Genomic DNA, 284,952 nt, shown 5'->3' with positions numbered 1-284,952 from the left:
TGTATATATGTCAATCCTTATCTCCCAATGCATGACACACACACACACACCTCAACCCCCCGCCGCTTTCCCCCCTTGGTGTACATACGTTTGTTCTCTACATCTGTGTCTCAGTTTCTGCCCTGCAAACCTGTTCATCTGTACCATTTTTCTAGGTTCCACATACATGCATTAATATACGATAATTGTTTTTCTCTTTCTGACTTACTTCACTCTGTATGACAGTCTCTAGGTTCATCCATGTCTCTACAAATGACCCAATTTCTTTCCTTTTTATGGCTGAGTAATACTCCATTGTATATATGTACCACATCTTCTTTATCCACTTGTCTGTCGATGGACATTTAGGTTGCTTCCATGACCTGGCTATTGTAAATAGTACTACAATGAATATTGGGGTGCATGTGTCTTTTTGAATTATGGTTTTCTCTGGGTATATGTCCAGTAGTGGGATTGTTGGGTCATATGATACTTCTATTTTTAGTTTTTTAAGGAACCCCCATACTGTTCCCCATAGTGGCTGTGTCAATTTACATTCCCACCAACAGTGCAAGAGGGTTCCCTTTTCTCCACACCCTCTCCAGCATTTGTTGTTTGTAGATTTTCTGACGATGCCCATTCTAACTGGTGTGAGGTGATACCTCATTGTAGTTTTGATTTGCATTTCTCTTATAATTAGTGATGTTGAGGAGCTTTTCATGTGCTTCTTGGCCATCTGTATGTCTTCTTTGGAGAAATGTCTATTTAGGTCTTCTGCCCATTTTTGGATTGGGTTGTTTGTTTTTTTAATATTCAGCTGCAGGAGCTGTTTATATATTTTGGAGATTAATCCTTTGTCCGTTGATTCATTTGCAAACATTTTCTCCCATTCGGAGGGTTGTCTTATTGTCTTGTTTGTAGTTTCCTTTGCTTTGCAAAAAGTATTAAGCTTCATTAGGTCCCATTTGTTTATTTTTGTTTTTATTTCCATTACTCTAGGAGGTGGATCAAAAAAGATCTTGCTGTGATTTATGTCAAAGAGTGTTCTTCCTGTGTTTTCCTCTAAGAGTTTTATAGTGTCCAGTCTTACATTTAGGTCTCTAATCCATTTTGAGTTTATTTTTGTGTATGGTGTTAGGGAGTGTTCTAATTTCATTCTTTTACATGTAGCTGTCCAATTTTCCCAGCACCACTTATTGAAGAGACTGTCTTTTCTCCATTGTATATCCTTATTTTCTTTGTCATAGATTAGTTGACCATAGGTGTGTGGGTTTATCTCTGGGCTTTCTATCTTGTTCCATTGATCTATATTTCTATTTTTGTGCCAGTACCATATTGTCTTGATTAGTGTAGCTTTGTAGTATAGTCTGAAGTCAGGGAGTCTGATTCCTCCAGCTCCTTTTTTCTTCCCTCAAGACTGCTTTGCCTATTCGGAGTCTTTTGTGTCTCCATACAAATTAAAATTTTTTTTCTTCTAGTTCTGTAAAAAATGCCAGTGGTAGTTTGATAGGGATTGCATTGAATCTGTAGATTGCTTTGGGTAGTATACTCATTTTCACAATATTGATTCTTCCAATCCAAGAACATGGTATATCTCTCCATCTGTTTGTATCATCTTTAATTTCTTTCATCAGTTTCTTATAGTTTTCTGCATACAGGTCTTTTGTCTCCCTAGGTAGGTTTATTCCTAGGTATTTTATTCTTTTTGTTGCAATGGTAAATGGGAGTGTTTCCTTAATTTCTCTTTCAGATTTTTCATCATTAGTGTATAGGAATGCAAGAGATTTCTGTGCATTAATTTTGTATCCTGCAAATTTACCAAATTCATTGATTAGCTCTAGTAGTTTTCTGATGGCATCTTTAGGATTCTCTATGTATAGTATCATGTCATCTGCAAACAGTGACATTTTTACTTCTTCTTTTCCACTTTGTATTCCTTTTATTTCTTTTTCTTCTCTGATTGCCATGGCTAGGACTTCCAAAAGTATGTTGAATAAGAGTGGTGAGAGTGGGCCTCCTTGTTTTGTTCCTGACTTAGAGGAAATGCTTTCAGTTTTTCACCATTGAGAATGATGTTGGCTGTGGGTTTGTCGTATATGGCCTTTATTATGTTGAGGTAGGTTCCCTCTATGCCCACTTTCTGGAGAGTTTTTATCATAAATGGGTGTTGAATTTTGTCAGAAGCTTTTTCTGCATCTATTGAGATGATCATATGGTTTTTCTTCTTCAATTTCTTAATGTGGTGTATCGCATTGATTGATTTGCATATATTGAAGAATCCTTGCATCCCTGGGATAAATCCCATTTGATCATGGTGTATGATCCTTTTAATGTGTTGTTGGATTTTGTTTGCTAGTATTTTGTTGAGGATTTTTGCATCTATATTCCTCAGTGATATTGGTCTGTAATTTTCTTTCTTTGTAGTATCTCTGTCTGGTTTTGGTGTAAGGGTGATGGTGGCCTCATAGAATGAGTTTGGGAGTGTTCCTTCCTCTGCAATTTTTTAGAAGATATTGAAAAGAATGGGTGTTAGCTCTTCAGAATTCACCTGTGAAGCCATCTGGTCCTGGACTTTTTTTTGTTTGAAGATTTTAAATCACAGTTTCAATGTCATTACTTGTGATTGGTCCTCTCCCTCTTTTTCTTGTTGAGTTTGGCTAATGGTTCATCAATTTTGTTTATTTTCTCAAAGAACCAGCTTTTAGTTTTATTGATCTTTGCTATTGTTTTGTTTCTATTTCATTTATTTCTGCTCTGATCTTTATGATTTCTTTCCTTCTGCTAATTTTGTGTTTTGTTTATTCTTCTTTCTCTACTTCCTTTAGGTGTAAGGTTAGCTTGTTTGAGATTTTTCTTGTTTCTTGAGGTAGGTTTGTATTGCTATAAACTTCCCTCTTAGAACTGCTTTTGCTGCATCCCATAGGTTTTGGGTCGTCGTGTTTTCATTGTCATTTGTCTCTAGGTATTTTTTGATTTCCTCTTTGATTTCTTCAGTGATCTCTTGGTTATTTAGTAACGTATTGTTTATCCTCCATGTGTTTGTGTTTTTTACTTTTTTTCCCCTGTATTTGATTTCTAATCTCATAGCTTTGAGGTCAGAAAAGATGCTTGGTATGATTTCAACTTTCTTAAATTTACTGAGGCTTGGTTTGTGACCCAAGATGTGATCTATCCTGGAGAATGTTCTGTGCACACTTGAGAAGAAAGTGTAATCTGCTGTTTGTTGATGGAATGTCCTATAAATATCAGTTAAGTCTATCTGGTCTATTGTGTCATTTAAAGCTTGTGTTTCCTTATCTATTTTCTGTTTGGATGATCTGTCCATTGGTGTAATTGAGGTTTTAAAGTCCCCCACTATTATTGTGTTACTGTTGATTTCCTCTTTTATAGCTGTTAACAATTGCTTTATGTATTGAGGTGCTCCTATGTTGGGTGCATATATATTTAGAATTGTTATATCTTCTTCTTGGATTGATCCCCTGATCATTATGTAGTGTCCTTCCTTGTCTCTTGTAACATTCTTTACTTTTTTTTTTTAATAGGAATTATTTATTTATTTATTTAGTTATTTTTTTGGCTGTGTTGGGTCTTCATTTCTGTGTGAGGGCTTTCTCTAGTTGTGGCAAATGGGGGCCACTCTTCATCGTGGTGCGTGGGCCGTTAACCATCGCGGCCTCTCTTGTTGCAGACCACAGGCTCCAGTCGCGCAGGCTCAGTAACTGTGGCTCACGGGCCCAGTTGCTCCACGGCATGTGGGATCCTCCCAGACCAGGGCTCGAACCCGTGTCCCCTGCATTGGCAGGTAGATTCTCAACCACTGCGCCACCAGGGAAGCCCACATTCTTTACTTTTAAAGTCAGTTTTATCTGATATGAGTCTTGCTACTCCAGGTTTCTTTTGATATCCATTTGCATGGAATATCTTTTTCCATCCCCTCACTTTCAGTCTCTATGTGTCCCTAGGTCTGAATTGGGTCTCTTGTAGACAGCATATATATATGGATCTTGTTTTTGTATTTATTCAGTGAGCCTGTATCTTTTGGTTGGAGCATTTAATCCATTCACGTTTAAGGTAATTATCGCTATGTATGTTCCTATTACCATTTTGTTAATTGTTTTGGGTTTGTGTTTGTAAGTCCTTTTCTTCTGTTGTGTTTCCCACTTAGAGAAGTTCCTTTAGCATTTGTTGTAGAGCTGGTTTAGTGGTGCTGAATTCTCTTAGCTTTTGCTTGTCTGTAAAGCTTTTGATTTCTCCATCAAATCTGAATGAGATCCTTGCCGGGTAGAGTAATCTTGGTTGTAGGTTCTTCCCTTTCATCACTTTAAATATGTCATACCACTCCTCTCTGACTTGTAGAGTTTCTGCTGAGAAATCAGCTGTTAACCTTATGGGAGTTCCCTTGTATGTTATTTGTCGTTTATCCCTTGCTGCTTTCAATAATTTTTCTTTGTCTTTAATTTTTGCCAATTTGATTACTATGTGTCTCGGTGTGTTTCTCCTTGGGTTTATCCTGTATGGGACTCTCTGCGCTTCCTTGACTTGGGTGACTATTTCCTTTCCCATGTTAGGGAAGTTTTTGACTATAATCTCTTCAGATATTTTCTCGGGTCGTTTCTCTCTCTCTCCTCCTTCTGGGACCTCTATAATGTGAATGTTGTTGCATTTAATGTTGTCCCAGAGGTCTCTTAGGCTGTCTTCATTTCTTTTCATTCGTTTTTCTTTATTCTGTTCCACAGCAGTGAACTCAACCATTCTGTCTTCCAGGTCACTTATCCGTACTTCTGCCTCAGTTATTCTGCTATTGATTACTTCTAGTGTAGTTTTCATCTCAGTTATTGTATTGTTCATCTCTGTTTGTTTTTTCTTTAATTCTTCTAAGTCTTTGTTAAACATTTCTTACAGCTTCTCGATCTTTGCCTCCATTCTTTTTCTGAGGTCCTGGATCATCTTCACTATCATTATTCTGAACTCTTTTTCTGGAAGGTTTCCTATCTCCACTTCATTTAGTTGTTTTTCTGGGGTTTTATCTTGTTCCTTCATCTGATACGTAGCCCTCTGCCTTTTCATCTTGTCTATCTTTCTGTGAATGTGGTTTTTGTTCCACAGGCTGCAGGATTGTAGTTCTTCTTGCTTCTGCTGTCTGCCCTCTGGTGGATGAGGCTATCTAAGAGGCTTGTGCAAGTGTCCTGATGGGAGGGACTGGTGGGATTTTTAAAGCTGCTGATCTCTTAATTACAATTGCACTTTAACATCACTGCATTTTTTTTACTCCCCTGCCCCCATGATTACTCGTTTTTGACATCATACTTTACAACTTTTTCTTTTGTGTATCCATTAACTACTTATTGTGGATAAAGATGTATGTCGTTGTATGTGGTTTACTTACTGTCTCTACTGGATTTCTGCCTTTACCAGTGAGAAAGAAAAAGAAGGAAGAAATAAAACCATCTGTTTACAGATGACATGATCTTGTATGTAGATAATCCAAAGGAATCTACAAATAACTCTTGGAGCTAATGAACAAGTTCAGCAAGTTTGTAGGATAGAATTTTAATATACAGAAATCAACTATATTTCTATACACTAGCAATGAGCAATCAAAAAATAATTTTAGAAAAATAAATCCATTTACAATAAAATCAAAAAGAATACTTAGGAATGAAAATAACAAAAGAAGCACAAACTTTGTACTCTGAAAACTATAAAACATTGTTGAAAAGAATTAAAGAAGACCTAAATACATGAAATGACATCCATGTTCATAGATCAGAAGATTTAATATTGTTAAAATGGCAGTACTTTCCAAATGGATCTACAAATTCAATCCAATCCCTTTCACAATCCCTGCTGTTTTTTAAAAATGATAATTGAAGTTGATCCATGTATCAAAATTTATGTAGTAATGCAATGGATCAAAATAATCTTGAAAAAGGACAAAGTTGAAGAATTCACATTTTCTGGTTTCTAGGCTTACTACAAAGCTACATTAATCAAGAGAGTGGGGTACTAGCAAAAGGCTAAACATATAGATCAATGGAATGAAATTGAGATTGTATAAATAAACTCTTATATTTACAGTTGATTGAATTTTTAAAATTAATTAATTTATTTATTTTGGCTGTGCCAGGTCTTAGTTGTGGCATGTGGGATGTTCTTTGTGGCATGCAAGATCTTTAGTTGTGGCACACAGACTTCTTATTTGTGGCATGCGAACTCTTAGTTGTTGCATGTAGGCTTCTTAGTTTTGACATGCATGCAGGATCTAGTTCCCAGACCAGGGGTTGAACTCAGGCCCCCTGCATTGGGAGCGTGGAGTCTTACCCACTGGACCACCCGGGAAGTCCCTATGGTTGGTTGAATTTTGAGAAGTCTCCCAAGATAATTCCATGGAGAAAGAATATTCTTTTTAACAAATGATGCTGGGACAACTAGATATTGACATACCTCACACCATATACAAAAATTAATCCAAAATGGATCAAAGACCTAACTATCACAGCAAAAAGTATAAAACTCTTAGAAAAAAATAAACAGGTGTGAAAATTTATGACATTGGAATAGGCAGTGTTTTCTTAGATATGACAACAAAACCATAAGCAAGAAATTTTAAAGAATACTTTGGATTTCATAAAAATTGAAAACATTTGTGCTTCAAAAGACAACATCAAGAAACTGTAAAGACACCTTTTGGATTGGGAGAAAAATTTTGCAAATCTTATGTCTGATAAGGAATTTGTATCTAGAATATGTAAAGAACTTTTACAACTCAAAAATAAAAAGACAAATAACCCAAATAAAAGTGGGCAAAAGATCATAATAGGCATTTGTGTAAAGTAGTTGTACAGATGGCCAATAAACACATGAAAAGCTGCTTGATGTCATTAGCTATCAGGAAAATGAAAATCAAAACCACAGTGGGATATGATTTAACACCCACTAGGATGACTATAATCAAAATGACAGTCAATAACAATTGCTGGTGTGGATGTGGAGTAATTGGGACCCTCATACATAGCCAGTGGGAATGTAAAATGGTACAACTATATCTATATCTGTATTAGTCAGGATTTTCCAAAGAAACAGAACCAATGGAATGTGTATATCTCTCTATATTTATTATTAGGAATTGGCTCACATGATTATGGAGGCTGGAAAATCCAAAACCTACAGGGATGGGCAGACATTGCAGTCCAAGTCTGAAGGTCTCTGCTATAATTCCCTCTTGTTTGGGGAGGTCAGTCTTTTGTTCTACCCAGGCTTTCAACTGACTGGATGAGGCCCACCCACATTATGGAGGGTAATCTGCTTTACTCAAAGTCCATCAACTTAAATTTTAATCTCATCCAAAAAATACCCCCATAGAAATATCCAGAGTAGTATTTGACCATATATTTCGGCATCATGGCTCAGTCAAGTTGACACATAAATGTTTCACAAAGGCCTATTTTTCCCCAGTTTCTCATTGGTCCCAGAGACTGGATAACTTTAGGGAATGGCATTATTAATTTGCCTAAAAAGCAGTTCTATATATAGCTTGCTGTGCACAATAAAAGTACCATGGACAGTATGAGCCTGACAGACTAATTAGGCTATTAATAGAGTTAATAATGGGGTGACAAAAATAATTCCTAGTAACAAACTGACATAATATCTACCTCTAGAAGTTTTCTTTTTCCTAAACTTCTTACACAACTAAAGGTTTTAAACTGTTATTCATGTTGACATTTCTTTTTAGTAACATTTATATTTTGTGAGTTCCTTGTAGCAGATAGTGTAAGTTTTACACTTTTAAAAGTGTTTTGATTTTAGATTTAACATTGCTTCTTCAACATTCACTAGAGCCCAGAAATGAAAATGTTCCCATCTGCAAAATTATACCTTTGAACACAAGTTAAGCTCTTATTTCTTTGTGCAAAGGCTGCTTAGTTTTTTATATATAAAATATTAAACCTGGTAGAGAGCTTATGTAAATGCAAGGAAAGAGTTCTGGAAGAAGATATAGCAAAGTGATAATAATGGGGAGATGAAAAGGGAAATGGGATTGAGAAAATGCAGGGAGTACAAAGGGGACTTTAAACTCATTTGCATTATATTAAAAATTGATATGAAAAATATATACATTATCACTTTTGTAATTCGCAGTGAAAAAATAATGTATCTGATCTGATTCCCATATTTTGCAGATTGTGTAATGAAGGCTTAGAGGTTGAGAGGCTCAAGAAAAGTTGCGCTGCTAGTTAATGGTAGAGACAGGACTAGGAACCAGGTCTCCTGGCGCTCAGTCCCATGCTCTATTTAAATGATCTACCTAACCAGTAATGTACTAAAAAGATCAAAAATGACTTTCATACCTCAGAGAGATCATGGGTTTTTTTCCAGACCACTGTATTAAAGTGAATATCGCAATAAAGCAAGTCACACAAATTTTTTGGTTTCCTAATGCATATAAAAGTTATGTTTACACTATATTGTAGTATATTAAATATGCAATAGATTTATGCCTAAAAAATATACATACATTAAATAAAAAATACATTATTGCTTAAAAATGCTAACCATCATCTAAGTCTTCAGCAAGTTGTAGTAGTAACATCGAAGATCACTGGTTACAGATCTCTGTAACAAATATAATAATAATGAAAAAGTTAGAAGTATTGTGAGAATTACCAAAATGTGACACAAAGAAATGAAGTGAGCACATGCTATTGGAAAAATGGTGCCAATAAACTTACTCAATTCAGGGCTGCCACCAACCTTCAATTCGCAAAAAAAAATGCATTATCTGCAATGTGCTATAAAATGAGGTATGCCTTATATTGAATATAGAAAATATTAACTAGTCAAGAAATTTAGTAGATTTTTAGGTAGAAACTCAAATTGGAGGATTTAAATTAAATTAAATTTTATTAATTATTTTAAAAAATTTTACAGTATTATTTTATTTCTAAATTATACATTTCATTAATTTTATTAAGATTGTATTGTTTTATAAACATACTTAAATTTTATGTTTTATAATTTACAACAGATCCCTAGTAGCAGCACTCCATGCTTGTCTTTTGTAAAGCAGTTTCCCAATTTTTGAGTTCTTAATGTTAATTTGTACTACAGGGAACTGAAATACGTATTCAGGTATCTTTTTTCCAGGATGGTTATCATGCAATATATTTTTGACACCTTGTATTTCAGAGAATATCAATATGAAGATTTCAAATACATTTAATTTTATTTTTCAGAGCCAGCAGGAAAAAGACCAGATTTCCTTGGAGAAGGAACTTTGAAGAACTGGTGGGCCTGGAGATGGGCAAGGAGAGAGAGAAAGAGGGTACAGCAGGCATCTGGCTAAGCCTGGAGTGGAGGTGGGGCACAGACCAGGATCCCTTACAAGTGATCAAATATGGCTTCCATGAAGTGTAAGTAAGTAAGTAGAGGGTAAGTAAGATAGTGCTTAGCAGTCGCCTATACTGAATCTTGAAATTTCTCTTAGTAATTTCACCTCTGTGGGCATGAAGATTTAACTATTTCTGTTTAGCTCTAAACCTGAACCTTCATTTTCAGGGTCTTCAAGTTAAGTGTTATTTGGAAATAAAACAGTATTTGAAGACACACTGACTAAAAGTGAAGGGATGGAAAAAGATGTTCCAGGCAAATGGAAACCAAAAGAAAGCTAGGGTAGTTATACTCATATCAGACAAAATAGACTTTATTTATTTATTTATTTTAAATAGATTTATTTATTTAAAATAAATCTATTTTAAATAAATTTATTTATTTTAAAATAAATAAATTTATTATTTATTTATTTTAAAGAAATCTATTTATTTATTTATTTTTTAAAATTTTATTTATTTATTTATTTATCTTTGGCTGCATTGGGTCTTTGTTGCGGTGTGTGGGCTCCTCATTGTGGTGGCTTCTCTTGTTTGTGGAGCACAGGCTCTAGGCACATGGGCTTCAGTAGTTGCGGCTCATGGGCTCAGTAGTTGTGGCTCATGAGCTTAGTTGCTCCGTGGCATGTGGGTTCTTCCTGGACCAGGGCTCGAACCCATCTCACCTGCATTGGCAGGCGGATTCTTAACCACTGTGCCACCAGGGAAGCCCCTATTTATTTATTTTTAAATAAATTTACTTATTTATTTTTAAATAAATCTATTTAGTTATTTTTAAATAAATCTATTTTTAAATAAATATATTTATTTTTAAATAAATCTATTTATTTATCTATTTTAAAATAAATTTATTTGTTTATTTATTTTTGGCTGCATTGGGTCTTCATTGCTGTTTGTGGGCTTTCTCTAGCTGCGGTGAGCGGGGAGCTACTCTTCATTGCGGTGCGCGGGCTTCTCATTGTGGTGGCTTCTCTTGTTGTGGAGCACGGGCTCTAGGCACATGGATTTCAGTAGTTGTGGCATGTGGGCTCAGTAGTTGTGGCTCACAGGCTCTAGAGAGCCTGCTCAGTAGTTGCGGTGCATGGGCTTAGTTGCTCTGCGGCATGTGGGATCTTCCCAGACCAGAGCTAAAACCTGTGTCCCCTGCATAGGAGGTGGATTCTTAACCACTGTGCCACCAAGTAAGTCCCAAAATAGACTTTAAAACAAAGACTGTAATAAGAAAAAAGAACATTACATAATCATAAAGAGATCAATTCAATAAGAGGATATAACATTTGTAAATATTTTTGCACCCAATATGGAAGCTCTAAATATATAAAGCAAATATTAACAGACCTAAAGGGAGAAATACTTAGCAATAGAATAATAGTAGGGAACTTTAATATCCCACTCATATCAATAGATACATCATCTAGACAGAATACCAATAAGGAAACATCAGCCTTAAACAACTCATTGGATCATATGAACTTAACAGATATGTCCAGAACATTCCATCCAAAAGCAACAGAATAAACATTCTTCTCAAGTGCACAGAACATTCTCCAGGAGATCATATTTTGGCCTCAAGACAAGTCTTAACAAATTTACGAATACTGAAATCATGTGAAGCATCTTTTCTTATCACTATAATATGAAACTAGAAATCAACTACAAGAAGAAAACTAGAAAATTCACAAATATGTGGGGATTAAACAGCACGCTACTGAATAACCAATGGGTCAATAAAGAAATCAAAAGAGAAATTTAAAATTACCTTGGGACAAATGAAAATGGAAATACAACATACCAAAGTTCATGGGATGCAGCAAAAGCAGTTCTAAGAGGGAAGTTCACAGCAATAAACACCTACATCAAGAAATAAGAAAGTTTTCTGAACAACCTAACTTTACACCCCAAGGAACTAGAAAAAGAAGAACAAATGAAGTCCAAAGTTAGAGGAAGGAAGGAAATAACAAAAATCAGATCAGGGGCTTCCCTGGTGGCACAGTGGTTGAGAATCTGCCTGCCAATGCAGGGGACACGGGTTCGAGCCCCGGTTGGGGAATATCCCACATGCCGCAGAGCGGCTGGTCCCGTGAGCCACAATTACTGAACCTGTGCATCTGGAGCTTGTGCTCCGCAATAAGAGAGGCTGTGACAGTGAGAGGCCGCGATAGTGAGAGGCCCACGCACCGCAATGAAGAGTGGCCCCCACTTGCCGCAACTAGAGAAAGCCCTCGCACAGAAACAAAGACCCAACACAGCCAAAATAAATAAATTAATTAATTAATATTAAAAAAAAATCAGATCAGAAATAAATGAAATACAAGAAGTCCCCTACATACGAACCTGCAAGGTGCAAACTTTCAAAGATGTAAACATGTGTTTGCATGTCCAATCATGTAAGTTAGTTTGAGTGTCTGGCGTACATTGTCATGTGCGTGCATCCTCTACAAATGGTTGTGTTTTTGTGTACTTTACACAGTGCAGTAGTACAGTATCTTTATTTCAAGCCCAGATGTCCAGAAGCAAGCGTAAATGCAGCAGTGATGTAGCTGGTACTGCTAAGAAGTGCCAAGCGATAACAATTGAAAGAAAAGTGAATACAATTGAGAGAGTGGAGCAAGGCGAAAAGATGGTAGACATCGCTTGTTCTTATAACATGAATCTTTCAACCATTGGCACGATTCTAAAGAACAAGGACAAGATCATGTAACATATGAAGTCTCCTGTGCCAATGATGTAGACAATAAAATTGAAGAAGCGTGGAAAAGTGTTGGGGAAGACGGAGAAATTTCTCAGTTTTTGGATCAGGATCAGGATCAGCATCAGCATCAAGTCCTGCTCAGCTTAATGCTGATTCAAGAGAAAGCTAAAAGGCTGTATGAAGACGTAAAGAAGAAACATGGCAAAGAATCAGAGGGCGCATCTTTTAATGCCAGCCATGGCTGGTTTCATTGGTTCCAGGCTAGAGTCAACCTTCACAACGTAAAAGTAAGTGGGGAGGCAGTGAGTGCAGATACCGTAGCTGCCCGGGAATTTCCTGAAACTCTTTGAGAAATTACTGATGAAGGCACATATTTACCCGAGCAGGTTTTTAATGTGGATGAGGCTGGACTGTACTGGAGGAGGATGCCAGACCAAAGTTACATCAGTAAGGAGGAGAACTTGATGCCAGGCTATAAAGCAGCAAAGGACAGGCTAACTCTGTTGTTTGGTGGCAATGCTTCTGGCGATATGAAGCTGAAGCCTCAGTTTATCATTCAGAGAACACAAGAGCCCTTAGAAACATAGCCAAGAGCTCTTTTCTTGTCATGTGGAAGGTAACCCCAAAGCCTGCGTTACACGGGCCGTTTTCCAGGACTGGTTTTTCCACCACTTTATCCCAGAGGTAGAGAAATATTGCTTGGAGAAGGACATCCCATTCAACATTCTTTTGCTGTTCGACAGTGCTCCAGGCCACCCCTATTCATGGACGACTTTCATCCCAACATCAAAATGGTGCATCTGCCACCAAAAACTACGTCGCTCGTGCAACCTATGGATTAGGGAGTTATAGCGACTTTGAAGAAATATTATTTTTTTAACATCTTTATTGGAGTATAATTGCTTCACAATGATGTGTTAGTTTCTGCTGTATAAAAAAACGAATCAGCTATATGTGTCCATATATCCCCATATCTCCTCCCTCTTGCGTCTCCCTCCCACCCTCCTTATCCTACCCTTCTAGGTGGTCACAAAGCACTGAGCTGATCTCTCTGTGCTATGAGGCTGCTTCCCACTAGCTATCTATTTTACATTTGGTACTGTATATGTGTCCATGCCACTCTCTCACTTCGTCCCAACTTACTCTCCCCCCTCCCCGTGTCCTTAAGTCCACTCTCTATGTCTGCGTCTTTATTCCTGTCCTGCCCCTAGTTTCTTCAGAACAATTTTTTTTCTTTTTTTAGATTCCATATATATGTGTTAGCATACGATATTTGTTTTTCTCTTTCTGAGTTACTTCACTCTGTATGACAGACTCTAGGTCCATCACCCTACTACAAATAACTCAATTTTGTTTCATTTTATGGCTGAGTAATATTCCATTGTATATATGTGCCACGTCTTCTTTATCCATTCATCTGTCGATGGACACACGTTGCTTCCATGTCCTGGCTACCATAAATAGGACTGCAATGAACACTGGTACATGACCCTTTTTGAATTATGGTTTTCTCAGGGTATGCCCAGTAGTGGGATTGCTGGGTCGTATGGTAGTTCTATTTTTAGTTTTTTAAGGAACCTCCATACTATTCTCCATAGTGGCTTTATCAATTTACATTCCCACCAACAGTGCAAGAGGGTTCCCTTTTCTCCACACCCTCTCCAACATTTATTGTTTGTAAATTTTTTGTTGATGGCCATTCTGACCGGTGTGAGGTGATACCTCATTGTAGTTTTGATTTGCATTTCTCTAATGATTAATGATGTTGAGCATTCTTTCATGTGTTTATTGGCAATCTGTATATCTTCCTTGGAGAAATGTCTATTTAGGTCTTCTGCCCATTTTTGGATTGGGTTGCTTGTTTTTTTTGATAGTGAGCTGCATGAGCTGCTTGTATATTTTGGAGATTAATCCTTTGTCAGTTGCTTCATTTGCAAATATTGTCTCCCATTCTGAGCATTGTCTTTTCATCTTGTTTATGGTTTCCTTTGCTGTGCAAAAGCTTTTAAGTTTCATTAGGTCCCATTTGTTTATTTTTGATTTTATTTCCCTTTCTCTAGGAGGTGGGTCAAAAAGGATCTTGCTGTGATTTATGTCATAGAGTTTTCTGCCTATGTTTTCCTCAAAGAGTTTTATAGTGTCTGGCCTTACATTTAGGTCTTTAATCCATTTTGAGTTTATTTTTGTGTATGATGTTAGGGAGTGTTCTAATTTCATTCTTTTACATGTAGCTGTCCAGTTTTCCCAGCACCATTTATTGAAGAGGCTGCCTTTTCTCCATTGTATATTCTTGCCTCCTTTATCAAAGATAAGGTGACCATATGTACATGAGTTTATCTCTGGGCTTTCCGTTTTTCTTTCTCAAGATTGCTTTGGCTATTCAGGGTCTTTTGTGTTTCCATGCAAATTGTGAGATTTTTTGTTCAAATTCTGTGAAAAATGCCATTGGTAGTTTGATAGGGATTGCACTGAATCTGTAGATTGCTTTGGGTAGTATAGTCATTTTCACAATGTTGAATCTTCCAATCCAAGAACATGGTATATCTCTCCATTTGTTTGTATCATCTTTAATTTCTTTCATCAGTGTCTTATAGTTTTCTGCATACAGGTCTTTTGTCTCCTTAGGTAGGTTTATTCCTAGGTACTTTATTCTTTTTATTGCAGTGGTAAATGGGAGTGTTTCCTTAATTTCTCTTTCAGATTTTTCAGCATTAGTGTATAGGAATGCAAGAGATTTCTGTGCATTAATTTTGTATCCTGCAACTTTACGACATTCATTGATTAGCTCTAGTAGTTTTCTGGTAGCATCTTTAGGATTCTCTATGTGTAGTATCATGTCATCTGAAAACAGTGACAGTTTTACTTCTTCTTTTCCAATTAGGATTACTTTATTTCTTTTTCTTCTCCGATTGTTGTGGCGAAAACTTCTAAAACTATGTTGAATAACAGTGGTGAGAGTGGGCGACCTTGTCTTGTTCCTGATCTTAGTGGAAATGGTTTCAGTTTTTCACCATTGATAATGATGTTGGCTGTGGATTTGTCATATATGACCTTTATTATGCTGAGGAAAGTTCCTTCTATGCCTACTTTCTGGAGGGTTTTTCTCCAATTTGTTAATATTGTTTATCACATTGACTGATTTGTGTATATTGAACAATACTTTATCCTGGGATAAGCCCCACTTGATCATGGTGTATGATCCTTTTAATGTGCTGTTGGATTCTGTTTGCTAGTATTTTGTTGAAGATTTTTGCATCTATGTTCATCAGTGATATTGGCCTGTAGTTTTCTTTTTTTGTGACATCTTTGTCTGGTTTTGGTATCAGGGTGATGATGTTGCCTTGTAGAATGAGTTTGGACATGTTCCTCCCTCTGCTATATTTTGGAAGAGTTTGAGAAGAATAGGTGTTAGATCTTCTCTAAATGTTTGATAGAATTCACCTGTGAAGCCCTCTGGTCTTGGGCTTTTGTTTGTTGGAAGATTTTTAATCACAGTTTCAATTTCGGTGCCTGTGATTGGTCTGTTTATATTTTCTATTTCTTCCTGGTTCAGTCTCAGAAGGTTGTGCTTTTCTAATTTGTCCATTTCTTCCAGGGTGTCCATTTTATTGGCATATAGTTGCTTGTAGTAATCTCTCATGATCCTTTATATTTCTGCAGTGTCACTTGTTACTTCTCCATTTTCATTTCTAATTCTATTGATTTGAGTCTTCTCCCTTTTTTCTTGATGAGTCTGGCTAATGGTTTATCATTTTGTTTATCTTCTCAAAGAACCAGCTTTTAGTTTTATTGATCTTTGCTATTGTTTCCTTCATTTCTTTTTCATTTATTTCTGATCTGACTTTATGATTTCTTTCCTTCTGCTAACCTTGGGGTTTTTTTGTTCTCCTTTCTCTAATTGCTTTAGGTGTAAGTTTAGGTTGTTTATTTGAGGTTTTTCTTGTTTCTTGAGGTAGGCTTGTATTGCTGTAAACTTCCCTCTTAGAACTGCTTTTGCTGCATCCCATAGGTTTTGGGTTGTCGTGTTTTCATTGTCATTTGTTTCTAGGTATTTTTTGATTTCCTCTTTGATTTCTTCAGTGATCTCTTGGTTATTTAGTAACGTATTGTTTAGCCTCCATGTGTTTGTGTTTTTTACATTTTTTCCCCTGTAATTGATTTCTAATCTCATAGTGTTGTGGTCAGAAAAGATGCTTGATATGATTTCGATTTTCTTAAATATACCAAGGTTTGATTTGTGACCGAAGTTATGATCTATGCTGGAGGATGTTCCATGAGCACTTGAAAAGGAAGTGTATTCTCTTGTTTTTGAATGGCATGTCCTATAAATATCAATTAAGTCCATCTTGTTTAATGTATCATTTAAAGCTTGTGTTTCCTTATTTATTTTCATTTTGCTTGCTCTGTCCACTGGTGAAAGTGGGGTGTTAAAGTCCCCTACTATTGTTGTGTTACTGTTGATTTCTGCTTTCATGGCTGTTAGCATTTGCCTTATGTATTGAGGTGCTCCTGTGTTGGGTGCATAAGTATTTACAATTGTTATATCTTCTTCTTGGATTGATCCCTTGATCATTATGTAGTGTCCTTCTTTGTCTCTTGTAACAGTCTTTATTTTAAAGTCTATTTTGTCTGATATGAGAATTGCTACTCCAGCTTTCTTTTGATTTCCATTTGCATGGAATATCTTTTTCCATCCCCTCACTTTCAGTCTGTATGTGTCCCTAGGTCTGAAGTGGGTTTCTTGTAGACAGCATATATATGGGTCTTGTTTTTGTATCCATTCAGCCAGTCTCTGTCTTTTGGTTGGAGGATTTAAACCATTTACATTAAAGGTAATTATCGATATGTATGTTCCTATTACCATTTTCTTAATTGTTTTGGGTTTGTAATTGTAAGTCTTTTCCTTCTCTTGTGTTTCCTGCCTTTAGCATTTGTTGTAAAGCTTGGTTGGTGGTGCTGAATTCTCTTAGCTTTTGCTTGTCTGTAAAGATTTTAATATCTCCGTCAAATCTGAATGAGATCCTTGCTGGGTAGGGTAATCTTGGTTGTAGGTTTTTCCCTTTCATCACTTTAAATTTGTCCTGCTACTCCCTTCTGCCTTGCAGAGTTTCTGCTGAGAAATCAGCTGTTAACCTTATGGTGATTCCCTTGTATGTTATTTTTTGCTTTCCCTTGCTGCTTTTAATATTTTTTCTTTGTATTTAACTGTTGATAGTTTGATTAATATGTGTCTTGTTGTGTTTCTCCTTGGATTTGTCCCGGCTGGGACTCTCTGTGCTTCCTGGAGTTGTTGGACTATTTCCTTTCCCATATTAGGGAAGTTTTCAACTATAATCTCTTCAAATATTTTCTCAGACCCTTTCTTTTTCTCTTCTTCTTCAGGACCCCTATAATTCCAATGTTAGTGCATTTAATGTTGTCCCAGAGGTCTCTCACACTGTCCTCAATTCTTTTCATTCTTTTTTCTTTATTCTGCTCTGTGGTAGTTATTTCCACTATTTTATCTTCCAGGTCACTTATCAGTTCTTCTGCCTCAGTTATTCTGCTATTGATTCCTTCTAGAGAATTTTTAATTTCATTTATTGTGTTGTTCATCATTGTTTGTTTGCACTTTAGTTCTTCTAGGTCCTTGTTAAACGTTTCTTGTATTTTCTCCATTCTATTTCCAAAATTTTGGATCATCTTTGCTATCATTACTCTGAAGTCTTTTTCAGGTAGACTGCCTATTTCCTCATCATTTGTTTGGTCTGGTGGGTTTTTACCTTGCTCCTTCATCTGCTGTGTATTTCTCTGTCTTCTCATTTTGCTTAAGTTACTGTGTTTGGGGTCTTAGTTTCCCAGGCTGTTGGTTCATAGTTCCCGTTGTTTTTGGAGTCTGCCCCCAGTGGGTAAGGTTGGTTCAGTGCGTTGTGTAGTCTTCCTGGTGGAGCGGACTGGTGCCTGTTTTCTGGTGGGTGAGGCTGTATCTTGTCTTTCTGGTGGGCAAGACTGTGTCCTGTGGTGTGTTTTGGGGTGTCTGTGCACTTATGATGATTTTCGGCAGCCTGTCTGCCAATGGGTGGGGTTGTGTTCCTGTCTTGCTAGTTGTTTGGTATGAGGTGTCCAGCACTGTAGCTTGCTGGTTGTTGAGTGGAGCAGAGTCTTAGCATTTAGATGGAGATCTCTGGGAGATCTTTTGCCATTTGATATTACATGGGGCCGGGAGGTCTCTTGTGGTCCAATGTCCTGAATTTGGCTCTCCCACCTAAACGGTTCAGGCCTGACACCCGGCCAGAATACCAAGACCCTGTCAGCCACATGGCTCAGAAGAAAAGGGAGAAAAAATAAAAAAGAAAGAAAAATAAATAAATAAAATAAAGTTATTAAAATAAAAAATAAAAAATATTATTTAATAAATTAAAAGTAAAAAAAATAAAAGTAAAGAAAAAGAAAGCGAGAAGAGAGCAACCAAATCAATAAACAAATCCACCAATGATAACAAGCACTAAAAACTGTACTACAAAACAAAAAACAAAACAAAGAAACGGACAGAAAGAACCCTAGGACAATGGTAAAAGCAAAGCTTTTGGGAAGTCTGAGGTCTTCTGCCAACTTTCAGTAGGTGTTCTGTAGGAGTTGTTCCACTTGTAGATGTATTTTTGATGTATTTTGGGGGAGGAAGGTGATCTCCACATCTTACTCCTCCACCATCTTGAAGGTCCTCCAAGAAATATTATTTATGTCACACTTTTCATCAGGCAATAAAGGCAAGTGACAAATCAGGAACAACCTTGTGACAATTTTGGAAGGACTGTAATATGTACAAGGCCATAAAAACATTGACTCTGCTTGGAGTGAGGTTACAGCTGTCACCATGAATGGGGTTTGGAAGAACCTTTGCCCCCAGTTTGTTCACGATTTTTGTGGATTTGAGAAGGTGGATGAAGAGTCCAAAGAGGTCTTCAGCAACTTAGTGACCCTCAGCAAGAAGCTGGGGCTAGATCTGCAAGAGGATGGCTTTATTGAACTCCCTGCTGTGTAACATGAGGAGCTTACTAATGAAGACCTGATGGAATTGGAGGCCCAGGGAAAGGACGAAGAGAGACAAGAGGAAGAAGTAACTGAAGAACCGAAGAGAGTCACAACACAGGAAATGGCAAGGGGATTTTCTTTATTTGAGGAGGCACTGTTAGTGTTTGAGGCCCAGGACCCGAATGTGGAATGGTACACAAAGGTTGCAGCAGCCATTCAGAAGGCAATCCAGTGCTACCGTGTCATCCATGATGGGAAAAAAAGAGCTACTACCCAGACATCACTGGATCGTTTTTCAAGAAGGTAGATAGAATTGAATCCAGCAAGGAACCAGAACCTGTGCCGTCAACTTCAGGTGTGAGAGAAATTGCAGCTTGCCTTCCATCTCCCATTGCTGACAATCCTTCAGCTCTACCATCTCCCATCTCCTCTTCCTCTTCCAGTCAGTAAGTCTTCTTGCCTGTTCACTCGAATGCCAACCCCTGTATGCCAGCTCTTGTACTGTACCACTGTACTTTTCAAGGTACTGTACCGTAAGATTAAAAATGTTTTCTTTATTTTTTTGTTTGTTTTTTATGTATTATTTGCTTGAAAAGTATGATAAACCTATTACAGTACAGTACTATATAGCCAGTTATCTTAGTTGGGTACCTAGGCTAATTTTGTTGGACTTACAAAGAAATTGGACTTACAAATGCACTTTCGGAATGAAACTCATTCATATATCAGCGACTTACTGTAGAGACTGAAAAGACAATAGAAAAGATTAATGGAACCAACAGCTGTTTCTTTGAAAAGATAAACAAAATTGACAAACCTTTAGCTAGACTCATCAAGAAAAAAGAGAGAGGACTCAAATAAATAAAATCAGAAATGAAAGATGAAACATTACAACTGGTAACAAAGAAATACAAAGTATTATAAGTGACTACTATGAACAATTATACACCAACAAATTCGACAACCTAGAAGAAATGGATAAATTTCTAGAAACATACAACCTTCCAAAACTGAATCATGAAGAAATAGAAAATCTGAATAGCTTGATTACTAGGAAGATTTTGAATCAGTAATCAAAAACTTCCCAAAAAACAAAAGTCCAGGACCAGACAGCTTAACAGATGAATTCTATGAAACATTCAAAGAAGAATTAATACCAATCCCTCTCAAACTCTTCCAAAACACGGAAGAAGAGGGAACTCTTCCAATCTCATTTTATGAGACCAGCATTGCCTTAATACCAAAACCAGACAAGGACACCACAAGAAAAGGAAAATACAGACCAATATCCCTGATGAACATAGATGCGAAAATTCTCAACAAAATTTTAGCAAACCAAATTCAACAATACATTAAAAGGATCATACACCATAATCAAGTGAAATTTATTCCATGGATGCAAGAATGGTCCAGTATCCATAAATCAATCAATGTGATACACCACATTAATAAAAGGAAGGATAAAAATGATCATCTCAATATATGCAGAAAAAGCATTTGACAAAATTCAACATCGATGTATGATAAAAACTCTCAACAATCTGGTTATAGAGGCAACGTATAGAGGCAACATAATATAGGCCATATATGGCAAGCCCACAGATAACATCATACTCAACAGTGAAAAGCTGAAAGCTTTTCCTCTAAGATCAGGAACAAGACAAGGATGCCCATCTTGCACTTCCATTCAACATAGTGTTGGAAGTCTGAGCCACAGCAATGGGAGGAAAAAGTAATAAAAAGCATTCAAATTGGAAGGGAAGAAGTAAAACTGTCACTATTTGTAAATGACTTGATATTATATATAAAAAACCATAAAGACTACACCAAAAACCTGTGGGAACAGACAAAGGAATTCAGTAAAGTTGCAGGATACAAAATCAGTATAAAAAATCAGTTTTGCTTCTATACATTAATAATGAACTATTAGAAAGAGGAATTAAGAAAATTTTATTTACAAGTGCATCAAAACAGAATAAAATACCTAGGGATAAATTTAACCAGGGAGATGAAAAACCTATACACTGAAAACTATGACATTGATGAAAGAAATAGAACCAACAATCCTAAAATTTGTATGGTACCACAAAAGATCTTGAATAACTAAAGCAATCTTGAGAAAGGAGAACAAACCTGGAGGCATGATGCTACTTTATTTCAAACTATATTACATAGCTATAGTAATCAAAACAGATATTACTGGTATTAAAAACCGACATATAGATCAATAAAACAGAATAGAGAACCCAAAAATAAACCATGCATATATGGTCAATTGATTTACAAAAAAAGAGTGAAGAATATACAGTGGGGAAAGGACAGTCTCTTCAAGAAGTGGTGTTGGGAAAACTGGACAACCACATGCAAAAGAATGAAAGTAGACTACTATATGACACCATACACAAAAATTAACTCTTACAGACTTGAACGTAAGACCTAAAACCATAAAACTCTTAAAAGAAAACATAAGCAGTAAGTTCCTTGACATCAGTCTTGGTGATGATTTTTTGGATCTGACTCCAAAAGCAAAGGCAACAAAGCAAAAATAAACAAGTGGGAGTACATCAAACTGAAAAGCTTCTGCACAGCAAAGGAAATCATTAATAAAATGAAAAGGCAACCTACGGAATGAGAGAAAATATTTGCAAATCATATATCTGATAAGGGTTAATATCCAAAATATATAACGAACTCATACAACTCAACATCAAAAAAACAAAACAAAACAAAAACAATATGAGTAAAAAAATGGGCAGATGATCTGAACAGACATTTTTCCAAAGAAGACATACCAACAAGTATATGAAAAGATGCTCACAACATCATTAATCATCAAAGAAATGCAAGGCAAAACCACAATGAGATATCACCTCATACCTGTTAGAATGGCTATTATCAAAAAGACAAGAAATAACAGGTGTTGGTGAGGATGTGTAGAAAAAGGAACACGTGTGCCCTATTGGTGGGAATGTGAATTGGTGCAGTCATTATGGAAAACACTATGGAGGTTCCTCATGACTCAGCAATTTCACTTCCGGGTATTTGTCGAAAGAAAACAAAACTACTAAAACTAAAACTAAAACAAAACTACTAAAGATATATGCACTCCAGTGTTCATTGTAGCATTATTTACAATAGCCAAGATATAGAAGCAACCTAAGTGTCCATCAATAGATGAATGGATAAAGAAGATGTGGTTTATATATACAATTGAATACTATTCAGATGTAAAAAAAGAATGAAATCTCGCCATTTGCGACAACATGGATGAATCTAGAGGGTATTATGCTAAGTGAAATAAGTCAGACAGCGAAAGACAAATACTGTATGATCTCACTTATATGCGGAATATAAAACAAACAAACAAGCTCATAGGTACAGAGAACAGATTGGTGGTTGCCTGAAGGAGGAAGTGCGGAATGGGTAAAATGGGTGAAAGGGGGGTGAGTCAGAGGGTACAAACTTCCAGTTATAAAATAAATGTCATGGGGATTTAATGTACAATATGATGTCTATAGTTAATAATGCTGTATTGCATGTTTGAAAGTTGCTAAGAGAGTAGATGTTTAAAAGCCCTCATCAGAAGAAGAAAAAAAATTTTTTAACTACGTATGGGGACAGATGTTAACTGGACTTATTGTAGTGATCATTTTGTGATATATAATAATATCATCTCATTATGTTATATACCTGAAATTAATATAATGTTATATGTTAATTAGACCTCAATCAAAACAAAACAAAACAAACCAGTATTTAATTTTATTAAGCACACACACATATATATAAATTAAGTTTTCAATAACACAACCTATCCTCACTTTCAGTTACTTTTTTTTTTTGGCCGCCCAATGAGTATCTGTGCAATGAATGAATACAGAGGCTAAATGCAAAGCTAGGGATGGAGATTAAACAATTCTCAGTGCATGGAGCATGACTGATGGAAGTGGGCAAATAGTTACCAACAATTGCAAACCCAACCAATACAAGGAAGAGGGCTTCTGAGTAGAGGAAGTGGCAGTTACACAGAGAAATGGCTTGTGAATTGAGTGTCAGAGTGTCCAGCAAAATGATCCTACAAGGCAAGCAGCCCTTTAAGGCACCTATAAAGTATAGAACAGGGGAATGATCTGAATAGAAAATTGGTTTATGTTCTGAGTAAACTAAGGCTCAGAAAGATTATGACTTGCCCAGGGTGTTAGGTAAATTAGCAGAGTTGGGAATAGAAACCAAGTCTTCTAGCTCCTGGACTAATGTTCTTTCCATTGTACCACTTCACCTTCTTTAGAGACTAAGAGACAAAGTCATGAAATGCTAGACTCGGACTGTGTTCTATGCAAATCCCTCTTAGCCTACTGAAGTAGCAACTGTTGTGTTTTCTGTCTGATCTCTGACTTGGGGAAGTATGATCTCAACAAGAGAACTGAGTACTGGTAATAACACAGCAGGTCAAAGTGCATGCTTGTATCTGCTTCTTATTTATCACCTAGCTTGGAAGTAATCACTAATAACAATCCCTGGTTGAAAGTGAAAATTCAAGTATATACTTTAGGCCAATGCCTGTCATCTACTTTCTCAGTAAGAATTAATAGCTTCCTTAAATATATATATATATATATATATATATCCATACATAAATTTTTTTAACTCCTGTAGCTTTATTACCATCTGTACCAATCATCAGAAGCTATTCTTGTACTATCTTGAATCATTTCTTCTGTTGCCATCTTGAACAGGTATTTATTTATTTTAGCTATTTAACCATTTTATACTTTAAATTTTTCATTTGTTTAAGACATCCCAACAAGTGTTTTAACTCATGATGTCAGAAACTGCATTTTGTGTCCCACTCCATGATGAGTATGCAGTTAGGCATGTGTTGTGTGTTTATTGAATAAGTGGAATTTATTGAAGTTTCTAAATTCATTTTATAGTAGTATTAGAATCAGATGTCCCAAATCCAATTTTTTTTTTAAAATGAAGAGTCTGCTTCAATTAAGAGGATCCAGGAAGTATCTATTTCTTATTCATCTTTATCATCCTGATATCTGACACTTGACACAGAATTGAGTCCATGGTATGTTCTAGGGGGATGGTTGTTGAATAAATGAATAACCATCTTACCCTTCTCATGTCTTCTCTCCACTGGACATGTATCATCTCCTCAGCATCATTTTTACCTTCACTGTGCACCAGCCAGAAGTTTTTGACAGGGGGTTGACCCCATTGCTATAATTCCATCTACCTTACTACAGTGAGTTGTTCAGGTAATCCAAACCTAAGCCAATTTGATTCAGGAAGGGGCAAGTAACCAATTCAGGCTAATGAATGGGGGCCTCTGTTTCAGAAGGTTCTCATTTGAGAGAACAGTGGAAAGTCAGTTGTCACTTTCCTTCTGAATAGAGTAGAATACAGAGGAAGGTTGGAACTCCTACAGCCATTTCATCACCATGAAGGAAGCAAGCATTAAGATTATGCTGACATCATAGATGTCAAAGCAGAGGGATGGAATGAAAGAAAATCCTTGGTGACATTGTTGAGTCTATATCAAGTGATACCCATCAAACTATCCTTGCATCTGGACCAGGCAGATCCAGGTCTAGGTTTGGAGTGGCTTGAAGCTTATACAATTTTGAGAGTTCTCTTGAAGAAAAGAATACAAGATTACAAATGCGGAATTAGGTACAAATGTGAATATTTAATTAGAATGAGAAAAGAAATCACACAAATCACAAATGTTGAAAAGCTGACAAATATCACAAATATTCCCAAATCTAAAAGAACAATATTTTTGTCTTATTACCTGTCTGACACATCTCTATGGAACTTTTTCCTCCTACTTTTTGGGATCCACTTTCTTTGATATCCTTTTCATAAGACAATGTGCTCTTCATAAGACAATTGCATTAGAGAGATTTTGTAATCTTGGAGAGAATCCAGTGTTGATCAAAATTTGTTTTGTTTTGTTTCAATAACTTAAAAGAGTTGATTTTGGTTTTATACCATATATACATTTTTGGCCATGCCCAGCTTGTGGGATCTCAGTTCCCTGACCAGGGATTGAACCTGGACCATGGCAGTGAAAGCCCAAAATCCTAACCACTAGGCCACCAGGGAACTCCCTATACCATATTTGTAATGACACACAAATTGTGCAGGTTTGTCAAATTTGGGAATCCCTCTATCACGTTTCATACATGATTTATAAGATTTCAGGACATTTCAAGTTTTCTTGAGCAACGATACTCTTAAATTGTAAATCTCAAAGTGTAAAACTTAGTGCACTTCGAGTTGGTCACATATAATTTCCAATTGTCCTCAATGTCCTCTTTGTAGTGGCAGATTATGAATTTTATCTTATCCTCATTGATGTCAGAATCTTGGGGGGCTTGCATATGTGTGGCTTCCCTCACTTCTGTTTATAGTACTGCTCTGGTTTGGGCCCTGTAAGCACAGGGATTCTGATAAATTCTGTCTCAAATGATTCCCATCAAAAAGAAAAAAAAAAGCCTGGCGCCTTTTAAATTATATACGCTGCATCATCAAGTATATACCTGACAGGAGAGAGTTTCTGTCTTGACTAGGTATCTGCTTACGCTTTCATTCCTCTGATGGGCTGATCAACGAGGTGGTTCCCCTGTCATGAGTCAGCTCAGTTGTTCATTCATCAGTGCTGGATTGACTGGCCACTGTGTGCTGACTTGTGGTTGCCTGCTATCAGCTGGGGCAACAGGGATGATTAGAACCGTGTCTCTCGTCTTCCAGGAAACTTGCTTGGGCTTCTTCATGGGGCAGTCTCATTTCCAAGAGTCATAAGAGAGAGCAAGCTCTAATGCACAAGCAGTTTTCAAGTCTGCTTTCTTCTCAGATAGGACCACAAGAGCCTCACAAACCCTTTCCAATACTTGAGCCCTGCTCTGCTGCAGCCTGAAGCTGTTCTCCCTGAGTCCTAACCCCAATCCTAAAGGTGCATTACAGTAACTAGGTGGAGGGATATGAATTTAAAGGATCTCTAATGATGGAGCCAAATTTGAAAATATAAATCAGTTTTCAGTCAGAATACATAATTTACACACATATACACTTCTTTTCTTTTAAATAAATTTATTTATTTATTTATTTATTTATTTTTGGCTGCATTGGGTCTTCGTTGCTGCACGTGGTCTTCTCATTGTGGTGGCTTCTCTTGTTACGAAGCATGGGCTCTAGGCGTGCAGGCTTCAGTAGTTGTGGCACGTGGGCTCAGTAGTTGTGGCTCACGGACTCTAGAGCTCGGGCTCAGTAGTTGTGGCTCATGGGCTTAGTTGCTCCGTGGCATGTGGGATCTTCCCGGACCAGGGCTCGAACCTGTGTCCCCTACATTGGCAGGTGGATTCTTAACCACTGTACCACCAGGGAAGCCCTACACTTCTTTTTTTAAACCATTTTTAAAATTGAAGTATAGTTAATTTACAATGTTGAGTTAGTTTCAGCTGTACAGCAAGGTGATTCAGTTATACATATATATATATTCTTTTTCAGATTCTTTTCCATTATAAATTACTATAATATATTGAATATATTTCCCATGCTATATAGTAGGTCCTTGTTGTTTATCTGTTTTGTATGTAATAATGTGTATGTGTTAATCTCAAACTTCTTATTTATCTACCTCCTCTCTCCCGCTATCTATCCCCTTTGGTAACCATAGTTTGTTTTCTATGTCTGTGAGTCTATTTCTGTTTTGTAAATAAGTTCATTTGTATCATTCTTTTAGATTCCACATTTAAGTGATATCGTATAATATTTGTCTTTCTCCATCTGACTTACTTCACTTAGTATGATAATCTCTAGGTCCATCCATGTTGCTGCAAATGGCATTACTGCATTCTTTTTTATGGCTGAGTAATATTCCATTATATATATATATATATATATATATATATATATATATATATCTCACATCTTCTTTATGCATTCATATGTCGATGGGCATTTAGGTTGCTTCCATCTCTTGGTTATTGTAAATAGTGCTGCTATGAACATTGGTGTGCATGTATCTTTTCAAATTAGAGTTTTCTCTGGATATACACCCAGGAGTAGGATTGCAGGATCATATGGTAACTCTACTTTTGGTTTTTAAGGAAACTTCATACTGTTCTCCATAGTGCTGAACCAATTTACATTCCCACCAACAGTGTAAGAGGGTTCTCTTTTCTCCTCACCCTCTCCAGCATTTATCGTTTGTAGAGGTTTGTTTTTTTTAAATTAATTAATTTATTTTTTGGCTGCATTGGGTTTTTGTTGCTGTGCACGGGCATTCTCTAGTTGCGGCAAGCAGGGGCTACTCTTCATTGCAGTGCGCAGGCTTCTCATTGCAGTGGCTTCTCTTGTTGCGGAGCACAGGCTCTAGGTGCACAGGCTTCAGTAGTTGTGGCTCGTGGGCTCTACAGCACAGGCTCAGTAGTTGTGGCACATGGGCCTAGTTGCTCCATGGCATGTGGGATCTTCCCGGACCAGGGCTCGAACCCCTGTCCCCTGCACTGGCAGGCGGATTCTTAACCACTGCACCATCAGGAAAGTCCTGTTTGTAGAGTTTTTAATGATGGCCATTCTGACTGGTGTGAGGTGATACCTCACTGTAGTTTTGATTTACATTTCTCTAATAATTAGTGATATTGAGCATCGTTTCATGTGCTTGTTGGCCATCAGTATGTCTTATTTGGAAAAAATTCTATTTAGATCTTCTGCCCATTTTTTGATTGGGTTGTTTACTTTTTTGATATTAAGCTATATGAGCTGTTTGTATATTTTGGAAATTAATCCCTTGTTGGAAGCATTGTTGGCAAATATTTTCTCCTAGTGAATAGGTTGTCTTTTTGTTTTGTTTATGGTTTCCTTTGCTGTGCAAAAGCTTTTAAACTTAATTAGGTCCCATTTGTTTATTTTTGTTTTTATTTCCATTCCTTTAGGAGAGAGATCCAAAAAAATATTGCTGCAATTTATGTCAATGAGTGTTCTGCCTATATTTTCCTCTAGGAGTTTTATAGTATCTGGTCTTACATTTAGATCTTTAATCCATTTTGAGTTTACTTTTGTGTGTGGTGTTAGAGAATGTTCTAATTTCATTCTTTTACATGTAGCTGTCCAGTTTTCCCAGCACCAGTTATTGAAGGGGCTGTCTTTTCTCCATTGTATATTCTTGCCTCCTTTGTTGTAGATTAATTGACCACAAGTGTGTGGGTTTATTTCTGGGCTTTCTATCCTATTCCACTGATCTATATGTCTGTTTTTGTGCCAGCACCATACTGTTTTGATTACGGTAGCCTTGTAGTATAGCCTGAAGTCAGGGGATGTGATTCCTCCAGCTCTGTTCTTCTTTCTCAAGATTGTTTTGGCAGTTATGGGTCTTTTGTGTTTCCATACAAATTTTACAAATTTTTCTTCTAGTTCTATGGAAAATGCCATTGGTAATTTGATAAGGGTTGCACTGAATCAGTAGATTGCCTTGGGTAGTATGGTCACTTTAACAATATTGATTCTTCCAATCCAAGAATACAGTATATCTTTTCATCTGTTTGTGTTGTCTTCAGTTTCTTTCATCAATGTCTTATAGTTTTTGGAGTACACGTCTTTTGCCTCCTTAGGTAGGTTTATTCCTAGATATTTTATTCTTTTTGATGTGATGGTAAATGGGATTGTTTCTTTCATTTCTCTTTCTGATCTTTCATTGTTAGTGTATATAAATGCAAGAGATTTCTCTGTATTAATTTTGTATATGGCAACTTTACCGAATTCACTGGTAAATTCACTCATTTACTGATGAGCTCTAGTAATTTTCTGGTAGCATCTTTAGGATTTTTCTATGTATAGCAACAAGTCCTCTTCAAACAGTGACGGTTTTACTTCTTCTTTTCCAATTTGGATTCCTTTTATTTCTTTCTCTTCTCTGATTGCTGTGGCTAGGACTTCCAGAACTATGTTGAATAAAAGTGGTGAGAGTGGGCATTCTTTTTTTTTTTTTCTTTCTTTTTAATTTTTGAATTTTATTTTATTTACTTTTTTATACAGAGTGGGCATTCTTCTTCCAGATCTTAGAGGAAATACCTTCAGCTTTTCACCACTGAGTATGATGTTAGCTGTGGGTTTATCATATATGGCCTCTATTATGTTGAGGTATGTTCCCTATATGCCCACTTTCTGTAGAGTTTTTATCATAAATGGGTGTTGAATTTTATCAAAGGCTTTTTCTGCATTTATTGAGATGATCCTATGGTTTTTATTCTTCAGTTTGTTAATGTGGTGTATCACCTTGATTGATTTGCAGATATTGAAAAATCCTTGCACCCCTGGAATAAATCCCATTTGATCATGGTGAATGATCCTTTTAATGTATTGTTTGAGTCAGTTTGCTAGTATCTTGTTGAGGATTTTTGTATCTATGTTCATCAGTGATATTGGGCTGTAGTTCTCTTTTTTTGTGACATCTTTTTCTGGCTTTCATATCAGGGTGATGGTGGCCTCATAGAATGAGTTTGGAAGTGTTCCTTCCTCTGCAACTCTTTGGAATAGTTTGAGAAGGATAGGTGTTAACTGTTCTCTGAATGTTAGATAGAATTCACCTGTGAAGTCATCTGGTCCTGGACTTCTGTTTGTTGGAAATTTTTAAATTACTGATTCAATTTCAGTACTGGTAATTGGTCTGTTCATATTTTCTATTTCTTCCTGGTTCAGTCTTGGGAGATTTTACCTTTTTAGGAATTTGTCCATTTCTTCTAGGTTGTCCATTTTATTGGCATATAGTTGCTCATAGTAGTCTCTTATGATCCTTTGTATTTCTGTGGTGTCGGTTATAACTTCTTTTTTATTTCTGATTTTATTGATTTGGGCCTTCTCCCTTTTTGATGAGTCTGGCTAAAGGTTTATCAATTTTGTTTATCTTTTCAAAGAAGCAGCTGTTAGTTTCATTGATCTTTTCTATTGTTTTTTAGTCTCTATTTCATTTATTTCTGTTCTGATCTTTATGATTTCTTTCCTTCTACTAACTTTGGGTTTTGTTTGTTCTTTCTCTAGTTGCTTTAGGTGTAAGGTTAGGTTGTTTATTTGAGATTTTTCTGTTTCCTGAGATAAACTCTTATCGCTATGAACTTCCCTCTTTTTTATTTTTTGGCTGTGCTGCATGGCTTGTGGGATCTTAGTTCCCTGACCAGAGATTGAACCTGGGCCCTCAGCGGTGAAAGCACAGAGTCCTAACCACTGGACTGCCAGGGAATTCCCTATAAACTTCCCTCTTAGAACTGCTTTAGCTGTGTGCCATAGGTTTTGGATTGTCATGTTTTCATTTTCATTTGTCTCTAGGTATTTTTAAATTTCCTGTTGATTTCTTCAGTTATCCATTGGTTGTTTAGCAGCATATTGTTTCACCTTTCTAGGTGAAAGGTGCACTTGATGAATAAAACTCTCCTACTGCGAAAAATACAAGAATGGTTTATATGCCAGCATCTTTAAAAGCCTGGAGAATATATCCATTTAAGGACTTGTCTATCCAAGGATTAGATCAAATCTTAGTACTTGGTTTAGCTCTTATTTTATAAATAATTCAGATTTGACTTCCTTCTTATGGGTTGCTGGAAGTACAAGTAACAGTCACAATCATTTAAGAGAGAAGTTTAATTACTCCTAACCATTTAATTGTATTAATTCCTAGGAAAGGAATACTACAAGAGTCAGCCAAAATGAGCTTCAGCTTCCAGGGCCTTCGCCACACAGTCAGTTGCTTGCCTTGCACTGCCCTCTTCCTGTCATCTGTGTACACCTTGAGGGGTGGTATTCAGAGAATCCCTCATTGAGAAAATTTAAATATAGACAGTATATTAGATGATACTATTAAATTTATGTCAGTTTTCTTAGATGTGATAATGCTATTGTGATTATGTAGGTGAATGTTCTTATTCTTAGATGAGGCATGTGGAATATTTAGGGGTGAAATTTTCCGATGTGTGCAACTTACTTTCAAAAAAACATAAATGGGGGGGCGGGGAAGAGAGAGAGAGTGACAGGGGTCAGGGGAGACAGGCAAATGCTGGAAAAGTTAACAATGATTTGATCTCAGTGAAGAATGTATGGCTATTAATTGTACTACTCTTGGCATTTTTTGGACAGTTTGAAAAATTTCAAAATAAATGTTGTGAAAAAAATTATGAAACGAATATGTAGTCCCTGACCTCTGGTGACTCTAGAAGTTTCTTTGAATTACTTCTCTACGTTCTTCAGAGCTGGAAGACTGACACTCATAAAGGCCTTTACAGCAGGCATCTGGTGATCCAGGCATTAGTTAGTTCAGGCATTGTTCTTCTAAAAACTGGAAAATAAAGGGGCAAGAGAGTCAGCGATAGACAGGACTCTGGGTAGCAGAGGAAGAGCCTGGAAAGGTTGTTTCATAGGCTCACTGGTCTCACAGGTGGACGTGGGAGGTGATGTTTAAGCACAAAGAATTATCCAAAGACGTAACCTGTTTAGGAGGTTAATATATTTCTCTTTTCTATATTTTGCTGCATCATTAATTATCACTTTGGTCTGAGAACCCAATCTGTCTTCCTGGTTTCAAAGAGCAACTTGTCACACCTAAAAGCAGGAAGTGCCATCCTAGGAGTTTCTGATAGGAGAGACAGGGAGTGTGTGTGTGTGTGCGAGCATGCGCACATGTGTGCACGTGCATGAACATTTGTTAGACATTTGAAACAAGTGGAGACTCCTTCAAGGGAGTGGATGAAATCACTGTTTCCTAAACTATGTTTCCATTTTTTTAAAAAAGGATTTTGTGATCAAATAAGTTTGGAAACACTGCATATTATATTATCCTTTTCAGATTCAAAATGCATTAGTTTATTAAAGATTCTAAGAAGAATTTAGTACAAGATTTTCCAAATTCACCAGGATATCTATATAACATTATGCTACAGGCACAATTATGCAACTAGGAGAGCAACTGAAAACAATCATACAGTAATGTTTTCTAAGAAATTCTATTACTTTTAAATAAAAATTTAGAAATAATCATTTTCTTAGAAGCAGGCTTTGTACACACTACATTATGTAAAGTACAGGAAAGAATGGCCATTTAGAGTTCTGGGAGCCAACGCGACTCTTCAATGAAAGTGAGGCATTTAAAAATAATGATATATCTAACTTAAGAACGCACACTTGTGCACATTTCAAGACACATATTTTAGAAGTCAAAGTATACCTCTGTTATTTTCCAATGCTAAATATTCTTAATCTTACTGGTATTGACATGCTAATTTCATTCTTTAACACTTTTCTTTCTGCTACTTTCTCCCACTCCATTATTGCTCCCCTTTCCCTTTTTCAATGTAAGAATTTAATCTTACTAGTAATGTCACTTTAATATGTTCATGAAATCACCTAATAATTCAGCATTTTTTCCCACTGAATTGAACTATCAAATGTTTGTGCATCCATTCATCATTGCTTATTAACCTTAATAAACCACATGATGGGAAATGTCAGGAATTCTCTTCTTGGCATTCAAACCTATTTACACTCTGCTCTCACCTTGCTTTGCCCCCATATTTCCTGCTATTCTTCTCCATGAACCTCTTTTGCACTCAAACTGGGCTACTTGGCATTCTTAAAAATACAGTATTTTCTCCCTTCCTGCCTTTGCTAATGCAATTTTCTCCTGTTTGGAGTGTTCTTCCTCTTCCTCTTTGCCCTTTGCCCTACCTACTCTTGCAACTTAAGGATATTTCTCAACCTCTGCCATCTCCTCTTCTGTGTTGTCCTGGACCAGCCCAGTGTGCAAGTACTTCTTCCTCTGACTCTTGTGGAATCTACCAGCCTGTATCACTAAGGAGGTATTCACTTGTTAACTTTTTGTGTGTATTTGCATGATTTCACCATCTAGATTTTGATATTTTGAAGGTAGGGATTCTATTTTAGACATCTTGGTCTCCCTAACATTGCCTTGGATGTAATGAGCACTGACATAATTTGTTGATTGATTTTAAATTGATTATTATATTTTAAAATAGGCAGGCAAATTGTACTAATGTTTCTCAAAAGGCAACACCCAGAAGAGGCTGTCTGGAATTACTGAAAATACAAGTGTTATCATATACCCTGATTAAAATTTTCAAAGTAATTCAAAGCCATATTTATTGGATGAATGAATGAAAAAAGCAAACACTGAGTATTGATTTAGTACATTTGTAATAGAACTATATTGGAGGATGGGGGAAAGAATGTGTGCATCAGTGTGGGGGACACAGAAAGAAAGCAGTATCTTTATCCTCCATAGTAGTGGGAAGTCAATGTATAATTTCTAAAATGTAAAAAAGTCAACAAAATAGCAGTGTAAATCTATTATTTAGGATAATGAAGGTAAATAGCAGAAGAGATAAAAAAGTACACAAAATGGTTGCCTCTGTAGACCCTTATCTTTTTCCTTTAAGCCTCCCTGGGAGTACATTTCAGGCTCCTGGTTTTAAATAGATACATTTCCAATTCTGGATCTCTTAGTTTGTCTTTCTTTCTATACCTTTAGGATGTGTCCAGCTTAAAACTTAAGTGTAAACAGCTTACAAGTTAATGGTTTAAAAACTGAGGTCACCTCTCTCCCTTCTGTCATCCTAACAGTTTCCTACAACTTCTGTATCACTCCCAAGGGCATCATTTGTTGTTCCTTTCTCACCTTTCTCTAGTCATTCAACATATATTTATTGAATGCCTACCATATTTCAGCCACCGTGCTAGACCTTGGACAGTAAGTAGTAGATGAGTGAGCCCTCGTTAACTGGATGATTCTTTCTCCAGTGTTCCTTCAGTCTGCCTGTTTTGTTTCAATTTTTGCGTCCCTTCCCTAAAACAGATTCACAGCCATTGATTCATTGTTGAGGAAGAACATTTAGAATTGTGCATTCTCAGGCTATGATCATAAAATCTTGGCAGTTATCCTGAGGTCAGGCTAGGGAATATGGGTCAGTCAGCACACATCAGTTAACACTATTGGGAAACAATGCGAAGTATATGCTCAGCCACTGATGGTGGGTCAGATGCATCATGCCCTGAACAACATTTGTATATTTCATTCATTCATTTGACATTTTTTGATTATCTACTGTTTCTAGGAACTGTGAAAGTAATACAATGCATTGGGATCACAACCGAATATAGTACAAAACCATTGCAATTTAAAAAATATATTTCAGCCAGTTGTGTGCGTAAGGCAAATAAGCGAACATAATGTGATAAGAGTCTTAATAAAGGTATGGAAGAATTGCAGTGTGACCATGGGGCGAGAAGCAGCCAATCCTACCTATCAGGAAGGGTCAAAGGTGGAGTGAAGTAAATCTCCAAAGAGAAGTAGAGTCTGTCAGGAGACACGTGGGACAAGACGTAGAACGGGCAAAGGCATGAGGCATGAAGGGAGCTTGTTACCTTTGAGCAGCTGCAAGCAACAAGCAGGTGCAGAGGGGAATGGAAGAGGAGTGAGTGGAGAAGTAGGAAGGAGCCAATTTGTGAAAAGCCTTTACACTGAAAGAGTTTTAAGCAAGGAAATGGTATACTTCTTAAAAGATGTGGTGTAATGTGGGTGGGAGGAGTGTGGGGGAGATTGGAGAAAGGAAGAGCAATTGGGAGGTTTTTGTAATAGTCCAGGTGAGAAATGATGAGCCCCCGAATAAGGATAGCGACTGTAGGGAGGGAGAATGAGCGAGACTTTAGAAGCTATTTAGGGGGTAGAATTTACAGAACTTGGTAGATTTAGAGGGTGAAGGAGGTAGAGGACCCAGAGATGAACCTGGTTTCCAGCACAGGAGCTGGATAGATGAAGGACGAAGAACGTGTGTATAAATGAAGAAAAAAAATCAGTTTAGTTTTGAAGATGTTGAACTTGCTGTGCTGAGGAACAGTGGGTTAGAGCTGTCTTACAGGCACTTGTTAAGTATGTGAGATGTGAAGGAGAGAAGAGTAGGGAAAGGAACCACATCCCGGCAGGAATAATGGATGCTGATCATCAGGAGAGGATGAGATTTCAGCTTCATGGTGGGGCAGAGAAGAATATGTTTGGTACCCAGCTTATCCAGCAGAGCATCTATTCTTTCTCACCTGCCCAATTTTGACGGTAAGTGGGCAACGTAGCCAACCTAACCTGAGGAGGGCTTGGTGACCACAGACTTAGACTCCTCAGGAGTGGAGATTAGGGTTCCCCCACCCCCACCCCAGCTAAGCCACCTAGACCAGCAGATGTGCTAGTTGAGGGTGAAGGGAATCTGAAATTGGTAGTAGAGGAGGGAAATAGTGAGTCTCAGATGTAGATTTGAGAGCATGTGCAGAGGCAAGGGCTGTAATTTGTCTCACCAACGTTCTTGTAAGGTTCTCCAAACGAAGGAACCAAACAGAAATCTGGGGGGTTAATTCCAAATAGGGTGAATCTACTGTAAGAAGTAAGTGGATCTGAGCCATGTAGGGGGTGGCCTGTGGTGGATGCAGTGGTGCTCTCCTCAGATTTCCATGCCAGGACTGACACTCATTCTCCACTTGTCAGAAGTATTGGCTGCTGGCAACTTACCTCCAAGTCCTTTTTCTGGAATTGGTCTCAGATGAGGAGAAGTACCTTGTCTAATTTTATGTTCCCCAGCTTGCGTCCAATGACAGGTTGATGGTCAATGTTGGGATACAAAGGCGCAGCCCCCTTGTCTCAATTCATGACAACTATGAAGGGCTTTCCCAGCCACAGAGCTCCGGGGATGGGCTGAGGCTTCTGTTGCAATTGCACAGGAGGTCACCTCCTCCCGCAGCTCAATCCTGCTGCTTTCACTTCTCCAGGGTTGTCCCCAAAGCCCCTGCCTACAAATCTCTGGCTCAGAGTCAAGTGTCCTAACCTAAGACATTAGGGCAATTCAGATGGCTAAGCCCTCCCCTTTTATGGGAGACAGCAGAGAACATCTAAAGGTGATAAGATCGATGCATGGAGGTGTAAACGTATTATCTACAGTTACACAGACAACCACCAGAAGAGCTAAAAATGAAAATGATGAAAAAGTATTGTCCTTATAAAGTGACTGGGGATTGATTAGGTGGGAGACTTTCTTTTCCTCCTAAGATTTTCTGAAATACCTGATTTAATATCATTTGGTAAGAGTACTTTGATTCAAATCTAATTTTAACATAGAAGACTCTTAGAAACAACTAACTATGGAGAGGTAGTAGAGGTAACGTTTGTATTTGGAGAACGTGACCTAGAGTTCAGACGCTTTCTGATGTAGGTCACTTATTCTTTCAGATCCCTAGCTTTCTCATCTGGTAAGTGGAAATAATAATGATATTGAAATAAAAAACCACTCAAGTGGTGACCTGGATGGGAGAGAAATCCAAAAGGGAAGGGATATATGTATCCATAGGGCTGGTTCACTTTGCTGTGCAGCAGGAGCTAGCACAACATTGTAAAGCAACTATACCCCAATAAAAAAGAAAAAGAAAAAAAACAAAAAAAAAACACTCAAGGTTATTGTAAATATGAATAAAATATTGAAAGTAAAAATGTTTAGTAAAGCTATAAAGAGCCATATTATATGAAGACAATAAAATGTATGTTAGAGTGACTAGAGATGTACAAGAAAACACACAAAAAAGCAGCTAATTCTAGTTGTGGCTGAAGAAGACCTCATGAAAGCTGATCACTTGAAGTTGGCCTGAAGAATAAAGGAGAATTTTGATAGGTAGAGAAGGAGGGAGATTTTTGTTTTAATTTTTAAAGTAATCTCTTTCAATTCTTTTTATCAAAGTAATCCATGGGTATAATCAAACAACCACAATTCAGAAGGGTTTATAATCTTCACCTTTTTCAAGTCTGTTCAAATGTTAAATTTTTCAATGAGACCTTTCTGACCCTGTTATTTAAAACTGCAGTGCAACCCTGGCCCCACTCCTGACGCTTCTTACCCTGCTTTATTCTTTCCTCATAGCACTAATTCACTTCTAACATATCAAAATTTATTTATGTCTACGTCTATGTTTTATTGTCTCTTTTCCCTGACTGGAATGTGAGCCCCACTAAAAAAGAAATTTTGATCTGTTCTGTTCATGTCCCCAAAGTGCCTGAACAGTGCCTCACATTATAGGGACTCAACAAATATTCATTAAATAAATGAAAAATATAAAACAGTCTTGCCAGCACCACTGCTCCCCAAGCCCCATGCCACAACCCAGAGGCACCAGCTTTTTAAAAAAAATAAAACAAAAACAAAACAGTCTATTATTTTTAAAATTTTCAAACATACATAAAAGCAGAAAGTATGGTACAGTGAACCCCATGAACCCAGCTTTTACAATTATCACCCTTTGGCCAGTCTTGTTTCTCTATTCCCCCTATATTTTAAGGGTAGGAGGGATTGGCACTAAAGTATTTTAAAAGCAGATCCCAGACATCACGTTATTTTACCTAGAAACACTTCACTATGCTTCTAACTGCAAAAGATATTTTAAAATCTAATGTACATGCCAGTATCATACCTAACAAAATTAACAGTTTCTTATATCATCGTTTTATATCCAGCTGATAATCAGATTTTTCTGATTGTTTCAAAACTGGCCTAATAGGGATCCCAAATGAAGTCTCTACATTGAATTCGATTGTTTTGTTTCCTAAGTGTGATTTACTCTGTAACTCACGTTTTCCCCCACGCCATTGATTTATTAGAGAATCTAGGTCAGCCATCTCGTAGAATGTCCTATATTCTGGATCTGACTGATTGCTTCCTCGTGGTGTCCTTTTAACTTGTTCTCCAGAGGTAACTACTTTTAGCAGTTTCTGTCTTTAGTTCTTTTTGTGATTACCTTGATATCTCTACACGTGTTGTTTCTTGATGTAGCTGTCTTGATGGGTGCGAATTTATCTCACTTGCCTTGGCTCCCTCCTCTGCCGTCTCCCTCCTCCCAGCATAATTTTGTCACTAATCTCTGCTTCCTCCACCAGTCACCTCTTAGATTTCAGACAATATCCTTGAACCTCTCTCTGCTATTCCTTCAACCAAGAGAGCATCTTTTGTTGAGGACGTTTGTGCTTGGATGTTCCCCTTCATCTGCTCTTCTCCCTTTTTACTTCCCAAACTCTGCCAGCTGCAAATTTAAGTTTTCCAAGTGGATAACATATTCTTTTCTGTAATAACAATTTAGTCTTCTGTGATTTGTCTGTGAGTTTATTCTAAAATTGTAAAAAATGATATATGAAGATTTACATTGTTGTGGCTTTTCAAATTTAGTTCACTGTAGAACCAAAAAATACCCTTTGGTTTTCTCTTTATGGGGTCAATGTTAGAACCCCTGTTCCAGTCAGAGGAAAATGTCTATAGTGTCACATTAAAATTTTTAACACTCCTCCAATTGTACAAAATCATGCCACGTTTTAACTTTCTTTATATTTGGTTCATGCCAGGAATGATATTCGAAACTGTGGTTTGACTTGACCATTCCATCATCACACTATTCATAAGAGACTACATTTTTGAACAATGACAGAGGAAAGTACCTAGTATTAAAAAAAATAGTTCCCTTTGAGTGAGAAATGAGGCTGGAACAATCAACTCAAACCATGTAATAGAAGGCCTTGAATACCATGCCAAGAAATTTAGACTTTGTAGGTCCTAGGAGGTGCTCGAGGGTTTTTAAGGAGTGCAAGGTATTTGGCCTTAAGCCTTCTTGAAAAGAATTTCCCAAAGAGGGTGACCTGCAGGGCAAGGGGATTCCAGAGTCCCACTGGTTGTGCCTATAGTACTCACCATGTCTGGGAGCTATGTGGTCAGAAGGCCCCATAGGTCATCCAAGGAACCCACAGATGGCTCCCATGAGAGACCCAGCATTTGAACCCCTGAAGCTCATCCCTGGACCCTAGGTAAGAAGCCCCAATCAACATCAAAGACTTCATTCTCAAAGACTGCATATGAATCATCATTTATTTAACCTTTTTTTGGAAAACTGATGGATATTTGAGTAGATTCCAGTTCTAATTTTTTACTATAACAAACAACCTTGTCATGACAATTGTTTTATTTATATTCTTTGCATCCTTGCCCATTTTCTTCCCTTGGGAAAAATTTATAATTGCAGAACTGCTGGATAAACCATGTGTATTCCCCCCTTCCTTCCTCCCTCCCTCCCTCTCTCTCTCTCTCTTTCTTTCTTTCTTTCTTCCTTTATTTCTTTTTAATTAATAAACTTTATTTCTCAGAGCAGTTTTAGGTCAACAGAAAAGCTGAGAAAGTATAGAGAGCTCCCATCCACACCTCTGTGCCCACGCAGCTTCTCCTATTATTAATATCTTACATTGGTGTGGTACCTTTGTGGTTACAATAGATTAATGAATACTGATACATTATTATTAACTAAAGTCCATAGTTTATATCAGGGTTCACTCTTTGTATTATACAGGTTTATGGGTTTTGACAAATGTATAATGTCATGTTTTCACCATTATAGCATCATACAGAATAGTTCACTGACGTAAAAATATCTTAGTTTCTACTTATTCATCTCTTTCTCCCTCCTCCAACTATGTATAATTTTTAAGGCTTTTCAGGTCTATAGTCAAATTACTCTACAAAATGTTTGTATTCAAACACTAGCAGTGTGTGAGAATCCCTATTTTGGCACATTATCTATAAAATTGGGTATTATTATTTTCAATTTTAGGGTAATTGATACCTCATTTTTTTAGGACAAATACAAGTAAGATATTATTGTGTTAGGACTCTTGCCTACAATGACAGAGAATTAATACAAGCTGGCTTAAGCAAAATATGAGATTTATTGCCTCATTCATCAGGATGTTGGCCTCAGGGTTGACTTGGTTCAGGAACTCAGTTGATGTCAGAGAATGTGCCATCCTCATTGCTCTCCTATTACACACAGGCTTTTTCTAAAGAGGGAGATGTTGTTACAGGCAGCTCTGGGCTTACATCATTTCAGTCCAGGAGGTCTGGAGGAAAGAGAAATCTTTGTTCTCTTTGATTTAATTTTACAATAATCAGAGCTTATTTGATCTCTTTGATAGAGAACCAACTTAAGTTGATTAAAGCAAAACATGTGAATATGTTGCCTCATGTAACTGAAAAGTCTAGGAAAGAATGCTGCTTTCAGGAACAACTAGATCCAGGGACTCAGGCAATGCCATTAGGACTTGCTGTTTATCTCTCGTCCCACTCTCTTTGTTGGCTTCATTCTCAGTAAACTTTCTCTGCCTGTTGAAAAAATGGTTCCTGGCAGCTTCAGGCTTAAATGACTCAGAAGTCTCATGACTCTCAAAGACAGTACCATTGTCCCTTGGTATCCGAGGAGGATTAGTTCCAGGACCCCCTGCAGGTAGCAAAATTGAGGATATTCAAGTCCCTTATATAAAATGGTGCATATAACCTATGTGCCTCCTCCGGTGTATTTAAATCATCTCTAGATTACTTGCAATACCTATTATAATGTAAATGCTATGTAAATAGTTGCCTGCATGCAGGAAATTCAAGTTTTGCTTTTTGGAACATCATGGAATTTTTTTCCCCCAAATATCTTTGATCCGCAGTTGGTTGAATCCCTGGGTGTGGAACTCAGTTACTGAGGGCCGACTGTACCTCATTTTTGATGTTTGAAGCAAAGATTCTAATGAAGACTTTGGTTGGCCTGGCTTGGATATTGTGTTCATCCCTGAGCCAATCATGGTGACAGGGGGGATGAGATAATCCGATCAGTTAGGACTGAGTCGTGTGTCACCCAGGCACAGAACAGAGGAAGATATTAGCTCCAACAACAAAACCACAAGGACTCACAGGGGAGGCAGAGGATTTGTAAAAGAAAAAGGGAGGGTGGATGATACACCAACAGAAAGAACAGATGTCTATTACAAGTGTCATCAGCTCTCCCAGAACCACAGAGTTGATATTTAGGAGAAAGATGTTTCATATCAAAAAAGGGGGAGAAGGAATAATGCATAGATAAAAAGTGACAGATATCCACCAAATCATGGTTTTAAATTTGTATTCACTAATAAACATTAGTTCATATATTTGTTGGCCATTTGTACTTGTTCTTTTATGAGTTTCCTGACCATTTTGCTGTGAAGGCAGCACTTTTATCTTACTGATTTGCAGGAGTTCCTAACATACTGATGTTAAGCCTCTCCAGTTATACATGCTGTGAATATTTCCCCCAGTTCATCATTTGTTTCTTAATTCTGTTATGTACATTTTTACACAAATAAACAATTAAAAATTGCATATGGATTCACACAATGGTTATTGTACTTTTTATTCATCCTAATTCTAGCACTAAATAGTTCTGTGACTTACTCTGATTTAGCTTCTGTGGCCCAGTTTCCTCATCTGTAAAATGAGCAATAACTTTTCTTCCTTTACTTATAACATTGTATGACTATCAAATAGCATTAATTTATTTCAAAGTACAGATCTCAATATAGTGGATATGAAATATAAGAGAACAACACTCTGAGTCTATGCTGCCAGAGGATATTTAATGGTATCCCATAGGAAGTACCACGAGTGGTCCATTTACAGCTTGAAGTTACTCCTCTTGCCAAATAGAGCAGAATAAACTCTCTCCCCTTTCCCTAGCCAGCCAGGGCATGCAGCAGGCAGAGGAAATGCTTTCAGCTACAGAGAACACAGATGCCAGAGCCTGCAGGTTAGAGAGTTACGGGGCTACAGGGCTAAGCTGAACAGACCAAAGCTGGGTCCAGATGGAACAAAAAAGCAGGTAGCAAGTCTTTCCTGAGTATAACTGTGGGGACAGCCCCTATTTGTGGTAAAGACTTGGCACTAAAAATGAACTTTGAGCAGTTCCAAACATACAGATTAAGAACTGTCTGCAAGTAGAATTAGGATTCTGATACAAGATGCATCCTCACACAGTCTGCTGTGGGACAAGAGTAGCTTGATGCATGGATGAAGATCAGCAGAGTCTTGGAGGACAGAATCAGGACTGGATGAGAAAGAAACTATTCCTTTGATCATGATGACCAAGAGTTTTCATACATTCCTTCATGAGGAAGAACTGGAAATTGTTATCAGATTCCCCTACTATGTACCTTTGGTAGTTTATCACATATCTTTATTTTTAAATTAATGTATAGTGAAATGTAGATACCACAAAATGTGAGCTTAGTCATGTTCCATAAGTTCTTTTATCATCTTTGTATAGAACTTTTCCATATATTGTCATAGAGAGATTTCTGAAGTGGTTAGATTCTGAGGCCTGAGTGGCAAACCAGATACACTGTTTACTGTGCAGGCCACTGTGGCTTATTTTAGTTTGAGTATGTTGCACTTTATGAAAATCACTTTGAAAAGGAGAAACTTTACGTAAACATCATTTATCACAATCCCTTAGATCTGTGGTTCACAACCATGGCTAAACATTAGAACTATCTGTGGGGTTTTTAAGAAAATGCCAAAGTCTGGCCCAACCCCACATTAATTAAATTAAAATCTCTGGAGGTGGTAAAAAACTTCCGCAATTGATTATAGCGTGCAGTTAGATTAAAAGGGCTGATAGGGCATTGCATAAAATGTGAGATCTTAAAGTCAGGTATTAGACAATATTTGCATACACAGTGTAATACGCCAAACTGAGGCATAATTCAAGCATTCCCTTCCGAAATAATTCAATGATTATTTCAGTGAATAATTCAAGCATTCCCTTCCGAAACCACACAGTTGTTGGTATATTATCTAGTTGTCTCTGGAAGAATTTTTTTCTCTATTCAGATATTTTTGAATGTTATTTTTTAAAATTCAGATATCTTGCAGGTGTTGAGATGGTCTGAATTGGCAATGGGGGTGAATAGAGGGCATTTTATAAGAGGGGAGAGTCATATGGAACTTGGATATATCCAATGAGATTTTCTACTTTTTTTCTTTTTTCTTCTTTTCCCCAAGTTTGCATTAAATTTATAATAATGCTCCTTTGCCCCTCCCTCTCTCTGTTGTACTTAACTGACAAAACTCCAACTCTGGACATATTTATTTATGCCTGCACCTGTACATGTGAGAGCTTAAGTTTTGATTCTCTCAGAAGCAGACATTGAAACGAGGATTTGGGTTAAAAGAGTTCATTTGGGAAGTATAGATTATACTGGTTGAGAAATGGGGAAGTAACAAAGGAGGGAAAACATCCAGCAGAGGATATACTATTAAGCCAGCTACCCCAGTAGTTTACATGGGGAAAGTCTGGGAAACAGTTCAAAACACACACCTCAGAATTGTCTTACTTTGGCCTTTATTCACCATCTCCTGAGAATCATTATTTGAAGCACTTTGGGCCTGTTGTGAGCCCAAGCAGTAGAGGTTTTGAAAGTTCTGGAATAAATAATTCTTAAGCACAGGGCTAGAGATTCTGTTAGGAGTGGGCTAAGGCACACTGAAAGTCCAAGGGATAGGATGGCATTGTTGGTGGGGGGTGGGAGGAATCACACTGCTGAGCAGATTGGCATCAACAGAAATTCATCGTTTTCCAACCTCAGATAAACATTTCACATAGCTGGTAATCCCACAATATTTTTCTCATAAGCTTATACTCCTACTTAAAAAAAAAATCAATGTCTGATAACTGCCATATCTGGATTACTTGTGGGTCTGTTTCTATTGTCGGTTTTTCTCTTGCTTTTCTGTCTTTTGGTCCTATTTCCTGATGATGAAATAAAATTTATATTTTAAGGCAGGACAAGAAAATTCAAACATAAAATTCTCTCTGTCTGTCTGTTTGGGCCTCCTTCCTCTCTCCCTAGTGTGCAGTGTGCATCTGAATTATACAGTAACCAGACCTCCTCAAAGATGGGAGTGCCTGCTCAACCATAAAGATAAATTTTTTTCCCCCTTTCTTCTGACACTAGCAATGTAACTTCTTAAAAGATTGGCATTCTTTCCCAAGTCTGTAGGGGTCATGGTGGCTTGCTGCCCTCTTTGTTTGTGCTTACCTGGACTATATATCTTTGATGAACCTTAAGTAAAAGGTCAGTATGTCATTTTGATGTTTGAGCCTTTGTCTCAAAAATGTGTATGACTGTGCCTTCGATTTCTAATAGGTGAAACAGTTCTCAGAGCTTCTGAGAGTCTGTCTCCTGGGTTATAATCCTCAGTTTTGCTCAAATAAAATTCTCTTTTTTATCCTTAACTTGATGGTTAATCAAATTTTCACCAAGACTAGCATGCCTGGTATTATTTTTAACTCCAATTTTAAAAAATTTGTTTGTTTATTTATTTTTGTATTTATTTATTTATTTATTTATTTATATAGAGTCTGGTTGATGCTATCTTCCCCTAAAAGGATTTAACTTTCTTTTTGTCAGCAGTTAGAGTGGGGCCAGATCATACTGATGCTCTTGGGGATGGAGATAACTTTAGGCTGTTACAGGCTTTGTAAGAGTTGGTCTACTTTTACTTGCCCTTATTCCTAGAGTGTCTTGAGGAGTATCCTCAGAAATCTGGAGAGTTTATCAAGGTCCGTCTTCCTTGGTGGGCCCTAAACTATAATTTTTCTCTACTCAGTACCATGAAATCACCAAAATCTCTGCTCATCTTTTTAGCAGATGATTTCTGCTTGGATTCTTGCCTTCTCACCATTGCACAGCTTGAGACCTGGTAAATGTCCTTAGGGCAAAAGCCACATCAAATGTAGGGCTCACTTCTGAAGTGCTGTCTGCGTTTGTTTCCCTGAAGTCTAATTTTTGTTTTCCTGGATCTGTGGGACTGCTGAGAGCTCTACTTTGCCATATCTGCTACAAGCTAGCAGTGGGTTTCGTGGATTTTATTTTTTCCTTGGGGAGTTAGGCAAGGTCATCAGCTTAGAGAAGGAAGGACAATAAAGGAGGTGAGAGTGTTGAGGTAACTGAAGACTTAATGAAATACAGGCACTTGTTTATTGCACTTCACTTTATCTCAATTTGCAAATACTGTGTTTTTACAAATTGAAGTTTTGTGGCACCCAGGTGTTGAGTAAGTCTACTGGTGCCATTTTTCCAACACCATTATTATTTTTTTCTTCCAGTTTTATTGAGATACAATTGACATGCAGCACTGTATAAGTTTAAGGTGTACAGCATAATGATTTGACTTATGACTTGCACAATGAAATGATTACCACAGTAAGTTTAGTGAACATCTATTATCTCATGTAGATACAACATGAAAAACATAGAGGACTTCCCTGGTGGCACAGTGGTTAAGAATCTCCCTGTCAATGCAGGGGACACAGGTTCGAGACCTGGTCCGGGAAGATCCTACATGCTGCAGAGCAACTAAGCCCGTGCGCCACAACTACTGAGCCTGAGCTCTAGAGCCTGCAAGCCACAACTACTGAGCCCATGTGACACAACTACTGAAGCCCACATGCCTAGAGCCCGTTGCTCTGCAACAAGAGAAGCCACCGCAATGAGAAGCCTGCACACCGCAACGAAGAGTAGCCCCCGCTCACCGCAACTAGAGATAGCCCTCGTGCAGCAACGAAGACCCAACGCAGCCAAAAATAAATAAATAAATAAATAAATTTTAAAAACTCATTTTTTTCCTTGTGATGAGAACTCCTAGTATTTACTCTCTTAATAATTTTCGTATATAATGCATAGCAATGTTAATTATATTTATCGTGTTGTACATTACATCCCTAGTACTTATTAATCCTATAACTGGAAGTTTATACCTTTTGACTACTTGCATCCAATTCCCCCTCTCCCCACCCCCCACCTCTGGTAACCACAAATCTGATCTCTTTTTCTATGAGTTTGTTTGTTTGTTTGTGTTTGGAGTATAACTGACCTACCACACTATGTTAGTTCCTGGTACACAGCATAGTGATTCAATATTTCTATACATTTCAAAATGATCACCATGGTAAGTCTAGTTACCATCTGTTACCACAAAATGATATTACTTAATTTTTGAATATATTCCCCACACTGCATATTTCATACCTGTGATTCATTTATCTTGTAACTGAAAGTTTGTACCTCATAATCTCCCTCACCTATTTTTCTCCTCCCCTGCCCCCAGCAAACCACCTGTTTGTTCTCTGTACCTGTGTTTTGTTTCTGTTTAGTTATGTTTGTCCATTTCTTTTGTTTCTTAGATTCTACATATAAGTGAAATCATAAAGTATTTGCCTTTGTCTGACATTTCACTTAACATAATACTCTCTAGGTCCATCCATGTTGTCACAAATGTCAAGATTTTGTTCTTTTTTATGGCTGGGTAATATTCCATTGTATATTTATACCAGATCTTCTTTATCCATTCATCTGTTGATGGGCACTTAGGTTGCTTCCATATCTTGGCTGTTGTAAATAGTGCTGCAATGAACACGGGAGTGCATATATCTTTTTGAATCAGTGTTTTCATTTTCTTTGAATAAATACCCAGGAGTGGAATTGCTGGATTGTATGGTAGTTCTATTTTTAATTTTTTAAGGAGTCCATTTACATTTAAAGTAATATTTGATAGGTATTTATTCCTTTCTTCTTCTTTTGCTCTCTTCCCTTGTGATTAGATGACTATCTTTAGTGTTATGTTTGGATTCCTCTCTCTTTTTTGTGTGTGTATCTATTATTTTTGGTTTGTGGTTACCACGAGGTTTATATATAGCAATCTATATACATATGTGACTATTTTAATTTGCTGATCTCTTAAATTCAAATGCATTTTAACAACCCTGAATTTTTACTACCCCCCACCATGATTACTGTTTTTAACATCATATTTTACATTCTTTTGTTTTGTGTATCCCTTAACTCCTTATTGTGGATATAGATAATTTTACTACTTTTGTCTTTTAACCTTCCTACTAGCTTTATTAAGTGGTTAATCTACTGCCTTTGTTGTATATTTGCCTTTAAAAATGAGATTTTACCTTTTGTAATTTTCGTGTTTCTAGTTGTGGCCTTTTCTTTTTCACATAGAGAAATCTGTTTAACATTTCTTGTAAAGCTGGTTTTGTGGTGCTAAACTCTTTTAGCTTTTGCTTGTCTGTATAACTTTTGATCTCTCCTTCAAATCTCAATGAAAGCCTTGCCAGGTAGCATAATCTTGGTTGTAGGTTTTTTCCCTTTCATCATTTTAAATATTTCATGCCACTCTCTTTTGTCTTGCAGAGTTTCTGCTGACAGGTCAGTTGATAGCTTTATGGGAGTTCCTTTGGACATAGCTTTTTGCTTTTCCCTTGCTGCTTTTAATATTCTCTCTTTATCTTTAATTTTTGCCTTCTTCATTACAATGTGTCTTGATGTGGTCCTCTTTGGGTTGATCCTGTTTAGGACTCTCTTGCTTCCTGCACCTGGATGTCTGTTTTCTTTCTCAGGTTAGGGAAGGTTTTCAGCTATTATGTATTCAAATATGTTCTCTGCCCCTTTCTCTCGTTTTCTCCTTTTGGGACCTCTATAATGTAAATATTAGTGTGCTTGATGTTTGTCCCAAAGGTCTCTTAAACTGACTTTATTTTTTTTTATAATTCTTTTTTTCTTTTTTCTGGTCAGCTTGAGTGATTTCCACTACTCTGTCTTCCAGTTCACTGATAGATTCCTCTGTATCACCTAATCTACTGTTGAGTCCTTCTAGTTTTTAAATTTCAGTTATTGTATTCTTCAGCTCTGTTTGGCTCTTCTTTATATCTTCTAACTTTTTGTTAAACTTCTCACTCTGTTCATCCATTCTTCTTCTGAGTTCTTTGAACAACTTTATATCATTACCTTGAATTCTTTATCAGGTACATTGCTTATCTCCACTTCACTTAGTTGTTTTGTTTGTTTGTTTCTTTGTTTTGCGGGGGGGGGAGGTGGTTACCTTGTTCCTTCATTTGGAACATATTCCTCTGTCACCTCATTTTGCCAAATTTGCTGTTTTTATTTTTGTGTACCTGGTAGGTTGGTTAGGTTTCCCTATCTTGGAAAAGCATCCTATGGAGGAATTATCTTATGGGGCCCAGCAATGCACTCTCCTCTGGTCACCAGAGCTACCTGCTCTAGGGATGCCCTCTATGTGGACTGCATGGGTCCTTCTGTTGTGGTGGGATGACTACTGTGGGTGCACTGGGAGGTGTGGCTGGTCCCTGGTCCAGTTGGTTACCAGGCCCTGCCTTGTGTAGAGGCTACCAGCTGCTGGTGAGCAGGGCTTGGTCCCAGCATGGCTGGTTACATGGCCAGGGGGGTCCTGGTCCTGGTCCCAGCCCAGTGGTGGTGGGGCTGGGTCACGAGGTAGCTTGCTATGAAGCCCTGGGGGTACCCAGGGCTAGTGCTGGTCCATTGGTGGGTCGAGCCAGGTCCTGGGGTGGCTGGCTGTGGGGCTGGGAGTCTTGAAGTTAGTGCTGGCTGCTGATGCAGGGCCCTGTGGGTACCAGGGCTAGTGCCAGCCCACTGGTGGGTGGGGTCGTGTCTAGGGGCAGCTAGGGGCTCAGGGGCCTCAAGGCAGCCAGGCTGCTGGTGGGTGAGCCTGGGCCCCAGCACTGATAAGCTAGAGGGAGGATTCCAAAATGCTGCTTCCCAGCACCAGTGTCCTTGTGGTGGAATAACTCCCCAAAATGGCTGCTGCCAGTGTCTATGACTCCAGGGTGAGTCCCGATTGCCTCCTGCCTCTCCACAAGGCTCTCCAAGATCAGCAAGTGTCTCTGATCCAGGTTCCTTTTGACTTACTGCTTCTGTCCTGTGTCCTGGAGCATGTGAGATTTTGTGTGTGCTCTTTAAGAGTGGTGTATTAAAGTAAACCCTCTGTCTCTCTTGAAAGTAAGCCCCACTGGCCTTCAAAACCAAACATTCTGGGAACTCATCTTCCTAGTGCAGGACGCTTTGTCTGGGCAGCCTATTGTGGGGCTTGGGCCCTTGCTTATTGGGGAGAGATTCTGCAATTGTAATTATCCTCCCATTTGTGGGTCGCCTACCTGGCGGTTTGGGTCTTGACTGTACTGCGTCTCCACCCCTTCTACCTGTCCTATGGTTCCGCCTTTAAATTTTAAGCTATAGAAGACCTTTACTGCTATTCTTCCTCATCAATAGTTGCTCTATTTTGGTGTGTCTGTGGGAGGATGTGAGCTCTAGGTCTTCCTACTCCACCATCTTGGCCACTTCCCCTCCACATTTTAAAAAATTAAAGTATGTATATTGTTTGTTTAGACATAATGCTATTGCACACTTAATAGAATACAGCATAGTGTAAACATTTTTTATATACTCTGGGAAACCAAAAAATTTGTGTGACTCAGTTTATTGTGATATTCGCCTTACTGCAGTGGTCTGGAGCCTACACTATTTCTGAGGTATGCCTGTAGTCTTCAGAGAAAGTGAGAGAAGACTTTTGCTTCAGGTTAGCTTGTATCAGACCAAACACCAGCTGAGGATAGCTACCAAAACTGGGTAAAAGCCAAACCAAACCAAATATCCAGATATTTGAAGAATTGGAAAGGAACTAAAGCATCCAGGACTTTATGTGACAAGATCTTGGGAGAGAATGGAAATGCACTGAAGTGAGCTGAACAGTTTACGCTGATGTCTCCCACTTTGGGAAATTTTCTGATTTGTAGCATGGGGCATAGAGCCTGAGCACCCTTCCCTGGCTTTCCACTATACTCAGAACAGAGACCAGCCTCTTTACCATGGCTTACGTAGCCCGGCACACATGGTTTCTTCTTGCCTGGACTGACAGCCCTATTTAATAATACTTCATCACAGTGGCCTTTCAATTCTTCCTTCTTGGGAAGCTCAGGCATTCTCCATCCTATTCTCTCTGCCTGGACTAAATTCTCCCACTTCCTTCCTGGCTCATTCCTTATACATTTTTCAGGTATTGCTTCCTCAGAGACCTTCCATGACAATCTCTCTATGCCCTATCCCACCCTGTCTCTGAATTAGAGACCACCTTCTCCCCAGCACCAACACATAGCACACAGTAAGCACTTGACAGATATTTATTGAATGAGTAAATGAAAGACTACTTGAAGGTAGTGTGGCATAGTGGAAACAACTCTGAATTTTACCTCAGGAGGTCAGATTCTAGATGGGGTCTCTTTCTGGGTGATCTTGGGCAGTCCCTTCAATGTTCTGAGGCTATTTCCTTGCCTGGCACCTGGCACCTGGCACCTGGCCTACATAATTCACAGGATTACTGTAAACATCAAATTGGAGTTGGTATCTAAAAGGGTCTTAGTAATTGTAAAATGCTACTGCAAATGTGAGTTAGTATACTATTCACTGACTCAAAAGGAAATCACATATATTCAATCAGCAAAATATGTTTTAAGTGCTGAATTACTGACACTTTACTACACTCATCATCATTATCAACCTTTTTAAGACAAGATTTTATAAATGGTAGTGAAAAGTAAATAATTCTAGATGAAAATTTTTTGTATTGCAAAACAATCACAAATCAATAAATATAACATATCTTGTTATATTTATATAACAAGATATCTCTGAAACACGTGATTTTTAAACAAGGCTAACTTTAAAGGATGCAGTAGATGAGTATACTGTAAACCATAACACTTAGTAGGAGTTCAACCAGCATTTACTGGATGACTTTTCTTGTAACTTTTTCTTTTCCTATACCATCCATATCTGATAGTAATTCATGGTCAAGATACTTTCATATTTAAGTAATCTGTTGAGTGAAGAGCCCTAACAAAACTTAAAAGGCTTATTATTTAAGGGTTTAGCACACACCTCAAAGGATTCTAGAAGTGTGACACTGAAATGAGAGAGAACTTAGGAGGCACTAACAACACTCCTGGAAGATTGGAATAGCAATCACATCCACATGACCTGCATTGCCTTGGATAGTTGGTAGGTGGCAGCAACAGACCAGAAATTATAGTTCATTTAACCAATCAGGGCATTGGAAGGGTTTTTTTTTTAATTAATTAATTTATTTATTTATTTTTGGCTGCGTTGGGTCTTCATTGCTGCGCGCCGGCTTTCTCTAGTTGCGGTGAGCAAGGTCTACTCTTTGTTGTAGTGCGCGGTCTTCTCATTGCCGTGGCTTCTCTTGTTGCGGAGCACAGGCTCTAGGTGCATGGGCTTCAGTAATTGTGGCTTGCAGGCTCAGTAATTGTGGCTCACGGGCTTCAGTAGTTGCAGCGCACGGGCTCTAGAGCACAGGCTCAGTACTTGTGGCACACGGGCTTAGTTGTTCCATGGCATGTGGGATCTTCCTGGACCAGGGCTTGAACCCGTGTCCCCTGCATTGGCAGGCAGATTCTTAACCAGTGCGCCACCAGAGAAGTCCTATAATCTTTCAATGGCAATTTATTTTTCAGAACTCTACGCTTTATTACCATTCTTGGCTTGCTTTTTCTTTTTTTTTCTTTTTATAAATTTACTGATTTATTTATTTTTGGCTGCATTGCGTCTTCGTTGCTGTGCACAGGCTTTTCTTAGTTGTGGCGAGCGGGGGCTTCTCTTCCTTGAGGAGCGCAGGCTTCTCACAGCAGTGGCTTCTCTTGTTGCGGAGCACAGGCTCTAGGCGCATGGGCTTCAGTAGTTGTGGCGCGCGGGCTTCAGTAGTTGTGGTTCGCGGCTCTAGAGTGCAGGCTCAGTAGCTGTGGCGCACGGGCTTAGTTGCTCTGCAGCATGTGGGACCTTCCTGGACCAGAGCTCGAACCCCTGTCCCCTGCATTGGCAGGCGGATTCTTAACCACTGCGCCACCAGGGAAGTCCCTTGGCTTGTTTCTTCTTACAGTCTTTATTTCTTCTGTTTGTAAGCACTGAAAAAAAAAAATTTTTTTTTTGGCTGCACATCGCAGCTTGCGGGATCTTAGTTCCCCGACCAGGGATTGAAACTGGGCCTACAGCAGTGAAAGTGCGGAATCCTAGCCACTGGACTGCCAGGGAATTCCTAGCACTGAAAATTTTAATGCTTCTTTATGGACAGGAGGAGGATGGCATATTTGAACTTTCATTCTGCTTAAACTTTGACCTACCCCTGTTGTGAAGATTTTGCTCCCAGACATTGCATTTGGTCAAGGTTCAGTTACAAAAAAACAACCAAAAACAACAACAACAAAACCCTTCTGGACAGTTAAAACAGAAATAGATTTAACATTGGGTATTAAATAGCTTATGGAGTTGTTGGGAGGACTAATGAAAGAAAGAATCTCTGGGTCAGTGGTTCTCAACCTTAGCTTTGTGTCCCAAGCATCTGGGTTGTTTTTAAGAATATAGATTCTGGAATCCACTGCAGACATATTGAATCAAAACCTCAGGGCATGTGTATGTGTAGAATTAATAAGGTCCCCTGGTGATTTTAATATGTAGCCAGGGTTGAGAACCACTTTGAGGCTGAGGTTTCAGGATCAATCTCAAGCAGAACTGGGCCACCACGGGAGCTATGATTCTTCTGCAATCAGGAAACCATGTACTGAATTGGGAAACTGCTGGCTTTAAAATTATGTCTTTCCTGCCACCATCAGGAAGCTGCCATGTTCTGGAAACTGCCACATCCTGGAAGCTGCTACTCCAGAATCCGGTACATGATACTAACTAGTAAAATGCACGTCCTGCACCCTGCCTCTCAGTGCCAAGAGGCCGCAGTCATGGTGACCTCAGTTAATGCCACAGAAAAACTAAGCTCCTCCATTGTGCCTGTCATGGAACCAGCAGCAGAGGGCTCCGGCCTCGGTCACGCCCTCCCTCCACATCTAGCATGGTGTTTCTGATGGTGGATCCTCTATCACAGAAGGAATCCTAATTGTAAGGATGTAGCTTTAACCTCTCCAGCTCTACAGAATAGGAAAGCAAGCTAGAAGGAGATTGGAATGGATGTTGTATACCCATCCTGTGATCTAGCAAAGGCATCATGAAGTAGATGAGTTGTTTTAAACACTGGAGAAGCCTTGATGTCACAGTAGCCCAGATCTAAGGGTAAATGTTATTCATATCTTTCAGGGAATAAGTGTGTGCGTGTGCATGTGTGTAGGTATGTACACTAAGGAGGAATCGGAAGGGATGTCTCCCCCCGATAGGCTCCTTGCTTCCATAGGAAAAGCAGACCTGAGACTGGCTCAACTCTGTAAGTCTGTGCTTGGGAGAGGTTAGGAGGGGAAGGGCCTACGTTGCCTAATTTTTTGAGTTAGTGTCTGTTCCTTTCTCCTCTTCTCTGTCTTGCAGCTATAGCACAGAGCCTGGGCACATTCTGTTTAAAACTTGGCTTTGCTATTTGTTGCCTTTGTGATGTGTCCAAGTAGCAGTATCTGTCATTTTGTCCCCTCTTTAGCTAATCTTAACTTTATCCTTCCCTTATCAAGACCTCTAGATGCATATTTCATGTTTTCTAAAGCACACAGTGCTAAGCATAATATTTTCCCATAGTTTCCTCGCTTCTGGATATGTTGTTATTCATTTTATATATTTTCTTCTTTTGGAAATGAATTATGTTTCCATAACACATTCTTTTCATTAATTGAGGTATGATTATATTTAATTATTTATTTGTGCTTCTTTATCCAGTTAAGATCTGCTTTAATGCTTTGAAAATCAACTGTTTAATCCTTAGTGTGAGCATGACTTACAAGTTCACTAAAAATTTAAATTATGTCCCATATACTGAAATAGTTTAAAAATATTTTAAAATTAATAATGCTGTTCATGCACTACAGTGAGAAATCATTTTGAAATGTTATTATGTGAATATATAACAGGATATTAAAATGGACTTTTGAAAAGTAAACTTTTTATTTTAGGACAGTTTTAAATTTATGAAAGTATTATGAGGGACTTCCCTGGTGGTCCAGTGGGTAAGACTCCACACTCCCAATGCAGGGGGCCCAGGTTCAGTCCCTGGTGGGGGAACTAGATCCCACACGCATGCCGCAACTAAGAGCCTGCATGCCGCAACAAAAGATCCTGCATGCTGCAACTAAAACATGCCGCAACTATTATGAAGCTAGTACAGAGAGTTCCTGTATATCCTACACCCAGTTTCCCCTATTATTAATGTCTTACATTAGTATGGTACATCATTTGTCACAGTTAATGAACCAACACTGAAACCTTACTAAACTAAACTAAAGTTCATACTTTATTCAGATTTCATCAGTTTTTACCTAGTCCTTTTTCTGTTCCAGAATCCCATCCAGAATACACATTACATTTGGTCATCATGTCTCCTTTGGCTCCTCTTGGTTGTTTCTCAGGACATCCTTGTTTTTCTTGACCTTGATAGTTTTGAGTATTATTGGTCACATGTTTTGCAGAATGAAATGGACCCTTACATTTTAAATTTTATTTTAAAACTTTACATAAAAATTTCAAACATACACAAAATTAGAGAATAGTATAATGAATCCCCATGTACCCCTGATGCAGCTTCAATAATTATCTCCAATTTACTAAGCTTGTTCTATCTACACTGTCGTACTCCCAACCCCGAGGGTTTTAAAGCAAGTGCCAAATATAACTTCATAGCACACATATATTTCAGTACATACCTCTAACAGGTAAGGCCATTTTAAAAAATACACCCTCAATGAATAATCACACAACAAATTTAAAGATAATTCTGTAATATTGAATTGTCAACCTGTGGTCAAATTTCCCCAGTGGTCTCACAAATGTCTTGAACTTATAAATTCAAATCAGGATCCAAATGAGGTTTATATTGAATTCTGTTGATTTGAAAAGTGGGACTTCTGTCTCAGTTTTAGCTGAGACCTGAGACTCAAAACAAATCAATAGTTATACCCACATTACAATCTGGGGTGCTAAACTAGCTATGTTGTCCAAAAGGGGTGTTTAAAACTGGTTTTAAAATCCTGAGCCCAACACCCTCCTCAGGCTCAAGAGGATTTCTTTGGGGAAAGCTTAGGGGAGCTGTGGCTTTTCCCTCTTTGCCCCTCTCCCACGATGGGAGAGAGAAACGGGGTGTTTTCCCTTCACTGCATGCCTAGTGAGAGGGTCTTTAAAAGAACCACTTTGAGAGCTTGGCTTTTACTCCTTGAAGCTAGAAGGGACTGGTATTTGACCCAGACCCGTGGCAAGTAAAAAGGACAGGCTGTGGCTGGAGATACCTGAATAAAGCCTACCAAGTGGAGCAAAAAGAGGTGGTCGAATTCAGAGCAAACTGTGACTTCTATCAGTGGTAGGGCAGAAATATGAGTCCCCACAATTAGATGTGATGGGAAGGAGGGATCTGGTCTTGTGGTCATTTTAAAAGAAATCCCACCCATGCAGCCTTCTACCTGGGGGCTAGTCTCTCAGGGGAAACAGGTTGGAGGTATAGCCTTCAGTACTGAAGCTAGGACAGGGGTGTGAGTGCACAACTAAAGTGCAGGCATTGTCTATCAAGGGAGCAAAAGTCAGGAATTCCTCATGGAGAAAAGCTCTGAGTCCCTCCACCAGAAAGGATCCTGCAAAAGAATTAATCCGTTTTGAATATCTCCCAATCCTGGAAAGCCCCAAATTACCTACCTGTTCCTTCCAATTCTCATCTAGGAAGAAGGAAACGTAAGGCGAGGGAAGGAATCAACCATGCCCTCTCCTACCCTAGCCTAAGCAGTACCAAGCTGGAAGAGGAATATCCTCCTGAGTTTGGAATATCAAACGGGACTGTGATAAAGAAAAAATTGTTTCAAACCCAGGACAGGATTTCCTTCTGGGAAGAAACATGCATTCCTGAGAAAAAGCTTAAGCAATTTTCTGATAAATTGTAATGAGATTAAAGGCTCTTCTGGGAAACCAGCTACTTCCTCGGCTGACTGACAGTCTGGTGTCTAATGATCTTGAATCCAGTATAGTTAATAATTATTTAACCATTTCTTTACCTGTAAAGTGTTCCCTCCATGAGGGAATCATTGAATATTTTTGTTTAATCCTCTTCAATTGTGGAAGTTAATGATTTGTATCCTGTTCAGTCCTGCTCTTTCAACAAAATAATTACAAAAATATTTCAGGGGTAGAAATATGTTGATGGATAAAATAATTTTCATTGTCCCTGACATCAGTTATACCTCAATATCAAATTTCTGAGACTCACTCTAGGAATTACTCTCAACTGACTGTCGTGACAAATTATAGAGATTTACAGGTGATACCACGTCAGTTCAAATGTCATTTGGACATAGAGACTGTATTGTCTGTCCCTGTTTCACAGGTTCTGGGGCCTGGTCATTTTTCACACACATATCATATAGGCAGGATTTTCCTTTTCTATGTATTACCTTAAACATGATCCTGCATCACACACAAATTATTTTAAAGGGTTCAAGGAAGGGAATGCTATGACTAGGTTTTAATTTCAACCAGCAGTAACACAAAGCCAAAGTTATTGCTCAGGTTTCAAAATTAAAACTTTTCACCTAATTTAATCATGCATTGTATATGAAGAGCTTGCTTACATCTGTTTGCATCAAAAGCCAAATAATCATATACTTATACAGTGTTGGTAATTGAATGTTTAAATTGGTACAGCCCTTTGAAAAATGATTTGGTAATGTGTATCAGAAACAATACACACTTATACGCTTTGATTTGGTATTCTAAATTCTACCCTAAATGATTTTTAAATATGGGAAAGAAGCTATATGAAGGAATATTTCCTTCACAATATTTTTTATGGTAGTGAAAAATTAGAGGCAACCTGAGTATGTAACAACAGGGACTTATTAGTAGGTAAACTTATGGTTATACCTACTTAATAGAGTATCATGAAATTACTAAAATATTCATTACAAAAAACTATAACATGGAAAAAGAAAGAATAAAAGTTGAATTTATACAACGATATTAACTACTTAAAACATATATATAAGAGAATACACAAAAAAGATATAAGTTGTGTTAGGGTTATGGATTTTTTTTTCTATTTTAAAAAATTTCTCTAATTATGCACAAATGTTTTTGTTGTTTAAAATTAGCTGAAGCATTAGCAACATTTGCTTAAAATTTTTAGTCTTAGAATCACATATATTGGCAATTCATGCTGAAATCGTACATAAAAATTTGTTTGCTAATTTCACCTGTTGGCAGACACAGTCAATTTTTTAGCTAAGCAAATGTCAATTGTTGCCATTGTGCTTCTAAAATTACAATAAAGCTACATAATAATTGGCAGGAGTACTCTTGGGGAAATGTGGAGAAAAGTCAAAGATTGATTTAAAAAAGGAAAATGTCAACCTTCCCAGTCAGTGACAGGATCTTTGATAGGCAGGGACAGGACCCAGTTTGAGATCTTACTTCTTGGAAGGCACAGTACTAGTAGGGAAGACAGTAAATAATTAGGATGAAATCTGGTAAGCACTTGCACAGGCAACTGAACAGGATATGGGAAGATTTGGGAACTGGAACAGGTATTCCAGATAAAGTAGATCCAAGAGCAAAGATTTTTTTTAAAGTCAGGGTGTGTTCAGAGAGCTGGATAACTCAAAGTGTATTGACAATAGGTTACCTATAACCTATAGGATGGGTAGAAGCAGGTAATAAGAGGTAGTGGAGGCTGAAGACCTTCAGTTTTATTTGGAATGCAGTGTAGAGACTTTGAAGATAAATCATTGAAAAGAATGACATAAGATCTATGTTGATTCTAGGGTCTGCATGGAGTGAACTGGAAGGGAGATGAGAGGAAGATGTAAGTTGTGAGGATTCTGCAATAAACCAGGATCTTCATTACATAAAATTACCGGATTAGCGCTTCCAGAATATATTTTACTGTAAATGATTTAACCACATTCCAAGAAAGTTTTAGATGATTTTTGGTGCTAATAGAATTGGCACATAATATTGAATCAGATTGTAGAGGATTATTTTAATTATATGGCCAGATGCAGAGAAATATGTAAGGATATCGAAGCCAACAAATATGTTGAGAAAGGCAAATTCTCACAAGTAAAAGGATTTTGATTTCTAGAAGGCAGCAGATTATCAATAACTGTATACAGATTCTCTGGAGTTGTGGGTTGCTTTAAGACTTCGTAACAGCTCACCAGGAAGTAAAATTTTCTAAAGTATAAACTGCTTTAACCTTCTAGGCAATTGGGGGCATTGCTGAACAATGATCAAGATCATACAAAAGCTATATGAGTTCACAGCAGACAAGATTTCTTTGTTTCCATTAAAGTTTCTTGTCCCAGAATATATCACAATCCATTTAGAATATGGATTCAGGCCCAAAGCTCTTCTGACTCAATAGAAAAGAGGATGCAGATGTCACCTTAAGAACGGCTCAAAATCGCCTGATAGATTTAGCAGTTACCTAAACGTTTAATAAAAATTTACTCACTAACCAAATACTCTCAGTCATCGAGCTAGCAGGTCTTTCATTTCAAAAGAATCATTTTGGGGTACCAAACTATTGACATCTGGGCCAAGCCTCCGCTTTTATTTAAATACAAACACGGACAAAGAAGCGCAGCGGTTCGTTATATCGCAGGGACGCGTAGCTGACATCCCTCCCGGGAAGCGAGTCTGGTTCCACCACGAGGGAGGGGCAGGGAAAGGAGACCTCGGGCGCCAGGCACCTAGCGGCTTCTTCCTTCCAGGCGTCCCGGGCTGCCCTCACTACCAGTCCCCGCCGTCTCATTTGCCGCCTTCCGACGCGTGACCCCGGCGCGCTCGCGTCCCGGGCCGGTGACAGGCGCGGGGTGCGCCGATCGGTCCCATGTGCGCCCTCCCTCTCGCGGCCGCTGCAGTCACCGCGCCCCGAACCCAGCTCCGGCTCCTCGGCAGAGGCCTCGCCGCCGCCATGTCTACCGCCAGGCCACTCAAATCCGTGGACTACGAAGTGTTCGGGAGAGTGCAGGGTAGGGGACCCCCTTACAGTGGGAGATCAAAGAGGTGTTGGGGAGGAAGAGTAGAAAGCTTCGACAAGCACACCCCATCTTAAGGACGCCCTGCCCCGTAGCGGCTGGGACTTCCGCTCGGCCATGACACAGCAGCCACGGGTGGGAAGGAGGTGAAGGGCGCATGCGCAGCAGAAGAGCTGGGTGATGGGGGAGGGGAGCGAAGCCGGGGAAAGACTGGGAGAAGGAGGAACAGTCGGGCGCCGGGAGTGGGCCACTTAAGGGCGTCCGGGGAGTGCGGACCGAGAGGACAAAATGAAGCGGGGGAAGGAAAGAAGAGAGGGTCTTTGAACTAGTGGTCCCCGTTACTTACCACTGAAACTACTGCGCTTGACTTGAGTTCAGGATGGACACCTAAGATGGTGTTTGAGGGTTCTCTTTGTAGGAGATTATACTTTTTTTTTTTCCTGTATAGCTCCTAAAAGAATTATTAAGTTGTTATCTAATTTTTGTTTCATTATAAGTTTAAATCGTTGCAGAGGATGTCATGTCTGGCTTATTGTAACTATCGTTATTTCTAACTTAAAATGTTAAATCACTGAAATTTATCCAATGGAATATAAATATGGTAGTGATTTAATATTTGCCATCATTCATTCAAAGTAAAGCTTTTTAACAGTGGGAAATTTTGCATCATACCTTTTCCTCTTTGAATTTGATTTCCATTCCATTTCCCCCACAGAATTTTATCCCATTGTTATGCTTGAGCAATTTCTAGTTGGTCACCTACCAAACTTCTCTGCAGTATGTATGTGCATATGTATGTGTATATATATACACACACATACATATATTTTCTTAATTTCCTTTGACCATAAAGCTCTATTTATTTTTCTTTTGGCTTGAGTTACTATTGTGACTATTATTAGAATACACTTGATGAAAATAATATAAATACATTTAAAAGTGTGATAAACATTATTAAAATTAAAAAGGTAAATTTGTTTTGGAAATTTATTTCTTAAGGGGAAAGCTGGGGGTTTTATGGAACATTGATTAAAGGGTTGAGTTATCTTTGTATTTTGGTATTCTAGAGGTTTTTACACTTTGGGGCAGCATACCAGGATAAGATAAAGGATGGGTGAGTGTATGCCTTTTGTAAAGAAATAGCTCTTTCTTTCAAAGGGTAACTGTGGAAAGGGTGGTAAGAAAGGAGAATCATGGCGGATTACAGGTGTCTCCTCAGACAAGTCAGTTTTAGGGAAAAAAAAAATATGGAAGTCCTAGATACAGAAATTGATTACTTAAAATTATTCATGCTTTGTACCCTTTAGAATGTCTTCGGTACACCCAGGGGTATGGTATTCTAGATTGAAAACTACCCCCAAAAGTCACTGAAACATGTATATAACAATGAAAATGGTGGCAAAGATCACTTGACAAACTATTTGGTCTACTGGACAGAGACGGGAGTAGTTAAGGAGCGTGCGTGTGTGCGCGCACATGTGTGACGTTTACTGAGGGTGTACCATGTGCTGAGCATCCTACTATTATTTACTTAATCTTCATCACAATTTTGTGAGATATATGTCTTAGTACTGTTTTAACAATGATAAAATAGGTAGAGTGTCCGTAACTTGGACAAGCCGTTAGTCGACAAATGGGATTTGATCCTGCATCTCTCTAACTCTAAAACCTGCACTTTCCCATTAGATGAGGTTTTCTGATAACACATAATGTATTTCTATTAATTTTAACTATGTAATTGCACTTTGTCCATATCGTGGTCACATGGTGTATGGAGATCAATTTGGGGCAACAGTATACATAATAGGAAAGAGAAATGTACGATATATAAACAGTGGGGTTTAAAAATTAGCTTTAGGGCAATAACTGTTGTTTACAGTATGTTAAATGGAAGAGAGTACATGCATACTATTGATTTATCGAGGCCTAGTATGTGGGACAAATTCACAATCACATATTTGCACACATATACACCAACATTTGCTGAGAATTTAGGATGTGCCAAACTCTGTACTCATTTAATCGTCAACCCTATGACCTCAACCATTTTCCTCATTTAACAGATGGAGAAATTAAGGCATAGTGAAGTAACTTTCCCGGGTTACAGAGTGAGTTAAGTGGTGGTGCTGGGATTTGAACCTTGACAGTTTTGTACCAGGGCCCATGCTCTTAATCACTATATCCTACTGATCCTCCTCTCAGTACCTTTTCCACCTTTATTTTGCCTTCCTCCAAACCTATGAACAGAACGCATACATACACTGATGCAGGACATTTGGACCTGGCCATCTAGACCATTCCAGATGATTCTGAGGATGTTTTTATGGTCTTTTTGGCTCCAAGGAAGTTTGACCTTGTCAGTAGGCAGTCAGCACATTCAAAACTGCAGCCTCTGACTCTCTCTCTGTTGCTTGCTGGCACTGGCACTGTTGCTGTATATCAGTCTGCGTCTCTCTGTGTCTCACAGAACTGCTCACAATTTTTTAGTGGATTACCTAAGAAATAAATACAAACAACTAGCTTTTTGTCTGAGTCATAATGATAGTGTAGAAATAATTGACAATAAATGATAAAAAATTTTAATTTTATTTTAATAATGTAAAATGGAGAATGATTAAAGGGATCTTTAAAAAGTGTGGAATAATAAAATCTTAGTGAATACTCACTTGTTAGAAATAATGGCTATGAAGGTAAATTTACAATAGAGGAAGCTATAATTAGGAACATTGAATATGGACAAGGTATAGATTGATAAATAAAATTGTCATTAAAATATTTAAATGAAAAATATTCTTAATGAAAATTGCTTCAATGATATAAAAATTATTATGGAAAATGATTTAACTGTCTTGTTCTGATGGAAAATTGATCAGTGAATTGAATTAGCTTGACGGAGCTTATGACAGAAACTATTTTCTAACCAAAAACGGGGTATGCTGTTATATTTGTATTTAGAATGTTTGAATTTAAATCATCCTTGATGTCAAAATGGTATACTCTGCCTTGTTCTCCAATACACACACCCTAATTTGCATACAGATTGCATTTCAAGAACTAGTTTATAAATTGGTTGTTTGAAATTCAGGAAAATACATTTATAGAAATAATATTACAAATAGTGGGTTTATTTCTCAGGCCCTTCTGCAAAGTCCACTCATAGAGCTATAGGCTTGTTGACAGAAATAATCAATAAACAATCTATAATTGGAATAGAAAAGAGTTTTATTTCAGCCAAACTGAGGACTATAGCCAGGGAGACAGTCTCTCAGGTAGTTCTGAGGAACTGCTCTGGAGAAGCATGGTTTCCAGCACAGTTTTATATCTTGTCAGAACAAAGAACCTCTAACAAATCAGTGATTCATTCCTTCAGGGTTTCAAAAAAACAGATCAGCATGTACACAGTGAGCCAATATGTCCTTGGCACCTGGGAAGAGAGTCCTATCATCAAAGAAGTACCAGCATTGGCATCCCAGAAAGGGAGGCATTTAATCTTTATTTTTAACATGGACATTCTTTACTTCTGGTTAAGGTGCCCTTTTCTTTAACAGTTAAAGCAGATGTACAGTGTTTGATAAGCCACAAACAGGCTGTTTTAGTTAGCATAAAAGTCAAGTTAATTCCTGGATAAGCCAGAATGACTTCCCCATACCTCAATATGTGAACATTTCTTCCATCAGGCTGCTGCTGCTCTCCATTGCTGCTTCCTTCCCTCTATTTTTTTTTAAATGATTTTGTTTTTTTGTTTTCGAACAATTTTAGAATTATAGAAAAGTTAGAAAGATACTATAGAGAGTTCGTGTATACTCCACATCCAGTTTCCCCTACTGTAAACATCTTACATTAGTATGGTACATTTGTCACAACTGGTGAGCCAATATTGATACATTATTTTTAACTGAAGTCTATATTCAGATTTCCTTAGTTTTTACCTAAAGTCCTCTTCTGTTCAGGATTCATCTAGGCTATCACATTAGATTGGGTCATCTTGTCCCCTTAGGCTCCTTTACACTGTGATAGTTTCTCAAACTTGCCTTGTTTTCCATGACCTTGGCAGTTTGAAGGAGTACTTTGCTGCTAGGTACCTTGTAGAATGCTCCCACACTGGTATTTGTCTGGTATTTTTGTTGTAAGACTGAGGTTGTGGGTTATCAGGAAGAAGACCACAGAGGTAAAGTGCCATTCTCATCAGCATATCAAGGGTACATGACTTATCACTGTTGATGTTAACCTTGATCACCTGGCTGAGATAGTGTTTGTCCACTGTTAAGTTACTCTTTTTTTCCCCTCCCTTTCCATCCTCTACTTTATCTCCATATTCTCAAGAAGCTCCATGTTTTTTTCCCACCAACTTCTGTTACATTGGGGGCTTTGGGATGAGGGATAGGGGAGTAGGGGACTGACCTCCTGGGTTTTTAGAGCATTTGTAACTATGGCATGGCTTATAATGTTCCTATAAATGTTTAATTACAATTACATCAAGAATAATCTGAAAATTTGAAAGAGAAATTAAGCTGTGTATAGATGCTTTACCAACTCTCAGGTAAATACTGACGACACCTGTAGAAATGGACTGTGGCAATCTGTTGGTTTACCTGTGCATTAGAAATTTAACAGTTTGTTTTTGATGGGATTGACTCAGATTTAGAATGGGAGTAACTTATTAGACTACAGAAATAAATAGCGATTTTCTTTAAGATTGCTTAAAATGAAAATTAGGATAATTACTAAATAGCTTTGTCAGACACCACATAATTTAGGTGTATACTTTTTTCCTTACGTAGACAGGTAAGTGGAAAAGTTATGTTTTAGAGGTTGAAAATTTTAGTACATTAAAGTCAAGACATACGATTAACTCTAATTCCCTTTCTCATCTTTCTTCCTATAGCATTTCATTTGTAGTTCTGTTCTACTTCTTGTTTTTACTTCTCCAAATCCATCCTCCCTTTTTTAAAAAAATATTTATTTATTTATTTGGTTATGCCGGCTCTTAGTTGTGGCACGTGGGCTCTTTAGTTGTGGCATGTGGGATCTTTAGTTGTGGCATGTGGGATCTAGTTCCCTGACCAGGGATCGAACCCGGGCCCCCTGCATTGGGAGCATGGAGTCTTACCCACTGGACCACCAGGGAAGTCCCTCTCCTTTCAACTATAGTTATTTGTATACACCTATCTGTGTCTCTCACTAGACAATAAGGATAGTATTGGGTGGGCCAAAAAGAGCCTTTGGTTTTTTAAGTAAAAATAAAAGACACATTTTTTTATTTTCACCAAGAACTTTATTGAACAACGTATTCACCCTTTTGTTCCACTACCTTCTGCCATTTTTCAGGCAACTTCATGATTCCATCTTCCTAAAACTTTTTATCTTTTTGAGCAAAGAACTATTCCAGGTACCTTTTACAGTCTTCCAGGGAATTGAAATTTTTTCCATTAAGAGAATTTTGTAAAGACCGAAATAAAGGGAAATCTGAAGGTGCAATGTCTGGTGAATACGGTGGATGAATCAGAACTTCCCAGCCAAGCTGTAACAGTTTTTACCTGGTCATCAAAAAAACATGTGGTCTTGCACTATCCTGATGGAAGATTATGCGTTTTCTGTTGACTAATTCTGGACACTTTTCGTCAGGTGCCACTTTCAGTTGGTCTAATTGGGAGCAGTACTTGTTGGAATTAATCGTTTGGTTTTCCAGAAGGAGCTCATATTAGAGGACTCCCTTCCAATCCCACCATATACACAACATCACCTTCTTTGGATGAAGGCCGGCCTTTGGTGTGGTTGGTGGTGGTTCATTTCGCTTGCCCCACGATCTCTTCCAGTCCATATTGTTGTGCAGTATCCACTTTTCATCACCTGTCACAATTTGTTTTAAAAACAGAACGTTTTCATTACATTTAAGTAGAGAATCGCATGCGGAAATATGGTCAAGAAGGTTTTTTTTGCTTAGCTTATGTGGAACCCAAACATCAAAGCGATTCACATAACCAAGCTGGGGCAAATGATTTTCAGTGCTTGATTTGGATATTTTGAGTGTGTCGGCTATCTCCCGCGTGGTATAACATTGATTGTTCTCAATTATTGTTTCAATTTGATCGCTATCAACTTCAACTGGTCTATGCGACTGTGGAGCATCGTCCAGCGAGAAATCTCCAGCACGAAACTTCGCAAACCACTTTTGACACGTTCGATCTGTCATAGCACCTTCTCCACACACCACACAAATCTTTTTTGGCATTTCAGTTGCGTTTTTACCTTTCTTGAAATAATAAAGCATAATATGCTAAAAATGTTGCTTTTTTCTTCCATCTCCAATATTAAAATGGGTACACAAAAATTCACCAATTTTGATGTCTTTTTTTAAATGCTCGCTGATATGACAAATGTCACATACAATCTAACAAAATTGTTTTGAATGAAGTTAAAGACAACTAAGTGCTACTAGAGCCATCTTATGGAAAAAACTGAACTAACCTTTTGGCCCACCCAATATTTTAAAGGTCAAGCTAGCTTGTTTTTATATCCCCTACAGGCTGTGCTTCTGGTGGGAACTTCCAAAGTATCTCAAATTAAATTCAAGCGCTTGGGATAGTTGGCTTGGAGAAGAAACAGTAGTATATTTGCTGTTTCGACTGTTTGAAAGATGCCATGGTGTGTGGCTCCAGGGGACAGATCCTGGATGGATGTTGAAAGGTTAAAGTGAGGCAGAATTTTATTACATAGAAGGAAGGCCTTTCTAACAATTAAAGATGTTTAAAGTCATTAAGGGCTGCTTTGTAAGGTAGTGACTTGATGACTTCCTGCATTCAAAATTGACACATGCAGTTCGAGCCCAGGATGAAGGATTACAGTTTAATATGAAAATTTGATTTTACATGAAAGGTTCCTGATGTTTAGAATTCATCATATGGTTTCTTTAAACATCAATACTTCTTTGTAGATTTAAAGTATGATTTGCTTTGCAAATATTCACCTCAGAGTTTCTCCCTGACACATCTTTTCACAAAGCAAGCTCAAGTTGCAGCTGACTGAGCCTTGATTGAGTGGCATATTTTGTTTGAGTCTCTCATAACTGAAGCGGCTGATGTCTGGCCCAGTTTCCAGAGCAGTGTGTCTGTAAAACAACTGCATGTGTCATATCAGCTTCCCTTCTCTTTAGCAAGCAGGGTGAAAGCAGTGCTGAGAGGCCATGGAAGCCCATGGAAGCAACTTCCCCAGTACAGGCCCTGTCCTGAGAGGGCTCCGTTCCAGTCAGTGCTACTCAACTGCAGAAAATCTGTGTCCACATTCACTTTTTTGTCTATATGGACCTCCCTCTGTTGCACAGAATGCTTCAAACTAGGGATGGGGACTCTCAGAAAGACTCTGAGAAAATTCCAGAGCTTTGAACAGTTAATTCCTGCATGGTTCACTGCTTCACAAAGTCAATGGGCTGGAGGTCCTGACACCTCTTGATACACATTCCTTCGAAGGCTTTAAAATATGGGTTGTGGTTGAGGGACCCAGTAAACAACACCCCTCTTCATTATGTGAGTTATTGACAAGTAAGACAATGAGTAAAGCAGAGTTTGGGGGATGTGTCTCAATCTTCAGGTAAGTAGACTTTGTAATCATCTGTACTGCAGAATTAAACACACCAACCAAGGCACCAGCAGGGCTCCCTCAACAGAACAGAAGGGATGATTCCTTGGAGTAACTAGTCCCCAGAAGGAAGAAGAGGAAGCACCTGGACTATGTATGTTTCTCCTTCCAAACTTAACCATTAGATAAGTCACTGCCTGTCCCCGAGGAGTTAGGAACAGGTAGAGAGTGGCTAGGAGTGACACACTAGTGGATATTTCTCCCCGTTAAAGGAACTATCACAAGGGCAAAGAAACTTTCTCTCCCAGAAATAAGCAATGACATCTAGAGGGAGCTCAACTATTTAGTTCTGGTTGTAGTACTTCAAGATGATCTGCAGAGCAGAGTTTTTTGGTGTGGAATGATAGAAGTCAGGGATGTTGTATGGAGAGCAAATTGGGGAATGACTGTCCTTGTTCTACAGAGAGAAATAGGAAGGATGACGTCACAGTCCTGTTTCCTGCTTTCCTTTTTTGTGTGTGTGACATAAAAAAAAATGAGATCTAATTCACATAATATTAAATTCACTCTTGTAACGCGTTCAAACATACTAAATATACAGTGTTTTTTTACTGTATTCACAATGTTTTGCAGCTATCATCACTAATTTAGAATATTTCCATCACCCCAAAAAGAATCCCTGCCCCACAGTTCCCTTTACCAGTCATTCCCCATCCCCTACTTCCCCCATCCCTCAGGGATGTCGCCGCCAAGGTCTCTGTGATTTCCTTGGACTTTCCTTCATGGTTTCAAGATGGCTGCTATCGCTCCAATCATTACATTCACCCTACAGTCAGGAAGAGAGAGGGAAAAAGGATGAAACCACTGGCTGAGACAGCTCCTGTCAAAGAACTTTCTTGAAAGCTTCAACCAGTGACTTGGCTGAACCACTTGACATGGACCACCCCTTATAAGGAAGATCGGTAAATATAGAAGAGCATGTTGCTGCCTCAAGTAAAATCAGAATTCTGTTAGAAAAGCAGAAGGGGAAAATGGATTTTGTGTAGGCAGCTAACAGTGTCTGTCACAGATATTCATATATTAAATACATTTAACAGCATAGTAATTACATTTGGTAGTCTTTCCCAAGTAGTGATGCAAAAGGACATACTACAGAAAGACTTTGATCTCCCTGGTCTCAATCTCAAAATATTTGGTTTATAACCAAGACAACCTAAATTTCTGTTAAGTACATATTGAATCTTTCACATATGATTTATCTCAGTCTTATTTTTTTCCCATTTATCACTGCTTAAAGCAATGGGCAACACTTGTATTATCTACCCAATTTGTCAAGCAGTATGAACTTAGCCTAAAATTAAGTCTCTTAAACTTAAAGGACAATCCTTTAGTTACACTGTTTTAAGATCTGTTTAATAAATGTGTGTGTGCCCTTACCATTCATAGTTACAAATACAGCCACCATGTCCTGCTCTAGTCTTCTATCCCAAGTCCTCTAAGTTCTGTAAGACAACCAATTTAATCATTTCTTTTTTCAGTTCTTATGGTTGTTAAGCCATTATTTATAAACAACATGCTCATATTAATATTTCCTGATTTGTCAACTTAGGCATTATGTAGTGACTTCTTGCTACCCTTTGTAGTATATAGTATATTATATATAAATACACACATACACACATCAAACTATATATTATCATTAGATAAAGCAGTAAAGTTCTGCTAGAATCAACACAGAAGTCTTATGATTCTTTCCAGCTTTGAGTGCAGTAAATTTATCATCATCACTTTGAAATTAAACTCTAATCAGTATGGTTGCATGTATATTTACAATGTTAATAATGAATTACTACAGGACAGTAAAACAGTTCACTTAAATATTTATCAGCTGGTTTTTCTTTCATTCATTTATTCAACAACTATGTGCCAAGCTCTGGTCTAGGTGCTGGGGACACAGTGTTGAACAAGACGGAAAAAAAAAACAACAAATAAATACATAGTAATATCATATGGTAATCGGTTATGCATATCCAGGAAACATATAAGGATGCAGTGCTGTTTTAGATAAATTGGTCAGGGACTATTTCTCTATGGAGATGACATTGGTGCAGAGACATGAATGATGAGAAGGAGCCAGCCATGAGACGATCAGGGGGAAGAGCCTTTCAGACAGAGGGAATAGTAAATGCAAAGGCCATGAGGCAGGAATATGCTTGGCATGTTGAGGGACACGAAGGAGAAAAATTTGGCTGGAATGGAATGAGCAGAGAGGAGTCCTAAGAGATGAGACAGAGCATTAGAAAGGGGCCTGGAGGCTGTGGTAACCAGAATGTATTTTATTTTGAGTGTGATAGGAAACCACCAGAGGGTTTTAGCTGGGAAAGGAAGTGATTTGATTTTACTTAAGGAAAGAAAACCACCTTGGCTGCTTTGTGGAGACTAGACTGTAGGAGGGCAGAACTAGACATAGGGAGACTAGTGAAGGGGCCATTGCTGTGGATTAGTTGAGAGATTATGATAACTTGGACTAGGGTGTAAAAACATTTTTACCCATTTTTCTAGAAACAGTTGAAACAGAATTAAACTATTTTTTAGCAAGTCTTGAAAATGAAGCTTGGGGCTAGAAATAATTGGTAAAATGAGTGCAATGACATGGTTTTGATTATTTAACTATGTGTGGTATCCAAATAGGTCATGATCCTGATTTGGGGACTTTGCACATGCTCTTCCATCTTTAATGTTATTCCATTCTCATCATACTAATTTTTGCTCATCATTGAAGTATCAATGTCCCGTTTTCAATAAGCCTGCCCTAAAATTACTCAAGACTGGGTGGGTCATTTGTTTGTCCTGTGAACTCCCACTTGCATCCTGGTTTATGCATCTTTCAACTCATAATTGTTCTATGTTTTATTTATTTTTAAAGTTTTATTTATTATTCTTTTTTCTTTTTTCCCCAGTTTTATTGAGATATAATTGCCATACAGCACTATATAAGTTTAAGGTGTACAGCATGATTTGACTTACATCATGAAATGATTATCACAGTAAGTTTAGTGAATATCCATTATCTCATATAGATACAAAATAAAAGAAAAAGAAATATTTTTCCTTGTGATGAGAACTCTTATGAGTTACTCTCTTCCCAACTTTCGTATGTAACATAAGCATAAGTTAATTTTATTTATCATGTTGTACATCACATCCCTAGTACTTATGTATCTTATAACTGGAAGTTTGTACCTGTTGTCTTCTACATTTTAAGTGCCATTTTACTTGTCTATCTTCCTCACTATACTGTAAGCTCCTAGATGGCAGGACTGTCTTATTTACTCATCTCATTCTCTGCAGAATTAGACAATGAATATTTGTTAAGTGAATAATCAGAATGTCTAAAAGTGTGCTTATTTTTTTAAAAAATATTTATTTATATATCTGGTTGCACCAGGTCTTAGTTGTGGCAGGTGGGCTCCTTAGTTGTGGCATGTGGGCTCCTTAGTTGTGGCATGCAAACTCTTAGTTGCCGCATGCATGTGGGACCTAGTTCCCTGACCAGGGATTGAACCCAGGCCCCCTGCATAGGGAGCGCGGAGACTTATCCACTGTGCCACCAGGGAAGTCCCTAGTGTGCTTATTAAGTATATGAGTTGCCTGATTCTTAGATTATGTCTGTGTGAAAAGAACATTTCATTAGCAGACTGGAGTAGGTAATTTCCTTAACCCTGCAATGTGTTGGATAACTCTTTTAAAAATTCCTCAAATCCTGTCACCTTAAGCAAATGGCCTTTTTGTCATCAGTAAATAGATGGTGGAAGGGCTGCTGGGAATTCATAAATGTTGAAAGGATGTCGCTCTTCACCGGGGGTGGCGTGGCGTGGAGTGGGCAGCTTGTTGTTAACCTCTCTTTGTGGCAGCCCCGGTGTTTCTGGCAGTAAGTAGTGAGGGTGGAGGGAGCAACCTAAGCGACAGGCTGCCTGCCCTGCTCCAGCACCAAATCCCGTTAGAGTGCAGGACAGGGTTTTTTGTCTTTTCATTGTCCATGGTTCCTTTCAAGTAGCCCTGTTGACTTGTAAAATAGCTGAGGCAATATTGACATGCAAGTACATTATTTATTACCAACACGAATTTGAACAGCATGAGTGAGAAATGCATCAGACCTGCAGTACCCTACAAGAGTGGAGTTTTCCCCTTTGCGATGCAATCCTTCACCTGAAATATAAATCCTTTTCAAACCTTTCCCAGACCTTCCTTTAAGGTGGAGCCAACCGTTGATTCTAAACTTTAGCGGGCATAAAAATCACCTGGAGAGCATGTTAAAATTGGATTCCTAGATGCAACCTGCAGAGTTTCTGTTTCTTTAGTCCTGGGGAGGAGCTTGACAATTTGATTTTCTAAAATTCTCTCAGGTGATGCTGGTACCTCTGGTTCATGGACCGCTCTGAATAGGAAAGAGCTGGACCATATGTTTCCAATATCTGTTTACTTCAGTTGCATGTGCTTTCTTTTCTTAATGCTAACATCATTTGGGGCTGTTCACTGTTGAGAAACTCAGAGGGGAATATGCACAATAGGCCTGGACCCAAACCTTCAACTCTGCTTAGTCAGTGTCTTCTGGGATCCCCTCACTCCAGGAAAAAATGACTGCACACTTCTCCACAGTTCTGCCTGTTTTGTCTCTTCTACATGGTCTGGTTAACCTGAAGTTTCTCTTGAATTTTCTGCCCATTCCTTTTATATCTACTGACTCATGTCTTTCCCTCCATCTATATAACAGATTACCTTTCTGGTTCTTCTTCAGATCAATACTCCCCACTCATCATTCCTCCACATTTATAGGTATCTTTTAAAATATTCTTTATAGCCCCATAAGAATTTCATTTGTGATACTATCCTGTCTTTGTTGCTCCACTACTCTTTTTTTCTTCATATTCATTTGGTACCACAATACACTACCCTCAGGAAACAAATGATACTCCTTGTTATTATAAATCCGCTTACAAAACTACATAAAATTACCCAAGCCACTGATCTTGTCTTCTGTATCCTCTTAACCAGGCTCAATTGCTGTTTGGAGAAGCAATATCTTTTGACCTTTCTGAGATTGATTTGATCTATCCCCTGTGATTTGCCTATTTTTTTTTTCTAATTTTTAAAAATTGAGGTATAATTTACACTCAGTAATATTCACCCTTTTTAGTATACAGCTCAATGAGTTTTGATAAATGCATACAGTCATGTAAACACCACCACTACCAGCACAATTGAGACATAAAACAGTCCAATCACCCCAAAAATTTCCCTCGTGCTCCTTTTCGGCACCCCACTCCTTCCCACTCCCGCCCTTGGCAATCACAGATCAGTTTCCTCTCCCTGTAGTTTTGCCTTTTCCAGAATGTGGAATTAAAATAGAAATGTTTTATTACATTTAAACTTGAATTTAGTCCTTGTATTTAAAGAAGACATTCTATTTATTTATTTATTTTATTTATTTATTTTTGGCTGCGTTGGGTCTTCGTTGCTGCACATGGGCTTTCTCTAGTTGCGGCGAGCGGGGGCTACTCTTCGTTGCAGTCTGCGGGCTTCTTATTGCCATGGCGTCTCTTGTTGCGGAGCGTGGGCTGTAGGCACATGGGCTTCAGTAGTTGTGGCACGTGGGCTTCAGTAGTTGTGGCTCACGGGCTCTAGAGTGCAGGCTCAGTAGTTGTGGTGCACGGGCTTAGTTGCTCCGTGGCAAGTGGGATCTTTCCAGATCAGGGCTTGAACCCATGTCCCCTGCATTGGCAGGTGGATTCTTAACCACTGTGCCACCAGGGAAGCCCCTAAAGAAGACATTCTAAAAGCTGAGGGTGGGTAAGTTTTATGCCAGCACACTCAACTGTTCTTGTAGTAATTATTTTGTTTTATTTAGCATTTTAAAATAGAAGGAATATGCAGTTTGGCATTTCATTATACTTTGGTTTCAGAATATTATTCTTTTTCTCCAAAAATAATCTTCCTTTTCTCTTTTTGTTTTAAAAGAAATTTTAAAAAACACTTTCTGAATACATTCAGATATTAAAGGTTTTGTTCATTTCATTTACTTACTATTTAATAAACTAGATGAAAGCTAAGTCAGGAAATATATAATTTTTTTAAAACTAGACAACCTGACATTTCTTTTCATCTTTCTCTTATACAGGTGTTTGCTTCAGGATGGTAAGTCAACAATCTGTTTATTATTTTTTTCCATCTCCCTCCCACCCCCACTGTTATTTAGTCACAGAGACAGAGCAGTTATCTCCTTAGTGCTAATCTATTGCTAATTTCCTGTCCTTGACAGTGAATGAAGAAATATTTGCATTTCTTTCAAGTTACTGGTTGAGATTTTTATTAAGGATGTCTTTTAAAAGTAGCCTATTAAAAACATTACCGCCTTCCTAGTTTTCCGTTAATATTTCTATGAATGTCGAAAGTACCTCTCTTGGGGTGATCCAATTAAACATTTTGATTAGGTATATTTAATACACAGTGTGGGGTCTTCCACTTGTTCTGGATGGAAGAATCTCTCCAGGCAAGGGTACATATCTTGAATTGCAAAATGGGAAAAGCCCATTGTTGCATGAGGAAGTGGTTCCTAGGCTTTTAAAGTTAAAACCCCTTGCTGCCTTTTAGATATTTATTTTAAAATATTTATTTATTTTAAAATATTTTTAAAATATCTATTTTTAAAATATAGTACTCCTTTCCTAAAAGTTAAACGTGGCATGTATTCTCACCTACTGTTTGAGCTGGGAATCACTAGCTAGGTCTCTGTTCCTAACCTCTAAAGGTTCTAACAGGTTCCCACAAGTCAAGTCTCTGCCTTTTGAGATAGTCGCATCCCCTGGAGTTCAGATTGTCTCCTTTTTCATTATTATCTGTGAAGGCATGACATTTTCAGAACCCAGCCCTTCCAGCAATCCTAGCTGTAATCATCTTGGTTTGTGCTGCTTCATTTAGTTGGGGACGTGGAGTGTAGAGCTAGCTCTTGGTCACCCTGGCCTCCAAACAGGAGAAAAGCATGTTTCTAAAAAATGCTAGTATTCTGGCTCCACAAGAATTTTAGTGTGGTGTAGTTAAAGTAATTCAAAATAAAAATGTTTCTAGGTCTGCATGTGCTGGTAGCATAATTGAATTTGGAATCAGGAAAAGGAATTTTTAAAAACTATTACGAATAATAGGAGAAATAAATTTACTCATAGGCAATTATAACATTTGCGTGGCAAGTCCAGAGTCAACAGAAAACATTGAAATCTTTTAATCCAATACTTTATATTGATCATAACTGGATATTTTTGCTCAGTGATTAAGAATCTTGGAGTGATCATCATTTGAACCCAGATTGACTGTGTAATTTAGCATTAGCAGGTTGTGAGGGCAATGCAACTGAGTTTTATGGATTCCAAAACACATCATGGAAATTGTTTTCTGAAATAATTCCCACCATCAGTTTATTTTCTCATAACATGCTTGTCTTTACTGAATGTGGAATTTAGCACACACACACAAAATACCATTTAAATGAAAGTTTTTGTAAATATAGGTATTACTATAGGTCAGCTACACAATCTTTGGCATAGAATATATTTTAAAGTAATCAGCTTTTTTGTGACCATACTTTTTTGAATGTTGGAATCAAGTATGTTGTAAATTCAGGCCTTTGATGATGGACTTCATCTCTCTTGTTTTCTCCTGAAACCAGTACACCGAAGATGAGGCAAGGAAAATAGGTGTGGTTGGCTGGGTGAAGAATACCAGCAAAGGCACTGTGACAGGCCAAGTGCAAGGCCCCGAAGAGAAAGTCAATTCCATGTAAGTAATAAGACGAATAACACACTCATGAAACTTATGAACTTATTTCAATGTTTGGTTGTACAATAAGAATAGAATTGATGGACCAAATTTAGTTTGTAGATTATCACTAAACCAACATGCTTTTAGGCAGACCAGCAAAGAAATTTTCAGAGTTGAGAGTGGAATTTCTACGTCTAGGAATGGATTTCCCACTTGGGCAGGCCCTCAGAAAGAGCAATGGCATCACTCTCCAATCTGTGTGAAATGTGTTCTGTTCAGTCTCCTCTAATATGAGGGAAACATCCAGGGTCAAGTATTTCTCATCTGAAGTGCCTGTGACAGAAGCATAGTGCTTTAGGATGCTTCTTGAAGTTCTTAAAGAGCCTGCAAGGCAAAAAGTTGCCATTTCCTTTGTATTGTTGAAGTATCTTATTTATCTAATTGTAATTTTATTTTTACTGTCAATGAAAGTGTGTTTGATGAGCTGTATAGTTACCGTAATATGAGTCCTTGCAGCACAAAGGAGATCAGATTCAGTTATAGGGAAAAAAGTGCCTTGTGTACACAGTGTCATTTTCAAAGAGGTTATCTTTTCAGCTTCCTAATTTCCACTGCTCTCGGTAGTCTTTTTTTTTTTTTAAATAAAAATTGCTCCTATTTATCGAGCATTTGCAACATGTTAGGTAATGTGCTAAACACTTTACATGGATTATCTCATTTAATCTTCACAACAGGTCTTACGAGGTAGCTACTCGTTAATACCCAATTTATTTTATTATTTGCAATTTATCTTTGTTTTCTTTACTTAATGTTTTCAGATTTCAAGAGCAATACTTTTTTACTTGTTGTAATAAGTGAAGTAATAAAATGTAGAGAGGTATAAAAGCAAAGTTAGTCATCGGCCCCTCCTTTCTACTTCCTTCCCCTTTGTGTAACCTGAGCCAGTGGCTTTGTGAATCCTATCCAAAACTTTCTTTTTCACTTAAAAATATTTAATTGTACGTTTAAAATTAGGGTTTTCTGTGTTTTTACTGAAATAGAATACTTCATGCGTATTTTTCTGTAACTGGTATTTTTTACTTTATGGACGTTCAACAATGAAGAAATATATAAGTACCAATTCCTTATTTTTTCTAATTTCTTTATGTATAGGTACATATTTGCATTTGTGCATAAACCGTACCCCAACTTGAAGAGTGGGGTCCAAAATTCAATTTCATAAAATGTGGGGTAACAGTTAATGGAAAAATTATATTTTTCAGTAGGATGGTCACAAAATGCACAAATGAGAGGACTGTGAGACTTAACATTATACAGAACTAATAGTTCAATGGATGAGAAAATGCCAGATGACTATGATATAGTTTGAGAATGGGGACCACATGGAGGATGGACGCTCATGCCAATCATGTTATACCCTAATCCATGTTGTAGCAAGTTTTTGATTAATTTCCTTAACATAATCATATCATACATTCTGCCCATTTTTCCTTTGCAACCCCTGCACACCCTTCTTCCCTGCCACGCTGCCAGTCATCTATGTTAGCAACTTGTGTGTGTTTCCTTCCATGTTTGTCTCCGTGTTTGCCTTTACACAGCACACACACACACACACACACACTCAAGTGCACATATATTTTGGGGTTTTGTTCAATGTTTGCTTTTTAAAAATGGGATTCTGGTGTATGCACCTCTCTGCATCTCACTTTTATTTTTTTTTAATTTTTTAATTTTTATAAATTTATTTATTTATTTTTGGCTGTGTTGGGTCTTCGTTGCTGCGAGCGGGCTTTCCCTAGCCGGCTTTCACTGTGGCAAGTGGGGCTACTCTCTGTTGAGGTGCGTGGTCTTCTCATTGCGGTGGCTTCTCTTGCTGCGGAGCACGGGTTCTAGGCACGTGGGCTCTGTAGCTGTGGCTCGCAGGCTCCAGAGCACAGGCTCAGTAGTTGTGGCTCACGAGCTTAGTTGCTCTGTGGCATGTGAGATCTTCCCAGACCAGGGCTTGAACCCGTGTCCCCTGCATTGGCAGGCAGATTCTCAACCACTGCGCCACCAGGGAAGTCCCTGCATCTCACTTTTATCATTCAAAAATACATCCAGGAAAATCCCTCCAAGTCAAATGGTGTAACACTAATTCATTCTTTTTAATGGCTGCTTAATATTCTACAGTATAGATGTACCATTATTTATTACCTTATTGCTGGGAACTCATTTTGTTACTTTTTATTTTTATTTTTTTCCGCAATAAGAGCAATGATGCAATAAACATTTTATTGGTGATTTTATTTTTATGGGATAGACTTCTAGGAGTGTGATTTGTTGGTTGAAGTGTCTTGTGTACTTTTAATTTAAAAATATTTGCCTGACTGCTTTTCAGAACAGCTGTAAACAATTACACTTTTTTCTATTCATCCTGTTGGCAATTGGTACTGTTGTGCTCTCACTTTTCTTTTATCTGATTTGGTGTAGAGTGATGTATTATCTTTTTTACTGTAGTTTGCATTTCTCTAATTGATAGTTAGTTGGAGCATCTTCATGCTATGTGGCTTTGTTCTCATGGATTCCCTTTTCACATCCTTTACCAATTTTCTCACTGGATTGCTTGTCTCTTGCCAATTTTAAGAGCACTTTGTATATTGGTGATGACTACTAACTCATTATCTGTTATCTCTTTTTCAAGTATTCCCCAAATCTATCATTTGCCTATTAGTTTTGTTTATGGTAGCTTTTGCAACATAAATTGTTTTTCACTTTTATAAACTTAGATATGGCTATCTTTTCTTTCTGTTTAAAAAACAGATTGTGTGTTGTTTCCTAGCTTTCCTTCTTACTTTTTGATGCTTTATTTATTACATTAGGCATCTACTCCATCTGGAATTTGTTTCTTATTTATAATATGAGATTGGAGACTATTTTCTACCAGATGGATAGCAAGTTGTGCCAGCACCATTTATTAAATAGTCACTCTTTCCCCATTGAATTGAGATACATTTTTGTCATATATTAAAATCTCATATAAACTGGATTTTATTTCTGGATTTTCTGTTCTGGTCCACTGATTGATATATCTATTCTTATACTAATACTCCATATTGATTTAATTACAGTGGCTTTATAGTATATTTTCTGTCATTATTCTTTTTCATTCACTTTTTTGCTTTCTTGGGCATTTATTTTCTCTCTAAACTTTAAGATAATTTTACCTATTTAATTGGAATAATATTTGTTTGTTTGTTTTTTTTAATTAATTTATTTATTTATATTTATTTTTGACTGTGTTGGGTCTTCGTTTCTGCGCGAGGGCTTTCTCCAGTTGCGGCGAGTGGGGGCCACTCTTCATCGCGGTGCGCGGGCCTCTCACTGTCGCGGCCTCTCCCGTTGCGGAGCACAGGCTCCAGACGCGCAGGCTCAGTAGTTGTGGCTCACGGGCTTAGTCGCTCCGCGGCATGTGGGATCTTCCCAGACCAGGGCTCGAACCCGTGTCCCCTGCATTGGCAGGCAGACTCCTAACCACTGCGCCACCAGGGAAGCCCTGTTTTTTTTAAACTTCCCTAATTGTCTTACAAATATGTTTTTTTAAAAAAGAAAACTTTCTTTTTTAAAAAAGTTTTAGAGTTACAGAAGAATTGTGACAATAGTACAGAGGGTTTCCGTATACTCCTCACCCTTTCCCCATTAACATTTTACATTAGTATGATACATATGGTACAATTAATGAACCAGTACTGATGTACTGGGCATTAAGTAAAGTCCATAGTTTATTCAGATTTCCTCAGCTTTTACCTAATGTCTCTTTTATCTTTTAGGAGCCCTTATTTTACTTGCTTTTTAATTGCACATTTTTATGATATAAGAGAATTGTTATTAAATCTTTCCATATAAGAATATGGATATCTTTTCATTTGTTCAGATTTTAAAATTTATACTTCAATGTGATTTTATGGTTGTCGTCATATAAGTTTTGTGCTTTTCTTGCAGAGTTTATTCCTAAGTATTTGCCTTAGTCAGTTTGGGCTTCAGTAACAAAGCACCGTATAGAATAGGTGGTTTATAAACAACAGAAATTCTCAGAGTTATGGAGGATGGAAGTGCAAGATCAGGGTGCAAGCATGATCACGTTCTGGTGAGGGCCCTCTTCTGGGTTGCAGACTGTTGACTTCTCATTGTATTCTCCCATGGCACAAAGAGAGCTAGTTAGCTCTCTGGCGTGTTCTTATAAGGACACTAATCTCATTCATGAGAGTTTTATCCTCATGACCTAATTACCTCTCAAAGACCCCACCTCCAAATACCATCACATTGGAGATGAAGCATCAAGCTATAAATTTGGGGAGGACCCAAACATTCATTCCATAACAATATTTTATTGCTTTTTTTCACAATTATGTATGGAATATTTTTCCCGTTTTTGTTTCTGGGTATTTATGCTAGAATAAGGAAAGCCTAATGATGTTTGTATATTTATCTTATATCATAGAGTTACCTTATCAAATATTCTCATTAATTGTACTAGATTTGATTGTTTGTTGTTTTTTTTGTAAACTATAGTCTATTAGATTTCCTAAGTATGTAATTCTGTAATTAGCCAAAATAGTGTATCTTTTATCCAGTTTACTTCATTTGCTAGACCTCCTCACAGCAATGTTGAATAGTAATAGCCATAGCAAGCATTCCTGTCTGGTTTCTGATTTTATTTGAAATGGCTTTATTTTTTCACCATGATGATGAAGAATGATGTTTGCTGTTGATTTTTGGTAAATAAACTTCATTACATTGAATTTCACTCTTGCATTCCTTGAATTAAGCTCTGGTTGGTCACAGTGTGTTATTCTCTTGAGTCATTGCTGAATACTGCTTCCCGATGTTTTATTTAGAAATTTTGCATCTGTACTTATAAGTGAGATTATGGTTTCCTTTTTTTTGTGGGGGGGGGTGTTACTGTATCAAGTTTTGGTGTTAAAAGTTCTGCTGGTTCATGAAATGTATTAGGAAGTTTCCCTTTTCATTCATTCTGGAATAATTTAAATAATACCGAGATTACTGTTCTTAGGTTAGCTGAAATAAGTTATGAAATCACTTGGTCCTGGTGCTTTCTTAATGATAGGCCTTTAATCACCTTTCCAATCTGGTCTATTGTAATTGGTGTATTTGGGTGTGCCACTTGTTCCCAGATTCATTTATATTTTGCTAGGAAATTATCCAATTCTTTTTTGAAATTATCCCCTTGTCCTAGGGTTTCAAATTTGTGGTTATAGATTTTATAATTTTTAAAATCTCTTCTGTATCTGTGTTTATATCTCCTTTGAAAATTCCTAATCTTACATAGTTTATTCTCTCCTCATTTTTCTTTAATCAGTCTTAGAAGAGATTTATCTATTTTATTGGTATATCTTAAAAAGCAGCTTTTGGGTTTATTGATCATTTCTACTTTTTTGGTTTTCCATTTCCTTAATTTCAACTTTTATCTTTATTAATTCACTCTTTTTTATTTCTTTGCTGCTTGGTCTCTAAGTCTTCAACATGAGTGGTAGTTGCCTTTAATTTTAGTCTTTTTACATTAAAGATAGTGATTTGGCATTTACCCTGAACACATCTTTTGAGTTGTTCCATAGGTTTTGGTAAAAAGTGTTCTTTTCATTGCTTTCTGGAGAGTTTGTATTTTCATGTTTTATTTCCTCTTTGAGCAAATATCCAATGGTATTCTGTGTATGTGTTTTTTAAGTTTCCAGTGGTTATGTTTTTTTAGTCACCTTTTATTACTTATTTCTATTTTTATTTGATGATGATCAGAGAATGGGGCCTAGAAGATCTCTACTTTAAAAAAATTGTTAAACCCTTCTGATGACATGATTTATTTTGGACAGATCAATTAGGATGGGTGATTCAATTAGGATGCTTTAGGTTGCAAGAAATAGAATATCTGTTAAAAGTAGCTTAATGAAGGGGCTGATTTTTCTCACTTTCCAAAAAGACTGTGGCAGGTAGTTCCCGGGTTGGTCCAGTTGCTCCATTATATTAGGGTTCTGGGGTCAGTTTCTCTGGGACCCTCCTGACTTTCTATCTCTTCTGCTTGCCTGCAAGTCCTTCACACCCTCACAGGATCAATTCAAAGCAGGAAGAATGTGAGACTTTTTCCCTTCTCTTCTAAGAGAGGAAATTCTTAAAAGACCCTGGCAGATTGCTCTACAGGTTCCACTGGACAGAGCAAGGTCTCAAGCCTATGCCCTGGCTTCAAGTGATATTAGGGAAATATCTGGCATTTTTAGCTTTCCTTCTAACAAGTGGGATTTGGCATCAAGAAGGAAGAAAGAGAGAGGAATGGCTGTTAGGGAGACACCCAACGATGTTTGCTGTAAAAGAGACCCGAAAGGAGCATATGTTCTCTTTCTGAGGCATATGAGATTTCATATCTATCTATCTATCTATCTATCTATCTATCTATCTATCTATCTATCTATCTATCTGTCTTTGAATGTGTTGATTATATTATTCCATTCTAGTATTTTTTGACAACTATATAATTTAATTATGAAAGAGGTGTATTTTGTTTTTGTTTTTGTTTTTCGGGGTTTTTTTGGCCGTGCCGCACCACACCCAGCTTGTGGGATTTTAGTTCTCCGACCAGGGACTGAACCCAGACCCTCGGCAGGGAAAGCACGGAGTCCGAACCACTGGACCGCCAGGGAATTCCCATGAAAGAGGTGTATTGAAGTCTTTCTGTATAACTGTATTTTCATCGTTATCATTGCAGTTTAATTTTTCTTTACATTTCTTACTGTTGTGTTGTTTGATACTACAGATATATGACTTGTGTCATCTTCATAAACAGTGTCTTTTTTCATTACATAGTGTTTGTCTTTATACATTTTAATGCTTTTAAATTTAATTTCTACCTTGCTACTCCCTCTTTCTTTTAAATTTACATTTCATTGGTATTTCTATGTTTACCTTTATATTTTTATCCATTCTTGATCATTTTAGGGTGCTTTTAATAAACAACATAGAGCTATGTTTTGTTCTTTAGCACATTTTGAAAGTTTTTCTCTTTTAATGGCAGAGTTCAATCTTTTCAAATTTAGTGTAATAATTGGTTTGTACACTAACTTGGTTTCTTCATATTTAGTATAATAGTAGTTTGTAACAATTTTATTCTTCTATGTTACTTTACTATTATTACTTTTAGTTTTAATCATCAATACACTTTTTTTATAGTGAACTACAACACATATATAGAAAAATGCATAAGATATTAATGTGCAGGTTGATGAATTAGTATAAAGCAAAGATCTTTCTCCTGCAGTATCACCTTGGATCAAGTGTCCATGGATCATATGCATGGGTCTGTTTTTCTGGATTCTCTGTTCTGTTTCATTGGTCTGTTTGTCTATCCTTGCACCACTACCATCCCACGTTAATTATTGTAGCTTTATCATAAGTCCTGGCATCCGGTAGACAAGTTATTCTAACTTACTCTTTGTCAAAGTTGTGTTGGCTATTACAGTACCTTTCATTACCATGTAGATTTTAGATCAAGTTGTCAAGTTCCACGAAACAACCTGTTGACTTTTTTATTTATTTATTTATTTTTTATTTATTTATTTATTTTTTATTTATTTATGGCTGTGTTGGGTCTTCGTTTCTGTGCGAGGGCTTTCTCTAGTTCCGGCAAGTGGGGGCCTCTCTTCATCGCGGTGCGCGGGGCTTTCATTATCACGGCCTCTCTTGTTGCTGAGCACAGGCTCCAGATGCGCAGGCTCAGTAATTGTGGCTCACGGGGCCTAGTTGCTCTGCGGCATGTGGGATCTTCCCAGACCAGGGCTCGAACCCCTGTCCCCTGCATTGGCAGGCAGACTCTCAACCACTGCGCCACCAGGGAAGCCCCCAACCTGTTGACTTTTGACTGGGATTGCATTGAATGTAAAGATAAATTTAGGGAGAATTTTTGTCGTAAATGTGATAATCTCTCATTTATTTTGTTCTTGAATTCTCTCAATAGTATATTATAATTTTCTGCATAAAGGTCTTGCATATTTCCTCCCGAGGTATTTGATAGTTTTGATGCTATTATAAATGCTATCTTCTTAAGCATTTTTCCTGTTTATTGCTAATATATAGAAAATCAATTGAGTTTTGTGTATTGCCTTATATCCAGCGACTATGCTAGACTGACTTGTTGATTCTAATAATTTGCATGAAGATTCTTTTGAATTTTATTGTTTTGAATATTATCTGAGGATAATGAGAGTTTTATTTTTTCCTTTCCTACTCTTTCACCTTTTATTTCTTTTCCTTGCTCACTACACTGATTAGGACTTTAAGTATAATATTGTGCAGAAGTAGTAGTAATAATTGGCATCCATGTCTTGTTACTGATCTCAAACTTTCAACATTTTACTTTTAAATAGTATACTTGGTAAAAGTTTTTCTGTAGGTACTATTTATCAGATTATTAAAATTTCCTTCTACTTTTAAAATCACAAATGGATACTGCATCCTAACAAATACTTTTTCTATATCAATTAATATGATGATATGATTTTTATCCTTTATTCTGTTATTGGGACAAATTATATTGATTGATATTCTAATATAATCAGTACTATATTCCTGGAATAAACTCAAATTAATCATGACTGATTTTCCTTTTTATATATCACTAGATATTGTTTGCTCACATTTTATTTAAGATTCTTACATGTATGTTCACATGAGAGATGGGTCTGTAATTTTCCTTTCTTATAATGTCAAAGTTAAGTTATGTTTGTCTAGAATTTTTATAATATTGATATCATTCTGTAAATAGTAGAATTCATCACCAATTAGTTCTGGGCCTGGAGTTTTCTTTGTCCCAGTGTTTTAAATTACAGATTGAATTCCTTTAACACTTATAAGACTTTTCATATTTTCTTTTCCTATTGTCAATTTTGGTAAGTTGTATTTTAAAAAAATTTGTCCATATTTTCTAAAATTTCCAATCTATTGGCATAAAATCTTATTATCTTTTTAATATTGCAGTATAAATAGTGCTGTTGACCTTTAATTTCTGACATTAGTTGCCTGTGCTTTTTTGTTTGTTTGTTTTTTGTTTTTTTTCTCCCTAGGCCTTTATCAGTCAATATTCTTAGTCTTTCAAAGAATCAACCTCTGCCTTTGTTGATCCTTTCTATATATGATGTTTCCTGTTTCATTAATTTTGTTGTTATAATTTTGCTGCAATTATTTTCTTCCTTCAATTTTCTTTGTAGTTAGTTTGCTGCTCTTTTTTTAACTTCTTGAGATGGATCCTTAGTGAATTGATTTTTTAGCTTTTCTTTTTGAAATATATAGCATTTTAAAAGCCATAATTTGCTTTCTAAGCACTGTTTTAGCTGTATCTCATAAGTTTTTATATACAATTTAAAAAATTATTTTGTTCAAGATACATTCTAATTTTCAGTGTAATTTTCTGTTTGACCTATCAATTATGTAGAAATATATTTATTAGTTTCTAAATATATCTAGCTTTTCTAGGTATCTTTTTGTTATTGATTTCTACCTAATTACCTTATAATCAGAGAACATCCTGTATATAATTTCAATCCTTTGAAGTTTGTTGAGACTGTTTTTATGGCCCAGTATATGATCATTTTTATAAAACTTCTCTATGCCTTACAAAGAATGTATATTCTGTAATCATTGGATATAGAGTTCTATATGTTCATTAAATCAAATTTGCCATATCATATTGTCTAAAACCCGTACTGGTTTTGTTTTTGACTGCTTGTCCAGTTATGATTGTGGACTTGCTTCTTTTTTCTGGTAGATTTGTCATATATCTTTTGAGTCCATGTTATTTGATGCATGCAAATTTAGAGTTGTTGTAGTCTCCTGGTGACTTAAGCCTTGTATCATTGTAAAGTGTTTCTCTCCATCTTTAATAATGCTTTTTGCCTTTAAGTTACTTTATCTGATATTAATAGAGTTATACAAGCTTAATTTATGAATGTGTTTGAATAGAATTATTTCCCGTTGTTTCATTTTCAATGTTTCTTTCTCATTACGTTTTATATGTGTCCATTTTAAACAGCATATAGTTGGGTTTTTTTTTTCTTTATGTAGTCATATAACCTTTGTTTTTAAATTAGACTATTTAGTTCATTTAAGCTTAATGGAATTACTGGTATACTTAGAATTAAATTTATATCTTACTGTGTTCTTTCCACTTGTTTTATCAGTTCTATGTTGTTTCCTCTTTCTAGCCTTCATTCGGATTGACTATTTTTTATTATTCTTTTTTTTCTCTATTCGTTTAAAAGTTGTATATTCTTTTATTTCTCTTACTAGTGCTTTTCCTGGAGATACAACATACAACCATAACATATCCAAATTTGATATTAATTTAGGCCTTTATTCTTTTTTCCAACAATGCAAGATCTATAGCACCTTTTAAGGTCATTTATCTCCCTATTTACTTAGATGCTATTGTGGTGTATTTTAATTATCTATTTTAAAGTTCATAAGACATTATTTTTAAAAGTCAGTATTTGGCAGTTTTCCTATAGATTTGCCATTTTTGTTGCTCTTTTCCCTCCTAAATTCTCTGGGCTTCTGTGTAGGAATATTTCCATTCTGCCAAAAGAATGTTCTTTAGTATTTTCTTTAATTTGGGCCTGCTGGTGATGTGTTACCTAAGAACTGTGGTTCAGTTTTTGTCTCTATGTGTTTTTATTTTACCTTCATTCTTGAAAAATATCTTTGTTGTGAGTAGAATTCTAACATGCCATTTATTTTTTTAAGTTCCTTGTGGATACCATGAGAGTGTCTGGCATCCATTGCTTTGTTGTGAAGCTGGCTGTTGGTTTTACACTTTGCTTCTTTAAAGTAACTTAGCTGCATTTAAGACAGCAACAATAGTAAAATTGCCAGTTAACAATTTGCAATAATAAATATAGCATTAAGACTGTCAGGTTTAGGTTATTTTCTCCAGTAATATTTAGTTCTCTGGGTACAGATGCAGAGAAGGCAGGAGGTAGGGTTCATTCCAGAGCTGGTTGTTGCCAGCTACAAAGTGCAGAAGTCATAGAGCAGGGGCTTAAGGATATTTACAAGGGTGTGAATAGAATGATGAATCCCAGAATCTAGTTTGGACAAGAAGAGAAATGAACTGGGAGGTAACTGATGGGCAGTGAGAAATGATTGCCTTATTCAGTTTTGGATCTAAGCATTTGGAACAGCTGTCAGTACTGTTTTGTTGCGCAATGCAATCCTAGAACAGTGGAATCAATATAAAGGAAGGGATGGAATGGGGGATGTGAAACATTCCTGATGTTGCTTAACCCACTGTGACTGATGATCCAGGGTAGATGAGCTCTTTCAAAAACTGACTTTTTCTGTGTCCAGTGGTTCTATAACTTAATCGGAGCATTGCTAAGTGGAAATTCCTCCAGGTGTTTGAAAGATTACTGAAATTTTGCCCATTTCTATGTTGTCATGACTTTCTTTTTCTTTCTTTTTTTTTTTTTTACTGCTTTTTACTATGGGATGGTCAAACATATACAGGACAATGAACCAACCCCATGTGTCTATTACCCAGTTTCAATAACAATATCTGACATCCTTGTTTCACATATTCCTCCAACTTTTCTTTTGTTTTTGTTATTGTTAGAGTTCTTGATGCAGATTTCCTGCATCATATTGTTCACTGGTAGGTTACATTGAAAGGTATGAAACAGCCAATGTTGGACAAAATTTTGAGCTCTAAAACAGCAATTTCATATTGTTCAATCTAATACTTTACTATTTTTCTCTAAAAGAAACTCTATATACCTATCAATCTATTTTTCTAACCCCCACAGATGATCTACCTCCAAATGTCAAAGTGCATCTCATAACCTATCAGTTATACTTTTCCCTGGAAGCTTGTCTTCCTCCCAGTCTGGGTCTAGACCTGCTGAACAGCATTCATTCTGATGTTTAGCCTCTTGCCCCTTTCCTGGAGCAGGTTTCTGTTTCCTCAATTACATGTTTTCATTCCCTTGATTTAGTCCCTTATTTTGTTGACACATAATTCTCCATAAGCTTCCCCCAAAAAGGTGCCTTAGAGACAAAAAGTTCGTATCCTTCATCTGCCTGCCTTCATCTGTCCTCATACTTGATTGTTGGAGCTGTAAAATTTTATGCCGAAAATTATCTTCCACTCAGAACTTTGAAGGCATAATTCCATGACTTGCGTTGCTGTTGAGAGATTTAATGTCATTCTCATACAAAGGTTTGGGAGCTATACCTGTTTGTTCCTCTCAGAAAGCTTTTTAGATGTTCAGTTTCTCCCTCTTTTTCTGCATTTTCACAATCATCTGCCTTCATGCATGTTTTAATTTCACTTTAGATGTTGGGCTCTTGGAGGAGGAGAATTAATGTCTTCCTTTGACAATTTCTTTCTCTCTCTCTTCTTGGCTCTCCTCTTTTGAAATTTCTATGTCACCCTGATTCTCTAATTTTCAACTTTTCTCACCTAGTCTCCAAACTTTATTTCCTGGGAAATTGCCTCAACTTCATCTTCCAGCCTTTCTTTAATTTTGTTTGTTTCTGCTGCAATATTTTGATTGTTTCTACTTTATAGCACCTTGTTCTTATTCTTTTTTTTCCATATTTCTCTGAGGATAATGTGTTTTTCTTTTTGCTGTTTTCTTCTGATTTTTGCATTGTTTTTGTTTCCTCTAAGTTTTTTTTTTTTTCCTTTCACCCCTCCTTGCCTTTTCTTTTTTTCTGTTTGTTTTGCTTCTCTCTTTCATACCCAGGCTTTCCCTACAATCATATTTTCAGTGACTTACTCATAAATATGAACAGACAGCCAAGAATAAACAGACTTTTAAGGAAATTTTCCAACATGTAATAGTAGACTTGTTGGCTTGAGGAATGGTGGTGACTGATGGAGAGCTGGCTTTTTGTTGGGGAAGCTCCAAATGCTAAATCTATAGGTCTTGTCTTCTGCAGTCCTTGGTGCCTCCAAATCCTGAGTCTACTGTGAGTTCCATGAGGTGAGCTGACTTGCTTCTCATTGTTTTTGCTTCTGCAAGTACTTGGGTTGTAGCATCCTTTGTTTTTCTGTGTAGTTACTCCTCCATCTGCTTTCCTTCTAATTTGTTGAAATCTGTTGTTCATATTATAGTTTTGTATCCAGTAGGAATGTTTTCAGCTGCAGGTTAGTAGAAAACCATACTGAAAATGGATATGACAAATAGGAGTTCATTTTTCTCAGTAACAAGAAGTCTGGAGGTAGATGGTTACTGGCCTTGGTTCAGTAGCTCAGTGATATGAGTGCCAATGTCTCTGTGATTCTCTTGGCCTTTCCCTGACGGTCAAAATAATGAAAAGTGCAGCTGCACATAATATCCACTATTAAGTCAGGAAGAAGGCAGGAAAGGATAAGGATTGTGTTGCATTTCCTGAAATTCCCAAAACAGATATCTCCTTATGTTTCACTGGCTCCTATACAGTCATGTTGTTGCTCCTTGCTGCAAAGAAAACTGAGATATCAGTTTGACGTATTGATACCCTGAACAAAATTGGAGTTCTCTTTGCCAGGAGGAAGGGCAGGGGAATGGGTACTAGGTAGTTAATGAATGATGTCTGTTACATATTTCATATTCTGATGCTATCATTTGAATGGGGTTTCAGGTAAAAGGAAATGAACCTGCCATGTTTAATGGCACTGTAAAGATTAAGTGAGAAAATCCATGTGAAGCACTCAGCACAGTGTGTGGAACATAACAAATAATCAATAAACATTCCCTATCATGAGATGACCCAGGGTGTTCCATCTTTGCACACGTTGTTTTAGTGGCAGTTAGAGTGTCCAGGTGGATGTGCCACTAGGCTCTTAGATATATGGGTCATCCCTGCAGAGAAAGCGGGCTAGAGAATCAAATTTGGTTGTCATCAGTATGTGGATAGTGTTTGAAATCACGTACATGGATGAGACTACCCAGGGAGAGCTTTTGTGATGACAAGCAAGCAGGAAGCAGACACCAAGAGATTGTAAGTCAAGCTCAACAAACATTATGAATTGGGATGTCATTACAAATAAAAATATTTATACTTTAAAGAATGAATTTATTCCTGTAGTATCTACTATGTACAATATACTGTTTAAGGTACTGAATTATCCAAAAAATTAAACTACGGTAAGTTACAGAAATGGGTTGTAAAGTCAGACCAAATGTGGTGCATTTATAGCTATATAAATATGGACCTTTTTCTTCTTGTTATTAAAAAAAATTTTTTTAGCATGCTATGACAATAAGTCATGGAAATTAGAGCTAAATTGTGTTTAAAAACATGGATGTGGTTTCTTCCCAAGTTATTGAAATGTGGAATACAATAAGGAACATCATTTAGAGGTAGCCTGGCTATGACTGTAGCAGCCATGCTCTGTTCTTGCTAACAGGCCAGCAGCATCAAAGGACAGACTGCAGATGTGTGTGTGTTTTCTTCCCCTTCTGTGCTTCATTTTCTCTGAAAAAATGACTGATGGTTTTCTTTTGTAATTTGCAGTATATGATTCCAATTGTAGAGGTAAGTTCTGCCAACATTTTTTGATGTGTAGGAACCATTTTGAATTTATTGTTTTATTAAGACTACTTTTTTTTTTCAAAATGAAACAAAAAATATTCTCTATTTCTTGGTAATCATTTTAAATTAATGTATAGAGTTATGACACTGGGAATAAACCGTTGGCTATATCTACACAAAATATATTTTTCTTAAAGACTAAATGGTAATTTTGTCAAAACAAAAACCCCAGAAAACTAAAAACATTTGTATTTGGAGACAGTGAGCCAAATTCTAAAATTAAAATTCCATCTTGATTACTACATATTTTGAAAACCGTATGTCATGTATCTGTATTCTGCACTTCAAAGGATAGTTAATGGACTGGAGTATGTATACAACAGGATGATCAGTTGGTCACATAGTCTGGAAAACTATGTCATAACGGGAGGAATGCTTGAAGGCGTGGGGGATATTTAGACTGGAGAGAGTACTACTTGAGGGAATCATGATTGTTTACTTCAAGCATTTGAAGGGCTGATACATGGCAAAGGATAAATGTTCTCTTGTTTCAGAATGCAATATTTTGTTTATAGCAATGGGTGAATTTGCTTATTTCAGTCCCCCCGACAAAGAATTTTCCTGTAAAGGTGTCTAATGTATCTAATGGAATTTTATAAATAACTGGGAGGGGTCTATATCAGTGGTTGGCATACTGTGGCCTTCTGGCCAGACCTGGCCTACTTCCTGTTTTGTAAATAAAGGTTTATTGGAGCACAGCCATGCCCATTTGTTCCTGTTTTGTCTGCTGTTGCTTTTGAGCTACAATGGCAAAGTATTTGCAACAGAGACTGGATGGGCACAAAATCTAAAGTATTTACTGTCTGGCCTTTTACAGAAAAAATTTTCAGACTTCTGGTGTAGATAACAGTCAAAGGTGTTATAGAAGATCTAACTCATTGGATAGTAAGTTAGTATAGGTGACCTCAAAGATCCTGTCCATAAGATTCTATGGTTCTATACAGAGACAATATATATGTACTTAAAATGTGTTCATAGTTTGAGTCAGAAGTAGAATAGATGTGTTCACCAATATAGTTGTATTTATCTCTTGCAAAGATAACATTTGTATGAAATGTGAAATTTTAACAGCATTTTGCTTTACCTATGAAATGCCATTGTTTTAAATTTCCAGCTGTTACAGTAGTGGATTGGAATGAAGTAATGGATTTCATGAATAATTAGGTAGTGTCTTATTCAAAGTTATTTAATATTTGTAAAAATAACTTTTCTCTGACAGACCATTAGTGGCATGAATTTCTATGTTACCAGACTTGCTAGTTTTTCCTAACTTTTTCATCTGAGAATCTCAAAGCACTTTGCTAATATTTTTATACCTTATTCATTGAAGTCCTTCTTACACAAATAGTGTTATTAAGAAAGTTCCATTAGATGTTCTATTTGTGTGTATGTATGTGTGTGTGTGTGTGTGTGCGTGTATGTTTTCCATTGGATGTTCTATGGAAATAGAGAAGACTTGGACATTTTTCAGGAGAACAAAAATTCATTGAGGAGATGTAATTTTGGAAAAAAAGTTTAGTATAACCTATTTGACGTAAATTACTCTAATGGAAAACTAGAAACTGAAAAATATCTATAGTAGAGTCAGAGGTCTAATACCAGGTTTTAGACCTCAAATTCTAAGTCATTTATTTTCTTTTGGAATATAACATCTTTATTAAAAGTACTTAAATGCATGACTTTTGCTTTAAAGTTTACATTTTAAATATGTTAATTTAGTAAATCATATTTAATAAAGTAAATGCATAATGCAACACATTTTAAAAAAACTAATGGACTTTATTTTTTAGAGTGGTTTTAGGTTTACAGAAAAATTGAGCAGAAAGTACAGAGAGTTCCCATATATCTGTCCCCAGCTCATTTCCTCTATTATTAATATCTTGCATGAGTGTGATACATTTGCTGCAGTTGATGAGCCAATATTGATACACTATATTAACTAAAGCCCATAGTTTACATTAGGGTTCATTCTTCATGTTGTATATTCTATGGGTTTTGATAAATATATGATGACTTCTATCCATCATTACAGTGTCATACAGAATAATACTTCCACTGTCCCCCAAATCCCCTGTGCTCCATCTATTCATCCCTCCCTGCCTCTCCCATAACCCCTGGCAACTACTAATGTTTTTACTGTCTCCATAGTTTTGCCTTTTTTGGGGATGTTATATAGCTGGAATCATACAGTATATAGCCTTTTCAGATAGGCTTCCTTCATTTAGAAATACGCCTTCAAGATTCCTCCATGTCTTTCCATGACTTCATAGTTTATTTCTTTTCTGTGTGTGTGTGTGTGTGATTTTGGAATTTATTTCAAAAACAGATTTTGGTTAGACGATAATTGTATAGCTTTAGTTTAAAAAGTTACAGGAACATTTTTTTAACATTTCTTTTTTTAAAGACTTTGCTATTTTTAGAACAATTTTAGGTTTATAATAAAATTGAGAGGAAGGCATAGAAATTTTCCTGCCTCCACACATGCATTGCCTCCCCCATTATCAACATCACTCACCAGAGTGGTATATATATATTTTTTTTTACCAAGGGTGAACCTACATTGACACATCACAATCATCCAAAGTCTATAGTGTACCTTAGGGCTCGCTCTTGGTGTTGTACATTCTCTGGGTTTTGCTCATTTCTTTTAATTGCTGAGTAATAGTCCATTGTATAGTTATATTGCAGTTGGTTTATCCATTCACCTGTTGAAGGAGGTGCTTCCAAGTTCTGGCAGTTGTGAGGCTAATTCATTTTATAAAAGTTAATACTGTAAATAAAATAAACTTCTTAGTATTTATTTTTCTTTATTTTAAAGTTAATCTACAATTTTAAAATGTGAACATAAAATATTTTTGAAAAATATATCTCATATTTCCAAAAGCTTGAAACTCATTTCAGTCACCTCACTACAAAATAAATGTGGTAAATATTTTTTTAATTTGCAAAAGGTTTACATGGGTGTTCCAAAAATTCAAATGATACAGAATTGTATGGAGTAAGAGATATAACCCCTGCCTGTCCTCCTAATACTATAGTCCTCCACGTCTTTTTCCCTATGTGTATAAAAACATGTATATATGTTAAAAAAAATACATATAGTATAATATGGTATAATCTTTCATTGTAAAAAAAAACCCAACTATATATACCCATATAATTACATTTATCTCTATCATTTATAAAGATGGGATGATGCTACACATATTGTTCTGAAACTTTAAAAAATTTCACAGTACTATATATTGTCAGTATCTTTTCATGGCAGTCAGTGTTCTTTTAAATCACTGCAGAGTATTCCGTTGTATAGATAAATCATAATTTATTTAATCACTCATCTATTATTGGCCATTCAGGTCATTGCAGCTTTTTGCTATTATGAATCTCGTTACATGAGCATTCTTGTACATATGAATATGTAAATATTTTTCATTTATTCCACACTTATTTATTTGGAACCTATTCTGTATGCCAGGCACAGTCCAGGTGCTGGGATTCAGCAGTGAGCCAGAGATGATGTTCAATTTCTTGTGTGGGGATCCCCACAGAAAACACTAAATAAACTGGATATTTTCAGATAGTGGTAAATGCCGTGAAGAGAGTGGTGGTTTTCTTACTTTAGATGGACTGGTCAGGGAAGAGCTTTCCAGGGAGGTGACATCTGAGCTGAGGGCTGTTTGGTGAAAAAGAGGCTGCCAGTGCCCTGAATCTGCGTGGCAGCAACAGCATGCAGGGTGGAGTGCAGGCAATAAGGGTGCGTGTGTGCAGGGAACCTGAAAACAACCAACTGAAATCAGTCCACTTTTTTTTTTTTTTTTTTTTAAAGATTTTCTGTGTTTTATTTTTTTTATTTTTTAAAGTTATTTATTTATTTATTTATTTATTTATGGCTGTGTTGGGTCTTCCTTCTGTGCAAGGGCTTTCTCTAGTTGCGGCAAGCGGGGGCCACTCTTCATCGCGGTGCGCAGGCCTCTCACTGTCGCGGCCTCTCTTGTTGCGGAGCACAGGCTCCAGACGCGCAGGCTCAGTAGTTGTGGCTCACGGGCCTAGTTGCTCCGCGGCATGTGGGATCTTCCCAGACCAGGGCTCGAACCCGTGTCCCCTGCATTGGCAGGCAGATTCTCAACCACTGCGCCATCAGGGAAGCCCCAGTCCACTTTTTATTACCATCATGTGCCACAATTCAGACCAATAAAATACTGCTCCCTGCTGCCGCCTCCACCACGACTCTGACATTAAGTATTTGCCTTGCCCAGTATTTTTGAAGTGTTGATTCCTGGACGTGAGTTAAAGGCTATGTGCATTTTAAATTTAAACTTGGTGATTCACTTTTCATTATAAAATCTATGAAGTATTTTTCAAACAAATGCTGAGTAAAATAAGGACTCATGGATGAGGAAGTTTTGTTCTCCTTTGTAATTTGTAAGCAAGCAATTGGACTGATTTAGATAATTTAAGTGAATCAAGTCAATTATAAAAAAATTAAGAAATGGAAATTAAATAACCCACAACCTGCTGCTTAAAAACAAATATGGATAATATTTCAATGCATAATAGAAGTATTTCTGCCTCTCTCTTTTGCTGGGGTGATAACATCAAGCTCCTTGTGATTTTAAAAAATACTCAAAAATCAGGAAATTGTAGAGCTGACAGGCTCATCAAAGGTTACCTAATATTTTAACCCCCATAAGGCTCTAATGGAGCAAGCATCTCATCCAATCATGTAAAGATGGCATACTGAGTGGGTGGTGGGACTCAACTGCAGAACTGGGCCTCAAAAACAGTCATGAGTTAGCCCCGTTATTGGATTAAATAGTTAAAATAGCCTACCATGATAATTTTTTCATTCGGTGAATATTTATTAGGTGTCTTTCCACGTCCCTTCGCTAGATGCTGGGGGTACAGAGATGATTAAAGAGGTATTGTGAAAAGTCCAAGCAGTCTAACTGGGGGAAAAGAGGGAAACAGGTGAATTCAGCACAGGATGGGAGGTACAAGGGTGGAGGCTGGGAATGGAGAGCTGAGCTGCACAGTGGAAGGTTCTCCCTCCTGCTTTGGGGAGCAGGCCAGGCCTTGCCTCTCTTTCTGGCCTCTTCTGCTGCTCTCCCTCTCACGGGCCTTTCAGTCCCCTTGCCACACCATGCGCTTCCTCTCTTAGGACTCTTGCGGAAGCTCTCCCCTCTGCCTGCTTTATCTCCAGGCCTCTCCCAACTCACCTGTTATCCCCTCTCACCACATGCTCTGCTTCTTCAAGTCACTTAGCACAGCTGTGCTGAAGAATTACTTGCTTACTATCTCCCACCTCCATCCCCAGAGATTGCTGTCAGCTGTAAGCAAGGGTATAAAGCTAGTGGCTCAAACAAACGGGGATTTGTTCTTCTCAGATATAAAGGGGCCTGGAGGTCAGTGGATGTTGCGCTTAGCTAGCTGATCCTCAACGTCAGGACCTGGGTCTGTGGGATTTTCTTGTTCTTTCCTTTGTGGTTGTAAAAGGACTGCTCCAACTTCCAACATTGCGACCACACTCAGGGCTGGAGGAAGGAATGGCTCTGGGTCTGTTCCCTTTTATTTGGGAAGCAAACTTTCCCACAAGCCTGCAGCACACTTCCATGTATATGCCATTGGCCATCTCTAGCTGAATCAGCATTCCCGGCCACTGGTAAGGAAGGTGAGTGTTTTGCGTTCTTTTATGAGATGGTCAGCCACCTAACTGAGGTAGCCTCACTGAAGCTCAGGAAAAAAAGCTTATTATGCTCACAGGTCCTAGAGACAGAAGGCATGCCATGCAGGGTCAAGGGGACAACACCAGGGGAGTCAGGATGGAGTGAGGGGAAGGGTTAGGCCAGAGCCTTTGTTGGGGTGTCTGTGGGGAGGGTAAGGCAAGGCAGGGCAGGTGAACAGTTTAGGATTGGCTAGTAGGAATTATTCTGGAGGGCTTTGGACTATAGGGGTGGTCCCCAGTTGCCTGAAATCTGACCCTGGGAAATTTAAAGGAGAGGACAATTGCCTCCTGGGATGCAGGGCCCCATGAAGGAGGTAGGGCTCTGGATTGGTTAGTTTGCATATTAAAGGCAGGCTCAGGGCTGAGCTCTTTGCTGTCTCTAAGAATTGACAAGTGCCCAGGAGGGGCAGTCTCTCTCCAGCTAGAAAGGCTTTTTAAGATGTCAAAACCTCATAATATATAGAAAATAAAAATATGTATTATACAGTGAGGAGGGTAATGGTGTTGGGTTCACTGCTCAACAATGCCTACCACACATCTCAAGACTCCTGAAGGGAAGGAGTTGTCCTGTTTGTCCTTGAATTGCCCAATTGAGGCTGGGAAGGAAGTTTGGGGTCAACCTGTGAAAAGCCTTGTGTGTCATGTTAGTTGGTCTTGTCTTCTGTCAGTGTTGGGGAGTCATTGAAAAGTTTTAGGCCGGGAGTAGCACAGGATTTTGGGGGCTAGGATGTTAACTTGGTAGGGTGGGCTAAGAACTGGAGGAAGAGAGCTTGGAATCAGGGAGACTAATTAACAATGCCATACTGTGGTTTGATAAAGTAGAGGGAAAGTAATACAAGGAATTCAGAAAATCTAATTTTGAGGTCACCATCTAGAACAGTGATTCTCAAAGTATGACTCTGGACCAGTAGCATCAGCATTACTGGCAACTTGTTGGAAATGCAAATTCTTGGGCCCCTACAGAATCAGAAGCCCTGGGGGTGAGTCCAGCAATCTGTGTTTTAACAAGACTTCCAGGTGACTCTGAAGTACCTAAAGCTGAAGAACCACTAACTAGAATAATAGGCTTGGGGGTGGAAGAGAGCTTGGCGAGTCACTGATCCAAAGCAGCCTAGCTGCATATTAGAATCACCTGGGGAGCTTTTTCATGGCAACTAGGTTGGGCCCCATAGTAGAACAACTAAATCGCAATCTCTGGGGTTGGGACCCAGGCATCAATTTCTTTCTATTGCTCCCAGATGCTTCCAATGTGCAGTCAGGGCTGAGAACCACTGATCTTATTTAACCCTCATTGATGAGACAACTCAGAGCTGGAAGGTGAGTTGCTCAAGTTCATACAGCAAGTTCAGGTAAGAATCCATTTTTTAAGCTTCTCCTTGATGCTTTAGACACTATCCCAACTTTTAAATAATTTGCTTTAAGACAGTGGCTTCTAGATCATCCACAGTAACAAATATTACTGCCAAATTTTTAGAAGAAACATAGGTTACAGCATTATTAAAAACTCAGTTCTTTAGTTAACAATATTTCACACTTCAGAAAGTTATCCTTTTTATAAAGATTTCATAAAAATAGATATTTTCACCATAAACAAAAAAGAGTATAGATAAGATATGGGTAAATAGTGCTCTGTTATTTGTATTTGTGTGTGTTAAGTCATAACACTTTCTTCCAACTCTAGGTGGAGCTCTTTGGTTTATACATACATATATTGTTTTATTTATAATTTTGAGAGTCTTAGATTTAAAAAAGGAGGTATTTGAGATTATTTTTTTTTAATTTAAAAGTTTATAAGACATTCGCAACATTGCTCTGCTTTCCTTTTCTTCTTGTTTTAGAGTCATAGATCTAAAAACTCATTTTTATTTCACTGCTTGACCAAAGAATCCAAATCCAGGCCTCAGAGAGTCATTTTCAAAACCATCTTAAATCTGTATTGTTTTCCCATAGTCCTTAACGAATGGAATATGTTTCCTATAGCTTTTGTTTTTTATAAGTCTCAGTGTTGAAATAGAATTTCTATAAGATGGGCTTCCTTTTCTGAATAATGTCAGTAGGAAAAAATCTGGTGGATAACATAGCTGTTGCTATAGTAATTTCTTCAACTATTTTTACCCCATTGTGTACAAAGGAATGTTAACAGCTACCTTCCTGTAACATAAATGAAACATTTTGCTGCCACTTCTTTTGCTCTTTCCTCTTTGCTATCTCAGTATTCTCCCTTCTACTGGGAGTGCACTTGAAGCAAAATTCCCAGAATATGCCGCATGTTATTTTTAGGTGATGTGAGCCAGTGCTTGTGGTTCCTGGACCAGCAGCATCACCATTGGCATCACCTGGAAGTTGGTTAGAAATGCAGATTCTGGGGTCCCACCCCAGAACTACTGAGTGAGAAACCCTGGGGGTGGGGTCCCGCAAGTGTTGAACCACTGGTATATGCTATTTTGAAAGGAGAGAAATCCTATACTCACTGGTGCCAACATAAAAAAAAAAAAAAACCAAAAAACTCCTGTGCAATAATCTATGCCCATTTTGGGATTGTTCAAGGCTCTTAAAATCATCTAGGGATTTTGTTAAAAGGCAGAATTCTCATTCAGTAAGTTTGAGGTGGAGCCTGATACTCTGCATTTCTAACCCAAGCTCCCAAGTGATGTAGGTTTTGCTTATCTATGGAGCACATCTGGAGTATGGAGGATATTGACCAGACACATAGCACGTGTTAAGACCATACTCATGCCCACATATCAAAGTTACCTATGATTTCTGAGTATATATTTTTGGTTTAATATATCTAAGGTCAATGAGTTTTTCCTTTTCAATCCCAGTGGAAAGAGACAATTTCTGGAATATAGTGCTCATTTGTCTATAAAGTGACTCACCTTTATTAAATGCTACAAGAGGGTTTGTTTGCCAGGTTCTGTCTCTGAGACCCTCTACTGTATCAGAAGCAGGCACACTTGAGGAGTGTGTTATTTTTTAATTGAGAAACTTATTCATGGCATGATGAAGCTAGAAAGAAAGTCCTGAAGTTAGGTGATGTTTTCAGACAAAAAGAAGTGGTTCACAAATGTTTGGAATCATTCATTTATGTATTTATTTTTTTTATTGACGTGTAGTTGAATTACAATGTTGTATTACTTACTGCTGTACAGCAAAGTAACTCAGTTATACATATATATACATTCTTTCTCATATTCTTTTCCATTATGGTTTATCACAAGATATTGAATATAGTTTCCTGTGCTATACAGTAGGACCTTGTTTTTTACCCATTCTGCATATACTAGTTTGCATCTGCTAATCCCAAACTCCCAATCTAACCCCTCTCACACCCTTCACCCCCTTGGCAACCATCATTCTCTTCTCTATGTCCCTGTGGAATCATTCATTGAGTGCTCCATATTTATTTAGCACCTGCCATGTGAAGCATTGTGCGAGGCACTTTGGGAAATTAAAAAAAAGTCCTTGACATTGAGATTATAATCTACCCAAGGAAATAAAACCTATGCCTGTGAAAGTTAATTACCAGTATAGAGAGCATGCTGTCCAATGGTAAAGAAGTGTGGTAGAACCTCAGGAGACCAAAAGATAGTTATTGGCTGAAGAGGTTAAAACTACAGAGTCTGATTTGGACTTTGGGGTGGGTAGAATTAGGATATTCAGAGCAGAGTGAAGGAGGGGACTCCATAAAAGACAGGGTGGTAGGGCCAGGATGCAACTTGCAGAAGTGAACCACATGGGAATACAGGAATAGTTCAGACTACATGGAGTTTAGACTTTCTGTCTGGGAGAGTTTTTAAAAGTGAGCTGGAGCCAGATTGGTTAGGATTTAACTGCCAGGCTTATGAGTTTAGACTTAATCCCTTGTGCAGCAAGGAGACATTGAAGACTTTGAGCTGGGTGTGTGTGTGTGTGTGTGTGTGTGTGTGTGTGAGAATGACCCAATCATAATGATGATTTAGAAAGAGTCATTAATGGAATGTGCAGGGTTAATTGAGATGACAGACTGGAGGCAGAAATTCTTGTTGGAAGGCCATTGCCTTGGGTGGCCTTGGCAGTATGCATGAGAGAACAATGCAGAAAATAAGAGATTTGGCAAAGGGGCAATATAAACTGAAAATATCAATGGATTAAAGAGAAGTTAAGATAATTTGATCAATATAAATGGAAACTAGGGGTTTTGTGACTATGTTTATTCTTTTGAAGTGCCCCTTGGGACAAACAGCCTTACTTTCCAACTAACAGTCTTGGAGACACCGTATAGACAAATTGGGTTAAATGGTGTTGCCTTTTTAATGATTTGAAATTTATATATTTCACTCACATCTTTTTGGTTTTTTATCTCCTTATATGGTCCTCTGCCTTATTTTCTGCAATCAAGAATATGTTTTGAATACTGCTAGTCATCACAAATTCCAAAGCTGGAATAGCATTGTTAGGTAGTACTATCAAAACAATCATCCTAAAACTTTAGATCTAGAAGGGACCTGAGAAGTTATCTAGTATCATACACACGTACAAACTCTATCTCTCACATACTCTTACACTTCAGAGACAACAAAAGTTTTCTAGGACTTGAGGCAGAAGGAAACTACACTTAAAGGCAATGCCAGGTATCACCATGCCCTATCCATGATAAGACGGTTCAGAGCTGTGTCACATCTGATCACCAGTGCCTCAGGCAAGAGAGGAGGGTTGGTACCAGGAGAGCACTCTGAACAAAAGCGTTTTCCTCCTACTCTGCCCCATGGGAAAGCTGATGCACCTTGGACACTGGATGAAGAAATCTGGCAGGATATCTGGGTGGCTCTTTATCGACACTTACTGGCCATTTTGCAAAAAATTATAGCTCCCCAAATCCTTGGAACACAAGTAAGAGCACTGAGTCTGAACTACCCAGCCTAAATTGTTATAGAAAACACAGTGTCTTAATACGCCAAAACACACTCACATGACCCTCTCTCCTGAGATGTTTGCCGCTTTACATTCCAGTTTAGATAGTCATCTGGCAAAAGTGGAGCCTGGTCCATTGGTCCAGTGATGCCGCATTGTTGATGCTCTTACCTGGGGGCAGACTCAATTATTGACATCATGCTGTTTGGTTGGCCAGGCAAAGAGACCCAAGGTATGTATATTCCATGTGGTCATGGTGTTGCCTTAGAGCATCCAGAGGACTGTAAGTCTTCAATACATCAGCTGATGCATAGATTATTGCCTGTAGCCTGTAGGAAAGAATTCATTCATTCCATGAACATTATGAAGTATCTGCTATATGTCAGGTAGAGTGCTGGGAACTGTGGACACAAAGATGAGTAATACAGTCTCTGCCTTCCATAACAATGGAAACTTAAATCAAGATTCTACGACAATTTTGGCTTTTGTAGTCCCACCTCCCATACCACTCCCTCTCCTTCCCTAGTTGCACATTTACCACCCCAGTGCCCATGGTAATAGTGCCCATGGTAATATCTTCTGACAAAGCTGACAGATGCAGCTCATAAGCAGGGAGAGCAGCAGCCCCTCTTAATAAAAAAACAAAACAAAACCCTATTTTGTTTTCTTAATGCTTCCAACAGTTCCATTTGCTCTAACTGTCACAAAAGCCAGATGGTAATCCTTACGTCCCTTCTTCATTACTACATCTATTGACCTGTGACCTTCTGCTTCCAGGTCTTGTTGAACACTGGATATATTTTTATGTATCACCACTCATTTCTTTACCAGTTCTTGTTACATTTTTGGATCTTGATTCAGCTATCTAACACACTCATTGTTTCTCCCAGCTCATCAACTGAGAAATATTATAAATATCCTTTCTATATAATTGTCCAAATAATTATGACAATGTCGAACAGGACAGGGCTCAGTAGCATGAGTTAGAAACTTCCCACCTCTTTCACATATATAGACATATTTGCACAGATACAATGTCCAAAAGAATTACATCATTATATTATAAAAATTTTCAAATGCATAGAAAAGTAAGGGAAGAGCACAATGAACATCTACATCTAGATCTTACATTTGTAATATTTTTCCATGTTTCTGTCACAAAAATAGACTGATTTCTTCTTCCCTAATTGGGACAAACCAGCTGTAAAAGACATTTGAGGTACTGATAGGGGACATTTGAATATGGCTTAGGTATTAAAGAATATTAAGGAATTAGTGCTAAATTTGTTAAGTCTGATAGTAACATCATGGTTATGTAGGAAAATGTCTTTATTTTTCAAAGCTGTGTTCTGAAGTATTTGGGTGAAAAGTCATGATGTCCGTAATCTTATTTATAGTACTTAAGACTGGCATGAAAATCCAATAGGAAGAGAGTTGGGTAGGAGATATATAAAGAGTCAGAATAATGGCTTAATGGTCTTTGTCAGTCTATACTGATGAAATTGTTTTGAGTCTAGAATATTTTGATAAGTTATAAATAAGAAACCAACTTTAAAAATTACCATATAATGTGCAAAAAAGAAATCCTCATCCTGTTCCTGGGCCCCATGCCATCCCAGAACCTCACTCCATCCCATTTCTCCACTGCTGGTGTTATTGTAATTTATAATAAAAATTGTTTCTATATTTTGGTGTAGATTGCTCAAAACTGTTCTGTCAAATTGTTCACTTTGTCCCTTGGCTCCATCAGAACATGCCCCAGACAAAACCACTGTGTCAAATCTCCTACATCAGAATGTCTGTTAAAGGAAAAAAGCAACACAAATGGTCAATTAGGGACCATAAAAAGTAATTGGATATTACCAAGGGAAGAGTTATTAATATAATTTTAGACACATTACTAGGATAATATTTAGACAGGTATAGAAGTCAACTATTGTTATGTATTAGCTGAGTTATTTTAAAAAATATATATGGTAATCATTGAATTAAAGTAAGAGAAACTCAAGATAATGAAGAGGAAGAGCTATGAAAATGAATATAAAGTATTTCTTGGGAAAGTATAAAATGGATAAGACACTACTAATGTAGAGGATGATTATTATAGATAATGCATTAACTCTAGTCTGGGTGTGTCTATTAGAAATAAAATTTTATGTATTGCCATTTTCTGGATAGCTAAGGATGATAAAGGCAAAATTTGTATTGCATACCAGAACCATAAATGCCATATAAAATGGTCAACCAAGGTGACCAACATTGGCAAGATAAGCCAAAGCTCTGTTTTTGACAGCAGTTTCCATTCCTTTAAATCTGATTTGTAAAACTTGATTTTGCTGCTGAAGAGCCAAATAGGAATGTTACAGAATTTTTTTTTTAACCTAAACTATTTTAGATGGTATTCTTTCTAAAGTATATTACACTCATCCCTTACTTTTTCTCCTTCTAATTGGAAGGTATTTAACAAAAGTTAACCTTCTCCTGATGATGATTTCTGTCTATAATTTCAGCAGTGAATCTCCCAGGGCCAATTAACATGTGTAGCGCCGTTTGTGCCAACCACCAAAGGGCCACTGTGTTCTTGTGTCCCTGAATGTTATGCTTCTCTACTTTGTTCGGTGGGTCTGCCTGGCTTTTATCTGCTTCTGTGACTTCGGGGCCTGCGCATGAGAGCCTTCCACTCTCCAGCCCCAAAACCCCTACTTTAATTTCTAATCTATGGGCTTTACTGACATACATATGCATATACTCACCTTTCTTTGGCCCTCACATTAGAATACTCACTAAACTGTAGGAGCTTAAGACCAGTAGGAATTTAAGACCAGCTATTATCTATCAGCTATACCCATGTTACCCTAGACATTTTGGACAAACAGCTCACAGAAAAGGTCCACAAAAATTATTAGGTATTTTTCCCTAAATAAAAATATTGTCTTCTGTTTTTATGCTAGTTTTTTTTTTTTTAATTTTTATTTATTTATTTATGGCTGTGTTGGGTCTTCGTTTCTGTGCGAGGTCTTTCTCTAGTTGCGGCAAGTGGGGGCCACTCTTCATCGTGGTGCGCGGGCCTCTCATTATCGCGGCCTCTCTTGTTGCGGAGCACAGGCTCCAGACGCGCAGGCTCAGTAGTTGTGGCTCACGGGCCTAGTTGTTCCGTGGCATGTGGGATCTTCCCAGACCAGGGCTCGAACCCGCGTCCCCTGCATTGGCAGGCAGATTCTCAACCACTGCGCCACCAGGGAAGCCCGCTAGTTTTGTTTTTTAAACAAAATAATACCTGCACATGTTTAAAAAGTCTAATAGTGCTAAACTATATTTTTTTTTTAAAAAGGCAGGCACCCCTTTCCAACCCATCCCATCTCATTCCTCAATCACTGTTTTAGTGATTTCTTTGGGCATTCCTCCCAATTTCAAAATAATATACTCAAACTGGTATGTCTTAAATCATTAATTTTAGCTATTATCTATTGACTTTCTATTATGATAGGTGAAGTCATAACTCTTATAGTACTTATACCACATATTCCTTCCCTCATTTCCCCAGTATGGTTACATATGACTTTTAGTTAAATGAATCAGCAGTCGGTTTTTATATTCTTAGCACTTTGTGTTCACCATTAAGCAAGGCAGTGTATTCCCCAAGAACACGGCACTTACCAAGCTGCCCTTGCAGGTGCCTGTGACTTGCCTCCCCCTTCTCAGATTCTTTTAAAGCTCGGAAGTTGGGTGCAGCTGTTCATCTTCCTTCTCAGAAGCCCCTGGCTCTAATTGTTCATTTCTCCGTTTAGAATTTGGTGATAATAATACTTGGTTGTCGATTCTGGGTACTAGGAAAACTTTTATTCCCAAATCCCTTTACACTTTATTAAAACATTTTGTCAGAATAGACACAATCTCTTAGATGGTTGGAAGCATGTTCATATCTCTGGCTAGACTGTGAAGAGTCTTGAGAGCAGGGATTGTGAATGTGGCTTCACAAAAAAGAGGGAGTTTGAGAAAGAAAGGTTAGAATTTGGACAGGCAAAAGGAAGGAAGGAGAATATGCTTTATACTCTTGGTCTCCTGACCTCTTTATCTGAAGCCCTGGAGCTTCTGGAATGGAATGTAGTTAGGTAGTCAAAGGTGGGAGGAGGGTTCTCACTCAGGGCTAACCTTTAACTGCCCCTCTTCTATAGCTTAATCATGGGGGGAGTGTTGGGAACATGTGATTTTTGAGGCTCCTGAATTGATTGTATATTCCCAGAGTTTCCTGATGGTCTTCTTTCATGTCTGCTCTGTCTAGCCCCAAATGTGGACATTTTCCTCTCATACAACTACTTAGGACTTTATATATGAGCTCAATTTTCAACCACATATTCCTTCCTCGTACTGAAGATACTGAGTGGAATACAATGATGTTACAGAAGAATGACTTTACTGTTGTCTCTCTACTAAGTTTTAATTCCTAGTGACTGAAATTACTTTTCTTTATTAAGGAAATTTAGGTGCCAGGAAATTATTATTTGCACAATTTCAGCAGACTATGGTGGCATTTCTGGTTATATAAGACACAATGTGTTGTTGGTTGCAAAATGCGGTATCAACCTGTTTGAGAGCAGCCCTGGCAATTTCTTTGTTCATGAAAGTAAATTTTCACTAATAAAAGAATCACAAACACAGTTCACTGGGGAATTTAATTTTATCTCATGTAAGAGGGTTTTTTTACCCCTTAAATTAGTTATTCTAAAAAATTGGAACTGGAAAATTTAATAATAGAGTAAGTAGATCTAAGTTTCTTTGGAAATTGTACTTGTCAGTTCTATTTTTGGTTTCTTAGGAAATACGTTAAAAACAGCTTTTTAAACCTTACTACATTTCTTTCTCCCCTTTTGAGAGGCTTGTTTTTCTTTGAAAAGGTACTGACTTCTTTGCTTGTACTAATAGGATTATCGATTTTAAAAATTCATATTCCCTCCAACCATAGTCATTAAATATATATATAAATGTTCACAAAGGGAGAGCACGAAAGTCGGATGCTTTATGTAAAGCTTTTGAAGTTGCTCAGAGTGATCACGTGTTATTATTTGTGAACACGTTTGTAACAACTGAAGTGATGGCCTGGGTTGAATTTCCTTCATGTCCCCGGATCATCAACCACACAGCATTGTGTATAACCCATGACAGTGAATGAGTGTGGAGACAAAGCTGGCTTCCCCACCTGGAGTAGGAGCAGTGTGAGAATGGGGGGGGGGGGGAATTGAACCCCAGTGATCTCTCAGCTCCTATGTTTCTAGTTTGTAGCTCATGGACCTGGCATGTTGCAAGGTTTATGTGTTACTTTGACTGATTTCCACTCATTTACTCACATCTTTTTTCAGATGCTTCAGAGGTGAAAAGTGGGAAGAGAGAGGGGAATTTTGCAGATGATTTGCTGCCTCTTCTGGAGGTGTGAATTGAGGGAAATGGTAGAATCTCTTAGCCTGTTTGCCCTTTTGACACTGTCTTTTACATTGACCAAGTGGTTATGAACGACTCTTCAGCTGCTGCCACCACATTCCAGGGAGATTCTTATTGTCGCTGACAATCTTTAGAAACAAGCGGAGCACATGAACTCTTGTATCACTCTTCCCTTGTTGTCCATACACCTGCCCCACTGGCCATCTTTTTACTTGAGGAGTCTCCGTCTTCACGTGGCTGTCTTCTTGTCATTCCGTTCCCCACTCAAATATCACTTCCTCAGAGAGGACCTTGTTGGACTCCATCTCAGTAGACCTGGCGTCAGTCCCTATCACATCATCCTTATTTTCCATAGCGCTTACTGCCGTTGGGTATTTCTCTGTGTGTTTGTTCTCTTATCTCCCTCCAGAAACTAAGCTCATATGAGAACTGAGCCTATATCCTGACTTGTTCAGTGGTATATCCCATCAAAAGGAGAGGTTCAGCAAACTTTTTTTCTATAAAGGACCAGATAGCAAATAGTTTAGGCTTCATGGGCCTAATAATCTCATTCACAATTATTCAATTCTATCATCATAGTATAAACGCAGCCATAGATGATGCGTAAACTAATGAATGAAGCTGTGTTCCAATAAAACTTTATTCATGGATGCTGAAATCTGAATTTCACATAACTTTTACGTGTCATGAACATTATTCCTTTTTCCTAACCGTTTTAATACATCAAAACTGTGCTTAGCTGTGGGCTGTACAAAAACAGATGGCTGGCCAGATTTGGCCAGATTTGGGCTGTAGCTTGTGGACTCCTGATGAGGAACACTGATTGGCCAGGAGTTACTACCAGCTGATAATGAATTAACTAATAGAGTGAAAGGGAGGAATTATTACATGAAGACATCAATATATTTACTCCTAAAAATAGAATGTGACAATATTCTTGAATCAGTAGATTGTTCCGGAAGGATAAGAATAATATCCCCTTTTGATGTCCCCTGTATTTGGCCTGGCTAGCGGAGTGCATGTTGCAAAATGAGCCTAAGCCAGTTTAGACATTCATGACTCTATTATTATTATTAAGGAGGTGGTGTGTTTAGCTACTCTGTCACAGACTTGCTACCAGGTAATAATAAAAGCAGGTTTCAAGCAAAATTCAGGGACACAAAAGGCAATTATTAACCAAGCATTTATTAGCAAGTGGCCCAAAGCAGTTCATTCAAACTTTCTGTAAACTCAGAGGAATCCTGCTACTCTGTGGGGTTCTTTTAAGTGCTTACACTTCATCTTGTATGCAAAACTCACTGAAGAAAGACATGGCATCATTCAGTCAGAACTCCTCTGAAACCAGTAGCTAACTGTGGGACCAATTGAAGAATCAAACCCCTAATGTTGTCTCTAATAGTGCATGTTATGATTTGCTGGATTCTTATGTTTGTACAAGGATTGAGGGGTGTTTCTAAGTCATTCAAGCCAATCCACATATGTTGAATACTTTTAATTTCACCAGTGATAATATATATTTTGAACATAGGTTGACTAATAACTCACTAATTCGCCAATAAAATCCCATTAATAAAATACCCTAATAGTTAGCAGAGTGTCATTTCTTGATCTGAATGGTAGAAAGATTTGTAGAAGTTGCCCCTGGAATGTTGCCTTTTATATGTAATGCCAGCTGATCACTCTGCATTGTGATTCTTGATAGCAAGTTACCTGACCAACCCCAGCATTAAAAGTTAAACTAACTGGCATGTACTTAACATCACACTAATAACACTGAAGTTATTAACAGACAATGTGTAACAGTGGCCTCTGACTTAAGCCCTTAATCCATGCTGTGGAATGTGTAGCCGAGGACACCAACCTTCTCTCATATGTATCTGCAACGCAGTGGGGATTATAAAAATCACAAGGGAAGAGAAAGTTTTGTTCTAAATCTTCTAGGAGTGTACAGATTACCAAACAGCAACAACTCTTACTTCCTTTTCTTTTTTTTTTTTTTACTGTAAATTTACTGATTATCAAATTAATACATATTGTGATAGATTGCCAGTTGTCTCCTAATATATTTTAGAACATTTGGAACAACATAAAAGTATTAAAGAACCCAAAAAACAAAGCAGGAAAATAACTCAACCATCAGCTGTTAGTAACTGCTATCTTAGTGGACATTGCGGCGTTCCCTCCTGCCCCGCCCTCCCCACCCCAGCACACACACCCGCTTGGGGATGATGCACTCAGTCACTGAGTGCTGGCAGTGTAGCTGCTAATGGCTCTACCTGATCTCGGGTGACCTTGGCCTGCAGCGGCTTGAAGCAGGATTTCGGTTCCCCGGCCAGAGATTGAAGTGAGGCTGTGGCAGTGAGAGCGCTGAATCCTAGCCACTAGACCACCAGGGGCCAGTGGCCAGTGACAAGGCCCTGGCCCGTCAGCTTTGTAGAAATAAATTTCCACAAGGAGAAAGTAGTGAAACCAGTGAAGTGTTTATTAGGAGGAAAAAAAGTACGTGTGAATAGACTCACACGGGCTGGCTCAGAGAGAGAGTCGTGCCCTCATGGTAGTTTGAATCACTTATATGGGGCATTTCTTCTGCGTTTCCTTTGGCCAATCATCTTGCTTTGCCTGGTTCTGAGTCCGTATTTGGTTTATCTCAGGGTCCTCCCATGTGTGTGCGCCCATCTCTTAGCCAAGATGGATTCCAGTGAAGAATCCTATGAGTAGGTTGACATGACTCCCTTTTACCTCCAAGGAGCCTCTCTGCACATGTATAGTTGGGAAGGTCTCCTTGACCTCGAGAATGAGAAATATGTGGTCTCTTATCTGGGCAGGACTCATCTCCTCTTCATCTTGGAGTATCTGTCCAGAGGGGACAAACTCCAGATGCTCAGCCTGGGGCCCATCTATCTCCTGCCTCATACCCAGGCATTGCCCTTGGCCTCATGGGGCAGCCTGCATTCAATAACCAGTTGTTCAGGGACTACCAAAGCCCACCCTTCTTGCCTCAATTGGGACAACTCTGAAGGGCCATCCCAGTTTCAGAGTTCCTTGTAGGAATGGCCAAGGCCTCTGTTATAACTGCATTAAAGTTTAACCTCTTTCTCTGCCCAACCTGATTCTCTTCCCACTCACAGGCACCGTTCCCAGGAGCACTCCACAACAGACTTCCCACATGCAAATCTTAGTCTTTTTTTTTTTTTAATGTATTCTTTAGTATTGTACACAATTCATACTTTCACGTTCATTTATACATTAACATGTTCAAAAGCTATTTTTTTTAAACACCTTTGTTGGAGCATAATTGCTTTACATTGTTGTGTTAGTTTCTGCTGTATAACAAAGTGAATCAGCTATACATATACGTATATCCTCATATCCCCTCCTGCTTGCGTCTCCCTCCCACCCTCCCTATCCCACCCCTCTAGGTGGTCACAAAGCACCGAGCTGATCTCCCTGTGCTATGTGGCTGCTTCCCACTAGCTATCTATTTTACATTTGGTAGTATATGTATGTCCATGCCACGCTCGCACTTCTTCCCAGCTTACCCTTCCTCCTCCCCGTATCCTCAAGTCCATTCTCTATGTCTGCGTCTTTATTCCTCTTCTGCCCCATGTTCTTCAGAAGCATTTTTTTTTTTAGATTCCATATATATGTGTTAGCATACGGTATTTGTTTTTCTGACTTCACTCTGAATGACAGACTCTAGGTCCATCCACCTCACTACAAATAACTCAATTTTGTTTCTTTTTATGGCTGAGTAATATTCCATTGTATATATGTGCCACATCTTCTTTATTCATTTATCTGTCAATGGACACTTAGGTTGCTTCCATGTCCTGGCTGTTGTAAATAGTGCTGCAGTGAACATTGTGGTACATGACTCTTTTTGAATTATGGTTTTCTCTGGGTATATGCCCAGTAGTGGGATTGCTGGGGCATATGGTAGTTCTATTTTTAGTTTTTTAAGGAACCTCCATACTGTTCTCCATAGTGACTGTATAAATTTACATTCCCACCAACTGTGCAAGAAGGTTCCCTTTTCTCCACACCCTTTCCAGCATTTATTGTTTGTACATTTTGTGATGATGGCCATTCTGACTGGTGTGAGGTGATACCTCATTGTTGTTTAGATTTGCATTTCTCTAATAATTAGTGATGTTGAGCATCTTTTCATGTGTTTGTTGGAAATCTGTATACCTTCTTGTAGAAATGTCTATTTAGGTCTTCTGCCCATTTTTGGATTGGGTTGTTTGTTTTTTGGATATTGAGCTGCATGAGCTGCTTGTATATTTTGGAGATTAATCCTTTGTCAGTTGCTTCATGTGCAAATATTTTCTCCCATTCTGAGGGTTGTCTTTTCATCTTGTTTACAGTTTCCTTTGCTGTGCAAAAGTTTTTAAGTTTCATTAGGTCCCATTTGTTTATTTTTGTTTTGATTTCCATTTCTCTAGGAGGTGGGTCAAAAAGGATCTTGCTGTGATTTATGTCGTAGAGTGAGTGTTCTGCCTATGTTTTCCTCTAAGAGTTTTATAGTGTTTGGCTTACAGTTAGGTCTTTAATCCATTTTGGGTTTATTTTTGTGTATGGTGTTAGGGAGTGTTCTAATTTCATTCTTTTACATGTAGCTGTCCAGTTTTTCCAGCACTACTTATTGAAGAGGCTGTCTTTTCTCCACTGTGTATTCTTGCCTCCTTTATCAAAGATAAGGTGACCATATGTGCGTGGGTTTATCTTGGGCATTCTATCCTGTTCTGTTGATGTCTATTTCTGTTTTTGTGCCAGTACCATACTGTCTTGATTACTGTAGCTTTTGTAGTATAGTCTGAAGTCCAGGAGCCTGATTCCTCCAGCTCCGTTTTTCTTTCTCAAAATTGCTTTGGCTATTTGGGGTCTTTTGTGTTTCCATACAAATTGCGAAATTTTTTGTTCTACTTCTGTGAAAAATGCCATTGGTAGTTTCTTAGGGATTGCATTGAATCTGAAGATTGGCTTGGGTAGTATAGTCATTTTCACAATGTTGATTCTTCCAATCCAAGAACATGGTATATCTCTCCATCTGTTTGTATCATCTTTAATTTCTTTCATCAGTGTCTTATAGTTTTCTGCATACAGGTCTTTTGTCTCCTTAGGTAGGTTTATTCCGAGGTATTTTATTATTTTTCTTGCAACGGTAAATGGGAGTGTTTCCTTAATTTCTCTTTCAGATTTTTCATCATTGGTGTATAGGAATGCAAGAGATGTCTGTGCATTAATTCTGTATCCTGATACTTTACTAAATTCATTGATTAGCTCTAGTAGTTTTCTGGTAGCATCTTTAGGATTCTGTACGTATAGTATCATGTCATCTGCAAACAGTGACAGTTTTACTTCTTTTCTGATTTGGATTCCTTTTATTTCTTGGTCTTCTCTGATTGCTGTGGCTAACACTTCCAAAACTATGTTGAATAATAGTGGTGAGAGTGGGCAACCTTGTCTTGTTCCTGATCTTAGTGGAAATGGTTTCAGTTTTTCACCATTGAGAACGATGTTGCCTGTGGGTTTGTCATATGTGGACTTTATTATGTTGAGGTAATTTCCCTTTAGCCCTTCTTTCTGCAGAGTTTTTATCACAAATGGGTGTTGGATTTTGTTGAAAGCTTTTTCTGCATCTATTGAGATTATCATATGGTTTTTATCCTTCAGTTTGTTAAAATGGTTTATCACATTGATTGATTTGCATATATTGAAGAATCCTTGCATTCCTGGGATAAACCCCACTTGATCATGGTGTATGATCCTTTTAATGTGCTGCTGGATTCTGCTTGCTAGTATTTTGTTGATGATTTTCGCATCTATGTTCATCAGTGATATTGGCCTGTAGTTTTCTTTTTTTGTGACATCTTTGTCTGCTTTTGGTATCAGGGTGATGGTGGCCTTGTAGAATAAGTTTGGGAGTGTTCCTCCCTCTACTATATTTTGGAAGAGTTTGAGAAGGTTAGGTGTTAGCTCTTCTCTAAATGTTTGATAGAATTTGCCTGTGAAGCCAGCTGGTCCTGAGCTTTTGTTTATTGGAAGATTTTTAATCACAGTTTCAATTTCAGTGCTTGTGATTGATCTGTTTATATTTTCTGTTTCTTCCTGGTTCAGTCTCGGAAGGTTTTGCTTTTCTAAGAATTTGTCCATTTCTTCCAGGTTGTCCATTTTATTGGCATATAGTTGCTTGTAGTAATCTCTCATGATTCTTTGTATTTCTGCAGTGTCAGTTGTTACTTCTCCTTTTTCATTTCCAATTCTATTGATTTGAGTCCTCTCCCTTTTTTTTCTTGATGAGTCTGGCTAATGGTTTATCAATTTTGTTTATCTTCTCAAAGAACCAGCTTTTAGTTGTATTGATCTTTGCTATTTCCTTCATTTATTTTTCATTTATTTCTGATCTGAACTTTATGATTTCTTTCCTTCTGCTAACTTTGGGTTTTGTTTGTTCTTCTTTCTGTAATTGCTTTAGGTGTAAGATTAGGTTGTTTATTTGAGATGTTTCTTGTTTCTTGAGGTAGGATTGTATTGCTATAAAATTCCCTGTTAGAACTGCTTTTGCTTCATCCCATAGGTTTTGGGCTGTCGTGTTTTCATTGCCATTTGTTTCTAGGTATTTTTTGATTTCCTCTTTGGTTTCTTCAGTGATCTCTTGGTTATTTAGTAGCGTATTGTTTAGCCTCCATGTGTTTGTATTTTTTGCAGTTTTTTTCCTGTAATTGATACCTAGTCTTATAGCGTTGCGGTTGGAAAAGATACTTGATACGATTTCAATTTTCTTAAATTTACCAAGGCTTGATGTGTGACCCAAGATATGATCTATCATGGAGAATGTTCCATGAACACTTGAGAAGAAAGTGTATTCTGTTGTTTTTGGATGGATTGTCTTATAAATATCAATGAAGTCCATCTTGTTTAATGTGTCATTTAAAGCTTGTGTTTCCTTATTTATTTTCATTTTGGTTGATCTGTCCATTGGTGAAAGTGGGGTGTTGAAGTCCCCTACTTTTATCGTGTTACTGTTGACTTCCCCTTTTATGGCTGTTAGCATTTGCTTTTTGTTGAGGTGCTGATGTGTGGGGTGTATATATATTTATAATTGTTATATCTTCTTGGGTTGATCCCTTGATCATTATGTAGTGTCTTCCCTTGTCTTTTATAACATTCTTTATTTTAAAGTCTATTTTGTCTGATATGAGAATTGCTACTCCAGCTTTCTTTTGATTTCCATTTGCATGGAATATCTTTTTCCATCCCCTCACTTTCAGTCTGTATGTGTCCCTAGGTCTGAAGTGGGTCTCTTGTAGACAGCATATATATGGGTCTTGTTTTTGTATCCATTCAGCCAGTCTGTGTCTTTTGGTGGGAGCATTTAAACCATTTACATTTAAGGTAATTATCGATATGTATATTCCTATTACCATTTTATTAATTGTTTTGGGTTTGTTATTGTAGGTCTTTTCCTTCCCTTGTGTTTCCTGCCTAGCGAACTTCCTTTAGCATTTGTTGTAAAGCTGGTTTGGTGGTGCTGAATTCTTTTAGCTTTTGCTTCTCTATAAAAGTTTTAATTTCTCCATCACATCTGAATGAGATCCTTGCTGGGTAGAGTAATCTTGGTTGAAGGTTTTTCCCTTTCATCACTTTAAATATGTCCTGCCACTCCCTTCTGGGTTGCAGAGTTTCTGCTGAAAGATCAGCTGTTAACCTTATGGGGATTCCCTTGTATGTTATTTGTTGCTTTTCCCTTGCTGCTTTTAATATTTTTTCTTTGTATTTAATTTTTGATAGTTTGATTAATATGTGTCTTGGCATGTTTCTCCTTGGATTTATCCTGTAAGGGATGCTCTGTGCTTCCTGGACTTGATTGACTATTTCCTTTCCCATATTAGGGAAGTTTTCAACTATAATCTCTTCAAATATTTTCTCAGTCCCTTTCTTTTTCTCTTCTTCTGGGACTCCTACAATTTGAATGTTGGTGTGTTTAATGTTGTCCCAGAGGTCTCTGAGACTGTCCTCAGTCCTTTTTATTCTTTTTTCTTTATTCTGCTCTGCTGTTGTTATTTCCACTGTTTCATCTTGCAGGTCACTTATCAGTTCTTCTGCCTCAGTTATTCTGCTATTGATTCCTTCTAGAGAATTTTTAATTTCATTTATTGTGTTGTTCATCATTGTTTGTTTACTTTTTAGTTCTTCTAGGTCCTTGTTAAACGTTTCTTGTATTTTCTCCATTCTATTTCCAAGATTGTGGATCATCTTTACTATCATTACTCTGAATTCTTTTTCAGGTAGACTGCCTATTTCCTCTTTATTTGGTCTGGTGGGTTTTTACCTTGCTCCTTCATCTGCTGTGTATTTCTCTGTCTTCTCATTTTGCTTAACTTACTGTGTTTTGGGTCTCCTTTTTGCAGGCTGCAAGTTTGTAGTTCCCATTGTTTTTGGGGTCTGCCCCCAGTGGGTAAGGTTGGTTCAGTGGGTTGTGTAGGCTTCCTGGTGGAAGAGACTGGTGCCTGTGTTCTGGTGGATGAGGTTGAATCATGCCTTTCTGGTGGGTAGGACCGAGTCCGGTGGTGTGTTTTGGGGTCTCTGTGAACTTACTTTGATTTTAGGGAGCCTCTCTGCTAAAGGGTGGGGTTGTGTTCCTGTCTTGCTCGTTGTTTGGCATGGGGTGTCCAGCACTGTAGCTTGCTGGTCGTTGAGTGGAGCTGGTTCTTAGCATTGAGACGGAGATCTCTGGGAGAGCTCTCACAGACTGATATTACATGGGGCCAGGAGGTCTCTGGTGGTCCAATGTCCTGAACTTGGCTTGCCCACCTCTGAGGCTCAGGCCTGACACCCGGCCGGAGCACCAAGACCCTGTCAGCCACACAGCTCAGAAGAAAAGGGAGAAAAAGAAAGAAAGAAAAAAAATCATAAAATAAAATAAAGTTTTTAAAATAAAAAATATTATTAAAAGAAAAAATTTAAAAAGTGATTAAAAAAAAACAAAGAGAGCATCCAAACCAATAAACAAACCCACCAATGATAACAAGCACTAAAAACTAAACAAATACAAGCATATAAATCAGAAACTAGTCAGTTTCATACAGCAAACCCCAAGTCTACAGTGGCTCCCAAAGTCCACTGCCCCAATTTTGGGGTGATTCATCATCTCTTCAGGTATTCCACAGATGCAGGGTACTGCAAGTTGATTGTGGGGATTCAATCCGCTGCTCCTGAGGCTGCACAGAGAAATTTCCCTTTGTCTCCTTTGTTCTCACAGCTCCTGGGGTTCATCTTTGGATTTTGCCCTGCCTCTGCATGTAGGTTGACCTCTGGCATCTCTTCTTCGCCCAGACAGGAGGGGGTTAAAGGAGCGGCTGATTAGGAGGCTCTGTCTCACTCAGGCTGGGGGGAGGGAGGGGTATGGAATGCGGGGCGAGCCTGCCGTGCGGCCAAGGCCAGCGTGACATTGCAACAGCCTGAGGTGTGCTGTGTGCTTTCCCAGGGAACTTGTCCCTGATCACGGGACCCTGGCAGTGGTGGGCTTCACAGGCTCCTGGGAGGGGAGGTGTGGATAGTGACCTGTGCTTGCACATAGGATTCCTGGTGGCTGCAGCAGCAACGTTAGCATTTCATGCCCATCTCTGGTGTCTGCACTGATAGCCGTGGTTCACACCCATCTCTGAAGCTCGTTTGGGCGGTGCTCTGAATCTCCTCTCCTCACACACCCTGAAACAATGGTCTCTTGCCTCTTCGGCAGTTCCAGACTTTTTCCCGGACTCCCTCCCAGCTAACTGTGGCACACTAGCCCCCTTCAGGCTGTGTTCCTGCAGCCAACCCCAGTCCTCTCCTTGGGATCTGACCGCCGAAGCCAGAGCCTCAGCTCTCAGCCCCTGCCCGCCCCGGCGGGTGTGCAGACAAGCCTCTCAGCCTGGTGAGTGCTGGTCGGCACCGATCCTCTGTGTGGAAATCTCTCCACTTTTCCCTCTGCGTCCCTGTTGCTGTGCTCTCCTCTGTGGCTCTGAAGCTTCCCCCCCACTCCCCCCGTCTCCGCCAGTGAAGCGGCTTCCTAGTGCTTGGAACCTTTTCCTCCTTCACAGCTCCCTCCCAGAGGTACAGGTCCCGTCCCTATTCTTTTGTCTCTGTTTTTTCTTTTTTCTCTTGCCCCACCCAAGTACGTGGGGAGTTTCTTGCTTTTTGAGAAGTCAGAGGTCTTCTGCCAGCGTCCAGTAAGTGTTCTGTAGGAGTTGTTCCACATGTAGATGTATTTTTGATGTGTTTGTGGGGAGGAAGGTGATCTCCAGGTCTTACTCCTCTACCATCTTGAAGGTCCTCTCAATCTTAGTCTATTTGCTGCGGAACCTGACCTATGTATATTATTACAAATTTGGAATTATATTGTAATACTATATTGCAATCTGATTTTTCACTAAATATTGTGCTGGGTATTCTCCATTTGCTCCTTCAGATCCACACTCCACCGTCCTCCATCCAGCTCTGTTCTGGGAAGGTGACCTCTGTGGACTCCATCAGTGGGCTCCCTCACTCTTTGCCTTCCATTTGCATTCTGCCAGCTGCAGGGGTTGAGGGATAGAAAGACTTGGGTATTTATTCTCCAGATCCCTCCTTGCCAGGCTTTGTGTTGGAAGGGGCATCATTTCTCTACCTAAGGCCATAGGTCCTGCCTTGAGGCCCTCTTTGACAGCTACAGGTGTTACTGTGTTGTGTTCAGGTAATTGCTCCCTCCCTGCCCTTCCAGGTTGTTGATGGTAATGACTCCCCAGTGATGCTAGCACCCTAGGGTGTTTCTCATTTGTTTCCTTTATCCTTGCCCAATCCTTGGTAAATAGCCACTCTTCTCCATCACCCCATTTGAGTGTGCCATCTACTTCCTGGCAGGACCATGACTGATCGCAAAGATGAACTGAAAGCATTTCCCCCTTCTTTAAGTGTTCTCCTGAAACATGATTTTTATTGGCCACATAAAATTCCATCATGTAGACTTACTAGTGTTTTGTTCTTTAACAATTCCCTATTGTTGGAATATACATACAATTTTATACTGATTTTTTTATAACATATCAAAGCATTTATAATGCCATTAAAAACTCCCAATAAACACCTTATAAAATAACTGCTGTATTATGGGTAGAGCATGTTCCTTGAGTTGTTTATTCAGTAGTGATGGAGATTTTTTTCTAATTCATCTAATTTATTTTATACAGTGTCTATATTGACATAGGAAATGTATTTTCAAGATGGTTGGCTGGCTGTGCTCTGTAGCTACCAGAGACTAAAGTAAGGCTATGGCCCAAACCCATAACTTGAAGGTCCTTAGTTCTGGGCTCTTAAAATAGTTGAATTGCTGTAAACAACACTTTTACTTGAATCTGAGATCTTTTCCATTTTCTGGTCGAGGCTTTGCTTGGATGTTGGATAATAGACTAGGTGACACTTTTATATTCCTCATGTGTGCATAATTCTAGAATAATATAAAGCATTTAGTGGAAAGAATTTGAAAGGGAATGTAGGCTTTTTTTAAGTTTAATTTAAATAATTTTTTATACAGCAGGTTCTTATTGGTTATCTATTTTATACATATTAGTGTATATATGTCAATCCCAATTTCCCAATTCATCCCACCACCACCACCCCCCACCACCACTTTCCCCGCTTGGTGTCCATATGTTTGTTCTCTACAACTGTGTCTCAATTTCTGCCCGCATACTGTTTCATCTGTACCATTTTCCTAGTTTCCACATACATGCCTTAATATATATTGTATTAATATACAAATATATAATATTTGTTTTTCTCTTTCTAACTTACTTCACTCTGTATGACAGTCTCTAGATCCATCCACGTCTCTACAAATGACCCAATTTCATTCCTTTTTATGGCTGAGTAATATTCCATTGTATATATGTACCATAGCTTCTTTATCCATTCATCTGTCGATGGGCATTTAGGTTGCTTCCATGACCTGGCTATTGTAAATAATGCTGCACTGAACATTGGGGTGCATGTGTCTTTTTGAATTATGGTTTTCTCTGGGTATATGCCCAGTAGTGGGATTGCTGGATCATATGGTAATTCTATTTTTAGTTTTTTAAGGAACCTCCATACTGTTCTCCATAGTGGCTGTATCAATTTACATTCCCACCAACAGTGCAAGAGGGTTCCCTTTTCTCCACACCCTCTCCAGCATTTGTTGTTTGTAGATTTTCTGACGATGCCCATTCTAACTGGTGTGAGGTGATACTTCATTGTAGTTTTGATTTGCATTTCTCTAATAATTAGTGATGTTGAGCAGCTTTTCATGTGCTTCTTGGCCATCTGTATGTCTTCTTTGGAGAAATGTCCATTTAGGTCTTCTGCCCATTTTTGGATTGGGTTGTTTGTTTTTATGTTATTGAGCGGCATGGGCTGCTTGTAAATCTTGGAGATTAATCCTTTGTCAGTTGCTTCATTTGCAAATATTTTCTCCCATTCTGAGGGTTGTCTTTTCGTCCTGTTTATGGTTTCCTTTGCTGTGCGAAAGCTTTAAAGTTTCATTAGGTCCCATTTGTTTATTTTTGCTTTTAGGAGGTGGATCAAAAAATACTTTGCTGTGATTTATGTCAAAGAGTGTTCTTCCTATGTTTTCCTCTAAGAGTTTTATAGTGTCCAGTCTTACATTTAGGTCTCTAATCCAATTTGAGTATATTTTTGTGTATGGTGTTAGGGAGTGTTCTAATTTCATTCTTTTAAATGTAGCTGTCCAGTTTTCCCAGCACCACTTATTGAAGAGGCTGTCTTTTCTCCATTGTATATCCTTGCCTCCTTTGTCATAGATTAGTTGACCATAGGTGCATGGGTTTATCTTTGGGCTTTCTATCTTGTTCCATTGATCTATGTTTCTGTTTTTGTGCCAGTACCATATTGTCTTGATTACTGTAGCTTTGTAGTATAGTCTGAAGTCAGGGAGTCTGATTCCTCCAGCTCCATTTTTTTCCCTCAAGACTGCTTTTGCTATTCGGGTTCTTTGTGTCTCCATACAAATTTTAAGATTTTTTGTTCTAGTTCTGTAAAAAATCCCACTGGTAATTTGATAGGGATTGCATTGAATCTGTGGATTGCATTTAATCTATAGATTGCTTTGGGTAGTATAGTCATTTTCACAATGTTGATTCTTCCAATCCAAGAACATGGTATATCTCTCCATCTGTTTGTGTCATCTTTGATTTCTTTTTTTTTTTTTAATTGGGGTATAGTTGTTTTACAATGTTGTGTTAGCTTCTACTGTACAGCAAAGTGAAGTAAAGTTCCCTGTGCTTTACAGCAGGTTCTCATTAGTTATCTCATCTTTGATTTCTTTCATCAGTATCTTATAGTTTTCTGAGTACAGGTCTTTTGCCTCCTTAGGTAGGTTTATTCCTAGGTATTTTATTCTTTTTGATGTGATGGTAAATGGGATTGTTTCCTTAATCTCTCTTCCTGATCTTTCATTGTTAGTGTATAGGAAGAGAGAAGTTTTTTCAACCATCAACTTGGCAAAGATTAAAAAGAATACCAGCATAACGTTGTGACTGTTCTAAATGCCACTGAATTCTTCACTTTAAAATGGTTGACTTTATGTTATGTGAAATTCAACTCAGTTTTGAAAGGGCGAAAAAAAGAATGATAATATCTAGTGTGGGAAGTATATGGGGAAATAGCCAGTCTCAGCCACTACAGTTTGTATTAAGAATCGGTATAAAAATTTCTGGAAGACAAACTAGCAGTATGAAGCAAAAAACCTTGAAAGTGTTTGTACCCTTTCTTTTCACTCTGTAATGCCACTTACAGGAATATACACCTAGGAAATAATTAGATGTGCTTAGATTTATGTATAAGCAAGTTATTTTTAATGGTGAAAATTACAGTTAATTACAGTGTTCAGTCATAGAGAATTGGTTAAATTATAATATCCATATAATGAAATGTTCATTCATTAAAAATCATATAACCGAGTAATATTTTTGAGACGCTACACTATGGAAGGAGGAGGACGAAGGAACTGTTTAAATTTCAAATTATTTTTTAATCCGTGGGGAAACATCTTAAAAGTCAGTCTTTGTTTCTAAATTCCAAAAGCTCCTCTTTGTTTCAGGAGGAAAATGCGGCAGTCTGAGTGTATAGTTTTATTGTAAGCCAAAATATAGGAGGGCTCTCGATCTGATGTATGCGTTCTTCCTGTCCCAAGGAAGGAAGGAAGCCTTTTAGGTCAGTCTGGGTACAGACAGCAGCAGGAGTTTAGATTGGAAAGTGTCTGTATTGCCCTCTTGTTAAAAATCTCAAAGAAGACGTGGGGTTTCTGAGAGCATAGGAGTGATACTTGACTTCCCTGACCCAGTCCACACGGCTTCGGGGCACAGAGCGGTGTTGCTGGAGGGAGATGTCTGGGTGGATGGCTCGAGATGTGCCTTGCGGGGGCCTACAGCCTGTGCACACAATGCTGGACGGCGGCTTCCTACAAAAAAGCGGAGGGAATAAGTAACAGAAAGAGACCTGAGGAGGGATGAGGAAGCTATAGACCAGAAACAAAAAGCAAGGTCCAAGGACTGGCATGTGCCCACCTAGTCCTGAAAGCAGCTGCTCTACAGCAAGCAGCACTGCCTGGTGCCTGGTGAGCCAGAGGGTCAAGGGGCATCTCAGTGGAGGCTGGTGAGGACCCAGAGGGTCACACCTGGAGAAGAGACTTTCCACCCCATCACCAGGATAGGACAAGCTCTCCCTTGCTCTCGCATGCCATCTTGGGGGAAAAAGGAATGGAAAGGGAGCTTTTTGGAAGGTAAAAACACAGTCCTGATAGTCTGAACATTAAAATGATAGCATTTACCTAAAACACACTCTAAAATATTTTGAAAATATTTAAATGCCTCTTTTCAAAATGTTACTTATTTTAAAAAGGAACATTTCCCCCCCACCATTACTAAGGATGGGAGCTGTAAAGCAAGCTGTGGTCTGGTACAGAAACTCAATAAAGTTATATATTTTTTCCATATCAGTTTGTATATTTTGATCTCATTGAAATCATAGTTTAAAAATGTTTAAGGAAACTAGAAGGTGCTCATTATATTTAAAAAGCAAGCAGTGAGATATAATGGGATTCTAATTTTCTAGAAAATAATAGAAAATAGAAAATAATATTTTCTATTATATACATAAACATTTAAACACATCAAAAAGCCTGGAAAGATGTACAGTTAAATATTAACAGTATTTCTGGGTATAGAATTATCTTATGTGGTAATTTTCATATTTATAAGATGAACATATATTTCTTCTTATAATCAGAAAGAAATTATTTTAAAAAAACAAAGTGTAGAGCCTTGTTCACAAGTGTGGTCCATGGACAGCAGTATCTGTATCACCTGAGATCATGTAAGAAATGCAGATTTTTGGGCCTCACTCTGACCTCCTGAATCAGCATCTTCATTTTAACCTGTTCCTTAGCCAGTATTTCCTATACAAGCAACACCAGCTCCTTTCTTACAGTTACTTGCTCAGGTCACAACCTTGGTCATCCATGACTCCTCTGTTTCTTTGTCTTCCCATCTCCTATCCATCACTAAATTCTCTTCTACTTTCAAAATATACCCAGAATCATCCCCCCACCACAATGATCACCTAAGTCCAAACCACCATTTATCTTCTGGGACCATTGCAGAGCCGTCAGACTTGGCTTCTGCTTTTATCTGTGTCCCCAATAGTCTATCCTCTGCACAGCAGCCAAAGGGATCCTTTTGAGACACAAATTGGGTCTTGATTCTCCTCTGCTCAGAATAGTTCAGTGACTGCCCATCTCACTCAGAATAAAACCCAAAGTCCTTACCGTGTATTTCAAGGCTCATGTAAGCTGGCCCGCTTCTCCACGGTACCATCACCTCTCTGATCTGATCTTCTATTCCTGTCTCCCTTGCTCCACCCACTCCAGCCACAGTGGGCCCTCCTTGCTGTTTCTTGAGCATCCCAAGCACAGGCACTACCACTTAGGGTCTTTGCCCCTGTTGTTCCCTGAGAGGCAGTAGAGCATAGTGATGGTGGTTAAGAGCAAGACTTTGGAGCCAAGCCCAATTCACCTCTGCTATTTACTAGCTGTGTGACTTACACAAGTTACTTTAACTCTCTGAGCCTCTGTTTCCTCATCTGTAAAATGGGGATCATAATAGTACCTACACGCAGTTGTTAAGGGGATTAAATGAGTTTACCTGTGTAAAGCAGTTAGAATACTGACTGGCACAGGAGAAAATGCTTCATGACTATTAACCATTATTATTCCCACAGGTATGCAAATGACTCACTCCCTCATTTTATTAACATCTCTGATCAAATGTGCCCTAGTTGAAGACTTCTCTGAATACCCTCCCTCCCCCCCATATCTCTCTGTTGTAACCTGCTTCATTTTTCATTTTAGCACTAATCAATATCTGAACATGTTTGTTAATTTGTTTGGTATTGATCTCTACCCACTAGAATGTGGGTTCCAATGAGATCTGGGTATTGTTCTGGTTAATAGTGTCTGGCATGTGCAATAGTGTCTGGCATGTGCAATTAAAGATATAAGATCTTAAATTTGTCAAATCTTGTTTGTATTTGAATCAAAGATTCCCAAATGTAAATCCAAGAACTAATCCGTGGAGAAATGAGACAAATTAGGATATACACTCAGAGAATAAATAAATATGGCCTCCCTATAAATCAGTATAGGGAGGCCAGCTATTCTTGCTTGGGAAAGAACATTTTTCTTAATCTGAAAGTATGTTTTTCCTCTTAGAGTGTCAAAATATTCTTTCTTTAATTAAATGCTTTAGATACTAGATTATAGTTTAAAAATTCCCCTATTATTCCTATTTTATGCTCTATTTAAAAATATTCCAATTATCCCTGTTTTTAATTTTTTTAAATTTTGAAATATAAAAAGTTGTCAAACTTATGGTACTTTGGCAATATTTTTAAAATTTTGAACTCTGTGAAATCCAAAAATCTGAGAATGGCTCAAAATAAAAATGTAGATAACATATCAAATTTTATTGATACAAAGTTCTAACTCCAGCAAAAACCTGAGAAGTTGTTTTATTAATCAAAAAACCTTGGTGCCATTTTATTCATTGTATTTTGCCTGTTATTTTAAAAAGTAGAGGATTGGAATATTTTTTAAATGAAAAAAGAAATCTGGGTGTCAATTATTATGCCTTATTATGAATAAAAGTATTAGGGATATGACTTAGGCATGAAACAAAAAATCTTCCCCATAATCTACACTTGGCTTCAGGTTAAAAGACTTGGTTTAAGTTATTTTAAGATCTACTGAGGTCTCTGCTGTCCTTAAAAGAAGGAAAAGGGTCTACATTCTCTGTTTATCAAATAATGCACATTTAAGCTTTATTATAACATAGAAGATAATAGCAGTATAGAAATAATAGGTACCATTTGCTGAATGCTTATGTATCTGTTATAACATTAATATATTTATTATTTCATTTAATTCCAAGACTAACTTTATAAAATGGTAATTATTAAACTTTGTTGAGGAAACAGAAGTTTAGGGACGGTGAAGGAAATTGTTGAGACAGACATCATTTGTAGATGGTAGGGCTGGGATGACCTCCCAGGGCTGACTCTACCATGGATCTGAATCATGTACATAATTCCTGAACTGGCACACACTTATCCCACACTGATAAGTGCTCAAAGATAAAATGAAACTTTGTTTTCTCTTTGCTTTCTTTCAGGTGTGTTCTTGTTTTGCTTAAAAGGTCAAATTTTCATTTAATAATAATCATGTGGATTTATACTAATGATAAAAATCAACCTTATATTTTTTAGCCTACAATATTGTCTGGAATGTAGCCTGGAATGATTGACAACTATTGTCACACAAATAGCACATTCTAGTGGAATAATGGCAGCAATTTGTGTGTTTTGTAATTAGGATATTATTGTCTTCGTATTTGCAAGTGATAAATAATAATATATTAGAAAGTAGTTGGCATTATGAATTGGGAGAAAATAGAAACATTCCCATTTATGATTGATTTAAAGTTTGCTTTAAAATTATACAGTAAAATAACTCATTCATTTGGTTTTATTGGTACTTTGTTCAAAAAGATTTAAAAACCAGAGTTTTAAATAGGCATGACATGTGAATCCTCAAGACTGAAATCCTTCATCCCATCAGCATTTTCCTTGGGGAATGCTGTAAAATGGTGAAAAGACTTCCTGGACCCAATTCCAAAATGTAGGTATGGAGGCTTCCCCACACCAACAGGCAATTCTCCGATGCCAACAGAGTGTCTGAGAATTCAGCTCAATTCTGACACTATCTACTGGGATAGAATCAGGTTCCACAGGTAAAGGGCTCAGTCCCACAAGATCACCCTCCATTCCAGAGGCCAGTTGCAAGCCCAGGTTACTACCTGTGCTTCTAACTGACTGGCTACAAACTGGAAGTTCCATTGATCTCCTCCAACTCAGTATGCCAGTTGCAAGTCCAGGTTGTTACCAGTACTTCTGACTGACTAGCTATGAAACAGAGGTTCCCAAGACCCCCTCGTCAGGTTTGATTAACTTTCCAGAAGGGCTCTCAGAACTCAGGAAAATCTGTTTACTCAATACATTACTGATTTATTATAAAAGGATATTAAAGGATACAAATCAATAGCCAGATGAAGAGATACACAGGGTGAGGTCTCAAACAATGGTGCTTCTGTCCTCATGGAGCTTGGGGCCGGCAATGGTTGCACATGGAAGTGTTCTGGTTCCCCCATGTGGAAGCAGTCTGAAAAAGGGCCAGAAAACTGTCCTTTTGAGTTTTTATGGAGGATTCATTATATAATCGTGATTGACTAAACTGTTAGGCAATGGTGATCAATTCAACCTCAAGCACCTTTCCCCTCCTTGGATATCAGGGGATAGGACTGAAAGTTCCAACCCTCAAATCACGTGGTTGAGCCTCCTAGCAACCAGCCCCCACCCTGGGGGTGGGATCCAAAAGTCACCTTCATTAACGTAAACCCAATTGTGATGGATACTCCCATTGCTCTTATAGATCAGAAAATTCCTGGGGTTTTGGGAGTTGTGAGTCAGAAACTATGTATGAACACCAAATATATCTGAGAAATATATTTTGGTCATCTGAATGACCAAATGTATATATTTCTTATAAATCACAATATTGCAAATGGGTTTTAGTCAATTCTACAAGAAGACATCAACAATTAGAAATGAAAAAAAAATTAACAGCACATTTTTATTGAGTTAAAGCTTTTGTTCAACCTAGCTTTTTATCCATGAGGCATGCTATTCAAATCTTAAAAGCATTGATTGATATTTTCTTTTATCAGGAAGTTCATATAATATTATATGAGCACATAGTAAGTACAAATCATATTTGTAGAGTAGTAAGTACCATCAATATTAAAGAAACATTAAAGATTTATTTTCTCAGCATTTGACTTAGTTTTTTCTTTCTATATCTTATCTATTTACAAGTTCTAACATTTTTTTCCTTCTTTTCTGTTGCTTTGTAACATTAAAATCAATTTCTTTCTAAGTGTAATTTTTGATATCCCTAGCTAGATATGAAAACTATTGAGGAATGAATTACCTTCTTCTTTTATACACCTTTACACCCAATTAAAATGCTATCCATGCAGTGGATGGTCATTCAACTATGATGTTACTTAAAGTATAAATATTCAGTTGGTATCACTAGTGAAAACTCTAGGAGCTATTTTAGGATGTTTTGCTTTCTGATAATGAATATTCAAGTGGAAGCAGGAAAAAAGAACCACATGCATTTGCCTGTTTTGGGGACCTCACCAAACTAAATCAGACTAGAGACCTCAAAACTCAGTGACTAAACTGTATCACTCTCTTCTTTTTATTTAAATTTTCAGTGGCAGGTTTTTATCTTCACAAACAATGTGTGCATCTTCCTACAAGTTGGCATTTCTCTTCTGTTAGCTTTATTAGTTCCTCTGGGAATGTTGCTATTGTCAGGGTGGAGTGTTAGGTTCCTATAGTGCTTCTAACATATATCTTCTTGACATTTAGTCATCTTTCATGACTGTGGTTCACAAATTTAATTTCTTGAGTAAGTGTTAGGAATAAGTTTAGCCGTATGTTACATAAAACCCAAGTAATATTGGCTGAAAGAAATATTGGCTGTTTTTCTCTTACGTAAGGGAAGTCCTGAGAATGCAGTTAAGGCCCACATGGCAGTTCTCTAGTCACAAGGATCCGGACTCCATCCTCCACGTCTCCTCATAGTTGCACGGTGGCCTCCACAGCTCCAGCTTTAGCATCCACAGTCCAGGCAGCAAGAAGGAAGGAGGAAAAAAGGCAAAAGGGTGTGCTTCCTGGCTGGGTCAACTGCCTTAAAAGCGATTTCTTAGGAGCCCCATTCAGTGACTTGTGCTTCATTAGCCACAGGAAAGATGGTAAATAAATTCTTTTAGCTGGGCATACTGCCGTGTCAATTAAAACTGGGGTTCTTTTACTACAGAAAAAGGGCTGAATGTGTATTATATGGGCATCTAGAAACTTCTGCCACACCTTGATATTTAACGCATTTTATTTAAGATTTGTCCTTTTTCTCCAACTGAGCCATGTTTCATATGGTTGTGTTTTTATGGTCAACATAAATAGACATTTTGTCAATTATGTCTTGACATAACCTTTTGAAATAATCACATCAGAAGAAGAAACTTATTTTTAAAAAAGCTTTGATTAATAACATTAAATAAACATTAAGCTCCAATCGTCACCAGGATATTGTGCTAGACAAGCTTTCTCAACCATGGCACTATTGCATTTGGACAGGATAATTCTTTATTGTGGGGAGCTGTCCTTTGCTGTAGGAGGTTTAGCAGTATCCCTGTAGCAACTGCCAGTTGTGACAACCAAAGTTGTCTCCACACATTGCCACATGTCACCTGGGAGACAGTCAACCCCACTGAGAACCACTTTGCTGGAAGGTAACCCCACATTTAATTGAATTGCCTGTTCGATTTCCTGTAAAAGTATATCCCTGAGATTAAGTGTTACTTTAAGTGCCACTCACTCTCAGTGTTATGAACACAGTATTTGTTGAATTTTTATTGTGTGCCAGACACTGTGATGAGAACTTTACATATGTTACCTGATTTAATCCTTATAACAGCACTGCATTAGTAGAAGGTACTAATGATATTAGGTAGTATTATTACCCTCATGTTAGAGATGGGAAAATGAGACTTAGAGGTTATTTTCGCTGAATTCCCCTGAGAGCAGAGTCTGTGACCCAGGCTTGAGTGTGGGCCATTTATCTGGGAGGTGATCCCAGGAAGCAGAGTGATGCAGAAGGGAGAGTGAAACAGGGAAGGAAGAAAAGTCAGTGAAGGGTTGATGCTGAGCCGGGATCTGTTACCACAGGGCCACGGGCACTGTACCTCTGAGGACCCTCTGAAGAGCCATGAAGAATGCAGCTCTGAACAATTTCCCTCTCCCCACTCCATAGGTTGGGAAGAAGCTGGGAAACTTCTCCACTGACTCTCCCATTGGTTTTCCCCAGGGGGATTAAACCCCCTTCCCTTCACTGATAAAAGTGACGAACAATGTTCACAAAGACCCAGCCACTTTTCCCGTAGGGAGTGTTAGTTTTCTATCCCTATGTAACAAATTACTACAAAACTAATGTCTTAAAACAGCACCCATTTATTAATTCAGTGTTGTGGTCACATGTCTGACATGGTGTTGGGCTGCACCCTGCAGGCCTGCAAGTCCCGTACTTGCCCAGCCTTAAGACTGAAGAAAAAGCCCGGAATCAGTGACAGAGACATCAATAGTTTAATGGATGGGGGAGCTAACATGCCTGAAGCAAGGTCCTGGAGCACTGTGTGCTACAGATGGTAGGCAGGACATGGGGCAGCAGGTCGGGGGAGGAGGTTACCAGTTATAGGGGGAATTGACATCATCAGGTTGGCTCATCAGTTACCAGGGAAACCAGAGGACAACACTCCCCAACACCCCTTTGATAAGCTATCATAGGGGAGATGTTCTCCTCTAAAGATTAGAACAATCACTAGCTGGGGTTGGGGGTAAGTATGTAGGCACTTACTGATTAGGCTCTATGATTAAGAAGGAAGGTCAGTCATGTGAGTAGGGTGTAGGTGGAGTAGGGACTGGTCGAGCAGGGGATGTACAGAGAGCAAGAGAACAGCCATCTTGGGTGGCCTGACCATACACATGGCATTGCTGGGTTCTCTGCTCAGGGTAAAACAAAGCTGAAAACAAGGTGTTGACTGGACTGAGTTCTCATCAGAAGGCACTGGGGAAAAACCCACCTCCAAGCACTTTCAAGTTGTTGGCAGAATTCAGTTTCCTGTGGTTGTAGGACCGGGGTTTCCACTTACTTGCTGGCTATTTTCTAGGGGTAACTCTTTTCTCCTAGGAGCCATGTGGTCCCCTCCATCTTTAAGCCAACAACCATGCATTGAATCCATTTTGTGCTTCAAATCTCTGACTTCCTCTTCTGCCATTTACAGAGAACAATTCAATGGTTTTTAGTATATTCACAAGATTGTACAACCATTATCTAATTCCAGAATATTTTCTTCACCCCATAAAGAAACCTTATACCCATTAGCAGTCACTCCCCGTTTCCTTGTACCCTCAATTCCTGGCAACCACTAACCTGCTTTCTGTCTCTATGGAATTGCCTGTTCATATAAATGTTATTTTATAATATGTGGTCCTTTGTGACTGGCTTCTTTCACTTAGCATAATGTTTTCCAAGATTTATCCATGTTGTGGCATGTATCAATACTTCATTCTTTTTTATGGCTGAATAATATTCCATCCTATAAATATACCACATCTTGTTTATCCATTCATCACTGCTTAGACATTTAGATCATTTCTACTTTTTGGTTATTATGAATAATGATGGTATGAACATTCATATTCACAGTTTCGTGTGGACATGTTTTTAGTTCTCTTGGGTATACTTCTAGGATTAGAATTGCTGTGTCCTTTGGTAACTCTATGTTGAACTTTTTGAGGAGTAGCAAGACTGTTTCCCAAAGTGAATGCACCATTTTACAAAGCAGTGTATGAGATTTTTTTTCTCCACATCCTCACCAATGCTTGTTACTGTCTTTTTTATTATATCAATAGCATCCTAGTGGGTATGTAGTGATATCTCATTGTGGTTTTGATTTGCATTTCCCTGATGGCTAATGATGCTGCACATTTTTCATGTGTTTATTAGCCATTCGTATATACGCTTAAGCGAAATTTCTGTCCAAATCCTTTGACTATTTTTAAAACATTTGGGTTATTTGTCTTTTTAATTGTTGAGTTGTTAGAGTTATTTTTACATTCCACATACTAAACCCCTATCAGATATAGAATTTGCAAATATTTTCTCCCTTTCTATGGATTCCTTTCATTTTCTTGATGGTGTCTTTGTAGCACAGCAGTCTTTTAATTTGATGATGTTCATGTTTCTTTTGCTGCTTATGTGCTTGTTGTCATACATAAGAAATCTTGCTTAATCCAAAGTCATGAAAATTTACACCTATTTTTTTCTGAGTTTATATGTTAAGCTCTTATATTTGGGTCTTTAATTCATTTTGAGTTAATTTTTACATATGGTGTAAGGTTAGGGGTCCAACTTCATCCTTTTGCATTTAGATATCCAGTTGTCCCAGCACCATTTGTTAAAGAGACTATTCTTTCCCCATTAAATAATCTTGATACCCATGTAGAAAATCAGTTAACCATAGATACATAGGCATATTTCTGAACTTTCAATTCTATTACATTGATCCATATATTTGTTCATATGCCAGTACCACACAGTCTTGATTACTGGTTATAGTAAGTTTTGAAATCGGAAACTGTGAGTCTTCCAACTTTAGTCTTCTTTTTCAAGATATTTTTGGCTATTTGTAGTTCCTTGCAATTCTGTATGAGTTTTAGGACCAGCTTGTCCATTTCTGCAAAAAAGAAAGTTGGAATTTTAATAGGGATTTCACTGAAACTGTAGATCAATTTAGGAGTATTGACATCTTAACAATATTGTCTTGGAATTCATAAACATGGGATTTCTTTTCATTGACTTAGTTAGGTCTTCTTTAATTTCTTTCAACAATGTTTTGTAGTTTTGCACTTCTTTTGTTAAATTTATTCCCAAGTATTTTATTCCTTTTGATTCTATTGTTAATAGAATTGTCTTCTTAATTTTGTTTTCAGATTTTTTCATTGCCAAGTATATAGAAATACAATTGATTTTGGGATTTGATCTTACATCCTGCAACCTTGCTGAACCCATTTATTGGTTCTGATAGTTTTTTAGGGGATTTCTTATGATTGTCTATATACAGGATCATGTCATCTGCAAATAGAGATAGTTTTACTTCTTCCTTTCCAATCTGGGTGCCTTTTATTTCTATTTCGTGCATAATTGCCCTGGCTAGACCCTCCAGTACAAGGTTGTATAGAAGTAGTGAGGGCAGACATCTTGTCTTGTTCCTGATCTTAGGGGGAAGTCTTTCGCCATTAAGTATAATGTTGGCTGTGGGTTTCTTGTAAATGTCTTTCGTAAGGTTGAGAAAGTTCCTTTTTATTCCTAGTTTGTTGAGTGGTTTTTAGTCATGAAAGGGTGCAAGATTTTGTCAAATGTTTTCTTTGCATCTGTTGAACTGGTCAGATGGTTGGTTTTTCCTTCTTTCTATTAATATGTATTAATTTTTTTATATGTTGAACGTAGAGTATTCTTCCAATACTTTTTTCTTTAAAAAAGGGTAAAAGAATGATTTGTTTTACAAGTCATTATAAGTCTGAAAATTTTCATTTCAGTTATGGATTATATCTTGCCTGGACATAAGGTTCTTGGAATGCAGTTCTGTTTTCTTTAAAGTCTGTATACATCTTTCAGGTTCCAGTTGTGGTATAAGAAAGATCCAGTGGCAGTCTGTTTATTTTACCGTTGTAAGTACTCTTTTCTTGCTCTCTATAAGACTTGATTTTTACTCTTAAAGTTCAAAAACTTCATCATAATTTGTCAATTGTGTGTCCCCCCCCCCCCCCCCGCCCATTATAACTGCCTGGCATTTGGTGAACTCCTTTGATCTGAAAATTCAATAATTTCTTAGCACAGAAGTTTTCCTATGTGATCATTTCTTCTTTTCGCTTTTTCTGAATATCCTAGTATTTGCATATTTGGCTTTCTGGATCTGTCTTGCATGCCTCCTATTTTTACCAATAATTTACATTTCTCTGTAATTTTTCCTTTATGATATGATAGTTCCTTTACTTCATTTTCCAGTTTACTAATTTGGTTTTCATTACTAGCCATTTTTTTCCCTCTACTGTAATTTTAACCCCAGGTTTCATGTTTCTTTTAGCCCCTCCCCTCCAAAATTTTTGTGGTTATTCTCTATGTGTATCCCCTGAAACATTCTTATTACCTTGTCATTGTTTCTTCCATTTACTTGGCCTTCGTAGAAGGTGACTATTCTGTCCATTCAGGTTTCCCTAGTTTGAACTGCTGCATAGTCCGTTAGATGCCTATGAGGTTTCTTTGCTTTCTTAGGTCAGGGGAGTGTGTACTCCCAAACACCTGTAGAGGTGTGGTGGGTGAAGTCTGTCGGGCCATAGTGGATATTGCCAGTAACCTGCAGGAACTGAGCTCAAAAACTGTGAGACAGCATCTGGGTGTAGAGAGGCTATTTTAGTCAAAGGCAAGATGAAGAACAAGAAGAAACTAGTCAGCGTTGAAGAGGTAACACCCAGAGAGAAGAAGACAGGGCATGTGAGGATCAGAAACCTGTTCTTGACAGGGAGGCCTGCTGTTTTTTATTGTCCTTGGTTTCTCACGAAACCTTTGCGTATCCTCTTATGATACCAGTTATGTATCTCCTCTTCCTACCCACTCCTACTATACACCCACCCTCCACCCCTTTCCTGAGGTGGCTTGAGTTGATGTCTCTTCCCAGACCAGGCAGCAGTCACACCACTGTGGCTGTGAGATGCTTTCATCTTCACACAGGGCTCAGGAGAGGGTGGAGATCCATCTCTTCAACATCCTTTCTGTAGTGACTTAGACTTACCTCACCAGCTATCTCCTTTTAGTAATCTCTTCCAAACAATTTCATTCCTTTCCTAAATCCCTTTTCTGAAATTCTCCTACAGTTCCTGAAGTTTAACTGTCTTCTTAGAGCCTTTTATCTGTACAGATTTACTAAAGTATCTCACATAATTGGGTCAGGGATACTCCTCTGCAGCTAATTTTGCACCTTTCACGTGATACAGGCTTTGCTTTAGGGTTAAATACATATCAATAATTATGAGTAATGTACTAATCAAACAGAAGTTCCCTTTTAGAGTATATTTCCTAGATATTTATGGTTATATCCTCTTTTACTAATTAATGTATTTACTGTTCTAATTTACTTCTTTATACTTCCCAGGTTTTTGTTAAGTCCCCTGACCTTGAAGGCATTTGGCTTTTAAGTCTGGGACCTTGGGCTCAAGATGTCATTGTAACTTATTTGCTTGCAAATATTTTTCTTAAATATTTATGATGGATAACATTGTGAATTAGAGGCACATGTCATGAATTGCAATTTAGATCTGTTATTTATTGTCATTGCTGGCTATGCTTAGAGAATGACTTTGAATTGTTTTCCTATTCAATTAAAAAGTTTCTTTTTTCAAGTCTTGTGATGTTTCTAAAATGTTTATATCCCAAACATGTTATTATATGTTTTCATTTAATTAGGTTGTCTGTCACTTTGCTAAAGGTATAATTAGTAAATTCTATCTCTATTGTTTTTGATTCAAAACTAATCTACTAAAAGACACTTTGAAAACAGGATAATTTATCCTCCGTGCTTTGACAGACCTAAGACTTGTAGTTTTCACAAATGACATCCTTTATTTATATCAGGTGCCTATTAGTGTTATATAAATTCTCCATGATATTGGTGTCTCTTTGTTTCCTGAAACAGGTGTACCAATCCATTTCACTTTAGGTCAATTGAATCCTCTTTGTGATCTTTTCCATAATTATAGAGTAAGTGAAATTCACTTACTCCAAAATATAATTTGGAAATGCAAACTAAATGTTCCCCTGTAGGGGGTGCAATCTGTTTTAAACTCTTAATATGTGTAATAAAAGCTATAAACCATAGGGGGAACATTCGTAGGCTTTCTCCATGTTAACTCAGGTTATTTAAATGATTTGAAAACCTTGTATATTTTATGATAGCCAATGTTTTCCTCAAGTTATAAAATTTGCATAATGTTAGGATAAATGCAGTAAACTTACTCTTTGTTATGGTTTTGGGCATTATATTAATCAGTGTTCTTCAGAGAAGCAGAATCAATAGTATGTGTATATAGTATATTAATATATATATATGCACACAGTACACACACATACACACACCATATATTGATATCCATATGTGTATATGTATATGGAAAGAGAGAAAGAGTTTTATTATTGTGGGAGCTGGCAAATCTGAAATCTGTAGGGCAGGCTGGCTGACTGGAAATATCTAAGTTGCAGGCTGGAGACAGAATTCCTTCTCTCAGAAATTTTAGTCTTTTCTCTTAAGGCCTTTAACTGATCAGATGAGGCTCACTCACATTATGGAGGATAATCTGCTTTACTTAAAGTCAACTGATTATAAATGTTAATCAAATCTAAAAAATAACTTTACAGCAACATTTAATCTAGTGTTTAACCAAACAACTGAGCACCATAGTCTAGCCATGTTGACACATAAAATTAATCATCACTGGCATCTTGCATACATTTTTGTCAATGCAGGTATGAATCACAATTAAAGATAATGGTAGCTAGATTTTCTGGGGTAGCTTGGAGTCAATATTTAGTACAACTCTGCAGTAATAAAGATGCAAATGTACACTTTAGTACTCCAAAGTTGAGTGGGTGGGACATAAAACATATAAACCATAAACTATCCTTTTTTTAAATTTAATTTTTATTTTATATTAGAGTATAGTTGATTTACAATATTGTATTAGTTTCAGGTGTACAGCAAAGTGATTCAGTTATGCACATATATACATCCATTCTTTTTTAGATTTATTTCCCATATAGGTTATTACATAATATTGAATAGAGTTCCCTGTGCTATATAGTAGGTCCTTGTTGATTATAAACCATCCTTCTTATCAGTCTGGACTTTTTCCATAATATTTTTTTGGGTAATCAATAATGGAATGGTATTGCTCCAGTTTTCCCTCTGAATCTTAACTTTCAAGTTCTTTGCGTACATTCAATATTGGGCATTTTTTTAACACATAATTAGAATAGTGGCCAAAGTGTGGATTAGAGAGAGAAGGTTAATGAACTTGCTATCCTGTGGAATTTCTGAAATCCTAAAATTGTTACCACACAGAATGTTCCAGGACCTCCCACATACCCATAAAATGTATCTTCTGGGCTACGTTCCTCATGTGGTTTGTGTAAGCTTCCAGCGCAGGGAGATGTCAAGCTTACTTTTCCTTTGACCTTGCATAATTCAGTTGGAGGTCTTCTAGTTGCATTCGCCCTCTAGTTTTTTTTTGACTCTAAGTTTTTGTCTACTGTAGTTCAATTCACATTAAAAATATTTTTAGTTATTTTTTCCCCTGCAGTCCTAAAGTGGTTTCTCCCTCTGTCCATCTGTCTCCTTCCTCTCTTCTCTCTTTTTCTCTTTCAGTTCTGATCCTGATGTTAATAATATACTGTCCTTAATCTTGGACTTCTTATTTTCAACTTATGTGACAGTCTTCATCTATATTGTTTTTCCTAAGGTTACTACAATGTACTTTTAAAATCCTATAATGTTGAATGGAAGTGTAGTGTGTGTGTGTGTGTGTGTGTGTGTGTCTTTTTAATTGTTGGAGTTTAATCTCTAGATGACTTTCCATTAGCTTGGTATCATGTGACCCCCCCCAGGGTTGGGCAGGAGATTAGTTTTTGTCCAGAATAGCAGGATACAACAGAAATGATTTTCTTAGCTCCAAAGCCTTCTTTGCTGCAGAAGCACAAATTGAAATAGTGGCTTAGTGATTGACTTAACTCATTAGATAGCCTGCTGATAAGAATTTATGTTTAGACTTCAGAAGGAAAGGAGAGGTTTTTTGTTTGTTTGTTTTGTTTTTTTCAGGTCTTGCTATAGGTCCCAGTTACAGAGAACAGTAAAAAGAAAAAATGTGACTTTCATATAGTATTGAGCAATATTCCGTGTCGTAAATCAAATTTTATAGGATTAGTCATTTGTCAGATTGTGTCCTTACACCCTATTGTGTGACAGTGTATGTGATTAGGTTTTACTTTGATTTCTCCATTATTAAAGAAAAATATTGAGGAAATTACAAAAACAAGTTTTGGGTTTTATTTATTAATTTTTTTGGCAAGCTCAGCTTTTTCAAGCTGTTTATTTTTGCAGATGTATTTCATAAGTTCTTAAGAATGAAACAAGGAATGTTTGTTGGCTTCCAGGTTAGTACCACCCAGAAATGTTTTTAAAATCTGTTTTCTTAAAATATAATTTTTTGTAGGGGATATAGGGGATCTTTTCATTTTTATGAACTAGTGGATTTGAGAAAATATATTTAAATGATGCATTTTAAATACTACTTTTGAATATACTGCTTATTTTCATTCCATATTGGCTTTCTGACTTCTTTGGGGTATTCATTATTTCATAGTTAATGATTTTTATGGAAAGGAGGTGAAAGTTACTAATGTTTTTATTTTCTCTGGAAAATTTGAATGTACTGTTCGTGTCATTTTAGAATTGTTTCTTATCATCCAGAGAGCCTCCTACAGAGGTCAGTCTCCAAGGATATTGATAATTGCTAGTAGATTGTGACTATTTGATCCATCAACAACAACTATACACTTCTTGTAGAGTATTTCTTACACAGTTAAAATAACTATATTAAGACATTGTTCTGACGCACTTTGTTCGAACCAGACTGGAGTAAGAAGAGTTGAGAAAATGACCTTCATTTGGCAAACGTTTATTAAGCCTCCCAGTTGTGACAGGCTTTGACGCCATCCTGTCTCTACAGAAACTGACAGTTTAGACAAAAAATGAAAGCAATTATATTCAGTATAGTGACTGTTAGTATAGTATAGTGACTTTTCCTGAGGGTGTCCATTTCTGGCCATCTCCAGATGGCCTGCCACTTTGAGCTTTGAAGTTGGGGAACAAAGCAGAAGCAACAATGCAGAGCAGCTTACTTTGAAATAAAAAAGTAAAATTTAAGCTGCCATAGAGAAACATGGTGCTATGCTCTCTTTCTCTTAAATCCTAGATAAAATTAATGTACATCATGAAGCAGAGTTCCTCAAGTTGAGGGATGTATCCCACCCTCTTGAAGAAAAATAAAATAAAATCCCTGTGAACTTCCAGTATTGACTGAAATTGTTATTATAATATTACTTAAATTACTCATTTTACTTATTACTTATTATGTTAATTAGTATTCACAAACATAAAACTACATATTTTATGCTTATAACTCTTATTCTAAATAAAACCAAGACAAATGTACAAATTAAATAAGACTACAAAATCATTATAATTCAAATGAACATTACAATTCAGTTTAAATCAACATGGATTTAATGGGATGGGTGACACTGCTTTGCTGAAATAGCATTGATTTGGAGAATTATAGCTGAAAGATGTCACCCCAAGTCTAGTGTTGTGGTTCATCTGTTTTCTGTGTTTGGATTTTGATAATACTTACTCAGCAAATGCCTGTTTACATAAGTATGTTATTCAAACAATATTAATACCTTTATGTCTCTGATTGGAACTTGGGCAAATCAAACTTCAGTGAGTAGTCTTGAAACAGCACATTAAAGACATATCACTTGGCAACTCTGTAAAGCTTTATTACTGATACTTGGAGAAAAAGTTAGCCTAATTGATATCTTCATTAAATAGGTATCTAATGCAACTATTGCTAGGATCAGGGATAGAAGAACTCTTTTTGGAAAATTTAGACCATACTTATTTCCAATAAATTGATATGAGTTGGCACAGTCAAAAATGATATTGGGCTCCCCCACCACTTTGTTTATATAGAGCCTTCCAGTCAGCTATCCCTAGTGTTAATCAACAAACTCAGTTGCACATACAAACTACTGCATAAAAATCTTACAGCAATACACAGTTGCACGGGGTCATCCAAAAGATGCATACTATCTTTAAATTTCTTTTTAAAAGATGGTCGTCACCTAGAGGAGTGGGATAGGGAGGGTGGGAGGAAGAGAGACGCAAGAGGGAGGAGATATGGGGATATATGTATATGTATAGCTGATTCACTTTGTTATAAAGCAGAAACTAACACACCATTGTAAAGCAATTATACTCCAATAAAGATGTTCAAAAAAAAAGATGGTCGTAAAAATTAAAACAAAAATTTTTTTTAAAACATCGTCAAGAATTTGAAGACCTTTAATAATGTATTCATAGATCTGAGCTTGAGAAATACTGCTATAGAGTACTCAGCAGTTCCTGATGGTGGAAAAAAAAGACTTTCACATCCTGATTTCTATCTGTTTAAGTAAGTTGGTAAATAGTTTCTCAATTCTAGATCCACTATTAAAGTATAGTATTACAATGATATTTAAATCTGATGTCCAGGACCTGACGTGAAATACAAAGAATTTAGGTATGTCCTAGGTTTTGAGACAAACCTAACTACTGTTAGCCCTAGTCCTGTGGAGGCTATGAGCATCCTGATCTACTTAGCTGGGGTGAAAGACTGACTATGAAGAACAGCTTTGATGCCTTCTATAACCAGACCTGGCTATGGGCAGTGTTGTTATTTCTATGTTTGAGTGTAGAATTTTTTTTTTTTTAAACTTTGGGTTTATTTATTTATTTATTTATGGCTGTGTTGGGTCTTCGTTTCTGCGCGAGGGCTTTCTCTAGTTGCGGCAAGTGGTGGCCACTCTTCATCGCGGTGTGCGGGCCTCTCACTATCGCGGCCTCTCTTGTTGCGGAGCACAGGCTCCAGACGCGCAGGCTCAGTAATCGTGGCTCACGGGCCTAGTTGCTCCGCGGCATGTGGGATCCTCAGAGACCAGGGCTCGAACCCGCGTCCCCCGCATTGGCAGGCAGACTCCCAACCACTGCGCCACCAGGGAAGCCCTAGAATTTTTATTTTACTTTGAGGACTATGATGTTCAATTTTCAGGTATTACTGGTTATATTTAATTCCTAAATATTATAAGTGATTCACTTACTAAAGAATAAATTTAACTCGAGTCTCACCAGCTTTTTCCCCTGCCCTTTCTGTGTTTCAGATATCTAAATGACATCTACCATTTCTCTATGTATTGCATTACAGTGCTCTCTTTCTTCTCAACTTTAAAACTCATTATTTCCATCTCTAATTGATCAGAAAGGTAGGATAATCAGAGCCTGAAAATTTAGTCAGAGCAAACCTGTATCTCTCATGATGCCAGGAATTCTGCTTTATTCCTTTTTTTTTTCCCCTCTCATTTATTTTTAGCTAATTTATATCTGGCAGGATTTTAATCAGGGGCATAACGTGTTTACATTTGATAAGGGGATGATTGTAAGCTCCACCTACTGCCTGCTTTAGTGCTTGGCACATAGTAGGTATTCATTGTAGGTGAATGAAGGAATAAACAAATGAAATGAATGAATTTGGTGTAGTAGTAGGGGTGATGGTGTGGCCGTATTAGATTTTTAGCAGGGCATACTTTAGATTGTTTTTCCATTTGAAGCTGGAGACTTTGTCTTCACTGATCTTCATATTGCCTGAGCTTTTACTTATTTTTGGAGATGCAGGAATCTTTTGGAAAAGTTGTTAATTCCTCTGGCTAATGACACTTAGGGTGAGCATGATCTTTGGATAACCATAGTGGATGGATTGCCTTTCACATTACAGGAAACAGTTGCCATAGATTACACATCAAACTGCACATAGAATTTCTACTTTATTTTGCTTTTTAATTTTAGTTTGAGTTCATCTGCCATCCTGGAGCCTTAGATGTTATCTCCTTTTCCCTGAACTGCTGACTGAATGCATTTCTCTGTGCTTTACTGGGGCTGGAATAACCCAGTTATGATCATGCTAATAGTGGTCTGTCATGTAGGCCTTTACTATCTGCTTCCCTGCTCCCAGCATCAAAATAGGAGTGAAAACACAAAAAGAGTACAAAGAAAATGGCTTTATTTCTGACATTGCACACACAGCTTATTACATATGACCTTGGTGATAAGTATGAAAATGAGGAACGCAACTGCATTCTTCATTAGTCAATTCACCAACTGGGTTAGCAGATTTCCTTTTATAAAGTAGTTGTGTAATTTATAGCTGCACAGTAGCCAGATGCATTTGATAAATCAAGTTCATTTTGTTTTGACTAAAAGAGTAAATATATTCCTGTACAAAAATATTAAAAAACTTTATGTACAGAAGAAAATTTGTCACCTATAATCCTACCACCTGGAAATAACCACATTTTAATAGAAGCTACCTTTTTTGATGTGGACCATTTTTAAAGTCTTTCTTGAATTTGTTACAATATTGCTTCTGTTTTATGTTTTGGTTTTTTGGCTGTGAGGCATGTGGGATGTTAGCTCCCCGTCAGGGATCGAACCCACACCCCCTGCATTAGAAGGTAAAGTCTCAATGACTGGATGGCCAGGGAAGTCTCAAAGCTACCTTTTTTTTTTAATGTCTTGGCTATTTTCACCACAAGAATTTAAAAATATATCTATTTTTTTACTTTTTCTAAAAGTAAATTTATTTATTATAGATTTACTTTTAGAAAAATTAGAAGATATAGATTAAATAAAAAGAATACCCATTATAATACCACCTAGACATAACTGATATTAAGATTTTGTTACATATTCTTCCAGACTTTCAATTACATAATAAAATATGTAAATTTATGACTAGGTACATAATTTCTTATAAAAAGGAAGCACACCATACATACTTAGGTATAATTTATTTTGCAAATATCTTTCCATGTCAGTAAATATATATATCTCCATGATCATTACTATTGGCTATATGACATGCCATTTTTTTGATGTATAAAATAAATAAATATATTTAGCAAAGCTCATGATGATTACAAATTAGGCCATTAAAAAATTCTTTGATAATTGTTTATGGCAGAGTTTGTGCCATACATAATTCTTACATCTTTATGAATCCAATCTGTCAGTCTCATTATGGTTTCTGCCTTTGGGATCATGCTTAGGAATTCCTTCCCAATACAAATATTTTAAAATTATTCAGCTCTGTGTTCTTCTAGTACTTTGGTGTTTTCTATTTTAAAACTAAAAACTTCAACCAATATAGAATTTATCTTACATATTACGGGACAGGAATCTACTTTATTTTTTTTCTAAAATGCTTAAATAATCTATCCCTCTGCTAATTTAAACAATGATCTTTATAAATAAATGGATCTGTTCCTAGGCTTTAAAGTTTTGTTTCATTGATCTATTTCTATTCCTGTGCAAGATCCATACTATTTTAATTATTTTTTTTAATCCTATTTTTTTTTCCACACACACACACACACACTGCATTTTATTTTTACAAGAGATAAATAAACTGGCACCAAGCATTGTAAATGGATGACCACAACAAAAGCAAAAATGATTGCAATTACCAAACACGAAACACACTCATACTATGTCATAGTATTCACATTCAGTCCAGTAATCCTCCACTGTAACAGCTCCTTTACTTTGCAGTGAAAATTGATTTGTGTATTTTTTGCCTCTGAGTCCTTGTGGGATTTATTTTTTATTCAAACAGAAAGTCACAAAAATTATAATCATCCTCAGCAGTTCACTCAGTCCCATGTAATTAATTATTTTTTTCATCTGGATCTTTTGTTAGCACTTTTAAGAATTCATCAGCTTTCCATTAGAGTTCTGAAAATGCTTATTCATTCAGTTCAGCAGTATAGTCAGTTACCAGAAACCTGTACTTGTCAGAGTCTTTTCCATGAATTCCTTGAAGATGAAACCCTTTTATAGGAACATTTTTGCAAAAGTATCAGAGTACACCTAGAACTGTCTGTAAATGACAAAAGACTTTAAAATGACCACAGTTAAAGATTTGATGAAAGTTCATAATAATGCAATTGACAAGGAAATTTAGTTATTTCTGAGATATACGTTTTAAAGTAATAACTAGAATTATGGCTTATAACATTATACCAGAACATATAAGATTTTTAGAAATTTCATGTAATGTCTGAAATATTTATATTAACATATTTCCATACAAATAACCCAAAGAAAGTTTAGTATTAGTTGTTTTTTTGTTTGTTTATTTGTTTTTTATACGGCAGGTTCTTATTAGTCATCATTTTTATACAAATCAGTGTATACATGTCAATCCCAATCGCCCAATTCGGCACACCACCATCCCCGCCCCACCGCGGTTTTCCCCCTTGGTGTCCATACATGTGTTCTCCACATCTGTGTCTCAGCTTCTGCCCTGCAAACCGGTTCATCTGTACCATTTTTCTAGGTTCCACATACATGCGTTAATATACGATATTTTTTTTTCTCCCTCTGACTTACTTCACTCTGTATGACAGTCTCTAGATCCATCTACGTCTCAAAAAATGACTCAATTTCGTTCCTTTTTATGGCTGAGTAATATTCCATTGTATATATGTACCACTTCTTCTTTATCCATTCGTCTGTCTGTGGGCATTTAGGTTGCTTCCATGACCTGGCTATTATAAATAGCGCAGCAATGAACATTGGGGTGCATGTGTCTTTTTGAATTATGGTTTTCTCTGGGTATATGCACAGTAGTGGGATTGCTGGATCATATGGTAATTCTATTTTTAGTTTTTTAAGGAACCTCCATACTGTTCTCCATACTGGCTGTATCAATTTACATTCCCACCAACAGTGCAAGACAGTTCCCTTTTCTCCGCACCCTCTCCAGCATTTTTTGTTTGTAGATTTTCTGATGATGCCCATTCTAAACGGTGTGAGGTGATACCTCACTGTAGTTTTGATATGCATTTCTCTAATAATTAGTGATGTTGAGCAGCTTTTCATGTGCTTCTTGGTCATCTGTACGTCTTCTTTGGAGAAATGTCTATTTAGGTCTTCTGCCCATTTTTGGATTGTGTTGTTTGTTTCTTTAATACTGACCTGCATGAGCTGTTTATGTATTTTGGAGATTAATCCTTTGTCCGTTGATTCGTTTGCAAATATTTTCTCCCATTCTGAGGGTTGTCTTTTCGTCTTGTTTATGGTTTCCTTTGCTGTGCAAAAGCTTTGAACTTTCATTAGGTCCCATTTGTTTATTTTTGTTTTTATTTCCATTACTCTAGGAGGTGGATCAAAAAAGATCTTGCTGTGATTTATGTCAAAAACTGTTCTTCCTATGTTTTCCGCTAAGAGTTTTATGGTGTCCGGTCTTACATTTAGGTCTCGAATCCAGTTTGAGTTTATTTTTGTGTATGGTGTTAGGGAGTGTTCCAATTCATTCTTTTACACGTAGCTGTCCAGTTTTCCCCGCACCACTTATTGAAGAGACTGTCTTTTCTCCATTATATATCCTTCTTTCCTTTGTCATAGATTAGTTGACTATGGGTGCGTGGGTTTATCTCTGGGCTTTCTATCCTGTTCCATTGATACAGATCTCTGTTTTTGTGCCAGTACCATATTGTCTTGATTACTGTAGCTTTGTAGTATAGTCTGAAGTCAGGAGTCTGATTCCTCCAGCTCTGTTTCTTCCCTCAGTAACTTCCAGCTATTTGGGGTCTTTTGTGTCTCCATACAAATTTTAAGATTTTTTTTCTAGTTCGGTAAAAAATACCATTGGTAATTCGATAGGGATTGCATTGAATCTGTAGATTGCTTTGGGTAGTATAGTCATTTTCTCACTATTGATTATTCCAATCCAAGAACATGGTATATCTCTCCATTTGTTGGTATCATCTTTAATTTCTTTCATCAGTGTCTGATAGTTTTCTGCATACAGGTCTTTTGTCTCCCTAGGTAGGTTTATTCCTAGGTATTTTATTCTTTTTGTTGCAATGGTAAATGGGAGTGTTTCCATAATTTCTCTTTCAGATTTTTCATCATTAGTGTATAGGAATGCAAGAGATTTCTGTGCATTAATTTTGTATCCTACAACTTTACCAAATTCATTGATTAGCCCTAGTAGTTTTCTGGTGGCATTTTTAGGATTCTCTATGTATAGTATCATGTCATCTGCAAACAGTGACAGTTTTACTTCTTTTCCAATTTGTATTCCTTTTCTTTCTTTTTCTTCTCTGATTGCCGTGGCTAGGACTTCCAAAAGTATGTTGAATAATAGTGGTGAGAGTGGACATCCTTGTCTCGTTCCTGATCATAGAGGAAATGCTTTCAGTTTTTCACCATTGAGAATGATGTTTGCTGTGGGTTTGTCGTATATGGCCTTTATTATGTTGAGGTAGTTTCACTCTATGCCCACTTTCTGGAGAGTTTTTATCATAAATGGGTGTTGAATTTTGTCAAAAGCTTTTTCTGCATCTATTGAGATGATCATATGGTTTTTCTTCTTCAGTTTGTTAATATGGTGTATCACATTGATTGATTTGCATATATTGAAGAATCTTTGCATCCCTGGGATAAATCCCACTTGATCATGGTGTACGATCCTTTTAATGTGTTGTTGAATTCTGTTTGCTAGTATTTTGTTGAGGATTTTGCATCTATATTCATCAGTGATATTGTTCTGTAATTTTCTTTTTTTTGTAGTATCTTTGGTTTTGGTATCAGGGTGATGGTGGCCTCATAGAATGAGTTTGGGAGTGTTCCTTCCTCTGCAATTTTTTGGAAGAGTTTGTGAAGGATGGGTGGTAGCTCTTCTCTAAATGTTTGATAGAATTCACCTGTGAAGCCATCTGGTCCTGGACTTTTGTTTGTTGGAAGATTTTAAATCACAGTTTCAATTTCATTACTTGTGATTGGTGTGTTCATATTTTCTGTTTCTTCCTGGTTCAGTCTTGGAAGGTTATACCTTTCTAAGAATTTGTCCATTTCTTCCAGGTTGTCCATTTTATTGGCATAGAGTTGCTTGTAATAGTCTCTTAGGATGCTTTGTACTTCCGTGGTGTGTGTTGTAACTTCTCCTTTTTCATTTCTAATTTTATTGATTTGAGTCTTCTCCCTCTTTTTGTTGATGAGTCTGGCTAATGGTTTATCAATTTTGTTTATCTTCTCAAAGAACCAGCTTTTAGTTTTATTGATCTTTGCTCTTGTTTTCTTTGTTTCTGTTTCATTTATTTTTGCTCTGATCTTTATGATTTCTTTCCTTCTGCTAACGTTAGGTTTTGTGTGTTCTTTTTTCTCTAGTTCTTTTAGGTGTAAGGTTAGATTGTTTACATGAGATTTTTTTTGTTTCTTGAGGTAGGCTTGTATAGTTATAAACTTCCCTCTTAGAACTGCTTTTGCTGCATCCCATAGGTTTTGGATCATCGTGTTTTCATTGTCATTTGTCCCTAGCTATTCTTTGATTTCCTCTTTGATTTCTTCAGTGATCTCTTGGTTATTTAGTAAGAAATTGTTTAGCCTCCATGTGTTTGTATTTTTTACGTTTTTTTCCCTGTAATTCACTTCTAATCTCATAGCATTGTGGTCAGAAAAGATGCTTGATATGATTTCAGTTTTCTTAAATTTACTGAGGCTTGATTTGTGACCCAAGATGTGATCTATCCTGGAGAATGTTCCGTGTGCACTTGAGAAGAAAGTGTAATCTGCTGTTTTTGGATGGAATGTCCTATAAATATCAATTAAATCTATCTGGTCTATTGTGTCGCTTAAAGCTTCTGTTTCCTTAGAAATTTTCTGTCTGGATGATCTGTCCATTGGTGTAAGTGAGGTGTTAAAGTCCCCCACTATTATTGTGTTACTGTTGATTTCCTCTTTTAGAGCTGTTGGCAATTGCCTTATGCATTGAGGTGCTCCTATGTTGGGTGCATATATATTTATAATTGTTATATCTTCTTCTTGGATTGATCCCTTGATCATTATGTAGTGTCCTTCCTTGTCTCTTGTAACATTCTTTATTTTAAAGTCTATTTTATCTGCTATGAGTATAGCTACTCCAGCTTTCTTTTGATTTCCATTTGCATGGAATATCTTTTTCCATCCCCTCACTTTCAGTCTGTATGTGTCCCTGGGTCTGAAGTGGGTCTCCTGTAGACAGCATATATATGGGTCTTGTTTTTGTATCCATTCAGCAAGCCTGTGTCTTTTGGTTGGAGCATTTAATCCATTCACGTTTAAGGTAATTATTGATATGTATGTTCCTATGACCATTTTCTTAATTGTTTTGGGTTTGTTTTTGTAAGTCCTTTTCTTCTCTTGTGTTTCCCACTTAGAGAAGTTCCTTTAGCATTTGTTGTAGAGCTGGTTTGGTGGTGCTGAATTCTCTTAGCTTTTGCTTGTCTGTAAAGCTTTTGATTTCTCCATCGAATCTGAATGAGATCCTTGCCGGGTAGAGTAATCTTGGTTGTAGGTTCTTCCCTTTCATCACCTTAATTATATCATGCTACTCCCTTCTGGCTTGTAGAGTTTCTGCTGAGAAATCAGCTGTTAACCTTATAGGACTTCCCTTTTATGTTATTTGTCGTTTTTCCCTTGCTGCTTTCAAAATTTTTTCTTTGTCTTTAATTTTTGCCAATTTGATTACTATGTGTCTTGGCATGTTTCTCCTTGGGTTTATCCTATATGGGACTCGCTGCACTTCCTGGACTTGGGTGGCCATTTCCATTCCCATGTTAGGGAAGTTTTCGACTATAATCTCTTCAAATATTTTCTCTGGTCCTTTCTCTCTCTCTTCTCCTTCTGGGACCCCTATAATGCAAATGTTGTTGCATTTAATGTTGTCCCAGAAGTCTGTTAGGCTGTCTTCATTTCTTTTCATTCTTTTTTCTTTAGTCTGTTCTGCAGCAGTGAATTCCACCATTCTGTCTTCCAGGTCACTTATCCGTTCTTCTGCCTCAGTTATTCTGCTGTTGATTCCTTCTAGTGTAATTTTCATTTCAGTTATTGTATTGTTCATTTCTGTTTGTTTGTTCTTTAATTCTTCTAGGTCTTTGTTAAACATTTCTTGCATCTTCTCCATCTTTGCCTCCGTTCTTTTTTTGAGGTCCTGGATCATCTTCACTATCATTATTCTGAATTCTTTTTCTAGAAGGTTGCCTATCTCCACTTCATTTAGTTGTTTTTCTGGGGTTTTATCTTGTTCCTTCATCTGGTACATAGCCCTCTGCCTTTTCATCTTGTCTATCTTTCTGTGAATGTGTTTTTTGTTCCACAGGCTGCAGGATTGTAGTTCTTCTTGCTTCTGCTGTCTGCCCTCTGGTCTATTTTAATTATTGAGTGTCTATAGTATGTGTCAATTGATGTCTGCTTGACCAAAACCTCTTAAAGTTTTTTGGCTAGTCTAACAGCTGGTCATCTTCCAGATAAATATGAGAATAATCTGTGAAGTTGCAAACATTCTTTGCAACTTGAATTTTTTATTAAAATTATGTTAAATGTAAAGATTAATTTGGGGAGATTGACATATTTATAATATCTTCTGATCAAATAATATAAAATATGGTGTCTATGGTTAACAGGACTGTATTCTATACTTGAAAGTTGCTGAGAGAGTAGATCTTAAATGTTCTTACCACACACACAGAATGGTAACAATATGAGGTGATGGATGTGTTATCTAACTTTATTGTGGTAATCATTGCACAATATATACATATACCAAATCATCATGTCGTATACCTTAAACTTACACAATGTTGTATGTCAATTATTTCTCAATAAATCTGGCAAAACATAAAATATATCTATTTATCTTTCTTTTTACTTCCTAATTATATTTTTAATTTTATTCATATAGCTATAGCACATTTTTGTTAAGGTGATTTCAAAATACTTTATCCTTTGTTGCAATTGTGAATAAGAGCTTTTTCTCTTATTTTCTGATTATTGCTAGTGCAGATATATATGAATTGATTACATTTGTTTTATCTTATTTTTAAAATCATTTATTCTACTAGATTTTTATTTTATTTTCCTGGGTTTTCCATTATTTAGATCTTATTTTCCTTTCCTGAACCATTGCATAGGCTCAAACCTACTCTAGAAAACTGTTGAAAATTTTGATGATAGCAGTGCTTTCTTGCCTTTTCCCTGACTTCAAAGGAAGACTCCAGGTCATCACTATCCAATAGAACTTTCTGCAACTCCAGGATAATTCTCCAATTGATCAATACATGTGGCCCTTGAGCACTTAAAATGTTGCTAATGATATTGAAAAACTGAATTTTAATTTAATTTTATTTTAATTAATTTAAATATAAACAGCCAACAGGCTTTAGTAGGGCCAATAGAGGCTACCATACTGGACAGCACAGCTCTAGGTTTTCATTGTTAATTATGTTGGGTGTTTATTTCAGATGGATTTTTAACTTGTTAAAGCTGACTTAGAGTAAAGATGATGGGGTAAAAGTGAGATTATCATGTATAATAGATAATTGCCAAACACATGCCTTTAGCAGGATGTGAAAGGGAGTAGAGGATTGAATGATAGGTGGAGTGAGATGAGGGTTGAAGCAAAGCTTGTTTTCCATATGTTGATTTTGTTATTAACATAAGTGTGGTCCCAAATCCAACCCTTTTTTATCCTCCCAAATACGTACTTTCTTCTATTTTCGTTATTTCTATTAATATTGTCACCATGATCTTAGCCCAAAACCTTGTTATAACTTTTTTGATTTTTCTCTCTTCCTTGTGCCCTAAAACTCAAATATTCCTTCACCCCACCTCCATTTCCATGAGCCTACATCTTACCCATTCTTCAAGGTCTTCACAAGTGTACCTTCTGTATGAAATAACCCTTTCTTGATCTCATAAATTAAAAGTCGTTTTGGGCTTCCCTGGTGGTACAGTGGTTAAGAATACACCTGCCAATGTAGGGGACACAGGTTCGAGCCCTGGTCCGGGAAGATCCCACATGCCACGGAGCAACTAAGCCCGTGCGCCACAACTACTGAGCCTGCGCTCCACAACTACTGAAGCCTGCGCACCTAGAGCCCATACTCCACAACAAGAGAAGCCACTGCAATGGGAAGACTGCGCACCACAACGAAGAGTTGCCCCCACTCGCCGCAACTAGAGAAAGCCCACGCGCAGCAACGAAGACCCAATGCAGCCAAAAATAAATATAAATAAAATAAATAAATTTATTTTTAAAAAAGTAGTTTTGTCTTCCTTGAAACTAGGATTTAATTTGTGCTTCCTTTTTATAGTGATTAGCCCTGCACATTTCCTTATAGCTTTTTATGAACATATCAGATACATATCTATGTCTATTGTATAGATATATTTTACAATTGATATTGTAAATGTTACAGTACATATCCATTGTAAGCTCTTTGAGGAAATAATCCTTGACTGATTTACCTTTCTGTCCTGAAGGGTCCCTCTGCTGGTATGCTGCGTAGCTATACATGCACTCAGTAAATATTTATTAAATGAGTCACATCCAACTTGTATTAATCATATGTTTTGTATGTCTTTTCTTCAATTAGTAACTTTTGTAGAGAAAGGCTCATATGTATTTATTTTTGTAGTCTGCAGACTAGCACAATGCTAAGCTTTGAATAATTGATAATTATTTAAAATCTTATTTATAAAAATAGTGTTAAGACATATCACTTAGAATTGCCGTTTGGCTGTATGTAATGGAAATCCAATTAGAGTAGCTTAACCAAACAGTTATTTTTCTCAAATAACAAGAAAGCTAGAGGTAGACAGTCTAGGACTGGTACAGTGGTGTCATGATATCATCAATGCCCCAGAATTTTTCTGTCCTTACGTTATAGCTCTTGTCTTTGTGGTCATATAAGGCTCTTCCACCTCCAAGCATCATATTCATGTTTCTGTCCCTTTCTATCAGGAAAACAGTAACTTTTCTGGAGGTTTCTACAAATAGACTTCTGCTCATTTTAGTCAGAATTTGGGTCACATGGGCATTTTTCCACCTGCCAGGGGATTTTGGAAGGTATTTTTAAACAGGTGCATTGCCATACAAGCAAAATTTGTATTCTATTCATAAGGAAGAAAAAGAGAATGTATCTTGGATGGGTATGTATCTTGGATATAGAATTTACACGTAAAGCCATTATAATCTACAAAGGGGTGATAAGATACACGTGACAGGTTCAACAATTTGAGACAATTATATGATAAATTACATATACACAGTCAGACAATAAATGTTATCAAAGGTTAGAGGTAGAAGAGCTCCCTTGAAGATGGAGTTGACTAGGAAATCTTCAATGTAAGAGGTGGGAGTTGAACAGAGCCTTAAAAGATGGGTCAAATATTATACAGAGGTACTGGATGCCTATTTTGCAAGTGAGGAATTACATGCTTAAAGTGTGTTTTTGAATTACTAGACCAGCTTAGCAAGAATAATGCACTCATATCATAGGGCAATCGAAAATAAGTTGGGACAACATAATGGAGGATTATGTATGCCACCATGAGGAGTTTGGATTTGAGACTTGTTCAGATCAACAGATCTATTGGAGATTTCTGAAAAGAGGAATAATGAGGGAAAGTAGAATAGAAATGGTAACATGTTAGAGTTTAAAAGACTAATTCACAGATTAGTTCATTAAAATTAATTAATATCAAATGCTGTACCTCCTATCCAGTAGTTAAGATAGTTCATAGCATTTTTCACCAAAGCAGTTGGTCCTAAGGGGTCTCCAATACCTAAAATGGATATTTAATACTATCTCACTTGAAGCCCCAAATGTAGAACAATGGCACTCTAGAATTCAAATTTTCTATTAAACTTATTTTTTTTTATATTGCCAAGGAGTTCTTTGTTTCTGTTATCACCATAGGGATTTGAAATATTATGTCAGAATATTTTATCATATTAATACCTAAGTGTAATCTTTCTTAATTAAATCATTTCTCTAAACTTGCACTGAATAATTAATAAAATGATGATTGAAAACAGATTGGTGCTTCTTTGACTAAGTGTACTTTTTCTTGTCTATTTTCTCAACCAAGAATTTTAAGTCTGTTGAAAACGCTTAAACTTCAAAGCACTTACGTTGAGCCAATGTTTTATTTTCCTTTTAAAATCAATCTTAATACATTTTGCAAATTTTTTTTTTTTTTTTTAAGATAATTGAGGTGTGTTAGAGCTTTCCCCAGATATACTTACGGATTTTTTTTAAATGACAGATATTTATTCTAAAAAATGACAGATATTTATTCAACTGTAAATCTCACTAAATAGTAAGGATTTCTTATCTTCTACTTTAATAATGATATCAATTACATTTGATGGTTTGACATAGCAGTTTGAGTAAAAAGACTGATTCAATCAAAACGTGTAAAACATGCTTGAAATTATTTCCTATATAATTTCAAATGAGCATCTGAAGCCTGAATTACCTCATTTATTTTGTAATTGGAATACCAGAAATTTTCATCTTCATTAGTGCCTCATCTCTCTCCTCCTTAATTACCATAAGATCTTTACTTTTATAGTCCCATTAATATGAATTTAACTCCATGTAGAAATACAGATATAATGCAATTACACGAAACTAGTTAAAATTTCAGCATTCATTGTTGGGTACTTTTTTTTTTTTTTAATGTATATATGGGCTGTTTATGCAGCTTTATTTGTAATAACAAAAAAAGAGGAAAACTTCATTAAAAAAAACTAGAGCAATTAAATAAATTATGGTTCATTCAACTAGTGGAATACTTGTAGCTTTTAAAATAATTATCTAAATTTCAATTGATTAACACAAAAATTTGGTCACAACATAACTAAGTAAAAAAGGCAAAAGGCATAAAAGGTACCTCTGTATGTTGTATGTGTGTGTGTTAGCTCATGTCTCCCTAAGAAAATCTGGGAGGACTTATTCCAGTATGAAACTAATAATAAGGTTTACCTCTGGGTGGTATCTATGAATAATCTTTACTTCTATTGTTTTCCATATTGTAAAACTGTCTGTAATGACCATATATTACTTTTTTTTTTTTTTTTAATAAATTTATTTATTTATTTATTTATTTTGGCTGTGTTGGGTCTTTGTTTCTGTGCGAGGGCTTTCTCCAGTTGCGGCGAGCGGGGGCCACTCCTCATCGCAGTGCGCGGGCCTCTCACTATTGCGGCCTCTCTTGTTGTGGAGCACAGGCTCCAGACGCGCAGGCTCAGTAGTTGTGGCTCACGGGCTTAGTTGCTCCGCACCATGTGGGATCTTCCCAGACCAGGGCTCGAAGTTGGGTACTTTTTGACTATTGTTCAGCTCCCATAATTATATATGACTAAATTATCAGCTCCCTGCTTTATTAGTTGAAAAATAATAGCACGTAACACCAATTGAGAGATTCTCATGGTTAGTGACCATTGCAAATTTTAAGTAAAATGCCTGATATGAAGCACTTTCTTTTTTACAAACCTGGTTGGTACTTCAAATAATCACAAAATGGAATGACCATAGGAGCCACGGCTAACATTTGTTGAGGGCCTGGCCACACATGTGCTTGGCATTCATGTCACATATTCTTTCGCAGCAAACCTGTCAGTCGGTAAACACATATTTATTGAGCACTTGTTATATGCCAGATATTGCAAGGTGTATTATGCTATTTTTGTTGAATGAAGAAACTGAGGCTCAGAAAAGTTAAGTGACTAGATCTAATCTCACAGCTAGGAAAGGGCAGAGCTAGGATTTGACTCGAGGTCTGATTTCACAGATCATACGATTATCATCGTTGGGTTCTTCATGTTTGGAAGAGTGGAAGTATGAGAAAAGATAGAATTTACAAACTGATTTCACTAATATGTGTTGGTGTGCGATTCCTAATAATCATTTGCTATATGACCCAGATATCACCTGGAATTGTCTCAGCATTTAGAGATCTGTGTATAATTAGCTTAGACCCCTGTCGTTTTATAGCCTTTGGAAGCCTGAAGCTCTCTCCACAATTTCTAATTCCCAGGTCTTACACTCTTATGGTCCCCCTCCTGTGTTTGTCTGGAGGCCACCTCGATTTGCCATGTCAATTGACATTTGCATGTCAGTCTGGGTGTAAAGCTCCATCCTTTCAAGTTTTTATAGCACATGCCTTCACCAAGCATTTTATGAGTATTGGGAAGGATCCCCTTACAAACCACAAAGTCTTCCACCATCTCTTCCCTCTCAGCCTTGCCCCTTAATTGCAATGCCCTGCCTCTCTCCCCAAATTCTTCTCCTTCTGTTTTGCAGAATAGGTTTCCCTTTCCTTTGAAGCCAGGATATTCCAGGTACCTGACAACTTTGGGAGTCACATCTCTACCCCCAAGCTGGAGTGTCAGTGTGTGCCTTCCTTGTTTCTATCTCATTAACAGCAAAAATCGTGAGATTCTCTTGGAAAACAGCAAAATTTGGAATTAGTCTCATCAGTCTGACAGCCCTCGTTTAGCTCAGTTTTAATTGGAATTTCATGGAATTTTCAACATCAACAATTTTGTTCAACTAACCTTAAATGGTGAGAACTGGAAACATCTAATACAAGAAAGAGCTACTCTTCTTAGATTAGATATAAAATACTTTACATAACTAAGAAAAAGCCTATCTTTAGATTTTTTACTTACTTCCTACCTCTTTCCAAAAATGTGATTTACAAAATTACAGAATAAATTTGGATGTAAGCTTTTTCTGTACTTTTTTCCAGACCACTTTTTCTATTAGCTATTCAGAGTGAATTTCAGGAGTTTGAGAGTTTGGTTTGTTTATGAGCCCAGAATATAGAGGCTGGTATAAATTTAAATAGTCTGAAGCACTTGGTTCTACAACACTGTGTTAGAAGTTGTGGAAGAACTGCTTTCTACTTCTGGATAAGCCCAGACTGTTGTCTCATCTTACATGATTTGCCACTAAAATTTTAATTCCTGTCAGAATTATTTTATATGGAAGAAAGCTGAAAACACGTTGACCAAAAGAACTTTAGTTCTCACTCATTTCTAATATAATTTTAATTGGTTCATCTTTAATTTAGAAAGCAATTTCTGTAGTAATTAGGCAAACATTAATTCCTTTAAGTCAAACTATACTGAAGAAACTGCCTTAATGGTTTTTTGAGGAGCTCATGTTTTTTCATATTCCATGATTATACTGGCACTGTTTTTTGTTTAACAAACACTAGTTTCTTTATTAAAAATGTATTGCATTAGGATGTGTTTCTAACATGTAAGCAATAATAAGGGAGAGTAAGTGAAAGACGGGGCAGATCCTGAATGTGAGGTGCCTTTGGAAGTGGGATGTCTCAAGAATATTGGTGTTAAGATTCTGTTACTGTTAGTCTGGTCTTAATACTAAGATTGCAAAAAGAGCATTTTATCATTGTGTGACCTTGACCAAATTCTTTAACCTTCCTAAACTTTTCATTCCTTACATGTTAAGTGGGGAGTATGTCTGCCTTACCTACCTCAAAAGATTGTTGTAAGCATTAAATGAAAACACTGTATGTTTAAGTACTTTGTATTGTGCGGAACCTACAGACATTAGGGATTATGTTTTTATTTTATTTTATTTTTTATACAGCAGGTTCTTATTAGTTATCTATTTTATACATATTAGTGTATATATGTCAATCCCAATATCCCAGTTCATCAAACCACCACCACCACCACCCCCCAACCCACTTTCCCCCCTTGGTGTCCATATGTTTCTTCTCTACATCTCTGTCTCTATTTCTGCCCTGCAAACCGGTTCATCTGTACCATTTTTCTAGGTTCCACATATATGCGTTAATATACGATATTTGTTTTTCTCTTTCTGACTTACTTCAATCTGTATGACAGACTCTAGATCCACCCACGTCTCTACAAATGACCCAATTTCGTTCCTTTTTATGGCTGAGTAATATTCCATTGTATATATGGAATATATACCACAACTTCCTTATCCATTCATCTGTTGATGGGCATTTAGGTTGCTTCCATGTCCTGGCTATTGTAAATAGTGCTGCAGTGAACATTGGGGTGCATGTGTCTTTTTGAATTATGGTTTCCTATGGGTATATGCCCAGTAGTGGGATTGCTGGGTCATATGGCAATTCTATTTTTAGTTTTTTAAGGAACCTCCATACTGTTCTCCATAGTGGCTGTATCAATTTACATTCCCACCAACAGTGCAAGAGGGTTCCCTTTTCTCCACACCCTCTCCAGCATTTGTTGTTTGTAGATTTTCTGATGATGCCCAGTCTAACAGGAGTGAGGTGATACCTCATTGTAGTTTTGATTTGCATTTCTCTGATAATTAGAGATGTTGAGCAGCTTTTCATGTGCTTTTTGGCCATCTGTATGTCCTCTTTGGAGAAATGTCTATTTAGGTCTTCTGCCCATTTTTGGATTGGGTTTTTTGTTTTTTTAATATTCAGCTGCATGAGCTGTTTATATACTTTGGAGATTAATCCTTTGTCCATTGATTCGTTTGCAAATATTTTCTCCCATTCTGAGGGTTCTCTTTTCATCTTGTTTATGGTTTCCTTTGCTGCGCAAAAGCTTTTAAGTTTCATTAAGTCCCATTTGTTTATTTTTGTTTTTATTTCCATTACTCTAGGAGTTGGGTCAAAAAAGATCTTGCTGTGATTTATGTAAAAGAGTGTTCTTGCTATGTTTTCCTTGAAGAGTTTTATAGTGTCTGGTCTTAATTTAGGTCTTTAACCCATTTGGAGTTTATTTTTGTGTATCGTATTAGGGAGTGTTCTAACTTCATTATTTTACATGTAGCTGTCCAGTTTCCCCTGAACCACTTATTGAAGAGACTGTCTTTTCTCCATTGTATATCCTTCTTTCCTTTGTCATAGATTAGTTGACCATGGGTGCGTGGGTTTATCTCTTGGCTTTCTATCCCGTTCCATTGATACAGATCTCTGTTTTTGTGCCAGTACCATATTGTCTTGATTACTGTAGCTTTGTAGTATAGTCTGAAGTCAGGGAGTCTGATTCCTCCAGCTCTGTTTCTTCCCTCAGTAACTTCCAGCTATTTGGGGTCTTGTGTGTCTCCATACAAATTTTAAGATTTTTTGTTCTCGTTCCGTAAAAAATGCCATTGGTTATTTGGTAGGGATTCCATTAAATCTATAGATTGGTTTGGGTAGTATAGTCATTTTCACAATATTGATTCTCCCAATCCAAGAACATGATATATCTCTCCATCTGTTTGTGTCACCTTTGATTTCTTTCATCAGTGTCTTATAGTTTTCTGAGTACAGGTCTTTTAACTCCTTAGTAGGTTTATTCCTAGGTATTTTATTCTTTTTGTAGCAATGGTGAATGGGATTGTTTCCTTAATTTCTCTTTCTGATCTTTCGTTGTTAGTGTATAGGAATGCAAGAGATTTCTGTGCATTAATTTTGTATCCTGCAACTTTACCGAATTCATTGATTAGCTCTAGTAGTTTTCTGGTGGCATCTTTAGGATTCTCTATGTATAGTATCATGTCATCTGCAAACAGTGACGATTTTACTTCTTTTCCAATTTGTATTCCTTTTATTTCTTTTTCTTCTCTGATTGCCGTGGCTAGGACTTCCAAAAGTATGTTGAATAATAGTGGCGAGAGTGGACATCCTTGTCTCGTTCCTGATCTTAGAGGAAATGCTTTCAGCTTTTCACCATTGAGAATGATGTTTGTTGTGGGTTTGTCATATATGGCCTTTATTATGTTGAGGTAGGTTCCCTCTATGCCCACTTTCTGGAGAGTTTTGATCATAAATGGGTGTTGAATTTTGTCAAAAGCTTTCTCTGCATCTATTGAGATGATCATACGGTTTTTCTTCTTCAATTTGTTAATATGGTGTATCACATTGATTGATTTGCATATATTGAAGAATCCTTGCATCCCTGGGATAAATCCCACTTGATCATGGTGTATGATCCTTTTAATGTGTTGTTGGATTCTGTTTGCTAATATTTTGTTGAGGATTTTTGCATCTATATTCATCAGTGATATTGGTCTGTAATTTTCTTTTTTTGTAGTATCTTTGTCTGGTTTTGGTACCAGGGTGATGGTGGCCTCATAGAATGAGTTTGGGAGCGTTCCTTCCTCTGCAATTTTTTGGAAGAATTTGAGAAGGATGGGTGGTAGCTCTTCTCTAAATGTTTGATAGAATTCACCTGTGAAGCCATCTGGTCCTGGACTTTTGTTTGTTGGAAGATTTTTAATCACAATTTCAATTTCATTACTTGTGATTGGTCTGTTCATATTTTCCATTTCTTCCTGGTTCAGTCTTGGAAGGTTATACCTTTCTAAGAATTTGCCCATTTCTTCCAGGTTGTCCATTTTATTGGCACAGAGTTGCTTGTAGTAGTCTCTAATGATGCTTTGTATTTCTGTGGTGCCTGTTGTGACTTCTCCTTTTTCATTTCTAATTTTATTGATTTGAGTCTTCTCCCTCTTTTTCCTGATGAGTCTGGCTAAAGTTTTATCAGTTTTGTTTATGTTCTCAAAGAACCAGCTTTCAGTTTTATTGATCTTTGCTATTGTTTTCTATCTTTCTATTTCAGTTATTTCTGCTATGATTTTTATGATGTCTTTCCTTCTACTAACTTTGAGTTTTGTTTGTTCTTCTTTCTCTAGTTCCTTTTGGTGTAAGGTTAGGTTGTTTATTTGAGATTTTTCTTGTTTCTTGAGATAGGATTGTACTGCTATAAACTTCCCTCTTAGAACTGCTTTTGCTGCATCCCATAGGTTTTGGATTGTCATGTTTTCATTGTCATTGTTCTCTAGGTATTTTTTGATTTCCTCTTTGATTTCTTCAGTGATCTCTTGTTTATTTAGTAACGTATTATTTAGCCTTCATGTGTTTGTGTTTTTTACGTTTTTTTCCCTGTAATTGACTTCTAATATCATAGCGTTGTGGTTGGAAAGATGCCTGATATGATTTCAATTTTCTTAAATTTACTGAGGCTTGATTTGTGACCCAAGATGTGATCTATCCTGGAGAATGTTCCATGTGCACTTGAGAAGAAAGTGTAATCTGCTGATTTGGGATGGAATGTCCTGTAATATCAATTAAATCTACCTGGTCTATTGTGTCATTTAAAGCTCTGTTTCCTTATTTATTTTCATTTTGGGTGATCTGTCCATTGGTGTAAGTGAGGTGTTAAAGTCCCCCACTATTACTGTGTTACTGTCGATTTCCTCTTTTAGAGCTGTTAACAGTTGCCTTATGTATTGAGGTGTTCCTATGTTGGGTACATATATATTTATAATTGTTATATGTTCTTCTTGGATTGATCCTTTGACCATTATGTAGTGTCCTTCCTTGTCTCTTGTAACATTCTTTATTTTAAAGTCTATTTTATCTGATGTGAGTATTGCTACTCCAGCTTTCTTTTGATTTCCATTTGCATGGAATATCTTTTTCCATCCCCTCACTTTCAGTCTGTATGTGTCCCTAGGTCTGAAGTGAGTCTCTTGTAGACAGCATATATATGGGTCTTGTTTTTGTATCGATTCAGCAAGCCTGTGCCTTTTGGTTGGAGCATTTAATCCATTCACGTTTAAGGTAATTATCGATATGTATGTTCCTGTGACCATTTTCTTAATTGTTTTTGGGTTTGTTTTTGTAGGTCCTTTTCTTCTCTTGTGTTTCCCACTTAGAGAAGTTCCTTTAGCATTTGTTGTAGAGCTGGTTTGGTGGTGCTGAATTCTCTTAGCTTTTGCTTGTCTGTAAAGCTTTTGATTTCTCCATCGAATCTGAATGAGATCCTTGCTGGGTAGAGCAATCTTGGTTGTAGGTTCTTCCCTTTCACCACTTTATATATATATTGTGTCACTCCCTTCTGGCTTGTAGAGTTTCTGCTGAGAAATCAGCTGTTAACCTTATGGGAGTTCCCTTGTATGTTATTTGTCGTTTTTCTCTTATTGCTTTTAATAATTTTTCTTTGTCTTTAATTTTTGTCAACTTGATTACTATGTGTCTTGGCATGTTTCTCCTTGGGTTTATCCTGCCTGGGACTCTCTGTGCTTCCTGGACTTGGGTGGCTATTTCTTTTCCCATGGTAGGAAAGTTTTCAACTATAATCTCTTCAAATATTTTCTCAGGCCCTTTCTGTCTCTCTTCTCCTTCTGGGACCCCTATAATGCGAATGTTGGTGCATTTAATGTTGTCCCAGACGTCTCTTAGGCTGCCTTCATTTCTTTTCATTGTTTTCTCTTTATTCTGTTCTGCAGCAGTGAATTCCACCATTCTGTCTTCCAGGTCACTTATCCATTCTTCTGCCTCCATTATTCTGCTTCTGATTCCTTCTAGTGTATTTTTCATTTCAGTTATTGTATTGTTCATCTCTGTTTGTTCTTTAATTCTTCTAGGTGTTTGTTCTTTAATTCTTCTAGGTCTTTATTAAACATTTCTTGCATCTTCTTCATCTTTGCCTCCATTCTTTTCCCAAGGTCCTGGATCATCTTCACTATCATTATTCTGAATTCCTTTTCTGGAAGGTTGCATATCTCCACTTCATTTAATTGTTTCTCTGGGGTTTTATCTTGTTCCTTCATCTGGTACATAGTCGTCTGCCTTTTCATTTTGTCTATCTTTCTGTGAATGTTGTTTTCCTTCCACAGGCTGCAGGATTGTCATTATTCTTGCTTCTGCTGTCTGCCCTCTGCTGGTTGAGGCTTGTGCAAGCTTCCTGATGGGAGGGACTGGTGGTGGGTAGAGCTGGGTGTTGCTCTGGTGGGCAGTGCTCAGTAAAACTTTAGTTCACTTGTCTGCTGATGGGTGGGGCTGAGTTTCCTTCCTGTTGGTTGTTTGGCCTGAGGTGACCCAGCACTGGAGCCTACAGGCTCTTTGGTGGGGCTATGGCAGAATCCGGGAGGGCTCATGCCAATGAGAACTTCCCAGAACTTCTGCTGCCAGTTTCCTTGTCCCGGCAGTGAGCCACAGCTGTCCCCCACCTCTGCAGGAGACCCTCCAACCCTAGCAGGTAGGTCTGGTTCAGTCTCCTATGGGGTCACTGCTCCTTACCCCTAGGTCCTGATGCGCACACTACTTTTTGTGTGCCCTCCACGAGTGGAGTCTCTGTTTCCCCTAGGTCCTGATGCGCACACTACTTTGTGTGTGCCCTCCACGAGTGGAGTCTCTGTTTCCCCCAGTCCTGTCAAAGTCCTGCAATCAAATCCCACTAGCTTTCAAAGTCTGATTCTCTAGGAGTTCCTCCTCCTTTTGCTGGACCCCCAGGTTGGGAAGCCTGACGTGGGGCACAGAACCTTCACTCCAGTCGGTGGACCTCTGTGGTATAATTGTTCTCCAGTTTGTGAGTCACCCACCCAGTGGTTATGGGGTTTGATTTTATTGTGTTTGTGCCCCTCCTACCGTCTCACTGTGGCTTCTCCTTTGTCTTTGGATGTGGGGTATCTTTTTTGGTGAGTTCCAGTGTCTTCCTGTCAATGATCATTCAGCAGTTAGTTGTGATTCTGGCGCTCTCACAAGAGGGAGTGAGCACAGGTCCTTCTACTCTGCCATCTTGAACCAATCTCCCATTAGTGATTATGTTTGTGGGGCAAAAGTGTTGGCAGGATAGAGGAAGAGAAATAAGGTTGCTATTACATTTTTTCTGCAGTGTGTCTGAAAATGAATAGTCCTCAAATCCTAAATGGTTGAAAGATTGCCAGGGAAGGGACTATCAGCCAGGGGGGAAGCAATGACAGGGCTTGTTAACTGGTCCTCATGAAAGCCAATTCCAATCATTTCAGGTAATATTTGAGTATCTACAGTGTACCATGTTAGTTATTAGGGATACACACTATGACAAGATAAAGTCCTTGCCTTCCAAAAATTTCCAGTCCAGCTGTGAACAGCACAGCTGTGCATCTCTAGCTGAACTGGAAGAAGGGCTGGGCAGAGTGTGATTGGAACAGAAAAGGAGCTGGTTCTTGTAACTGGGCCTTGCATGTTTTTTCCATCATTTGATAGGATGATTTGAAAATAATTCATATTTTTAACTCTTTATATCACAAAGAAAAGAAAAATACTAAGGGTGTTTTAAACAGTTGGTTACAAACAAAATCCTGTAATAATATTTTTTTTCTTTTAATAGATGAGGAGTGATAGGTCTAGCTGCTTCTTTACAGTTTTGTCACATTTCAGGTTTCTTGAATGCTCCTTTTAGGTTTCAGGGACATTATTGTCACCATGAGGTACAGCTGTCTTGCTTGTTTGTATTCTTCTTAAGGGACACTAACTCTTTGGGCATCATTTTTATTTCATCTTTTGTATTCAAAAGTTAAATTGCTAGTGATCTTTATCTTTGACAGTGTCCACAGGAAATAAGTGGATATTACATTATTCATACTACTGAGGCTCCAATGACAAAGATTCTTCCCAATTAGCAGTAATAATTTTTGACTCTGGAATGCCTTAAGGATTTTTTTTCCTACTTATTTCTTTCTTAGACGAATAATAAAATAGAACGTTTTCTGAGTATAGAACAGTGGAGGAGTGGGGCATTCCATAAGATGCCAGGTAATACAAGGAAGCTAACCTAGGATTAAAAACTCATTGCAGAAAATCCAGAGGCTGAGAGGGTGGTTGGGGCGGGGGGGATTTGGTGTTGAATTAAATCCTCTACTGTATCTAATTAATGTTTTATTTCAGTAGAGTTGTCACTTTGGTGAGTACTTTAACTTAAATATTTAGAGAAAATATGGAAAGTTTGTGAGAAAATGAAGTCTTGTATAAACACAATGGTCTTAATTGTTTATATTTACTGCAGAAATCCCAGAGTCACATCAGTATGACCCAAGTACTCACCATCACCATTAATTCACACGGTATCCTGGATGCTTTGGGAGATGGTAGCCACATTCAGTATTCAAGACCAAAAATATTTAAATACCCAAGTCAGTAAAAACCGATTCTCCTGGATAAGTCTGGAGCCATCATTTAAAGATGTTGAGCGCCTGGAATTTTTATGTGCATTGGTGAGGCCGCAGTTTCCTCTAACAGATAATCTGCTGTTATTACTGGCTGTAGGCAGTAATAAAGGGCAGAGTCAGGAAGGACAAAGAATTTACAGTACAGAATTTTCAATAATGTGTTGATGTCAGGAAAAGAGTGGAGCCATTTCTGATAAGAAGGAAGTGTTAATTTTAAACAGCTGTGAATGTACTTTCTGTGATCTTCTCCTGAAAAGTAACAGCAGAGTAATTCATAGGCCGCAGGTCACAAGATGAGTTTGAGTAATCGATCCCTAAGTGAAACCAAAGAGAGGAGAAGTAAATACTGGAGGAGGTGACAGAGTTCAGCCCTGGAATGGAACACAGAGTCTTTTATGATTCCATGTTCTTGCCCCAGGTTGACATTTGGCAGTGGCCACTTCCCTCCTCTAAGCCCTTGCCACTCCCTTACAGTGAATCAACACTTATCAGTAACTATGAAAGCACAGGATAAAAATTACTCCTAAATTAGTTTCAGAAATGACATAGAAATTTTTTTTATATTGGCTAAAACTGTATACATTTTTTGAAATTGGCTAAAACTACATGTATATATATATTTTTTTACATACATATGTCTATGCTTTTTCTTTCTTTTTACTTTTTTTTAAAAAATTTATTTATTTATTTTGTGCTGGGTCTTAGTTGTGGCACACGTGATCTTCCTTTCAACAGGTGGGATCTTTAGTTGTGGCATGCGGGAGCTTTTTTTAGTTGCGGCATGCGGACTCTGAGTTGCAGCATGTATGAGGGATCTAGTTCCCCGACCAGGGATCGAACCCAGGCCCCCTGCATTGGGAGAGTAGAGTCTTACTCACTGGACCACCAGGGAAATCCCTCTATTCTTTTTCAAATTCTTTTCCCATTTAGGTTATTAAAGAATATTGAGCAGCATTCCCTGTGCTATACAGTAGGTCCTTGTTGGTTATCAGTTTTAAATATAGCAGTGTGTACATGCCAATCCCAAACTCCCAATCTAGCCCTCCCCCTTCCCTTTCCCCTAGGTAACCATAAATTCGTTCTCTAAGTCTGTGAGTCTGTTTCTGTTTTGAAAATAAGTTCATTTGTATCATTTTTTTTTTTTAGGTTCCACATATAAGCGATATTGTATGATACTTGTCTTTCTATGTCTGACTTACTTCACTTAGTATGATAATCTACAGGTCCATCCATGTTGCTGCAAATGGCATTATTTCATTCTTTTTAATGGCTGAGTAATATTCAATTGTATATATACCACATCTTCTTATCCGTTCATCTGTCAATGGACATTGACATGTCTTGACTATTGTAAACAGTGCTGCAATGAACATTGGGGTGCATGTATCCTTTCGAACCATGTTTTTCTCTGGATATATGCCTAGGACTGGGATTGCTGAATCATATGGTAGCTCTATTTTTAGTTTCTAAAGGAGCCTCCATACTGTTCTCTATAGTGGCTGTACCAATTTACATTCCCACCAACAGTGTAAGAGGGTTCCCTTTTCTCCACACCCTTTCCAGCATTTATTGTTTGTAGATGTTTCGATGATGGCCATTCTGACTGGTGTGAGGTGATGTCTCATTGTAGTTTGGGTTTGCATTTCTCTAATAATTAGCAATGTTGAGCATCTTTTCATGTGCCTCTTGGCCATCCGTATGTCTTCTTTGGAGAAATGTCTATTCAGGTCTTCTGCCCTTTTTTTTTTTGGCCACACTGTGTGGCTTGTGGGATCTTAGTTCCCCAACCAGGGATCGAACCAAGGCCCATGGCAGTGAAAGCACTGAGTCCTAACCACTGGACTGCCAGGGAATTCCCAGTCTTCTACCCATTTGTTGATTGGGTTGTTTGTTTTTTTAATATTGAGCCACATGAGCTGCTTGTAAATCTTGGAGACTAAACCCTTGTTGGTTGCATCATTTGCAAATATTTTCTCCCATTCTGTGGATTGTCTTTTCATCTTGTTTATGGTTTCCTTTGCTGTACAAAAGCTTTTGAGTTTAATTAGGTCCCATTTGTTTATTTTTGCTTTTATTCCCATTACTCTAGGAGTTGGGTCAAAAAAGATCTTGCTGTGATTTATGTCAAAGAGTGTTCTGCCTATGTTTTCCTCTATGAGTTTTATAGTATCAGGTCTTACATTTAGGTCTTTAATCCATTTTGAGTTTATTTTTGTGTATGGTGTTAAAGAATGTTCTAATTTCATTTTTTTACATGTAGCTGTCCAGTTTTCCCAGCACCACTTATTGAAGAGACTGTCTTTCCTCTATTGTACAGTCTTGCCTCCTTTGTTGTAGATTAATTGACCATAGGTGCGAGGGTTTATTTCTGGGCTTTCTATCCTGTTCCATTGTTATATATTTCTGGTTTTGTGCCAGTACCATACTCTTTTGATGACTGTAGCTTCGTAGTATAGTCTGAAGTCAGGAAGCCTGATTTCTCCAACCAGGTTGTTCTTTCTGAAGATTGCTTTGGTTATTTGGGGTCTTTTGTGTCTCCATACAAATTTTAAGACTTTTCTAGTTCTGTGAAAAAAGGCCATTGGTAATTTGATAAGGATTGCATTGAATCTGTAGATTGCCTTGGGTAGTATAGTCGTCATTTTGACAATATTGATTCTTCCAATCCAAGAACATGGTATATCTTTTCATCTGTTTGTGTTATGTTCAGTTTCTTTCATCAGTGTCTTATAGTTTTTGGATTACAGGTCTTTTGTCTCATTAGGTAGGTTTATTCCTAGGTATTTTATTCTTTTTGATGTGGTGGTAAATGGGGTTGTTTCTTTAATTTCTCTTTGTGAGCTTACATTGTTAGTGTATAGAAATGCAAGAGATTTCTGTGTATTAATTTTGTATGCTGCAACTTTACCAAATTCATTGATGAGCTCTAGTAGTTTTCTGGTAGCATCTTTAGGATTTTCTATGAATGGTATCATGTTGTCTGCAAACAGTGACAGTTTTACATCTTTTCCAATTTGCATTCCTTTTCTTTTTCTTCTCTGATTGCCATGGCTAGGACTTCCAAAACTATGTTGAATAAAAGTGGTGAGAGTGGACATCCTTGTGTTGTTCCTGATCTTAGAGGAAATGCTTTCAGCTTTTCACTGTTGAGAATGATGTTAGCTGTAGGTTTGTCATATATGGCCTTTATTATGTTGAAGTATGTTCCCTCTATGCCCACTGACATTGAAAATTATACAGCATTCCTACTACCCCAGCTAACTCTTAGGAGTACACTCATTTTGATCCTTAAAGAAATGTGATACAGTTTTTCTACACTGATTGAGAATTTTTATCAATACATTTTGCTGGAATAATGATAAGCTGCCTGAGTCTGTGAAATTGGGTAAGAGCTTGTTATTTTGGTGAAGGCGTATGTATTTTGAAGATCTATCTTCAAGCCACTAGGTACAAATACTGAATATGGTTTGAATTTGGAAGTTGAGTGCTTCATGGTTTCAAATTGGACCACTATTGTTAGGATACATTCACTTTTAAATCCAGCCTTAATACCTGTGTGTGTTTAGAGTATCTTTTTTCAAAGAATGAGTAACAATCCTCCCCCAGCCCCCTACCCCGGGGAAATTTACCTAAGTGCTAGGTGTTTAGGGACTGGGTTTTTTGTTTGATTCTTCTTTAGGAGTTTGGAGTAAATCCCTTTTTCTATCTCTCATTTCTTTGACTTGACTTAAATCAATAGAATATGCACAGTAATTCTGGCTCCCCTGCTTCTGAACTGTCACACATGTAACATTCTTTGTGATAAAGCCTTAAAATATCATGAATAAATAGTGATATTTTAAGACTTTATTAACCTAAGGTGTTGTTATGTGTATGAATAGTGGTACCAACATTGCATAGAATAAGAACAGAATCATGTAAATGGATGTTATATCATTTAATCTTTATTCTTATTCACATTTTATAAAAATTCCACAAATATTTGGGATTATGAAATGAGATGCAAATTTCCACACATGACTATTTTCAGATTTCACCTCTGAGCTCACAGCTTAGAAATTCCAGGATTGAGGATCTAAGTGGCCTTGTAGGAATGGAACAGGCTGGTACTCAAAGCTGCCACCATTTTGGTTTGATTTTGCAAAACTTCCAAATCATCTGTTCAGAAAGCTTAGCTGCTTAGCTGAAACCCCAGCTGCTCTTCAAGATAAGCCATGATGACAGAGTGGCTATAAAAGTAGCATCTCATAGATAAAGAGAAGCATGGACAAGCTCAGGCTGGTTGAACAATAGCTCCTTCCTCTTTGAAAGGAAAGGAAGATAGATGGAAATAATGAATTTCAGTGCCTTATTACTTTCTTTTGGGAAAGTGATCACATTTACTATAAATTAGGAAGGAGGAATTTACATAAAGTATGGAACAGGTCAGAAATGAGTAGACATATGGAATCAGGCAGTTCTCCAGCATTAAGCAAGGACTAAAGATAGTAATACAGACTATAATTCTGTAAATGGGTAGATAAAAACCATAATAATAACAGCAACAGCTAACATTTAAGGAGTGCTCAATATCTATTAGACACAGTAGTATGTATTACCTATAGGTTATTCGTGTGCAAGGCAGGTGCTATCTTTATCCCTGTTTTGGAGATGAGGAAATCAAGATATACAGAAATTAAGAATGTTACTCAAGGTCATTTGTAGCTCTGCTAGCTTTTAGACCCAGGGTACCTGATTGCAGAAACCATACTCTTAAACAGTATGCCATACTGCCTCCCATGAATTTGATAGTAGATTCAGAGTCCATCCATTTGTAGTGTTAATGGGGGAGGGGATGGTGCGGATTGGTGGAATATGGCCCTAACAGAGGCCAAGTTCTAGATCAGTGGTTCCCAACCTTTTTGACATCAGGGACTAGTTTCATGGAAGACCATTTTTCCACGGACAGGGTGGGGGGGATGGTTCACGCGGTAATGCGAGTGATGAGGGGGATAGTTCAGGCAGTAATGCGAGTGATGGGGAGCAGCAGAGGAAGCTTGGCTCGCTCGCCTGCTGCTCACCTCCTGCTGTGCGGCCCGATTCCTAATAGGACGGGGGCCAGTCCTGGTCCAGGGCCCGGGGGTTGGGGACCCCTGTTCTAGATTATTTAGGAAGTGGCACAAATACCTTAAATATCAAGGTAATCCTTAAAAAAAAAAAAAAAAGGTTCATTCCAACAGACATTGGGTATTGTGGGAGTCTCCCTTTAAGTATTAGGGACCCAAAACAAGGAGATTGAGACTTCACAGTGAGAAACCCAGCCATGGGAAACTGGGATACAAGGCAAGGAACCCAGTCATGGTAGACTGGAGTAAAAATCAGAGGAACAATAATTCAGGGCAGAGGCAGGAAGATCTTGACAGAGGATTTCTTATGTTATCTCCCCTGCTGAGGGTGGAGCTGGTCCCAGAGTCAGATGCATAGCTGTGAGTCTGGTTAATTTAATATATTCAGCTCAGAGGGAAAGAGAAGCAGGGGCATGGAGCCAGGTAGGCCATTACAAATGAACCCAACTGGGTTAGAGTTCCAGGCAAGAGGCTACTTTTACTAACATTACTTCTCCACCACGTCAGCTCCTGCCTCTATGGGAGATGGTGGGAAGTTGTGTGGCAGTGACATTTAAATACCCAAGGGCTGTGGAACAGGGAGATGAATTTTCATGCTATAATTACAAAATTCAATAGAATCCTTTCACATATGTCTTATGGCCTAATCTAAGTTGTTATTCTCTTATTTATTATTTTTTAAGAACCATAGTATGTTATGTAATATGTTGACTGTAGAGTTTGCTAAGCCATTTGGGAGATTATTAGAAAGAATAATTAGATATGAAATTGTTATTTAATTATTCATATCACTTGTTTATGCTGTTTTATAATAAGTTTTGGAGAATGTATATGATTTGGGGAGCTCTTGATTTGTATCCTTAAAGGATAGAGTGAACATTCAAGATAGTAGTACTTTGGAAAATCATTTATTTAAATAGTTTCCATTTGCTAGACTTGTCCTCTATTCCGTGGAAGAAAAAAGTAAAAAGCAAGTAGTGTTTCTCCAACTCCCTCCATATTTTATCTCATAACAGCCCTAAAAACTATACAACTATCTGTTCTTTCTAAAGCTTGTGATTTCCTAGATCTAGTTGTAAGTGCTGTTAAAAATTGCCCCCAAAATTTGTTTAAGAGCCCAGTTTAGTTTCATTTGTGCTAGGAAGCTGTTTTCCAGATGACTGGCATGATAGAGGGCTGTTTCTATCCAAAAATATTTCTCTTGCTTAATCTGTGCATTTGTCACGTTCTGTCCAGTAAATAGCTTTGTTATAAAATGGGTCTGAGATGTATAAAAGGAAAAATGTTAAAATATAGAATGCTTCCAGGAAATGCAGTTACCTTCTGTTACGTAAATTCTCTAAATTGATAAGGTTCATATGCATTTTTGAGTCTCATCTCGCATTAGAGAGTTGGCCTGAGATGGAGAATGAGCATTGGTTTGAGTTGAGACCTGTGCTAAATGCAAGCATCACCTGTTTAAGGAGCCACCAAGTCAGTTCACCTCTGAGTTTGTTTCCTGCTGTGTCAGTTGGCAATAATACCTATCTTGCAGGGTCCTTGTGAAAAAACAAATGTATATAAAGTTGCAAATGTAGACTTTCAGTAAAAGCTAACTGTTACCACTCATTAGCACCCAAACTATTCACTCGAGAGTATCCACTCAAGACTATCTACTCAAGAGAGTTATATAATTTCAAATTAAAAGAAAATGCTTTTGATATAAAAGGCAGTTTCCTGTCTCCCTGGGCACTCCACACAGCCTGCTGCACCATTAGCTGTTGCTATCTGCAGTTAATGATGACAGTTTGGTATGCATCCGGTACTATGCTGAGTGATTTACATACATTATTTCATTTAATCATAACAGCAATCCTTTCAGGAAATTTTTGGTCTCTGACTTTCTGCCATGACTTTGACCTATGTGTGTTTTCTTTTAGAACATGTATTCTTTTGACTTTTATCTGCCTTAGTCTATGCATACTTTGCACTAATGACTTTATGCAACCAAACTATATCGGTTAGGAGGCTTTGGGATGCAAATAGAGAATCAGAACTGATCTGGCTCAAAAAAAATAAAGGGAATTTTTTTCACACACACAACTGAATAATTCTTCACTGGGCTCTATTTCTCTGTGATTCTTTTCACTCTGTCTCCCGTCATGGCTTCCCGCATTGTATTAGAAATGGCCGAAGCAGTTCCTGACATGACATCTTTATGCTACATTTTCCATGGGACTGGAGAGCTTCCATTCTCCCAGACAAAACTCTTGACTTCCTTTGACTGGATCAGTTTCGACCTTATGTTGCATTTGACATAATCACTGGGACAGGGGATGTTGGAGTGCATTGACTGGCTTATCCCTGCCCTTCCTTCAGTCAATCACTGGACAAGAGGAATAATGTTAATCTGCTTAGTTCAAGCCTAGACCTGAAGTTGTGGTCAGTGTCACCCAGATCACAGAGGGGCATGATGAAGCAGGGGGTGAAGTGGTACTGGGAAGATAGATGTCTTTATCTTGTTTCTAATCTCACATGGAAAGCTTTCAACATTTTACCTTGAGTTATGATACTTTGCTATAGGTGCTTTTTTTTTTTTTTTAAAGATTTATTTATTGATTGATTGATTGCTATGTTGGGTCTTCGTTTCTGTGCTAGGGCTTTCTCTAGTTGCGGCAAGCAGGGGCCACTCTTCATCGGTGCGCGGGCCTCTCACTATCGTGGCCTCTCTTGTTGCGGAGCACAGGCTCCAGACGCGCAGGCTCAGCAGTTGTGGCTCACGGGCCCAGTTGCTCCGCGGCATGTGGGATCCTCCCAGACCAGGGCTCGAACCCGTGTCCCCTGCATTAGCAGGCAGACTCCCAACCACTGCGCCACCAGGGAAGCCCCTAGGTGCTTTTTTTAAATAAAGATATTCTTTTTCAGTTTAAGGGAATTACCAACACAGTTAGCTAAGACTTATTTTTTAAAATCATGAATGAAAGTTGACTTTTATTAAATGTTTTTTCTAAATCTGTTCATGTGGATTCTTTATTCCCTTAATGTGATAGATTACACTGATCAATTTTAAAAACAGCTTTAATAGGGTATAATAACATAAACTGCACGTATTTGTAGTATATAGTTTGATCATTTTTCACATATATATATATATATATATATATATATATACTTGTGAGACCATCACTGAAATCAAAATAATGAACATTTTTGTCACTCCCCTCCAAAACTTTCCTCAGGCCACTCTGTAACCCTTCTCTCTAGTCCCCTTCCTCTCATGCACCCCTCCTCACAGGCCCCCAGGCAACTACTGATCTATCTTCTGTCACTGTAGATTAGTTGCATTACTGATTGAATTTTGAATGTTAAACTAACCTTCCATTTCTGAAGTAAACCAAATGTAATCATTATGTATTAGCTCTTTTTCTTACATATTTCTGTGTTCCTTTACCTAAAATTTTGCTTAGGATTTTTGCATCTGTGTTTATAAATGTGATTGGACTGTAATTTTTTCTTTCTACTAACACCCTCGTCAAACTTTGGTATCAAAGTGAAGCTGGTTTCATAAAATGAACTGGCGGATGTTTTTCATTCTCTTTTCTATTCTCTGGGAGAATCTGTATAAGATAGATATTATTTTTTCCTTAAGTATTTGGTTTGAATCAACCAGAGAAACCAACCAGACCTACAGTTTTCATTGTGGGAATGTTTTTAATTAACGATTTGATTTTAAAACAGAGAACTGTTTGCATTTTGTTTCTTATGCTGTCAATTTTTGTAAGGTGCATGTTTTCTTGACCTTTTTATTGAAATATACACACAGTAATGTGTATAATATTAAGCATAAAGCTTGATGATTTTTTTACAAATGCACAATTTATTGATGTAAAGTTGTTCATAATAGTCTCTTATCATTTAATATATGTAGGCTCTGTAATGATATCCCCTCCTTTACTCCTGATACTGATTACTTAAGCTTACCTTCTGTATTTCCTCATTTTTCTCCATCGGGGGTTTATAAACTTACTTGTCATTTCAAAGAACCAAGTTGTATCTTTGTTGATCTTCTCTATTGTATGTTTGTCTTCTATTTTATTTATTGCTGTTTTTATCTTTTTATTTCTGTCCTCTTATTTCTTTAGATATAAGTTGTTCTTTTTATAACTTCTTATAATTTTTAAGCTCATTGCCTTTCACCTTTCTTCTTCTCTAATATATGTATTTGGGAACAAATTTTCATCTTAAAGTGGGTTTAATGCGACTCATAAATTTTCATGAACATTCACTTCAAAATATGTTTTATTTTCATTGTGATTTCTTCTTTGACCCATGGGTTATTAGGAGGTGTATTTCTTAATTTACAAGCATTATAGATTTTTCTAAGAATATTTTTGTCATTGATTTCTAGTCTTGATTCCTAAGTGGTCAATGAATTTACTTTGTATGAATTTGATTTGTTGGAATTTGTGACAATTTGCTTTTGCATATGGTTGATTTTTATAATGATCCATGTATATTGATTTATTTTATTTATTTAAATTTTTATTTTATTTTTGGCTGTGTTGGGTCTTTGTTGCTGCACGTGGGCTTTCTCTAGTTGTGGCGAGCGGGGGCTACTCTTTGTTGTGGTGCACAGTCTTCTCATTGCGGTGGCTTCTCTTTTGTTGTGGAGCACGGGCTCTAGGCGCACAGGCTTCAGTAGTTGTGGCATGTGAGCTCAGTAGTTGTGGCTCACGGGCTCTAGAGCACAGGCTCAGTAGTTGTGGCACATGGGCTTAGTTGCTCTGCGGCATGTGGGATCTTCCCAGACCAGGGCTCGAACCTGTGCCCCTTGCATTGGCAGGCGGATTCTTAACCACTGCGCCACCAGGGAAGCCCAATCCATGTATATTTAAAAGCAATGTGTATTCTGCAGTTTGGGGGTACAGTGTAGTATGTGTGACTATTAGGTCACATATACAAATTGTGTTTTTCAAATCTTGTGTACCCTTATAAATTATTTTGTCTGATGTATGTGAAAAAGGTATGTTAAAATCTCTCTGATTTGTTTTATTATTCCTCTATTTTGTTTTGTCAATATTTGCTTAATATATAATTTTGGGCTATGTTATTAGGTACATAAAATGTAGAATTATTATCTTTTACTAAAGAACTTAAACTTTTATCATTTTGAAGCATACCTATTTCTAATAATGGTTTTTGCCTTAAAGTCTCCTATGCTTGATACAAATATGGTTTATATGCTATGGTTTATGCATTTTCTTTTTATATATAAAATCCCCAAATATATTATCATATACTTAAAATCCCCTAATATATTATTATAACTATTGTTATATTCAGTTAATCAAAATTAAATCAAAATTCATTTAGATTTATCCACATTTGTCCTTTTTATCATTCTTTATTCCTTCCTGCATCTTTGAGCTCCCATCTGGGAGCTGAATACAGCCTTTAGTATTTTCTTTAAAGTAGGTGGTTGGTGAAAAACTCTCTACATCCCCCCCCACCACGCCACAACATGAAAAATATCTTTTGTTCACTTCATTATTGAAGGGTAGCTTGTAGGGAATTCTAGATTTACAGTTATGTTCTTTCAGCACTTTGAAGCTACCATTTCATTTTCTTCTGGCTTCCCTCAATTCTTTTGAGAGATGAGCTATTAGTCTAATATTTGCTCCTTTGAAGTTAATCTTTTTTTATCTCAGTTTTCTTTTAATATTCTCTCTTTAACTTAATTTTCAACATTTTTACTATGATGTGCCACAGTGTGCTTTTCTTTTTATTTATCTTGCTTTAGGTTCAGAGAACTACTTGAGTCTATGACTTTTGTCAGTTTGGGGAAAGTCTCAGCCATTATCTTCTCAAGTACTGCTTCTTTCTCATTCTCTCTTCCCTCCCTTCTGGAGACTTTCTCACTAACTTTCTGGTCAGACCTGAATGGATCCCTGGCAACCTATTTGATCCCATCCCCTGCCACACTCTATCTTGTTCACTTACTTGTTTCTAACTACCTTGCTGTTTTTCTAATAAGCCAAGCATACTGCTGCCTCAGGACTTTTGAAAATATTGCTTCCTTAGCCTGGAACACTTTTCCAGACATGTCCAAGACTCATTCCCTTACATGATTCAGGTCTCTGCTCAAATGTGGTCTTATCAGAGTGGCTTTCCCTGACCACGTTTTCAAAATTATTACCCAGACTCCTCCTCTTCTACTCACACTGTGCTCTAACCCTTTACCTGGTTTATGTTTCTTCATAACACTTATTAAATATGACACATTATATATTTAATATGTATTTACTTATTCTCTGTCTCCTTTCATTAGAATATAAACTTCATGAGAGAGGAGACTTCTTTGCTCACAGCTATATCCCAATACCTGGAATTAGTATCTGGAGCAGAGTTAGGTGCTCAATAAATATCTATGGGATGAATGAATGACTAATAGATGATGGATATAGGAAGATAGAGTTCTCTATAGAAAGTGAAGAAAGCAGACAAGGAGAAATAAGCTAAGCAAGGATTTTAATTTTTATAATCTATATTTTGTTCTTTTGCATGTAAAGATAGTATCTTTGATCACATTTCTTTCCATGATTCTTACCTAAAAGAGTAAAATGAAATATTAATATGTTCAAAAGTATTTCTTTCATAAGTTTAAATTAACTGGCATCTCATCATTTAGTTTAGACATGTACTCCATAAATTTTTAAAGGCTTTTAATTAAAAAAAATTAAACCTGCTGCATTAGTTAGTTTGGACTGCCATAACAAAATACCATAGACCAGGTGGCTTAAACAACAGAAAATTATTTTCTCACGGTTCTGGAAGCTAGAAATCCAAGATCTGGGTGCCAGCATGGTCAGGTTCTGGTGAGGACTGTCCTGGCTTACAGATGGCTCTTTTCTTACAGTGTTCTCATACGGCAGAGAGAACGAGCTCTGGTGTCTCTTCCTCCTCTTGTAAGGGCACTAATCCCATCATTAGGGACCCAGCTCATGACCTCGTCTCAAACTAATTATCTCCCAGAGGCCCCATCTCCAAATACCATCACATTGGAGTTAGGGTTTCAACATACAAATTTTGGGAGTGTACAATTCAGTTCATAGCACCTACCAAATAATATGCATTATTTTCCAGTGAATTAATGAATAGGTATATTTGACTCTTCCAGTGTTTTTCATAGTGTGAAATTATTATGATTGCACATAAAAACTTATTCAATTACTTTTGCAAAATATTGTGAATGCTTATAAGTACAAAGGCTAAATTGGCCAGTACCTGGGTAATGCCTGGTCTATTTCATTTGTGGTTTGTAGGGATATCTATTTATTACATAGCTCTCTAGGGACTCACATGAATACATCATTTTTTTATGGGCAAAAAAACCTAACTCTGATTTTCTACATGTCTTTTGTACATTTATTTCCCTAAGTAAATCATAAATCCACCTCTAATGCCTAGACCTACACACAGTATGCAGGCATTATAGCTACTCAGAAAGAATCTGTCGTGTAGGTCAAAGCTCCTTGGCTGGAGAACTGACTCTTCTGATAGTAATGATTTTGCCTCACTGGCACCTACGTATTTTTCTAGCTTGCCTGAGGTCAGCATGTCTTCCCGATGTTCATGGATTATGCTGCTTTTCCAAGAATGTCTCAAAGGGATCCTGCCTGAAAGAAAAGATGCCATACTCTCACATTTCACTGCCTATAAAGAGAGCGAGAATGCCCTCTGTCTTGTGCTTTTAGTCAGCTTCAAAACAGAAATGGAACTGACAGTCATCAACTCAGAGTCTCCCCCACCGCCCATGTATTTTCTAGTCTAGAATGAAGCTAATGAGATAAATAAAATGAAGCTTCCTAGAAAAGTGAAGGAGGAGAGCATCCACCACCTCACTGCTCCTCCCATTCCTCACCCCTGAAATAGGATTGTTAGCATCTGCTATGATCTAGAGGAGTATTTGGGGCTGTGCCATCTGTCCTCATTAGAAGCACTGAGCTCATAATGACTAAGAAGCTCCAGGGGGTTGTCTAAGCCACCAAGGTTAGAAAGGGGCACAGCATTATCACAGCTGAGCTAAAATTTAATATGATTCTTACTTTACCGCCTATGGTGACCTAAGAAGGTGAGATGGCAGACAAATAGAGGAGCTTAGTCATGGCTCACCAAAAAGCCAAAAAGCTGTCTTCATGATGGAATAGGGAAGAAGAAACTGGTAAATATTTCTAAATGTCATATGTTTACATACGAATTTACTTTTAGAATTCTTCTCTTGTGAGAACTATGTACTTTAAAAATAATTCCTAAATTTAAAGTATTTATATCAAAAATTGTACATATACTCACCAATTAAAAATTAGGAGTGTTCCCTAGAAGAAAGTATAACCCCAGTGGTCCAGGGGCTGAGAATTCTGTCATTAGAGGTGGGGATTTCTTCTCAGAATGAAGTTAATGTGGTGTTCCTACCTGTGTGACCCCGTGGATGGTTGAGGGGGTCTGGGGTTATTCTTTATTTTATTTTTTTTTCATTTTTTAAAAATAAATTTATTTACTTATTTATTTATTTTTGGCTGTGTTGGGTTTTTGTTGCTGTGCGTGGGCTTTCTCTAGTTGAGGCGAGTGGGGGCTACTCTTCGTTGCGGTGCACGGACTTCTCATTGTGGTGGCTTCTCTTGTTGCGGAACATGGGTCTAGGTGCGCGGGCTTCAGTAGTTGTGGCTCACAGGCTCAGTAGTTGTGGTGCACGGGCTCAGTAATTGTGGCACGTGGGCTCAGTAGTTGTGGCACGTGGGCTCAGTAGTTGTGGCTCACGGGCTGTAGAGCGCAGGCAGCTCACAGGCTCAGTAGTTGTGGTGCACGGGCTTAGTTGCTCCGTGGCATGTGGGATCTTCCCAGACCAGGGCTCGAACCCGTGTCCCCTGCATTGGCAGGCGGATTCTTAAGCACTACGCCACCAGGGAAGCCCTAAAAATCTCATTATTGATTAAGTTAGATCTTTACAGATTAATACAGTTGAGTATCTTTCCATATGTTTATTAACCATCTGTATCTCCTCTATGAGTTTCCTATTATGTACTTCGTCCTTGTTGCGGTATTTTACTTTTTTATTCTTGATTCGTAGGAGTTTTCATTTATTTTGGATAATAATTTTGTCTATTACGTATGTGGCAAATATTTCTCCTCAGTCTGTTGCTTGACTTTAATTTATTCATTAGTATTTTTACTTTAAGTTGCAGAAATTTAACATTTTTATCTAGTTATATCTGCTAGTGGGTGGAGTAACTGTGGGGAGTTAAAAGTTGGTGTGCATGTGAATACAGTCTCTTTGGACAATTCCATGGTTAGGTAAGACGTTGGTCTGGGGTTATTCTAATGAAGGTGGGTAGGATTGAGCGTCTCCACAGAAGTGTTGGGGGAAGGGAGTATCACCATATCTCAGTAGTGTATTTTTAGAAACTAAATTTTAGATGAGGAATGAAGTCACAATACTTGAACTAAGAAGAGAGTGAAAAACTAGGTATCAGTTGATTAATTTATGGTGGAAAACACACCTCATTCAGGAATCAGTCTACATGTGTACTGAAACATGGCAAGCAGAGAATCATAAAAGAAAATTGCCTTTTCCCAAAAAAGTAAAACTTGAAAACTTTTGTGGCCTAGAGAACTCACTCTCCTGTTCCAAAAAAGATTTTTCTTTTTCTGACTAATAACTTGAAAAAGTTGTCTCTCATCAGAGCTCCTGTAGCACACCTGAAGACATCAGTACCTTTCTCATTCTCTAACTTTTAGTTTTCCCATTTTTATTGGTCCTCAGCAGTTTGTCGTTGCAGCATCCCCTGCCTCATCAATACCATAACAAGTGAAAATTCCCAAGACTGAGGCTTATATTACAAAGGGTGCAATTTAGACGAGCAGCTCTGAGATGAGCAGCCCTCCCGCACATGGAGTGAGGAACACAATGACGTAGGAGTGAGAAACCCTGAGGGCTAGACCTAGGGCTTTTATTACCAAGCAGCCTGTGTTTTTCCGGCTTCAGTGGCTTAGGCTGCAAAATAAGATACCTTTTACTTTTGCCATGGAACCCAGATCTAGCACTTTATTTTATTTTAGTAATTCTGGAAAGAAAACATTTAGGCTGAAGGGGTGCATTTCTGTTCTCACTGAGGTAAAGAGGTTTTGTACCTTTTTATTTTTCTTGGTAAAATCTTCACTTTTAATCTGGTAGCCTTTATTTTTGTTCTTTTCTCTTCCTTTGGCTAGCTGGAGAGCAAGTGCCATAGATGTGGCCCAAAGAATATATTCTTTTCACCCTTGGAGCAAGGAGTACCAGAGTGAAGCACCCTATCCCCTCTGGGCAAATGCCTGCGAGTAAAAACATTTTTAATTAAATCAGTTCAGTTATTATAAGTTGAATTAATCTGTAATTGTGGCATATCATGGGAAACTATTTATGACATAAGCCAGCTGACCCTTATCCAAGTTTCCATGGAAATAACAAGTATGTTCTTGGACTGTTCTAAAATTTCCAGCTGCTTTAAATGTGATATTGAAGCTAAGAAAGAAACCTTCTATTAATAACATGTATTTGAAAAGTGTTCTCAGGTGATCAAGAGGTAGGCCTAACTTGAAAAAAATTGACTGAAAAGATTCAAGGTGCAATAACCATGGGCTTTCCCTCAAACTTCTTTAATTGAAACCTCTGATATTATTGTGTTGTTTCTATCTGAAGTCAAATGGGGGAAGAGATTGCAAAAAAGTTTTGTGGTTTTGTATTTTTTCCTCTATGAGATAGAGACTTATCTATGTCAGGAGAAGAAGAAGTAGTCATAGTCTTCTCTTGAATGATCAAATAAAGTTTTTGTTCAAGAGATAAACCATATTCCATAGTACCAGATTTATTAATCAAATGTATTGCTGTTAAGAGTGTGAAAATGTTTCAGATGAAATGGTAGTATATGGGAGAAATTACCTATGTATTTATACCAGGCCTAACAAAAGTGCAGACACCATGACTACATTGCATGCTTGGTGAAGGTAACGGCAGGTTTGCCGTATTCATAACATTTGAGTTAATCTGTGCAAATCCATGCACACCACTACAGAAATGACTTTCACAGTGAGGTCACTGCTGTCTGCAGCAATTACAGCAGAGCATCAAACAGGATGGAAACCACCAGGTTTGGTAAACAGGATATGCTTACAGAATTTAGTAATCCTGAGGTGATCCGGCCCATCACTGATGTCCTTGAGACAATTGCAGGCTTGTCTACTCATTTTGCCCCAGTGGTGGTGTGGTTATTGATTTCCTCCGTTAAAATGGAAAATAGGATTGTATTTGACATATACTTGGTGCTTTAGGTAAAGTATACAGTCATCCGTCAGTACTCGAGTGGGATTGGCTCCAGGACCACCCCCCTCCCCCATGGATACCAAAATCCGAGGATGCTCAAGGCACTTATATAAAATGGTGTACTGTTTGCATATAATCTATGCGCGTCCTCCTGTATACTTTAAATCATCTCTACATTACTTATAATACCTATTACAATGTAAATGCTATGTAAATAGTTGCTGGCATGTGGCAAATTCAAGTTTTGCTTTTTAGAACTTCCTAGAATTAAAAATATATATATATTTTCAATCTGTGATTGGTTGAATCTTTGGATGTGGAACCCATGGATACAGACGGCCAACTGTATAATCCAAAGTTAGCTTCCTTCTTTGGCAAATCCCTGAATCAGTGATTTGCAGCCCTTTAGTATACATCCTTTCTCACCATTCTAAAATTTGCTTGTTATGAATTTATGTATTTCCAGTTTGTGATTTTTCTTTTGACTTTCTTATGGATTTTATTTTTACCATGTAGATTAAAAACTTTTTTCAAGTAGTTGTATTTATCAATATTTTCCTTTATGCCTCCAGATTTTAAATAATAGAAAGGCCTCCCCACTCCAAGTTAATAAAGAAGTTCTCCTTCGTGTTCTTATAGTATTTTTACTATTTTGTATTTTTAAAATTTAAATCTTTGCTCCTGTGGAATTTACCTGGTGTACAGCATGAGGCATGAATCCAACTTAATTTTATTAAAAATGTCTCTCCAGTTGTCTAGACAATTTTTTGAGTTGTCCATCTTTTCCTCACTTTCAGATGCCATGTTTATCATGCCATGTTTATACGCCAAATTCTGTATGCATTGGGGTCTATTTCTAGACTTCCTGTTCCATCCTATTGATTCATTTGTTTATTCTTGTGTCAGGACTACACTTTTAATTACTGTAGCTTTATATTATAATAAGTGTTGGAAATAGCCCCCTTGATTTGTATTTATTTTTGGAGGCTTCGTTGATATCCTTTTTTTAATGTATTTTGGAATTTGCTTGTCTCTCCCCGACCCCTTCCTCAAGTTTTGGCCTTGTTATTGTAATTACAATACATTTCTAAGTTAGCTTAGGAAGAACAACTTTATGAGATTGAGACTTCCTATCTAAGAACTTGGCATGCTGTTCCGTTTGTCTCCTTCAGGAATGCTTTAAAATTGTATTCATAAATCTTACACATTTCTGAAGTTTTTTTTATTAGATATTTCATCTTTCATTATTGCTATTATAAATGGAGTCTTTCCCCATTTCACTTTAAACTCACTATGTTTGTTCATCTGAAATGTATTGATATCTATATAGTAATTCTGTATCATGCTACCTTACTAAATTTTCTTGTTTACAGTACTTTTTCAGTTGAATATCTCAGGTTTTCCATAATGATCACAGATTGTGATAGTTTTCATTTCCTTCTCTGAATTTCTGTACTTCTAGTTCCTTTCTCTTATTAACCGTATTGTCTAACATCCAGTACTGTTAAGTAATAGTGGTGACAAGTGAACATCCTTCTTTGTTCCTGACTTTAGTGGGGATGCCTCTACTGTTGCCCCAGTAAGCTTGATGGTCACTTTAGGACCAGGGTATATTTTATCAAGTTAAGAAGGTATCCATCTACTTCTTAAGTTTAAACGTATTTCTAAATAATGAAGCCCCAGGCGTGTGTATCTGCAGCCTCCCTAGCATGATAAGATCAAAGCTCTAAAAGGAAACTTAAGACTTTCTAGTCCACCTCACTCCCATCATGAGTAATAAACTCCAGTCACAGTAATAAATTCCAATCACTTCCCCCCAGAAGTCCCAAAATTACATTGGAAAACAAGCTGGAGCTAAAAATCATTGTATCTTAGGTCTCACACCAGTGTTCTTTTGGGTACACAAAATTAACACTGAAAACTTATGATTATTTTTCTCTTCCATTGTGCATTTTCCTTGAGATTTTCCCATTTTATCCCTTTCTTTTCATCACATTGTTGGGACCTCACATGTGTGGCTTGGCTCTACATTCTTCCCCACTGCCGAGGAGCCAAGTTTATTAAGGATTTTTAGACAGTGACATAATCCCTTCCCCACCCTGAAGATCTCTGCGAGTTGGTCTTCTTGGACAAAGTGCATTGTCTTCCAAATACTGCTGGTTACTCCTGGAATTAAAGCCGAAAGCTTGCTGGAGCCACTTGAACACCTGAAAATATGCTTTAGCTGTGACAGTGCCTTTAGCAAAGGGATGTGAACCAACAGTAGATGTGTCATAAATGCCATTGTGTCTTATATTCATTTGTGAGTGGTATTCAGATATCAAAAGAAATTAGGTCATAATATGTTTACAATCTTCAAAGGAAAAAAACAATTATATTATTAGTACTGTACTTCTGATTTTGATGTGTCATAACTTTAATAAATATAGAAAGTAGTAAAACATTTTATATGCTAAGAAAATTTGTATACAAATGGGAAAAATCGTAGCCATTTGGCAAATTATTTTCTACGGTAAAACAAGATAGTATTTCTATCCATGTATAGTTACTAGACTCTGGAGTCAGACCTGGGTTTGAGTCCTGGCTTTACCACTGCCTGGCTGACTGACTGAACACAAGTAACATAATCTCAACTGAGTCCTGTTTTCCTAATCTGCAAATGGAGTCACGATACCTTGTAGAGTTGTATAAGAAGAGAATAATGCACATGAAGTGCTTAGCACAGTGGTACCATGATGTAAGCCCTTAATAAATGAGAGCTATTATTAGTATAGCTTATTGTTAAGGGCCATAATACAGCCTGTTGTTTTTCTTTAAATTACATGAAGTTAGAGGTCAAGGAACAAATATCACAATTTTTACTCAGTTTGGATCTATAATTGCAAAACAGCTCAGTTATCGACATAGCCTCCTTTCTGAGACTTAGAACTAAGGTACTTGTAAGGATTTGACTGAAGTCTGCCCTGGCTCCTCTTTCTTGGGAATTATTTGGGCAGGCAATTAACACTTACCTAAAACCTCAAGCCTAAAAATAGGTTATTACCTTTTTTAAATTAGGTTTTCAGTAGCCAATTATTTTTTGACCATTTTCCACCAATAAGTGGAATAAACCACTACAAAAGACTAATATGATTCATACTCTACACATTTAGAGCCATAAAGGACTCAGGCATCTTTTACTTACACATTCATTAAGTAATTCTGGAGTGCCTAATTTGTACTAGACATAAAATATATATCCTTAAAGATATATTAGATGAAAAAATAGATTCCATACTGTGAAGAAGCTTACAGTCTAGTATGGTGTCTAGAGAGGAACTTAAAAGCCACCTTTTATAATATATGCCTTCCCTAATATTCCTAACTTCAGGGTTGGGGGGGCAGGATAGTCCTCTTATATGGTCCCATAGCACTCTATGCTTGCACTTATTTTAGCATTTCTTACACTGTACATTGGCTCCCAAGCAAGACTGTAGGCTACTTGAAGACAGGGACTGTGTCTTACTCATCACAGAAGAAAAAGATACCTAAACATGATCTTGGCCCTTAAATAACTTAAAATTGGGAGACAAAGGCTTATCTACACTACTAACACATATAAAGAACTAACTTAAATATAAACTTGTATGAAATAAAATGCTATGGGAAGTAGGAGGTTTTAGAGGTTATTTAGAGGAGATGACATTTGAATTGAATTTAGAAGGAATGGTAGGATTTCCAAAGATAAGGAGGTAGGGAAGAGAATCCAAGATGAGGGAACATCATGAGCAAAGGCACGGAGGCAAGACAGTGCATGGGCTGCTTGAGGAATAGCAAGGACTCCAATGTGAGTAGACACTGGCAAGAATGTTAGGGAGGGACTTGGCTGTAGCTGACCTTGAATGCAATAGTAGGGTGTTAGGACTTCCTTTTGCAGGGAGTGGTGTGTTGACAAGGATATTTGTACAAAAGGGATTAGATCACTTTGTCAGTAGTGTGAATGATGGGAAGAGAAAGATCAGATTCAGGAAGGGAAGCCTAGAGATTTTTAGTAATGTAGACAAGAGATGTTGAAGTAAAAATAGATACGGAAAGGAAGAGAGCAATTCTGGAGACATTGTGCAAAAGGACATGTCAAACCCTGATCTTAGAGTAAGAGTTGGAGATTCCAATTTGAGTCATTTTCTCAAAGGTGATGGCAGAAGCTCTGGAAGTGGCTAAGGTCACCCAGGAAGAGCAGAGATAAAGTAAGCCAGGGGGAGGCCACAGAACCTTGGGGAAAGCTTATATTTAAGGGGTAAGTGAATCTTCAGATTTTGAAGAAATGATGCTTCAAACTTGTTACTAAAAAGATGAGGAAAACTGTATCTTTAGAATTAATTGGTTTGCCTAGTTTACAGCAGAGCCCTTTAGAACCCAGGTGCCCCAACTTATAACTCAGTGCACTATTAGTTTAATGCTCTAGACTCTAGTTTAATGCTAAATTTAAAAATCCCACCTACCACCTTTCCCATCCTCATCTATTTTGGTAAGACAGACTAAACTTGAATTTTAGACTCCTTTACATAAATCAAAGTATCCTGCATCTCTTATGCTTCTAGCTACCAATAGCAAAGAGAAAATTTTGCCATTGGAAAATTCAGGGCAAGCCATCCATATGGATGCCATTTAAAATTATAATGTGTGATATGAATTGATAGTAAGAATTGTAAAAAGCCTAATTAAATCTACCTTATGTTTCAAAGGCAATAAGTTAATCTTACATATTATTACATGTTTTTATATTCCTTATGTTAAAAAAAACAAACCTGCTGCCATTTTCAACACTGAATTATCCTTATTGTCCCCAGATACCTTGTTATATACAGAAATGGAAAGGTTTTGCTCAAATAAGCCAAACCAAATGATTTCTTTAGTTTTACAGAAGATTTTGTTGCTATTAATACTGCAGTCTTCTATGGCATGTGCCAAAGGTGTAGTTTGAAATTCTGTTTTTAACTCAGTGAAATATTTATACCTCAAAGAGGGAGGGCTAAAAAGAAAGGATATGAAACTTTGATGCAGACCATCTTAAGAAGCAAGAATGTGATGGGGCCATCTCAGAAATAGCATCATCCTTGCTGAACAACAGAACTAAATAATATTTGGCTTTTATCATTTATTTAGCTGGAAGAACTACGCTTTGAAAATGAACCATCACAAACCATAATTAAATAAACTGTTTACAACTCAACTCTGATAAAAGTCAGTTGATAAAAAGATCAGGAGCAATATAAACACTAAAGGTTGATGGCCCATACCTAGATAAAAATTCCCCGCCCCCCAGGAAATGGATTTTAACCATTCGTGGTATAGTAAATGATCCTATTAGAATTCTAATATATGGACCTACAGCCTACCCCCCAAAAATCTGAAACATACTTTTAAATTGGCCAGTCATTTTCTAGCATTGAAGTTCCAGAAAGATGGTGGGGTTTTTTTGTTGTTTTTGTTGCTTTATTTTTCTTTGCTTACTTTGGGTTTGTTTTTAATTTTTGTTTTTCTTAAGCAAGCATATTTTATTAAATATACATATAGAAAAATATGTTTCACAAATGTACAACTCAATGAAGTGTTGCAAATTGAATACACCCATGTATGTAGCATCCAGATCAAGACAGACATCCCCAGCCCTTCAGAATCCACCATCATCCTCCCTTCCGGCCAGTAGGTACCGCCCCCACCCCACAACTGTTGGGAGACAATTATCATGGGTCTCTGATACTTCTGCACATCTTGTGAGCAGAGATACCACCTGCCTTTGTTCAGAGTACCCTTTCAAGTTTATTTGAATAGCCTTGGAAGACAAGAGAGAGTGTTTTTCTCCAGAGAAAAGGACAGTTTTGCTTAAGTCTTGAAAAAATAGAGATTGTGTCTTTTATTATTGTCTTTTATTATACTGTTTAGTATGTTAAAGATGTCTCCCTTCAAAGCAAAGGGTAGGCATGTTTACTTCCCATTATAAAACTGAGGTTACCCAAACTCAGGGTTCCTCTCCTGTAATGCAACCCAGTGTGTGTGCAGGTGTCACCTGACTTTCTTCATGTTGCATAATTAGGAAGTAGGGCTCAAGAAGCTGCTGCAATACTGACACTGGCTATTGAGTTGTAAGGTTCTTTGTCTCTTGACTCAGCAGCTGTTAACTAGGCAGGACACATAATAGTTTGTAAGCAGGGTAAAATCTCAGACTCTTCACTGTTCTTGGTAGTAACCACTATTCCAACTTCTACCACCATAGATTAGTTTTACCTGTTCTTAAAATTCATATATAAATGGAATTACACAGCATGTACTCTTTTTTTTTTTTTTCACACACACACACTGTATTTTATTTTTACAAGAGATAAATAGACTGACACCAAGCATTGTACATGGATGACCACAACAAAAGCAACAATGATTGCAATTACCAAACAGCAGCATGTACTCTTGTGACCGGCTTCCTTCATCCAACCTCATGTTTGTGAGATTCATTCACATTATTGCACGTAGGCAGTTTTTTTATTTCTCATAGTATTCCATTGTGTGAGTATTTCAAAACTTATTTTTCCTACTGTTGATGGATGCTGGGGCAGTCCCTGCTCTTAGAATTGTGCTGTTATAAACACTTTTATGCATGTCTTTGTGAATATATGCAATGCATGTATTTCTGTTGGGTATATTCCCAGAACTGGATCAGAGGGTGTGTACAGATACTGCCAAACAATTTTCTAAAGTATCTGTACTAAGCTGCTCTTCCACTAGCAGTGTATGAGCAGTCTGGTTTCTCTGTGTATTTTTCCACCCTTGTTATTTTTCATCCTTTTAGTTTAGTTTTGTTTTTTTTCCACACTGACGTGCATTTATTTTACCAAGGTGCACATAAGGAAAGATAAATATGCCAATGGTACACTTCCAATTTTACAGAGCAATCTCACAAGTATTTTTGCCATTTAGGAAAAGAGATACATCAATTATTAAGTTGTTACCAGGGTGGATTGTCAAGACAATCAGAGCCACAATTTTTTTGTAGGTTATTTTTCCATAAAGACAACAGTTTCCAAAGTCTTCAGAGTCTGATAAGACCAAGTTATTCAAATTATACTTCTAAAGATACAGTTTTAACAGAAACGAGTTGAAAACTGTGTGAATATTCACAAAAAGTCTCCATATTGTACCAGAAAGAAATTAACATTCTTCCAAATGTTCCTAACTGAAAGCAAAAGAAAATCTATACAACCACATCTTCCCAGTAAACAGAAACAGAGAAAGTAATAAGGTTTTACTAAATACTAGTGAAATTAAGGGCATGGTATTAATTTTCTACATAAAACACACAAAGTTGCACTGTTTGTATTTCTTTAAAAAAATCATCTTTCGGCAACATAGTTAGCACTTCAACCACCTTCAATTCTCCCATCCCAATCCTGAGAAAAGTACTTCTCCTATCACCACTAACAAGAGAAGGTATCCCTTCCTTGCAGGCTCTCAGTCAATCCTGTGTTTATTCTAGGCCCATATTTCCCCTGGCTCATTTCTGCCTCTGGCCGTCTGTTCAGTTTTCCTTCTCAAGGCGGGCATCCATCACAATCTCTTTAGTTCTTCCATCCATTCATTCCCTGTATGTCTTTCTTTAAACCAACTAGGCATTGCTATAGATGGGTGAGGGCTGGGAAGAAGGCAGAGAGGGACTAAGAGCTCTGGTAGTCTCCTTTACAGGATCATCTCTCTGCCTCTGGAAATAATAAAGAGCCAAGTTAAACCGAAAAGCCTGCTTCTGCAGATGCTTCTGAGCTACCACTTTTTAAAAAGAGATAGAAGTGATATAAGAAAGAGAGGGAGATGAGAAATAGAAGAGAAACTGTACACCTACCCTGGCACTGCTGGCACTTCTTCATATTCAGGATGAGGAAGGGAGACATATAAAAGTACCTAACTTAGGCTTCCCTGGTGGCACAGTGGTTGAGAATCTGCCTGCCAATGCAGGGGACACGGGTTCGAGCCCTGGTCTGGGAAGATCCCACATGCCGCGGAGCAACTAGGCCCCGGAGCCACAACTACTGAGCCTGTGCATCTGGAGCCTGTGCTCCGCAACAAGAGAGGCCGCGATAGTGAGAGGCCCGCGCACTGCGATGAAGAGTGGCCCCCGCTTGCCGCAACTAGAGAAAGCCCTCGCACAGAAACGAAGACCCAACACAGCCAAAAATTAAAAATAAATAAATAAATAAATATTAAAAAAAAAAAAAAAAGTACCTAACTTTTGTATGGCTTCACTGGTTGAGGCTGAGAAAGCCTGGTACTTAGCAAGGACACCATCATTATCCTTGCCATGCAAATAGGGTCTAACTTGTCACCTCAACCACTTGCCTGACAGTCAGTAGGGTTCCTGAGTGATGGTGAGGAATTGAGGTCTTTTAGGGGAGAAACAGAAAGGTCTTTTATATGATGGCAGGAAGCCTGGGTCTACCACCAGTTCTGAAGATCCTTGTTTACCAAAAACCAGAAAGTGGAGCTGACAATGGTCTAGAAAATATTCATCCAGCAGGCGGCAGCCTAAGGGGGGTGGGTGTAGCCAGTAGCAGGCAGCATTAGGTGATCAGAGAAGCAGGAAGAGCAACGGAGTGGCATAAACCGGAGACCAAGCAGCCCAATGCGTCTCCCTCTTGACTTTATTAATGCCCAGCAATTGTCCACAGGCCATGTGCGGAGCAGAATGAGTAAAACGGGCTCTTAAAAATAGCTGGAAATCCAGATGGTAGTAACTAGACCGGAAGCCTTGGGAACAAACAGGGTCCAAGCGGTGCAGACAAAGGCAGTGCCATCTGTAGCATCATCTACTTGGCTTAGAAGAGTGTGAACTACCGCCACGCAGCATGTGATGTTAATGCACAACAGCACGCCACGGGGAAGTGGAGCAGCATAGCCACGACGGTCTCAATCTTGAAAGCTGGGGGAGCTCAATGTCCAGTGGAGGGAAGGTGCAGAAAGGTGAGCACAAAATCAGCCAAAGGCACACCCTTGCAGTTGCTAAGGCCTAGGTCCGGCAGGAGGTGGTAGGGGACCTGTGTGGGAGTATTTCCAAGAGCAAAGGTTAACCAGATTGGAACCCAAAGGGCCTGGGTATCTCCACTGGCTCCCTTGTCTGGAGAAGTCTAGCCCTATGGGTTCCTTCATCCCATAGGTAGTATTGCAGTGGAGTTGGCCAGAGGTCCTCTTTGATAATCTCAGCAATCCTGTCAGACTCTGGAAGTCTGTGGTCTGAAAACCAGGCAAAGAAGCTGCACATGAGGTCTTGGTTCCTACGAAGGAAGGCCTGGGGTTCATGGCCCGGGTGATATGATCGGAGTGGAAAGAAACACCACGTGCCCAGAGGATCTGACCTGGTATTCCTTCACAGTCCAGTTGTTTCTTCAAAAGAAGAATTATGGGTTTCTTCGAAAGAAGAACTTGAACTTGAACCCCATCCTAGGATGTCTGAGTTCCTTCACCTCCTAATTCGCTACGTACGTGAACATCTCTGCATCTCTGCCTCTAATCAGGGCAGATAGCTGTGGGTGGTTCCGAACGGTAGTGACTCAGAAGCCCGGGATGTTCCTCCACTGTAGGTAGTGTTGACGCATGCGCCCAAAATTGCGCCCGAACTGGAGGAAGGCCCGGTCAGCCTGAGGGTGTGCAGTTCCAGCTGGATGGCCTCCAGGGGATTCAGGTGGAGACCCTCATTCTGGGCCGGTGCCTTGCCTCGTCCTTCACCTCGTTTACCACTCTGTGCTCCTCCACCACTTCCATTTCCTCACCCACTGGCTTCTCCTCCACTTCAACCCTCTCCTCCTCGTCCACTGCTTCTGAGAAGATGGTGCCCCTTTCAGTCTTCGCTTCCGCGGCCTTCACCCCAGTCATCATCAGCTCAGATCCCGATCGCTCTGTGCCACAGGTTTCTAGGGCCTTCTCCCCACCAGTTGCACGCTGAAAGCCATTTTTCAGGCTGCTGTCTGCTGCCGCAGAGGCAGAGGCTGCTTCCACACCCTCCCCGGCTGGCACGACCTCCTCCCGCCCCGCTTCAGCCGCTCCGTGGTCGCGACCCCCAGCGACTGGGATCTGGGGAGTAGAGCCGCAGCCCGTGGGGCTCTGGGGGGCAGGGTGCTCCCCCCTCCACCGGAAGCTGGGGCGGTGGGAGTGCTTTGATCTCCAAGTTGCCCTCACTCGTCTCCACCGTCACCTGCGTCATCTTGCTTTCCTCTAGAAGCTTCTGGCACTGCTGTGGGTCCAGGTCACCCGGGGCATGGTCGGGAGTAGTGAGGTTGCGGGTTTGGGGGAGAGGGATCCCCTGGGCCCCATTAGGGACGCTTATGTTGGTAGCAGCCTGACCAGCTGTTTGCTGGCATCTCTTTCCCTAACCAAAGACTTACTCATGCAAACCAGCCTGTTGCGCAGCCCACCCTTCAATTTCCCGATACTCACCCCTCAGTCTCTAGGCACCCGCTCTCGGTCTCATAGAGTCTATTTCTGTGGCTTCTGCCATCCTTTTTATTCGGATTATTCTGGTGTATGTGTGATGGTGTTACACGGTGGTTTTAATTTGCATTTACCCAGTGTCTAAGAAATTGGGAAGCTTTTCATGTGGTTTTGATTTTGCCATTCGGATATTCTCTTTTTGTGAAGTATCGGAGTCTTCTCCCCATTGCGTGTTCTATATTTTTCATGTTGATTTGTAGGAATGCATTATACATGCTAGATACAAGTCCTTTTTCAGATCTGTGTATTGCATATATCCTCTCCCTCTGTGAGTTGCTTTTTCACTATCTTAATGATGCCTTTTAATGAACAAAAGTTTTTAATCTTCAGATATTCCAATTTATCATTTTCCCCTTTAGATTAGTGCTTTTTGTGTCCTGTTTAAGAAATCTTGCCTTTCTATCATCGTTCACGTTTATATCTGCAATCCATTTGGAGTTGCTTTTTGTGAATGGTGTGAGGGGAGTCAAGATTCATTTTTCCTCCCATATGATTATCTGATTGACCAAGCAGTATTTATTGAAGAGACCATCCTTTCCCCATGCATAGGTTTTTAGATGTTTCCATTAAAAGTGATGTATGTCATTGGCCAGAGCTAGTCAGATGGCCTTGCCTAGCTTCAAGGGGTCAGGGAAATATAATCCTCCCCTGAGACTGAAAGGTGAAGGAAACTGAAAATATTGGTGAGCACTGTATCACTCACTCATCACAGACTGTAACTTGAGTAGTGTGTACAAGACCAGCGGAGTTAAGCCAAAGAAAGTAGAGAAGAGGTAATGATGAATAGAAGAGGAGAAATTAATGAAAGACAATAGAGAGTATCAACCAAAGATTAATAATAAAAGGAGAGAGAATAAACAATATTTGGAATGAAAAATACAGTCACAATAGTGATTTAAGGAAATAGAACATGTTGGACAGACTTGTGCCAGTACATTTTCTTTTCTTTTTTTAAAAAATTTTTATTGGAGTATAGTTGATTTACAATGTTGTGTTAGTTTCAGGTGTACAGCAAAGTGAATCAGTTTTACATATATATATATATATATATATATATCCACTTTTTTTTTTAGATTCTTTTCCCATATAGGCCATTACAGAGTATTGAGTAGAGTTCCCTGTGCTATACAGCAGGTTCTTATTAGTTATCTGTTTTATATATAGTAGTGTGTATATGTTAGTCCCAATGCCGGTACATTTTCAAACTTGGATGAAATATATGAATTCATGGAAATGTATAACTCGTCAACACTGAAATGCAGTGAATGGCCTAAATAGACATAGAAATAATAAATAGAATCAAGAATTTAAAAAGAATCTTTCTACAAAGTTAGCATGAGGCTAAATGATTTTGATACAGATACTACCTAACCTTCAAGGAACATATAATCTATTTCTTTTTTTAATTAAACATTCAATAAATATTTATTGTGTGCCTGTAGCATGCCTACTACTGTTCTAGGCCCTTAGGATACATTGTTAAACAGAACAAAGATTTCTTCCCTCTTGGAGTTTCTAGCAGAAGAAAAAGACAATAAATAATAATAATAATAAGTAAATGAAACATATTAGAAAGTGATAAGTGCTATGGATGAAACAATAGGTAGAGGTGAGTAAAGGGATTGAGAGTCCTGGGGGTAGGGAGTGGGGAGCAGATTGTCATTTTAAGTAGGGTAAGCAGAGGAAACTTCATTGAAAAGGTAAAATTTTGGCAAAGATTCAAATAAGATGAGGGATTTAGCTAAGTGGATATTCTGAAGAAGAGCATTCTAGGAAGAGAGAAAAGCTAAGCAGAGGCCCTAGGACAGGAGCATGCTTAGGGTGTTCAAGGACTAAAAAGGAAATCAGTGTGACTGGAGCAGGGTGAATGAGAGAGGCCAGATCAAGTAGGATCTTACATGATATTGTAAGAAGTTTGGCTTTTATTCGTAGTGAAATGGGAAACCACTACAGGATTTTGAACAGAGGACTCAAAATTTGATTCATGTTTTGCATGGATCACTCTGGCTCCTGGGTGAAGAATAGACTGTGTGGGGCCAGTGGTAGATGTAGGGAGATCTTTTAGGAGTCTATCAAAGTAATACAGGTGAAAGATGATATTTCTTAGACCAGGTGGTAGCAGTGGAGGTGGATAGTGGTTACAGTATGATGGTAGAGCCAGCATGATTTCATGGTGAATTGGATGTGGGGTATAAGAGAAGGAAAGAAATCAAGGATGACTCTGTGGATTTTGACCTGAGCAGCTGATAGGATGGAGTTGCCAGAAGCAGAGATAGGGAAGGTTATGATAGAGCAGATCTTTGCAGGAAAATTAGAAGTTTGCTTTTAGACATGTTAAGTTTGAGATGACTGTTGGACAACAGAGTTGAGATACCAAGTGGGTATTAGGAGTTTGGAGCACAGAAAAGGTCTGGGATGGGGATACATATTTGGAAATAATCAGCATACATGATATTTAAAGCTGTATTTAAAGCTTGCTGAAATCACCAAGGATGTGAGCAGCGATAGATCAAGCACTGAGGGCTCCAAAATTACAAGGTCAGGGAGAAGAGGAAGAACCAGTAAGAGACTAAGGAGGGACCAGTGAAGTAGGAGGGAATCTGAAAATGTGCAGTACACTGAAAGCCAAATGTATAAAGGAAAGTGTTCAACTGTGTGACGTGGTGCTGATAGGCCAAGTAAAACGAGAATTGACCAATGGATTTTACACAAAAGTGATGGGGTCAGAATAGGTTTTAAAGGAAATGGGAGGAAGGAAATTGGAGACAGTGAATATTGATAATTCTTTTGAGGAATTTGCCAAAAAGGGAAATAAATGGAGTCATCACTTGACAAGAACAGTTTTAGAGGAGTGGTAGGGTGACAGCTTGACTGTAATGGGTTTAAGAGAAAATCCATAAGGGAGAAAGTGAAAATAGCAAGTATATACGACTCTTGATGTTTTGCTCCAAAGAAATGGGATGGTGGCTGGTGGGGAGAGTGGGTCAAAGAAAACGTCTTTAAAATGGGAGAAAAAGAAGTATGTGTGCATGCTGATGCGAATGATTCAGCAGGGAGCAAAAATTAATAATGTAGGAGAGAGAAAGGAGAATCATTGGAGGGATGTCCTTGAATAGGTAAAAGCAGATGGAATCTAGTGCCTATGTAGGGGAGAAGGAGTCAGCCTTTAATAGGAGCATGACAAGTTCACCTATGGGAACCAGAAGGCAAAGTATGAGGGTGTAGTTGCTGGTTGGTGGGTAGAAGTGATGACGGAGTCTATGAAATTCTCTTCTGTTTGCTTCAGTGTTCTCAGTAAAGGAGAAAGCAAGATTCAACTCAAGTGAGAGGGAGAGAGGATGAGGCAGTGGGAATCTGGGGAGAGAGGGGTAGGAAATAGTTTTCTAGAGAATCAAAGAGTGACTGGACTACGACATATGGTATGATTGTCACACAGCATTAAGATCATGAATTTGAAGTGAGGCACATTGGCATGGTTGTGAATTTCTCTTCAGCCACATTCAGTTTACAGGTGCAGCATGAGTAAGCAGAGTTGGATTTAGTCAGAGCTGAAGCAAGAAGGGAAAGAGAATGATTATAATCTTGATCTTAGAATCTAAGCTAGAGGAGTAAAGGACATATAGGGATGGAGGGCAGTGAAAAGGTGGCCTGGTCAATGGATTGGAAGACCCAGGGAATTGAAGGGTCCCTGGGTTCAAGTACCAGAGTGAGCTAGAAGGATGAGAGATAGTGGTCTGAGAGTGGACTGCAGGGGATTGGTTAGAACCCTACTCCTCCATCCAACTTGGGCTCCAATGAGGCATAGTGAGGACGAGGTCATTGCAGGGGAGGTCAGTGTACCAAGAGGCCTGGGTGGGAAGGATCACCTATGTGTATATTGAAATCACTGAGAGATAAGATGAGAAAGAAGTGAGAATAAGCCAGGAGCTAAAATCCTTGAGAAATGAGGGAGAAATGACATGAGAATAGCAAGAATGCAGGGTATTAGGTGATTTAAACTGATGCCAGGAGATTTAAAGCTGGGTCTGTATTCTAGGGCTAAAGTTAATTATATAACACCACCTCCGTTGGCTAAATTAGTTAGTCAAAAGGCAGACACTTTTAGAATTTGATATTACTTAATGTCACAGAGCCTGTATTTTACTATTTTTTTCTTAAAGTGTGCAGAAGAAAATCACACATATGTTAGCTGATCAAAAACAAGGAATGTATATGTTTTTGAAAATTGGTAAGTGAGTAGTGATAATACTTTTTGAGTTCAGTGCGAAATGTTATTCTCTTTCGGAGTCTTTCATTCTGCTTGTGTCCTAGAGTATGGACGAGAAACTACTGAAAAGAACAAAATATGATTTTAACTTTGGGCTTGAAACATTCTGGCTATAAAAAAATGTTTTAAGGGGAGTAAGGGGAGCTACTACAAAATCTCAGAAATATCTAGTCAACCAGAGGCAGAAAGAGGGAAGGGGGAGGGAGAGAAAGAGGAAGAAAAAGGGGAGAAAAGAAGAAATATGAGTAAAGAAAGAAGATGGCTTTTGGGGAAGAGTACAGTTTAGCCACAAATCCGCACATCACAGAATTGTGAAGTGTTTAAATTCTCTGGGAAACAGAAACAGCATGATGTTTTAAAAGATAAACTTAATATAAGATGAATGAAGAGAGCCTGTGAATTGTATAGTCTTATTTTTCTTTGACTCCTCAAATATTGTTCGGTTCTTACTTGTTTTGAAAGGAATCTCTCATTCTTGACCTAAATTCTTTAAACAAGTGTGTTTGTTTAGTGACTTAGCATACAGAAATATTGTTCTTTGGCCTAGGCCACCCAGTTTAGAAAGCTGAGCGCCTCGGTACTTAAGACTCAAAAGAATGTTGGTAGACAAGAGAAGGAGATGTACACTTTGTTAATTTCCTCTGTTTCCCATAGAAAGACCATTAAGCTGTGTTTGCAAAGGAAATGGTAAAAAAGAAGCTTTGAGTGATTAACCAAGCAGCTTTATAGCTGCAGTCATCTCTATTGCCTCTTAGAAATAGCATATAAATACAGAAGTAGGGAGAAAATATTTGAGTTACCAGGGTGTGGGTAATGAGTTACTCTGGGAAAGTTAATAATTATGATTTAATCATTTTCTACCACTACAGCACTCATAGAGAGCAAATATACTTTATTGTGCCTAATGAAACTGTTAAGAGGCTGAGGTCTGTGTAGGGTGGGGGTACAGCCAGGTGACAGGAGTGACCAAATCAGCCAGGGATACACAGAGCCATCACAAAAATTCAGAATATAGGTCAAAACACTATGTAAAATGTTTATAATATCTAAATGTTAAACATACATAATCATTCTAGCCTAATTGAGATAAAATTATTAAAAATAATGAAATTGATACTGTAGCAAATGAATTAAATTTAGTTAATCATGAAAAATCAAAATAATATTATTGGATCTTTTAAAAAATAGTGAGATCAGGCTTCCCTGGTGGTGCAGTGGTTGGGAATCTGCCTGCTGATGCAGGGGACAGGGGTTCAAGCCCTGGTCTGGGAAGATCCCACATGCCGCGGAGCAGCTGGGCCCGTGAGCCACAACTACTGAGCCTGCGCGTCTGGAGCCTGTGCTCCGCAACAAGAGAGGTAGCAATAGTGAGAGGCCCGCGCACCGTGATGAAGAGTGGCCCCTGCTTGCCGCAACTAGAGAAAGCCCTCGCAGAGAAACGAAGACCCAACACAGCCATAAATAAAAAAATAAAAAAAAAAAAGAAGTGTGATCTTAAAAAACAAAGTGCATTGATGGTGTCATCATTGCAGTATGAGCACAGTTTGGGGTCAGAAATTTCCAGCAGCTTTAAAAACTCAGGCTCTACATTAGTAGCAGAATGGTGAACAGAGTTTTGCTCTAATTCTTAGTATTTTCTTCTTAGCTGTCATTTAAAAATAATTTCTCTTTTTGATCTTTTTTTCTTTAGAAACAGCAATATTTTTATGTTTTAGCACATTACATCCTCACTGCACCCTATGAACTAGCAGGTAGGAAAACTGAGGCACAGAAATAACAAGTAATTTGCTCATGGACACACAGAAAATCTCAAAGTCAAGAAATGAACCCAGATAATCAGACTCCGAAGCTCTTCCTGTTAAACACTGCAGGGTACACTCTGAGCCTTTCTCAGCCTCAATTCTCTCATCTATAAAATATGGTCTATAATTCTTATTTCTCATGGTGGTTGCAACAATTAAATAAGATGTGGAGCTTGGGCAGGGGAGATGCTGGTGCTGTCTTTATCTGTTTCTGTATTGTTTGATTTGTTATAATGAGCATGAATTATTCATGTATTTTTTAATCAAGAAAAAAAAATGTTAAGGCCTATAAGAGTGTCTGGCACAGAGAGGCACCCAATAAAGTCATTATTATGTCTGAGAGCAAAGTCAGAGTTTCCATTTGAATCAATAGGGATTTGTCATCTCTGGAAGCTTGGGTGCAAAGAGAAGAAATAAGATAGGGGAACAGCTAGAAGAGAATTCAGGGTAGAGGTTTTTACTTGCCAGTGAGAGGGGCTTGTTCTTCTTAAAGTGAAGGGTGGGAACCATTGGGAGGGAGAGCGCACTGGTTTAGGCAAGTGGGAATTAACCAATGGAGCAAAGTTCCAAGGAATTTGGGGTTGGGGGAAGTCCTAGAACCTTGGATGAATTAACTTATTTTGGCGAAGATTAACAGTGACTTGTTAGTCAATAAGGCCCATTTTCTAAGGTAACAAAAATATCTATCATTTTGGAAAATGAGAAAGGAATTAAAAGAACTCTATGGTTTTCTTTATTTATCTGCCTGGTTCTGGGGGATGTGAGGATAGGTTTTCTGAAGAGGAGCCATCAGTTTATTTTTCCATTTGTGGATTACAATGGTAAAACGATTGTTGGCAAAAGAACATCTTTTCAAGCGGCTTCCCTTGGTGTAGGTCAGAGGGGCAACAAGAGGAGTTATTTCTGCAGCTGGAAAAAAGGTTCAGAGCTGTCTTCCTGGAGACAGCTCTCATTTCAGAGTCTAAAATAGATTTGAATTACTGTGCTATTGGGGAATCGGGGCCTATTCATTCTAAGCACATCTGTTGGTAACTGTTGAAATTCAAATAAATTCAAATAAAGTCCAAGTAATGCTCGTTTTACACTTATTGATTTCAAGGAGTGTTAAAAAACACATATACAGAAAACCTACACTCCAGTCACTGACACTGCCTAAGACACAACATGCAAAGCCTTGATTTTCTGCCAACCAGTTACTTTGAATCTGAGCCACCACATTTTAATTCCTTTAAAATGCTCCTTCCTCCCTACCTGAACTTTTCAACTGAGATTCATTTTCATTTCAAAAGTTTAAATATGAACTATATCAAACAGTTCTGTATTTTGATTTTGATCATTCCACAGCCTTCAGTAGTGAAATGAGGAAGTTAGACTATTAAACTCATAAAGCCAGGATTGAATAAATGCATTTTTCTCTTTGTCTCCTCTCCAGTTTTAGTAAATAAAAGATTTCAGTTAGGTGTTGTGATTAAGGAAACTTGGTATATCTATTTATTTATATATGACTCCAGTCCATAAAGGATTCAAGGCATCTTTAAGAAGGCAAACACAGGACAGAAGAATAAGGGAAATTCCTTTTTTTCAATTAAGCCATGACTCTCTTATAAGGAAATATGATCTATCTAATGTGTAGAAAGAAATAGAACCATTTTAAGGTTGTGAGTTTTAATTTTTTTCTTAATAGTTAAAATTTTGAATAGTGTTTCAAGTACCATATTTATGTCATTACCTTGGAGTTTACAGTGTTACAAGTAGATACCACACCAAGTACATTACGTGAATTATCTCCTTTAGTTTAAACCTCATAATTACCCTATGAAGTATTATTATTTCCATCTTATAGATAAAAGTATCCAAGGCCTACAAATAAATAATTTGCTCAAAGTCACATAACGAGTCAGGATTCAAATCCATGTCTGTTATTCTGAGTTATTAACTCCTAATCTAAATTATGCCTTATACATGGGAGGCAGTGAAAGAGATCAAGGACCGTAAAAGTAAATAGAAATATATTAGAAATTACAGAAAAGAAATTTACATGTAAAAGGAGACATTTGTCTAAATCCAGGCAAACATTTAAAGAAAGTATTATGGTAAAAATAAAGCATCAGGAAGGAAGAAGACAAACATGGTACCAACAGCCCAGAACAAGTCTCCACAGACAAAGGTGTGGCAAAATCACACACTCAATTCTCAAGGTGTGTGCTTGCATTCTCTAGTGCCTTTGGGAAATGAGTGCTCTCTGTAAGGTTCTGGAGGGTTAAAGATCCTTACTCTAGGAAACTTAATAACTTACCAGCTGACACTAGTATTTCTGGTTTCTTCTAACTCTTTGCTTTCATCTGTATGTTGAAAAATACAATCAATATTAGAGTCTGTTTAATAACTAGTATTGTTCAACTGGTAATATCGGGGTTTCCTGCTTCCTTCCCAATCTTATTTACAGAAAAAATATTATCCATGATTCCACTATTCTTTGTCAATAGTGATGTTCATTTTTGCCTTTTTTGATGTGCATAATAAGTAGAATTATTATTTGGCTCTCTTCCACCATTAAATAATAACATTTTTTCAGTTTTCATAATTACAATTCTAATGGCTATATAATAGTCTACTGAATTGATATAGTGTAATTATATTGGGCATTTTTTGTTTGTTTCCAGTATTTTGCTATTATAAATATCCTTCCAAGAACTGATTAATGTATATAATTTAATTGTATTTCTTCATAAGTGAATTGTATGTTTATATCCTTTGATCATTTATCTCTTGAGGTTTTAACATTTTTGAAAATTTGAGTAAGTTCTTTACATATTATATATACTACTTTTCTACCATGATCAATACAAATGTTTCCCAATTATGTTTCCCTTCTTTTAATTTTGTTAGTTGTTTATGACAACCATTTTTTTACTTGATGTTTTTGAGCTATTTATTTTTTCCTTTGTGATTTTCATTACTGCCCTAAGCGTTTCAAAGATACTATCCCTCTAAAGATTTCATTAATATTTGATTTTTTTTTTTCTCATAGCTTTGCTAAGAATTAAAGCAAATATTTACTCTTTAATCCACTAGGGGCTTACTATGGTAACATGGTATAAGAGCTGATCTAAATCACTTTTTGTTTTGTTTTGTGTTTGTTTGCCAGTTACCCTGGCAATTATTAGAGTATAATTAGGCAATTATTAAATAGAATTAGGCAGTTATTAAATAAATATTATTTTCCTTAATTTTATGATAGTTATATAATACATTACATTTATTTCTATATGTCCCACACTTCTGTATTTTGATCATTTAATTAATATACTTTGTTTTAGGATTTCCTGGGAACTAGATCAGCATCATAACTTGTGGTTTCTTTGTTAGAAATTTAATATTAACAGTTAGAATTTTAATATTTAACAAATAGTAAATTTTACTTGGTGAAATTTGTTTTCCTATATGATAACAGTATGTATCTCAATTTGTTCATCTTGTTTTATATATTCTAATACACCTTTATAGTTTTATTTACATATAGCTCATAAGTCTTTATAATTTTCTTTATAACTGTCATGGGCAATTCTGTTAAGTTTATCCATCCCCTCTTTTTTTTTTTTGAATGGAATTTCTTTCCTTTTTATTACATTATTGAGCTGGTGGTTACCAGGATAAAGAAAGCCCCTAATTATGGTAAATTCATTATAAACCCGGTCACTTTGATAAACTCATGGGATAATAAATTTAAACAGATTTCTTAGGATTTTTATATATGCAATGCTTTCTGCAGATAATCACAGTTTTCTCTCTCCCTTTAGTGTATCATTCTATTGGCACAAAGCAAATACCCACTAAATGGCAGTTGCCATTTGTGTATTAAAAAGAATATTAGGTGAGTCAGGAAACTTGAATCCTACTGTCAGTTCCTCAACTAAGAAAGCCATCTATGAAGCACCTTCTGTGGGTCAGGCACCATGCTAGGCACTTTACATAGTCCATCTTGCCTAAGGCTTAGAGTAAGCCTACAGAGTATATATACTGTTAAATATCATAGGTAAGGGAACTGATAGGTAAGTTTAGCAGGTATAGAAGCCAAGGCTGGCCCATGCTAGGCCCCCAATAGCAATAAGAAATGGAACACGGAAGTGTCTAACTGTGGCAGTCTGTGCGTGAAAGGCCATGGGCCGGTGGCTCTGGAGTCCTTGACCTGGCAGGTTTTTTCACTCCCTGGGGACAGCACTGACCACTGAACTTTGGCCAAGGGTCTGAGGAACTAGGGAGGCATGGAGAAGCTGCATCAGCTCACTTTCATCCTTATCTTGTACATACGCTTCACACTTCCTGCTTCCGGGTCACACAGTAAACGTGAGTGAAAGCAGTCCTGAAGGAAGTCTGTGTTCCCCTTCTCACCAGTCTTTCAACCCAGATCAGCCTTTTGAGGTCTGGCTTAGCTCAGTGGGTTAAGTAATTTGTCCAAGATTATCAGTGAGTGATGGGTAAGTGGCTTGCTCCACAGCCAGTGGTCTTGTGGTGTGGTTTGGGCAGGTCATTTCACCTCTCTGCTATAATTCCCTCATCTGTATAATGAAAGAGTCAGATAAATAATCCAGTTCTGACAGGCAGACTGTTGGTGAATACACCTTATACGCTTCTTCAAGACTGCAAATTCCTCAGAGACTATACTTTCCACGTTCTTGAATCACTCATATTACTTTGCACATAACAAATGCTCAATGAATATTTGTTGATGCAGAATGAATGAATGAATTGATCAATCGAAGAAAATAGTCTTAATGTTTTTCTTTTCTTTTTTTTTAATATTTATTTATTTATTTAATTTGGCTGCACCGGATCTTAGTTGCGGCATGCGGAACCTAGTACCCCCGACCAGGGATCGAACCCAGGCCCCCCGCCTTGGGAGCACGGAGTCTTACCCACTGGACCACCAGGGAAGTCCCTCTTAATGCTTTTCTCACAAGAGATTTTCAATGCTAGAACACAGGATCCTGCAGGGACCCCTAAAATCTCATTTCACATTTCAACTGTGGAATCTTTTATAAAGATAGCATTTGTCATGAGCCTTGTTATAAGAAGATGCTTAGCAGGGGTCAGCTTGTTTTCATCTGAAAAGAATAAAGAATTGAGGTTAGGAAAGCAGGAAGCCTAGAAAGGAGCCAGGTTGGGAGCTGTGGTAGGTAGACTTTCCTCTAACAAAGCTGTTTCGGTTGTTTTTATCTTTGTGCTGCTGTTCTAGCAACACTATGACAAAACTGTGACTATTCAAACTTAATAAGACTAGAGCCTGTCCAAACTGTGAGGAGCATACCTTAGCATCTCTGTTTGGGCATGCCGTAGAAAACTACCAAATCTTATGTTCTGTCTATAATTTAAACACACAATGTTTTAAATGCACCATTAGAAGATAAAATAAAATTACTTGCGTATTATTTAATAGTGTGTTCTCTTTTTATGCCAAAAAAAATCCAAAGGAAGCTACCCAGCCCTCAGGAGGCATAGAATCTGTGGATTTTATAATTACTGATTTTAAACTTAAAATCTCATTGAAGTCACTAGTTAATATTTCTAAATCTTTATATCTGAGAACTTCTGAGCATATATCCCAACAACCTTCCTGCCCCCTCCGCCATCCCCAGCCAAAGGGGGGAGGGAGGGAAGACCTGTACTGCCAATAGTTACAAAGGTTATTTCTGGAATAAAAACAAGGAGTTGCAGCATGCACAAGTGTCTGGTTTTGTTTCTTGAGCTTTACAAAGACCAGCATCATACTGAGACTATAAAATTATTGTTCTCTGAAACTAAAAGAAAAATCTAGGAAAATTAAGCATTTTTGTTGAAAATTACTGAAATGTCAAACTTTTTAAACTAAGTTGTTATATAAAAGGAAGCATACGGAGGAAAAGCTATAAGGAGTCAAACTTTTTTATGAGCCACAGTATTTGCAGGAAAAGAAAACATTACAGAGACCACACCAGTTTCTCTTAACATGGATACAAAGGAGAATCACGTCATCAAAGCAGGAGGTTTGTGCTGCCACAGTAAAGATCATCGGTGGTGCTTTCCATATCCTTCAACTAAACCAAAACACCTGCATTCAGTTGCAACCTGAGAAACAGGCAATAAAGTCACAAATGTCTTTACTTTAAAAAAATTTTTTGACCACTTTGTAATAGTGTATAGTTTTATTGTCCCAGAACAGGAGAAGGAAAACATCATGTTGATTAAATTTTTGTAATAACTTATTCATTATGGGCATAATTTTTACATCGTCAGTGTTATTTCAGTTTGCAAGAAGAGGTACAGGGCTCAATTACAGAAAATGTCATGGCAACCTGAACTGAGATGGTCCTGAATTCTCTAGACTGTGTTTCAGGTTTCCTAATATTAAAGTTCTGTGCAAGGTAAGGTACGAAAGAAGAAAAAACACCTCATCTAAACAAGCTTGCTCTTAATAAATACAACAATAAAGTTTATTTTGACCTTGAGTTAAAATGATCCAGCTCTACTGGATGACTCTAGTGGGGCTGCTCTTTTGTATTTATTCAAGTTAAATTTCAGATAAACCCTTGAATTGTGTGAGCTCAACTATATTCTCTAAAAGAGAGCCAGACTAACGTGAACGTGAATCCAAGTGTACTTTTCCAGTTACATCTGACTACTGGGATCTCATCTGTCGCGTTTTCTCACTATGTCACTCCCAACCACAGGAAACTGAGGACTAGCTCTCACTAAGAGAAACTGATAGCTCTCAGAGTATGGGTCAGCTTTGTAGGTATTTAACAATCCTTTTTCTAAGGAATATCAAGCTCTGAGAAATGATTAAGCAGATTTATAGATCTAACATATTAAGCGAAATCCATTTAGGAGAATTTGGAATGTCAGCATGTGCTGTCTTATAACGAACATCCAAGCCCTGCCTGGTTTGCCCAATAGAGTATTTATAAGGAAAAAGTAAGTTCCAGTTGAACGTAATTTCTTATTAGTTAATATTTAGTCAAACAATAAAATGCAACATTAAGCATATCCCTAACTATGTTTAGTATAGTAGTTTACATAGCAGTTGTTATGGGTTCTATATTTATGTATCATACATCTTTTTCTGGAAAAAAAAAATTGAAGCTGGCTTAAATAGCTTACATGTTTGCCCTTTCTATCGTTAGAAATTCCTTTAAAGAAATTATAAATGCCCTAGGTATACTCTTTTTAATATTTACTCCCTCTAATCATCCTCTATGTGCACCTTGACTATTCATTCAGAAATACAGCTAGGTTCTCATCTTTTCAGAAAAAAATCCACATCCTTAGGAAGCTGTACAAGACCCTTCACCATCAAGCCATGGCCCCGATAATCCATTTTAATCTATAAGACTCTCCCACTCAAAATATCTGGTGTCTCCATGTTGTTAGTTCGGATATTTCAGCCACTATTTTCCTTTGTTAATAACACCTCATAAATATGTTAGTCTAACAGTTTTCAATATTATAAAACTTATTTACACACGGGGGAAAAATCACTTCTTGCATTGCCACATTGGAGTTACTAAACCATTGAAAAGACTTAATACCATTGGTAAAATATTACGTAGTATTTAACTCTGGATGTCATTACCTCCCAGCAAGATAAATTGCCAATAAAATTTCAACATTCACTGTAATGACTTTGACTTTGATCACAAAAGCCAAGTTTTATATTTTGATCTGTGTTCAGATTGTTCTTTCCCATAGGGAAGAGAAAAAAAAGAAGAAATGTTTTATTCCCTTAGGCATTTTTCAAACTCATTCATAATCTTTTATTAATTTAAAATTGATACATATTCATTGGAGAATTTTGAAAATAATTTGAAAACAAGCAAAGAAAAAAACGAAAGAAAGGAAACTACCCATATTTCAGGAGATACGTACTATTACCACTTTTTATGTCTTTCAAATATTTTTCTGTCAGTATATTTTTTTTTTACAAAAGTAAGGTCATACTATATACTACAAAACGATACTGTTTTGCAACTTGCTTTTAAAAAATTTAATACCATATATTTTTTAAAATTTTATTTATTTATTTATTTTTGGCTGCGTTGGGTCTTTGTTGATGCACAATGGCTTTCTCTAGTTGTGGCAAGCAGGGGCTACTATTCGTTGTGGTGCATGGGCTTCTCATTGCGGTGGCTTCTCTTGTTGCGGAACACGGGCTCTAGGAGCGCAGGCTTTGGTAGTTGTGGCACGTGGGCTCAGTAGTTGTGGCTCACGGGCTTAGTTGCTCCGTGGCATGTGGGATCTTCCTGGACCAGGGCTCGAACCCGTGTCCCCTGCATTGGCAGGTGGAGTCTTAACCACTGCGCCACCAGGGCAGTCCCCAAAAAACTTAATACCATATTAAAAATGTCTTTTTTGGTAAAAATTCATCTTCATAATTTTTTTTTATCATTTATTTATTTATTTATTTATGGCTGTGTTGGGTCTTCGTTTCTGTGCGAGGGCTTTCACTAGTTGCGGCAGGTGGGGGCCACTCTTCATCGCGGTGCGCGGGCCTCTCACTATTGCGGCCTCTCTTATTGCGGAGCACAGGCTCCAGACGCGCAGGCTCAGTAGTTGTGGCGCACGGGCCCAGTTGCTCCGCGGCATGTGGGATCTTCCCAGACCAGGGCTCGAACCCGTGTCCCCTGCATTGGCAGGCGGATTCTCAACCACTGCGCCACCAAGGAAGCCCTCATCTTCATAATTTTAACAGCTATCATTCCTTTATCTGGAAATACAGTAACTTATTTAACCAATTCCCAATTATTGGTCATTTAAATTGCCTAAACTATTTTCCTGTTACATACAATACAATGTACATCCTTGAGGCAAAATCTTTACGTACATCCTCAATGATACTTTAGGATAAATTTTGAGGAGTAGAATCACTGAGTCACATTTTTAAAAATAATTTTTATTGTAGTATAGTTGATTTACAATGTTGTGTTAGTTTCTGCTCTACAGCAAAGTGAATAAGTTATACATATACATATATCCACTCTTTTTAACATTCTTTTCCCATATAGGTTATTACAGAGAATTGAGTAGAGTTCCCTGTTCTATACAGTAGGTCCTTACTATCTATTTTATATATAGAAGTGTATATATATCAATCCCAGTCTCCAAGTTTATCCCCCCCTTTCCCCCCATAACCATAAGTCTGTTTTCTACACCTGTGACTGTATTTCTGTTTTGTAAATAAGTTCATTTGTACCATATTTTTTTAGATTCCACATGTAAGCGATGTCATATGGTACTTGTCTTTCTCTGTCTGACTTACTTCACTCAGTATGACAATCTCTAGCTCCATCCGTGTGCTGCAAATGGCATTATTTCTTTCTTTTTCATGGTTGAGTAATATTCCATTGTATATATGTACCACTTCTTCTTTATCCATTTCTCTGCTGATGGACATTTAGGTTGCTTCCATGTCTTGGCTATTGTAAATAGTGCTGCAATGAACATTGGAGTTCATATATCTTTTCAAATTATGGTTTTCTCTGGATATATGCCCAGGAGTGGTATTGCTGGGTCATATGGTATTTCTATATTTAGTTTTTTGTTTTTTGTTTTCTGTTTTTTGCAATTGACAAGGAAATTTAGTTATTTCTGAAATATACATTTTAAAGTAATAACTAGAATTATGACTTTTAACATTATATCAGAACATACAAGATTTTTAGAAATTTCATGTAAAGTCTGAAACATTTATATTAACATACTTCCATACAAATAACCCAAAGAAAGTTTAGTATTAGTTGCTTTTGTTTGTTGTTTGTTTGTTTATACTGCAGGTTCTTAATAGTCATCAATTATATACACATCAGTATATACATGTCAATCCAAATCGCCCAAACCAGGACACCACCATCCCCACCCCACCGCGGTTTTCCCCCCTTGGTGTCCATACGTTTGTCCTCTACATCTGTGTCTCAACTTCTGCCCTGCAAACCGGTTTATCAGTACCATTTTTCTAGGTTCCACATACATGCATTAATATACGAATTTGTTTTTCTCTTTCTGACTTACTTCACTCTGTATGACAGTCTCTAGATCCATCCACGTCTCAAAAAATGACTCAATTTCATTCCTTTTTATGGCTGAGTAATATTTCATTGTATATATGTACCACATCTTCTGTATCCATTCGTCTGTCGATGGGCATTTAGGTTGCTTCCCTGACCTGGCTATTACAAATAGTGCTGCAATGAACATTGGGGTGCATGTGTCTTTTTGAATTATGGTTTTCTCTGGGTATACGCCCAGTAGTGGGATTGCTGGGTCATATGGTAATTCTATTTTTAGTTTTTTAAGGAACTTCTATACTGTTCTCCATACTGGCTGTATCAATTTACATTCCCACCAACAGTGCAAGACAGTTCCCTTTTCTCCGCACCCTCTCCAGCATTTGTTGCTTGTAGATTTTCTGATGATGCCCATTCTAAACGGTGTGAGGTGATACCTCATTGTAGTTTTGATATGCATTTCTCTAATAATTAGTGATGTTGAGCAGCTTTTCATGTGCTTCTTGGCCATCTGTATGTCTTCTTTGGAGAAATGTCTATTTAGGTCTTCTGCCCATTTTTGGATTGTGTTGTTTGTTTCTTTAATACTGACCTGCATGAGCTGTTTATATATTTTGGAGATTATTCCTTTGTCCGTTGATTCGTTTGCAAATATTTTCTCCCATTCTGAGCATTGTCTTTTCGTCTTGTTTATGGTTTCTTTTGCTGTGCAAAAGCTTTGAACTTTCATTAGGTCCCATTTGTTTATTTTTGTTTTTATTTCCGTTACTCTAGGAGGTGGATCAAAAAAGATCTTGCTGTGATTTATGTCAAAGAGTGTTCTTCCCATGTTTTCCTCTAAGAGTTTTATAGTGTCCAGTCTCACATTTAGGCCTTAATCCATTTTGAGTTTATTTTTGTATATGGTGTTAGGGAGCTTTCTAATTTCATTCTTTTACATGTAGCTGTCCAGTTTTCCCAGCACCACTTATTGAAGAGGCTGTCTTTTCTCCATTGTATATCTTTGCCTCCTTTGTCATAGATTAGTTGACCATAGGTGCGTGGGTTTATCTCTGGGCTTTCTATCTTGTTCCATTGATCTATGTTTCTGTTTTTGTGCCAGTACCACATTGTCTTGATTACTGTAGCTTTGTAGTATAGTCTGAAGTCAGGGAGTCTGATTCCTCCAGCTCTGTTTCTTCCCTCAGTAACTTCCAGCTATTTGGGGTCTTTTGTGTCTCCATACAAATTTTAAGATTTTTTTTCTAGTTCTGTAAAAAAATGTCATTGGTAATTTGATAGGGATTGCATTGAATCTGTAGATTGCTTTGGGTAGTATAGTCATTTTCTCACTATTGATTATTCCAATCCAAGAACATGGTATATCTCTCCATCTGGTGGTATCATCTTTAATTTCTTTCATCAGTGTCTGATAGTTTTCTGCATACAGGTCTTTTGTCTCCCTAGGTAGGTTTATTCCTAGGTATTTTATTCTTTTTGTTGCAATGGTAAATGGGAGTGTTTCCATAATTTCTCTTTCAGATTTTTCTTTTTTTTTTTTTAAACATCTTTATTGAAGTATAATTGCCTTACAATGGTGTGTTAGCTTCTGCTTTATAACAAAGTGAATCAGTTATACATATACAATATGTTCCCATTTCTCTTCCCTCTTGCATCTCCCTCCCCCCCACCCTCCCCATCCCACCCCTCTAGGTGGTCACAAAGCACCGAGCTGATCTCCCTGTGCTATGCGGCTGCTTCCCACTAGCTATCTATTTTACATTTGGTAGTGTATATATGTCCATGACACTCTCTCACCCTGTCACATCTCACCCCTCCCCCTCCCCATATCCTCAAGTCCATTCTCTAGTAGGTCTGTGTCTTTATTCCCGTCTTGCCACTAGGTTCTTCATGGCCTTTTTTTTTTTTTTCCTTAGATTCCATATATATGTGTTAGCATACTGTATTTGTTTTTCTCTTTCTGACTTACTTCACTCTGTATGACAGACTCTAACTCCATCCACCTCATTACAAATACCTCCATTTCATTTCTTTTTATGGCTGAGTAATATTCCATTGTATATATGTGCCACATCTTCTTTATCCATTCATCTGTCGATGGACACTTAGGTTGCTTCCATGTCCTGGCTATTGTAAATAGAGCTGCAATGAACATTTTGGTACATGACTCTTTTTGAACTATGGTTTTCTCAGGGTATATGCCCAGTAGTGGGATTGCTGGATCGTATGGTAGTTCTATTTGTAGTTTTTTAAGGAACCTCCATACTGTTCTCCATAGTGGCTGTATCAATTTACATTCCCACCAACAGTGCAAGAGTGTTCCCTTTCCTCCACACCCTCTCCAGCATTTATTGTTTCTAGATTTTTTGATGATGGCCATTCTGACCGGTGTGAGATGATATCTCATTGTAGTTTTGATTTGCATTTCTCTAATGATTAATGATGTTGAGCATTCTTTCATGTGTCTGTTGGCCATCTGTATATCTTCTTTGGAGAAATGTCTATTTAGGTTTTCTGCCCATTTTTGGATTGGGTTGTTCGTTTTTTTGTTATTGAGCTGCATGAGCTGCTTGTAAATCTTGGAGATTAATCCTTTGTCAGTTGCTTCATTTGCAAATATTTTCTCCCATTCTGAGGGTTGTCTTTTGGTCTTGTTTATGGTTTCCTTTGCTGTGCAAAAGCTTTTAAGTTTCATTAGGTCCCATTTGTTTATTTGTGTTCTTATTTCCATTTCTCTGGGAGCTGGGTCAAAAAGAATCTTGCTGTGATGTATGTCATAGAGTGTTCTGCCTATGTTTTCCTCTAAGAGTTTGATAGTGTCTGGCCTTACACTTAGGTCTTTAATCCATTTGGAGTTTATTTTTGTGCATGGTGTCAGGGAGTGTTCTAGTTTCATACTTTTACATGTACCTGTCCAATTTTCCCAGCACCACTTATTGAAGAGGCTGTCTTTTCTCCACTGTATATGCTTGCCTCCTTTATCAAAGATAAGGTGACCATATGTGTGTGGGTTTATCTCTGGGCTTTCTATCCTGTTCCATTGATCTATATTTCTGTTTTTGTGCCAGTACCAAACTGTCTTGATTACTGAAGCTTTGTAATATAGTCTGAAGTCAGGGAGCCTGATTCCCCCAGCTCCATTTTTCGTTCTCAAGATTGCTTTGGCTATTCGGGGTCTTTTGTGTTTCCATACAAATTGTGAAATTTTTTGTTCTAGTTCTGTGAAAAATGCCAGTGGTAGTTTGATAGGGATTGCATTGAATCTGTAGATTGCTTTGGGTAGTAGAGTCATTTTCACAATGTTGATTCTTCCAATCCAGGAACATGGTATATCTCTCCATCTATTTGTATCATCTTTAATTTCTTTCATCAGTGTCTTATAATTTTCTGCATACAGGTCTTTTGTCTCCTTAGGTAGGTTTATTCCTAGATATTTTATTCTTTTTGTTGCAATGGTAAATGGGAGTGTTTTCTTAATTTCACTTTCAGATTTTTCATCATTAGTGTATAGGAATGCAAGAGATTTCTGTGCATTAATTTTGTATCCTGCAACTTTACCAAATTCTTTGATTAGCCCTAGTAGTTTTCTGGTGGCATTTTGAGAATTCTCTATGTATAGTATCATGTCATCTGCAAACAGTGACAGTTTTACTTCTTTTCCAATTTGTATTCCTTTTCTTTCTTTTTCTTCTCTGATTGCCATGGCTAGGACTTCCAAAAGTATGTTGAATAAGAGTGGTGAGAGTGGGCCTCCTTGTTTTGTTCCTGACTTAGAGGAAATGCTTTCAGTTTTTCACCATTGAGAATGATGTTTGCTGTGGGTTTGTCGTATATGGCCTTTATTATGTTGAGTAGGTTCCCTCTATGCCCACTTGCTGGAGAGTTTTTATCATAAATGGGTGTTGAATTTTGTCAAAAGCTTTATCTGCATCTATTGAGATGATCATATTGTTTTTATTCTTCAGTTTGTTAATATGGTGTATCACATTGATTGATTTGCGTATAATGAAGAATCCTTGCATCACTGGGATAAATCCCACTTGATCATGGTGTATGATCCTTTTAATGTGTTGTTGGATTCTGTTTGCTAGTATTTTCCTGAGGATTTTGCTTCTATATTCATCAGTGATATTGGTCTGTAATTTTCTTTTTTTGTAGTATCTTTGGTTTTGGTATCAGGTTGATGGTGGCCTCATAGAAAGAGTTTGGGAGTGTTCCTTCCTCTGCAATTTTTTGGAAGAGTTTGAGAAGGATGGGTGGTAGCTCTTCTCTAAATGTTTGATAGAATTCACCTGTGAAGCCATTTGGTCCTGAACTTTTGTTTGTTGGAAGATATTTAATCACAGTTTCAATTTCATTACTTGTGATTGGTCTGTTCATATTTTCTGTTTCTTCCTGGTTCAGACTTGGAAGGTTATACCTTTCTAAGAATTTGTCCATTTCTTCCAGGTTGTCCATTTTATTGGCATAGAGTTGCTTGTGGTAGTCTCTTAGGATGCTTTGTATTTCTGCAGTGTCTGTTGTAACTTCTCCTTTTCATTTCTAATTTTATTGAATTGAGTCCTCTCCCTCTTTTTCTTGATGAGTCTGGCTAATGGTTTATCAATTTTGTTTATCTTCTCAAAGAACCAGCTTTTAGTTTTATTGATCTTTGCTATTGTTTTCTTTGTTTCTATTTCATTTATTTCTGCTCTGATCTTTATGATTTCTTTCCTTCTGCTAACTTTGGGTTTTGTTTGTTCTTCTTTCTCTTGTTCCTTTAGGTGTAACGTTAGATTGTTTATTTGAGATTTTTCTTGTTTCTTGAGGTAGGCTTGTATAGCTATAAACTTCCCTCTTAAAACTGCTTTTGCTGCATCCCATAGGTTTTGGATTGTCGTGTTTTCATTGTCATTTGTCTCTAGGTATTCTTTTATTTCCTCTTTGATTTCTTCAGTGATCTCCTGGTTATTTAGTAATGTATTGTTTAGCCTCCATGTGTTTGTGTTTTTTACGTTTTTTTCCCCTATAATTCATTTCTAATCTCATAGCGTTGTGCTCAGAAAAGATGCTTGATATGATTTCAATTTTCTTAAATTTACTAAGGCTTGATTTGTGACCCAAGATGTGATCTATCCTGGAGAATGTTCCATGTACACTTGAGAAGAAAGTGTTATCTGCTGTTTTTGGATGGAATGTCCTATAAATATCAATTAAATCTATCTGATGTATTGTGTCACTTAAAGTTTCTGTTTCCTTATTTATTTTCATTTTGGATGATCTGTCCATTGGTGTAAGTGAGGTGTTAAAGTCCCCCACTATTATTGTGTTACTGTCGATTTCCTCTTTTGTAGCTGTTAGCAGTTGCCTTATGTATTGAGGTACTCCTATGTTGGGTGCATATATATTCATAATTGTTATATCTTCTTCTTGGATTAATCCCTTGATCATTATGCAGTGTCCTTCCTTGTCTCTTGTAACATTCTTTATTTTAAAGTCTATTTTATCTGATGTGAGTATAGCTACTCCAGCTTTGTTTTGATTTCCATTTGCATGGAATATCTTTTTCCATCCCCTCACTTTCAGTCTGTATGTGTCCCTAGGTCTGAAGTGGGTCTCTTGCAGACAGCATATATATGGATCTTGTTTTTGTATCCTTTCAGCGAACCTGTGTCTTTTGGTTGGAGCATTTAATCCATTCACGTTTAAGGTAATTATCAATATGTATGCTCCTATGACCATTTTCTTAATTGTTTTGGGTTTGTTTTTGTAGGTCCTTTTCTTCTCTTGTGTTTCCCACTTAGAGAAGTTCCTTTAGCATTTGTTGTAGAGCTGGTTTGGTGGTGCTGAATTCTCTTAGCTTTTGCTTGTCTGTAAAGCTTTTGATTTCTCCATCGAATCTGAAAGAGATCCTTGCCGGGTAGAGTAATCTTGGTTTTAGGTTCTTCTGTTTCATCACTTTAAGTATATCATGCCACTCCCTTCTGGCTTGTAGAGTTTTTGCTGAGAAATCAGCTGTTAACCTTATGGGAGTTCCCTTGTATGTTTTTTGTTTGTTTGTTTTCCCTTGCTGCTTTCAATAATGTTTCTTTGCCTTTAATTTTTGCCAATTTGATTACTATGTGTCTTGGCGTGTTTCTCCTTGGGTTTATCCTGTATGGGACTTGCTGTGCTTCCTGGACTTGGGTGGCTATTTCCTTTCCCATGTTAGGGAAGTTTTCGACTATAATCTCTTCAAATATTTTCTCTGGTCCTTTCTCTCTCTCTTCTCCTTCTGGGACCCCTACAATGCGAATGTTGTTGCATTTAATGTTGTCCCAGAGGTCTCTTAGGCTGTCTTCATTTCTTTTCATTCTTTTTCCTTTAGTCTGTTCTGGAGCAGTGAATTCCACCATTCTGTCTTCCAGGTCACTTATCCGTTGCCTCAATTATTCTGCTATTGATTCCTTCTAGTGTAGTTTTCATTTCAGTTATTGTATTGTTCATCTGTTTGTTTGTTCTTTAATTCTTCTAGGTCTTTGTTAAACATTTCTTGCATCGTCTCGATCTTTGCCTCCATTCTTTTTCTGAGGTCCTGGATCATCTTCACTATCATTATTCTGAATTCTTTTTCTGGAAGGTTGCCTAGCTCCACTTCATTTAGTTGTTTTTCTGGGGTTCTATCTTGTTCCTTCATCTGGTATATAGCCCTCTGCCTTTTCATCTTGTCTTTCTGTGAATGTGGTTTTTGTTCCACAGGATTGTAGTTCTTCTTGCTTCTGCTGTCTGCCCTCTGGTGGATGAGGCTATGTAAGAAGCTTGATGGGAGGGACTGGTGGTGGGTGGAGCTGAGTGTTGCTCTGGTGGACAGAGCTCAGTAAAACTTTAATCCACTTGACTGTTGATGGGTGGGGCTGGGTTCCCTCCCTGTTGGCTGTTTGGCCTGAGGCAACCCAAAACTGGGCCTACCTGGGCTCTTTGGTGGGGCTAATGACAGACTCTGGGAGGGCTCACGCCAAGGAGTACTTCTCAGAACTTCTGCTGCCAGTGTCCTTGTCCCCAAGGTGAGCCACAGCTGCCCCCCACCTCTGCAGGAGTCCCTCCAAGACTAGCCGGTAGGTCTGGTTCAGTCTCCCCTGGGGTCACTGCTCCTTCCCTTGGGTCCCGATGCGCACACTACTTTGTGTGTGCCCTCTAAGAGTGGAGTCTCTGTTTCCCCCAGTCCTGTCGAAGTCCTGCAATCAATTCCCACTAGGCTTCAAAGTCTGATTCTCTAGGAATTCCTCCTCCTGTTGCCGGACCCCAGGTTGGGAAGCCTGACGTGGGGCTCAGAACCTTCACTACAGTGGGTGGACTTCTGTGGTATAAGTGTTCGCCAGTCTTTGAGTCACCCACCCACCAGTTATGGGATTTGATTTTACTGTGATTGCGCCCCTCCTACCATCTCATTGTGGCTTCTTCTTTGTCTTTGGATGTGGGGTATCTTTTTTGGTGAGTTCCAGTGTCTTCCTGTCAATGATTGTCCAGCAGCTAGTTGTGATTCTGGTGTTCTCGCAAGAGGGAGTGAGAGCATGTCCTTCTACTCTGCCATCTTGGTTCCTATATTTAGTTTTTTAAGGAACCTCCATACGATTCTCCATAATGGTTGTACCAATTTACATTTCCACCAACATTGTAGGAGGGTTCCCTTTTCTCCACACCTTCTCCAGCATTTATTGTTTGTAGATTTTTTGATGATGGCCAATCTGACCAGTGTGAGGTTGAATCACATTTTATTTATCTAATTAGGCAATACATGCTAGATGTACAAAAATTCAAAAGGAGCAATAGGATATTCATTGAAAAATAAGCCTTCCTCCTTGCCTTTCCTCCAGATATTCTTCTCCCTCCTGGAAGGCAGCTACTTTTAGTAGTTTTCATTTATTTTTGCAGAAATATTTCACGCATTTATAAGCTTTTACATATAAATCCTTCAGTATGTATATTAAGAAATTGGTAAAATGGTTTCAATAGTGAAATTTGCTTTATAATTTTATATGCTAGGTAATCATAGGCACAAAACTTTCTACAATAAAGCAACATTGAGTTATTTCCGTTCTGTATTATCCCTTAATTTAGGTTATACTTTTATATAATAATATGTCATTTATCAACTACCGTTAATATTTTTATCTTCATGGTATACTTTTAAAACTTTTTATTATAGAAGGTTTCAAACACACCTGAAAGTAGAATAATACAATGAAGCCCCAAGTATCCAACTAGTATGCACATTTTAAGTCTTTTAATAAACAATGCCACGTTTTTCTCTATAAAGTTTTTTACTGATTTATGCTCCTATCTACATATGAGATTTATATTATCTTCATTTTTGTACTGTTGAATTTTATAGCTGCTGCATCCAATGTTATAGGTATATGTTTTTAAGTAAGAGTAACTCGGTGGCAAGGATGGAAAGTGATAGGAAAAATAAGGCATAGTAACTTTTGTTGCAATAGGACAATAGCTTTAATCTAGCACAGTAATGCCAGTCAACTTAGTGTCACTTCCTGGTTCAGTGTGTTTGGAAGAATGATGAGAACAGATGCAGGATCTGTGGGGAAAAGTGCTAGGACTGATTAACAATGTCTACTACAGAGAAAGCGGGGAGGACTGTTGGCATTCGAGTCATATAGTTTGCTGATTCTGCTTTAGCTTATAAGCATAGTAGCATGCTTTTGTAGTATTCTTTTGCTTAGTAGCCATAAAAACCAATTTGGCTTATTAAAAGGTGATGAGACATTTCTGTGTACCTATAGATTCCCCAATGCCTCCTGTCATATTGACAGGTTTTCTTAAAAATAAGTTGCTCTTTTTTTTTTTTTTGGCTGCGTTGGGTCCTTGTTGCTGCACGTGGGCTTTCTCTAATTGTGGGGAGCAGGGGCTACTCTTCGTTGTGGTGTGCGGGTCTCTCATTGCAGTGCCTTCTCTTGTTGTGGAGCAGGGGCTCTAGGCACATGGGCTTCAGTAGTTGTGACATGTGGGCTCAGTAGTTGTGGCTCACGGGCTCTAGAGTACAGGCTCAGTAGTTGTGGCGCACGGGCTTAGTTGCTCCGCAGCATGTGGGATCTTCCTGGACCAGGGATCGAACCCGTGTCCCCTGCATTGGCAGGCGGATTCTCAACCACTGCACCACCAGGGAAGTGCCATACTTTGCTCTTTTGAAATGAACTCAGTGATGTTGGAACATATGTAAAGAGGATGCTGCTGCAGCATGATTAGGGGAGCAAGTGCAGGGGTTGTATTGTTAGAAGCAGGAAAAGATGACATTTGTCCAGTCCCACAGCTTTACCTGGCTCCAAGCAGAAGCATGGATTTGTTGAAGTCTGTGGTGTGGTTTGTGGTCATGGAACAGAGAAGCTAACTGACCCAGAGTGAATCAAACCCCAAATCTTATCATTTTAAATTCCATGTTCTCATTTACTGAGCTAACCAGCCACAACAAGAGTAAACTAAAAACCAACATAAAGTATATCAAGTATTTGAGAACTGCTTTTTCATAAACCAATGGATTGGTAAATCTGGAAGGCATCTTGGAGATCATTTAGACCAGGCTTTGGCAAACTACATCCCAAGGGCCAAATACAGCCCACTGCCTGTTTTTGTAATTAGAGTTGTATTGTAATACAGCCAGGTCCATCTGTTTACGTATTGCCTGTGGCTGCTTTTGCACTACAACAGCAGAGCTGAATAGTTGTGACAGACTATACTGACCACAAAGCCTGAAATATTTATTATCTGGCCCTTTATAGAAAAAAATTGCCAACCTCTTATTTAAACCAAACTTTTCATTTTAGAGACGTGGAGATTGGGAATCAAGTAGGTAACTTGAGAAAACAGCTGGCAGAATTCCCCAAATCCCCAATGTCAGGATCCAGAGCTATCATCTCTTAAGATTTTGGTAAGATAGAGAGCATTTTTACATCTTCTGGAAGCCCTACTCTACCTTCTTAGGCAGGGTGTCACTCCCTTCTCCACTGCCTTTCAGGCTTACGCAATGAAGACAATGAAAACGCCCTCCTCTACTCATACAATACCTCACACATTCCTTAATCATTGCATTTATCATGCTGAATTGTAATCATTTGCTTTTCCCACTAAATTCTGAGTTCATTGGAGGCAGGGACCATGCCATATTTGTCTTCTTAACCCAGATTACAGAATAGATATCTAATAACTATGTGCTCAGTGGTTTGCATTTGCCACTTCATCTTCTTCTGTGGCTATTTTAAGGTAAACTTCAACTATTGTGAAGATAAAATGCAAACATTGTGATTTATAATTTTCTATTCCTGACCAACACCCCCCACTGAGATCCATCAGTAGGAGATGTCCAGAGCCAAATACTATGGATAGAAGGCAGAAGTCTCAAATATTTTCATTGTATTTGCTAAGTAATGGCCTCAGAGCCAGTCTTGACCTATATTCCTGGCAAACGGACAAGAGCCTGATGTAAATCAAGGGCAATGAGGATGCAAAAGAGATGAAAGATGTTTAGAATCAATGGGACATTATGGTTGATGGACTGTGCATGGATGTTGAGCGTCAGAGACTCTCTAAATATCAAATTTCAGAATGCAGGAGGAAGAGCACATTGGATGAGGGAGGTGTGAGTGGGAAGGGGGTATAGGGTGTGGGTGGAGGTAGATACAGTACAATCAAGTGGGGAGATTCAGTGGACAGTGGATTATATGAATCTGGAACTTTCATGCTAAGTCTAGGTTTAGATGAAATCATTCAAAGAGTAGATAGAGATTAAGAGAGGAGGGGATTAGGAGCAGAAACCCAGAGATCACCAAAGTAAGGACTGAACACAGTAAGAGGAACTCCCACTGAGAAGGAACCCCTGGAGACGTAGGAGGAAGACAAAAGGTGGTGTCCTAGAAGCCTAGGTGGAGAGGAGAAATGCCAAGTAAAAATATTTTGAGGGAAAAAAATATATGATGCTTTGGATTTAGTGATTTGGAGGTGTCTGATAACCTTTTGTTTATCCGATCAATCCTTTCACATACTGGCAACTGGAAATATTTTGGAAGTAAAGGAAAACTTTTCTTATATGTCAGTCACTAAAAGTATAAAGCTGGTAGGAAAGATGATTTGCTTTTACACAAATTTGTTCAACAACTACCTTTTCCAGAATATGTGTATCAAATGAGGATTTATACTTCCATTATCTCAGGCTTTTAATGAGTTCTAATAAAAACCCATTTGTGCTGTTCAGATTATACTCCTCTCCAAATGGACGACTTGTCATCATCTGATATTTTATGCTGATTTGAGTACTTTTATATGATGGGCCTAAAGTAAAACAAAAACCTTCTCAATACATAAAATCATGTACAAATGGGAGACGTCTTGAGCTAGAATATCTAAAATCTTTTTTAAAAGGTTAAAAAGCAATGCTTATTTAGTGTATGGTAACAGTCAATAAGTATTTGTTGAATGAATGTGTAAATAAATAAATGGTATATTCTCCTATAATTTTTCAACTATATATTGTGGTGATTTTAAAACAAGTCCACAAATTCTTTGACACTCCTCTCACTAAAAGTGGGGTCTAATTCCCATCCCCCTGAATAGGGACCAGTTTTAGTGACTGGCTTTTAACAGATAGAATGCAGTGGACCTGACCCTGAGAGTCTTCCAAGACTAGGTTAGAATATACAGCATGCATGGCAGGGGTGAGTTCTCCCCGCTAAGCTCTGTCCACATTGTAGACTTGTAAGCAGGGTAAATATTGTTTAAGTCTCTAGGTTTGAGGGTAGCAACCACAGTAATGGGAACATTCCCTAATTGGAGCATCAGCTATATGTTGCCATGAGATTATTATTGCTTGATCACCATGGAGAACATTATGATCCTTTAGCACATTCCCATTCTGGCTAATTCTCTCTGTGGCGAGGGGGCATTCTTGCAGTCACCTACTACTCCAGTAGCCACTGGGTAGAACAGCCTTCACTTCCTTTACCTTTCCTAAATCTAGGGGAAAATATCAGAAATGTTGCCTTCTAAACTTGAAACAAGTAAAATCACCTCTTTCAAAGCAAACTGCTTTAAGATGGGGTTTGTATACATGATATAATAAGTGATAGGTTTTTCCTTGTCTCTGCCCTAAAAACAAGGACGTACTGGAATATGTTTCAGTATAATCAGAGAGTATCCTCAGGACAGGAACAAAGTAACTGTAAAGAAAACCACAGCCTCATTAACCTGTGTGAGGCAGTGATGTGGTAAGTGAAAAATGGTGGGTGGTGTAGAGTTTTTTAAAGGTGATAGATACAACCATTTCAGTGTTTTCTAGGGAAGAAGGTTTTATCATTATATATTTTCTAGGCCAAAATATGCCTAAACTGGAGAAAGAACAATCTATTGTAATTCTGTCTCATTAGCGTGCTTCCCCAATTGGAAAATTCTTGTATAGATGGATGATATATTTGACAAATAGAGAACCCAATATAAATGAATACATGGTATTGTATTTTTATAAATTGATCTCCTATGAATTTGGTTAGTATGCATTTGTTCCCCTGAACTTGATCATTTCAGAGAAAGCTTTTAATATCAATTTCCTAGACCACTGGCATCTCCACCAATGTAATGATGCCTCAGGATTCTATAGGAAGCTGCTAGCTAGTTTCTTTCTTTCTTTGATGTAAGTTTAGCTACAGCAGGAAATGGTGTGTGATTAGAAGAGGCTCCCAAACATAAGTCCTCATCTGGATGACTGCCAGATCAAATAGTACTTTCTAGACCCAGTGTCAGGGAGTCTGGTTTCTTCCACAGCAGGACCCATCTTCTGGCTTTAGCTTCATAGTTATAACTTCTGAGACCTCAGACTTTTAATTCTATTCAAATGTAAACATACCACTCTGGTGAGTTTAGATTTACATGCCTAGTTTGAACGGCCTCATCTGCAAGTCATTTGGAAAACTAAATATGACAGCCGTTTACTATATAAGTAGCTTTCAATTCAAAAGAGGGAGATGTAATTAATTAAACTGCATTCTGATTCTAGTACTACACATTCTTTAATCATTTTATTAATCGCTTCAGAGAAATCAAGCAATTTTAAAATGCAATATTAAAATTATGTAGAATTTTACCTTAGAAGAGGGGGAATCATTACATCGGTCAACTTCTTCCATTAAATCCTTTTCTTTCTTCTCCCTTTTAGCCTCTAATCCTTCCCTCTTTCACTTTGTTACCTCCTACTAGATAGGTAACTTGGATATACAGATGATGTTCTTTTATTTGTCTAAGATTAATCCAGCTGTTAATAAATTAGATTTTTTTATGAAAAATACAACAGTTTTAAGTCATCCTACAAGCATATACTATTTAAATTTGTTATCAGGGTGACACCGCTTATGAGCTGAAATGGCCTTCTTACCTCCTATCATGAACCTCCCTATGAACTGAGTCACATGCTTACATTTAAAGATAAAACACCCTCCTAGGGGAAAACGAGAATGTAAAAATAATTTTTTTTTTAAACCCTGGGAAGTTCAAAAAGATAAGCCATTTCCCTGAGACATCTCCACAAAGAAGAGTTTCACTATTTTGATTTCCTGTTAGATATTTAAAGGTATTCTGAAAGCCCCCATCTTCAGCGTTAACATCTAAGTGCAGTAAGCTCTGTCACAGACGGTCCCTTTAAAACGCAGCCCAACAGTCTTCCATTAACATTTAATTTTTCTGATTTTCCACCTATCAAATCTCCTGCTTGATCAGTGGTACTTGGGTCATTAGCTGCCTCTCCATTCTACCTTCGAACTATTCTTTTGATTCAATTCCGCACAAATTATTTCAATGTGACTGTCAGGGAGACGCTTTGTGAGTTCGTCTTTAAAGTCAGTGCAGGCACCTCTCGGCTGGCGGGCCTGGGAGAGCGGAGGCCCCCGCTCCTCCAGCAGCCGCAGCAAAGCGCTGCCCGCGGCGCTCCATCAGCACCACGCTCGCTGGAGGCTGCAGCCGGGTGGGTGCCCGCAGCGCCCACCCCGCGCTCAGCGGAGCATCCAGCCCTAAGCTGCCCTTGCCTGGGGGTGGCGGCTGAGAGTTCTCTGTCCGGTTGTTCAAGGCCCGGGTCAGGACGGCGGCCACGGAGATACATGTTTTTGTGACCTCAGAACGATGCGTGTCTCGCTGTAATGGAAAAGGTATCTAGCAAAGTCGGTTGTAAAACAAAACTCTATAAATAAATCTCCATATCCCTGTCCAATAATTTCCTTTATAAAAATCAAGGAAACAGCATCAAGGAGAAAAAGAAAAAAGCAAAACACAATCCTCACAGCTTTATATGTTTAAACCTCACTTTGTTCCCAACATGACCTGAAGTGATTTGTAAGGCTATGTAAAACCGTAACAAGAGAGCGTACATTTACAAGTGGAAAAGGATAAAAAACAAGGGTGGAGACATAAAATAGAGCCAGGAACTAGGCTTTAAAAAATGTCTGAAATAATGGCCTCTGCTCTGGGCGGGTCACAATTTGGCTCTAAACTATCTAGTAGCCCTTTGTCAGCTAATGGCATCACCCCAACAATTCAATTTGCTTATGAGCATTTTGGGGGAGGTGGAGAGAGAGGTCAGGGTGAGGGGTGAAAATACAGGCGAGTCTGGCCAACTCCCTTCTCATTTGGCTCCATGTAGGAGTAGATTTTAACATATCGGGAACAGAAAACATCCTAGACCTGTGTCCTTAAAGCAATCCTCCTCGACTATTGTTCTTCTGAGGCAAGGCGCTTGTAAATACTGTAAGGCATTGAATTGAGAGCAGAGGCAGGCTTGGCATGCCAAAAACAGAACCTTAAAGTTGTGTAAAGCTGCTTTGTCTCTCCTCTCCTCCACAGTCAGACAGCTCAAGAGATTGATCTGTTCTTGCTGTCTTCATTTCTCCACTTCCCCCTCACTCCTAAAACCATTCTAATCCGGATTCTACCCCCCACCATGTCACTGAATCTGATATTGCAAAGGTCTCCAAAGTATTCTTCAGTTCATCTTTTATTTGGGTCTCAGGAGCATTTGGAAGTTGACGTCTCTCTCCTTCTTAAAACTATTCTTTGTACTTAGTTTTTCTAATGTTGCAGGAAGGGGAATCCCTTTCAGGGTCCAAGAGTGGGCCCTGGTCTAAGACTGGGAAATGAATTGCCTGAGGAGACACACGTGCTGACAAAGCAAGAGACTTTATTGGCAAGGGGCACCTGGGCAGAGAGCAGCAGCATAAGGGAACCCAGGAGAACTGCTCTGCCACGTGGCTCACAGTCTCAGGTTTTATGGTAATGGGGTTAGTTTCCCAGTTGTCTCTGGCCAATCATCTTGCTTGACCCATAATTGGTCTGACTCAGGGTCCTTCCTGGTGGCGTGCGCATCTCTCAGACAAGATGGGTTCCAGCGAGAAGGATTCTGGGTGGTTGGTAGGATATATTATTGGCTGGCGTCTCCTCCCTCCTTTTGGCTCCTCCCAGATTCTCCCAGTTAGTTTTTGGTGACAGCACCACATTCCTTATCAGGACCTCCTGTTGTGAGACAACTCATGCAAGTGGTTATCATTGTGCCTGGCCAAGGCGGACCGTTTCTGTCAACAGTTCCCTAACACTAACACCACGCTTCGTGGTTATTTCCCTCTTCTCTGGTCATTCCTTCTACCCCTCCTCCATCTGCTTCTCTTTTCCACCTGACCCTTCAATGTTGGTGTTCCTTGGGATTCTGTTCTAGTGCTGAAAAGAACTCCAGATCTGAGAGAGTTCACGAAAGTATTGCTGTCATACAGACCAGCAAAAATAATATTTCTCATCTTTTGTATCCCATAGTGTAGAGTTTCACGAAGTTCTTGTTAACCGAATAGCAGTAGACATGGTAGACATGGTATGTTGCCTTGCTCAACCTCTGTTCCAAATGCCTTCTGGTGCCTTTCCTTTACTGCAGACTCTGGAGAGCTAGGAGCTATGTTTCTCAGACTCAGAGCTATGTTTCTCAGCTAGAGTTTCAAATGTGATTTTGGTTTCATCAATCAGAAGTCCTCGTGTGAAATTTGAATTTGGAACTGAATTGGGTGGGGAGAGAAGCAGTGGGATCTGAGTCATCCATTTAGCAGGTGAGGATCTAGCAAACATTACGAGGCTCTGGAGCCAACAATTCTGGTAGGGCCTTCATGACTCCTGGACTGCAGTTGGGGTAGTGTGTTCATAAATGCAGCAATTTTGGTGGCAGCCTCCTGACTTCTAGCAGCTCCCTTAATGGGCCTATCAGAAAAAAAAAAATTGTCCAAGGTTTGGAAATGGAGATTAGGGGCTGTCTTTCAGGGAAGGTGCTGGGTATTGTCTAGTGGAGCTTTATGGAATTTTCAGATGCTATACAAATGTGCACTTGATTGATTTTCTGTTGACCAGGTTATTTTACAACTCTGTAAGGTAGAAAGTTACTTGTAACAAACTACAGAAATGCAAACACTTCTTGTCCATAGCAAAGCAAATTAGTTTTTCTCTGATAGATATACAATCAGCTTTTGCCCTGAAAAAAAGATAATCCCAAACATTACTTTTTCATTGCCCTAGGAGTACACTAATGTAGGAACCACTAGCCACATGTGGCTGTTGAGCACTTTAACGTGGCACGTTTGAATTGAGATGTGTCGTAAGTGTAAGATACACACAGATTTCAAAGACTTGATATAAAAGTGTGTAAAATAGCATGTTCATTTTATTTATTGTTTATATAGATTATATCTTAATATTTTGGATATATTGGACTAAATAAAATATATTGTTAAAATTAATTTACCTATTTATTTTTACTTTTAATGTGGGTCCTAGAAAATTTTTAATTATACATGAGGCTCACATTACAAGGCTGTTGGACAGTGCTGCCTTGTAGAATTTTAACCAGTTTTGCATCTATTAGCAAGTTGAGTTCAGCATTCCTGATTGTATGCATGAATATATACGTGTGTGTGCCTAAATTCTCCTTTGAACCAGACGTAACATCTTCCAGGTTCCCTCATTAATTAATGTGTTGAATAGAAATCTTTGACACATGTCATATTGTATTTGCATGAGAATCACAGTTTTAACATTTTATACTTTAGCAGCCAGTTCTACAGAGTTGCTCCAACAGGGCCATCCAAATCTGTTCTTCCAGCCCTTCCAGTGATTTTGTAAGGACCTACTTCGCTATATTAAATTCCATTGTAAAATAGCTAAGGTGGTTTTCATTACCTGCTACTGCACCCTGTCTGATGCAATAGCTAAAAATGATTGAGTGCTTACTATTCTCCAGATATTGTGTAAAATGCTTTACAGAGATTCTCTCGTTTAATCTTCATAACAACTCTCTGGGGTAGGCTATATACTCTCCTTTTTTACAGATGAGGCACTGAGAGTTTAAGAAAGTTGCCCAAGATGACCAGTTAGGAAGTGGTAACTGGATTCACATCCAAGCAGAATGACCCGAAAGTCCACTCCATTACCACTGTGCTGCCAGCATTTATTTTCTTTCTACAAAATGAAACAGAAGAGCGTATCTGTCACTTTGTTGACCTGGAAACGGTGGTGTGGCAGAGAACCTAGAGGTTTCAATCATGCCTTCACTTCTTCTGCCTTCTCTGCACCCAGGCCCTTGATTCAGATTGGCTGGTTCTCAGAATCTTAGACATAGCTCATGCCTGGGTAGTTCTTCCAGAATCTCCCCCAGATGAGGAGGTTGAGTGACATGCTATTTCCCACTGCAGCTGAGAAGCAGCTCCACCAAGAACAAGCGGTTTTACTAGTGGAATTGCATTGAAGTGTGTGACTTGGAGGCTCACAGCGCTTGCTAAGCAGGCTCTCCATCATCTTTGGCAAAGGTAGAGAACAATTATGCTATAATAACTGCTTTTAAGGGCCTGCTGGGTGTCAGACATCGCATTAGGCAATTTATATACATTCTCTTTAATCCTTTCAATAACTCAGTGAAGTGAGTATTATTATCCTATTTTAAAGATGAGGAATCTGGTCTCAGCTTAATTATGGATATCCTAGGATTCCCTTTATAATCACTGAACTCTTCACTAATCATGGGCTACATATCTAACAGAAACTTTAGACATTATATCAAAATACATTCAAAATGCTTGTATTGATAATAAAGAAGTATATGATATTATTTGTCCACATGTAACTAAATAAGGAAACTTGCTAAAGAAAGGAGAACAGCAAAAATATTATATGCCATCCTTTCATTATTAATGCTAATTTGAAAGCTTGAAATGAGCAGACAACTCAATATTTTCCAACATGCATCACGTTAGCTTTTAATTCATTAGCTGTCTTTTCCTACTGTCTGCTTTCTTGCTGTGGTCTGCATTTTATACTGGTGCTACAAAGCTATGTGAAAGGATTATGCTGCCCCACTTTAGTCCCAGGAAATAGAACTACTATGAATTATTAATAGTATTGGCTTTCTAATGCTTTAATTTCACCTCTTTGTTTCGGAGAAGGATATTAGTTAAATGGGATTTTTTTTTTTTTTTTTACCACTCCAGGAGCTTACTACATTTTGTAGGAAATGCTGACTTGATTTATAGAAAAGATGGCCTTGTGTTGATTTCCACCTCTACCTGTGATGGATCCTCCAACCATTCCATTCCTCTGTATCCTTGGTCAGTGATAGGTTAATAGGGAAGTTTTCAAACTGTGCTCTTCAGAGCCCTTGGGATTCCCCAGTAGTTCTCGAGGTGCAGCTGGCAGAGAGAAAGGCCTGGGGGGAAGATTCTGCACCCCCAGGCCCCAACCATTCCCTTGTTCAGAGAAGCACTTCACTCCTGCTACAAGCAGTAAGCTTTTGTACAAGATTATGTTGGAAGAAAGGTTTCTTTTCTTTAAAAAGGAGCTTAAAAATCCTGAATTAATACAGCAAATACAATAAATAGTAGGTGTCTGTACATCTTTGGGATACTAAGAAAAATGTCTAAGGATTTTTATTGGATAATCACAACATGTATGAGCATATACAACCAATTGTGTGCTGAATTTGACCAAGGCGGCGGCATATCAGGTGACTGGGTTTGCAGGATGGACTTGGCCCTCTCGTGGTGTTGAGATAGTCACCCTGAACTGAGTGAAGTTGGTTACTATGTTTATTTATGTAGTGAGTAAACTCACAATCACAAGAAATGCAGTAAAATCTGGGGGCTGGCAAAAATATTGACACATGGACAGATTCCCATGAACCACAGGCTTATATTCAGCTTATTAGGTCGATCCATAGGCTTCTCACTTTCTTTAAGAGACTGAATATTGTCATTATTTGGGTTATTTCATAGGGGACTTCCATCAGCAAAATATTTACTTATTTTCTGTAATAAGAGCAACCATTTCTTTACCTTTCAAAGAGTGGGGGAAAAAAAAACAGGAGGGTTTTGTTTTGTGTGAGGTAAAAATCAAAGAGTTAACAGGTGGTGCTCAGGGTTCCTTTCTGTGTGTGGACTGTGTAGACCCTAGAAATGCCCCTTCCTCTCATGCATGGAAGCTATAGACCTGAGGAGGGCAGGCAGATGACAAAGACTCCATTCATTCAGTAAATATGTATTGAGTGCCCATTATCACTGGGCATCATGCTAGACGTTGGGGATACAATAGTAAGACTCTGACCCTGCCTTCTTAGAATTTGCATTCTAATGTGGAGGAGGCACGTAGTGAATACATAAACAATCATATAAACATAGCAATTATAGAATGTGGCAATTCCCATGATATACACAATAGCATGGGAGTGGGGCCCTTTTTAGATAGGGGCAGTCAAAGTAAGGTCTCTGAGAGGGCAAAAACCTCAGTGCATTTTAGAAGGCCACAGCTGGCCTCTTTGCTGGCTGCCAAGGCCATAAATGTGTGGCACTTACTGTACTTGACAGCTAAATGAGTGCCATCTGCACCCACGAATTAGAGACAATGCTGTGGAAACCCTGAGGGGACCAATAGTTGGTGATTCTCTGAACAGGAACAGAAAAACACAGCACAATTAATTTATTAAATGAAGAGATTTTTTCCTTGGTCACTTAACATTTATCAGCACTGTGTTTTATTCATTTCTTTTTAATGCAAAGATGGCCTGAAGAATACTTAAAAGTAATATGTGCAAGATCATTGTCCTTTGCCATTCCATAAAAAATTGTTCTCACAACTGTGTACAGTTCTCATCAACCACATAAGAAATGTATCCATAATGGAATTCCTGTTTCTGTCATTTCTTTATAATTGTTAACGGCAACATGATTTTGGTAAGAGAATTAAACTTTACAAAAATTAGTTTTATTTTCAAAATTTCTACATAAGGCATTTATATTAGAGTGAAGGGAGAACATGGTTGTCAAGTAACATGACTTCTGTCAATAGAATTTTCCAGTTTACATTCTCATTCTTTCATTTTTATTCATTGAACCTTCTTATTGTTTTTTAAAGCCTACCAGCGGATCGTGTTGCTTAAATAAAAATACCTGAAAGATATATACACACAAAGCAGACTCAGATTTACAGCAGAAATAATGGACTTGAGTCTTGTTTGAGAAAATATAATTCACCCATCCATCCAACCATCCATTCAATATTTACTGAGTCTATGAAACTGATAGGTAAAATATACTGGAGTTAAGAGCGTGTATTAGTGTATTATGATCGTGTTGGGCGCACACAGTTCATGATTCAGTCTTTCTCTGCATAGTTACTGTAGCAATTCTCTGAAAGGCATGTAAGTAGCCAACAGGTGGCTAGAGAGGCTAAAATAAAGAGCAATTTGAAATTATCCACTGTGTTAAAAATTGACTAACAGAATGAATTCTGGAAAAATACATGGGGTGGTTTACCTAGGCAACCACAAAGAAAAGAAAAGAGAAACTATTATATCACCAAGGAAGTTCAGTAAGCCATCTGATTACAATATGAGAAATCACTAGTTTCTCTATATACCAGTTTAAAAACATGATGATTAAAAAGCATCTTGTTCAAAACAGCAAGAAAAATAGAACATATCCAAGTATAAACTTACCAAGAAATATACAGGACCTGAATTTAAGCAAACAAAATTTTAATGAGGAACATAAAGACTTGAACAAAAGTAGACAGAATTGTTACTTTTTTTAATACAGGTTTCTTGAAGTTTAATAATTTTTCGAAGTAATTCAAGAAGATCAGTCAAGAGAATGTATTTCTTTTTTCACAAAAGACATAGTTTGGTTTAATTCACTGTAATTGGTTTCTAAGTGGGTTTTTAAAAATAATTTACATAGATTTCTTTTTTGTCTTGCTTTATGAGAAATACTGATCAGCATATTGCTTCTTTGAAAAGAGGAGTCAAATCACCCAATTCTTTGTGAGAAATAAATAAAAATTAATTATTGACTTCACTTTATTCATAATCAATACTCTTCATAAATAGTTTTTATTCATAAATATTCATGAAAAAGTAAAAGCAATATTGAATAATTTAAATACATATAACTTTAAAATTATTTTTAAATTTTTATTTTATATTGGAGTAGAGTTGATTAACAATGTTGTGTTAGTTTCAGGTATACAGCAACGTGATTCAGTTTTACATCTACATGTATCTATTCTTTTTCAAATTTTTTTCCCATTTAGGTTATTACAGAAGACTGAGCAGAGTTCCCTATGCTATACAGTAGGTCCTTGTTGGTCATCTATTTTAAATATAGCAGTGTGTATATGTCAATCCCAACCTCCCAGTTTATCCCTCCTCCCCCCTCCAGCCACCTTTTCCCTTTGGTAACCATAAGTTTGTTTTCTAAGTCTGTGAGTCTATTTCTGTTTTGTAAGTAAGTTCATTTGTATCATTTTTTTTTAGATTCCACATATAAGTGATATCATATGATATTTATCTTTCTCTGTCTCACTTACTTCACTTAATATGATAATCTCCAGGTCCAACCATGTTACTGCAAATGCATTATTTCATTCTTTTAATGGCTGAGTAATATTCCATTGTATATATGTACCACATCTTCTTTATCCATTCATCTGTTGATGGACATTTAGGTTGCTTCCATGTCTTGGCTATCATAGACAGAGCTGCAATGAACATTGGAGTGCATGTATCCTTTCAAACCATGTTTCTCTTTGGATATATGCCCAGTAGGGGGATTGCTGGATCATATGGTACCTCTATCTCTAGTTTTTTAAGGAACGTCCATACTGTTCTCCATAGTGGATGTACCAATTTACATTCCTACCAACAGTGAACCTCACTTTTCCCCACACCTTCTCCAGCACTTATTGTTTGTAGACTTTTTGATGATGTCCATTCTCACCAATGTGAGGTGATATCTCATTATAGTTTTGATTTTCATTTCTCTAATAATTAGCAATGTTGAGCATCTTTTCATGTGCCTCTTGTTCATCTGTATGTCTTCTTTGGAGAAATGTCTATTCAGATCTTCTGCCTATTTTTTGATTGGGTTGTGGTTTTTTTTGATATTGAGCTGCATGAGCTGTTTGCAGATTTTGGAGATTAATCTCTTGTCAGTCGCTTCATTTTCAAATATTTTCTCACATTGCGTGGGTTGTCTTTTCATTTTGTTTATGGTTTCCTTTGCTGTGCAAAAGCTTTTGAGTTTCATTAGGTCCCATGTGTTTATTTTTGTTTTTATTTCCATTACTATAGGAGATGTATCAAAAAAGATATTGCTGTGATTTATGTCAAAGAGTGCTTTTCCTATGTTTTCCTCTAAGAGTTTTATAGTATCAGTTCTTACATTTAGGTCTTTAATCCATTTTGAGTTTATTTTTGTGTATGGTGTTAAAGAATGTTCTAATTTCATTTTCTTACATGTCCAGTTTTCCCAGCACCACTTATTGAAGAGACTGTCTTTCCTCCATTGTACAATCTTGCCTCCTTTATTGTACATTAATTGACCATAGGTGTGTGGGTTTATTTCTGGGCTTTCTATCCTGTTCCATTGATCTACATTTCTGTTTTTGTGCCAGTACCATACTGTCTTGATGGCTGTAGCTTTGTATTATACTCTGAAGTCAGGGAGCCTGATTCCTCTGGCTCAATTTTTCTTTCTCAAGATTGCTTTGGCTAGTCGGGGTCTTTTGTGTCTCCATACAAATTAAGATTTTTTTGTTCTAGTTCTGTGAAAAATACCATTGGTAATTTGATAGGGTTTGCACTGAATCTTTAGATTGCCTTGGGTAGTAAAGTCATTTTGACAATATTGATTCTTCCAATCCAAGAAATGGTATAGCTTTCCATCTGTTTGTTTCATCTTTGATTTCTTTCATTAGTGTCTTATAATTTTTGGAGAACAGGACTTTTGTCTCCTTAGGTAGTTTATTCCTAGGTATTTTATTCTTTTTGAGGTCATGGTAAATGGGATTGTTTCTTTAATTTCTCTTTCTGATCTTTCATTGTTAGTGTATAGGAATGCAACAGATTTCTGTGCATTAATTTTGTATCCTGCAACTTTACCAAATTCATTGATGAGCTCTAGTAGTTTTCTGGTAGCATCTTTAGGATTTTCTATGTATAGTATCATGTTGTCTGCAAACAGTGACAGGTTTACATCTTTTCCAATTTGGATTCCTTTTATTTCTTTTTCTTCTCTGATTGCCATGGCTAGGACTTCCAAATCTATGTTGAATAAAAGTGGTGAAAGTGGACATCCTTGTGTTGTTCCTGATCTTAGAGGAAATGCTTTCAGCGTTTCACCATTGAGAATGATGTTAGCTGTGGGTTTGTCATATATGGCCTTTATTATGTTGAGGTAGGTTCCCTCTATGCCCACTTTCTGGAGAGTTTTTATCATAAATGGGTGTTGAATTTTGTCAAAAGCTTTTTCTGCATCTATTGAGATGATCATATGGTTTTTCTTCTTCAATTTGTTGATGTGGTGTATCACACTGATTTGCAGATATTGAAAAATCCTTGCATCCCTGGGATAAATCCCACTTGATCATGGTGTATGATCCTTTTAATGTATTGTTACATTCAGTTCGCTAGTACTTTGTTGATGATTTTTTGCATCTATGTTCATCAGTGGTATTGGCCTGTAATTTTTTTTTCTGGTATCTTTGTCTGGTTTTGGTATCAGGGTGATGATGGCCTCAGAATGAGTGGGAGTGTTCCTTCCTCTGCAATTTTTTGGAATAGTTTCAGAAGGATAGGCGTTAACTTTTCTCTGAATGTTTGATAGAATTCACCTGTGAAGCCAACTAGTCCTGGACTTTTGTTTGTTGGGAGTTTTAAAATCATGGTTTCAATTCAGTACTTGTGATTGGTCTGTTCATATTTTCTATTTCTTCCTGGTTCAGTCTCGGCAGGTTGTACCTTTCTAAGAATTTGTCCATTTCTTCTACATTGTCCATTTTATTGGCATAGAGTTGCTTGTAGTAGTTTCTTATGACCCTTTGTATTTCTGTGGTGTCCACTGTAACTTCTACTTTTTCTTTTCTAATTTTATTGATTTGAGTAGTCTCCCTCTTTTTCTTGATGAGTCTGGCTAATGGTTTATCAATTTTGTTTATCTTCTCAAAGAACCAGCTTTTAGTTTCATTGATCTTTTCTATTTTTTTCTTTGTTTCTATTTCATTTATTTCTGCTCTGATCTTTATGATTCCTTTCCTTTTACTAACTTTGGGTTTTGTTTGTTCTTCTTTCTCTAGTTGCTTTAGATGTAAGGTTAGATTGAGGAAAGAACCTCATTTTAAATGTCTATGTATGCACTCCAGTATCTAGAATATACCTTGCATACAGTGCTACTTAAATACTTATTGAATTGAATTAATGGGTACTATTGGATTATGTGGTTCTTTTACACATTAAGGGGGAGTGGGAAAAAATATATATCTCATTCCAATCACATCCTCACTAATTAGATATAAATTTGTGTAAAAATTTGTGACTAGTTATTTTTTGGCTAGGAGAACTCTTATGTCTGCCATCTCCAGACCTGAGCCACCCCTATCAAGGGCAAGGGCAGCACATGAAGAGTGAGGTCTTAGGGCTTGCCAAGTGACAGATGACCAGAATACTTCTAGGTGAGTAGACAGGTCAGGCAAGACAGTTCCTAGCAACATGGATGGTATGTGTGGAGCCATGGCACAGAGTGGCCCTCCCCAACACACACACACACACACACACACACACACACACAGTGTAAACAGAGCTGACTCACCTAACAGAATGACCATTCTCCTACCAGTGGTGTAAATTCCTCCTTGGCCATGGGTCTAGCCAGTGAAGAAGTTCTTGGTGGTGTTGAAGATGAACTACAGGTAGATAGTAAAGCTCTCAACTAGTTAAATACACAGAGCTCAGGTGGATTAGTCATTGCAGCTTTGATGTCCATTAGTCCAAGTCCTGGACTCACTGGTTCCAGTTCCTCTCTTATTCTCTCTGGAGCCAATTCAAATATGGCTTTCACTCCACCAAAACTGTTCTTGTCAAGGTCATCAGTGACCCCTGTGTTGCTAAACACAATGGTCAATTCTCAGTCCTCACCTTACTTGACCTGCCAGCAGTGTTGCGCCAGTTGATCTCTCCCTGTTCCCAGAGGGCTTCATTTGACTCTCAGGACACAATGCTCTCCCAGTTTTTCTCCTACCTCACTGGATGCTTTCTTTTCCTTTGCTGGTGCTTCTTCTACTTCCTGAGCTCTTAACATTAGGATGCCCTACAGTGCAGTCTGTGGACCTCTCCTTTTCTATCTACATTCATTTTCTTGGTGATCCCATCCATTCTTATGGCTTTCAATGCTGTCTATCTACATACAAATTCCAAATTTCATCTCTCCAGCCAGATTCATAGATCCAGCTGCCTACTCAGCATCTCATTTAGATGTTTAACAGACGTCTCAAATTTAACATTCCATAACTGAACTTCTGATCTTTCCCCCAAATCTGCTCTTCTCTCAGTCTCTCCATTTCAGTAAATGACAATTCCATCCTGTAGTTTTTCAAACCAATTGTAGTTTTTCAAACCAATAACCCCGGTGTCATCCTTCAGTCTCCTCTTTTTCTCACACCCACCTCCAATCTGTCAGCAAATCTATTGACGATACCTTCACAGTATATCCAGAATCTGATCACTGTCACCACCACCACTGCTCCTACCCTGGGCAAGTTACTTAACTCTTCTGTGTCTCTTTCCTCATCAGTAACTTAGGAGGACTAATGGACTATAGCTTACAGGGTTAATGTGTGGATTAAAGGAAATAGTATATGTAAAGAATTTAGCACGGTGCTGAGCAAACAGGTAGTGCTTCATAAATGTTAGCTTTTATTACTATTGGCCTTTCTTTTCTAGAACGTTTCAAGGAGATTTGACTGGTAATATTGAAGCCATCAGCCCTTTTCATAATAACTGAACTTCATTCTTCAACACATGCAATTTTGATTTTTAAGATTTCAACTAAATGAGTTGAAGAAAAGAAAATGTTGCTGTGCTGATGGCTTAGCTTATGAAAAAGAACAAAAGTAAAAGTTCACCTTACCCAGAAAAATTGTCACAAATAAGAATCAAAAAGGGGGTTAAAACAAACTACTATTTGTAAAATAAATAAGATACAAGGATGTAATGTACAGCACAGGGAACATAGCCAATATTTTATAATAACTTTAAGTGGAGTGTAATCTATAAAAATATTGAATCGCTATGTTGTACACCTGAAACTAATACAATATTGTAAATCTACTATACAACAATAATAGAGTTAAATAACACAAGGGCAGTTTTAAATCATTGTCATTCTTCTCCAGCCTGATTAAGAGTAATTTACAGCTAGTCAGACAACTTTAGCTTAGAAAATATTCTTAATTCAAGGTTATGTGAGATTGTTACATATGATACTGCACAGCTGTATACAGCACTAGCTTCACAACCTCAAAGACTTTTGGGAATATGAGGAAACTTGTAGACTGTTTCTACAACTGGGATAACAGCCATCATTTGTATAAAACTGCCTCCTATTATTATTAACCTGTAGTCCCACTTAATCTGTCACCCCAACTAATTATTAGTAGGTAGAAAGATTCTGGAAAATCCTTAACAATATCTGAGGTGTTAGCAATATTACAGTAATCTTGGAATTTATATGAAGTATCTCAGGTAAGTACCAAATGTATAAATTATCACTTATTAGGGATATCATGTATAAATTAGACACATGATATCACTAATAAGAAAAAACACTATATAAGCAGAAAAAGTTTCAGAACATTTACTCTGTCTCTTTAATGCACTTTGCTAATATATGTGGTAAGAAATGGTTTTTGAATAGATAAGAAAAATATTCATCTAATTTTAATGTTTAAATAAAGAATAAATGTGATTTTTCCATATTCTTTCATTCTTTCTCTCTCTCTCTCTCTCTCATTCTGCACATACATATATATAATCTACCATGTGCTGGGTAAGGAGAAAAACCCATGGTGCATTGTTTTTCTTCTTTATAAAAATATTTTTATCCTTTTGCATACAAGAGCTAGGTAGTAATGGCATCGGATGTTTTAAGAGGAGGGAAATAACCCCAATATAAAATCATCTGGAGTTGACTGTGCTTAATTTGTCATTAGCTTTTCTTTGTCCACATTTAATTATATGTTAAACTCTGTGGTATTCTGATATAAAATTTTTACGTTGTACAAATCATGTATACATTTCACATTATATGCAAAAGTTACTTAGTAAATGTAAACTCCCATTATTACTCATCGTGGGATCATTTTAGCTAGTCCATATATACTTAAATGCTAATTTTTATTTATTTGTTTATTTTTTGTAGGAAGTCCTGGCTGAGCAATGTTGGAAGTCCTAGTTCTCGCATTGATCGCACGAACTTTTCCAATGAAAAAACCATCTCTAAACTTGAATACTCTAATTTTAATATTCGATACTAATAGGAAAGAAATTAAAATTGTAATGCTCATACTGCACAAAAGACACTATGTATTCTTAAGTCTATATACTACAATGATAGTAGCAGAGTAGGGTTAAAAAAAGGAACTTTCTGTTCTGAAAGCTACAACATTATATGTTACTAAAAATGTCTGACACTGAAATAGTTTTACTCAAATATGTTTTTAACAAGCCAAAACTTAGAATTCTAAAATTTAAAATGTCATTACAAAATATTTAATATGAATATTTTACTGTATTTAAACTTGTCTCATGGAATCTTTAATTCTAATATTATGGCATACATGTTATGTGGCTGGACATAAAATAAAGTTAACCATTTAAAAATTATTTTTAGGTATTGTTGTCTGAATTGCATTCTAAAATCTCTGAATAATAATTTGTTGTTAAAGTTGAATAATTTGTTTGTTTAATAACAACAACAAAATAACCAGTAGTTAGATATAAATGTATATGATGATCAGCATAGCCCTAAAATCAATAAAGAGTTTCAAAAACTCTGGTTAAATGAGAACATGATTCAGTACTTTGGTTGGAAGTACTTAATGCTTTCTAGGAACTATATTGTTCTGTATAGTGAACAGATGAGTGAAGAGCCCACACTGGTAGTGTAGTAAGCTGCAAGGTTTATAGCCACAACCACCCACAATGGATGTCCTATGAACCAGAAAAGGAACTGAGAGTCTAAATAAATCATACTATCCCCCAAACTTGGCCTATCATCTGGGGATTTTCACATACAGATGATAATTAAGCAACATAGTATTTTAAGGGGAAGGTTTATTTCTATACTACAGAATTATACTCTGGAAAATGGGAGACCTTTAACTCAAAATACTGGGGAATTTCAAATGTTGTAGGTATATACTTACATATTCCTTCAAAGGTTTACATGGAATTTTATACATAAAGCAAGTGGAAAAGGACTAGTATGATTGAAATGGGGGTCCGTGGAGCCCTGCACACTTGGTCTCAATTTTCCCTCCTGCATCTTGTCCTCAGCAATTGTCCAATAATTTCAAATGCCTTGGGAATACAGGCTAGAAACCACCATTCTGTATCTATGGAGCTAATCTCTATTGCTACACTCCATGGCATAGAGAAAGAATTAAGGCCTCTCTTCTCTACCTGCTGCAAGATTAGAATTAAGGAGATGAAGCATGGGCTGCTTTTGTTCACTTGAATGGTTAATTCGATGATAATATTGATATCAAATGCATATAAGACAATACAATTTTAGGGAATGACATTTTTTTTAAACTTTCCAAATACACTTAAAGGAGTAAAGAACTTTCCTACTTTTTTAATACCATCACCATGTAAAGGAGACTCAACTGTGTTATTCGTTTGGGTTTTCCTCTCCCTGTATTTCCCCACTCCTTATTAAAGGAAGGTCAACAAGTCTTTAGCTCCTTTACCTCAAGGAGGATTTTGGTGCCAGATCCCCTGAAAACAACTTTCCTTCCAAGGTTTCATTTTAAAGGGGGCATTATGCTGTGAGTTGAGGAGAAAGACAAACACTATGTCTTTAGCAGGTAAAAGAGAAGCAGAAGTGGCAAGAGCCAAGGGGACAACGAGATTATCCAAGACTTTGGAAAGGGACCAAAGGCAATGGATTTCCCAAGAGATGGAGACCTGTGCCTTTCTCCCCAACAGCACCTCTGGGGGATGGCCAAATCTGAGAAGGAAACAGCTGTGGTCCACCCAGAGAAGCTAGATCCCAGGCCCAGGGGCTTCCGGTCCTAGCAAGATTCCTATCCCCAAAAGTGCTGCAAATCATCCTGACTACAAGGGACCATGGTGGCTTGGATGGTAGTCATGGTAACTGGTATGGACAAGAGACTAGAGAAGTCTTTCCTGAATGTTCTCTCTACATTAGGCCCTTTACATGATCCTTTTGAGAGAGGGTACAAAGCACCAAGGATGAAAGATTTAACTTCTCACCTCCCAGACAGGATGGGACTTGAAGCAGGCTCAATTTGACTCAGGGAAAATAAATAATTTCTTGCACAGTCAAGTTGAAAATAAAATCTGTATCTCTACACATAGGAAGGCTAAATGATTTTAGAAAAATACGATCTCAGAAGTGACACCAATATGTCACTTTATTACCCTGATTTCCTCTGGTAGTTCCCTTCCCCAATCTCTGTAAGAAAATCACACTTTACTGGCACAATCTTCTAACTGCACAAAGTGAATCACATTAGTCAAGGTTGCTTAATGATTAATAAATAACTAAGTTCTATTACGGGATGAAAAATATTGTAAATAATGATTAAAAATGGGTGTTCACGAATGGATAGAAAGCAAGAGAAAAAAAAGGTAAAGCAATCTCAAAAATGTGTTGAGGCCAGATAGCACATCTTAACAGTAAACTTAATGTGTCATATTTCATATTGAACTTACACAGGGACTTTTAAATTTACATATCATATTTCAGATAATAACAAACCTTGATAGGTTTAATTTTGCCAGAATTAGGTGTTTTACAAAACAAGAAAAAAAAAAAACCCAACTAAGCAACAGATGGGTCTCTACTTCAATGACTGTCAGCCAGGAGTCTCAACACTCCACATACCCACAACCTCCTCAAGAAACAACACAAGAGAATTAGAGGTATATGATTTGTTAAAGCATGTAACTATTTTTCATATTTATAATAAAATGCCTATCTTTTTAAAAAGCTAACTCAAGAAGTAAAGCACTTGGCTGGAGGGAAGATGCCAAAGACAGACTCTTTAGCAGTCTGGGTGCATAGAAGCAACGGGTGTAGTAGAAACAGCAGATTTTTCTATTAGGAAGGCTGTGGGCTTCTAAGCTTGAGAAGAAGCAATTCAACTTTCATGTGAGACTGGGAATCTCTAGGTACAGGGGAATTCCCTGCAGCCTGAAGAGGGCTTGTGCTTCAAAAGTAGGTGCTTATGTTAACAAAGAGCACAGAAGCACTGAAGGGGGAACTAAGAGGTGGAGGAGGGTGGATATGGCCACAACACCCACTAGTTTGACTTTTCTGGAAGTTGGTCACCATTTTCACAATGAAGTATATTCAATTTTGTCTATCGAAGGAATCTTTCAGAAGCACCTGTCTCTAAACTCATAAAGACAACAGAAAAAGCAATCCAATTCCAAAATTAAGCTTGTATTTGGAAATATATAGTCCACAAATATTTTTCATATAGTACTTCTCCCCGGCTTCCATTAATACAGATATCAAAGAATATTCGCTACTTGTTAAAAGGACAAGATTTTCATGTCTGGAACTAATTTTGGGAACTGAATATAGGCAGTGTGGTATGGTAGAGGATATTCTGCTCTAGGAATCAGAACACCTGCATTCTGGGCCCAGCCCACCCATTAATTAGCTGTGTGCCTAGGTGCCCTCAATGGCAAAGTCAAGAATTGGGACTTCTCCCAGGATTCCAGTAAGACAGAGACCTCCCAGGAGGTGGTACCAGGAGAACTACAGAAAGGCAATGAGGAAGCTGGGCAGCCAAGAGTCCCAATCAGAGCCATCCTACTCTCATCTCTTTCCTATATTAGGATTCTCCATAAGATGTATTTTGAGAAGAATCCTGCCTCAAACAAAAAACTGAAAAGAAACAAAAACAACAAAGACACTGAATTTAGCATCTGGGGTCTTTTCTAAATTTTTATAAATGCTAAACTCAAATGCATTGCCCATTCTCTTGATTACTTTTGTCAAGCCAGTGTGGTAGGTATACTTTACCTGTAGCCATTTCCATTTTTGTGACAACTGAGCATTGAAAATAAATTTTTCTTTTTCATAGCGGCCTCCATAAAGGTCCATGATAACTAAAATATTTCTGAAAGTGATCTTCTGTTGTCTTTTGTTTCTATTTTGATGTTACCAAAATTTTAAATATATGCAAGAGAAAATACAAATATATAATTAGTGGCTTAATTAAAAAGTGTTTTATAAGCATATCTTGAAGATTTTAACTTAACATTTAGAATTATGTGTAAAAGGTAATTTTCCTCTTCTTAACAGGTTCAAGTGGTTTTGAATAAAACCAAAGTCTGATAAAAATTTAAAATTTTAGAATTAAAAAGTCTAGTTACTATGTGATCTCATTAGCAGATTTTTCTATAGAAACTGGGTTCTTCCCTCTTCTAGAGAGCAAGATTTATGCTTTCTCCTCCACTGAAAGGACAGTATACATTCTTGGTTGGATGTCTAAGATACTTCTTTCATCCTTAAACTACATTTTTCTTTCATTAGTTTTATTTTCCATGTTGCCACAGTGAACTCTGCAAGAATCAGTGAATACAAGTTTCCAATGTGGTATCTTTTTTTTTTCTTCTAGTTTTTTACAAATACTAGAAGACACATAGAGAAAGAGAAGATGCAGGAAATTCATTGTATTGGAAATGTGGTGTCTGTTTCAAAACAGTTCTAAAGATCAAAGATGACAGTCAGTCATTTGATCATTTGCAAGTATTAAAGCAGAATTTCCACTGAATTCAGTGCGTATTAATCTGGATTAAGAACATGCCTGCAATATTTAACCATGAAATTGGCATAAAGTGGGTAGATGGTATGTACCATTATTTCTAAGATGCAGTATCTACAACAATGAGAAAAAGATGAGACAGAAATCCTTCTCCTCAGGTATTATTTTCCAGGGTAGTAAAAGAAGAATCAACCCTTCTCTCCCTTCTCTGATCCCAACTACTATTCTTTCTCCACTGATTGGGATAATAAAACTAAATCATAGCACACAGGGGAGAGAAGGAACAGGTAGTAGCCAATTGGGTAGTCCCTTTACTTAAAGCATGGAAGCCAAGGCAAGGCAGCTCTGTAAGTGTTCCTTTTATAATTATTCATACTTTATACGTTATTTTATATATCCTATAGCTATGATGTATTTCATAATTTTTTTAAAAATTTAAGGTTCCTGAAAATCTCATAACAAAACAACAGCAAAATACTAGATTAGGGCAGATCAACCATTCTAAGGTTTTAGACCTGAGAGGGATAAACTGTCTGTTGGCAAATGCCAGTGTATAACCAAACTCTCCTCATTAAAAGATGAATAAATGGGAAAAAAAAATCAATCTTGAAATTCAAAAGAGCACTACAGCCAAGGTAAATGGAATAATACCATTTAGAATCAGAGGAAGTACCTATCTGTAAAAGTTATTTATTATAGGAAAAAATAAAATTTCAGGAAACATCTGCATATGTCCTCAATAGCGTATAATGAAGGTTGATCTTTGAAAGAAGAGCAGGGAGCCACTGGGGCGAATACGTTCAGATTAAAATAAAATATATGGATTAAGGAAAATTAGTTGAAATATAAAATTCCATTCTGGAATTAGTAACTGGCAAATTTCAACAGTGATACAGAGCTGTGATTGTCAAACCCAGCTGATTATCAGAATTACCTCGGGAGCATTTTAAATAGACTTATTACTAGGCTCCACCCCATACCTAATGAATCAGGATCTTCCAAGGGTTTTGTCCCTGAATCTGCAAGTTTAAAAATGTCCCCAGGTGATTTTGACAGTCTGGCAGTTTTAGGAAACACTGGTGTAGAGAATAATCTAAAAAGTTCATCAGGAAAAAGAGGTGAAAATGTGAAAAAGAAAATTATTAATTTAGAAGAAAGAGAGCACTTATCTAACCCATCAATAAATCAATGATAGAAATTCATCGGGAAAAAGCAGAATAATTGAAAGAGAAGGAAAAATCAGTTATGATAGAAGAAAACTTTCTTAACGTATATAACTATAATCTATACAGTATAAAGTTATACAGTTAGGAACAACTTAGGTTTTAAGCAAAAGTTACTGAAAATAGGCCCATACATAAAGCATGGCTAAAAAATTAATGATTAAGATAAACAAAAAACCTCTAGCATTCACTTTAACAAGGATCTAATTGCTGCCCAGTAACTATTGTGTTTCTCTAACCCATTCACTCTCCCACCCTCCTAGACAACCATTTCATACCTACTCCTCACTCAGCCTTGGCTGTGATTTCTATTTCCAGCAGAAGAGAACTTCCCCAAGCTTCTACCACTGCATTTACCTACCTACCCACATTTGTGCCCAAGTACTTCCTCTACCTTCCTGCCTGTTACCATAGGTGAATTGTCCGGACACCTGGATGCCATACCCACAAGGATGCTGTTCCTGCCATCCTCACTTCCGCACCATCAATTTTTGTTTCCTATTGAATGAGTCTCTCCTATCCGTCTACACACATGCTGTTATTTGTTCCTCTCTTGACTCTTCCAACTACGGCCACATACCTCTTCCATTTATGGATAAACTCCTGGAAAATAGTTGTCTACACTTGCTGGAATCCAATCCCTCCATTCTCGAATCTGTTTCCATCATGCTTTTGCTCCCCCACCTGTTAACACTCCTCATTTTACCCCTAATGATTTCAGTTCAGCGTTTCTAACTCCACTGGGCAGTTCTCTGTCCTCCTCTTTACTTTAACCTATCAGTACTTGTTTTCACTTGGCTTCCTGGACATCACACTTTCTTGATTTTCCTTTTACCTCATTATTCACACCTTTTCAGTCTTCTTTTGTGTGATTCCTCCTCATTTCTATAATCTCAACTTTGGAGGATCTGAGAGCTCAGGCCCTGGACATCTTCTCTTCTTAATCTGTACTCATCCCTCTGGTAATATTACCCAGTCTCATAAATTTAAATATTATGTACATGTTGACAACTCCAAAATTTACATCTCCCACCCAGGCTTATTCTCGCAACTCCAGGTTCATCTACCCCACAGCCTAGTCCATTTCCAATTGGACTTCTATTAGGCATCTCAAATTTTAATGTCCCAAAATGAGTTCCTAATTTGCTCCTCTCACAGATTTACTTCACCTCAGCTGATGGCTCCTCCTACAAACTCTACACCTTTGTAGATGGTGGCAACACCTCATTTTGAGATGCTTACGGCAAAAACTCAGGGCTAAAAAAATTCATCATTGACTTTTCTCTGTTGTTCATTCCCCTGTTGTCTCTGTCTTCAAATGTCCATAATCTGCTTAAAAATAATCCAGTAGGAAGAAGGGAGGGCCAGAAAGTGGATGGAGGTATAGATAAGACATGATTAAACATGAGTTGAAAGCCACTATGTGGCTCATAGGGGTTCCGTAGACCATTCCCTCTCTTTTTGTTTGTTTATATTTTCCATAGTAAAAAGTTTAAAAATATATGCTCAAATCTAAGCATCTCTCACTAACTCTAAGGCAACACCCTTGATCTCAGTCATCATATAATAGCCTCCTAATTGAACTCCCTGCTTCTGCCTTTTCCCTTCTTCAGTCTATACTCAACACAGCATTGAGGGATACTGTTAAAAAGGAAATCAGATCATGTCACTCCTCAGCTCGGAACCCTCTGATAGCAATTTATTTTACTCTCAGTAAAAGCCCAGATCATTACTGGGCCCTAAACAACCTGGCCTCCCCTTGTTCTGTTGACCTTACCTCCTGCTGCTCTCTCCCTTGTTCCCCCTGCTCCAGCTACAAGGAACTCCTTGCTGTTCCTTGAATGCCCCAGGCACCCTCTGTGCCCAGCCCTTTCCACTTACTATCTTCTCTGACTTGAATGCTCTTCTCCCAGACATCCACAGATATCACTTCCTTTTGCTCTTTGGGTAAATGTCACTTTATCAATGAGTCCTTCCCTGGCCACCCTATTTAAACTGTCAAACACTCACTCCCCAAACTCCCTATTTACTTCTCTCCTTTACTTTCTCCATGGTGGGTATTACCATCTAACTAATATTCCATATTTTATTTTCTTTCATCCCAATGTAAGCTACATTAGGGCAGGAATTTGTGTAAGTTTGTACCCTGCTGTATCTGTAGCATCTACAATAATGCATGGCCATAGTAAGTGCCCAATAGTATTTGTTGAGTTAAATACAGGAAAAGAAATATTCCTCAAAGGGCTTAGACTATTGTAAGATGACAGAGGTAAGACTGCATATTCATGATAATATATAAAAAATAGCTTAAATTCCTCTATAACAATTCCTCACATAAGCCAAGCATAGACACATAGAATAGACATATAGAATAAGGTGACAAAAACTTCCATTATTATCCACAATATAGTGATCGATTTAATCTCCCCTTGTAAACAACCAGAACACTGGACAAAATACATGGAACAACTGTTTTCAGACAGTGCACAAAAGGCAGTGCAGGACCGTGATCCCAGAGAAAAGGGGAGCAAATGAAGTGAGTCCTGAAATTGCCACAATTTTCCACCTAAAGGTGATTTCCAGACTGCAAGAGCAGGAAGGGAAAATCCAAACAGGACCTGGACGCCTTCCTAAAGAGCAGAGACAGAGGATGGAGGCTAGGTTACATGTGGCTAGTGGCGACCATACTGGAGAGCACAACCCTAGATTGATGGGGGAAAATGGAAATAAATCCACTGAAATTGGACAGTGGTTATCTCCAGCTGGTAAGATTTTGCTTTATTTATATCTATGTTTACCAAATTTTTCTAGAATAAGTATGTATTCCTTTTATAAAATGAAAAAAAAACCTATTTAAAAATGTATACATTAAATTCCTAATACCTAATTTGGACTGAAAAGTGGTGATTTCACCAGAAAATTTTTAGAATTAAACTATAATAGTATAAAAATTGAATTAGCACTTAATCCTTAAAAGTAGTGTCTTTCTCTGGATAGAAATTCCTATGCCAACAGAGGTTAGCAATGGAAACCTCATTTTACTTTAAGGAAATCAGTTTTAAGTTTTCATGTTAAAGTGAAATCAGTAGTTTCTTTACAACAACAATATTTTGTCTGCACAGTGATGGATCTCGATAGGATTATTTGTGAGAAATACAAGAAAAGACGTTCTATCTCAGAGACATAATGGAATTCTCTGACAATATAAAAATCTGTTAAATGCTGAAACTTTCAGTCATTTGTCTAATTGTATATCATAACTAAAAGGAAAAGAATTTGCACTTCAGTTGCATAAAATTTAACAAATATTTTAATAATTATAGAAAATAAAATTAGTTTAATGGACCTAAATTGAGATGAATAAAATTAATATTAGATTTAATATTAGATTTTTTTAGAAAGTTGAGGGGAAATACTGTAAATTCTTCCAATCTGTCTATGACCTCCTTACATTCCCTCCTTCATACCAATTTGCTTCAATTTAGCAACAAAAAGACCTCTTAATTGGCCCCATTAGTGCCTACAATATGCAGTCTGAATAATACATTTGAGACATCAGCATTCTGGTGTTTAGGCTGTAGCTTAACTCTGATTTTTAAAAGAATGCCAATGTCCCATTCATTTTATTGTTTCATTCATTGTTTGAAAAGAGAGTGGGAAAAAAACCCATTAGCTCTTCTGAAATGTCAGCAAACGTGGGTAACTCTAAATGTTTAGAGCTGTCAATCCATGGCACATCACATGTCTTTAATTCAGCAGCCTGTGTATACGTGGGCATTGTTGCCAGCCATGAGTTCAAACTCTTTACTAATACAAGTTTAAATTCTACCTAGCATATCCTTCACTACTAAAAGTTTGGCTGCATTAAAAAAACTAACCATTTTTAAGACAAAGCTTGGGTATATTAAACAGTATTCACATGAGTAAATTTGAAAATATCACTGAGATGTGAAAGAAGAGATCATTTTAATGTAAATATTTTCCCAAACCATAACGTGCATTGTTTTTGAAGTGCTGGTTGTCCCTGAGTAGCTCACAATTTCAATAAAAAACACATTCACAAACACACACCTAGAGTAAAATTCCAAGGTAACAAATAAATGATGTCATGGTACTATAATCTGTATGGTGTAAGTCCTAGAATTAAGGCCTGATGTTGTGTGCTTCCTTGACATCTGATGACATCGGGAGGGTCTCAAATGGCCTATAAGTACAAGTTCTCTTTGCCAGTCTGCTCCCAGGGAAAGGGTCCTGTAGCCAAACAACCCTCCTTACAAGAGGCCAGATGCACTTCCTGCTGATCCCGGGGTACCAAGTTTCAGTTCCCTGCCAGACTGCAAAATTATTCAAACAAGCCAATCACATCCCCCGGTGGGAACCAGGGTGACCTCATCCTCTTGACCCTCCAAACCAGCCTCCCAGAGCCCCTGGCTGTCCACTCTGTTCTGGAGTGCAGCTCCCATGTGGCTCTGTGTGGCGTGGCACCCTGTCCCCTCGGCTGTGAGCACACATGCCTGATAAACTGCTGCCAGTCTCATCTGTCCTGTCCAGTGTCAGGTGTCATGGGTTCAGCCACCCACGTAACCCCAGGGCACAAACCTCTCCTTCGTGAGCAAGGTGAATAGGAGGTGATTGGAACAGGCTGTGAACATTAGTACTGTAAAAGATCCGGTTTTAGAAAAAAGATCCTTACAATGGCTGTCTAAAAAGGTTTTGTGAAGTAGGTTGTTCTGGATGGAAAATGGTGTTGAGAATTTGGTTGTGCCTGTGGCTTTGGTCTCATTTCTGGAATTCTCTGAAGGAACAGGTAGACAAGAAACAACAGCCAAATAACAAAGTACTGATTTCATTAACTGGACAAGGACCCAGTTAAACAAAGGAGTAAAAGTGGCTTACAAGTAAAAGCTGGATTACAGAAACTCATTTAGAGTCGGCAGCCAAAGTGAGCCCTCTTTCTTCCTATGCCCCTTCCCTTGAATTCTATATCCTCTCCTAATAGCTGCACGGTTATGGATGATTGGTCCATCAGCTCCATCCAGTTGCAGGTAGAAGAGAGAGGGTTGAGTTGGCCAGGCCAGCTGAGACAGACCCTGTCTGGTTTGTCCAATTCCTGGAGACAGGAAGTACAAGAGAGGGCAGGGGTGTGCACCACCCCTGAGCATTGACCTTTATTCAGTGACACCGCCCTCTAGTAAAATGGTCCCAGTCAAGGTCCTGTTCTGACAGTCTGTGGAGCAAATCTGTTCTCCAGGGCAATGAAAGTGGGTAGAGAGAGGGGTGCCAGACACGGAGCAACAGTTTCCTTCTAACCTATAAATAAAGGTGAAAATAAATTCCTTACCTCCAAAAGAAGGGAAAGCAGCCCAGATAAGTATAACTATATCCACAAACAGAGCAAAGCAGAAATTAGGATGGCTTGTGGTAAAAGAATACACTGTTTGGACCAGAGGATCAAAACTGTGGAACTGTGAGACACCTGGGGCCAGTGCTGAGAGGAAGATTCATGCCTCTTGAGAGTGTGAAGTCCAAAGGAAAAGACAGCTGAAATAACACCCAAGGAAAAATATGCAGTCTGATTAAAACAATAAAACCTTTCTTGCCTAAACACAAAGGTCTCTCTGGAATAAAACGAAAACACTAATTCGAAGAGATACATGCACCCCAATGTTCATAGCAGCATTATTTACAATAGCCAAAATATGGAAGCAAACTAAGTGCCCATCAACAGATGAATGGATAAAGAAGATGCTACACACACACACACACACACACACAATACTCAGTCATAAAAAAGAATGAAATTTTGCCGTTTGCAACAACATGGATCAACTTGGAGGGTATTATGCTTAGTGAAATAAGTCAGAAAGAGAAAGGCAAATACTCAAATACTGTATGATATCACTTATGTGTGGAATCTGAAAAATAAAACAAACTAGTGAGTATAAAACAATGACAGAACAAGACACACAGATATAGAGAACAAACTAGTGGTTACCACTGGGGAGAGGGAAGTGGAGAGGGGAAAGAGAAGGGTAAGGGATTAAGAGGTACAAACTACTGTGTATAAAATAAATAAGCTACAAGGATATATTGTACAACACAGGGAATATAGCCCATATTTTATAATAACCATAAATGGAGTATAACCTTTAAAAATTGTGAATCACTATGTTGTACACTTAAAACTTATATAATATTGTACATCAACTGTACCTCAAAAAAAAAATGAAAGTCTTAGGATACTCCAAGAGTTCAATTTCTGGTACCCATAACTCTCAGTGAAAAAATTCCAGAAGCAGGGAGAAACCAGTGGGCTGGCAGAGAAAGAGCAGGGACTGTATAAAACATACTGGATTTTTTTGCCATTTATTCTGGAGCATTTACTTAGAATGTGCCAGATGACAAGCACTGTGCCTGGGGCTGGGTGTACAGAGAGGAAGAAGATGAGACAATTTCAACTTTGAAGACATTTATATCCTGATGGTAATGCTGATAGAGAACCAGTGTCTGAGCACCGAGCATGTGGCAGGCAGTGTATTATGGACCATCATCTTATTTTAGCCTATGAGGAAGGCAGGTACGGTCATTATTACCACTTTACTATGAGGAAATTAAGGTTCAGAAAGATAAACCTGCTCAAAGTCATGTTGCTAACAGGTGGTCCAACTCCTGGGCACAGTTTGTGACCACTGTGCTATATTCCTTGAAATACTGAATGAGAAGCAAAGAGAATATTAAAAATAGGAAGTAGAATTTCAGTCCTATCTATATTCAGTTCAGAAAAAAAGACTGTAATGGATCTAAGTAAAAAAGTATAAAAAATTTTTAGAGAAGGTTAAAATAAAATGTTTAAAAAGAAAAAAATCACAAGTCTCATATTACTATATATGAATAGAAAGTGATAGAAAGAAAACAGTAAGTTTGGGATATAACCCCATGAAGTACACCCAAGATAAAATTATATGGTTTCTATATATTTTATTTTATGTAACCTCAACCATTCACTAGGGAAATAACATACTTAGAATCATTATATTTTCCCATGAGTGAGACTTCCTATTCTCATCCAACCTAATTAACCCATATTCCAGTTAAAACAAAACTCTAAAGGTAATTATTTGGTCTTATCTTCTATACTATTGTGGCCTGTCTTTAGAGAGAGAAGTATGAGTTTGGAGCAGATTATCTTGCGTATGAGCTTCTCGGCCGAATATTCTCACACAGATAAAATATGGCTTAAACTGAGGATTATCAGCAGGCTCAACAAACAAGCAGAACCTAAAATATAAACAAAAAGCAAAAGCAAATGCAAGTTTTGCAGGAGAGGCTGTTGCCAAAGTACATGCTGAGACAAACTGTACTTAACACACAGGGAGTTGCCTTGTCCTGTGAAACTAACCCCAAGAGGGTGAGGTTAGGACACTGCTATGGCCCAACTGATGCATTTAATAAAGGGCAGTTTAACAAAGCTCTTTTGTGTGTAACTGCTCCTTTAACCTTGTTGCTGCAAGTAGGATAGATGTTAGTAGCTAAGCGTACAGCCAAAGGCACAGAGGCTCAGACAGGTCACACTGGACCAATCTTTGTTTCCAACAAGGAAGCCCAGGCCCTTGTTCATCGTGGTAACTCATTACCTTCAACAATGGCTCAAAGTCTTCCCTGCAGTCCTCACAGGGTTGACTAGCCATTATCCAAATAAAGACTGTGATATTTCCCATATCTATTCTCTGCCTGGCAAAAGATTTGCAGAAGTGCCAGGTTTCTTTCTAATGTTGCCTATGTTCTCTTAAAATATAGGAAAATCCTGTAAGATTTCTTTTTCTGAATCTTACAACCCATTATTAAAGCCTCAGAGGTTGGCAGAGGAAGGAAGGAAGGAAGGGAGGAAGATGGAAGGAGGAAGGAAGGAAGATGAAAGAAAGAAAGAGAGAGAGAGAGAGAGGGCGAGAGGGAGAGAGGGAGGGAGGGAGGGAGAAAAGAAAGACTTAAATCAGGTAAATAGGTAAATAGTTTGCTTCCAGGCTTACTATAAGAGGATAAAAAGTATGGCTAAATTTCCAAACTCTTGCAAATCTTATAAATACCAAAATAATTAAATATAGCTTGAAGCATATAATACCATTATAATTACATACAGGGAAAAGGATATTTTAGAATAATAGTTTAAGAGTGATGACTTGTGAAATGTTCATTCGCCATACCATTTTGAAAGGAATGATAGAGGTCTAGGAGGTATTTGAGGTAAACTAAACCAAAGCTTATTAATTAAAAGTGTTGTACTTTTCTATTTAAAACCTCAACTGTGATTTCTTTTGAGGTATATTCTGTCTTCATTTTTCTTTAAATGGAAGCTTTAAGTTAGCTCCTAACTCTTCACTTTTGTTACAGAAGGAAAGAAAATTTTAATTTATTGTAGCTCTATATGGTAGACAAACCATCCATATCAAAATGATTACTATTGTTTAGCAGTTCATTGGCATAGTCTGAAATTGTGGCGCCCTGTAAAGTCATGAGTTTACATGGAGTGGTGGTGATTTGTGATTGTGTGCTTTTCCTTGGATTGTTATTGTTCGTTTTACCAACAATGGCACCTAAACATCAGCTCTAACTGCTGCACATTTGTCAGAATGCATTGTGTATGGTGACATTTTACAAATAGATAGTGCAAACTTTCACTTTTCACACCCCCCTCCCCCCATCACCGAATGGTTATCATGGTCTCCTCCCCTAGCACACCATCCTGTCTAGAAGGCTTCCACTCCTATAACATTGGCCAATATTACTCTTTCTAGTTATTTTTACCCACTCTCATAATACCATAGTGACATGAGGAAGACCTTATTTAGAGTTTTATGTTCAATTTTTATTGCCATGGTTTAAAGCAAGAGGTAGAGAAACTAGATGTAGAGGCAATGAGGTATAAAAAAGAGACTGATCTAAACCCCAATCCTAGCTATATCACTTTCTAGCTGGGTGACCTTCCACAAGGGGTAAAGATGGGGAAGAGTGGTGGGAAATGATACGTATTAAGTACCCACTTTGTGCCAGGTGCTTTATGCATATCTTATTTAACATAACAACCCTACAAGAGAAGTTCTTATCTCTACTCTTTTGGGGTCTTTTCTTATTCATTTATTTTTTAAAGATTAACAAGAGACATATTCAAAATCTAAAGCTCAAAGAATTTAAGTAACTTGCCCAGAGTCACAGAACTTTAATCACAGGGCTAGGACTTAAAACTCAGGTCTCCTAACTCTGAAGTTCAATAAATATTAGTTCTTTTTCCCAAGGGAAAAAACAGAGAATAGCAATTTGTATCAAAGGGATCAAAGGCAGATTTTTATGGGCAGAAGTTGAAGAATCTAAGTTGCTTAGCTTAATAAGTAGTTTTAAACATTAGAAATCAACTATACTTCAATAAAAAAATTCTTTTTAATTTAAAGGTCGTTTTAATTACCATTTTTAAAATGTGGAGCTTCTCTAAGGAATTTGTTGGACAATGATTGACTGTGTCCATAAAAAACACTTAAAAATGAAAAGTAATATATGTTTTGTAGGATATAAAGAAGAATTTTTCTGGGACAATTTTGCTCATAAGGCATATTGTTTGCAAGGTACTTTTCTAGGTGCTGAGAATCTCAAATGAATAAACTAAAATCCATGGTCCAGTGAGAACAGGCCAGAGCATACAGGTGCTCAGTACATACTGGATTGCTCAATAATTAGATAAGATGTGGTAACAACCTTCAAGGAAGATGATTACATCTCTGGAAGTCTTCAAATAAAACAAGGGAAATAGCCTAGAAAATAAGCTAGAAGACATCGAAAACCATCAAAAGTAGAGAGCTTAGACTAGTGTCCTTACTTTTTGATAATGGTAACACCCCAACCCTGTTTCATTTTGCATTGTTCCTTCCTCAAGAAGTTATATATCCACAGCTATTCACAAATCTTTACTACACAATCACTCTACTTACAACACCACTATAGAGACCTCCCTGACGGTCCAGTGGTTAAGAATCCATCTTGCAATGCAGGGGATGCCAGTTCGATCCATGGTCGGGGAAATAAGATCCCACATGCCGCAGGGCAACTAAGCCAGCGTGCCACAACTACAGAGCCCACACACCACAACGAGAGAGAGAAGACCGCACGCCACAAAAAGAGAGAAGCCCGCACACCACAACGAAGGGAGGAGCCCGCGTGCCACAATGAAAGATCCTGCGTGCTGCAAAGATCCTACAATGAAAGACCCAACGCAGCCAAAAAATAAATAAATAAATAAATATTTTTTTAAAAAAAAAACAAAAAACCTCTATAGTACCAAAATGGCCCTCTACTGTTTTAGCCACCCAAGACCAGCTTTTCATTCATCCTTTGGTTATACAGCCTCTATGTACGTGACCATAGTTGGATTATTTCAAAATGAACCTAGAATCATGCAGTTATAGAGGTGGTTAGAACCCTCCAAATTCATAAAATACAGTCTTCTTCCTTCAATCAGGTGAATTTCCTAACTAATGATTTCTAACAATGATTTTGGAGTAACCCAGGCTGTAACTGTTTAAATTTCAAGAAATTTCATAAAATTTTTAAGATTTTAATTTACACATCTCTATGAATATGAACATACCCATGTATACATCCAGGATCACTTATATCAGCGTACTCTATATGATTTATACTAGAGATTTTTACTTTTTAAGAGATGTAACATGTCATACTTGTTTTGTAATCCCTCTCTCTTAAAAGTTAGATATAAAGTAATCCTTCTCTCTTAAAAGTGAGATATAAATCAATTAACTTTGAACTTAGACCAGAGGAAAATTCAGAGTCCCTTTCATATTTGTAATTCATTTGAACCTATCCATCCTCAAAGATGAACAAACCTAACACTAACATTTCTCATTCCCATTGCCCTCAAATTAATATATATTTTGGCTTAATAAAATTCTTAGAGTCTAAGGTAATGAAATAAAGACAATGTAATGCATGTACTTGATGAACTTTCTATCCTACTAATTATACGAACAGGAAGAATACTAACGCCAACTTTTAATGAGTGCTTACTATGTGCTAGGATAAGTTCTCTGCATGCATTTTGTCATTTAATCCCTACAACACATGTCTATGAGGCAAAGAAAAAAAAAACCTATCTTTAAAACAATAAATAAAATCAGAGAGAGCTTTGTTCTTTTGCCATATTCTCGAGAGCCTCACCTGTATCCCATCACTGAAGCAAGAACTGAGAAGAAGCTGGATCTTCCTGAGCCTCAGCTTTCCTAGCAGGTTATACAACTGTACCTTCCTTATTTTTGGCATTTTCCTATGGTTTGAAAAAAAGGTGTTGACAATTTTCCGCATCTATAACATTTTGGATGAGCAATTTCCATCCTATTGTGTTTCCTCACATATGGTGTTCTAGCTCAAATAGCACTGGTATTTTTAACTTGCCCAATATTAGTACACCACTTTGACTTCTTCTTCGCTGACAAGTATCCAAATTACCTAACACAAATGAGAAAATTTCATGTATTATTTAGGCCTGTGTGTTCATTGAGTTTTCAGACATAAATTTTCCAGTAGAATCACTGTATTTTACAGCTGGAAGGGATCATAAAGATGATCTAATCTGACTACCTCTCTTTACAAGTGAGATTTACAGCAGAGAGGTTTAAGTGTCTCTGTTAGGTCAGGTTAGCTAGTTAGTAGTAGAAAAAACTAATAGCAGTCCAGTGCTTTTTCTACATAAAAAAGTCAATAATTATTTTAAAAATCCATATCATTTTGCAGTGCCCTACAGGGGACGTTCCAATAATAAATGATGTGCACATTTTTGTAATACTGTATTATTATCAGTACTGAAATTGGAAACTTGTGACTATCAGTTATATAATGCTCTTAAGTATTATTGCTGTTCAAAATTTTTTCCTGTATTCTAACTAGATTGTGACTTCCTTCTGGTAGACACAATTTCTTTTTTAAAAGTGTTTCTTATATCCCTTCATAAACCTACACATACACTGGTTAACAGCTAGAAAGAGATTGAAATAAATATATTTATATTTTAGACTAATACTATACGACTCAGAATCAAACAACTGTCATCCTGTTTGAATGCAGGTGAATGTGCTTTTTTGAGAGGGAGAAACTTGAGAAAATTTCTCATTTTTTCCTATCAAGCAGTTGGGATTATCCCTGAGGGTGAGGGGTTCTAGGAACCTTGAAGAGGTTGGTGAAGGTTGGAATAGAAATTAGAAGGAATGATGAGAGAGTTGACTGAGCCTTAAGACATCTGGTAGCATATGCAGATCAAATTGCTCAATAAAAATAGTAGCTAGGGCTTCCCTGGTGGCGCAGTGGTTGAGAATCTGCCTGCCAATGCAGGGGACACGGGTTCGAGCCCTGGTCTGGGAGGATCCCACATGCCGCGGAGCAACTGGGCCCGTGAGCCACAACTGCTGAGCCTGGGCGTCTGGAGCCTCTGCTCCGCAACAAGAGAGGCCGCGATAGTGACAGGCCCGCGCACCGCGATGAAGAGTGGCCCCCACTCGCCGCAACTGGAGAAAGTCCTCACACAGAAACGAAGACCCAACACAGCCAAAAATAAACATAATAAATAAATAATAAATAAAAGTTAAAAAAAAAAATAGTAGCTAATAATAACCAAGGACTTACTACATGTTTGGCAGTCCTCTCTCTACTCTACCTGTGTTACGTCACCTACACCTCGCACAACCTTAGGTATTCTTTCCCCCATTTTGTGGATGAAGAAATTGAGGCTCAGAGAAGTTAGAACATTTGCCCCACTGAACCAGCTACTTAGCAGTGGAATCAGGATTCAAACACTGACTGCCCCGGAGGCCTATGCTCCTAATCACAGTTTGATAGGATAAGACCAGATAAGTAGGAGGCATTTAATACACTGCAGAGCAAATGCCTGTCTCCCAAGAAGGAGCTCATTAATGTTAATGCCCTGCTTTTGGTTTCAACTCACTCTCCCCGTATTTATTTACCCAGCCGCTCCTTACTCCCAAGAACACATACAGATAACCACATATTCACACACACTCCAGTCTTTTTACCAACAAGGTCCACCCTCAGGTGTCTAGGTTTGATACCTAGTTATCAGACTTCTATTCATATACTCTTCTTCCTCATGGGACTTAAGCTCACTTATGTACAATGAATCCTAGGACCAACCTCTGCCCTCCCACATTTTTCCAGGTAAATGTAAACACATGTTAAGACTGACTCTAGGTTACAAAATATATGCACGTGCATAGCCTGATACATAAAAGAATTCAATTCAAGAAGGAACTTTCTTTTCCCATTATCCAGGGAGATGCATGAGTTACCATAACAGATGCCAAAGACATTTGGCTCTGGCAGTGGAAATTGGGAAGCAATGGTGAAATGAGGTAAGAAATTCCAGGGCCAGAAGGTGGACGCAAGTCATCAACTGCTTTTCCCAGGAGCTTGCTCTTTTTGGAGAAGTGCTCCACGTACAAGCCCCAAGCTGCTGCCATAGCCTTCAGTACCCTCTACCCAACTCTGAACCCCGCTCAGGCTGGAGCAGATGCACACACCGCAGGGAGCCTCATTTGTAGGAGATGAGTGTTCCCTTGTTTTATTTTAAGGCTTGCTCCCAGGCTGGGGTAAGAGGATGTGTCAGAAATCGTGGAGAACAGCGACAGCCAAGCTTTCTCATGCAAAGACTAAGCAGCCCAGGAGCAGCAAATGATGACTTGCACAGTATTTAATGGTTCATGGGAAAACAAGCTTCTCTCCTGCCTGCCCGCCCTTCTGGAGCCAGCTCCGGCAGACGTGGGCTAAGCCGGGGCGGCGTCCTGCGGGGCTCTGGAGGGCTGGCGAGGCAGGGATGCGAGCAGCTCAGCCCCCGGCGCCAGAGCCAAGGCCGCGGAGGAGGCTCCGGAATCGCCCCTTGCTGATCCCCAAGGATCCAGTGGGCCCTGATAAACACCCCGCCCGGCCGGATACGGGAAGGACAAGTTCAAACGCAGGGTGTAGAGCCTTGGGCTTGGGCGGGTCCGGCAAGTAGACCCTGTCCACCACCCACGCCCCGCCAGCCGCGCGCGCGCTCGCTGTGGCCCCGACTGGGTTACTGCGCCTGCGCGCTCCGGGTCCTGCCCCCCCCCCCCCCAAGACGCTTTCCGAGGCCTAGTGCCCAGTGCGCTGTCGCTTAGCAACGCACAAAGTCACTGTCGCGGTTCTCCGCGCGCCCCTTTCTTGTCAGGGCTTAGTCCCTGGTCTTCCCGTGAGGCTCCTCATGAAGCCCATGGAGGGAAAGAAGGATAAGCAGCAGTAAGTGCGGGGCTTTGTTTTTCTATTTCCCCTTCCGAAAAATGTTTTCCTACTTCGGGGGAGGGTTAAGTGAGATCCGATGGTCTTCGGGCCATCGGGGCTTTTCCTCTGCCAATCCCCTTCCTACCTCTCATTTCTAGTATGGAGCGCAATAATACTTTTAAAAACGCACTGTTTACTGGGCACCTACTATGTATCAGGCACTTTACATGCATAGCTTGGCCTAAAATTCTTGACGTCATCTTGAATCATCCACTACTTCTCACACCCCACATGTAATTTATTAGCAAATTCTGTAGGCTTTACCTTTAAAATATATCCAGGATCCACCACGATTCATCACTTCCACCGTCATTACCACCCTGGCCCAAGGATCAGCGTCTCTTACCTGTATCCTGCAGAAGTCTTTGCTGCGCCCCTCGCCCCTCTGCAGCCTCCTCAATGCAGTCTTCTGAGTGGTCATTTTACAATGTAAAGTTAGATCACTGTTCTCCCTTGGCCATTGCAGAGGAAAAGCTAAGGCTCCTACAGCGGCCAATGGGGCCCACACAATGTGCGCCTTTGCCTTACTTGGCCTTGTCTGCTCCTTGCCTCCCTCTCCTCCAGCGCTGAGGTCTCCCTGCACCATCTGCAGTGATTTTCAAAGTGTGGTCCCCAGAACAGCATCAGCATCACCTGGGCGCTTATTTGAAATGCAGTTCTCAGGGGCTCCCCTCCACAGACATACCAAATCAGAAACTCTAGAAGAAGGGCATGATAATTGAGTTTTAACAAGACCTCCAGGTGATTCTGATGTACCCTAAATTTTGAGAACTATTAAATCACGCAGCTTGTTACAGCTTGTTATGGTGTGGAGCCAGGGGTATGTGCTACCAAACCTGTATTTTTGTCACTAAAACAGTGGTTCTCAAATTTTAACATGCATGAGAATCACCTAGAGAGCTGGTTAAAACAGTTTCCTGGGAACCTGCCCCAGAGATTATGATTTAGTAGGTTGGGAATGGGACCTGTGAATATGTATTTCTGACAAACTGACAACTGATGCCAGGGCTGCTACTCCAAGAACTACGCTTGGAGAAGTACCGTCCTGAGGTCAGGTGCTTCTGCTTCCAAGCTTTGGCATTTACACTTCCCTCTGCTGGAATGTGCTTCCTTAGATATCCACTTAGCTCTCTCCCCTCTTTCCTGTCTTTTTTCAGTTGCCACCTTCATAACTGAGCCTCCACCTTATCTAAAAATGCCACCTACCTCCCATATACATGCACTTCTTTCCCCTATTCCCTGCTTTAATTTTGTCCTTAGTACTTAACACCATCTAACAAACTATATATTTTACTTTTTATCTCTCAACTGCCTTACCCCACTAGAATGTAGGCTCTGTTTCTTTTGTTACTCCTCTATCCTCAGTGCCTCAAACAGCACTGGACACATAGCTCAATAAATATTTATTGAAAGAATGAATTATTTAATGTTATTCTCACATGTCTCACAATAGCTATTATTGTCCTTATCATGCAAAGGATTGGAAACCAAGGCTCAGATAGTAAATGGCAGAGCTGGGATTCCAACCCAGGTCTGACTTATTTCAGAGCCCATTAGTATTTTTAACTGTGCTTTCCTTCTAGTAAGAGATTACTACAGAACCCTATATTTCACATTTATGAGTCAATCTGTAGCCACTCACACCACAGATCCTTCATCAGATGAATGCATCAGTATGTGAACAAATAGCTGCGGTCCTTTCCTTAAGGCCTGATTCTAGTACAAATTTATTGTTGGGTTACAACTATGAGAAGCAGATGGAAAAAACTGATGCCAGAAGTCTACAGTGATAAATCAATTAAGGCCTTTAAATAAATTCATCTCTGGAAAGATAACAGAAAAACCTCCAAAGTAATTTACACTTTACCAGTAATCATTTTTTCCAAATCCTTTGCAGAGAGCAACTTTTGCTGGGATGCTGAGAACTGAAATCCAAGGGTACTGAATGTTGTGTGTGTTTTGGATGAGGGTTGGGTGTGTACAGCTAACACAAAGCCAGAGTGAAAAACTAGTCCAGCAGATTCACCAGGAATGTGTAAATAGTATAATGCCAATCTGTTTACCTGCAACAATCAGGACACTTGTCCGGATGTTGGGTACATAATGATGAGTGAAACCCGATCGTCACCTTAATGGAACTTATTGGCTTGTACAGGATTATTTGTAGTGCTTACTAGAACACATAAACAAAGAGTAGGTACATAAATGATAAATCATAGTTTGTGTTATGAAAGAAATGAACAAAGTACTAAAACAGAGAATACATGGAGTGGGGAGGGGGAAATCTAGGAAAAGTTTCTGAGGAGATGACTTCAGCTGAGACCTGAATGGTAATGAGCCAGCTGTTCAGGGAGCTGGGGAAGAGCAGATGCCCTGAGGGGAGAGGAGACTGGTGTGTTCCAGGAACTGCAAGTAGGCAGGCTGGCTGGAGAAGGGAAGGGAGAGAGGCTTGAGTGGTTGAAGAGATTAGCTGGAGCAGGGTCACACAGGGCCTCAGAACTGCGATAAGGAGGAAGTGTTTTATCGTAAATGCAGTGGAAAGCCACTGGAGGCTTTTGATTGAAAAAAATGACATGGGGTAGAAGAGATGGACCTGCTTTGGTTTGAAGTAAGGTAGGGCCATGGACAAGGCTAAACAGAACTAATCACTTTCTCTATAAATTTCGAATCTTATTCACTCACCTTCCATGGGTCAGGGCTTTGATTTTTTTTTAATTTCTATGTAAAAAGAATCTAAATTCAAATATTTTGTTCTTACCTTTACTTTTCAAGTATGAAAAATTTTAAAATACTCCTATTACTCCTTATTTAAAAGGAGAAAAAATTTATAACTATTCCTTTTAAAATATTTTTTAACATTTAAAAATTTCAATAATTTTTATTTTTGTTCCAGGGTAGTTATTAGAAGCAAAAAATGATGAAATTGAATTAGCTGTTCTGATGTCTGCACAGTGGTCTTTTCCTGAAAAGATAAATAATAGTGCTCATTTGGTAGCTTTTATAAGTTTGCCAGGTGAGCCTTTAAAATTAAATAGTTATCCTTGTCCAGATAGCTAAATTTACTAGGTAACTAACTTTTAAAGAAGATGAGTTAAGATTAGCATGTAACTTAGGCACATGAAAAAATACTGTAAACATAATTTGTAAGAATGATCAAATCACTACTCTTTCTTAACTCCAAGCAAATGAATCTGTACACTACATTGGTATATGGTAATAAATAATCACTATTAACACAAATCTCTTTATCTTTTATATAATTTCGAATGAGAGGATACCCTCCCAAATTTTAATTGCACCAGCCCCTAATAGTTATTAATAAAGCCTAAATTGTCTTGATACTTGAAATATATTTAAATCTAATTTTATGTAATTATGACTCAGCACTGAAATGCTCATTGGATAAATGATATACTATTTAATTCTGTTTTTCAGACAGCATAAAATAGAAGATGCTGGTATACTGTATGTAACTGAAAAAAAAGAAGCAAAACATGAAAAAAAGCCTGGAAAAAGTATTCAACATTCAAAACCATGTGTTGGGAGAGGACATGTATATTATGCTAAATTCATTAACACAAATGTAAGAACATGCAATGAACCAGTTCCCTACATAGATCCCAAAAACGAGCCAGAAGATCAGGTTGGATTGATGTTCATTATTTACAAATATAGATTTAGATTCAGAAGTGTTTTGCAGGATAATTTTGTCACAGACTACTTAAAGGATATGACAGATCTCAGACTAATATTTTTTATAATCCAATAGTTAAAAGCAGTCAGCTGGAACTATCCTCGCTGATAATTTTGCATACAAACTATATATATAGGGAAGGAATCCAAATAATTGTTTTTCTAGATCGGGTCAGATTATAGTCACTCAGCGGTGCTTGCGGGGAGGAGGGGTTATTGAAGAAATCTCTAATATTGTATTTGTGACAGATAATATAAAAATTTCCCATGATACTCAGTAATTCAGATACTTTCTATAAAATAGCTACCATTTATTGAAAGTGTATGAAGTGCTAGGAATGAGCTAAGCGTTTTGTATAAGTTATATCCTTTAATCTACACAACTTCTAGGAGGTATTATTGGAAATAGTTTAGATGATAACATGCTCTAATATAGTAAATTAACATACCTGAGATTACATAGTAAGCAAATGTCACAGTCATGTTTCTGATCCAGGACTGTTGGTTTAGACAAATCACACTTTTATTCACTATCATATTAAATATATTCCATTCTTTTTTTTAGAATCAGGTTCATTGAGGTATAATTTATTGTATTAATTTCCTATGTTGCTGTTACAAATTACCACAAACTTAAACACTGGCTTAAAGCAACACAAATTTATTCTCAACAGTTCTGAAGCTCAAAAGTACATTATCAGTCTCATTGTCTATTGGGAGAGCTGGTTCCTTCAGGAGGCTCTAAGGAAGAATCCATTTCCTTGCCTTTTCCGCCTTCTAGAGGTTGCCTGCCTTGGCTCATGGCCCCTTCTTCAAAGCCAGCAACATACTATCTTCAAATCTATGACTGACTTCCCTGCCTCCTTCTTCTAAGGACCCTTGTTATTATATTGGGGTCGTCAGAAGAAGAGAATCTGGGATGATCTCTCTTTATCAAGATCCTTAACTTAATCACAGCTGCAAAGTCCCTTTTGCCATGTAAGGTTAGATGTAGTTGTAATTTAACTCAACATTTAAATGGAGATTGCTTTTTGTGAGCTCTCTTTACACGTATAACATCAATTGTTCTTGTCACAAAACAGCACACCATGGCCCTGTGTGTGAATGTGAGATCTTTTGGGGGCAGAAATTCCTGTAGTCAAATATGCTTTAATATCATGTAGTAAACCCTTACAAGGGCAGTTTTAAGGCTTTTTTGTTTTATAAACAAATAATTATTGAGGATTTAAAAGATATTGATAGAACATGCCTCTGGGGGAAATAAATGTGGTACAGAAATCCAGGTTAGTGAAGTCCTCATAATTCTTACAAAAGTTAGTGAATGACTCTCCTGAGCTCTAGTTCAAGGCCAAGTTTAAACCAAACTGTTAACCCATCCTGAATCCCATAAGGAAAAGAAGCTGGTTTGAGAAGAGAATTATGAAACATAAAGAAATTTAAAAATAAATCTAATTTTCTCTTGTTCCTACTTTGTAGGTGTCTTGAAAAAATAAATGTACAGAAGTGTTAGTAGCTGCTCTATCAACAAGACTGGGTGATAGCAGCAGTAGAATCTTTGTTTATTAGTGCTCAAAGCTCCATGAGTCAAAGACCTTAAATAGGTGGTGAAAGTGAGTCTGAAATGAAGTAAGAGGATAGGTAAGAGAGGTTCACAGTGGCTGAACAAGGAGGGCTGAACAAGGAGGTACAAAGACCAAAGATGCATCACAGAGCTAAGTGTTCACATTGGGCGTGGAGTGAAGGGAATGGTCATATTTAAACAAAACTAAACCACCCCCTCCAACAACAACAAAAAACCCTTAAATGTACTCATTTCCAAGTACCCAAGGAGTAATAAAGAATGCTCATTTCACATATCTGTAAACTTTGTTCTTTTATTTAAGATGACAGTTTTCTTTTTAAAGGTTAGCTCGGTTTAAAAAAATTAACTGGCTTATAGTAATACTGACTTTAAAATAAGAGTAAAGAAAATAAAGTTGCCTAAATATTTCAATTGACATATATCTGTTGTCTTATGTATTTTGCTAAGATAATATCTTTAGAATACCAGATTGGTCGGTTTTATTTATTTACAAGATTCTTAAATGAAATAATCAATTATACAGTTCTACATAGGGACATAAAATTGGTGGTGCTAGAAGAAGTAAAAAGGAGCTTTAGCTCAGTTATTTCCAATGAAAACTAATTTGGTTGTCTTTGTGTTTTTAAATATTGGTAAATATTGATATTTCCAAAAAGATTATATTGGGTCAGTATTTTCCAAAATGTATTTTTTTGGAGCACTAGCCCTTGCCTATGTGCTCAATAAAATAAAGTTCCGAAGTCAGATATGTTTTGGAAAACCTGTAATTTTATACACCCTTCTCAGAGCTTCACAATTCACATTAGTAGATAAAGGTTCTTGAGAAATCCTGTGGTAAACTTGTTTAACTCAGTATTTGTCACATTTCTTTAACTATGGAAACCTCTTTTATATAACACCTGTTAATGTGCTGCAGAACCAGTGTTCCACAGAACACAGTGCAGGAGTAACTGTTATTGTGAATTGCTTAAAAAGAGGTATTTTTCAGCATTCTTTCTGGTCCACAACAAAACAGAGAGGAACGTAGGTAGAGTGTAACTCTAGTGTTTGCTATAACACAACAAATTTTTTACAGCCACTGAGCTCTACTAAAAAAATATGATCCTCTATGTGTAAGGTGTTGTCATAAGTCCACATTTCCCTAGGAATCCATCAAGTATAATTTGATGTCCACAGATCACCACACCACCACAAGCAGCAGCAGCCGTCTTGGCCAGGGTGCCATAGAGTTTGGCACACCACCTCTTATATTCTCTTAACTGGTTCCTCCAGGATACCCCACTTATTTTTTACTACATTTCCCCTAGGAGTCTCCCTTAGTGTCCCAAAGAATGGAAGTAAGTAATGTTTACTGATGCATTTCTGAAGGCAAAGGGCTGACAGAAGTATAACATAGACAGTGCCTCACGGTGGTTTCCAAATGCGGCTAAGGGGCCCACAGCACAATGGCTCTTAGGCCTTCCAGCAGCCGGGGTTATAGGGAGCCTGTCGTCAGGAATCACCAGGCACCTCCCTACCATGGAGCCCCAGTGACGATCATCCTGCGGCAGGAAAAGAGACAGGCTTTGGGCTGGAAGGGAGGACTTCATCCTCTCTCTGGGTGCAAAGTTTTGGGAACAACTCTTTCTGTAGGCAAAACCCCCTCTACAATCTGCAAGATGTGATCTGACCCCCAAAACCTAGGCAAAGCAATAACATAGAGGACCTTTCCCAGTTTGGTTTATTTAATCATAAATAATTCCACATGCACCTCTCAATCCAATGTAAGTGATGGTACACAGAGCAGTACATTTTTATTCTTAGTCTTTCTCTTCGGTGTGAGGTGAAGGAAAAAAAATAAGCCTCTGCCTTTACCTTTTGTCTTATAATCTCTCTGAGCAAATGCTTGGACCAAAAAGGCATGCACATGTTGTCTGGGTGCATACACACTCTCTTCCAGGAAGGAACCAGACTTTTCAGGCATAGGGCAGACTATCCAGAAATAGAAAAGATAAACACAACAGTTTTTGAAACTGTAGGATTTCATTCTCCTGAAGTGAAGATTCATCCAATTGACAACACTAGTCAGAACACTCACCAACTATAAGGGTCTTGAAGTCATCAATCACACCTAAGGAAAAACTGCTCATTATTTCCTTTATACGTATTTGTGAAACCAAAGAGACCATTTTAGTAAAATTCTAAACTCAAGTCTTCTTGAAAGGTGAATTATCTCTGCTTTAAGGTAGCTTTTGCACTACACTCTTGTTTAAGAAAAAAATTGAAGTCTGCCAGACATCGTGGTTCACTTATTCCAGAGTCACTTCTCCAGTAACTTGGATGTTAGCAAAATAAGTTTCAGATCAACAAAAGAAGATATAAAGAGTATGCCTTAAAACCTTGTCATAGAGGATTTCTCGGGATATTTACTTAGAGCCTCTTTATTTTTATTTTTGAAATAAGTTAAATAAATTTGTGTTTATCTGGCTTTGCCCTCCACAGCAGATTTCCTATAGCAATGTAGCACAGAAATTAGAGGCGTGCACAGACAAATGACGGACTGAATTGAGGCGGCTCTGCTACCTGTTAGTGATATACCTTGGGGAAGTTACTTTATCTCCCAGCAGTTTTCTCATCTGTACAGTGGGTGTACCCACCTCATAGAATTGTGATGAGAATAAGCGAGAAAAGGCCTAGACCTTGCAACGTAATAAGCACCGTGGTAATCACGGAGTTAGGAAGAGCTGCAAGAAGCAGGCACTCTGACAACAGTAAGACGTGACTATTTTGAGCCAGAGAGTGAGAAGACACCATCTGTGTAGTGATATGTTCTAGAATTCCTAGGATCTACATCAAGTAGATGTAATTCACCTTTAAGTCATTCTGAAAAATGAGGCATTGGCTGATCTTTCCTACTCTCCAAAATTCCCCACTTCCTACATTTCTTTGATTTCTGCAAACATTCATTTTTACCCCTGGTTACAGGTTGTCATTGGCCTAGAAACTGGCCCTCATTTCCAGTTGCAAAGTGAGTTCGGACTCTGTCTTCATCTGTGCAGGGCTTAGTGCTCTCTTTGGTTCATGTCCACCCCATCTTTTTCAGTTTGAAGATGACTTCCCTGAATGAAGAACCTAAAGTTGAATAGCTCTGACTTTCAGCTCTAAGCAGGGTACTCTTCTCCAAATTCTAAGCCTTTCCTTGATTTCTTGCTACAACAGAATTTTTTCCCACAGAACGCCCTATTTTTGCTGCTTGGTATATTTCATGAATCTCTTCTAAGCTTCTTGACAGTCTCCTGACAAGCTGACTCCATTAAAGTGTTCCTCCTTTGAATCTGATTTTGTGCACCGCTTGTACACACACCTGTCTCCTTGAAAACTAAGCTCATTTGAAAGCTAACTGCCTATGTAGCCACACAAGTTTCTTTAGATGCCTCCTTCTTTTTATATCAATGTAGCTTCAATTGTATTTTCAGAATTTAATTTATTAGAATCTCATATTTCTCCACCTTGAATCATATTTTAAAGTCTCTGACAATGCAATCATAGTTGATCTTTTAAAAGGCTGATCTCTTCCCTTAAAGCCCCAGGTAGGTGTTGGAACATACCCAAGGTTACTTTCATTCTCTAATATCCAAGGACTCTGAGGTGTCAAGTTCCCTTTTCCCAAGGTTCTCTTCTACCTGATCAACCAGATTAAAAAAAATTCTTTTAGTCAGTACTAAGTTGAGTAACAATTCACCTCACTGCTTTCTGAACTTCTAAGAGATCAAACGTGCTAATGAAGAATCTTCATTTCCTGCATACTTAGTTCAGGTTTTATTATCAGAAATTCAGTAACATTGGAGATACTTCTGCTTAGAACAATGTTTCTCAAACTGAATCATTAGTGAGTTATAAATCAATGTGGACTGCAGCCAGCCTTATGAGATGAAATAGAAAAGTGATATAATAGAAAAATAGCCAAGTGCACTGAGTGTAGTAAGAATAAGTATTGTTTTGTGAAACCTCTAGTTTTATGTATATGTATGCAGTGGGTGCTCTTGCATGACATAAAATGTATTTCATGGTGTGGGTCATGGACTAAAACCTTTGAAAACCACCATCTTAGATGATAATACATTATTTGTATTGCCATAATGAAAAGTATAGAATATAAGTTTTAGATTAAATCATGTTTACTATATACATATGCATACGTGTGTACATATGCATATTTATATATATATAAATGGTAGTACAAAACATAGAAACATAACTATTTTGTTGATTTTTACCACTCCATCTGTTGATAGAAGGTAGTTTAAGAAATTAGCAGCTGTATTTTAGCTACAATTATATGACAATGCATTTTTAGGTGCCTCTTAGGAAATACAGTCTTTGTGAAAATATATTTAGTCCTAGATTGCAGAACTCTATTTTAGTACTAGAAAGTCCAATAACTTGTTGAATCAAATTACTGAGCATCAAACACATGAAAATGAAAATGTCCTACAATATCCAATTTTGTGTTTCCATTTTTTTTTTCCATGAAGGGTGACTGGTGGTCACATGGTAAAGGACTGGAAAATCCCTTCCAACCACCTTATGACACTAAGAGCACCCAGAGGAGTGACTTTAAAAAACCAACATGTCCATTTGTTTCTCCAGTCAAATACAGCAAGTTGCTAAAGCCTTCTTATGGAATAGGTAAGGTTAGCAGTTCTCCAAACTCCAGCAGTCTCAGGTTACTGCTATCAAATTAAGATGTATTAGATGTGCTTGCACCTCCTGGGAAAACTAGTCCTCTACAGGAGTTGAAAATACACATGCAGCAAGTACAGCCCTTGACAAGTTTGTTCCTTATCCCTTCCTAGTGGATAACTTAGCTCCAAATATGTTTAATACAGCAAAATAAAAATTGTAATGATCATTGATAACACCAGCTTCCAAGTCAGAAATTTAGTAGCATTCTGCTCATTATTGCCAGCAAACTTTAAAAATTATAACTGTTAGGTAACACTATAGGGCAGTATTTTTCAAAGTGCACATTGAGGGGCACTGGTTTTTTTGGGATTTTTTTTTCCGAATTTTTGAATTTTATTTTATTTATTTTTTTATACAGCAGGTTCTTATTAGTTATCTATTTTATACATATTAGTGTATACATGTCAATCCCAATCTCCCAGTTCATCCCACCACCACCACCACCACCCCCCAACCCCGCTTTCCCCCCTTGGTGTCCATATGTTTCTTCTCTACATCTCTGTCTCTATTTCTGCCCTGCAAACTGGTTCATCTGTGCCATTTTTCTAGGTTCCACATATATGTGTTAATATATAGTATTTGTTTTTCTCTTTCTGACTTACTTCACTCTGTATGACAGTCTCTAGATCCATCCACGTCTCTACAAATGACCCAATTTCGTTCCCTTTTATGGCTGAGTAATATTCCATTGTAGGTATGTACCACATCTTCTTTATCCATTCGTCTGTCGATGGGCATTTAGGTTGCTTCCATGACCTGGCTATCGTAAATAGTGCTGCAATGAACATTGGTGTACATGTGTCTTTTTGAATTATGGTTTTCTCTGGGTATATGCCCAGTAGTGGGATTGCTAGGTCATATGCAAATTCAATTTTAGTTTTTTAAGGAACCTCCATACTGTTCTCCATAGTGGCTGTATCAACTTACATTCCCACCAACAGTGCAAGAGTGTTCCCTTTTCTCCACACCCTCTCCAGCATTTGTTGTTTGTAGATTTTCTGATGAGGAGCACTAGTTTTTATGATGTTTATAGCTACTGCTCAAAACACAGGGGAAGTCAAATAAGCTTTGGAAAAACTGAATTTATAAAGTTAAACAGTTTTTTTTTTTTTTTTTTACTACAGAACTCTTAAAACCCTTATTCTAAGCATAAGCATAATGAATTTCCAAGAAGAGGAATAAAGAATGCTATGTTTCCCCAATATTGACAACTTTACCTTTTTTCAGATCATCTCACATGACTGGTATCCCACAAAACATAATTTAGGAAATACTGTTCTATACAGTATTCATACATTTTGAGATCTAAAATTTGTTTTACCTGACAATGTCATTATAATAATCTAAGTCTTTCACATTTATTCAAGTTGTATCTGTTTCTTAACCCAGTACTACTCATCTCTACCGCAGGAGTAGAATTTTTAGCAGGTCTTAAAGAAGTGCAGGATCAAGTCCAAACAAAAATGTATTTATTGAATACCCGCTCTGTTCTCACCCCATACAAAAGTTCACAAGATAAACATCAAATTTTCTGAACACGACAGTAGGCAGCGAAGGATTACTTTTAGACGTCAACAGTCCCTCAGTTTTAGCCTTCTGGCCTCTGTGATTGGCCAGTCTAATTAAGGATACAAAGGGCAGCTAGATTGAAGGTCAGGATATTAGAAAATGGTCATATTTAACATGATTTCCACCTCAAGGGTGGTAGTTAATAGGGAGGGCCTACTATTAGATAGTCTATAACAATGGCGTCTCTTTTAGCAAGGTAATAAAGTTTCCAGTTCTGATTCAAGATGGTAGACTGAGCACAAACATCTAAATCCCCTGCTTCCCAAGACCCTATTGAATGATAGCAAAGCAGTCAACCCATAAAGGACCCATAAAGGTGAAAAGAATTGAAGGAAGAGCTTTCTGGATTTTGAGAAGGAATGGAAGACTGTTGATGGATAAAAAAGAGCACAGAAGCAATAGCCTAGGATATACAGAAGGAGATGCAGTGAAGAAGAGCCAATCTGCCTGAAACAAAACAAAACAAAACAAAAGTATCTGAAGGCTCAGTCAGCAGACAAAGCATAACGGAAACGGGGGAGGGGAGAATCAGAGGGTTATTTGAAAGTCTGTCTCTTAAATAACTGCTCCAGTCATGAGCACTCTACCCTCTCCCAACATTAAGACTGCTAGAGCCCATTGTCTCAGCTAGATGTCAACTACCACACTAGTTACTTTAGTATTTCAAACTGGTCTCCTATCCTATTCTTAATTTATGAATGGACAACCAAAGGTTAGAATTATGCCAAATTATATATTTTTTAGGTCTGGAGGATAAAATCAAGGAAATATCACAGAGCATAAAATAACAACAACAACAAAACCTTAGAAAATATGAGAGAATAAAAGCAAAATGGAGAATCAGTCTTGGAGGTCCAACTTTTCCAGAGCTCCAGAAAAGAGTAAAAATGAAGGCGAGATAATTATATCCACACATAACATTTATTAAGCATATACTGTTTGCCAGGTACTTTATGGAACTTTCTAAATGTTTACTCATTCAATTCTCACACCAACCCGATGGCATATAATAGTATAGTAATACTATTAATACTCTCATTTTTCAGATGAGAAAGCAAGCACAGAGTTTAAATAATTTGCCCAAGGCTACACAGCAAATAATTGGTGTTTGAACTTAGTCTGACTCTAGTACCTGTAAATATAACCAGTACTCTACACAGCCTCTAGAAAGATAATAAGAAGATAGTTTGCCAACATAAAGAAGAGCCATTGAAAGGGTCTACTGAGTGTATCTAAGTATGAAGGGAAAAAAGATACACACCTATACATCATTATGAAATTGCAAAACAATAATTATAAAGAGAAGATTCCAGAAGTTTCCATTAAAAGAAAACTAAGTCACCACCTAAGGAATAAGTATATGGAATCAAGCAACACGGATGGAAGAGCACAATGGAGTTAATGTCTTCAAAGTTTTCGGGGGGGGGGGGGGGCGGACTTCCCTGGTGGCGCAGTGGTTGAGAGTCTGCCTGCCAACGCAGGGGACACGGGTTCGAGCCCTGGTCCGGGAGGATCCCACATGCCGCGGCGCAACGAAGCCCGTGCGCCACAACTACTGAGCCTGTGCTCTAGAGCCCGCGAGCCACAACTGCTGGGGCCCGTGCGCCTAGAACCCGTGCTCCGCAACAAGAGAGGCCACTGCAATGAGAGGCCCGCGCCCCGCAACGGGGAGTGGCCCCCGCTCGCCGCAACTGGAGAGAGCCCAAGCGCAGCAATAAAGACCTGACACAGCCAAAAATAAAAAAATAAAAAAGTTCTCAGGGGAAATCATTTTTAACCTAGAAAAGAGGATTTATTTGACATGTACACTAGAACCTTTTTTTTCCCCAAGTGGCACTGGGCATTGGACCCACTGAGAAAGAAATGTAGTCCTAGCACAACATTTGGCTCTTAAGTGAACAAAATTCATGTAATTGTATTGTAAGTGCTATTTAGTAGTTAACTTTTAGCATCATTCTATAGACAATATGCAAAATTTAAATATGGTTACAGATCAGAATTATGTTATCAGCTGTAAGAAGAAAAATAAATATACAGTTGACAGAAGATGGGAAGTAGAAGAGGAGAAGGGTGCTAATATCACTAGTTAACATATGAGTCCTCAAGAGAGACTACCCAAAATAGATGAAACACGGAATAGAAGATTAAGGCTGAAGTCAAAGGAATTAATACAAGTACCTATTTCTCTCTCCAGCCCTGGCTTCTTTCCTGAGCTTCAAGCCTGCATATCCAACCAACTACTTAACATCTCTTCCTGGATAACTAATCTCCTTTTCAAGCTTAACATGGCTAGAATAGAACATTTCATTTCTCCCATCCAAACCTATCCCCCCCCATCTCAATTAATGTCATTTCTATTCCCCCAGATGCTCAAGTTTTGATACCTAGAAGTCATTCTAAAACTCCCTACCCTCTACAGCCAATCCATCTTGACACCTCTATCTCCAAATTCTATCCCAAATTATCTTACCAATATAGTGAAGCCACTACTATCCTGCTTCCTTTCTTCCTCCCCCATAATGTTTTCCACACCATCGTCAGACGGATCTTTTAAAAACATGAATGACATCACTCTTCCCCTTTGGAGGCTCTAGCTACTTCTCACTGTTTGTAGAGTAAATTTCAAATTCTTTGCCATGGCCTACATGGTCCTATTTGACCTGCCAAATCTACCTAACTCTCCTATTGCTCCTGATAGCTTGGTATGGGGATTTAGAGAAGGGGCACATAACTCAGACCAAGGAGGCAGAGAATACTCTCTGAAAGTCATGCTTGTTTCAGAACCAGTTTATGCCTGTGTACTTGTTACTGTATTTCTATAACTTAATTACATATTATAAATTAAAATCTGAGTAAGAAAAAAAGCAGTTGTTTCTATAAAATATTCAAAGTTGAATACTTTACAAAGACTTGCTAAAAGGTTAATCACTAACTTTAAAAATGCTAATTAAGCACGGGTAAAATAACTATAAAAGAAGAGCTAGAGTGAATTTTTTAAATCTTGAAAGATGCTGTACTCATTTTCCTTCAGATGCATCCTTAAGTTTCCATTCTGTGTTAAAGAAACGGAAAATAAAAAGGATAAATTAGGGGTGTGGTTTGTGCAAGAAATACAAAGTGGAATTCCAACCAACAGACACTCCTCAAAGAAAATGCCTTTGCATTTCAATAAAATTTTGGTGAATGAACTGGTTAAAGGAAAATAAGTATGGTTTACATAATTTTCTATGATTCTTTGCCTTAACTGACTTTTTTGTTAACTAACCAGTCAGGTCTCAGTACTTTATCATAAGGAGCAGTTGTTTCTTCTCTAGTTCAATAAGGGATGTGGTGGAAGATGAGACAGAGAGATAGGCTTTGTTCTAGGATGATCAGGCACGGCACGGCCATTTCATAAGGAAACAACCATAATCAGTGTCTGTAGGTCTGTCAATTTTCCCTTAGAGGAATCCTCCAAGCCTCTGCCTGGAGTAGGGGACAGAAAATCTGGGAGTCTCTCAAACAATCTTCAGTTTACAGCTTCAACTTGTACCACTTCCCATGCTCCCTGCCTCAGAAGCTTCTGATGCCTCCAATTCCCCAGCCTCACTGGAAGGCTGTGGCATGAATTGGCTTGATTTTCAGCCCCCCTCCTCCTCCACAAGCCCTTAGCTTCCAGTTTACTGGGCTCTACTCAACTCAATTGCCACTTATCCATCTGCTTTCCAGCTTCCAAATTTGTTAATATCTTTGCTCACATTTAGTTCTCTTTTTTCCTTAAGGCTTTAAGCCCTTTTAATTTCTTTACTATCATTGTACTATCTTCTTCCTCTCTCTCTCTGTTCTTTTACTGGTATTTCTCATTGCCAAAATCATTATTATATTCCAGGTCCTACCACTATGCCCAGACTCAACAAATATTTACTGATTAGTTTAATGATAATTACATATTATTCAACAGATTAAAGTCATAATGTAATTTTAACTAATATACACACCACAATATAAACCTGCAATTTATTCATATTTTAGATGGTGTTTGGATACTAGATGAGAATGATACTTAAAAGAAAATATTTTATGTAACATTTAAAAATATGTATATAAACTAGTCTGTATATGCCAGATTTTTAATGTATATATATATGTGTGTGTATACATATATGCATATAGACAGAAAATATATAAACATGCATTAATAGTAAAAGTCATCTCATAGTCATTCTGTTCCATCAGCCTACTTAATTACGCCTGGTTTTTGGCATTTCAGCAATGTCATCTTGTACTGATAATGAAAGTGCCCTTTATGTCTTGTACCACCACACAATTTCCTGGCTGCCATCCATGGTCATTTCAACAAACGGCTATGCTCCATCATATCTGAGTTCCTGTAAGAATGAGTGTTCACTTTTGGTTTTATATAATAAAACTTTATGAATTGGAAAAGCTGATCTAATTGGTAAGGGAGGTGTTTCATACTTAAATAAAACTTTGGCTGTTTATCAATTACTTGATATTTTAACATTCTTTAAAATTGTGAATTCAGATACGGTGCTAAAAATATTTTTCTAAAATAGGTTTTAGTTTGTGTTGCTTCTTTTGCATCAAGGTATAACATAACAATGATTTCTTGCTACAGTTGTATTCAAGTTTCTCTTTTTCACTGTATTGTGAAAATCTGTACTGTTATTTTTACATTAATAATCCTTTTATGTAAGATGAAAATAAATACTACTTAGAAGAATGGGGTTTCTAATAGAAAAATAATACTGATGAATGTTTTTTAAGTAGATACAAATGAAAAGTTAAGAAAATTTCTCAAAACAAAAGCTGCTAAATTCGCATCAATATGAGGAGCAAGTTGTGTGTTTGAATAAATCCTGGCTTTGTTGATAAAATATAGATGGCTAGACACCAACTTGTTTGGTGTATCCTTGTTTGGAAAATTCCTATTTTAATTAGAAGTTTCCAAGAAACAGAGAGTGGATTTCAAACATTCTTCATAGACTTTGGCTTACTTTTTGTAAGCCTCATCTAACAAGGCTTCTTTTAAGTAATTATTTTGGGTCCAATTTGAATTCTTAAGTAGAGTAACCACTAAGAACTTGAATATCTTCTTTGATGTTTTCCCACTTAGATGATCTTCACTATTGTGGGCTTCTTTAAAAATCACATATATTTGCATAAATGAACATGGTAGTTATGTCTACTTTTAATAGGTATAATGTCTGGGTAAGGAACTTCTTTCTATAATAGTTTAGATTACCTTTCTTGCCCCTTTATTAGTCCCCATGAAGATTTTTTTTAAGTTATTATTTTCAAGATTCTGGGAGGTTCTAGATCACTATATAAAAGATGATTCATTTTAATTGATTTAATTGACTTCCTTCTGAAGTCTTTCTGTTTGTTATCGCATAACAAGTCACTCCAACATTTAGTTGCTTAAAACAACAATCATTTTATTTGCTCATGATTCTGCAGTCTGGGCTGGGCTCAGGTGGGCAGTTCTTTGGCTGTTCTTGCTGGTGGGCACTTGAGTGGCTGAATTTAGTTGGTAGGTCGTCTGGGGACTGAACTCAGCTGGGACACTGGAATGATTGGGCCTCTCCTTCTCCATTTGGTCTCTGCGTGTGGTTTCTCCAGCAGGGTAAATGGAACTGGCATAGTATTGCTTCTGCCACATCCTATTGGTTGAAGCTAATCACAAGGCCAGTGCACATTCACAAGGAGACTGTACAAGGATGCGAATACTGGGAGGCCTGATTCTTTGGGGCCACCAATGTAACACCTTACTTCAATGTCTTTAAATAGTCCTTTCCATGAGAGTTTAGGAATGGCCAACTCTTCACTTTTCTTTGTCTGAAAAGGTCTTTAAATTGCCCTCACTCTTTAATAGATGAAAGTATAGCTGGGTATAGAATTCTAGATTCATAGTTACTTAGCTTTTACACTAGGAAGGTATTATTCCATTGTCATCTGGATTCTATTGTTATGTCAGGTCTGAAAGCAGTCCAGTTGTTAATCCTTTGAAGGTAACTTGTTTCAGTAGAAGATTTTTTATGTTCTATGGGGGTCTTTGCATACAGAAAGAGTTATTTATATTTATTTATGGTTAAATTAATATTCTAGTTTTAACATTATAAATTTAAAAATATTTCTTTAAGCCCTTAATTTTTAAATATTGTATAATATTAGAATAGTAAGTTTCACTTGTTCTTTGATGTTTAATTAACTCAGCTTGAACAAATGAAATACTCCTTAACAATGACTTATTTACAAACATAGTCAATTAAATTCCATTAATATTTTAAGCTGCGTTTGTTGATTTAATTATATTCTGTTTTCCTCTTAACACTTTAAATACCTAACAAGGAAAACGTAGAACTTTGACAATCAAAACCTTCCCAAACAATTAAAAAATTCTTGTAAATCTAATAAATTAAACCTATAAATATAGTAAATACAGATATGTCAAACATTTTAATACTGTTTATAAACTTAATCATATTTCCCTAAAACTGTCAACACTAGAAAACTATTAGATCAAAATTTCTTCTGACATATTATATAACAAATTATAGATTTAATTGTATTTGCTTTATCATCTCTGCATTTAATCCCAAACCTTCCCAAAATTAAAAGACTTACTGAATATTTATTTTAGAAGAACTGTGTTGGTTGGTAGAATACTGGTTTTGAATATTAGTAAAGTATTAAATTATTTGTTTTGAAAAAAAGTTACCCTGTGACCAATCTTTATTTGTTACCCTATATGAAAAATATGCAATATACTATTTGTATTAAATCTAGTTTATGGCGAGGTATTTTTGTTATCATTACAGAGGGCTTTTAATGACGGTACAGATTTTGCTCTATGCATTTCTCTCACTAAGACATCAATTTGGTAACTTAAATTCATCATACTTTAAGTTTTCCTCACAGTAGGTGGATATGCCCTGTGTTGTCCAAGGATAGGTTCCTGTGTGGGAAATTGCTGGCATTGGATTTTAAGCAGGTAGGAGGCATAAAAGTTTCTAGTTTGGGTCAGCTTCTTGTTTGCCCCAACTATTATTGCCATTAAGGGCAGCTGCCCTGTTAAACAATTGCCCTTGATTGTTTTTGACAAATGCCTTTGGGGGAAAGGCTATTTACACTAAGAGAGGCTGAGTCATCGTCTATAAAGACAAGCCCTAGGAATGGAGTTTCCAAAGAACTGCCAGCCAGGTTAAATAACAATTCTTTGAGTTCATGTTTGTGGGAAGATCCAAAGCCAGTGGTTCTTTACAGTGGCTGCTAAGCTTCTTGCTGATTTTCACCATAAATTCAGGACTGTTAGTTTCCAAGGCTTATGCCAAGGTGGGGAGAGGGGCATGAAAACTGGGCCAAAGGCCTGCTTTTATTACAGAGATTAAGCCATTTTTCTTCAATAAATGCTTCTCAGATTGTTGCAAGCCTTTGGTTAATTTCCAAAGTCCTGAAAAAGTTGATTTTGATTATTTTTGCCAATGTTCTCATTGCTTTTATGGAGAAGCAGTTTTTTTGGAGGTTTTTACTCTGCCATTCCCACTGATGTCCTATCCCTTTTAGTTTTCATGCTACAAATATTTTTTCCCAACCTATCATCTCCGTTAACTTTGCTCATGGTGTACAGAAATAAATTTTGATGTAATCAAGTTTATTAAGTTTTCACCTATGGTTTGTGCATTGGGTGTTTATGATGAGTTTTCCTACCCTTAGGTCACAAAAATATTCTCCTACGTTTTCTTCTCTTGGTTTTATCATTTTACCCTCCATAATTATGTATTTAACTCTATAGCCCAACTTTATGTGCAGTATTAAATAGGGAACCTATTCCATTTTTCTCCATGCAGTGAACAAGTTTTCTGGATGCCATCTACTAAACAATCTACACTTCCGTCATTAACTTGGGAGACCTCCTTAATTGTATGTTAGGGTTCCCTATATGAATAAGTCTGTATCTGAACTCTCCGTTACATTCCTTAGGTTAATTTTCAGTCCTTGGATCATTACTAAAATGTTTTAATGATATAGATTTTTAGCTTGTCTTAATATCTGATAGGGAAATTCCTCATTCTTTGCTCTTCCTTTTCGCAGTTAAGCTCTCTATTTATGGACCTTTATTTTTCCATTTCAACTTTGGAATTTATGACATTTCTCAAAATATCCAGCTAGAATTTTGATTGGGTTGTGTTGACATTATAGATTAATTTAGGGAAAACTGTCACCTTTACAGTAACATACTATCCCGTCCTATCTAAGGGAATGGAAAGTCTATTCAGCTCAATTTTTGTCTTTGAGTTAAAAAATTTTCTCTATAGAGGTCTTGTGAAGTCTTACTTTCTATAAACTTTATACTGTATAGTTTTATTCCTACAGGGACTGTATCTTATTTTTCCTTTTGTTTTCTAGTAGGTTATTTTTATTATAGCAAAATGCTTTTGATTTTTGTACACTTGTCTGCTTGCCTTGCTACACCCTTATTCTCATTATTGATTCTAGTGGTTTTTCTATTCAGGTAATTATATTACCTACAAATAATGACAGTTTTTTCTTTTCCTTTGCAATCATTATACTACTTTTTTCATTTTTTATAATACTCATCAGAATCTCCATTAATATGTTAAACAGTAGAGTTTTAGTTCTGAGTTATAGGTGTAATACTTATTTTTCTGTTCTTTAGTCATTGTCTTTTTAAGGAGGCAAAACGTTTTGTTATTTTCTTCCATATACCTTAGGCACCCTCCTTGATTTATTTCTATTCTTATTTGAGTTCTTCCTCTAGAAATTTTTTGAAGTGGTCTGTTTATGGGGAAACATTCTGAGGCCTTCTTTGCCTCCCAATATTTTTTAATTTTGGCTTCATGGTTAAACAACAGTTTGGTTGGATATAAAAATTCCAGGCTTAAAGTTTTTTTCCCTTTAATATTTAAAAAACATTAATAAGTTATTATGTGTCCAATGTTGTCAAATTTGATATAAATCTGCTTCTTACTCCTTTGTAGGTAATCTACCTCTCCTCTTTGAAACACTTAGAATTTTTTCTTTGTCTCAGATGACCTTATATTTCTCTATAAAGTGTCTTACATGTGAGTTATTTCTTATCTACCATGCAGGACTGGGAGGAGAGTGAGCCAAGTGAGAGGTCTAGGGTGCAAAATGTAAGGAGGCGCTCACTCCCAGGATCATGCAAGTGCCTCCTTACATTTTGCATCCCATGAGCCTCACTTGCCTCATCCTACTCCTGGCCCTGCTACCTGTTTGGTAATCTGTGAGCCCTTTCAATCTGAGGTCTTTGGGCTTTCTTTAATTCTTATGTATTTATCATCCTTATTTCTTTAAACATTTCCTTTTCTCTGTTTCTTCTTCTAGGTTTCCTGAATTCTAGTGTTGGTATTTCTACCGTCAATGTCTCTTAGCTTTTCTATTTTTATTTCTTCATCCTTTCCAGATTCCTTCTGGGAGAGCGTCTCAGTCTGATTTTCTAGTTCATAAATCTTATTTTTATCTTATCATTTCTACTTCAACTATTATATTTTTATTTCTAATATTTTACATGATTCTTTTTTATGACCTCTTATTCTTGCTTTATATTAAGAATACCTTCTGTACCTTTGAGTATATTTGTTATGCTTATTTTATTCTTGGTACATAGGTTCTAATAACTCTGCTTCACATAGTGTATATTTTAAATCTTATTGTCTTTCTTTTACAGTGTCTCTCTAGTTTATCTTAGGTCATATTCCGCAAGGGGAATTATCAGCCCTGTGTGGGCAAAGGCTAAAGACCAGGGTCTGGCTTGTGTACCTCTCAATGAATTTAAGGAAAGAAGATGAAGGTCAGGCTGGAGAGGGTCAGGCCTGACAAAACCAGTTTTGACCATCTCCATTTGTTGTCCCTATTTGAGACCAATCCTCTACTCAGGGCTCCACTCCTTTCCCCTTTAAACTCCTAAAAAGAGGCATTACCGAGAGAAAGCAATCTCTTGACATTTTTAATCCACCAGCACTGACAGTTGCTCGGGGAGTGCTGGAGAAGGAAATGCCCAAGGGGCTGCATGCATCCATTTTCATCAGCTCCTTACCCTGGAGGGATTTCTGTGCTGCTCCAATGTTACTAAGTTGACAGCACATGGCTAGACTGTTGCTGCCAGTTTCTGCCGCCCTGAGGCAAACAGTGATCTTCCCAAAGCAATGTGGGGGAAAGCCAAGAGCAGATTTTAAAAGCTCTCCCAACCTATTCTCTACTGTCTACATCTGATCTCCCTACCCTCCAGCCCAAGCTGCCACCAACCCTTCATGGCAGTTTACTAAACCCTTTGGTTTTCTCCCAGCATTTTGATAGTTCATCACATTCATGCTTCTCCTCTTCCATGGTTTCCCTTTTGTCAGGATGCAAAAGAGCTTGCCCCTTGCCTAACTTAGAAGTCCCGTTCTAATTTGACCCAGCATTCTAGAGACTTTATAAACATTGTCTTTAATCCTCACAGCTCCGAAAGCAAATTATTATTATCCCCATTTTAGAGAGAAGAAATTGAATCTCAGTGAAGTTAAGTGATTTGTCCAAAGTGACACAGCTAGGAAATGCAGTAGAGCTGGAATTTGAAAGCATGTCTATCTTATCCCAAAGCCCATGCTTTGGATACTCCATTAACGCCACCTGATTAATGCCTAAATTTAGAGCTGCTTCATTTTATTCAAAGAGTTATCAGACTATGTTCCTGGAAACACTAACATTCTGTGAGCCAGACCATGGCGTTCACCCCAAAACTGATAGTCTTTTCCGATTTGGTGGAAAAATATAACTTATGGTCAGAATTTCTCAATGTAATAGTTGTCCACAGATTTATGTTAAATCTTTGGCACCTGCTATCTTTTGTGTGCTAGCAAATCCTAAAAGAAAGGTAATGATTAAGTAGAAAATGAGTTTTGAGTATCTGATCTCAATTACAAATCAAGGAAATGTTATCAATTAGCATTTTTCCCTGCTAGCTAGAAAAGATTGCCATCTCACATTTTGTAATATATAAATGTTGGAATAATTATCATTCTAGCTAGTAAAATTAGTTTATATCAATGTCTGAATATTGAATTGAATTCATGAATACATAATAAATGTGAATTTACTAACATATTTTTCCTTCTTATATATCCTCCCTAATTTTAAAGTCATGGTTTTTCAAAATTAAATTTTATTTTTTAATAGTTAATACAGGCATACCAGTACAAAATTCAAATGGTACAATAGGGGAAAGAGTGAAAGTGAATCCACCTTTCTCCACCTCTGTCCTCCAGTCAGCTAATTCTCTCCCCCTGTAACAACCACTGTTATCAGTTTCTTGTTATCACTTCATAGATATGGTAGGTGTACATATTATCTTATGTATATATTTTTCCATAAAAGGGAGAAATTTTTAATTTTTTCCTTGACAGAATTTTATGTCACTAAACTGGGTGTTACTCTGACTCCTTACATAACGTTGTGTGCTAAAAGCAAAACTAAAGTGAGTTTTTAAAATTATTAAAAATTTTAAACATAGAGAAACCAATATAATGAACCCCTATATAGCTATTACACAGATTGAAAGATTATTTAAAAGTGATTTTAAAAGAATTTAATACTCTCACAAATTTTCAGAACCTTTGTCAATGGGAAATGAAAAGAATTGTGTGTTCAACTCTAAGTGCAGCAGCTCTGGAATCTTCCAGTTCATTTGTCAGTGCTAGCAGGGAGCAACTTATGCATAAATTTCTCAAAGACTTTTCAGTAGTAAAAATAAGTTGACAAATAAATTGTACTTATGCTTTTCCTAATACTTTGGTTGGTATATGTGCAAGAAGCAGATTTAACAGTTGATTTTTAAAAGCCATTATTACATTAGTATTAGTTTTTAAAATTACTAGCAATTCCACATGTGGGGCTAATTTGGTTGTTTTGATTTGGTTCTTTTCATGGAGAAAGAATGATGAATCTATTATAGTATTATTTAGATGTGTTTAGGTAACCTTTCATACGTAAAAGAATTTAGTTTCATTAACATTTTTGATAAAGCAAAAATATTATGAATACTGATTACATTTCCATATACAACTCTTTTATCCTGACTTCACAAAATCTCTTTTTTTCCCCTTAGTTCCACTTGCCTCTCCTGATGCATCAGCAGAACTCCAAAAGAATTTTATAGAACGCATCTCTTTTTCACATCAATATGATGCCAGGAAAACACCCAATGAGCCCATCTGGGGAAAGGTGAGTCAGTATTTAGAATCAATTACTTAATACTTTATGATGGGATAGATTTATGGTAGAAGTCTAAGCCTTTCAAGTCATAATCATATTTCTCAAAGTTGATTTAAACAAACTAACATGGTTATTAGGAGGATAAAATCTTAACCACATGTCATAGTCAAAACTAAAGAATGATGTCATAATTTTGGATCAGTCTTTGGAATTTGATTCAAATTATTAAAATCATTCACTTAAGGTAATATCAAAGCAACTTGCTAAATTTTTTGATATGCTTATGTATGTGTGTGGCAGGGGGATGCACATAAGTTTTATAAATTGAACAGTAATGTAATAGTCAATTGCTGGATTTTTTCCCAACTACAGATGTTTCTTTTCATATTTCACCATAGCTAATAATAATAACATTTCACAACAACTATTAGTTGTTGGAAGTAATAGACGTTTGTGATGCAATCATAAATCCTTAGGTCTATGAACTGCAGTTTCTATCGTATCCATAGCAACCTGCAGAGCAAGAAATGAAATTGGATATGAATAGTCTCATACAATTCAAATGACAGAAAAATTGAGAATGGGAGATAATGAGATGCCTCTCCTTTGACTTTCTGTTTTTCCCTTCCTGTTCATTTTCTGGTGCACCCTTGTTCATAATTTGTTTAAATGGTTCACCAATAATTATTATGCTGCCGTCTTCAGTTTTGAACTAAGGTGACAGCCAATGAAGAGGCAGAGAAATAAGTGCCTGCTTCAATCAGGACTTGAGCTAATACATGAACTCAGGTCACAGCTGCATCTTCCAGCAACTTGTGTGCCCTGGTTAACGTCAACTTTGTTTTCCTTTCCAGCGACATGGAGTTTTTGTGCAGACAGAGATAAAACCAGGGAGGAGGCCAACAGTTCCTAAGAGAACAGAGGTATTACTGAATGCTCCAGGGTCATGCTCATCAGAACAGTCCAAAAAAACAGAGAAAGGAAACTCAGCGGAAAGCAAAATGATCTCACCCGGTCTCTGCCGACAAAATTCCCAGGAGTTGTTAGAGACTAAAACTCACTTATCAGAAACAGACGTCAGAGAGGCAGCCAACACATGTCCCAGAAGTCTTGAGAGAAGGGAGAAGATTGCAGACGTCTTTCAAATAACTGCAGTAAATGCTCTTCTCACCAGGCATGATCCTTTAAGTCCACCAATAAAAAGTCAGGATAAATCAGGATAAACTACCTTCTTCAAATAAAAATATAGTCCTTAGAATGTAGACGATTTCAGAATCATTATACAGGCCCTCACATTTGCTTTTTCTGTTATCAATAACCTCAAAAATGACAATTTACATAAATGGGAAAATGAAAAAAAGTTAATAAAATGCACCAAAAATTTAAGTGTGGTCTCCAGTGAGTGATGGATATGAGACATATTTCTATGTTAGATTGTTGCTAGCCATGGCTCTAGAATCAAACTGGGGTTGGAATTTTGGCTTCACCACATATAGGCTGTGTGACTTTGGGTAAATTACTTAACCTCTCTAGAGTTCAGTTTCCTCATCTGTAAAATTAGGATAATAGTAACTTCATAAGGATATTGAGCATGAGATCATACACATTGATCAGTGATCAATGTAATCACATTATCACTATTACTATAATGAAAATTTCAATTTAAGGATAACATTCTCCTATAAGCTTGAATTCTCCTCCTTATTCTAAAACTTTGAACCCTTCTATATACAATTAAGAGTGTAAAAACTAAAAATCTTTCTCCCAGTACAAGATACACACACACACTTTTAATTGAAAGGCATGAGTACCTAGAATATCAAAATATTTCCTAAATTGGTTTCTATTTTATTTAAATTATTTCTAGCACTAACTCAACCTTTGCTTTTTGGCAGAGTTTGGTATGGGTAATTTTACCAGTTATTCTATTTGGTACATTTTTTTGTGCCAAAAATGTATCTACTATAAGCTGTGTTATGTTGCACACAAGTGGAAGTAGGTGAAGTATTCCTCTGCTGCCTCAAAGGGTATTTACATGCCCGACAAATTTCCACGGGATCATATCCATTGTACACTATTATCTGTAGTACTGGTAAGACTACAGGTGTATCTTTATTCCTCCACTGAAGACATTTTAATAGACTGCAAACAAATGAATGCCATTATTAAATATTTGTGTATTGGGAACTTCTGGTTCTTACAACATGGCAGATTAAGGCAAATAGTGAACCCCTTTCATTACAAACACCTTGAAATGCTGAATAAAATGGAACAATAAATAAACATATAGCCCAACTCACAAAACAGAGAAACCCTCATGTTTCAAAATAAAGAACTTGCTTATTTTATGTATTAATATATATCTTGAAGATCTTTTCTTGTCAACACATGTAGACTACCTCATTATTTTAACAGCAGTATAGTCTTCCATAGTATAGATATACTATATAACTGGAGCAATAAGAACACAAGCTTTGATGTGAGTGGGGGAAGGGAATGGAGGTTGTTAGCAGATCTGGAGAGAGGTCTTACAGGCTAGGGACCTGAAAAAATATTTTTTTAAAAGTGTACACTGTTTAAAAAAAAGACTATGGACTTGAATTTTAATTCACATTGGAACAGAGATGGAAATTTATGACCTCCAAAATAGAGAGATGGCATTGAAACCTGCATAAAGCTAGAACTTTGGAATAGCTGCTATCTTGGTACAAGGCAGACTAGAAGAACTCCACTCACTTAACTGTTAGCAAGAAAGTTTGCCGCTGCCTAGAGCTATAGATAGTGAATAAATCTTTGTGAGAAAGTAAAACCTCAAGCTTGCACCACATTCCAATTTGAAATATGAGTTTACATGCAGGTCATCTCATATGACAGAAAATTAACATAAAAAATAATCCTGCTGGTGATACCACTGAGGTGCCTGACAAAAGCAAATGCAACACACCCCCCCACCCCCAGAAAGATATTCCCACAATCCACAGAAGAAACAGTCCCTGATAAAGGCAAGGTTACAAACAAAAACTACAAATCACACAAAGAAGAAAATCAGACTGAGCAAGAGTACAACAGTACAACAAAGAGAATGATTAAAACCTCACAACTGGAGAGAAAAGAATTAAAATACTTTCAGTTTGAAGATTCTTATCTTTCTTCCATTCTGGAAAATTTTATTCTGTAGCTTTTTCTGTTATTTCCATCCCCTCCATTCTCTCTCTTTCCTTCTGGGACAGCTACTAACAGAATGAACACTTGGATCTATCATCTAGGTCTTTTAACTTTTCTCTCATTATCCTTCTCATCGTACTTTACCACTAAGTAATGCAAGAATCCCTTGGCACTAACTTTCTACTAACTAATTTGCTTTTTAGACATGTCCATTGTTATGCTAGGTCATCTATTGAAATTTTAAATTTTTGACTGTATTTTTAATTTCCAAGATCTATACATGCTTCCTTAATACATAAGACTCTCCTTATATTATGGATACAAAAGCTGCTCTTATCTCTCTTAGAATATTGTACTTATGCTTGAAGTCTTTTGTTCACTTTCTTAATTAACTTTTGTTTGTTTAGTGTGATGACTCACTTTCTTGGTATTATGCTTTTTCTCAAATGTTTGATGATTCTTAGTTATACAGTCTTATGCATGATATTTCAAAATCCCTATCAGTATAAGCTGTTTCTGTCTACTATAGCCTGACTTTGGAACAGGGCTGGGATATGCAGTCAGACAGTACCTGAGGATGATTTGTTTGATGGGCTCTTTGATCCCCCTGGGGGTTAGTAGCTACTTAGGCACTCACCTGCTTTTCTAGCTACAGTGTATGATTCAGTTCATACCACAGCTGCCCATTTCTCAGCACACAGAAGAGGGGATAACTAATTTGCTGCTCCACATGCAGTTCCCTAATTTTCCAAACTGATAAATGTACCAGGGCCCTTTCCACTTCTTAATATTCACTGACTCTAAGCTTGTAATTCTATCAGACTTAACTCCCCATCAGTTACCTCCACACGTGTTGGGCTTTTGTTTCATTTATTTTCGTTTTCCAAACATTTGTTCTTGGTGATATCTTTCAGAATTTATTTTAAAAGTATTTCTTCTGATAGGAAGTTTCCCTGTTTTCCAATGCTATTAAACTGTATTTTATTATCTATATCTATTTACCTGTATGTTTATGAGATTTAGTACAGAGTAAGTGGTAGAGGTGTATGATCAGTCTGCCATCTCGAGTCAATCTTTCATTTTCTTTTAAGTAAATTATTTGCAAACTTAGTACTTTAACCATTAGTAAATCACAGATACTCTGCAATAGACCTCATAGTTGACTGATAATCATGGAGGTTTGATACAATCCTTCTGTCTTAGAGAATATGTTTTAGTGAGACAAGGAGGGTTTGGAGCCAGTTAGTGGACTACTACCATAGGCTAGGTTGGTAGTTCTCAACATTTTCAAATATGAGGACATCTTTTCTGCATTAAATAAAGAGTTTATGTTTCCTCACAAAATATCAATTGAACTTTCGGTATCCGTTGTTTGAGAAAACGCATAATAACAAAATGCAATGATGACTTCCAGGTTCGAGTCTCTGTTTTTTAACTGCTAAGAGTATATCTCTCCACAATGAATTCCATAGTCTATTAAAGTTATAACTGCCTGTCAGTACAAATGCTGCTCTTAAATTTCACAAGAAAATTTGAATGTTTCCAAGTAGTTCCCTTATTAGGTATTTTCATAGAATGATAGCATTTACCAGGATACAGGGTTTTTTTTTTTTCAATTTACCAAACCAAACCAAAAATCCCATAATACTTCATATAGTATTTGAAAACTATCTTAATGAATGTGTTAATGGTTTTCAACCCTTGACATTGCTATTAATAATACCATAAATTTGTATGATGTGTTTTAAGTTTTAAAGCATTTTCAAACTTAGACCTAGAGATTATCATACCAAGTAAAGGAAGCCAGCCAAAGACAAATATCATATGATATCACTTACATGTGGACTCTAAAAAAAAAGATACAAATGAACTTATTTACAAAACAGAAATAGACCTGCCAACATAGAAAACAAACTTATGGTTACCAAAGGGGAAAAGGTGGGGGAGGGATAAATTAGGAGTTTGGGATTAACATGTACACAGTACTATAAAATAAATAACCAACAAGGACCTACTGTATAGCACAGGGAACTATACTCAATATTTTGTAATAACCTATAAGGGAAAATAATCTGAAAAAGATATATATATATATATATATATACATATATATATATATATATATATATATCTCTGAATCACTTTGCTGTACACCAGAAACTAACATTGCAAATCAACTATACTTCAATAAAAAAATAAAGCATTTTCAAATCCATTATCTCATTTGATCCTTACAATAATCATATGAAGCAGGGCAAATAATAATATGCCAATTTTATGGCTAATCATAGGCTCAGAGAACTTAAGTAATTTCCTCAAGTTTGCAATTAGCAGGCAACAAAGCCAGGACCTGAACCAACTCAACCAACTCTATGCTCTACCCATTAATCCCTAAATGTCAACCCACAGGGCAATGCTGGCCCATTACAAATGAATAAACAAGGTTAGTATACTGAAGCAAATAATTTCAATACTTTTATTGAGAGATTTTTATTCTTCTGCTTTGGAGGATTTAAAATTCTTTTTGCCAGACTTTTTATCTTTTTATCAGACTTTTTATCTTTTTATCACTATGACAGACTAAGTTGATGTAGAAAGCACTCATCACTCCTTACACAGATAAATGCTCGATAAAATATAATAAAAACATTTGAAATACGCAACTAAGCACTAAACTAAGAAATTAAAATCCTCAAATACCAGAAATGAAGAGAACACTAAAAAGTGGTGAGCAAGAGGTGAGGCTAAACAGTCAACTGGAGAAGTGGAATCAGAAGTTGACTTAGGCGCTGGGATTTTAATACCTAAGCTGAAAGGGGAGTTGAGGTTCCAAGTGCAATGGCATTGGAGCTGAGCATAGAGCCAGGATCCCGGAAGAGCTTTGCTGATGTGAAAAGGATTCTAGAATATCTGCTCCCATTAACCTCAGAATTAGGGGAGAATGCAGACTGTTTACCACCACATGACATACCTCCCAAACTGAGCTATCCACAAGAGTGGAGGCCAAATGTGCATTCATGAATAGTGCAGGAAACCCAAGCTGAGGTAGCAACAGAAAAGCTGGCTTGAACCAGGGAAACCTGAAGACTGCTGGTAGAGACAAATACAAAACTGTTCCATAATAACCCTCTGCAATCCTGGACACATGAGACACCATGGAAAGAAATACCCAAGATGAGATAAAAATACACACACACACACACACACACACACACACACACACACACACACATATATACACCTACATACATATATATTTGTGTGTATATGTATATAGATATAGAAATATCTCTTCTATGGGTTAGTAGAATTCATCCCCCAAGAATTACAGACAGTAGAGCAAAGAGACTATGAAGTAAGTATGCTTAAATGATTTGAGACATAAAAGAATGAAAAAAACAGAAGAGCATAAAAAATAACAGGCGTATTTCAGGGAAAAGTTATAGAAATTCTAAAGATAAAAAATATATCATTTTTTGCAGCAGTGTGGATGGACCTAGAGAATATTATGCTTAGTGAAATAAGTCAGACAAAGACAAACACTTTATGATATCACTTATATGTGGAATTTAAAAAAATAATGCAAATGAATGTATATAGCAAAACAGAAACAGACTCACAGATACCAAAAACAAGTAGTTGTTACCAGAGGAGAGGGAAGGGGGGAGGGGCAAATTAGGGGTATGGGACTAAGAGATACAAACTACTATGTATAAAATAGATAAGCAACAAGGTTACATTGTATAGCACAGGAAACTATAGCCATTATCTTGTAATAACTTTTAATGGAGTATAATCTGTAAAAATACCGAATCACTATGCTGTATACCTGAAATTAATATAATATGGTAAATCAACTATACTTCAATAAAAATGTATAATTTTTAAAAAGCTTAACTCAGTAGACTAAACATAGCTTAAAAGAAAATCAGTAAATTGGAAGATAGAGCTGAAGAAGTCTCACAGAATATAACACAAAAAGATAAAAATATATTAAAAAGAAAGAGACAAAGACAATAGAATGTTACTAAGAGTTCCAGAAGGACATAATAGAGGGAATACGAGAGAAATTTGCAACCAAAAAAATGGCTATGATAGAGACTACTACTTGTTTCCAGTAACCAGTCTCCCCCTCTGCCTTATTCATGGGATCACCCATTTTTAGCTGGGAATTTAGCTGCCCAGGCAAAAGACAATATTTCCCAGCTTCCCTTGTATCTGGATTGACAATATGACTATGTTCTGAGATGTAACTAAAACAGCAGAAACAACTTCCAGAAATGTACTTAGAGGGAGGAGGTAGGCCCTTCTCTGTAATTTTTCCTTCCTAGTAACTGGAATGCAGATGTTATGGTTTAAGTTCGAGTAGAGAATCTCCTTGCTGAGAATGGTGGAACAATAAAATAGAAGGGTCCCTGAGTCCCTGACATCATCAAACACCGCTTGGAAGGCCTAGTTTATATGAGAAAGAAACTTCTGTCTTGTGTAAATCACTCTGATTTAGAGTTTTTCTGTTTTTTGTTTGTTTGTTTTTATCACTTGCAGCAGAATCTTATCCTAATTTACACAATAATTGATAATTTTGTAGGATTGAAGGAAGATGTGAGTCTTCACTTTGAAGGAGCAAACAATTTTGAGCTGGGAAAATGAAGTTAAATTCACACATGAACACATAATAGTGAAACCACAAAATATCAAATGTAAAGAGAAAAAGCTTTAAAGCAAGTAGAGAAAAGAGATTCTTGCCTATAAAGGAAAAGCAATCATAATGGCAATGGACTTCTCATCCACAACTATAGATGTAAGAAGATAGTGGAGTAATATCTTGAAAATACTGAAGGAAATAATGGTCAACATAGAATCCCATGCTTAACTAAACTGTAATTCAAGAATGAGGACAAAACATGGACACTTTTGACATATACAGATTAATAATAATAGCAAGTGCTATATAATACAATTTTACAAGGCACTGTACTAAGTGCTTTATATGTTTTTACTCAGTAATCCCCACAGCAACACTTCGAGATATTATTAATATTACCTTATTAGAGATGATGAAACTAATATACAGGGGGGTTAAATAACTTGCCCAAGGTCATACAGCTAGTCAGTGGCCAAATGGGGATTCAAGCACAGGCATTCTGCCCCAGATTCCATGGTTTTAATCACTCACAGTAATGCAGTTTGTTCCTCACAGACCTTCACTGAAATTACTACTAAAAGACATATTGAACCTGAACAGAAAAAGTAGGATGTAAGCAGAAAAATAAGACAAATCAGTAAATCATATTGATTAACTCATATATTAACTACAAAAATATTCTTTTGTAAAATAATTCTGATACTAGATTCTGTGGGATTTTTTTTCCTTGTAGTGTCTTTACTTGGCAAAAGAAAATATTTGACAACTCTATGTTAGTTCTCCCAAAAAAAACTTTGGGAATTTTCCTAGTCTGTGAAATCACAAAGTCTGGAAACTATTGGCTTAATCTATTGTGCAACAAAGGTTTGTTTCTTTAAAAAGCAAATTATCCAAGTTAATTACTAATGTGTTATATAAAAAATATGTTTATTGGTAAGAGGATATTTTGCTGAGTATTTGAATTCATGGTGTGAGGACAGGCTACATGTAACCATTAGGGAGAATCACTGTTCTCTTAGAGACACAGCTCAGCAAAGGGCATGCTATAAATCAAAATGTAAAAAAGGGGGGAAAAAGCTCTTTCCACCACAGAAATTCATTGCTAACTTATTAAGATTTATGGAGAGAATGCTTTTGGTTGATAAATTATCTCAAGATGATCTATAATATTTCAGCCAGGAAGGCAGAGCCCAGTGCTGTTATATGCCCAACAAAGTCAGAGATGGATAACCACACTAAACATCTCTGAAAGAGTGAATTTTGTGAGAAAGAGAGAAAACATGTTACTTTTTATTTGCTTGTAATGATTGACTTCTTTATTATAAAACTTTCTTCAAATGACTCTGTAAACTATCTTTTTTAATTCTGTAGATTAAGAATGCCTAATATTTTACTCTTAAGTAACCTTATAAGTCACACAATTTCCTCATTCTTTAGTCAACTTTGCACTAATGTCCCCAAAATGGTCCCAAGAGTTCTTAGCTCTTTGTTTCACAATCATAAACAAGTGTGTTGAAGAGACGTATGACCTAATGGAGTTTTTATGGCTAGAATCTTAATTGTAGCCCTAACACAAGTTGAGTTTTCCAGATTAAGTTCTTCTGTAAAAACAATTTCATTATGTAGGTTGTTTTTGTTTCCTTTGTTTTTGTTTCTTTATAGTATCAGCTGCTTATGTATTTCATTGTGGTGGGAGCTGGGTATAGTGAGAAGGTATTTTTATTTATTTATTTATTTATTTAAAAATATTTTTGTTTACTTGGCTGTATCAGGTCTTAGTTGCAGCATGCGGGATCTTCATTTAGGCATGTGGGATCTTTCGTTGCAGCACATGGGGCTTCTCTCTAGTTGTGGCACGTGGGCTCCAGAGCATGCGGGCTCAGTAGTTGCAGCGCATGGGCTCAGTAGTTGTGGCATGCAGGCTGTAGAGCACACGGGCTTAGTTGCCCTGCAGCATGTAGGATCTTAGTTCCCCAACCAGGGATTGAACCTGCATCCCCTGCATTAGAAGGCAGATTCTTAACCACTGGACCACCAGGCAAGTCCCAAGAAGGTATTTTTAAAAGTTAAGCTATAAAGTAAAAAGTCCTTTGAAAATCCGTCATGTAGCCCAGGATGTCTGGTATACAAAATTTTGTGTATAGTAATTCTTATATACACTAAAGTATCACTGAGCTATAAGGACAAAAGGAAAATATCTATCAGATGTCTGCCTGTCTTAAGGGTTTCCTTCATTCCGTTTTTTTAAATTAGGATTCTATAACCCTACATGCTTGTGTAGTGAAGGATTAACCTTGCCTAAAAATAGGACTGGCCTCTACCTTTGGCTCCTGTAAGGTCACTTCTAAGTGACCTTGGAATATCCTGCCTGATAAGAGTATCTTTGCTGACCTGGGAACCTTGGGCC

At 37.5% G+C, this 284,952-nt stretch overlaps 3 protein-coding genes and 1 long non-coding RNA gene across 5 annotated transcripts; 3 read left to right on the top strand and 1 right to left on the bottom strand.

Annotated features, from left to right (window-relative positions):
• Nucleotides 1–58,377: 58,377 nt before the first annotated feature.
• On the top strand, nt 58,378–231,197 carry ACYP2 (acylphosphatase 2). Its single transcript, XM_082358369.1, has 4 exons — nt 58,378–58,833; nt 72,593–72,609; nt 74,135–74,244; nt 230,734–231,197. The coding sequence occupies exons 1-4, from the start codon at nt 58,692–58,694 to the stop codon at nt 230,846–230,848; spliced, it is 384 nt and encodes a 127-aa protein (XP_082214495.1). The 5' UTR covers nt 58,378–58,691; the 3' UTR covers nt 230,849–231,197.
• LOC309612525 lies at nt 95,917–102,773 on the top strand. Its single transcript, XR_014235248.1, has 2 exons — nt 95,917–102,389; nt 102,691–102,773. It is a non-coding gene; the product is annotated as an uncharacterized lncRNA (long non-coding RNA).
• Nucleotides 182,662–192,610, bottom strand: TSPYL6 (TSPY like 6). Its single transcript, XM_082358333.1, is given in 9 exon segments — nt 182,662–184,283; nt 184,605–185,686; nt 185,688–185,761; nt 185,765–185,773; nt 185,777–185,842; nt 185,846–185,926; nt 185,930–186,018; nt 186,021–186,074; nt 186,077–192,610. Coding segments are annotated over 8 exon segments (792 nt in total). The 5' UTR covers nt 186,252–192,610; the 3' UTR covers nt 182,662–184,283; nt 184,605–185,442.
• Nucleotides 231,198–250,585: 19,388 nt separating the features above from the next.
• On the top strand, nt 250,586–280,027 carry CIMIP6 (ciliary microtubule inner protein 6). 2 transcript variants are annotated; one of them, XM_082357608.1, is made up of 5 exons: nt 250,586–250,887; nt 254,365–254,572; nt 260,719–260,872; nt 274,629–274,744; nt 275,590–280,027. In XM_082357608.1, exons 1-5 carry the CDS (start codon nt 250,853–250,855, stop codon nt 275,956–275,958), a joined length of 882 nt encoding a protein of 293 aa, XP_082213734.1. In that variant the 5' UTR covers nt 250,586–250,852; the 3' UTR covers nt 275,959–280,027. The 2 variants fall into 2 exon arrangements, 1 of the variants encoding a protein (XP_082213734.1); XR_014235048.1 differs by lacking the exons at nt 250,586–250,887; nt 254,365–254,572; nt 260,719–260,872; nt 275,590–280,027 and adding an exon at nt 263,962–266,936 and having other exon boundaries at nt 274,629–275,326.
• The last annotated feature ends 4,925 nt before the right edge of the window (nt 280,028–284,952 follow it).

Source organism: Balaenoptera borealis, assembly GCF_965194805.1.
Source record: "Balaenoptera borealis genome assembly, chromosome: 15".
NCBI lineage: Eukaryota > Metazoa > Chordata > Mammalia > Artiodactyla > Balaenopteridae > Balaenoptera > Balaenoptera borealis.
The sequence above is the reverse complement of the archived record's forward strand: the minus strand, read 5'-3'. Positions and strand labels throughout refer to the sequence as shown.

What these genes read in the sequence shown, in the direction of transcription:
- ACYP2 (XM_082358369.1), top strand. Translation starts at nt 58,692, where the DNA reads ATGTGCGCCCTCCCTCTCGCGGCCGCTGCAGTCACCGCGCCCCGAACC. An exon ending in GAAGAGAAAGTCAATTCCAT is followed by an intron (nt 74,245 to 230,733) that starts GTAAGTAATAAG and finishes TATTTTTTGTAG; the next exon opens with GAAGTCCTGGCTGAGCAATG.
- CIMIP6 (XM_082357608.1), top strand. Translation starts at nt 250,853, where the DNA reads ATGAAGCCCATGGAGGGAAAGAAGGATAAGCAGCA. An exon ending in GGAAAGAAGGATAAGCAGCA is followed by an intron (nt 250,888 to 254,364) that starts GTAAGTGCGGGG and finishes TCTGTTTTTCAG; the next exon opens with ACAGCATAAAATAGAAGATG. An exon ending in AAAACGAGCCAGAAGATCAG is followed by an intron (nt 254,573 to 260,718) that starts GTTGGATTGATG and finishes TTTTCCATGAAG; the next exon opens with GGTGACTGGTGGTCACATGG.